The 282,028-nt window shown below is 54.1% G+C and overlaps 2 protein-coding genes and 3 long non-coding RNA genes across 15 annotated transcripts; 2 read left to right on the forward strand and 3 right to left on the reverse strand.

Moving 5' to 3' along the window:
• The first annotated feature begins 21,935 nt into the window (after nt 1–21,935).
• TSPAN18 (tetraspanin 18) lies at nt 21,936–208,846 on the forward strand. Of its 3 annotated transcripts, none has more exons than XM_077862982.1 (11): nt 21,936–21,955; nt 55,230–55,306; nt 148,718–148,855; nt 179,646–179,728; nt 188,076–188,148; nt 190,757–190,951; nt 198,234–198,308; nt 198,682–198,780; nt 199,330–199,512; nt 203,606–203,689; nt 205,729–208,846. In XM_077862982.1, exons 5-11 carry the CDS (start codon nt 188,086–188,088, stop codon nt 205,774–205,776), a joined length of 747 nt encoding a protein of 248 aa, XP_077719108.1. In that variant the 5' UTR covers nt 21,936–21,955; nt 55,230–55,306; nt 148,718–148,855; nt 179,646–179,728; nt 188,076–188,085; the 3' UTR covers nt 205,777–208,846. The 3 variants fall into 3 exon arrangements, with proteins under 3 accessions (XP_077719108.1, XP_077719107.1, XP_077719110.1); XM_077862981.1 differs by lacking the exon at nt 21,936–21,955 and adding an exon at nt 22,937–23,091; XM_077862984.1 differs by lacking the exons at nt 21,936–21,955; nt 148,718–148,855 and adding an exon at nt 22,937–23,091.
• On the reverse strand, nt 115,036–120,174 carry LOC144292534 (uncharacterized). Of its 3 annotated transcripts, none has more exons than XR_013359901.1 (5): nt 119,958–120,174; nt 117,223–118,065; nt 116,156–116,394; nt 115,906–116,002; nt 115,036–115,372 (listed from the first exon to the last, which is right to left on the reverse strand). It is a non-coding gene; the product is annotated as an uncharacterized LOC144292534 (long non-coding RNA). The 3 variants fall into 3 exon arrangements; XR_013359899.1 differs by having other exon boundaries at nt 115,037–115,372; nt 116,156–116,412; XR_013359900.1 differs by having other exon boundaries at nt 115,038–115,273; nt 116,156–116,412.
• LOC144293220 (uncharacterized) lies at nt 143,441–147,538 on the reverse strand. The gene is made up of 4 exons (XR_013360642.1): nt 147,281–147,538; nt 144,945–144,998; nt 144,715–144,803; nt 143,441–143,921 (listed from the first exon to the last, which is right to left on the reverse strand). It is a non-coding gene; the product is annotated as an uncharacterized LOC144293220 (long non-coding RNA).
• Nucleotide 208,847: 1 nt separating the features above from the next.
• TP53I11 (tumor protein p53 inducible protein 11) lies at nt 208,848–225,077 on the reverse strand. Of its 2 annotated transcripts, none has more exons than XM_077862986.1 (8): nt 224,910–225,077; nt 214,877–214,954; nt 214,002–214,161; nt 213,390–213,448; nt 213,105–213,153; nt 212,645–212,741; nt 211,668–211,769; nt 208,848–211,231 (listed from the first exon to the last, which is right to left on the reverse strand). In XM_077862986.1, exons 3-8 carry the CDS (start codon nt 214,128–214,130, stop codon nt 211,098–211,100), a joined length of 570 nt encoding a protein of 189 aa, XP_077719112.1. In that variant the 5' UTR covers nt 214,131–214,161; nt 214,877–214,954; nt 224,910–225,077; the 3' UTR covers nt 208,848–211,097. The 2 variants fall into 2 exon arrangements, with proteins under 2 accessions (XP_077719112.1, XP_077719111.1); XM_077862985.1 differs by having other exon boundaries at nt 214,881–214,954; nt 224,910–225,076.
• A 24,182-nt stretch (nt 225,078–249,259) lies between these two features.
• On the forward strand, nt 249,260–258,234 carry LOC144292537 (uncharacterized). 6 transcript variants are annotated; one of them, XR_013359907.1, is made up of 6 exons: nt 249,280–249,771; nt 250,153–250,824; nt 252,177–252,231; nt 253,212–253,373; nt 254,376–254,619; nt 256,311–258,234. It is a non-coding gene; the product is annotated as an uncharacterized LOC144292537 (long non-coding RNA). The 6 variants fall into 6 exon arrangements; XR_013359906.1 differs by having other exon boundaries at nt 249,281–249,771; nt 250,243–250,824; XR_013359904.1 differs by having other exon boundaries at nt 249,260–250,824; nt 253,215–253,373.
• The last annotated feature ends 23,794 nt before the right edge of the window (nt 258,235–282,028 follow it).

The following is a 282,028-nucleotide window of genomic DNA, read 5'->3' on the forward strand; positions in this document are numbered from 1 at the left end:
GCAGAGATTAGGCCACGGACAGGCCATGTGAGGACACAGGGAGAGGTGGCCATCAACCAGCCAGGGGCAGAGGCCTCAGAAGAAACCCTGCCCACACTTTGATCTTGGACATCCAGCTTCCGGAATTGGGAGAAAATAATTTCTGTTGTTTAAGTCACTCATTATGTGGCCCTTTCTATGGCAGCCCAAGCAGACAAAGACACCAGGCATGGAGGTAGGGCAGAGGTGCAATTCCATCCAATGGCATGCAAGAATGTTCTTCTGCCTCTTAAGAAGGAACAGCAGGAGGAAGATTCCCAGTCTCTTCCGGGACTTCTATTTACATGAGGAAATCTGGACTTTAGGCCACTTTTTGCTGGGCTCCTTGTTATCTATCCATACTGCTGCAGCACCCAGTGACAGAGGGAAGCCTGGGTTACAACCAAGGCTCAGGCAAGTGGAGACATATCCCAGGTCACACAAGTGAGTGCGTTACTCAGACTCAGGCCCCATCTGTCCACTCCAGAGTTCAAGCCCTCCGAGTTGCACATCGGGCTGCCTTGGCCCTGACATTTGGGTGGGACACGATCCTGTAATCTGAAACCATTTGGCCTCCCAGCTGCCAAAGGAGGCAAGGAGGACAGATCAGAGCCCAGACATGGGTGTCTGATGGAAGCTGTCACAGGCTCAGGGAGAGCCTGGACTTGATCAGGGGCAGGGACCTAAGCATGGATGGGTGAGGCTGTGGGCCTCAGTTTCCCACCACGTAGAGTATGAATGGCAATAGTGCCCACCTCTTTGGTTCCTCGTAGGATTAATTGAGAAAATACAAAATTTGAGGTGAGCAGCACAGGCTCTAACTATTACAATCATGACTGAGACAACAGTCTGTCCCCTCCGTGGCCTCCAGGCCCAGTTTGGGCCGGGCCTCCATCCTCCTGAACCAGCAGCTTAATTGCAAACTGGCTTTGGAAATAGCTCTTAGTCCTTCAACAACAGGAATTTACCTCCGGTAGCAAAGCAGCTCTGTGGTGTAGCATATTGATACCCAAGAGCTCCACGGGCAGGGTCCGGATTCAGGGGAAGGGTCCCTCTATGTTACCCCAACAGCCCGCCAGGCCCACCTGCTTTCTCCTCACCGCGCCAGCCTGGCTGAGCTGCACCAGGATGCTCGGCGGCTGTTACAAGAGGTGCAGCTGGAGCTGGTGACCGTCCTGACAGTACTATTTATCCAGCACCCACAGCGCACCTCGCCTCATTCACCCGTGCAACCCTCCTAGAGGGAAGTATCTTGGCCCAGAAGGAGGGAACTGAGGTTCAGAGGGGCCAGGTCATTTTTCCACGGTAAGCAGTGTAACCGTAAGCTGCACCCTGGAGACCTGTCTAGATTCAGAGCCTATGCTTTGTCCACTCTCCCATGCACACTGGAAAACAGTCGTTTCAGTTCTCTTCTAAGAATCCCGTTCACACCCCTTACACAGACAATACTTTGGGGGAAAAGTCAGTCTAGAGAAGGGGAAAGAGGGAGAGAGTCTCTCGGGGGCCTTCAGAACAAACCCAGAACAAACCCAGCCAGACTTCCTCACCCAGGAAGGCCCAGAGAGAGTGAAGCAAAAATGGTTGGACTCTGGATTTTGAAAGTCTCCAAAGGGTGGGGAGCACACATGTTGTGGGGTGGTAGGTCTGGGGGCGGGGTGAGGCTCTCTACCCACCCACGCTTCCAGCGGGAGCAAGGAAGAGAACAGTGAGGGAGATGCTGGGGCCCCAGCTGAAGGGTTTGGGGCAGGAAGTGGAAGATGCTCTGAATCCTAAGCAGCCAGTGACTTAAACCAGGGAATTAGGACTTTGCAAAATTGTGGGGAGAGCTGGAGCAGGCCAGTCAGGGCCTGCCGGGACGTTGGTGGGGAAGGCCAGAACCATGGCTGTGATGCCACACCTGTGAGGCCGGTGGCGGCCACCGCTCTTCTTCCCTCTACACCTCATCCGGGCACACCGACCTGCAGAGCCTCGTGCCTGGGAATCCCAGCCGCAGGGGAGTCTGGGAATCTTTTTTTTTTTTTTTAACTTTCCAATGCCCACCCACCCCTGCCCCAGGAAGAGGGAGATGAAGAGAGCCCATCTGAGAATTTGTCACCTCAGCTGACAGGAGGTTAAGCCTGTAGGGGTTTAGGCTTTTCACAGATCAAAATGTCTGGAGGGAGGGATGGCTGGTGTTGGGTTAATGTCATGACAATGTTGTGGCAGTCAGAGTTGCCAACCTCCCTCATCCTCTTGACTTCTCCCTCATGGTGGCGAGGTGGGGGCTGGGCATGATGTGGGGGGGCCAACCCAACAGTGTCTGCCCCAAGAGCTGAGAAGCCAGAAAAAGATCAGGAAAGTCTGTAATATCTTCTCTCTTGACCTGCTCCAACCCCATCTCCTTTTTTTTTTTTTTTTTTTTTTTTTTTAATTTATGATAGTCACAGAGAGAGAGAGAGAGAGAGAGAGAGAGAGAGGCAGAGACACAGGCAGAGGGAGAAGCAGGCTCCATGCACTGGGAGCCCAACGTGGGATTCGATCCCGGGTCTCCAGGATCACGCCCTGCGCCAAAGGCAGGCGCCAAACCGCTGCGCCACCCAGGGATCTCCCCCACCCCCTTTTTAATGCTTGAAAGCCCACCAATCCCTGTCCACTTGACCTCCCTAAAATCCTCCCAGTTTAGGCCCTGCTTGTCGGCCCTTCTGCGTGGCCTCGGTCTGAGCTGCAAAAGTCTGGGTACCTTGACAGCCTCCTGAATGGTCCCCAGGTCCCCGCCAATCCCCTTTCCCCCAGCAAAGTTCATCGGATCCCGGGATGTGTCAGGCATGACCTAGGCACTTGGGGTATTTCAGTGAGAGAAACGAGTCCTGTCCTCATGGAGCTTATATTCAGTAGGGGGAGGGAAGTAACAAACCATACGTCACAGTGTAGATGTGAGATGGTGACCATAGTATACGTATATATAAAATAGAGATGGAGATTGGGATTGGGGAGGTCTGAGGTGGGGCTACGATTTTTAAATTTGGGGGCTATTGTGGGTTGAATTGTGTCTCCCCCACAAATTTCATTTGCTAAAGTCTGTGTGTACCCTGCTACCGCAGAATGTGACCTCGTTGTAATTCATTCAGTCAAAATGAGGTCATCCTGGGGGAGGTTGGGCCCCTACTGCGCCCTTTTGGGAAGGGGCAATCTGGACACAGAGATGCACTTGGGGAGAACACCAGGACCAAGAGGAAGGCAGAGATCCACAGGCCAAGGAAGAGTGAGGACGGCCTGCAAACCCCCAGCAGATAGAGCGGACCACGGAACCGGATTCTCTCTGACAGCTGTCAGGAACAACTAACCCCAGAAACACGTAGATTTGGGACTTGTAGCCTCCAGAGCTGTGAGATAGCAGATTTGTTGTTTAAGCCTCCTAGTTGATGGCAGCCCGAGGAAACTAATACAGCAGCCAGGTAGGGCTCATTGAGAAGATGCCTTTTGAGAGAAGGTGTGTAGGAAGTGGAGGTCAAGGCGATGAGGCCATGTGGGGGCAGAGCACACCCGGCCACAGGAACCACCTATGCAAAGGTCCTGAGGCAGGCAGTTGCCTGAGTGTTTGAAGAAGACTAAGGGGGCCAGAGTGTAGTAAATGAGAGGGTGCAGACTTATAGGAGAGGCAACCAGAGCCGTGAGGGGTGAGAGGGTCGATCCCGCAGGGCCCTTGGGCCATTACACAGACTTCATTCAGCTTTTACCCCGCATCAGATGGAACCATCTCAGAGTTTGGAGCTGAAGAGCGACAAGATGTGGCTCTCATTTTAATGGATCACTGTGCCCTTGTATAAGAGGAGACTGAGGGGAAGGGGAGGCACGGGGAGGGGAAGCAGAAAGTTAGGGGCTGTGGCAGTGGGCCGGGCAAGGAGGGAGGGTGTCTTGGACGTGGCCGGTGCAGGTGGGAGGTGGGAAGAAGAGAATGGATTCCAGGCACGTTTTGAAAGTGCAGCTAACAGGATTTCCTGATGCATTAGATGCAGGGGTGAGAGAAAGAGATGAGTCAGGGATGACGTCAGGGTTTTTGGCCTGAGCAACCGGCAGGATGGAGTTGCCATCAGCTGAATAGAGAAGGCCTCGGCTCTTCCTGCTTCTTGCAGCTTTGCAGGGGGTGGGGGGGAAGGTGAGGAAGACCAACAGGTCCGTTCTGGACATGTGAACCTTACAACCTCAAACTCCCACTGGTCCTCCAAGCAGCTGCCAGAGTTTTGTTTCTCTAAAAAGCAAGCAAATAAACAAAACCCTTGGTTGGCCGAGGCACGAAATCCCAACTCTTCAGCATGGGTGGAAGGTCTTTAATGAAACCTGCCCCAACTGACCCTGAGCCTCCTGCAGCTCATCCATTCATCTTTTCATTCACTGCCTCAGCATTTGTTTACCATTTATTCTGCCCAACGCTGACTGAGGCATGGAGGCGACAGCCCTCACCGACCTCCTGTTACCTGTACTGTGACAGTCTCCCTGACCCCAGTGCCTTTGCACAAGCAGTGCCATTTGCACTCAAACCCCAGTCACTTTCTTCTATCCCTATTCACTTTCTGGGGCCAGCCATTACTCTATCTTCTGGGGGACCTTCTGGATGGCCTAGGCTCAGGCTGGTTGGTGTTTCCAGAGTCCTCTGTGCCTCTCATCCACAGGGGCTTCTCAAAGGTAGAGACCTGTCCTTATTCAGCTCTCTGTCTCCAAATGTTTGAATGAATGAATGAATGATTGAATGATTGCATGCATGAGTGTTAGCAAGGATTCCGCAGCTTTGATCTACACTTGGCTAATGGTGTTCTGGTGATGAGTCCAGCTGAGATGAGGGGGCTCGGGGTCTACTTCCTTTTGAAGGAAGTCCTTCAAATATCCTTTTGAAGGTTGTATGGCCTCCTAGAGAATTATGGTGGCCTCTCCAGGCTAGAATCCCTGGAAGGTGGGGAGAGAGGCCTGTTGAGGGCACAGGAGCTGGGGAAGTGTTTCTGGTCCCAGTTAGTCCAAGCCACCAGCGCCAGCCATCCCCTGTGGCCTCTGAAGAGAGCCGAGGTAACCATGGCAACCAGGCACTCCAGCAGGGAGTGGAGTGGAGCCAGGACCACGGAGAGGCCTTCGGGCCAGGCTGGGCTCCAGGGCTACTCTGTGTGTGTGTTAGGGTGGGGGACGGAGGGCGATGAGGGGGTGTCCCAGAGACCAGAGAGAACTGGCTGTGGGGAAGGGGGGTATGTAAGCACAGACTCAGGGTTCTGAGTTGACTGACTGTCCTTGTGCTTCACACCAGCATTCTCTGGTTCTCTGGGCCCCAGCCTCCTTCTCTGAGAATCAGGAAAGAAGGATGGAGTGAAAGGCATGGAGATAGAGACTGACACTGGTAACAGAGAGGGAGATGCACTGAACCGAAATAGCTGAGAAGAGGAGAGAGGGGGGGGGGGGGAGGGAGAGAAGAAGGGAGGGGAGGGAGGGGGAGAAAGGGAAGGAGGGGAGGGAGGGAGAGAAGAAGGGAGGGGAGGGAGGAGAGAAGAAGGGAGGGGAGGGAGGGGAGGAAAGGAAGAAGGGAGGGGAATGGGAAGAGCATGTTGGGAGGGAGGGAAGGGGAGAGGAAGGGAGGACAGAGGTTCGAGAAAGGAATGGAGGGGGGAAGTGGAGAGGGGAAGAGGGGAAAGAAGGTAGGAAGGGGGATGAGGTGAGAGGGAGGGACAGACAGGAGGGGGTAAGGGGGAAGAGAGGGAAAGAAAGGAGCAGGGAGGGAGAAGTGGGGGGTGGGAAGGTGAGAGAGGGAGGAGGTGGGAGGGAAAGAGGAAGGACGGTGGGGAAGTAAGAGAGAGGGAGGGGTAGGGACGACAGAGGGAGGGAAGAGAAGGGGGAGGGGAGGGGAGGGAGGGAGGGAGGGGAGGAGGAGGCAGTGGAGGCCAGTGGATGGAGAAAGCAGAGAGCAGGACAGGAAGAGAGGCAGTGTCTGGTCGGGGCAAGTACTCATACTCCAAGAAGACGGATACATGGACGGAGAGGCAGACGGGTGGACAGACAGACCAAGGGGAAGGACCAGAGAGACGGGATGACGGGGTGACTGGAAAGAGTGAGACAGATACTGGGAGAACCAGCCCCGGGAGGAGGGGTGCTGGGAGCCCAATGGGGCAGAGTCGGAGGGAACCAGGGGCTGACCTGCGGAGAAAAGAGTGAGAATGGGCCGGAACACGGGTCAAGACCTCGGGGAGAGCTGAGCGGAGAGCTGGGGGCGGGGCCGGGGCGGGAGGGGCGGGGCCGGGGAGGCAGATGGGCGGGGCCGGGGGGAGATGGGCGGGGCCGGGGCGGGGCGGGGCGGGGCCCCCAGCTCGGCCCCCTGCCGGCGAGCAGGACGGAGGACAGGACCCGGAGACCAGCGCCGTCTGCTCCGGGAAGGCTCACCCGGACCCTGCCCCGGGGCTCCCCAGGACGGCAGCCAGGCAGGGGTCGCGGGCCCCGCGGCGTGGGTCTGGGCTGGGGGGGGGGAACGCAGGAGCCGCAGGAGCCGCAGGAGCCGCAGGAGCCGCGCGGGCCGCAGCAGTTGGCTGCTGGAAGCGTTTCCCGGGGCGGCTGCGCGCCCAGGGTCTTCCCTACGTCCCTGCGCAGATGGTTAGCAACCTGCCTGAACGCGAGGAGCTGCATTTACACCCAGGGCGGGGGACAGCCCATCCGCCGGGAAAGGAAGCTGGCGGTGTTTTGCACTTCAAGGTGGTGTTGCCGTCTTGCCAGGTTGGGATTCCCAGGCAACCTGCACTCCGATTTAGCGGAAAAATAAGCGCTACTGTTTTGCCGCCAAAAGATGAATTTCTCCCAGAGGAGGGTGCCAGGAAAGAGATTTTTCTCTTTCAAAAGACTCGATACCCTCCCCCGACGAGACAAATGAGAGCTATAGAACCGAGGATCTCCTTTTTGCTTTGGCTGCTGGGAAGCTCAGATCTGAATTGCTGTGATTAATGCGTTTATAAATATAAATATAAATATAAATATAAAAAATATAAATATAATTAGCTTCTAATCCAGGGATTCTTAACTCCAAGTGACTGGATGCTAAACCCTTAAAACATCTGAACTCATACGTAAAAGTATTGTCTGAGAATGCTCAGGCTGCTATAGCAAAATGCCATCGACTGGGTGCCTTAAACAATACACATCTATTTTTCACTGTCTTGGAAGGTGGGAAGTCCAAGGTCATGGTCCCTGTGGATTTAGCTTCTGGTGAGGGCCCTCCCCCTACTTTGCAAATGACTGCTTTTTCACTGTATCCTCACAGGGTGGACAGAGGAAGCTCTGGTGTCTCTTTCCCTCCTGTAAGACCACTAACCCCATCACAGGGGTCCAACCCTCAAGACCTCACCTTCAAATCATCTCCCAAAGGCCCCACGTCCAAATACCAGAACGTTGGAGGTTAAGGGCTTCAACATAGGTTGAAGCGGGGAAGGGGTCACAATTATGTATACTCATATTTTTCTGGGGGGGGGGTCCTCAGATTTCTCACAGTCCTCAAAGATGCTCATTACCTTGAGAAAGGTTAAGAAAAGGGGACAGTCTGGATTAGGCTTACAGTCCCCTGTCTGTTGGGTCAAGCCCCATGGAGCAACCCCTTGTTATAGAGGCTGCCGGTGGTGCCCCAAATCCCTGTTCTTTTCCTTTATAGTAATGCAACTCTTGATGGCTACCGAGGTAGCTGAATTTCCCATCCTTCTCTGCATCTGGACGTGGCAGAACAAGTTCTGACTAAAAAGCCTGTGAGTGCAAGTCATGATGGTACTCCCAGGTCACACTTTGAGGCCTCGGGTGGAAAAGTCCTCATACTCTTGCCCCTTCCCACTGGCAGCTCAGGGATTCCTTTTCAAACTACTGTGACTTTGGTGGAAAAGTTTTATAAGAAGCTAATCTTGGAGCTATTATACCAGGGAGAAATGCATCCCTGTAGGATTCTACTGTAGTTTGGGGTCAGCTGAGTTTACCCCAGCAAATGTGCCATCCATGAGTTCCTGCAGCAGAGGCACACATTTCAAACCCAGGCCACCTACTTCCCAGGGTATCTAGAATGATGTGAAGGTGCCCCTGTCCCCGTCGTGACCAGCCACGTGGCCTTTGCCCGTGGCTGGATTTACAAACCTGCCAGCCCTCCAGTCCTCCCAGCTCGTCCTTTCCCAGCAATAGAGTGCCACCAGCCCACTGGGCCCTCGCTTATGTTCCCCATCCTGAAGTCCCTCGGAGTACCGGGCTTCCCTATCAAAGGTCAGTGTAATGGTTGAAGGCACAAACTTCGGGCTCAGTCTGGCCAAGTCCTGACTCTGCTCTGAGTGGACTTTGTGACCTCAGGGAGCTCATTGGACCCCTCTGAGCCTCTGTTTCCTCATCTTTAAGTAGAAGGTAATAAAGAGGGATGCCTGGGTGGCTCAGTGGTTGAGCATCTGCCTTTGGCTCAGGTCATGATCCTGGGGTCCTGGGATCGAGTCCAACATCGGGCTCCCCACAGGGAGCCTGCTTCTCCCTCTGCCTGTGTCTCTGCCTCTCTCTGTGTCTCTCACGAATAAGTAAATAAAGTAAATAAACAATAAGTAAATAAATAATAAGTAAAAAAATAAGTAATAAGTAATAAGTAAAAAAATAAATAATAAATAAATAAGTAAATAAAGACATCTTTAAAAAAAAGATGTCTTTATAGCTATCATTAAAAAAGGGGGGGAGGTGATAAAGATAAAGCCCCCACTACACAGGGTTGGTATGAAGATGACATCAGCAATGCATGAGCAGCTTGGGAGGTATAAGGCAACCCCCCTCCCCCAGGCATCATCATTGTCCTTGTCCCTCAGCTTCCAATCCAGCCACTCAGTTGACAGCTGCCCTCCATGGAGCTCCCTCTGTGACCTCCTCCCCCTAAGATCCCAGGAGCCTCCCTCCTCTCTCTCTCCCCAGGCCAGTCCACACTGCGTTAATTATCCAATGCTACAAAACAAATCACCCCCACAGTGAGACGCATCAAAGAGTCTCCCACGCAGTCCTGTGGGTCAGGAATTGGTGATGTGTGGCAAGGCTGCTTTGCTGTGGGGCATCTCGTGAAGCTGTGGTCAAGATGGCAGCTGGGGCTGTGGTCAGCTGAGAGTGTGACTGGGGCCGGAGGGCCCATTTCCAAGAGGCCGACTCCGACGGCTGTTGGCAAGGGGCCCCGTTCCTTGCCACAGGGACCTCTTCTGGTGGACGCTGGCTTTCCCAGAGTGTGACATGAAAGAGACAGAGTGACAGACAGAGACAGACAGAGCCAGGGACAGGAAGGCAGAAGCTGAAATGCCTTTCCCGACCTAGTCCCGGAAGGCTCATGTGGTCATTTCTGCCACATTCTATTTGTAATAAGGGTGTCACCAAGTCAGGCCCACACTTACAGGGAAGGGAATTAGATTCCACCTCGTGAAGGACATAAAACAGCCACATGCACAGTGTCCACGAACAGGCTCTGCTTGTACGGAGACCCTATCCTGCCCTATCCTGCCTGCCCGCAGCCACCCACCCTCATCCCAGACCTAGGGACAGGCCTTCTGTACTATTATAGTCAAGAGCACTGTCCCTGGACAACTAACCTCCTTTCGGTGCCGTGGCTTCCTCTTCTGTGAAGTGGGCTGTAATAGTAGGAGTGGCTGTCGAGAGCTGTCCCTGCATCGAATGAGCCGGCACCCGGAGCTGGGAGCAGAGTTCCTGGCTGGCAGCAGGGTCCGATAACTGTCACTTAGTCACCGTTGTTCTACTGGGTTGCCCTCTGGTGTGACTTCTAGCATGGTGCCCTGTATCCAGTAGGCATGCGATAAAACGCGTGTCGGCCGGTGACTGACTCTCAGGAGCCTCCCTGTGTCCCCGGGTGGCTCTAACAGACCTCTGTAGACACCAGATGAACTGGAGGAAATTCGAAGCCAAAGGGTAAGTGGAAGAAGATTGGAAGGGAATAAATCCCATTGCCAAGGCCCGCTCACAAAGGAGCCCTCCCACAGACAAGCAGGCTCACCTGTCCCATCTTTTCTGTCCTGTGATGAATTGGGGATTTGAGCCCAGGAGGGAAGAAGGGGCACCAGGAAGCAAGGGCCAAGGTGCCTCCCTCTGCCAGGGCCAGTGATCACCCTGAGAGGGGGAAGAGGCCTTTGCATTTGGTGGTGGTCTCTAGCAGACTACCCAGGTCCGAGTGGGTGTCTCTCTCTGTCATCCCCTTGCAGGAGGTGGGCAGAGGAGTGGGGGCTTCGGGGAACACAGTGCAGAGCTTCCATGCAATATTTCAAAGTTCCATTCCTAGGGAGCTGGGTAGAGGAATAGTGTTCATTCGTTCATTCATTCATTCATTCATTCATTCATTCATTCATTCATGCCATTAGCAGTTGACCATAGAAACTCTGCCGTGAGTCAGGATTGGAGCCAGGCACTTTTCCTATCTCCTAGGAATGAGCTTCGAAGCTCACATGTCCCAGAATGTGGGACCGTGCCTGTTCCATAGCAAACATTTTCAGATTATTTGTCAAATGAATGAATAAATTCACCAACCCATGTAAACCCCTAGCCTCCAGAACTCGTAAGCCTAAATTCTTTAGCTTAGCATTTCAGGAGCTGCTACCTATTTCTTTGGCTTGGCTTCCTACCTCCTTCCCCATGGCATCCCATGATTTCATCATATGAACTCCTCGCAGTTCCCAGAGGGTTCTCATGCTATTTCCTGCCCTCTTCCCTTTGACTCGGAACATCCTCCCGCTTCCTTCAGCTGGTGAACTCCTATAGGTCCTTTAAAACCTCCACGAGCATCACTTGTCGTGAAAAGACTTTCTCAGCCTCTCTGGTTGCATTTGATGTCAACGTCTCCCCTTCGCTTCCTCAGCATGCTTGCACTGTGTCCTTTTGTCTGTGCGAGGTGCTGGCACAGTGTCTGTCCCCTCTACGGGTCTGTGGACTCCCTGAGCCAGACCCCTAAGCTCCAAGCCCAGCTCCGCCACCTGCCGACACTGAGACTTTGGGAAAGCTACCTCCTCTGGATGTGGGGATGACAACAGGACCCAGCACTGAGTATAGTTGCTGGGATTAGATGAATTCACAAATGCAAAGCCCTGAGAACAGTGCCCAGCTTTGGGGGTGCTGAGCAAATGTGAGCTCCTGTGGACTTAGCGATTGTGTTGGTGATCGAGCTGCTAAATGATCCTGGTGCCTAGGACTGTGCTTTGCTCTGGGAAGCCCCCAGTCAGGGCCTGCCGCTTAGAAACAAAGACTCTAAGAACACTGCCTCTGGTCTCAGAGAGTCCCAGTCCAACGCATCCACCCATCAGGCATTCCCCATGTCGTGTCTCCTTTCCGCCAGGCTTTGCTCTAGGTACAGGGAGGGATACAGCAGGGAACAAAACAACGACCTCCACTCACAATGAGCTTGTCCTCCAACATAATGAATAAGTACATGATACAGAATGTTAGAAGACCAAAGGCCTATGAAAAGTAGGACAGGATTAGTGGTATTAGGAGTGCAATTTTAAATGGGGTGGCCAGGGTCATCCTTGCTGCCAAGGTGGCTTTTACAGGAAGCCTTGGGAGCAATGAGACCGTGTGAGTCATGTAGCTATGTGGGGCAAGATTCCAGGGAGTGGGAACGGTGAGTGCAAAGGCCCTGGGGTGGGAACATGTCTGGCATGCTGGTGTTGGAGGAATGGCCAAGAGCCAATATGGCTCTAGAACAATAAGCAAGGTGGGGGGTGGGAGGAGATGATATAAGGCTATGGGTGGGAGACAGATGAGGCTGGGCCTGGCAGGTCTTTGTTAGAACTTTAACTTTTATGTGGAAAACAAGAAGGACAAATGCAGGCCTGACCTTTGACCAATATTCCACCCTGGTTCTCAGAGGTCTGTGTAGGAGGGTGGGGTCTGTGGGGGCTCACCTAGTCAAGCTGACTCTCCTGTGATGACAGAGAGGAGGAGCCTGGATCACCAGCTCTGGCAAGCCGCAGGAAGGCTGCATGTGGAGAGGCAGCATCCACCTGAGCCCTTTGCCCTGTGCTCCCCGTATCCCCAGACCCCCAGCACCTGGTGTTCTTACCTTTCCACTTCTGGGCTCAGTAGCATAAGTAAGCTGGGCTTCCCTCCAGACCTGGGGTTGGCTGAGTCTTCTGTGGCGTCCGTGGCCAGTAGTGCCCTAGGAAACTTGCTCTGGAGGGTGACAGTACACTCCTGAGAATGACGCAGGATGACCCAAGTATAAGCAGGATCCTAAGTGGAGGGATGACAGGCAGAGAGGCAGGGAGGCCAGCGAAAGGAGAGGTATTTATTAGAACTACTGAGAGAGGGTGAGCTGGAAGGGACGCATGGCTCGTCTCATCCAACCCGGACAACCCAGGAAGGGCAAGGCCTTGTCCAGGCCACCAGCATGTCACCGGCAAAGCTGGCACTCAAATCTCAGCCTGCGGATGTTGAGTGTGGGCAGACCCCACCCCCACCCCAGACTGCCTGCAGGTGTTGGGTGTACTCAGGGCTTAACTGTTCCCTTGAGTTCTTGTTAGTTGGTTTGTTTTAGGGGCCAATGCCCCAGGCTATAGCAAGCAGAGTATGGATCATTCAGTGGATTTTTTTTTTTTAAATCTCCAATAAAGAGCTGTTGCTTTGCTGGGCTGTGGGCCCCTTAGCAGGGGTGAGTCACCCTCTATTCCCATAAGCAGGCCTCGGCGGTTTTCCCCTGCCTTGGGATGCATTCACAGGGCAGCTTCAAGCTGGGTAAATCCCAAGCTAGACAGCCTTCCCGTGATGTGGGAGCGCCGCATCTGTCGGATTCACCATCCTATGCCGAGGGCTTATCCGGTAGCAGCCAACACACAGACAAAACTCTAAAGTACTACTGACTGGCAGGATGGAACCTCCGCTGTGAAGGATCCCGCCCCAGAAAGTGCGACCTCTCTGGGAGCGGGGTGATCAGAAGAAGGAGATCTTGTTGGCTGAGGATATGCTAATTGATATTTTTTCCCTTTGGAGGATTTACTCTCCTAATTCTGTTTTGCTAAAGCTAATATTTATTGATTACTTGATTCATTCCTTCATTTACTAGTATTTATTGAGGCCCGACCAGGGGCCAGGTTCTGTGAATTAAACACTGGACAAAGCTGTCCCAAAGTGGCTGGTTTGTGCACACACGGTGGTGAGCTGCCGTGACCTGCTATGTTGCAATCATCTGAATGGGCTCAAGGTCTTGTAGCAAAGGTCAGCTTCTTAAAAAAAAAAAAAAAAATGGAGCCACTAAGCAAACATTCTGGGGGAGCTTTACGGAGTTAAGCTGTTTATGCTGGGGAAGCAGTTCTAAAAACTGCACATGGGGCCTTTTATCCACCTTATAATTGGCTCTGGCTTCTCTGTAACTGGGGATAAATCAGGCATAAGCCTGTCTCTAGGTTTATTAGAGGCTTACATATTTGGAATAAAAAGCAAGGAATCAGGCAGGCGGTGGCAGAGACGGCGGACACCTGGGAAGAAAGAAAAACTAGAAGGAGAGACCTGGACAGCTGGACAAACGGGCCTTGGCCCTAGGTCTGCTGTAAATCAGCGCACGAACTTGGCTGCCACTTCCCCGCTGCGATCTGAGGGCCTCCTCATCCGCAGACAGTCGGTGGGGTAAGATCACTTTTGATAAACTGCGCGGTACTCTCTCCTCTGGGGGGTCCTTCTTCCCTGTCTTCGTTCCCAAGCTCTCACACATCCCCTTTTGTCAGAAGGCTGGCCGGGGCCAGCAGGCATCGCTGTGTAAAACAAGTGATCCTTGTGCAGTGCTTGTTAACTCAAGAACAAGAGACAGTCCGTATTTTTTCGGCAGAAGGGTCTTGAGGGTCAGTTCACATATTGGCACATGAGCTAGCTGTTCCCATTAAATGAGTCTGTCAAGATGTGAACATTCATCTGTGTAAGTGAATCAGACTTACTCTGAAAAAAAAAAAAAAGAGAGAGAGAGAGAGATGCCATTAAGCCGTGTGGATATATGCCAGCCCTCTTGTATGCACACACACAGAAACACAAGCACCAACATGTCCTCTGACTCACACACACAAGTGTAGACATGTGCCTTGACACACACACATGCACACAAGCAAGGACATCTCCCCCCGACTCTCTCTCACACGCACAGACATACGTCATTCCATTTACACATATATACACACGTGCAGGCATGTACACACACAAGTTGTAGACACACACACATACATAAGGTACATAAGGCATGTACCTTATGCACACACATGGACACGTACACACACGAGCACACACTCAAGTGGAGGACTAGCCAACCAGCACGGTTCCTTCCGATGTCAAGGCCCCCTGAGCTCCGTGATGAGAAAGAACTTAGATCCTCGTGCAGGTAAGAGAGCGTGATTTTCTTCCTGCAAGTGTAAGTTCCCATTTAACGGAGCAGGTGGCAGGTGTAACGGGATACCCAGAGGCAGCGAGAGAAAGTGGTGAAGAGCTCAGGTCCTGGAGCTTGATTGCCCAAGTTTGACTCCCAGCTCTGCCACTTAGCTGTGCAACACGAGTCAAGTTCTTAGCCATTCTGTCCTCAGTGTTCCCTTCGGTGAAATGGGGATAATGACAGGACATATTCAGAAAGGACTTAGAAGCACATCCGGCACGCGGCAGGGGCTCTGTAGTATTAGGTAAACAAGGAGCCCATTTCTAAGGAGGAGGGAGATGCCTCTGGTGTCCTATGCTTGTGTGCATCCATTCAGGGGACAGTGGGGACACAGCGCAGTCCTCAGCGAGACCTCGACATAGGCAGGGTCTTTAGTTTTGAGCCTGGTCACCTTGATCTGTGTGTTTGGAACATGGAGTCAAAGACAGAGTGGAGGGGGTGGGGTGGCTGTGTGCTTCCTGGGGCCGCCGTAACAAAGTGCCACAAGCCAGGTGACTTCAAGAACAGAAAGTCACGGTCCGCATGCTGGAAGCTGGAAGTCTGATGTCAAAGTGTCAACGGGGCCACTTTCTCCGGACATTCTGGGTGGATCTTCCCGTAGCTTCTGCTGGTGGCCAGCGATCCTGGGCTTGCAGCCACAGCCAGTCAGTGTTGGTCTCCGTCAGGACGTCTTTGTGTCTTTATCCTATCTTTCTTCTGGTCCACCTCCTGGTGCAAACTCTTCCTACCTACCACCTTCTTTTTCTTTTTTATGGGGACACCAGTTGTATTGGATTAGGCTCACCCTCATGAACTCACATTACCTTGATCACCTGCAGAGATACTCTCTCCAAATGAGCTCCATCCACAGGTGGTGGGCATTAGGGCACCAATATCTTTTGGGGGAACACAACTCAACCCGTAGCAGAGGGGAGGAGGGGGCGGGAGGAGGGAGAGAAGGTTGGAGGCAGCAAGGGAGCAGTAGGCCCATCCCTGTGGCAGCCGGGCACAGATCTGTCCTCAAACCGAGCCAGGACGCAGCCGGGCATGGTCCTCAGCTCTGCTCTCTGCTACTGACTGGTGCCCCAGAACACGGAATGGGCAAAAATCAAAATCAATGACCAAGAGGGGGACTGGCCTTCCTGTCACCATGCCCAGCACACATCCCAGTGGCCTAAGAGCCCAGCATGACTTCTATGAGGTCACTTAGCTCCAGAACAGACAGGCAGCCCTTCCTGCTTGAAGGGAACCCATAGCCTAGTCTCAAAAGTCCTTTGTCTCAAAAGTCACAGCCATTACTGTGGATCTTTCTAGTTCTGCCCTTGCTCTGTGTGGTGAGTCACTCCACCTGTCTGAACCTCACTTCTTCTCTTTGCTCATCTGTAAAATGGGGATGATACTAATAACCTCAAGGTTATTTGGACGAACAGAGGGATAATGGACACGAAGTAGTGTGAGTCAGGATCCAGAATCATGGACTCTGGAATATGACTGCCTGGGTTCAAATACCAGCTCCCCACTCATCCAGTGAGCAATCAGGGACAGGTAACAATCTCTCCCAGCCTCAGTTTTCCCCTCTGTAAACAAGGACAATGATGGGTGCTTCCTCATAGGATTGTTGGGAGGAATTAATACAGGTATAGTGTTTAGCAAAGTGCTGGGGATTTAGAAAGAGCTCAGAAAAGTTCTTGGCTAGTGTCCTTTGCAGCTTTGCCTCCCCCTGAAGCACACTGTAGGCTCTCAAAGCTTCATGCATCGGTGATACTTGGTCTGCAGGGAAAATAGGTACAATAGTCTTCCATACTCACTGTGTGCCCTCTGCGAGCACTTTCCATGCGTTATCTCAATCCCAATCCTTCCCCATCCCATAGAGGCCTATACTATCTCCATTTTGGAGAGGCCAAAGCTGAGCCTCAGTGAGACTAAGTGACTCACCCAGGGTCTCGGTGGGCTGAGATTTCAGGTCTCGGTGGGCTGAGCCTGAACTTAGCCCACCCTTACTTCCAGGCCTGGATTTAGGTACCTAGACGAGGAGTCCACTGCTCATGGGCAGAAGAGCCTTGGCCATGGTCACCTGTTCTAGGGTTTTCTGGGGCAACTCCTGGATGTAATTTGATTTCCCATTCTTCCTCTTTGGGAGTTGTTTGCACGGGAGTGTGGACAGGGCGGACACAAGAGGCTCTGGGTTGGGAGGCAGAGATGTAGGCATTCATATCTCACAGAGGGGAGAGGGCGCATCCTTGAGCAACTGAAGCTTGGAGCTCAGAAAATGAGGCAAGATGTTGGGCCAGAAGAGCACTGATTTGGGAAGCAGGACTCAAACTCCCCTAAACTCTAAAGTCAACTTGCTGGCAGACCTCGCATAAGTGGCCCCTGCCCAACCCCAGCTTAACCTCAACATTTTCATCTGTAAAATGGGAAGGCTGGATGCCTGGGTGGCTCAGTGGTTGAGCGCCTGCCTTCAGCTCCTGGGGTCCTGGGATCGGGCTCCCCACAGGGAGCCTGCTTCTCCCTCTGCCTGTGTCTCTGCCTCTCTCTGTGCGTTTCTCACAAATAAATAAATAAAATCCTTAAAAAAATTAAAATGGGAGGACTGTGGCACAAGAGGAGTCTTAAATTAAAAAATTTGCTGGCTGTGTTGACTGTTTCCCCTATCAGTCATCCAAATGAGGACAGGCACCACACGCATACCTTCTCCTTTCTCTGGTTTGGGTGTCCAGGTGTGGAGGCAGTTCACAAACATGGTACCTTCACAAATATTTATTGCACGACTGAATTGTACCAGGGGGACCCTGAGTTCTAAACCTGTAATCTCAGCAGTTCTACATGGATGATAAAGGTGATTTAAAAAAAAAAAAACAACAACTTACATTTGTTATGTGCTTTCTGGTTACCAAAGCCCCTTGCAGATGTCACCTCCTTTGGTGTTTATAACTGCCCCGTCGGGGAGGTGCTATCACCCCTCTTGAGAAGAGAAAGAGGAGGGAGGTTCAGAGGAGTTGGGTGCTTGGCCAAGGCCAACAGCTAGAAAGTTCAACATCAGGCTGGCCCCAAATCTTCTGACCTTCCCCCTGCCCACTGCTCTCTCCTGCTCTCATGGAAGTGAAAAGAGAAAGGTTTGAACTTCCCTTTTTTATTTGCTGGGTGATCTTGGGTGGGTCTCTGATTTCCAGCTCTGTGAAACAAGGCTCCCTGGCCACCCCTACCTAATGGAGTTGTTAGAAGGCGTAAGAGAGCCTACGTTTGAAAAGCCCCTTCACAGTGCCTGGCATGGCACACGTTCCCTATGTTAAAGATTAGGAGTCTAAAGCACAGAGAGGGATCCCTGGGTGGCTCAGCGGTTTGGCCCCTGCCTTTGGCCCAGGGCGCGATCCTGAGTCCCGGGATCGCATCCTGTGTCAGGCTCCCGGCATGGAGCCTGCTTCTCCCTCTGCCTGTGTCTTTGCCTCTCTCTCTCTCTCCCTCTCTCTGTCTATCATGAATAAATAAGTAAAATCTTTAAAAAAAAAAAAAAGACAAACTTAAAAATAAATAAATAAAGCACAGAGAGGCAAAGTGCCTTGCCCAAAGCCACACAGCTGGTGGATAAAGGACCTGGGTTTATCAGCCCTCACTACCTGAGCTTCTACCCTAGAAAGCACTCCCTGATGGTAGTTATTAGTATTGTATTATTACTAGCAGTTAATTAAAAAAATGAAGGTGGTGATGAGGGTCCAGCAGTCTCCCTATCTGGTAGGATCTATTCCGGGGAGCTGCTTTCTGGAAAGCCTCTACAAAGCACCCAGGAAGCTCTACCTGAGGCCCTTCCCAGCATAGCCATCCAGTATCTCCTCTTTTCCTGCAGAGGCTGGGGGAGGGACAGAGCACCACCCCTTTCTTCTAGCTTCCAACCAGCCCATTTCTGGGGGTGAAGGAGGACCTTGGCAGGCAAGTCCTTGGACCCGGTGCTGAGGACACTCCGAGAGGCTGAGAATGGCCTGCAGACAGCTGGCTGGAGGGAAACGAAGAGGGAAAACGGGAGGGTCCTACCACTGGTCCAGGCCCTAGAGGATCAAGACCATATTCTTCAAACCCCCAAAGGACATTCCTAGGATTTTCAAATTTATTCTATGAAAATCATCACAAAGATAAACAGATTCAATCACACTCAGTTGTACGTTTAATGAACTGTTATTTTTTTGGGAAATGATTACAAATTACACATAAAAAGAAACAATGCAGAAAAAAAATTCCAGGGAGGCAATGATTAAATATTTAATATGCAGACTGCTCAGAAAAGCTAGGTTGTAAGGTCGAGATGCCTCCTGGGGAAAGGACCTGGCCCTTCTAGCATCCTCCATTCGTCCATTCACACTTGAGGCTGCCCTTCATTGAGCACTTATTCTGTGCCAGGGGCTGGGCTGAGAGCTTTCCAACGAGAGACTCACAGCCACCCAATGTCAGAGACGTGGTTACAATTCCATTTTAAAAATGCATCAGCGGAGGCTCAGAGAGTTTAAGTGGCTGGCCCAAGGTGGCACAGTTAGGAAGTGGCATCCAACATCCCTCAGAGGGCCGACTCTAAAGAGTCCTGGAGGCCCAAATGAGCAAGGCAGGGCCCCTGTCCTTGAGAAGCTCACAGTCTAATCAGCCCTCAGTTTCTAAAGGTCAGGAGCCAGAGGTCGTCCCTTCTAGAGATTTCAAATTCTTTGTAAGTGAATTTGACAGTATTGTACACAACAGATGAAAAGGGAATTGCTTATTGTGAAAGCTGGAAGGAAGGGAGACTCCCCATCCCTCCCACAATCCTTAGGCACCTAGGGACAGAGCTGCCAGCCCAACTCGAAACCCACTGATAGCACCCAAATGTGTCATTTTACAGATGGGAACATGGAGGCCTATAGAGGGAAGGGAATTGTCAAGATGGCCAGGACTGCACCCTGGACCCGTGGACTCCTGGTTTGGGGCTGTTTGCTCTGCAGTAGTGTCCCCAGGGTGTCAGTGTGCGGACAGTCACTCCAGGTGTCCCATGTCCAGTGACACGGGCTGCCCAGCACTGGCCACTGGCCATCGAGTTTGGGGCTTTCAGGCCACTTTATTGTTTTTTCCAGATGTTAGAGAAAAACAAAGTCTAAGAGCCCTTGGCGGGGGGCGGGGGGGAAGGTGAATATTTTCAAAAGGATCATTTCTACTAGAACCCCAAACACAGGGGAGTCCAACCCCAAACATGGGGTTGGTGGGGGGTGGAGTCGAAAGAGCCTCAGTTTGACACCCAGCTCTCCCACCATGAACTAGGATCTAGTCCGTGGATCTTTCTCAGTTTTCCCATCTGTAAAATGACATGGTTGGATTACAATGGATTCTCTAGAAGGTTCCTTCGGAAATGGGTAAATGGGGAATCTGGAACCTTCTGGGAGGGGCCACCTCTGGATTTGCAGCCCCCTAGACTCCAGTCAGTCCACAGTGGCCTTAATACCCCGTTCACTCCCTCCCGAGGAATGCTGACCCTCTTCCCTCCCTCCCTCCCTCCCTCCCTTCCTCCCTCCCTCCATGTTCTCTCCTTTCTAAGCCTCCCCCTCCCCACACCCCTTCCCAGTGAAACCCTCTCCTTCTCAATTTCCTGATAAGCCACCACCGGGTTCCTGTCTTGCTTTGATCGAATAGCACACAAGATCCCAGAGACCATTTGTCCAAAGCCCTTGCTGAGGCCAGAGAAGGGAACCACTGCCCCAGGGTCACCCTGTGAGAGGGAGGCCTGCTTCCTGCAACCAGGATCCTCCTGTCCAGGACCGAGCTTTGGGGTTCTCCACTTTGGCCAACAAGTACTTTCAGCCTCTACACTTAGAGGCATCAGAGGTCTTCAGGGGAGATTTAGGGGTTCATCCATGGGCCTTTAGCCTCCCTGCTGGCTTGTGGGGAACTGGAGGTGGGGGTGTTCCTTTCCTTTCTCTTTCAACCCTTCTGATCACAACTGGAAGTCTCGGTTTGTTGCTAATGTGTCTTTAACACCTTTCTGGCCCTTGTTAATCTCCCTTTACAAGAGGGTGGGGGGAAGGCCTTGGGCCAAGCACCTTCCTTTCGCTGGAATGTTTTTTTTTTATTGTGGTTAAATATACATTGTTAGAATTTAATAACACTGTTTTATTTTCATTGTATTTATTTTTATGGGATCTTCTATTTATAGTAATGGGATGCCGGTTTTCCATTTATGGTAATGATATAACATTTCTTTGTAAAAACAAGCACATTTAAGTAAAAAAATAAAATAAAATAGTAAGAAAACAAGAGTTGATTTAAAGAACGCTATTAAGCCAGCAGCCCGATCTGGTGCACAGATTCTCCATGAGGGAGGCAGGAGAATGGCTGGGGTCTGGGAAACTCTGACTTGGAGCCGGATCCATCCTCCCAGCTGGGCGGCCGGGCCGGGGCGTCCAACTGGCCTGCTCCGTCTTCACTTCCCCGTGTTCCCTTCCCCCACTGCCTCCTGCCTGCTTCTGCCAATCCCCCAGACCCTCGGAAACTCCATCCATCGCCCCTGCTGCCTCCGGCCTTCACCTCCCAGGCCCCAGCACCCTTAACTGTGGGTTGAGTCTCTCTGCTCTTTAAATTTATGTGGCGCCTCTCGTCCAAGGAGGCCCACACAGACAGCCTCTTCCAACAGCATTCCATAAATGCAGAGCCTGTGGGGTTTCTCAGCGCAAAGGGTCAGCCTCCCCCAACCCTGCTTTGGCAGCCGGAGGGGTGAACGCAGAGGCTGAATCCTTTTAGAGTTTTCCTGTGCTTGTTTTTCAGAAGTTGCGCTCTCAGAGATTTTCTTCCCTTGAGTCGAGCATTGCTCACTCTGGGTGCATTTGGAAAGGTGGACCAGGTTTACCACCACCCCCATCCCACCCCACCCCCAGTCACACCTCTGCTGTATTAACCTCTCCTCCCTGTGCCCTGGGACTCCCTGAACTGGTTGAAAGGACCAGACATCCTCCAAGTCCTTAGAGGGATGTATCCTTTTCCTGGAACATGGGTAAGGAAAGGCAGCGATTTCCTGCCCCTGGAAAAACGCTGCCCTGGGGCCCGATATTACCCACATGCATGCCCAAGACTGGAATAGGTTCCAAGCCTAACAGTCTCTCACTCCTTAGTGGGAAATCAGTAGGCCCCAAAGGGCCACCTGCAGGGCTCCCGTGTGCTTGAAGGTCCGGGGCCATCAGGCACTGGGTGGGAAGCCTCAGTGGGATTCCAGAAGGAGCTCCGCAGGGAAGAGGAGTGGGCGTCAGAGCCCCTCTCCTGCGGGCCCAGCAGGCACTCTCACTCGGGCCATCCCCCCGATCCGCCGGCTCGCCCCTTCCGTCCGGGGCAGGAGGGGTAGGGGGCGGCTCCAGAGAGCAGGTTCAGAGGTTAAGTGTCTCAGTGAAGTCCTGTGTCAGGGGCTGGGGAGGGGTGTGTGGCTGTGGCAGCGGAACAAAGATGAAAAGATAAGTCGTGAGATGGGAGACCGGCGCGGGGCCTCGTTTGCATCTGGTCTGGGGTCACCCCGCCCCCCTCCCGGGGCCGAGGCCTCCACGGTCCGCAGCCCTCGGCCTTCAGCAGGTAGCCCGGGCAGCAGGGGCGCGGGCGGGCGGCGCGGACCCCCTGCGGCCGGCGGTGGGGGCGGGGGCAGCGTGAAAGTTTCCCCGGAATAAATGCTCGGGATCTAGGGTGCCAGTGCCCCCGCGCTCGCGGCGATCTCCCGGATTCGGGCGAGCGAGGGCCCGCGGGCAGGGGCAGGGGCAGGGGCAGGGGCAGGGGCAGGGGCAGGGGGCAGGGGCAGGGGCAGGCGCATGGGGCAGGCGCGTGGGGCAGGCGCGTGGGGTAGGCGCAGGGGCAGGCGCAGGGGCACGCGCAGGGGCACGCGCAGGGGCAGGCGCAGGGGCAGGGGCACGCGCAGGGGCACGCGCAGGGGCAGGGGCAGGCGCAGGGGCAGGGGCACGCGCAGGGGCACGCGCAGGGGCAGGGGCAGGGGCAGGGACAGGGGCAGGGGCAGGGGCAGGCGCAGGGGCAGGGGCAGGGGCAGGGGCAGGCGCAGGGGCAGGGGCAGGGGCAGGGGCAGGGGCACGCGCAGGGCAGGGGCAGGCGCAGGGGCAGGCGCAGGGGCAGGGGCAGGGGCAGGGGCAGGGGCAGGGGCAGGCGCAGGCGCAGGGGCAGGGGCAGGCGCAGGCGGGCGCGGGGCGAAGGCGCGGGGCAGGCCCGAGGGCGGCGGCCCCGGGGCCCGGAGCAGGGCGCGCAGACTGCACGGCAGGCGGCGCCCGGGGCGGGCGGGAGGCAGGGGCGGCCGCCGGGGCAGACATGCCTTCCCGGCGGCGGCGGTGGCGGCGACTGGAGACGCGCGGGGAGGAGGTTTGGGGAGGGGAGGGAGCGCGGGGGAGGAGGGACGGAGCGGGCGCTGGGAGGTGGGGCCGGCGGGCGGGCGGGCGGGCGGCTGCAGCTGCCGCCGGCGTCGCGGGGGCTCCAGGCTGCGGGCGGACGCAGCGCCGAGCGATCCACAGCGGAGCCGCGCGAGGCCGCCCGAGCCCCGGCCCCGGCCCCGAGCCCGCCCAGCCGGTCCCCGACACGCCGCCGCCGCCGCCGCCGGGAAGGCAGCGGGCGCCGAGCAAGTTGCGAGCGCGCCTCTCCGCCCGGCAAAGTTTCCCCCGCGGCCGCCGGCGGGACTCGGCGCGGGGTCGGGCGGCTGCTGCGGCTGCTGGAAGGTAGGGGCCCGCGCCCCCCGCCCCCCGCCCCCGCGCCCCCCGCCCCGCGCCCCCGCGCCCCCCGCTCCCCGCCCCCGCGCCCTCCGCGCGCCCCGCCGCCGCGCCCCGGGACCTGGAGACCCCACGCGCGCTCCCTCCCGCGCGCTCCGGTCCGGGGTGCGGAGGGCATGGGGGAGGGATCCCAGGACGATCTCGGGGAACCAGGAACCAAGTTCTACTTCAGGAGCCCGGGGAGGGGGCGGAGGAGACGTGCTCGCCGCATCCCCGCCCCGATCCCTGCCCCGAATCCGCGGGCTGCAGGCTTCCCCCCGGACAGGTGCAGCCCCGGTCGGGCCGGGCGCTCGGGGTGGGTGAGTGGGGGGGCGTCGGGAGGACGGCGGCGGTGGCAGGTGTGCCTGACCAGGCTGGGGTCTCAGGGGGGCTGGGCCCGGGGGTGGGGGTGCGCGCCACGCCACTCCGTAGGAGGTCAGGTAGAGCCCAGGGATTAGGAGCGAGGATCCGGGCCGGGGGGATTGCTGGGCCGGGGCAGGGCACCGAGCGCGAGCCGCCTTTGGGGTCCCAGCCGCGGGGCGGGGCGGGGCGGGGCGGGGCGGGGGCGCCACGCTTTCCTCCCGGGCGCCCCGTATCGCGTCCGCCGGGTGCGCCGTTTGGGGGAGCGCAGCGGGGCCTCCGGGGGTGCGCGCTGGGTGCTCTGTGGCACGTCCAGATTTGGGGAGTGCGATGGGAGTCCTCGCGGAGGGTGGCTCGGCTCGGGTGGGCTGGCGCCGGCTCTGGCTCCCCGCTGGATGGAGGCGAGTTGGTCCCCGCCAGGGGGAGCCCTTCCCCGGCCCTTTCACCCACGGGAAGGCAGGTCCCGGCTCCTGCGAGACCAACGCACCGAAATCCAGGACCCAGAACCACAGACCCCCCAGCTCGCGCGGGGGGCCGCGTGGAGGAGCACCCCCGCCCCGCTGCACGGCGGGGGACAGGTCTGAGCGTGAGGCCGGGGCGCACCGTGTGCTGGAAGGCCTGGTAGTCAGGAGGTGGTTTTCCTCCGGGAGCAGGCAAGGTGTAGGGGTGAATTTAAAAAATTCACCCCCAGAGAAACAAAAAACGAGAAAAACTTTACACTAACAGCGAATTGGTGTAGAGAAAGCGGGTGAGAGGATGATCAACGTGTCGAGGTTTCTTTGGAGTCTGAAACTCAAATTATTGGATGCGCCCTTCTTGTAAAAGTTGTACCTTTGTTTCCTGGATGCGGCCAGATCCCTACCTGGTGTGGGCTGGATGAGGGTGTTGGGGTATAACCCCTTATCCATCCTCTCCCTGGGCACAAGTAAGCCGGCAGGCACAGGCCCCGGGTCAGGAGGGCCCCTTAAAGACTTGTGCAGTCCAGGCTGAAATGGTGATTTCAGGGTCCCTCCCCTCCTGGGCCTGGGTCTACAGGCCACTTTCATCTGGTCATTTCACAGCTGTTGGTGGAAACCCGCCAGGTGTCCCGTTTCCTGACCTCAGGGCCCCCGTGTGTGGGGACTGTGTGTATCTGTGTGGACTTGGGGAGCAGGACTGCTGCTGGCATCTATGAAGAGCATCACCTTTGTCCTGTGTGGGGCTGTTCCAGCATTGAGCGCGGCCTGCGGGGACGGTTGTCTTGTCTTTTTCTTTAATTCCCTCCCTCCTCCCTGAACCCCAAGAGAGGGCAAATGAGCAAATAGAAGACCTGGCAGTGGTCTCATAGTAGCCGCGGCAAGTTTTCGTCTCCCTCTTGGCTGGCAATTCCTCACTGGACACCCCCTCTCCCTCCCATGTCCCCAGAGTCCCCTGCAAAGGTGATGGAAGTGGGGTTAGTTAAGGTTCTGGTTAGTTAGTTAACTAACTCCAATGGAGTTAGTTAAGGTTCTGGCTTCCGATACAGCCCACCACATGTTTTTGCTGGATGTTCCCAAAATGCTGGAGGACAGAGATGCCATAAAGAAAGATCAGTATAATGGTTATTTTGCACAGAAGGGGTGGAGAGAGGAGACAGAGGAAAGGGTGGAGAGGCCCGATGGATGTCTCTGGATGTGTCTTCAAGACATTCCACGGGGGCCCGAAAACAAAAGGAGTTTTGGGTCCGTTTTGGGGCTCTTGTTTTTCTGCAGAGGAAAGGCTTGCCTGAGACAACCCTGTGCCTGGAACTTGGGTGTGAGCACGAGGCCCCTGAGCAGGTCCTGTGCTGTACCCCTTCTTTCTGTCCCCTAAGGCGAAGAGGGCATTGAGACCCCAGGGCCGCTGGTGTTTGTGTTTGGTTAGCATATCATGTGCGGACCTGGTGTACATGCCAAGGTCTCTGATTCGGCAAGATTTCAAGTTTTGGAAATTCAGTCTCCTTATATCTCTGTCTCTAAATCCGTTCCACCGCAGACCCTCAGAACATCTTTACCCAACCCAAGGCTGAAATGGCAGTCTATCAATCGGGACACTTTCTAGAAGCCAAAGTTCATCCTAACTCCAAGTTAGGATACTTTGGGTCTTCTAGGAAGTATTCCATCTTCCTTTAAAAAAATTCCATGTCAGCCTGGAAAGAGCTACGGAATTATTACTGAATGAGGTTTTAGTCATCTGAGGGTGGGCTGGAACACAGGGTGCTGGGCAGGGACAGGTGGGGAAGGGGTGTCAAGGCAAGGCATTGCAGCAGGGATTCGTGGGAGGGGGTGAGGAGGGGAGGACACAGCAAGGTTTGGGGTCTCGCTGGGGTCTGCTTTGAAATCTGACTTTTCTGGATCATCAATGCAGCTCTGGGCGAGTCAGTTTCCATCTTGGACCTGCTTCCCCGGTCTGTAAAATGCACGTGCAGGCCCAGAAGGTTCTGGATTGGCTTGCTGCATATAACCTCCTCTTAGGGCAGTAGGCAGCTCTTGCTCTGCCTCTCCTCCAGTGGAGGGCACCTCTCTTGACTGCACCTGCCCCCCTCCCCCACCAGCCCCACAACAAAACCAAGCTAGGTTCCCATCCTCCATCAGACTGTCGGCTTAGGCAGAGAAGGTAAGGTCGGTGACCAGCGCCCGCTGGGGGCTCCTCATCTGTCTGCACCCTCACACGCTGCCTTTCTCTGGATGCTTGTCCAGCCCCCACTCCCCTTCCCTGAAGGAAAGCAAATGTTGATGGCTGGGCTGCCCCTTTTAGGAACCCCTCTTTGCAGAGGGCTGCTCCTCTGGCCTATTTCATCAGTCGAGAGGAGGAAAATCAGGAACATTTGTTCGTGCTCAGCTGGTACACAGCAAAGGGAGGGGGGTCTTGGAAACCAGCACTTTGGTCCCCCCGGAGCAGATGATCAGTCGATCGGGTATTTCTGCAACCTGATGCCATTGAGCAAACCTGCCAGCTTGGGCTCCTCCTGCTGCACGGGCTGGCACCTTGGACCCGAGTCAGCACTTCGATCCTCTGTTGGCGGGGGTGGAGGTGAGGGGGGGAGGGTGGGGGAGGGGAAGGTGGGTAGGGGTGTGTGTGTGTGTGCTGATAGTGAAACTTTTTAAAAAGAGAGGGTGAGATGATGAGCACCAATGTTTGCAGCTGGCAAAGTAGGTCTTTCCTGTCAGCACTGGTTATCTTAAGGTCCAACCCTTGTCCGTTGTCTGCACCCAAGACTGCTGGTTTGATCAGTAAATTGAACAACTCGGAGATGAGCGAGAGCGTGTTCACAGGTCGTGCACGCTAGTGTCTGGACCAAGAGGCAACAGGTGGTGGGATATCCCCCAGCCTCGAGTAAGGAGACTTGCGTTCGAGCCCTGATCTTCTTGCAGATGGAGCTGGGTGACCTCAGTGAGTCACTGTCCCTCTCTGAGCCTGCTCTGCTATTTCTTTAGTGGCAGCATTGTGCGGTGGTTAGGCTGCCCCGGGTTGAATGTTGGCTTTCTCCTACTGATTAGCTGTGTGACCTTAGGCCTTTAGGAGACCTCTGGTGCCTCAGTTTCCTGATCTGTAAAACGGGACTAATCATACCTCATCGGATTATTGTGAAGTCAATGAGATACAACATGCAAAACACCTAGTCCAGTGTCCTGCATGTGGTAGATGCTCAGCTAATGTCCGCTGTCATCACCCTCATTATGTGAAAAGGGAGGGGTCAGTTTTGATTCTTTCCAGCTCCAACACACCGGGGCTTGGCGTGCCTTTGTGTGTGTGCGTGTGTGAGTGTGTGAGTGTGTGTGTGTGTGAGAGAGAGAGAGAGAGGGAGAGAGTCTGCTTTGAAAATAGAAGACAAGGGTGAATAAAACAAACTGTTTTTTTTTTTTCTTCCTTTCCCTCCCCCACTGAGGGACGCCCGAGTAAAGATCTTGTGAGGATTCTCATGATAGCCCCATCCCCGTGGCAGGAAGCCCAGTGTGACGTCACTGAAAACATCCCGGGTTCTGGCACTTGAGGGATGATATTTCCCCAGCCAGTGTTTGCCCATTCTCTCCCTTCCATCCTTTGTTTCCCGCCCTTAACCATAGTATGAAGACCATATGTGCAGATAATGAGTTTAAGCTGATAAACAACTCCCAGATTCACCCAAATAAAAAGCTGGCTTGCTAGAAGACACTTGCAACTTTAAAATAAATAATCTGGCTTCTCTGCTCTGGGGCATCAGGCCTGGCCGGCCCTGCTTCCCTCTTTGTCTTCTGCCCCTTGGTCTGCGGCGGCCACGTGGGCCGGGCCCGGTGGACGATCCGGGCTTTCTGGGCTGCCCCTCTGCCTCCCCTCTGCCTCCCCCCCTGATGGCTGCTGCTCTGAGCCATCCCAGGGATGGTCTTTGTGGTGGCTCACGTGGTGGGTGTGCGCTCACCGTGGGCCCAGAGCTAGACAACGCTTCAACCCGTTTCCACCCACGAGTCTGGTTCAGATCTTGTCCCCATTTTCCAGATACAAAAGCAAGGTTCTGGAGATGCCTGGGTGGCTCAACGGTTGTGTCTGCCTTCCGCTCAGGGTGTGATCTCGGGGTCCAGGATCGAGTCCCACATCGGGCTCCCGGTGCATGGAGCCTGCTTCTCCCTCTGCCTATGTCTCTCTCTCTCTCTCTCTCTCTCTCTCTGTGTCTCTTATGAATAAATAAAGAAAATCTTCAAAACAAAACAAACAAAAACCCAAAAGCAAGGTTCTGAAAAATCAAGTGAGACAGTGGGGGTCCTGGGATTTGAACTTGGGTTGACCTGATTGCCCGTCCAGTGCTCTAAACCACTGTGTGATAGTTGCTCCTTGTGAATTGTATCAGAACCCCTGTGAGCTGCAAAGCCCCAGGAATGATAGCTTTGACATGCCATCAAGCCCTCTCCTCCCTGCTTTGTTGCTCCTCTTCCAGGCTCAGTGCCTCTTATGAGATGCCCTCTTTGCTCCTGCATCAATTTCTCAGCCATCCTAGGGCCAGTGAGGGGAAGGTGTTTCAGTGTCCACGGCTGTTTCCAGGAGGGCAGTGACTGGACTGAGCAACAAAAGGTTGTTAGCTGGGCAGCCCGGGTGGCTCAGTGGTTTAGCGCCACCTTCGGCCGGGGCGTGATCCTGGAGACCTGGGATCGAGTCCTGCGTCAGGCTCCTTACATGGAGCCTGCTTCTCCCTCTGCCTGTGTCTCTGCCTCTCTGTCTCTCTCTGTGTGTCTCTCATGAATGAATAAATAAAAATCTTAAAAAACAAAAAACAAAAGGTTGTTAGCGGAAGAGGATGCATGTTGGAGTCCCAGATGTGAATTTGAACCCTGTTTCTGCCACTGACTGGCATTATGGCCTTGGTTTCCTTATCTGTGAAAAGCAGAAGACTAGCCACAGTGTAGCAATAACACTGTTTGGCTAAGTATCAGCTGCCACCACACAGGACTCCAGAGCCTCAGTGGCTTAATGCCGCAGGTGTGATCACTCGCTCCCATGACCTGGATCATGACGGATCTCTGCTCCACACGGTTACTCAGGGACCCAGGCTATGGGGACTCCACCGTCTTGGTAGCTGCACGTTGTACAATATGTGGCATCCACAGTTACTGCCAAGGGGCAGAGAGAGGTGGGAAAGGCACGCTGACACCCAGCTGCCTCCGCCAGAAGGTGACCCACATCACATCGGCCCCTGTGCATCGGTCAGAACTGTCGCATGGCCCCAGACCAGCTGCAGGGGAGGCTGAGAATGCCAGGAAGTGCATGAATATTTGCTGAGCACGAACTCTGCATTTACATTTCCCAAAGAGAGTACTTTGAGGATTAATTGAGATGATGCATTTAAAGCTTCTAACATAGGCCTCATATGCAGTCAGCACTTAAAGCCCGGAAGCTTCCATTCCCTAGTAACCCCTGGTGTGAGTTGCTCTTTATAGATCACACACTGTGTACATGGAAATTATCACAGGGCGGATCATAGAGTGCCCATAATACACTGAGGGGAGGTGGCACAGAAGATGGTCAGACCCGGGTTTGAATCCTGACCCTTCTACTTGTTCATTTTGCTGAGCCTTGGTTCTCTTGTCTGCAAAATGGGGGGGTCTGTGGAAAGCCGTAAGGTTAATCAAGCCCTGGTGCGTAGTCAGTGTCAACGTTTGTGTTATCTCTTGTCTGCCACTTGAGTAAGAAGGAAGAGATGCCTCTGCAAAGGATCAGCACCGGAGGAGAGGCTAGAAGCCGGCCCAGCACGCTGGCCTGTGAGTCCTACCTCTTGGATGTCAAGGCGCTGGCCTCCCGATCCTGGTGGCCTCAGCCTCTGCGCTTGTGATGGACTGATATGGCTTCCATTGGAAATAGGAGAAGAATTTGAAGCTCTGGTCTTGGATTTGGGCCCATCTTTTGGAGTCTAATTAACACATGGGTGGGTGTGGGGCCCAGGGTGCCACTGAGCGCCCCCTCCCGTGATGCTGCCTTTCTGGCTGGGGCCCATACAGCACTCTCCCTCCCAGTGCTGCTCCGTCTGGCAGTACGCCTCAACCTCCTGGGGGAGCAGCACCCCCCTGCCACCTGGTGCCTGACATTTAGGGCCCCCTCCAGCAGAGCAGGCCTGGGAATCATCTGCTGTGGGTTTCAGCCCGTAGGGGAATGAAGCACTTCACCAACCAGGACGTAAACACCTCCAGAATAATGGGGATTAACTGGCCCCCTCAAAGGAATAGCTAGTGGGCTGGAGCCCAGAGTGGAGGGGTCTTCTGTTAGGAAGACAGTGGTTCCTCAAGACAGGATTCTGAGGGGGCTCATTCCCCCCTCTGCCATCACCCCTCCTCCGGCCGCCCCGGCATAGTGGACACTTGCACCTGGGGGCTTTGGAGAGTGCCCTTCGGCCAAAGCTGCCACCAAGATGCTAGGGAGGCAAGCTGACTCCTGCTCCTCTGAGAAGTACTGGGAGACGTGTGGGCCACTTAGGCCTGGGAGTTGTGTGTCGCGGGGTCCCTCAAACACACCTCATTCACTCCTGCCCCTAGACCTAGCTTTGGCAGCCTCTGCCACCTGAAACACCTGGAGGAGGGCCTTGACCAGCTTGAGAGCCCTAAGACGTGGCTGCTTGCCTAGGGCTGTCGTGACAAGGTACTGCAGGTGGGAGCTTGAAGCAACAGACCTTTCTTCTCTCCCAGCTCTGGAGGATAAAAGCCCTGAATTAAGGCATTGGCAGGGCTCTAGGAGAGGGTCCTTCCTTGTTCCTCTTTAGCTTCTGGTGGTGTGGACAATCCTCGGTGTCCCTTGGTTCATGGACGTGTCACCCAGTGTCTGCTCCTGTCATCACACAGTGTTGCCCTGGGTCTGTCTTTGGTTTCTTTATGAGGACACCAGTCACACTGGATTAGGGCATAAGGACCTCACCCTAAATTGATTATATCTGGAAAGAGCCTGTTTTCGAATAGGGACACATTTGCAGGTACCAGGGCTTAGGACTTCCACGTTATCTTTTTGGGGGTACACCATCCAACCCATAATAGGTGGATACTAGGATTGTCCCATTTTACGAGCAGAAGGTCAAAGAATTGGCCCAGGTTCCTACAACTGTACCACTGGCAAGTAATTGGTAAATCGATCTTGGTACCTTTCATTCTTCTTAGCAATCAGGTGGGGATTTAGGGGCACCTCCTAGCCTGGTTAGGAGCAGAGAGGAGGTGTGTTTGCAGTAAAGCATACTTTGTCCGCAGCTAAGCACCTGCCAGATGCTGCTGTCGGGACAGGCGGGGAGTGGGGGCATCCAGTCTGGACTCAAGGCACATGGATGTATATGAATTGTAACTAGTTGCAGGTAGGATGTTTTCTAGAAATAATGACTTGAAATGACTGAATGAAAGGCGCCAGCTCTGTTCCTCCAGCCTACCTTGCTGGAGTCGTCTGTCTTTTCCATGCTGTCCTAGGTTAAGAATAGCTAGTCGAGACGAATCGTCCCTGCCTGCTATTTATCCTGGGCTCACCTTTAGTGCCAGAAATACCTGTGATGTGCACACGTTGGGTTCTCCTCCCCTGGGGGCGACGTCTGGCCATCTCTGCTTGAGGAGGGGGTCTGGAGGGGATGAACAGACAGCTCTCTGCTCTGGAGCCCATCCTCCAGGATCCCCGGAGGGTTTGGGGGCTCAGCTGATGCGGCTTGAGGGTTCAGATGCGCAGCCTGGTCCTCATGCAACGCACTCAGAAGAGGCAACGCTCAATCAAAGGTGGGGAGTCCAACTTCTGAACGTAAGGGCCCTGGGTTCAAATCCTAATTCAGCCACACACCACAGCCTTTGCTTGGCCTTTGACAAATTACTTAACATTTCCAGGCCACCTGTTTACCTCATAGAGTTTTATGAAGAGAAGATTCAAATGCATAAATCTATCTCTGATAATTGGATGTGACACTTCAAAAGGATTCAGTGAAAACTAGAATTGTTCTAGTTGTTCTATTAGCGGCAGCTCAGGCCCCCTCATGGAAACAAGCACATGCTGAAGCTTGGAGATGGGGAGAAGCTTCGGAAGGGGAGGCCGGGAGGTTGTGGTCCCCCCCAGGAGGTAGGCTGTGTGGTGGCCTGGTGGGGAGAGCCACGAGTGTTCCCCTGGCTTCCCCTGGCAAGCCGAGACACTGCCCGGCCGTGCTGACCCTGCCTCCCACCCCCAGACCAGTTTTCCAGGGGTTGTTTTTTTTTAAGGATTTTATTTATTTGCTCATGAGAGACACACTGAGAGAGGCAGAGACATAAGCAGAGGGAGAAACAGGCTCCCTGCAGGGAGACCCATGTGAGACTCCATCCCGGAATCCTGGGATCATGACCTGAGCCAAAGGCAGATGGCTCAACCGCTGAGCCTCCCAGGTGCCCCTGTTTTTTTTTTTTTTTTTTTTAAGTAAATTCTACTTCCAATATGGGGCTCGAACTTATGACCCCGAGATCAGGAGTCAAACGTCCTACCAACTGAGCTGGCCAGGTGCCCCTCCTCCAGGAGTTTTACGTAACAGGTGCACCTCAGTTGAGGCGGCCCGGATCTATGAAAATACCAGCTGGATCAGAGGGCCCTCATTCAATTTACAGGCAAATTAGCTCTCCGATTCCCATTGCTCCCTACTGCCTTAAAAATAAAACTCAATTTACGGAAGCTCGACTTCCACACTTTGTTAGGAAAAACATCTGTTGTGTAACGTGATCGTGTTAGCCACCTTGCTTGTGATCCTTCAGTGGATTCTCAATTGTGTTCGAAGGCTTTCCTGGAGCCCCTGCCCCCGCGCCCCCCACCCAAGCCTGCCTCTGTGCTCCGGCTCACATGCTACCTTGCTTCCTTCTGTCGCCCCCACTTGTAACAGGGCCACTCTGCGTGCACTGCCCCCTCCCTGCAATGCCTTTTCCTCCCTCTGTAGCTACCAGACTCCTCCTCATCCTTTGGAACCCAGCCCCTGCATCACCTCTTCCAGAAAGCCCTCCTTGACTTTCCTGGGCCAAATTCTCTTCCTATTGGCTTGGATCTGGCCATCGTTTTAGCCACCTCCCCAACTCCCTCTCCCCCCACTCCCCCATTGCTCAATGCTGCATCCCAGACCGCAGGCACGGGCCCTGGTAGCTGGCAGGTGCTCAGGAGGTGGCTCTCTTCATTTTCTCCTCTGCAGGCCAGTCTTTTGCAGGTTGTTTTGGGTAATGAGCACAGCTAACGTGTATTGATCGCTTGCCGTGTGCCAGGCGCTTACAGGTCTGATCCCCTCCGATAGAATAACGGTTTACAGTCCCGGCCCTACCACTTCCTAACTCCACAGCCTTGGGCAAAGTACTCAGCCTCTCTGTGCCTCATCTTCTCACCCCTACAATGGAACTATAAATAACACCTAATTTATTGAGTTGTGAGGATTAAGTAAATCGATTCACATCAAATTTCTCAGAAGCTCATGACCAAGGTGTCAGCAGGTGTGGGTAGTTCTGAGGTCCCTCGGCTTCCCGACGGCTGCCTTCTCGTGTCCTCACGTGGCCTTTCTTCTGCACATGTGCATCCCCAGTGCCTCCTGGGTGTCCAGATCTCCTCTTGTGGGGGCTCTAGTCAGATTGGATTAGGATCCCCCCCAGCAGTCTCATGATAACCTCACCACCATTTTATTTTATTTATTTATTTTTAAAGATTTTATTTATTTACTTCTGAGAATACACAGAGAGGAGAGAGAGAAGCAGAGACACAGGCAGAGGGAGAAGCAGGCACCATGCAAGGAGCCTGACGTGGGACTAGATCCCAGGTCTCCAGGATCAGGCCCTGGGCCGAAGGTGGCGCTAAACTGCTTGAGCCACCTGGGCTGCCCCCACACCACCATTTTAAAGATCCTTTCTCCAAATACAATCACATTCTGAGGTGCTGGGGGTCAGGGCTTCCAACACATGAATTTTGGGGGAACACAGTTTATCCCATAACACCTTCTAATGCAATATTATGATTGTCCCCATGGCCAAGGAAACTGGGGCATAGAGAGGTTAAGTCACTTGCTGAAGGTCACACAGCTGGTAAGCAGAGGTGGAGAAATGCAAACCCTGGCCGTCTGAGCCGCAAGCCCACTCTCAAGCATCAGATGGCCAGTTTCCTGGCTATGCTCCTCTGTGGGACACCGGGGTCTTGCCTGGTGGAGCCAGCCTGCGTCTCAACAGCCACAGTGGGGAGAAAACCAGCATCCAGGGGTCTCAAGGCCTCTCACTTGGCCCTTTGTGCCCTTCCAGCCCTTTTTTTTTTCATTTATCTTTATTGAAGATCGATTTGCCAACATATAGTATAACAGCCAGTGCTCATCCCATCAAGTGCCCACTCAGTGCCCATCACCCAGTCACCCCAACTCCCTGCCCACCTCCCCTTCCACAACCCTTTGTTCGTTTCCCAGAGTTAGGAGTCTCTCATCCTTTGTCTCCCTCTCTGATCCTTCCAGCCCTTAATCCCTTGTTCCGTGGCTGCTTCCAGACCTATGTGGGAATTGGGACCTGTCCTCCTGCACCCGGGGTTAAGAAGGAGGCCAAGGCCAGGAAGTGAGAGGGTCTCAGGAAGGGAGGGGCATGATCCTCTCCATAGTTCATTGATCTGGTTTCCAGGGGCTCGGAAGCTCTTTGAAGATAGTCATGTTTGACCTGTGAAAGGGGAAAAATCAGAGTCAACATAGAGAAAAACGGAACTGAAACAGGCATCTTCAGTGGAGACTCACTGTCAGCCTTCAGCCAGGCTTCTCACCCGGAGACAGCCAGGCCACCAGCTTCTTGCTGCTCTTAAACCCTTCGCTGGGTACATGAGCACCTCTGTGTACGCGTCACCCTGCACGCAGTGTCCCTGGTGGTGCTCCGACCCTGTGCTCTGCATGCTGCATGTTTTCACTTGTTCCCTGTTAGCGTATGCACTTCGGCCTTGTTTCAGCTGGGAGGCTCTACAGGCCGACCCTGGGCAAAGATTTGGGTACAGATCGTTTCTGTATGAGGTTGGTCCCCGAGGGGTGAGTGGGCAGGGAGGGGAGGAGAGTCAATAAGAGAAGTGCTGGGTGGTTGCCACTGCTGTAGGCAACTGGGGACACACACCCCCAAGTGGCTGTGAGGAGCACACTCGGAATCATCCGAGCCAGTGGTCACCAACTTCTGTCTCTTGTTGCTTGAGGGTTCCTCCCAGGACATCTGCTTCTGCATACTTCCAGCCTGACTTCAGGCCAAGAGACAGAAGGGGGTGCTTGAAGGAGGGGCAGCTGGAGTGAACGGAACTGTCCCCTGAAACTGTAGAGAATCTCCAGGCTGGACCATGGGGGTGTGGAAGAGGCGCCCTTCACACTTCCCTCCTCCCTTTGTGATGGGTGCCTCATACTCCACAGCACCGGCAGCCACGATGCTTTTCTTTGTTTTGTTTTTAAAGATTTTATTTATTTATTCATGAGAGATGCGGAAAGAGGCAGAGTCACAGGCAGAGGGAGAAGCAGGCTCCCTGCAGGGAGCCCAATGTGGGACTTGATCCCAGGACCCTGGGATCATGACCTCAGCTGAAGGCAGACGCTCAACCCCTGAGCCACCCAGACGTCCCAGCCATGATGCTTTTGCCTGATTCCCCACAGATGGACTGAGATGGTCCTCTCACCGCCCCCACCCCGATGCCCCACCAAGTGGACAATCTGTGGGAACACCTATTGTGGAGGGGTGAGCTGGGTGGATGAGCATCTTCTCTTTTCCATGTTGCTTGGCCCTCTCTGGCCTCTTCCCGCCTCCTGTCCATCCCCACTCAGCCCCCACAGATGTCACTGTGACCCCTCCATCCCACAGGGTGCAGGAGCCCAGGCTAGGTGGGGCCCTTCGGAGAGGACGGGTGGGAGGGAGGCCAGCAGGTCATGACACAGGGTGATTTCCACCTTCCCCCAGGGTTGGATGAGGCCATCCTGTGGCAGATCAAAGGGCTTTTTGTTGTTGTTTTATTTTCTTTTCCAGCGGCTTCTTGCTGGGGAAGCGGGCTGAGGAGCCAAGGCAAACAGAGCGACCTCTGAAGCCACTGCCTGCTTGCTCTGTGAGAGGCTGGAGGAGCTGGCGGGCCGGCTTCAGAGGGGCTAGAGCTGGGGCCACAGACGGGAACTGCCCAGGGCCTCCCTCACTCAGTGCCCAGAGACCAGATGGGGACACTGGGGGCCGATCTCGGAGCCTGATGCATCTCAGGAGCCCTCAGACTGTGGTATTGCCATGGAAGTGGGGTGCAGGGTGGGAAGCACAGGAGCACTGCACTGAAGCCCAGCCCCCTCCCCACCCTGGGTGAAACATCAATCCCACTGTCCCCCAACTGAAGAGACAGGGAGAGCCCTGGACTGGGAGTCCAGCGTCAGAGCCTGAGCTCTAGTCCTGCTTTGGCTCAAATTAGTTCTCCATCCCATCGTGGACTTCTGGCATCTCATCCACACATGGGGAAGTGGGTGCCACTTTTTTCTGGGTCTTTCTCTGACTCTGCAGTCTCCCTTCAGAGTCTCCAGCAGGGGAATATGACCAAAAAGCCTCGAATCCCCTGGAGAAGGGCACTCAGGAAGCCGAGGCGTGGTTGTTGATGGAAATGGGGTGTTGTTTAAATAAATTAAGAGCCCGAGAGGAAAATCCATCAGCATTATTTTCAATAGCTGGGATGATATGCATAACATTTCCTTCCTTTCATTTGATAATTTTTCCTTCTCAAAGTAGTTAGAAGAAAGTGTCTGATGCCTTGCTACACAATGAGCTCAAATAAAAATATTCTTTTTAAAAAGTGGTTGCTATGTAATTGAATTTAAATAATGGGCAATTTTTGTTTCTAAGTAGCCCAACCACTCACAAAGGTCTACTCAAACCTATTTGAGAGGTACCTGTGTGTGCAGAGAGAAAAAGAGCTCGCTGATAGAAGCTTTTTGGCAAAACAATAATAATGCTAATGACATATTTAAAGTTGTGTGCGTAAGTTCACCCACGTCTGCTGGGTCGAAACGTATGGGATTAAAATTCACCCCTCTTCTGGAGGGAAGAGTTCCAAAGGCAGCCGTGGCCTTGGCACGGGGGCTGTCTGCGAGTGGGAATTCTGGCTTCTGGGTCCCATACCTCTGAGTTCAAAGCCTGACTTGCAGCAGCTGCATGATCATTGGCCTTTTTTTTTTTTATCCTAGCGGAGCCTCTGTTTTGCCCTCTGGAAAAAAGGCCACAGCACAGGCCGGATCAGGTGTCTCACTTGATGCTGAGTGTGGGGCCACCTGCCACGCGGGCCCTCTTCCCTTCCCTTCTCTCTCCAGCAGAATTTTTCCAGGCACACAACGGACCCATATACGTGATGCCATTTGATGCCCAGCAATCCCACTGGGTGAGATGTTTTTAATCCCCATTTCATGGAAGGGAAGCCCGAGGTGCTGATTATGGAATTCCACAGAAGGCCCAGCAGGTGGAGGGGGATATGAGAAACTGGAGGGTCTGTCTGAATGTCCCGCAAGGTCTGGCCCTTCCTGTCCCAACCGGGGTGCTGCTGCGAGGTCTGCAGAATGCAGAAAGGCACTCCCAGTGTGGCTTGGAGTCGGCGTGCACCCCTTTCTATTCTTATGTGTGCACTAGGCTTTTGCTGAAGATTCGAGGCTGTGGGTACGTACGCAGCCACCCAGGCGGCCCTGTACCACCGAGACTTTTCTGGGTCTTCAAACCCCGAGCCATACCCACCACGAGGAACTCTCTGGCTGGAGCTGGGCCCTCCTGCCTCATCCCTTCTTCTCCCTAACCCCTCTCCAGGCTTGGGCCCCCTCTGCCCCCCTTTCTGGGAACACAGGGTTTCTGCTGTCTCGGTCACATCTGGAGGACCCCCTGCCCTTTGTGCGGGGACTCGGGTGTGGTACCCTCACCACGGGACATTGGGGGAGGACACGGCCTCCTTTCCTGCCATGCTCACCCTCTCAGAGGTCCTTGCTAGCCAGGCCCTGGACACTCCTGAGGCTGCCGGATTCCCAGGGACCAACCTTGCGCTTGGTCCACGGACCATCCTAGGAGACACTGTTCTGGAAGCCCTCCTGTGGGGCAGTGCAGACCATCTTCTGAGCCTACTTCTCTCTTCTTGTCCTTCCTGTCAATTAGTGCTGGCACTCCCCCTGAGCCAGAACACTCTGGGAGCCGGTGATGTGGGCATGCATGCACGAGTACGCATGTGTGTGCCTGTGTGGGTTCCGCAGGGTCTGCACCTGCGCCTTATGGCTTCACCAAGGGCTGAATGACTCTACCTTTGGGATGAGGCCAGTCTGGATTGGGGCAAGACCTGTCCCTGCCGGTTCAGTGGGTAACAGGAAGAGAGCCGTGTGGAGCAGTGGTTAGAGCTGGGGGCCCGGGGTGCATCCATCCCTGGGTAGACTCTGGATTCTCCCACCTTCTGGTTGGTGTGACCTCAGGCTGGTGAAGTCTGCTTTTTCCTTTTCCTTCCATGCAAAGTGGTGACCAATGGTGAGGTTGGCGGGAGGCTGAAGTCAGGGAGTGGACAGGAGGTGCTGAGCAGAGCGACAGAGAGGCCTCCCGGGCCTCATGCCCACTGCCAGCAGCCAGCCCCCAGAAATTTGGGGAGCGGTGAACTAGACCTCCAGGGAAAGCATGCACAGGAGTCATTTCTGGAGTCCTACCTTCCCTTCCCAGACACGGACTGGGGTGCAGGGTGCCCTTCTCTGCCACCGTCTCTCCTGCCCCCTCGAAGGCCCAAGGCTCCATAGGAGAGCAAGACCAGAGCCCAAGACAAAGCTGTTCCCGGGGGAGGATGTACTGCTGCAACACAATCTGAGGACACAGTTCCAGGCACGTTTTGCTGAAAACAGCCTCAAAAGGCAAATTTGCAGATGTTAAGGAACTTTTAGTATTTTTGAGCCCCCTCCCTCCACCTTTTTTTTTTTTTTTTTTTAGCTTGAGTGAACCGGGTGGAACTAGAAGGAGCCATGTGGCCTGGCTGAGGGGAGAAAATAAGATTGCTTGGTTTTCATCGGCAGCAGAAGGCACTGCGAGTTTTCACGCAAATGTTGATAAAGACGGAAAGCAGTAAGACAGCGGAGGCTCCTGAGCCCTGCAAACAGGGCCACGTAGAAGCCCCTCCCTGGGTTTGTGCACATTATCGCTTCAGAAAAGGGCAATTCTCGGCTGTGTCAGATGGCCAGCCTCGGCCGCGTGAGGGACAGTCTCTCTCCTGTAGCCCGGGGACCAGCAGGAGAACCACGCGCGGCCTGCTCTGGCCTTGGCCCTTGTCTGTGCGCTGAGCTCCCAGCCTGCAGCCAGCCTGGGCGCTGTCCCCACTGTTTACTGCTTAGTGGGGAAGACACGAAACAGATGTGATTGGTTTGAGCTGAAAGAGGTTACCGTCATGTTTCTGCCTTTTCTGGTGGTTCCTAATTGGTTGTGAAAGGCCCGTTGGAGTAGAGAGGAAGAACCTCCAGTGAGAAACAGGGACGTGGTTCAAATTCTAGCTTTGGTGCAGCCTCGCTGTGTGACCTTGGGCAAGGCACTAGGCCTCTTTGGGCTTGTTTGCCGTCTATAAAACCCAGGGCAGAAACCAAAGCCAACCGAGCAAAAAACACACCAGTGCAGAGACAAATTATTCTCACGGCTAGCTTAGTAGCGTTGGTGTGGGAATCAGAGTCAAATAAACCAAAGAATGAGGCCAGGCTTGGGTTTGGTCCTTTCTGTTTCTCCATAATCATCCTGAGTCTAAGAAGGCTGAGCCACTTAAAGTAGCCAGGGTTTCCTGGGCCGGTACTGGACAGCAGGGGCAACATGATGTGGTCTCTGGATGGCAGATAGTTTTCATCCAGAATGCCAGCTCTGGTTGATTGATGGGACCTGCTTGAGTCCAGCAGAAGCGTGGATCAGGGTGTCTGTGGGATGGGAGTAGGGTGGAGAGCTAGCACACAGAGGAGATTTGGGGAACCCTGGGGGGCTGGATAGAGCCTAGGAATTGGGGAACCTAGGTGCCCTATCACTGGCTTGACTGCCATGTGACCTAAGGCAATGGTTCTCAATTGAGCTAGATTTCAAAGTAATTATTCCTGGGTGTGTCATCCTCAGAAAGTCTGGTTGGTCCAGAGGAGGCTGGACTAGTGCAGTGCTGGGCATGTGTATTTTGAAGAGGCTGCTCAAGTGACTTGAATGTAATTTCATCCCGATAGAGGAGCACTCAATAAAGAACAACCACATTTCACTCATCAGTGTAGGGGGGTGTTAGAATTTCCCCCCAGAATTAACATTAATTGGTGAGATGCCAATATGCTCTCAAGAAAGATGGTCTGGCCAGTGGCTAAGATGGACAAAGCACGCATAGGCCAGAGGTGCAAATTGGTGGCCTCGAGGCCACATCTAAGCTGCAGAAGGGTTTTGTTTAAGGTGTACGATGTTTAAAACATGAAATTCACCCAACATTGGCATATTGGGAAATGTAACCAAAGGTGGGTATACACTGACCCTATGACCTGACAGTTCTACCCCTAGGTGTATATCCAATAGAAATGCCTTTGTATGCACACATTTCCCAAAGGGCATGTGTAAGAATGTTCATAGTGTCAGTGTCCGAGATGGGCAATACGCAGAAATAACGCAAATGTCTACAGAAAGTAGAATAGATACAGTCCCGCAGTGGAGTACTACGCAGCGGAGAATGAGCTCCTGGAATGAGCAACTTGGAAGAGACTCAGGATCCCGGTGTGGAGTGAGAAGCACCAGATGTGAAAGAGTCTACACCGTGCAATCCTATTTATTTGGGGTTTGAGGTCAGCCAAAGGAAGCTATGGTGTTAGAAGTCACAATAGGGATGAACTTTGGGCAGGAGTTGGGGAGTGTCTGGAAGCGGCATGGGGGGGCATGGGGGCCTCTGGGTGCTGGTCTGTTTGTCCTCTTATTCTTGTTTCATAGGTATGTTCAGTTTGTGAATATTCATCCCACTGTTCACTTCAGGTCTGTGTACTTTTCCATATAAATGTTATATTTCAGTTTTTAAATAAATTCTGTGAACTCAACAGATAACATAAAGCAGATCCTAACCCGTTGAAATCCTGAGAGATGGAGCATGTGATTCTAGATTTCACTTTCCTTGGTAAAGGGGACGCTCTGAGGGTCTGGGCCCCTATGTAGCAAGAGTGGAATGAGGTGAGCAGGGTTTTTGTTGGGATTTGCTTTTGGAACCCATAAGAAAGTGCTGCCCTCTGAGACTCCCATCCTCCGTCAGAAGGGAGCTTTGTGAGCGATGGTTGAGTTAGAAGGACCAACAGTGTCCTGGTCATGCTGGGGTACAATTCTAACTACAATTCTAACTGTGTCTAAATTTACCATCTTGGCGACTTTGATGTTATTTAGTGTCTCTGAACCTCAGTTTGCCCATCAGTAAAGTGGGAAGAGTCATGCCCACATCAAAGGATTATTTAGGGGTTAGGATAAGACCATGGTTGGAGAATGTACCACCTGCCTGGTGGCCATGGATGCCCACTTCCCCAGCCAACCTGGTGCTGTCCCCTCCTGCAGGGAGAGGAGGCTTGGTGGATTCGAGTGGAGACCACATGTTCCCTTTGCTAATGTTGGGGTGGGAAATGGGAAACCCGTTCTCTGGGGCCGTGGCAGTGCCCTCCCTGCTGGCCCACGCTTGTTTGGAAGGGCAGGTGCCTTTCTCTGGCTGGTCAGGGCCAGGTGCTCAGGTGAGGTGAGGACCTCCGCAAATATTGCCAGCCTGGCGCTGGGCACTCCGGGTCAGGTGGGCATGTGCCTTCCCCTGTGGGGCAGCTAGTGCCGGGGATGTGCTGTTGTCACTTGCTGCCCCTTCCTCCTTCATCATCCGCTGGCAGCGGCCAGGGTGGCCCTGCCTGGAGGAGCATGACTCTCAGGGACATAGTGTTTCCGTGAGAATCTCCTGGGTGGGATCTCTGCTGCCTCCCAGAGATCTCTGCCTCCAGAGATCCCCCCAACCCCCACGGGGCAGGGAGATGTGGGGACTGAGGGATTGTGGCAGCCCTATCTGGAAAGCAGGTGTTAGCATACCTGGTTCATCCCTGGGGCTCGAGAACCCTCACTGTGGTTGTGTGTATTATTGGTGCTGTTATTCTAGGTCATGAGAAAGCACCAAGTGGGCCATTTGGGATTGACTCCGGTGTAAAGGATGTGGTTTGAGACGCCCTCTTTGTCTCAGAACAGTCTGTTTTGATTTATTCAACTGTGGGAATTTGAAAATGACCCAAGTATTTTCCTTCTTGTTCTCTATTCCAGTGCGCCAATTCCATCTTACTCCGCTCCCCGCCTCCTCCCAGCCCTCTTGCTCACTCATCCACCTTCATGCTTGTTCACACTCATCTTTTCTCACCCAGTGAAAGTGCAGCTGGGACTTCAGATGGCCTGAATGCCTTCCCTCCACCTCAGAGACTCTCGCTTTCTCAACCATGTACACTCATTGTCACACCCAGACTGCTGGGCCTCCGTGTCCCTCTCTCACTCCCCCTCACCTCCTCACCTCTCACTCCCAGCCACCAGCAGAGCCATGAGGTTGAGAGACCTGGTTCTTGCTCTGCCTCTTTTACCGACAGGTTCCATGGCTGTGTGGCGTGGGCCAAATCACTCAACCTCTCTGGGCCTTCATGTCCTGCTTCCCGGCAGAGGCAAAGCTACCAGTTTATTACAACAGAGAGCATCATTTTCTTATACTTTATCTCAGATGCTCTGAGATAAGGTTCTTTCTGCATCATAAATTCCCTGACTGCATCACTGAGTGGATTCAGCCTTGTTCCATGGCCTGTGTGCTGACCTGAAATTACTCTGTAGCCTTTTCCTGGTACTGAAGAGACATCATTTTATTTTGAGCTAGGAATTAACACAAGGTCAGGAGAAAATAGAAAGTTCAAGAGGATGATTCACTCTTGACTTAAGGGAGACATAATGTCGTGGCATCTCACTTGGACCCGTTTCTTTTACTTCTTCCAGTTTGGCACTGCTAATGGGGGAGGGGTGATGGAATCAGGACAGAGACTCCACGTTTCCTGCGTGGAACTGACCAGAAGGATCCACTTCTTTCTGTGTCCCCCAAGCCCTCTGCCCCCAGTTCCATGGACAAAGAGAGCTAGAATTCACTGAGAATATACCACACTGCATGCACTGTCCTGCCCAATCCTTGCAACAGGCCTACAGGTCAAGTGCGAATGTCATTCCTGTTTTAGAGATAGTGAAACAGGGGTACCTGAGGCGGTGTCACAGGGTGTACAGTGGGCCTCCACAGTGGGTCTTCAAGTGCATAGTGGTCTGCGCTTGAGCTGAGTAAGCTTTGGTCACCAAACCATGCTGTCCCAAGCAGCCTAATGGTGTCAAGGTGGAGTGGAAGATGAGATTTCAGGACAGAGTCTGGGTTTTGATCCTGCTCTGCTACAAACTCATTGTTTGTGCCTTGGGCAAGTCCCTTATCCTCTCTGGGCCTCAGTCATCCCATTCTAAAATGAAAGTGAGGGATCAGTTGGTCCCCAAGTCCCTGCTCAGCATAATATTCCTGCCGTTAGGAGCTCGTGGGCTTGGGCAGGTTATCCAACCACTCCAATGCTGAGGTTCTCTCTCTGTGCAATGGGGAGAAGACCAACACCTATTACATGAGGTTGCTGTGAGAAGTGACAAATCAAGTGCCTGGGATAATGCCAGTGCCCCTGTTGGTGCTAGCCCTTATTGTGGTTTTAGGATCTGTCTTGGCAGACCCTTTGGCTAAGGATGGGGGCTTGTTACCTGGCGTGGAGAGTCTCCCGTTTCAGAGTTGGAGGCATTTCTCTCCCCAAGTGATGTGTCCATGGGTTGCATGATGCCTCTGGATAAAAAAAACATTTGACCACCAGAATGCCTTGGGGTTTCTTGACCAACGTACCGTCTTGGACATTACTAAAGTAAGAAGTTACCTGGGAGGCTTCAGTCTAGAGGCATTCAATTTACTTGTAGCCCAAAACTCAAAGAAAGTTCAACATGGAGCCTCCGAGAAATCACTGAAAACGGAGCTGCTGCCCTGTTGGAGCAGCCTTAGGGGGTCGCTTGGCCTCCCCACCTCCTCCCTCCACTTTGATGGCTTCTGAAGCCCTGGGAAACCCCATTTTCAGAATCACAGGCCATTAGGTGGTCAAGAATGAAACTGAGACCCCAAAAGGGGCAGTAAGGCATCCAGGAATCAGAAGCAGACACATCTGCTAAACCATTTTCATGAGCGGGATCATTTTCTGTCTTTATAAGAGAGCTCGCCTGTGTTTCTTCTGTCCATCCGTCTTAATTAATCACCTAGAGATGCGTCTTTCAATATTGACACTGACTAAGCAGCTGACATTTCTGAATTATTCGGTCCCCTCTCTTCCTCGTATAAGCCATAGGTAAAAGCTGGATGGATGTTTATTGCTAAATCAAGGAAAATGGGACTTTATATTTGGAAGCCTTTGAAACACAGTATTTACCTGAATAATCCTGCCTGAGTTGGCAGGTGTTTGGAAACCTAGGGAAACATGTTTGGCCCAAATAAAGAAATAAATAAGTACTGACCAGCACGATACAAAGCACCCAGATGCGGTGGTTTCTCGGGGCTCTCAAGAGTCCTATTTAAATGAAGTGTCTCTCCCCACTCCTTACACCCCCCCCTTTTGCAGCCCCCCACCCCAATTTGGTTTTCAGAGATCACATGGTATCCCTCCCTCAAAACCTAATTTCTGCACAGACTTAGCCAGCAGTGACCTGCCACATGGAGAGCTTTAGTGAGAATCAATAGGCGTGGGCTCCTGGTGTGGGCTTCATGCCTCCTGAATGTAAAACACCCCGACAGCGAAAGCGAGATCGATGCTGGCCAAATATCGGGGGGTACTGGAGCACAATGAGTCCCCCTGCCCATTTTCAAGGCGAGGTGACATGGCCCAGGGAGGCTGAGTGACTCACCCAAGGTCACGCGGTGACTTACAGGCAGGGTCTGTGGGCTCGAGGGCTCCTGGAGGTCCTTTCCAACACCCCGCACCCCCTCTTTGCTGAAGCCTGGCTGCCCTTGGCTTTACCATCTGGGTAATGGAGCCGTTGTGTAGTACCTGCATGGGCGAAGAGATAGGCGGAGGGAAATAAATGGTCATTAGTGACCGGCCGCTCTAGTACAAGTGATGCTAGAGGTGATGCTGTCAGAGCAGGTGGACAGGGGGTGGCTTCCAATTGCCCAGTGCCCATCATGCCCTCTCCCAAGGCGATGGGAGGCCCAAGCACGGAGAGGACGGGTTCCCAGCCTGCGAGTGCGGGGGAGACACATGTGAATTCAATTCAAGGCTGGCGAGGCCTGCGCCTGGCTTCCCAGCACGCCGTGAGCTCTGGGAGTGGGTGGGAACACCATCTCCTCCAGGCCCGACCCTGGCCGCCCAGCAGATGTGTTTATTTCTTCCTTTTGCACTTGGGAGGCAGAAGTGTGGCAGGGCCGCCTCTGGGGCTGAGCTGCCTGGGGTTTAGCTCCAGCTCTGACTGCCTACACCTGGGACCCGAAGCCCCAACTTCTTGGGTTTTAATCTCCTTATCTGTCGAATGGCGTAGTAATAGTCCCTTTCTCCTAGGGTGGTGGGGAGGCCTTAGTGAGAACATCCACATAAAGTGCTTAGAGCCCTGCCCCATAGACCGGATAGGCAAGCAATTTGCATTAGCTATTGATTGGGTAATCTTAGATAAGTGTGCATTTCTCCATTTTAAAAATGATGTTTATCACTTTTTTTTTCTGATTACAAAACTCCCTGGCATACATATGCCAACTACCAAAAGATACCCATGGGTAACATTTTGCTCTATTTCTTCCCATTTTCCCCCTATGCACTGTGTGTGTGTGTGTGTGTGTGTAATCAGGCATGTACTGCCAAAGTCTAATTTTCTAAAAATTAGAAATCCTGTAAGATCTCCTACAAATCTGCGATGAACATAGGCCAAAGATTGATTTGACTCACGAAAGAGGGAGGCAGCAAGATGGTGAAGCCGGTTCTCAGGAGAATTAGACAAACAGCAGTTATACAAGTACCAGAGCAATGATACTGGAATGAGGAGGCTGGATTGGATATAAAACTGGCTAATGCCCTCTAGGGCAATAAAATCCTAACCTTTGGGGTTATTTTTTCTACCAGACCAGAAAAATCTACTACGCATTCACAAGTAACTTCACAGGAGTCAAAGTTAACATTCCTCTAGAATCTTCTGCCCTGGATAATTAAAGAATGCTTAGGTGGGCCCTCTGAACAATCCTACTCCCGTCAGGATGTTGAGAGACGACAGGCCTCTCCTCCTTGCCTGGTTTCCAATTTTTGGGTCATGCGTGTTAACAATAGCTATATAGTCTCTCTGATTATATTCCAGAAATCTTTGTTCATCTTGTCTTCTACACCTACTATGACATCACTACTTTCAAAGGAAGGTTTTGAGGAAGGACAGGAATGCCCCCAAAGGGTGTGATCTGCTCTTAGGCCCTGCTTGTCAGAGGCCTTCTCCACCTTAGTCCCAGGACAGCTGCTCTCTCTTGGTCCCCTCCTTCATCCCATTTTCTTGGATTCATCCCCATTTCTCTCTCTCTCTGTCTCTCTCTCTTTCTCTCTCTTTCCATCTAGACTGAATTTCTTTTTTTTAAATAATTTTTTAAAAAGATTTTTATTCATTTATTCATGAGAGACACAGAAAGAGGCAGAGACACAGGCAGAAGGAGAAGCAGGCTCCCTGCAGGGAGCCCGACATGGGACTCGATCCCGGGTCTCCAGGATCACACCCGGGGCTGAAGACAGACACTCAATCACTGAGCCACCCAGGCGTCCTTAGACTGAATTTCTTATCAGGGATTTGCTGAGTTACCGTCTTCCAGATTCTTCTCTAAGCACCTACTGTGTGGCATATGGTGATCCTTTGGGGGAAGCTTGGTGAGTGAATGAACGTGGATGGTAGGAGGCTGGGCCTGTGTCAGCGATGAGAGATGGATGTGCCCCTTAGGAACAAGCAGGGCTCCTCCCCCGGGCTCAGCTGGGTCCTTCTGGAAGGACCCCACGCCTGAGCAGTGTCCAGCCTTTGCTCCACCCTAATCCCCGACTCTGCCCTCTGACTGTGTTTAGAAGGCCTTCACACTCAGTCTAGAAAACCATCTTGGCTCTTCCCTGGAGGACTCTCAGCACTGAGTTCCTAGCTCTCTTTCCTAATCAAGGTCTTTTTGTAAAGGGCTAAAAAGTTCTCGCCCCCCCCTTAAGTAGGGTAGAGAGAGGCGGGACTGCGATTAATCTCTGTGCTATGAATTTTAAACCGCTCTTGTTCATGTGTTGGGAAAACCCATCAAAATGCTAATGGCTCTGCCTTCTTACCTCCCGCAGACCCTTCTCTGCATTAGAATATATTTACATGGACTTGAGCTGGGGGGAGGATGGCAGGGATGTGGGGTGCCCCAGGGCTATAAAGTCTGAATTACAAGCCCCAGAGCCCCGTGTTCCAGGAGGAAAGCTGCCGTGGGTTGTGGGGTTGGCCCCTTTGCTCAGCTCCAGTTACCAGTTCTCAGCTTTTGGCTTCCTTGCTAGCTGCAGGGTGGCCAGTTTGGAAACATCTCTATTACTGTCGGGTGGCTTTTAAAAACTGCTGCTCTCGGAAGCAGAACCTCCTTGGACAGGCGCCCCTGGAAGTGGAGGATCACGCCATGGACCCCAGTTGACTTCCAGGCCTGGAACGCCTTGAGACACAACTCGTACCAAAGTCGACGTCAGCACCCAGAGTCTCTGCTAGTCCTGAACCGTGTGCTGGAAGCACTGGGCTGTTGTCAAAATCTTTGAAAGCCTGGGTATCTTTGTTCAAATAGCCAGTGGCTTGTGGCTTGAGATCCTCCTGGATGCATCCTGCGGAGTGCGGGTACTATGGTGACAGCCCTGTGCAGGCTGGACTCAGCAGAGGGGCTCCGGGGACTTTGGCCGCAGACAAGATAGTGGCCTCCATCCTCTGTTGGCCCAGTTCAGCTCTGGGACTGGAGACCAGTGGCTGGACCTCTGAACATCAGCTCTTTCTTTTGCTGGGGAGGAGGAGGAGGACACTGGCCACTTGGCGGAAGGGTTATAGAGTTCACATCTTTCATTTTTTTGTTCCTGCAGATGACCCAGGGGAGCCGGGGTGGTGGTGGTGGTGGGTGAGGGTGGCAGGCCAGGCTGCGCTGTCAGAGAAAGGTCCCTCAAACCATTGGGTTCCTCCAGGTCCCAGTGGCACCAAATGCCCAGGTCCGGGATGCTGGGCACTTGCCTGGCAGGTCTGCCGGGGACCCCTCATGAGAATGAGGGAGCCTTACTTGGCACACAGTGTTGAGAGAATCACTTAAGCTCCGTGTTTTCCTTTCTCCGAGAGCAGCGCACCGGTGTGTGGTTACATAAAGCTGCTGTGGCTCAGGCTCACTTCTCTCATCTGAGAAATGGGAAGCGTGTAGGAGGCAGAGCAAGGATTCAAAGGAAGAGAGCTCCAGGGGACGGATGGCGTTTGTCCTTGCCCCCTTCAGGTGATGAGAAAATGCTTCCAGACAGGACTAAGGGGGAGCAAGTGCAGGGCTCTGTCCCCTGGAGACAAGGGTCTCAGGCTCCCAGAGGCCACATGTTCATCATGCTCAGCTGGGCATCTGTCTCCTGCAGGTGCCACTGCGGAGGGGCACGAGAGATCCTGGCTTGCTCGTCTTTGGGAGCCCCCAGATATGTTGGGAACATGGGGGGCAGGGGAGATGATGATTACTTGTGACGGCTGCACAGAGAATAAGCAGCATCATGTGTTAATTTATGGGGTTGTACATGCCCTCCTCCCTGGCCCTTCCACCATCCCCAAGCTACCCAGAGCTGATGGGTTCAGACTGGCTCAGATTCCTTACCACTGGGGTGGGCCCTCCAGAGACCCTTGCTAGCAGTGCCAGCACCTTCTGCACTCAGCCCAATTCCATGTAGGGAGCGGGCCTCTACTCCCCAAGCAAAAATTAAGAAAAAAAAAAATCCCAGTCTTTCTGAGGATGTCAGGTCTCCCACCTCAGCCCCACTGTGACCCTGGGGGCCACTTAGCAGGCCCATTCTGGGGTTCATTATGGAAACAGAGGGTGTTGGGGCTGAATGACAGGGCAGGCAGTGCAGAGAGGCACTCTCCCTCCCACAGGGAGTCAAGGGCAGGTGGAAAGGAGGTAGAGACCTAGGCAGAGCTGGCCAGGGCTGGCAGCTTCATTAAGGGATGGGGGGGATGATGATTGTTGTTGAGTCATAAAACCCAGGCAGAACTCATCCTGAACGTGTCTTGGCTCCTCTTCCTCTCCCCCACCCTTACATCACCCCCCTGCGTTGCTAATTTAAAATACAGCAAAACAAAGCCCTGGCTTGGCTTTAGGGCCATAAAATACAGCATTTTTATCTGTCAACAAGCAATGCATCTGGCTGGCAGTGGCCCAGCCTGGCATCGTGTGGGAGGGGGCCAAGGCTGAGCTGGCCACCAGACACCCGCTGATGATGCAGCCCTTTCCTGGGGCACACGCCCTAGAGTCTTTATGGTCACGGGGCTCAGAAGGATGGCTGCTCCACCTAGGAGCCAGGTGGAGATGTAGGGTGGCTAACGTGGGGGGCAGATGGAGAGAGGCAGAGAGGGGCAGAGGGGATCAAGGAGGAGTGGAGGGAGGGAGAGAGAGAAAGGGAGAGAGACAGCAAGTGAGGGGAGCACAGCCGCACAGCAGAGAGGCCTTGCTGGCAGGAGCGAGCCAGAAAAAGACTCACCATTGGGTTGATCACCTTCCTCCCTCCCTCCCTTCATCCTTCCAGGAAGGCATCCCTTTCATGTCCTCTAGCATCCTACTGACTGACTCAGGGTTCTGGGACATCAACTCTAACCCAGTGATTTTCAACATCACGTGGGAACTTAATATATAAAATATTAGCAAGTCCAGCTGCTGCGAGCTAAGCGTTAGGGTGCATAAGATGTGTGAACTCCATCTGTTCTTGGTGCAGACTCCCCAAGGGGGAGAGGGAAGGATCTGAAGAGTATACCTGGGAACCACTGATCGTGGCCACTACCCCTTTCACAGAAAGTGGCACCAGATTCTGCTTTACGTTATTCCTGAGTCCTCAGTTCCTCAAGGGCTTGCTTGTGCCGGGCCCCATGGGAGTACTCACAGCCCATTAGCTCATCTGATCCTGAGCCCAGGCCAGTGAGGTGGGGCTATGATTGTCTACACTTTGCGGGTGAATAATCTGCGTTTTAGAGGGATGCTGAGGTCACACAGGTGGCAAGTGGCATAGCTGAGATTCAAACCCAGGCCTGTGGGACATGAAAGCCTTGTCTATGGACTGCCCTTCGGTGCTGAGGCCTCCCCACCCACCTGCTGCAGACAGACAGCAGGCTCTAGTGGCTGTTATGTTCTCACAGAAGCCCACTCACGGGTAACTGTCTTAATCATGCTGTGTTGTCCACGTAGTTTGGCCCTTTGGTCATTTTAGGGTCCCCTAAATGGCATTTTTCCAAGGGAGCATGGCACCCCCATCAGCAGCCATCCATCTGCTCCAAGCAAACGGTTGGCCTCCGGCAGATCTGCCACACGGCTGACAAACCACCTGCCCCACGGATTGGCATTGGACTCAGACACAGGAAAACTTTGCTCTCCTTGTAGCATCGGTCTTCACCTGGTCAAGGCCAAGGCAAGAGGTAGCTCTGAGCCCTCCTTCCTGAGGCCTGGTCTTGTGGGTCCACAGGTAGAGCAGGAGGTGAGATGGGGCAAAGCTGGGGGCTGTTAATATTCAATGGTGTGGTCTCTGTGTGGGTCCCTTAACTCTGGTGGGAGAGAGCAAGGTGCTGACCATAGCTGCAAGACCATAGCCTCCCATTAAATTATACAAGTGGTTGAGCCATTTAGTCCCTCTCTCCTCCCATTAACCTACTTCTGTCTTCCTGCTGTTCATTTCACCCATTCTTTTGTAGATTCATCTCAGAATTTACCTTTCACCTGTCCTTCTAGCCATCCCTGCATTCATCCATCCCTCCTATCATCCATCCTTCCATGCATGCACACATCCACCCATGCTTGTGTCCATCTATCCATCCATGCATTCACACATCCATTCATTTCTGCATACATGCATCTATGTGTGTATATATCCATCCATCCATCCATCCATCCATCCATCCATCCATCCATCCTTCCATCCATCCATCCATCCATCCATCCATCCATCCATCTATCTTTCCATCCCTGATATTATTCATACATCCCTGCAACCAACTATAACCTAGTTCCTGCCTTCTACCATTCAAGCCCTGTCCTGGTAGATGAGAGAAATCCTATGGAACAAAACACACACTGTTGCTGACTTGGGTACCTATACACACAAATTGTTATGGGAGCCCAGAGAAAGGGACTAATCGTGCCTTTGGAGGTCTGGGAAGGTTTCTCAGAGGAGATGTTGAAAGACGGTTTTGAAGGATGAGTAGGAATTTGCCAGGTGTTTTGGAGAGTTGGGGGTAGGTGTAGTTCAGGGTTAGGAAAGGAAGAAGGGACTTCCAGGCGGAGTGAGCAGCAGTAAGGTTGGGCCAAGCATGTCAGTGGGGGGTGTGGGCCCCCACGAGTTCAGTTTGACTTGGATCTGTGCACATTGTGAGGACCTGAAGGGCTTAGAAAGACAAGTGGGGCTCAGATGATCAAAGGCCTGTGTGCCCGCAGAGAGAAGCCAGGGGACCCACTGAGGCAAGAGAGAGACACATCTATGGGCTCAGTCTGACAGCAAATGAGAGGGCAGTTTGGAGGGAACAAGGCTGAAGGCTAGCGGACCAGCCGGGATCCTGTTTGCAGCAAGCTGACAGGCAACAGTAAGGCTCAGCCCGGGCAGGGACAGGCAGGGGCCACAGAGGAGGAGAGGCACGGGTGACTTGGGACACATGGGATGATGGAGAAACAATGGGGGGGGGGAACCGGAGCGAAGTCTGTGATCTGGGTGTGGGCTACGTAGGGTGCTGTGTTTGTGAGGCCTCAGGAGGCTCTGTCCTCATGGCCCTCGCTCCATAGTGTACATGTAATCCGTTTCAGTTTAAAAATAGAGCAGGAAACATCAACATAGAAGGTCAAGTCTCTCGTCTGGGTCTCATCCAGGGCACTGAGGTACCTCTCGGGATTTTTCTTGCAAATTGAGAGCTGGTTTCTCTCATCCAGAGCAGCTTTGCTTTGTTTGGAAGGAAGAAGAAGATGATGGTGATCTAAGTTTTGAGCTAGGCCTCAGACCACGGGGGAGCTTGGCTCCTAGCGCTCACACTCACTGCCCTTGACCAAACTCTTCCTTTATTTCGTGGATTTTAAGGCACCCTTTATCTTTTCTATTTTAAGGGCTCCGAAACCAGGATGCGTCATAACAAAACGTGCCATAATTCACTAAGCGAAATGGTCAAATAATGGTGCTGTTATAACCCGAGGAGTCTTAATTCAAGAAATAGGGGGGTGTGTGCCCTGGTGTCCTGTCTGTACATTTTTCATGTGATCCTCACAGCATCGTATGAGGTATCAGCTGCTATTAGTGGTTTCCCAGATGAGGAAGTGAGGCCCGAAGGAGGGAGGTCACATGCTCAGGGTGACAGAGCCAGTCAGAGGCAGACTCGGGATTTTAAGGCATCTTGGTTCAAGGCAGGAGGGAGCCTGGGTCCAGCGTGGTGGCTTTTCCTTCCCACACCCTGAGGGAACCGGGTCTCCCAGTCTACCATCTTTCCATGCGGCCTTTCCTCCTCTTGGCCCTAAACCCTGGGATTCTTTTCCCTCTCCCAGGAGGGCTCCAGCTCTGACATCTGTGGTGACCCCCACCCCCGGCCCCCACCCCCAGAGAGGAGAGGGATGGAATGAGATCTCAGGGGAAGTGGGGGCAGAAATTCTGAGCCCAGCTGGTTTCCCTCACATAATGCAGATTTGCTTAAATGGGAATTAGGATTAGTGCTGGATTTTACCTCTCCTGGCAGACTGGTAATAAACTAATCTCTTCTCAGGCTGCAGCAAAGCAGAATTCCATCGAAGACGGGAGACAGCTTCAGGCTCAGGAGTGCAAAGCCTGGAAAGTAATTTTATTATTGACAGGCCCTGCCTACACCGCCTGACACGCAGCCCGCAGCTCCTTCCCGACTCGGCGGCAGCCTTTAATTTCGTTAATGTGTGACATTCACCCGGGCTGCGTGGCTGATGGGCACGCTTGACATTAAAACGTGTTCCTCGTGGTCCCCAGAGCTCATAAAAGCTCATTATCAGTTCCGAGCCCGTAAGTGTAGTTCCTGGCTCAGGTGGGCCCGAGTTCCTCAGACGTGTCCCCGGGGACTGGAGCGGTGGCCGTCCATGGGAGCCAAGAAATAAATGCCTCCCCTTTGTCCAGGGGCCTTGGCCTTCCAGGCCACTGGGAGGTGACCAGCAAAGCAACTCGGCAAGCAGAAGAACCCCGGGTTCAGATTTACATCCGAGGAGAGGGGCTCCTTCAGTCCTGCTATTTGGGGGGAACTGATCTAATATTTGGGGGGAGCGGTTTATCAGAATCTATTCAAATGTGGAATGTGCAGAGCCTGGGCCCCGCCGTCCCACGTTCAGGCATCCGGGCTGGGGACTGGCGTGAACATTCCCACACGGCGATGTAAGCAAGAAGGGAGTCATTGCCGCCAGGCTGTAACGGCTGGAGATGGAAATATCTGAAATATCCAGCGTCTCGAAGCGGGGAGAAGTACATAAAGGGAGGCCACACCTTCCAAGGGGCAGAAGACTCGGGAAGATCTCTATGTTCTCAGGTCCGTGGGGAGCCACGATAGCGCTGCCAGCTGGGGACGTAGGCCAAGTGTGGTGAGATCCCACCCACTTGTGTAGAGAGTCACCCTGTCTGCGTGGGGTCGGGGGGGGACACAGGCACGTGCTCACACACATACGCACACACCTAAGCCGTTACACAGAATGAAGCCTAGAGGGTCGTATGACAAAGATTTTGCCATGGTTCTGTCGACCCCATGGATGGATAGGAAAGAACTTTCACTTTTCTAGTGACAATATGCGCGTATCTCCATGTCCTTATCCATGTGGCCATGCCTCTGTCTATGGCTGGATATGTCTATGTGTAGGTGTGTGTTCCCTGGATCCCTTGCGTTGTAGCCTTGCTCTGATCCAGGATGCAGGAGGGCCCCTGGGTTGACTCTGCCTGAGAGGATTTTGGAGGCAGAGATAGCCAAATGGGGTCAAGGCCTGTTCCTCGTCAGTTTGCAGGAAGCTCTCTGAGGCCCGGTGTGCGTTGAGCTGGGATCTGAAGACTTGGAACTCATTGCTCTGGAGCGTGCACCTCTCCCCCCTGTGGAGTCGGCGCTGGCGCCAGGTTTGACCTCCTGTGGACCTGACGTCTACTCCTGGCTCTGCCCCTCGTCCGCTTTACAGCCTCGGGCAGGTTATTTAACTCCTCTGGGTTCACGGCCTTCATGCCCAAAGCTGGGGTACGGTCTCCTGGGATTGTTGACATCATCGTCTGAGACGAGGTGAAACTGGACCAGGGCTTCGACCGTGCGAGCGGTCCTTGAGGGCGGGAGGCTGGGAGATTTGGGGGTCAGGGGACGTGGCTGTCCTGTCTCCACTGTCAGCTCTGATCTTTGCTTCCTCAGCCGCGCTTGGGAACAAGCCAGTGCCCCAGGCCTGGCCTCAGCCTCGGCTGGCGGGTATGTGGCCTGGTCTGGGCACATCTGATCCTTCTCCCGTGACCTGGGGGCCCTCTGTCCAGTGGGCAGAGAGGAAATGGGCTTCTGGCTCCTGCTCTCTGAGCCGGAGTTATTTTGTTCGCTACCAAAGCCTCAGCATCTTATTATTTATCTCCTGGTGACTACCAGATCTTGAAAGTACCCGTCTGCCCCCAAAGCCTGAATTCATTAAACAATGATTAATTCTCCTTCACATTTTCAAAATTACTCATAAAGCCTTTTTTTTTTTTTTCCTGCCTGAGGAAAATGGAGTTTCCACAACGAGTTGTTAATGTTCTAGCCGGAAGCAAACAAATGTGATGTGATATTGTGATTAGCGTGCGTGATGTCATCACATGCACATTGTACAGGCTCCTGGGCTGAATCTAGAAGCCTGAAAATATGTTCCAGTCGGTGGTCTCTGGGGCCGACACTCTGGAAGCCTCTGCGGGGCTGGGTGCTTGCTTCTGTCTTTCTGTGCTGTGGAGACGGAAGGAGTGAGCAGGAACCCAGGGGGTGGGTGCGTGCCTGAACTGAGGGGGCCCCCAGTAGCCACATGCCCCACTAGCTGTTGCCTTTTTTAAATTTACATTCCTCTTCTCCTTCTAGAGTTTTTCCTGAAGCCATCAGAAAGAGACCTCAAGAGAATCCTGCCCCTCCTGGAAGGAAGACACCAGTTGGAAGAGGTATGGCTGGGCAACATGGCAATATGGCGGCATCTTATTCAAATAAGAGTGTGATTGTCTCTCCTCTTCTCTTCCCACTCAACAAACCCTCCATTGCCAAGTGAAAGAGCTTTCAGCTGGTGCCAGGGTGCAAGGCAAGCAGAGGGCAGCTTCCCTCTTGTCCCCACCCCTAGACATTTGTTGGGGTGCATAGCTGAGGCATGAAGAGAAGTGGGGTCTCATCAAGGCTGGTGGCTGCCTGATAAGGAGGCTGCCCATCGTGGTTGCTCCTCAGGGTCGGCCCAGGAAGTGAGAGTAGAAGCAGGAGAGGCAGTGAGCTCTCCAAGGGAAGACAGAGCACTTCCTCCAGCCCCCCTCCCACAACCACCATGACCTTGGGATTGTGAGAAGAAAAGACCTTTCTAGAATGACTCTCCCATTCCCACCATCCATCTCAGGGCCCTCTTTTGGATAAAGTTCACATTCCAGGATGGAAATGAGGATGGAAAAGTCTTGGTTTGTTGGGTTCTGGGAGCTTCTTGGGCTGCCCACAACCCCAGGACAGGTGATGGGTTTCATGGCCTCATGGAAGGTTCCTGAATGAAGAGCCAGGATGTTTGTCCTCTGGCCCAGTCAGTACCATCATTGTGCCTCAAGAGGCCTTATAAGCCATTTCTCTCATGGGGAGTCATGTCCTTACTAGTAGAATGGGGAGCAGTGACTTGAATCTCCGTTCCAGGCCTCATGGCCTCAGTTTCTGAGGTTCTCAGACCAGGGCTGAGCCAGAGGAAGTGATGGGTATGGTGAGGTAGCAGGGAAGCAGAGTGGGTGGGGGCTTGGGGAAGGCTGTGGAGAGGAAGGGTATTTGGAAGCTTCGAGGAGATGTGACTGCCAGCCTTGGTCAAAGGAAGCCTCAGACCCTCGGTGGAAAGACCAGAGTCTGAGGTGCAGATGGCCTGAGTTCGAAGCCCGGCTGATGGAAGCGTCAGATCAACCAACACCGATTGAGGGCTTCTGCGCGCCAGGTGCGGTGCTTAGCATAAGCCCTGTATGGTCCATTCAGCCCCTTAACGGCCCTGTGGTCTTGGCACTAAAAGCATCTCCATCTTAGAGAGGAGAGAACTGCTCCTCAGAGACGTTAAGTGACTGCTCAAGGTCACACAATGGTGAAGATTTGAAGCCCGGGCCAACCACGCTACAATTCTTGTGTGTTTTCCTTTGAGTGACTCTGATTAACAAAGTCCTTTAAGCCAAATCACCTCTTGCAATGACATTTCTTGAAAGGACATAAAAATGATTTGTCTCCTTATCCTAGAGCTTTTGCTTTTAAACTTTGGGCTCATCGTGGCGTCCCTGAAGGTCCTGGTTTTCTGATCTCCAAAATGGGAGCACGCCCATGGGGATGTTCTGGGGAGAAGATGAGATGAGGGAGGTTCAGACCCACCTGCCCACCCCAAGGCTGCTGCTGAGAGAGTTGAGTGGGGTGTACACACTGTGGGGTGCTGCGCCCAGCCAGGTGAGGGCATTTGCAGCCCCAGCTGCCTCTGGTGCCGTGGCTGGTTGGCGCTCCGCTGCTTTCCTGGACACCGATGTGATCCTCCCCTGGCCTCTGGGCTCATCCTTTCACTTTTGGAGGGTGCTGCCGGCCGGCTCGGATGTTCCAGGCCGGAATCCAAGGCATGGCAGCTGGCTCCCAGGCACAGATAGCGCAAGGCCAGGCTGGGCCCCGGGTAGACCGTGGCCGAGGAGCGTGAGGCTCATGTTGGAGCAGCTCGCCACCCCCCTCCCGCCAGCTGCCTGGGCCAGAATCTCAACTGTAAGCCTCCTGGCAGCCCGCCCTGCTCCCCACAGGAAGCCACTGGCTTATCGCAGAGCCAGGATCCCGCACGCTTTTCTTAATCAGGAGAAGGCGCTGAAGCGAGTCAGAAAGAGCTTAACTTCCCCAGGACTTTTCTGCTAGGGATGTTCCTCCATCAAGGAGCCACAGGCCTCCATGTACAAGATGCAAGAATCTCTTTAAGTACAGAGAAAAGCAGCGAGGGTGCTTTTGTCCATGGTTTACCTTCAGGAAGGTTGCAAGGGAGCACAGGGGTTCAGCCTCGCACCCCCCCCTCCTTGTTAGCTAGGGAACAGATACACGTAGAGTCCCTGGGAGAGCGCAAAGATGACCGTATGCAGGAGGCAGACAGCATGTGCTGTCGTGGCAAATGTCTGCTGGGGTTTGGGGGCCAGTCTGGTGGAGACTGGCTCCCAGCTCTGCTCTTCACTAGCTATTTGACCCCGGGTGAGCGACTTTGGTGTCCAGAGTCTCGGTTTTCTCATCTATCAAATGGGCAGATAGCACGCGCCTCCCTGGTGGCCGTAAGGCTGAGGAACCTGCTGGCGAGGCCCTCCCGCTTGCTTTGAACAACGGAAGCCCCCTGGGATAACGTGGCCTCCCAAGGTGACCTCCTTGAGGAGGCTCGGGCTCTTGGGATGACGAGTCCGGTGTTTGTGACCAAACAGTGAGGTTACCCTGGAGACACATACCTCTTTCGGCGCGTGGTCTATAAAAGGGCCGAGAGCGGGGCCTGGGTTGTGTCCGCTCTCTGTTCTGACACTCCGGGGTGTGAGGCCCCCGGGTGTGAACTGTTTTTCCTGAGGTTTTATCCCGTGGTTTACACTTCTCTCTGATGACATTTACTGGACCCTTTCTGTAGATAAGCGCTGATCCCCCCCCACATCCCCCAAGAGGCATGTATTAATAAGCTCTTTATAGGTGAGGATAGCTGGGATGCAGAGAAGTTGTAAATGATTCCAGGTTTCGTGTCCAAAAAGCAGTCACATCCAGACCTAAACACAGGGCTTCGGTCCCAAGGACTGTGTTTGCTGCAGCACCCTGCAGCACCCTGCGGCACCCCACAGTGCCCTCAAAGGCATCTCGTGTGGCAGGCACCCTTCTAGACCTACAAGTTCTACAGCCATACTCCGCAGCACCACGGTGGCTTCCCAAGTTGCCAGTGACAGCACCTGTACAACCTCTGTGACTCCCCACAGCACCCACAGAGGTACCCACAGCATCCACCAGGCACCCTGCAGGACTCACAGCATCACCCTGTGACATGGTGGCACTCCTCCTGCGTTCTCCAAGCAGCATTGCATGGAATTCAGAGCTCAGGGAGAGAGGGGCATCTCCTGACGGTTTTAATCTCCACAGCCAGCCCTGTGCGGTAGGCCGAGCGAGCCCATGAAAGCAGTTTCCAGGAAGCATGGGGATCTTCCTCCTACTGAGATCTGACAGCAAGAAGCAGGTGGTGGGGAGATCCTGTACCCGGGTTCCAGTCTACCTACTTTTTCTTTTGTTGCCCATGCTTTCAGTGTCACACCTAAAAATCCATTGTCAAATCTGAGGTCATAAAGATTTACTCCTTTGTTTTTCTTCGAGGAGTTTTATGGTTTTAGCTCTCATATTTAGGTCAGTGATCCATTTTGAGTTGATTTTTGTATATGGTGTGAGGTAGGGACCCAACTTTGTTCTTTGGCCTACGATTATCCAGTTATCCCAGCACCATGTGTTGAAAGCGCTATTCTCTTCCCATTGGGTAGTCTCGACACTCTTATTGAAAATCAGTTTGCCATAATAGGTATAAGTTGTGTCTGGGATCTCAGTTCTATTCCCTTGGTCTGTGGGTCTATCCTTAAGCCTATACTGGGCCGTCTTGATTACTCTGGCTTTATGTGTAACTCTGCAGCTCCCTGGTGATTCTAATGTACATCCTACTGTCCCTGGATTTTAAGAGGAAAATGAAGCACAGTTAGGGAGGCCAGTTGGGAGGCTGCCAGAATGATCTAGGGCAGTGCAGAATGGAGAGGATATACAGCTCTGAAGCAAAGCAGTGGTTATCAGGGTAAAGATCATGATGGAATGGAGAGAAGGAGTGAGGGAGATGTTCTTCTGCTCCTTCCCAGTCCCGGGAAGACTGGAGATGCCAAAGGTGAGAGTGGAAGCCAATGGCCTAGCTGAGCGAGATTAACCTCCTACCCACCCCGGGAAGATTTGGAGGAATACCCTGGTCCTTGTCACAGCTCAGTTCCACTGTGTGACCTTGGGTGGGTTGCTTGACCTCTCTAAGCCTCTGTGAGGTGGGTCAGTATCCTTCACTGGTCAGCTCTGCCAACACCGGGAGGGGCCGAAAGGCAACTAACTGAGTTCTTGGCAGAAGATCGACCGCACAGGACCTGCCAAGTGGTCGTCAGTTCCTGCTCTCCTGTCTCTGTGGACGCGGGGCGTGGGGCTTCCATTGCAGCCTATGCTGCTTGGGGCTGCCCCGGGCTGCCTGCGACGGGTTCAAGTGTCATATTCCGCTGAGCTGAATTGTATTTTCTTGTACCCTCCGTGTGCTTGTCCCAGATCTGCTTTGCGGCCCGCAGGAAGCAGCATCACCCTTTTCCCTCCAGGCTGCTAACCCGCATCCCCATGTCACCTGCTCTCCCCTTTGCTGCTGGAAGGTCATTCTCTACCTCCCTTTGAGGATGCTGGTCTTGGAGCACTCCTGACTTCTCTGGACCCTCCTCAGGATGGGGGACGGGGGGACTCTGGCCTGAACTGGGCACGTTCATCATTCAGCCCTCAGAGCCAAAGCCAGAGCTCTGGCTGTGTTCTGACCCCAGTCAAGGTGGGGGGGACCAGCACCTCCCTCCATCCAGACCTTTGACTTCTGGTCGTGCAACCAACGTGACACTGGTCCAGTGATTCCCACATCCTGGTTGGGTTCAGGCTCCCATCTTTTCACCGGCCAGGTAGAAAAGAGATTCACTCTTGATATATAGATATATCTATAGATATATATAATTTTCTGTCTAGTATTTATAAATCAGGGGGCAGTTGAATGCAGGAGGGAGAGCATAGCTTTGGCACCAGATGGACTTCAGGGCTGTCGTTTGGCTACTCATTAGCTTGTGTGAATGAACTCCATTTGCTCTCCTGTTACACGAAGACAGTAGTTGCAGTTGCAGGCTTCGTGGTCAAGATTAAATGAGATGATGGATATCAGGTGTGTAGCCCACCACCCGGGAAGGAGGCGACATTCCAGAAAGGGTGGGTATCATTTCCTGTACCATCTGAACCCCACCATTCATTTCTCTGCAGCTCTGACAGATGGGGTGCAGGCTGTGAGTTTCAGGCCAGGATGGGGCTCCAGCCCCAGGGCCTCCTCTCCCTCCTGGCTCCCCCGTCACTCTCTGGCTGGGACTCATGTGTGAGGGGACAGGCTGACAGGTTCTCACCACCCCAGTTTCCTGCTCACTCAGCCCAAAGTCTGCCAGAACCTTCTGGCCTCAGGCCAGCCCTGTGTCCATATGTAACTCATGACAGCAACCTGGTCTTTTTCTGCCCTCTTGGATACTTTCCATCCCAAACCTTTTCCTTCCTTTCTTTTTCAAGTGTTTTAAATTTATACAAGGAGGTTCATCCTAGGGCCGGATGCAACCTTGTCCCTGGTAGGAGGCAAAGCCAGTAGAGCTTTTCCCTGGGAGATGTTCCATTTCCCTGACACGGCTGACCATGAGAGCAAGGCCAGACAGACCCATTTGTTCTGGGTAGTGACTACTCCTGGACATCATGGGGAGATACTAAGTCCTCATCTAGAGATGGAGCAAATCATTACTTTTCTGTTCACACAGAAAAACTGAGCAGAACATGACCTTAAGAGGCTTTATTATTATTACATTTTTAAAATAATGACATATATTCACATTGTGAATCACAGCTGAAGAACTTTCAAATAGCCAGGGGTGGCAGAGAGAGAGGGAGTAGGAACACCATTTTCAGAGGCGTGTCAGCAACAGAGAGGCACCTGTATGCTCCAGGTCACACAGCAATGGTATGCCAGAGATGGGACGGGTCTGTCATTGTCCCCACCCTGGTCTGGTGATCATTCTGCGGTGCCCAGCAGCTTCTTTTATTGGCCAAAAATGTGAAACAATATATTGTAATTAACAGCCTAAAAAGAAAGGAAAAAGCCCAAATCACCCTGCTGTTCCATTAGCTGGGGTGGTGTAATGACCTGTCCGGAGCTGCCGCCGTGAGAAGAAACAAATGACGTCATCCCTTGTGCTTTGGGGGGGGGTCCCTGCAGGGTCTCCCTCCCTGGGGTATGGGTGGGGTTATATTAGGATAGAAAGGCACTGTGGGATGGAGGGAGATGGTGCCTTGGACTCTGAAGCCTTTCTCTCTTTCTTTTTTTTAAAAGACTTTATTTTCTAGAGCACTTTTAGGTTCACAGTAAAATTGAGGGAAAATGCAGAGAGTTCTCACATTCTCCCTGTCTTCGCTCACCGACAGTCTCCGCACCGCTGACAACCACACCATCGTGCTGCCTGTGACAACCACACATCAGTGCAGCCGCATGGACACACTATTATCACCCAAAGCCTGTGGTTTGTATCCGGGTTCACTGCTGGTGGTGCGCCTTTCTTCTGTGGGTTTGGGCCAACGTATAATGACACGTCTCCACCACGATCGTGTCCAACAGAATAGTTCGACTGCCCTACAAATCCTCGGTGCTCTGCCAATTCATCCTTCCCTCCCCACTAAGCTACTGATCTTTTTTACTGTCTCCATAGTTTTGCCTTTTCCAGAGTGTCCTATAGTTGGAATCATACAGTTTGCAGCCTTTTCAAACTGGCTTTTTTCACTTAGAAATATGCATTTAAGGGGCGCCTGGGTGGCTCAGTCAGTTAAGTGTCCGACTCTTGATTTCAGCTCAGGTCATGATCTCAGGGTCCTGAGATATCTCCACCCCGCCCCCCACCCCATGCTCAGCAGGGAGTCTGAGCGCAATTCTCTCCCTCCAACCTTCCCTCATTCTGGGTTACTTACTTGTGTGCACATGCTCTTGTTCAAATAAATAAATAAATAAATAAATAAATAAATAAATAAATCTTTAAAAAATATCTTAAAATATGCCTTTAAGCTCTCCCCACGTCTTCTCATGACTTGATCACTCATTTTCACCCCATTTTTAAAAGTTTGGTAAAAAACACATAACATAAAATGTACTGTTTTAACCATTTTTAATTGTACTGTTCTGTGGTATTAAATACACTCATATTGTTGTGTGGCCATCCCCACCATCCATCCCCTTAACTCTTTTCATCTAGTAAAACTTAAACTCTATGCCCATTAAACACCAACTCCCTATTCCCCTTTTCTCCCAGCCTCTGGCAACCCCCCTTCTTCTTTCTGTCTCTATGATTTTGCCCCTGAATCACTTATATAAATGCAATCATACAGTATTTGTGTTTTGGGGTTATTTTGTGTGTGTGGTGAGTATGCGTGTGTGCACACCCATGTGTGTATCACTGGCTTATTTCACTTTGCATAATACCCTCCATGTTCGTCCATGCTGTAGCAGGTGTCAGAACTTTCTTTTTAATGCTGGATAATATTTTAGTAATATCTGGATGTACCACAGTTTATTTATCCACTTACCTATTGAAGGACATCTTGGTTGCATCCAAGTTCTGGCAGTGAAGAATAAAGCTGCTCCAAATATCTGTACTTAGGTTTTGATCTGTAGGTTTCTTTTCTTTGTCTGAATTTGGTATTAGGCTACTGCTGGCTTCATAGAATGAATTAGAATGCACATTCCCTCTGCTTGTATTTTCTGGAAGAGATTTTTGAGAATAGGTATACTTCCTTCCATCCTTATATGTTCGGTAGAAGTCACTAGTAAATCTGGCCTGTGTTCTGCTTTGAGAGGTTGTTCGTTATTGATTCAATTTATTTAATAGATACAGGCCTATTTTAGGTTGTCTGTTCTTGTATGAGTTTCAGCAGGTTGTGTCTTTCCAGGACTTGATCTATTTCATCTAAGTTATCAAATTTATGGACCTGGAATTAGTAATTGTATTCTTTTCTTATCCTTCTAATGTTCACGGGAACTATGGCGATGTCCCCTCTTTCATTTTTGATATTAGTAATTTGTGTCTTCTCTCTTTCTTAGTCAGCCTGGCTGGAGGCTCGTCAATTTTATCAGTCTTCTCAAAGAAGCAGGGATCCCTGGGTGGCGCAGCGGTTTGGCGCCTGCCTTTGGCCCAGGGTGCGATCCTGGAGACCTGGGATCGAATCCCACGTCGGGCTCCCAGTGCATGGAGCCTGCTTCTCCCTCTGCCTGTGTCTCTGCCTCTCTCTCTCTCTGTGTGTGACTATCATAAAAAAAAAAGGGGGGGGTGGAATCTTAAGTGAGGAGTATTGAGACAAACTAGAAACCATTAGAGGGAGAATGGCCCTACCCAGTACATGTAATAATGTTTAAAAAGAAAAAAAAAAAAAGAAGCAGCTCTTAGTTTGGTTGATTTTCTCTAGTGATTTCCTGTTCTATGGATCCTATGATTTGAGTGTAGATGTATCACCATCTGAGGGATCATGAGGGTAAATCCTTTCTGTTCTCTGATTCTTAGTTTTTGCATCTACAGAATGGGTGTGGTGACGACAATATCTGGCCCAGAGTTAGTTTGAAGGCAAACATCAAATGTGAACCCACAACCAATGATTCAACAAATACATGTTCAGCCACTGTCATGTACCAGGTACTTCTCTGCATGCTGAGAATATCGTAGTGAACGAAAGAGCAAAGTCTCTGCCCTCATGGTGCTTATCTTCTATTTGTAGAGAGAGAGAGAGAGAGAGAGACCAAACAAATAAATTAAAAGTCAGACAGTATGAGGTGCAGGAGGTGGTAGGGAGTGCCCAGGGGTTTGCTGTTTTGGATAAGGGGTACTTAGAAGGCCTTCCTGATTGATGTCATTTGAGCAGAGACCTGAATGCAATGAAGCCTTGAGTTTTGTCTGGGTGAAAAGCCTTCTGGTGAAAGGAACAGCAAAAGTCAGGGCCATAAGGCAGGGAAGTGGCTGACATGTTGGATTACCAGGGAGGAGGCCAGTGTGCTAGAGGGAGGGTGGCGTGGAAGCAGAGTGGCTGCCAACCAGGGTGAGGGTTTTGGATTTTGATTCTAAGTGTGATGGGAAGCCAATATGCATGGAAGAGATGGGATGAAATTTACATAATACCAAGATCACTCTGGGTGCTGGATGGAGTCCCCTATCAGGGACAGGGAGGCCAGAGTGGAGGCCAATATTAGAATCCAGGCACAAGACAAAGTGATCTGGAAAGACAAAATAGTTTCGGCGGTGCTGAGAAGCCCACACATTCATGATCTATTTTGAAAGTACCACTGACAGAGTCACTGATGGGTTGCATAGGGTGGGGGAGGAGTCAAGGCTGACCATTGAGTTTGTGCCTGTATATGGGAGCCTTGGTGGCTAGGCTTTGGTGGAGGGGGAAGGGAACATACTGAGTTCTGTTTGGAGGCCTTTTAAGTTGAGACATTTATTAGCCATCCAAATGGCAGTGGCAAGAATGAAGATGGAGGTACAAACCTGGAGTTCACGGGTGAGGTCACAGCTGGAAAGACAAATTTGGAAGCCATAGCTTATAGGGAGTATTTTAAACCCCAGGCTTTAATGAAATCATCTAGGGAGTGAGTATAAATGGAGAAGATGATGGGGGATCCAGGGTCTTTGGGGACCTGGAGAAAGTACCCACTGGTAGCTATCTGGAGCTGCCCAGTAGGCAGCCCATCCTGGACACCAAGGCAGATGGATCTTATTTTCACAGTGTCCTGGGAGCTGTTGAGTGGCATGGAATGAGGAAGAGACGGCAGCTCCAAGAGTCAGCCCTGGACATAATGCCTGCTCTGAAAGAAAGCACTGTAGAGCTGCTGGTGCCTGACTTAAAATATAGCAGATGCAGCAGGGTACTTGACACTCAAGGAAGATGATTTTTTTTGGTACCTGCCTGCTGTTTACAACAAAATTATTTTTGGTAGTAATGATGAAGTAAAATCAATTCTCCTAATGGCCAGAAAAGAAACACAGAGAGTGAAACTCTCCTTTTAGAGAACTTCATATATATAACCAGGCCCCTTGACAAAAAAAAAAATTACAGCACAAAGAAATGAAAAAGGAATGGGTTCACACTTCTTAATCACATTAATGGATATTTTGAAAAAAGGAAGAAATACTCAAGGAAAATTCTAAAAAAGTGAACTCCCAAACACAGCTTGGACAATGACCTGTGTAGACAAGGCAGTGCTGGAGATAATCCAATTTCTTTGTCTTCATCCTTGCAATCATTACACTATCATTGCTTAGTTCAAACCTACTGTTTACCTGGAATAGTATCTAGTGGCAAAGGGGCTGGAGATGGAAACTCCAGAGATTCTGAATGAAATGAACGTGCTTAGCAGAATTGGCTTGCATTGGGTCTGGCTGTATGAGTAATGTTCTTTGAAATAACTTCCGTGTAAACACAATGTCTATTAGACTTTAAGTAATGAAGGTGTGCTCATTTGAAGTTTACATACATATTATTAAAACTCAACTAAGATATTGATGAAAGATAGTGAAGGTGACACAAACAAATGGAAAGATATACCATGCTCATGGATTGGTAGAATTAATATTGTTAAAATATCCATACTATCCAAGGCCGTCTACAGATTTAATGCATTCTCTATCAAAATACCAGTAGTATTTTTCACAGAACTAGAACAAATAATCCTGAAATTTGTATGGAACCACAAAAGACCCTGAATGGGCCAAAGCAGTCTTAAGAAAAAACAAAGCTGGAGTTATTACAATCACAGATTTCAAGATATACTTAAAAGTGGTAATCAAAAAAGTATGCTACTGGCACAGAAATAGACAAATAGATAAATGGAAAAGAATAGAGTCCAAAAATAAACCCACACTCATATGGCCAATTAATCTATGACAAAGGAGGCAAGAACATACAATGGGGAAAGACAGTCTCTTCAACAATGCTGTTGGGAAAACTGGACAGCTATATGCAAAAGAATGAGACTGGACCACTTTGTTATGCCACACACAAAAATAGACTCAAAATGGATTAAAGACCTAAACATGAGACCTGAAATCATAAAACTCCTAGAAGAAAACATAGGCAGTAATCTCTCTGATATTGGCCTCAGCAACTTTTTTTATGGATGTGTCTCCTCAGGCAGAGGAAATAAAAACAAAAACAAACTATTGAGACTACACAAAAATGTAAAGCTTTTGCACAGCAAAGAAAACCATCAATAAAATGACAAGGCAACCTACTGAATGAAAAAAGATTTTACAAACCGTATATGTGATAAGGGGTTAATATCAAAAATACATAAGGAATCTATAAAAGCAAACGCCAGAAAAACAAATATTCTGATTTTTTTTAATTTTTTAAAAAATTTTTATTTATTTATGATAGTCACAGAGAGAGAGAGAGATTGGCAGAGACATAGGTAGAGGGAGAAGCAGGCTCCATGCACCAGGAGCCCGACGTGGGATTTAATCCCGGGTCTCCAGGATCGCGCCCTGGGCCAAAGGCAGGCGCCAAACCACTGCGCCACCCAGGGATCCCAAATATTCTGATTTTTAAATATGCGCAGAGGACCTAAATAGGCATTTCTCCAAAAGATGACATACAGAGGGCCAATGGACACATGAAAAGATACTCAACATCACTCATCATCAGGGAAATGCAAATCAAAGCCAGAGTGAGGTATCCCCTCACAACCAATCAAAACGGCTAGTATCAGAAAGAAAAGAAATAACTAGTGTTGTGAGGATGTGAAGAAAAAGGAAACCCTGGTGCACTGTTGGTGGGAAGGCAAACTGGTGTAGTCACTGTGGAAAACAGTGTGGTGGTTCCTCAGAAAATTATTAATAGAAATACCATGATACCATGTGATCCAGTAATTCCACTACTGGATATTTGCCCAAAGAATGCAAAAACACTAATTTGAGAAGATATTTGCACCCCTGTGTTCGATGGCCTAGATACGGAAGCAACCCAAGTGTCTACTGACATGAATGGATAAAGATGCGGTGTAGGTCTGTAATGCAATATTACTCAGCCATAAAGAAGAATGAGATCTCGCCTCCTGCAACAACACGGATGGACCTAGAGGGTATCATGCTAAGTGAGAGAAGTCAGAGAAAAGCAAACACCACATGATCTCTCTTACATGAGGAATCGAAAAACAAAACAAACGAATGAACAAGTAAACAAAAACAGAAACAGACTCATGAAGATGGAAAACAAACTAGAGCTTGCCGGGCGGGGGTTGGGGGGAGGTATGGGCAAAATAGGTGGAGGGGATTAAGAGGTACAGACTTCCAGTTACAAAATAAATAAGTTGCAGGGATGAAAAGTAATTTGTGAAATTTCTTAGGAAAGAAAGGAACTCAGCAGTGACTATGGCAATTGTTTAGAACCTCAAAGACCTTTTTCAAGGCAGAATGATTTATCACTGATGTTGTTTAGAATTGTCAGCATTTGGTCAGTTTTATGTTTGCTTTTAAATACCCCACAGACAGTTCATCCCCTATTATCTACACCTTGCACCAACTGCTTCCGCTGCCCCATCCTTGGACACCAATAGGGAGCTGTGCCCGAGAGGGTGTTGCTGGGGAGGGGGCCCAAGGGGACAGAATGTTCTCAGAAGATCCTGCGGACCAGATGCTGTGGCAGGTCCTGCTGTATGACCAGGGAGTATTGGGGTGGGTGCAGGGGGAATAGGGGCAGACAGGCCTTCTCGGTGTCCAATACAGGCTGAGGCAGGAGGCGGGGCAGTACCTGAGCCGGTAGGTGTTTGGCTCATCCGGGTTCTGAGAACCGGCTGTGTACAGTGTCTAGCATTCCAGACAGCTCCATCCTTTATGGTGACAGTTTGCCCTGGTGGCTGTGAGGCTGCATCCCTCCTGGGGACACCTCCAGCCCTGCTCCTTGGGATCCCCGCCCTCCTTCCCTCCCTCCTTCTCCGTCTGTTTCTCTTCCACGGAGCAATCTGTGGAGGCAGCGGTTCTAATGAAAAATCTCATAAATACCAAGAGATAAAAATCCAGGGCTTTTGGTTTTTATTTCTGCTGAGACTCCCTGGAGAGCCTTTTAGGTAGGAAATGTCCCTTTGGAGCTGAGATTTTTCTCCCAGACTTCAAAGACAGGGCTTCTTAGGAATACAACATCTGTTTAAACTGAACTTGAACGGAGAAGCAAGTGTGTCCCCTGAGAGAGGGCCAGGGGAGAGCAGAGGGTGCGGAGTCTGTCCCCGGGTGCTGCACTGTGTCTCCGCGCTGGGTAAATGCAGAGGGCTGGGGACTGGGGTGGGGGGCTCACACCAGATGCTGGGCTTTGTGCTGTCTGCTGTCCAAATGCCACCCAGGCCTGTGGCTGCAGGGACCTCCCCACCCAGGAGAGGCAGCCCAGAGCCCTGGGGCAGGCGAGGGGCTCCCCTAGCCTGGGAAGTCCTGTGGCCCTCAGAAGCCCTCCCACCCTCCTTCCCTCCCCTCTTCACCGCCCCCTTTCTCTCACCCTCCGTCATTCACTAAACATCCTGGCAGGTACAGAGATGAAAAATCCACCCCCCCCCCAACTGGTTCAATGAACTTGAAATCTGATAGAACCACCTGATAACTCCCAAAGATGAGAAAAGTCGAGCACTTGGTGTGCGTGCACACACTGTTATGTTAAGACAATAAAACAACGTTACAGGGCTTGGGAAGTGGGGGAAGAGAAATCATTCAGTCCCCCTCTCTTGGGACAAGAGGCCCATTTGTTTCCTGCTTTTGTTCCCGCTCGGGCACATGGTCAGCAGAGGTGCTTTCAGAAATCGGGGTCTGTTGGGCTTCCTGCTTTTTCACACCCCCCCCCAACCGGTTCACCATCGCCCCACTGCATAACAGCTCTGGGGACCCCTCCCTGGGCAACCCTGGGTCGGGGCCCCTCACTGGCTGTGGACAGGCACCTGGCTTCTACTGGAAGGGGTCACTAGGCCTAGCAAATAAAGCGGCAGGCCAGGCGCCTGGGTGGCTCACTGGTTGAACATCTGCTTTTGGCTCAGGGTGTGACCCCAGGGTCCTGGGATCGAGTCCTGCATCAGGCTCCCCTCAGGGGATCGAGTCTTGCATCCAGGCTCCCCGCAGGGAGCCTGCTTCTATTCCCTCTGCCCGTGTCTCTGCCTGTATCTCTGCATCTCTCATGAATAAATAAATAAAATCTTAAAAAAAAAAAAAAGGCAGCAGACTGCCTAGTTAATTTGAACTTTGCATAGATAACAAAGGATTTTTTGGTTTAAGTATGTCCTAAAAATATTAGTCCCATGTCGTATTTGGCACATGAGCGAAGAAAAAAATTACTTGTTGCTTATGTGAAATTCAAACTTAACTGAACATCCCATGCTTTATCCGCTAACTCTGTACCCGGAGTGTCTTTGTGTGTATGCAGTCAGTGCTGCTTTATTTAACAGAGAGAAAACTATCTGGCTGATAGGGGTTCATCCTCATTTCCTGGAAAAGAAATGTGCATCTCCCCCTTCTCTGGATCAGGCCTCCCGGACAACCCTGGCCTCCATGGCTCTGTGGCTTAGCACGCTAGAAGCACAAGGAACCCAGCAGGATAGTTGATGCTAGGAACATCCCTTCTCCAGCCTCCTTCTGGAAGCTTCCAATGACTGCAGCTGATCCGTTTGGTCTCTGTCGGGGGGGCAGGAGAGGAGGGTGGGAGGTGTGAATTAGCACTCCCTCTGGGGCCCGTGGAGCTGCTTCTGATGGAGCCCACCAGCGTCTTCAGCAGTGATGAATATAAGCGCATCCTTCTTGCCCCGTCTGAGGAGGCAGGCACAGGTTTGAGGGCATCGATCCAGGGCTGCAGACCCACAGAGGCTTCTGACATCTTTCTTTCCATCAATGAACTGGTTTTTTTATTCAAGGTGGCTTAAGGGTGATAAAAAATATGGGTCTAAATGGCAGACAGTAAGATAGAAAGTGATCGGCTGCAGAGTGGGAAGACCGTTGCCTTGCGGTTAAATGGATTTTCTGTTTAACTGAGGGTTAAGTAGAAAACTCGTTCGGATTCAACCTCTGTTGTTACAAATCTTTCTAAAATGTATTAGCCTGCTCCCTGGTTTTCCTAAGTGCACCATAATGACCATAATTGAATCTCCTTGCTGGCAGAGCATCCTGTGGGGCGTCGGGATGCACCGTCGTAAATGTCAGCCCTCCGCGAGCCGCCGGTACTTGGGCTTCAGAGCAGGGGCCCTTCACCCTCCCTGCGGTCTCCTTCTCCCTTCCCGGCCACCGGGGCTGCGTGGGGCCCAGGACGTCCCTGGTTCACGGGTGTGGCACTTGAGGTCCGCCCGGTGAAGGACCGGGTCCCAGCCACTCCAGCCAGTGGAGGAGCGGGGCCTGGAGCCAGCAGAAGTGGCTGCGACGAGCTGGCCCAGATTGGATTCCCAGTCTGCAGGAAGACCGTTAAGCTTCATGAGCCTCAGTTTCTTTATCTGTGAACTGGGCATACTAACCTTTCCTGACAGAGCTGCCGTTGAGATTAAGTGAGGTAATGACGTGGGTGGGCTGTACCCCTGCACCCTCTTTTACATGTATATATATATTTTTAATGGCACTCACAGGGGCACCTGGGTGGCTCAGTCGGTTGGGTGACAGATTCTTAATTGCCACTTGGGTCGTGGGATCAAGCCTCATGTCGGGCCCCGTGCTCAGCAAGGAGTCTGCTGTCCTCTGCTCCTTCCCCGCTTGCCCATGCTCTCCCTCTCCCAAATAAATAAATAAATAAATAAATAAATAAATAAATAAATAAAATCTTTAGTAAAAAAAATGCCACACACAGGCCCCTCCTCCCAAAATACCAAACGTACCCTGATCCTGAGACCTCGCACCCAGCCTCTTTCTACTTTGCTGACCTCTCTCCTCTGAGGACTAGTTGTTTTGTGTATAGACCCCAGGGCCGATATGTGTGGTGTGACTCCTGACTCCACTCCCGTTCCCCGTGAGACTGTATTTCTGAGACTCAGTATTCCCATCTATAAAGTGGGGGTGGTCATAAGAATGGGGGTAATAGTAACAATAATAGTAACCTGCCTCCTAAGGCTGCCGTGAAGATCAAAAGAGCTCATCCGCTGGCAAGTGCTACGCAGAGGCTGGCCATTGTCATTCTGGGAGTGGGCTGAGTGAGTCCAGGTTAACCAAGTGTTCCTGGATTTGGTGCATATCCTGAGCATGGCAGCGGGATTGGGCTTCGGGCCTCAGCTTCCTGTTGGTGCCACACAAGTTTGCATTGTTAGCTGAGGAAGGAGAGCTGCCCCCCGCCCCACCCCATATAGTGAGCCTACTTCCTGCCATGGTCTGGCTGTGTACCCTTCCCTGCGTGCTTGGGACAAGACGCTGAGAGGGATCTGTGGGTAATTTATGAGGGGTGCTGGCTGCCGAATGGGTGACGTCTACCCTGATAGGGACCAGGGGATACTGGCTCTCGAATAGCCTATATGTCTGGGACCTTCTGTGTCCCCCTCCATATGTCATACATTTCTAGCATTTCAAGGAGGCATTTATCTTCTCCTTAGCAAGAGAACCACTTGGAACACAGAGACCTGTCTGTGTGTGACCTCTGGACCCTCCACAGGCATTCAGGTGTTCGGGTGGGGGGAGAGGGGGATACTTGGTCAAACCCAAGCCTGGCAAATGAGGCCACCTGTCCTGGCCTCCGCGCTGCTGGTTCAGCAGCTCCCCAGGTCTTGTAGGCAAACCTACTTCAGCTCTGGAGTGACCAGCGCCACTCCTGTTGAGCCTTCTGCTTGCTCTCCCTGTCACCCACTTTTGGACACCCTCTGGAACTGTTTCAGGGCGGGGGTGGGGTGCAACTAAATAAATAGTCACCCAGCTATTCTAGGACGGGAACAACAGCCTGTGTGCAAAGCCCCTGGGTAGCCTGGTTTATTTATGCATTTATCTTTAATGGGAAGGCTAAGAGAACTTGCGTGGTTTGTGAATATTTACAGGCACATTACCTACCAGGGAGGAAATGAATTCGTTCTCTCTCCTCTCCCACTGTTAACAGATCTCGCTGTGGTTCCTGCCGCCTGCCTCCCACAACCCCTCCTCTTTCTTTCTTGCACCTCCTTCTAATCTTTCCACCAGCTCCAGAAGAGGTGGCTGGTAAAGGTATCAGTGTAACTCACCATATGCATTTATTGAGCACCTACTACATTCCAGCCCCAGATCAGTGCTGGAGGTGAGCCCTATGTCCCTCCGCGGAGGGGGCGTGTGGTGCTCTGCTGGAGGAACCAGTGGCTTGGAGACCTGCATGGGCTGGGGAGTGGTGCATGATGGGCTGGCTGTAGGACTCTGGGGAAGGCTGCGTAGAAGGGCCACCACCAGTCCTGAGCCTTGAAGGATTTTTTTCTCCCCTTGCAGAAAGAGGAGTCCAGGCAGAGGGAGGGGTACAAAGCCCAGGAGGTATGAACCAGGGGACTTCCTGGGGGCAGGGAGTCTTCTGGTGGGTTAGAGCAGAGTGCTGTGGAAGGAAGAGGAGGAGGAGGAGGAGCTAGAAATGTGAGTTGGGCCATATCATTGCTCGGTGAGGTAGGGAGGGGGCGAGGAGGGTATCAAAGACAGAAGACATGGTCCAGGGTTGCCCAGTTTCGGTAGCTAGCCGGGCTCACAAGCCTCCTGTTGTAAGGGACCAAGATGGCAAATAATGACCTCCTCCAGAGAGAGAGGACTTTCTCCCTCACTTCCCCTTCACTTGAGGCCGGGAGGAGCAAACACAAGGCAGATGCAGCCTCCCCAGCGTCCCTTTGTCATGGCAGACGTCACCTTCATTGGATCACAGAACCAAGCAGGGTGCTCACTACCTGTAACTACCTGTAAACCAGCCCTCAGAGGGGAAGTGGGGGCCTGGCAGTGGATGGCCCGGCCTCCTGGTTGCCTCGGGGCTGGATTTGTGATGAAGAAGTCACGTCTTCTGTCTGGGCCTCGGTTTTCTCCCCTGTGAAATGGGGAGAGGGATGGCCCACTTGATCTCTGAGGAGGTTTTCAGTGCCAGCCACCCAGCATTTGCAGTCCACTCTCGCATTACATCTCCTATGAATCCACCAGGAACGTATTCCTGGGAATATACTGGTGGGCCAGAGACCTTCCCCTCGATCCTGGTCTGAGCTGACAGTCCTGCATCTGTGGTCCTCAGAATCTTGACTGTGGAGGTCAGTTTGACCAAGGGCAGGGCTGGCTTTGCCTGTCCCAAAGAGATGGCAGTGGCTCCCTGTCCAGTGCCCAGAGGGCATGGGGGACCCTTAGGACATCGGTCTTGGTCCCTGGTCACACACACCAGACATCCTTGTGGGGGTCAGCCAGGAGCTGTCAGGTCCAGTCTGTGCAGGGAGAGGCTCAGCCCAAACTCCAGGTCCTGCTGAGCCAAGGGAGGACCTGGTCTGGTCCTTAGGGGCCTTGTGATGGCCACTGAGTGACTATGTCTGCCCTGGAAGGATTGGCCCCTGGGCTCTTCTCAGCAGAGAGAAGCCTCCTTTGTGCTCACTTTGCTTCTAGCCTGGCGTCGTGTTCCTCCTCAGCCGCCCCCCCCCCCCCCGCCCCACCTCAGTTTCTCTGTTGGCTCTGTCCTCAGTTTACCCCAGCTCATGTGAAGGAGGCCAGTCCTTTAACCTGCCCAAGATTCTGAAATGGGGTCAGAGACAGTATAGAAATTTCAGAACTGTCTAGAGCCTCCCCAGGCCTGGCTGTCCTCACATGCTAAGAAAAGCACTGTGTCCTTTCTGTTTTCAGCGAGGGCTCCTCTTTGACCTGCTATGCGCAGGAGGGAGAAGGCAGGCCAGCCGGGTCAGATCTTGAGGAGGCATAATGGGGGGCAGTGACCTTCCTAGACTGGGAGCCTTCGGGATCAGGGCTGTGGCTAAAATTAGTCCCCCTGGGGAGAGAATGGAGCACACCACTGTGGCCTTGCTAAGACCCAGATCACCTTTGACTGCTTCTTACGGCCCACGATGCCTCCTTGCTCACCTTCTCATGCACCTGCTTACCCACAGACCTCCTTGCCCTCCTGCTCATACCCACGGACTCCTGCACACGCCCATCCGTGCAACACTTTTACACCCCTACACATACCTCTCCTATACATCCACCCCCATTCCCACTTAACACTCACATGTCCTCCCTGCCTCTCCCCACTACACACACACACACACACACACACACACACACACAGGTGCTGCAACCAGACTTTTGGATGGTCTTGCTTGTTGCTCAGCTCCAGGCCTACAGAACTCTGGATTAGCTGAGGCCCCTTTACTCAGGTGCTGAGCTCAGCAAGGGCTCCAGGGAGAGCGGGGAGGTTGAGTCAGGGAATAATCTTGGGCCTTGTGCAAATGCCGTCTGAAGCTGGGTGTTTTCCTGACTCTTTCTGTTCCATTCATCCATCCATCCACCCATTCATTCATTCATTCATTCATTCCAGTACATATTGATAGCAGCAAACCGGGCATGATTCAAGGTTTGTTATGGAGAAAAATGACATGACATGAATTCCTTTTGGAACCAGAAGCTCTGGAATCCAGTTTCTGCCAAGTGGCAAGCTGTGTGGCCTTGGTCAGGTCATGTCATCCTGAGCTTCAACTTTCCTACTTGTAAAATGGGGATCACAATGCTTCACTCTCAGGCAGGGCCCTTGGTCCTAGGGATAGCAGCCACAAGCACTGACTTAGAGACTTCCGTGTCCATCATTAAAACGCTTCTTCAAGCAGGGGCAGGATGGGGAGAAATAAGTCCCTGCAACCTGCCAGCTTCCTGGGGCTGGAATGACAAGTGGGGATCTTGGTGAAGAGTTTTGAGCACTGGCCGGTCTTGGATCCCGTCTGTGGAATGCCTACTTTTCAGGTATGGTTGCACAGGTTCTTTCTGCTGCCCGTTGAAGAGACAGCAGTTGAGATAGGACTGGCTTATCACACACATTAAGGAAATATGCTGCTCTGGGAGTTTGTGCAAAGGGCAGCAAGAGCAGCCAGGGACACCTGGGTGGCTCAGTGGTTGAGCGTCTGCCTTTGGCTCAGGTGATCCCGGGGTCCTGGGATCAAGTCCCACATCAGGCTCCCTCCTGCAGGAAGCCTGCTTCTCCCTCTGCCTATGTCTCTTCCTCTCTCTCTGTGTCTCTCATGAATGGATGAATAAAATCTTTAAAAAAGGAAAATAAAAAGAGCAGCCAGAAACGGGTGGATTTGTGGTCGTGGGGTTGTGCTGGAGGAATCCGCTGTGCTATCTGTAGGAAAGAGGCAGTGAAGCCTAGTGAGGGCTTGGAAACCTTGTTGGCATCTGCATGTTGGGACTTGCTGGAGGCCGGTCCACTTAGAGACCCTGCCCTGCCTCAACTGGCTCCCTTTTGGGGAGGGAGGGCCTCTTGGATGCAGTTCCAGATGTTGCAGCTGCCCAGCGCCTTGGTGAACCAAGAGGTGGCCAAGTGGCTGTTTTTGTTTTTGTTTTTGTTTTTTTTAAATACTATAATACTTTTTTTGGTCACTGGAAACTATGAGGCTATCCTCTAGAGAAGTGAGGCACACACATGCACATACATGTACTTGTGCGTACACGCACGGCTCTTGGCTCCTTGAATGGGTGGGACACTATCTTATCCGCCTTTGTTGTTCAGAGGCTGTAATAGCACACAGTAGGGCTTGACAGATCTTTGTTGGATGATGAGCAAATGGAACCTTCCAGCAGCCTGTGTGTACCTCTCTCTCTCTCTTCTCCCACGTCTCTGGCATGTTTGGTAACAACGCCAGACTGCAGAGCTTTTTAAAAATGGGAGAATAGAAGAGATGTCATTTAAGGGTACCAACTTGCAACTGGTAGACAAATAAATCCTGGCGCTCTAAGGCATAGAATCGTGGATATAGACCACATGAGTGTATTATTATCAACAAACTGGCAAAGAGTCTAGACCTTAATTATTCCCACCCCAAAAAAGGAAGTGATAATTATGTGACCCAATAAAAGTGCTGATGCTATAAAAGTAGTCATATTACCATATGTAAATGTATCACATCGACATGTTGCACACCTTACATTTACACAATGTCATATGTCAAATGTATTTCAATATAAATGAATAAATAGAAACATGCCCTTAAAAATAAAATAAAATAGCCAAGGTACTTTCTTTTTGTTATTATTTTAATCCCACTTAGTTAACATCCAATGCTATACTTGTTGCAGGTGTGCAATATAGCGATTCAGCACTTCTGTACATCACCTGGGATGTACATGTACTTTCCCTATGCATACACCCAGCAACTTCTCTTTATTTTTTTTTAAAGATTTTATTTATCCATTCATGAGAGACACAGAGAGAGAGAGGCAGAGACATCGGCAGAGGGAGAAGCAGGCTCCATGCAGGGAGTCCGATGAAGGACTCGATCCCAGGACCCCGGGATCATGACCTGAACCAAAGGTAGATGCCCGACTGCTGATACACCCAGGTGGCCCAACTTTTTTTTACTTTTCTTCCCGCAGAGAACTACAGACTTTATTAGGGCACAATCGGCATACAGATCTTAAATGTCCACTCCGTGTTGACCATGTAGACACCCACGTAATCCACATTCACTGCAAGATTGAGTTCCCACAGGCTCCTTCCAGGCAACCATGGATGTGCTTTCTCTTGCAATAGATTAGCTCTGCCTGTTCAAGAAGTTCCTGCAAATGGACTACTTCTGCAGTGTGCGCTCTTGTGCCTGACTTCCTTCACTGAGCTCACCGTTTCTGAGCTTCATCCGCATGAGTAGCTCGTGACTTTGTATTGCTGCATGGTGTTCGAGCTTAGATGTGTAGATGTATGTACATATAATGATTTGTTTATCCATTCATCCTTTGATGGCATTTGGACGTTCCCAATTTTGGGCTGCTACATAATCAAGTTACTGTGAACATTTGAACATTTGAGTATAATCCTTTATGTGGCTTTTTTTCCCCCCTCTCGGATGAATACTTCAGAGTGGAATGATTACATCACTGGATAGGTATGTGTTTAACTTAGAAGGAACAACCAGGCTATCTCCTAAAACAGCCATCCTGGGTTATACCTCTACCAGCCAGGTGTGAGAGTCAGGAGTCCTCCGAAGCCCGGTCAATAGGTAGTGTCGTCATAGTCGGCATTTTTTTTCTTTTTGATTTTACCCCTTCTGTAGTTGTGTGGTGTTATCTTAGGGTGATTTTAATTTGCACTTGCTTACTTGGTGAAATTGAGCACCTTCCCATGGGCTGATTGTCATTTGAGGATCTTATCTTGGAAGTATCCGTTCCAGTCTTTGCCTCCGGTTTTATTGGGTTGTTTATTTTTATTATCGAGTAAAGGGAATCCTTTAATTTTTAGAAGAAAACATCAGAGAAGATCTTTGTAGCCTTGTCTAGGAAAAGATTGCTTAGACGGGACATTAACAGTAGTAATGCTAAAAGGTCAATTTGTGACACTGGACTTCACCAAGTTGTAAAATTCTGCTCCATCAAAGACACTGTTACAAAGACGAATAAGGTGGGGCATCAGGGTGGCTCAGGTGGTTATCCATCTGCCTTTGGCTCAGGTCATGATCCCAGGGTCCTGAGGTCAAGCCTCTGTCAAGCTCCCTGCTCCACAAGAGGGTCTGCTTCTTCCTCTGCCTTTCCCCCATCTGCTCATGCTCTCTCTTACTTGCTCCCTCTCTCAAGTAAATAAATAAAATCTTAAAAACAAAAGAAAGAAAATGAATAGGAAAGCCACAGACGAAGAAAATAATCAGAGCACATGTGTATCTGGGACATAGCACAACCATTTTTGGGAACTTGCTCACCCCGGGCACTTCCCCCATCCCAAGAGGACCCACAGATGCCGCTCCTGTCTCAGCCAGGGTGCTCTCTGCGGCTCGCACCTCTGGTGGTGGCTCCCCCCTGGTTCACAGCCAGCCCTCCCAGGAGGGATCCCAGTATCTTCAACGTGGCCTCAGGGCTCCACCTCTTCTCACAGGCCATTGCTGGGTGTGGCAGCTCCAAACTCTTGCCATTGGAGCTGCTTACACACAAGCTGTTGCTCGAGAACACCCTTCTCCTGGCCATCCGTGCAGCTACCTCATCTTCCCCTCCAAGGGGCATCTTCACTGTGCCTTCACTAGGGAAAATTCCTTGGACCCCAGAGCCATAGCCTGGCTCTCCCATGGCGGCCTGGGTGGGGAAGCAGGGGTCAGGGCACAGTCTGTGCTGGCAGCTCGACAGGGAGAGATGGGGGTGTAGTTCGGAACCTCATCCTTTGACTCAGGGGCACAAAGCAAACGATTTAAGGATGAATGGGTGCTAGGCCTGACCAGCTGGAGTGGACACGAGTCATCACACTGGTTCAGACGTTGCCCCTGTTAGCTGCCGGGGCCCGGGGTGGGGGTTAGGGAGGCCGCGGGAAGACTGGTGCCCAGAGCAACAGCTAATTGCTGACCAGTGCCAGCGGGGGCCAAGAGTCCATCCTGTGTGAACTGATAGGCTCTTGGTCCTGGCTGGTGGTCTTGCTTTTACCCCATTTTCTCTGGAGCCTTTTTATCCCTGTCTTTATAGCAATCATGTGGACCCATTACCTTTCTAACAAGACCACAGATTCTGACGATGTGTTCAGGCTTCAACGCCCTCAGCTCTGCCCCTCAAACATGTTGAACGGTTTGCCATAAGTTGTCTTGGGGCCCCTGGGCTGTCACTTCTCTTATCTATCTCCATGTAAGGGGGTAACTGCTGTAATATGCTTTGTCCACCATCTATCCCTGTGACGGCAGCCACTGCCTCTGCCGTGTCCACCGTTGTGTCCCCAGCTCTCAGGACTGTGTCCAGCACACAGCAGTTGTTCAAGGAATACTTGGCTAAGTGGTGAGGCTTCACCAACCACCGCCTGACAAAACAGTCAACCCATGTATAGCCTCCCGTTTTGCCAGTCGGGAAACCAAAGCTCTGGAAAGTCCAATGGCTTATTCAGGGTCCCGCAGCTGGAAAGAAGTGGAATCCTGACTGAAGGGCAGGTCTTCTGGTTTCTAGCGTTTTCTGCCCTTGGATCGTTGCACTCCTTACATCTAAGTTTAAACCCAATAATGCGTGTGGTGCAATGCCATCAAACTGTGGAGCGCCATATAAATAAAAGGTGCCATTAAAAATATCTATGGTGATTTTCATCATCCCCAACCATGGTAATGAGCCAAAGCGCTATTCTAAATATGGGCAAAGTTAGTGTTCAAATCCAGATGTTTCAGAAGGGCTCGATCTATTTCACGTCACAAACGTTTCTGTGAAACGCTGATGAGGTGCAAAAGGATGTGTAGACAGTAATTGCAGGGAATTTGTGATAACAGTACATCGTGTAGATGAGCACCCGCCACTGAGACCCAGAGACCCCCAAAGACCAGTGCTGTGCCTGAGCCCACCTCTTCCCACTCCAGACTTTGCGTTTATCTTCCTCTTGCCCTTTTCTTTTTTCCCTTTTATGGCTTTTCCATATCCGTTCCTTTAATATGTTCTCTTCATTTGTATATTCGTTCAGCAAATGCTTGGAGAGCCCCGCCGTCACGGGGAGCACTGCAGCGCTTCCCACCCCTGTAGCCCCACGGTTATTTTATAAGGGAAGAGAGATAGGTGATGTTATATTTTCCCCCAACATAAAAATTCTCCTGGTGGTATGTGCACCCCCTTCACCCCCCAGCCTCCTGCCGAAGCCAGCTTTTCCCCTCAAATGCCTCATTTGCGATTTGGCCCACACTGCAGCCCACTGTGGGTTTTTTTTCCACAAAATATTTGTGGCTTTGGCAAGGTGGCTTGTACCATTAATAGTGTTCCCTTTGTCTGGAGGCCCTCCACCCCGCCACTGCCCTGTCTCTGTTTCACACTGTACACATCGATCGGGCCATTGCCTCGGTCCCCAGGGCCTGTCCCCTTGCTAGCTGCTGAGCAGCGGTGCCAGTGTAGCGGTAGCCCCGGGACAGTCATGGTCCGAGCACAGGGCTGGGAGGCGCCCACGGCCGGTGGAGGACTCGCAGCAGAAGGTTATGAACATTTGCCATTTAATATCTGCATGACCTTGGGCAAGTCACTTAAGTCCTCTTATTCTCATCCTCGTGGAGAGTGAGGAAAGGCAAGGTGAGGGGGGCGGCCGGCTTAGGGGTTCAGAGCCACACCGAATGGCTTTCTTAGCTTCCCCATGCCTCATCTGTAAGATGGAAATACATTTCTAATCTCCTAGGGTCACTATGAGGTTGAAAAGATACAAAGCACCTAGCGTCTGGCCAAGTCCAGAGCAAACACGGCCTGGAGATTGGCAGGTGTGAATATTGTTTGTGTCCAGGCATGATCCGGGGATGGGGCTGAGCTGCCGGCCAAGAGTTCGGGACGCTTCGGAGGTGATCGCACTTTGTTTGTGGAGGCTGTTTCCTGGGGCCCTGGGAAGCCCTCAGTGTCACTGCTCACCCCACTTGCTGTTCCCAGGCTGTGTGTCTGTCCTACAGGCCCTGATCACAGCACAGGGCAGGCGGTCGCCCTGTGCACCAGCGGGGAGCCTGGCCCACGCGGGGGGCTGTTCCACTAACTCTCGGCCGGCAGAGCAGATACCACATCCCCATTTTACAGATGGAGAAAAGACAGAGAATCCACAGGATGGAAATGGGAGTTGGCTGGGCCTACTTTTTTCACACCTCTTCTTCCACGAGTCATGCAGGGACATAATCTGTAAACAGTTGGTAAGTCAAGCAAGGCTCTCGGAGAGCCGGGCAGCCAGGGGGCTGCTGGAGTCCCAGGGCCCTTGCTGCCCAGACGGACGTGACCGCTGGCGGAGCGTTTACTACAGCCCCGGGAGCTCTGGAGGTGTGCCGTTCCATGGAATGTTCTCTGAGGACACACATGTCCTGTGTGTGCACAGTCCGATGTGAGAGACACTTGCCACCTTGAACACAACAGCGTGACCAGTGTGGCGGAGGGGGACTGGCATTGTCGTGTCATCAGTGTTTAATGGTTTAAATGTGAACAGCCACACGCGGCTGGCAGCCACCAGTTTGGGTGGGGGGCACCCCGGGGGGTGGCTGCGTCTCGCCTGTGCCTGAAGAAGCTGGGCAGGATTAAGGAGGTCAGGTGGCAGGGCTGATGTTACACGCATGGCCTCGCCACTGCTCTGAGGCAAGAGGGGGCCACGTCAAAGGGAGAACCGTGCGTCTGGCCGGCCTCAGCCTTTCTGCAGACTCACAAGGCTGTGCGGGGCCACTGTACAGGAGCCACGGAATCGGGTGGTGGAGGGCCTTTCGCTGAGAGCCACGCGGGGCATCCAGACACGGGGGGTGGGGGGACAGCAAAGGAAGAAAGCCGTGCAGATTTTGCCCTTGCGGCGACGTTCCGATCACATGGGCACGTCCGTCGCTGGATTTCATTCACCCCGGGGAGAAGAGAGTGTTGCATGAATTCATCAATGAATTCTTTTCACAGCTTATGAATGTTTACGCGAGGCAGAGCTGAGATCACCAGAGAAGCTGAGGTTCTCACTTCCCAACAGAAATAAGTCACGGGCGGGGGAATAAAACAACCACCCAGAGTCAAATCCTACAGGGCTCTTCCCACCGTTAGCCAACGCCGGGGTGCCGTTGTCCAAACTGGGGCCTTCTGGAAGGGAAGCAGCTCCGTTCGCTCTCACGTCTGCTAAGGCAAAAGCTTGCCATGATCCATCTGTTCCTTTGGGAACTTGCTGTGTGGTCTGTGACAAGTTACTTAACCTCTCTGGGCCTCAGTCGCCTCGTCTCGCAAAGGCTGGCGATGATACGTGAGACGGACGTGGGGCTGGCCTCTCCAGCAGGGAAGCTCTGTCGAGCCTGCAGAGCGGCGGGCAGAGAAAGATGTGCCCTCCAGGAGGCTGCAAGATTGGTTATGCCCAGCCAGGAGCAAGGCAGGGCTGAATCGTGTGCCATAAACCCAGAATTGTGGTATTTGTGGAATGAAAAGGAAAAAAAAGATCCCACATCAGTAGGAAATGAGTCTTTATTTTCATAGTCTGTCAGCAGGATACCGTGAACACTGGAAAAGGAAAACAGTGAGAGGCCGGGTTCAAAACGTAGCCCTGCCCACCTCCTCCCAAGCCTTGTCCCTGGGGGCCTGTGCAGGGTGCGTGGAGCCCATAGACGCCTTCTAGAGCCCTCGCCTCTTGCCAGTGCTCCCTTTGTGAGTGCTTTGGGGGCCTGAGAGATGCTGGGGAGCAGAGTCTCTCGGGGTCCCCCGGGCTGTCAGTCTTCACAGACTCAGAGCTTTTAGTCAGCCACCCTGGGGGCCACTGCAGGGCTGGGCTCGGAGGGGCCCGAGAAGGTGAATGCCTGCGGTGGGTACGCGTGTGCGTGTGTGTGCACACGCTTGCTCCGAGCTCGGGGAGAACCGGAAAGGAGATGGGTGGCAGGCGTCCAAGCGAGGTGAGGTCGCGCGGGGTGAGGTTCCCCAAGAGAGGTCATCGTGAGGTTGAGAATCCCGTGTTCTCTCTCTGAGCCTCAGTTTGCTGGTCTGTAAAGTGGGACTGCTGAGAGCCAGTTCACAGGGGCAGAGGCCCTTCTCCAGGCTCTCAGAAAATGAAGTCCACTCGGATCCCCGTTGCAGTCGCAGGCCTTGTTTGAAGGGGTGGCCTCTGAGGGACCCCAGCCCAGGTCTAGGCTGTGAGCAATGGGACTCATCACATTTGGCCTCCACTTCTCCCACTTTTTTGAGGAGGCATGCCTGAAACACTGCATAATGACTTCCATTCACACTTTTGCACTAATTGGCTCGTATGTTTAATCAATAATGGACATGTTGGACTCCTGGAGACGTTGGAGAGCTTCCACCTGGACCCCAGTGTGGGGAGGCTGGAGGCCTTGGCGGCAATCAAGGAGCTGGCGGGAGAGTCTCTTTCTGTTTGGGATCTTTACCACCCATGCTGCCACCAGCCCCACCACCTTCTCGTGGGCACCGAGAGGTGCTCAGAGGCAGCCCAGTCACCTCTTCTTCTTTTTTTTTTTTCTTAAAGATTTTATTTATTTATTCATGAGAGACAGAGAGAGAGAGAGAGAGAGAGAGGCAGAAACACAGGCAAAGGGAGAAGCAGGCCCCATGCAGGGAGCCCGACGCGAGACTCGATTCCGGATCTCCAGGATCAGGCCCTGGGCTGAAGGCAGCGCTAAACCCCTGAACCACCCAGGCTGCCCAGTCCCTCTTCTATGGGACACCTCCTCCCCTTGGTTCCTAATGCATCTCAGCCACAGGGGAGCCAGTCCCCAAGGTATCTACTCCAGAAAGAGGGGATGGGCTCCAGAAGCAGCAAGCAGGCTGCTGCATTGCTGGCAAAGGTTTAAGGTTTAAGGTCAAGGTCGTGGAGCTCCGGGTGGTGCCCTAGGTTCTCGGCTGTGCAGCCTTGGACAAGTCATTTCTGCTGGAGAGCTTCTGTTTGTAATTGTACTTATGTCAAAGGACTCTATCTCAGCAGCCCATGAGGGGCTAGCATTTTTCAAGAATATTGCATTCATTCAAAAACATTTATGGAACATTCACAATGTGCAGTAGACACTGTTCTGGGTACTGGGGTTTCAGTGGTAGACAGGTCCCTCCCTGCGGACCTCACCCTCTAATGGGAGCAACACACAACTAAGCACAGAGTCAGTGTGAATTAATTTATGTTTTATAAATATTATATATTGAATCGTATGCATATCATTAAGTGTCTGTTTCTTCCTGGCTCATATAGTAACTATATATAAATAAGTATATATTTAAGGCAGTGGGAAAATCAATGAGCGATGCTGGGGGAGAGGTCAAGGAAATCTCTGTGAGGGGAGCTTTTAAGCGGAGATGGGAGGAAGGGAGGGCACCAGCCCAGAGCTCCTTTTGGGGAAAGAGCTGTAGGCAGAGGGGACTGTGGGCAGAGAGGGGACTGCAGGGGACTCAGTGGGAGATAAAGGAAGGGGGTGGGGAGGCAGTCAGGGGACCAGGTAGGGCCCTGAGGGTGGGTCCTGCTGACTGCTTGGCACAAAGTGGGTACTACCTCGGTTTCATCTGCCCTTTTGGTGTCTGTTAGCACCTCGTGACAGCCCCTGAGTGGGTCATGGGGGTTCAGAGATGGAAGCATGGGGCCTGCATGAGGGCTCACAGCCAGCTCGGGACCCCAGGCACATTCTCTCCAGAGTGTGCCCTCGGTGGAGCCATGTGGGAGTGATGTAGACACAGCAAAGTCCCTGGGCCCCACTGAACCCCTTCTGGTAGCTGATACCTCTGCTAGTTCTTGAAGGACAAGTGGACTTCAGCTTGGGGGAAGCAGTCTGGGAAGGAGGCGTCCAGTGGAGTGCGGACCGATAGCATGTGCCAAGGCCCAGAGGTTGTAGAGGGCGTGGCTGTGCGGCAAGAGGGTCTTTCAGTGTGGCCGGCAGGCCAGGATTTGTGGGGGGTGTGGAAGTGAGGGGAGCCCAGCACGGCCTACTCTGTGACCTGAGGTCAGCTGTCACGGAGCAGACAAGGAGGATTCTATGCACCTGATGCCTTAAGGCTCTGCTCTCAGGGTTGCTGCTAAAGGAGGGGAGGATGCCAAGCCAGGGGGTCCCAGAAAAAATCCCACAGACGGTGGCTGCAGCTCGACTTCACAGGGATGCTCAAAGCTTGTCTCCAGTCAAGGCAGGGGAACCTGGCTTTCCTGTTCCCACATCTGCCAGCCACTGGCTTGGGGCCATCTCTGGCTCAGAAGACTTCAGGTCTCTGCTGGGAAGGTGGAGCAGCTCTAGGGGCCCAGGAGCCACCTGCTGAAGAGAAGTCACAGGTGCAGGCATTCAAGCCCCCCACCCCAGGTGGGATGCACCCCGTGTCTCCGGTGAGAAAAGATGGGGAAATGGGTAAAGTTAATCCGTGACCCACCACCCCCTTGAGTTTGCCAGGGACCAAGGGGTTTCGTGGGATGCGAGACTTTGAGTTCTAAAACCAGGACGCCGGGTCACCTGGAGCACAGTAGTGTCCACTGCAGTGACCTTACCTCCCGGAGCCTCAGTCTTTCCTTCTGTACAATGGAGGTCATCATAATGCCAACTCTGTGGGGATGCTGGGGAGAGTCATCACAAAGAACCCACGTGGAGCCCAGTGCCCAGCCCAGAAGCCACTTGAAGAATGTGTGTTCTCTAGCCTCCTCCCCCCACCCCCCGCCCCTGTCACTTGCCAGGCACCAGCTGATCGCAACCCTGGAAGGATGAGAGCTGACATTTCCAAAGCCAGGGGTCCTCCTAGACCTTCGTTCCCCCCCACCCCCCCAAGCTTCTGACAACCTGCTGGAGGACTGAGGCCCCAGAGAGGAGGAGGCTGTGTCTTTAAGTGTTCCGAACAGCACTGAAATGTTATGACAGTGCATCTCACGAGGGTTGCCGTTTCCAGGGCAACCCCACACTAAGATAAGCAAGCCGCCTGTATTTTTCCTGCGAGGCTGAGGAATGGGGTGGGGGGAGGAATTAGGCGATCTGTCGGGTTGGGGGGGACTTGAAAGCGGGAGCCACGTCCATTAATCCTTGAGCTCTGATTGCGAATGAACGTGAGCCGTTAGAGGAGGGAGAAGAGGGCCCCTTCCCCTGGCACCCAGCGTGGGGGCTTGAGCAGGGGCCCCCTCTGGATGCACAGCGGGAGGGTGAAAGAGGGAGAACCACAGTCAAATTCCGTTTGAGAAATTACAGAATTACAGCCCTCTCCCGCTTTACCCCTGCTGAGTGTTTCCTCGAGTTAAAGCCCAAAGAGCCAGGGGCTTCTCGTGTGTGTGTGTGTGTGTGTGTGTGTGTGTGTGTGTGTGTGTAGCTCCAGGCGGAGGTTAGCATTAAGGACTCAAGCTCTGAACTCAGATAGACACGGGGTTCAAACTCTGGATCTGCCAGTGGCTGGAGTTATAGGGAGCCACCAAACCTGCTGGGGCCTCAGTTTCTTCCTCTGTTGACTGGGATAACGCGAACAAGCCAGGAGTCCGCCCTCCTGGGGACATCGTAGCTGAGACTGCACAGTGCATCAGGTGCTGTACTAGGCACTTATACACGTCGGAGGTAACTTTGAAACCCTTCACATGGCCCCGAGAGGGAGGTGTCGCCCCCCTAATCATAGCTAAGGCCGCACAGTCTGGTCTGTAAAACAGCAGAGCGCTAACAAGTCTTCCCCTACAAATCGGCCCACAGCGGGGGCTTGGGTGGAATGAATGAATGAATGAGTGAATGAATGAATGGGCTTTCCAGGCTGCCACAACAGGGAGGGAAACGATGGCAGCCCTACCCCAGCCTCTCTCCTCCTCTCCCCTCCCCGCTGGCCCAGCCCCCCAGCCTCTCCCCCTTTGGCCCCCCAGCCCCCACCCCCACCCCCAGCAGGGTCCTGTGGGGCTCACATGTCCCGACGCTGGTTTGTGAACTCACCGACCATGTGCCTTCAGAGACATCAACCTGGGGGGGGATGGGCGGTTTCCCGTCTGGAAAATGGACAAAGCGAGCCTTGCTTTGTCTGCCTCCCCACGAGGCCGCGAGGACCCAGATGAGGGGCAGGGGCAGCCCCGTGGGCTCAGCCGCGGACTCCCCGGGGGCTCTGGGTCCAGCTCCTCCCGGGGACACACATGCTTACCCCCAAGGGGAGCTTCTGCAGTGCTGGAATCGCAGGTCCCGGGGACACCCGAAGTGAGCCGAGGATGCTATGTGGGGGCAAGGGGGTATGCTTGGCACCCTCCGAGCTGGTAACGTAGCAGTTACCCAGCAGCCGGGGCCCTGATAAATGCCAGCATCTCGGGAAGGACCCTGTGCTTGCAGGCTCAGGCCTGGGGTGCCGGGGTGTGCGTGTTGACGAATACTGAGGTGTTGCTTCAATCCACCAGCTAAGGCGGGATCTCAGGGGGCAGACGGGCAGGGGGGGCTGCACCAGCCTGGGGGCAGCAGGGCTGCGGTTCCCTTGTCGCTGTGTGACTGAGGACATCCCCGTCATCCCGTCCTTTTCTAGTCACAGTTTTCTCTCGTGCACACCACGGGGGGGGGGGGGGGGGGGCAAGAGCAGGGACCGCCATCCCCCCTCCCCTGACATTCAGGGTTCCACTGTGGGCGCGAGAGCAGGCCACGCCCCAGGGGGGGTGGCAGGACATCCAGGGACGAACAGCCCGCACGCTGGGTTCTTGTTTTCTGTCTCCGTGCTGTGCACATAGAGGAATTCATCCGTGACGGGCGGTGGAGGAGCCCCCAGCGGTGGGGGTGGGGCGGGGACAGAGGTCCCCCAACATCCATTTCCCTCGAGTCCGTGAAAAGGTGGAAAAGCTGACAAGTCTCGGATTCCATGCCTCCTTCACTGCACAAAACACACACCTCTGGTCATTTGCCAGCGAACTCTAAAGCATGAGCATAAATAATTAAAATGAAATTAGAGTTGTCAAAATAAATTAGCAAAGCCCACGAGCCTCTGTTCCCTGTTCCTCCTCGTGATCCTGGGAGTTCTCCGTTGTTGTCTGGTAGGAGCCGATGATGGACAATGAGACATGTAGCGTGGTGCAGAAGGGGCAAAGGAGGGGTGCTGGGGGGGTTGGAGGGCACCTCAAGGACTTACAGGTGCACAGACAGTCATGGGCCATTCCTGCGGTCCGGGGCGGGCAGAGCCGGTGCCAGGCTGCACCCACAGGTCTCGGAGCAGGGGCTCTGGTCAGTCCCAGCCCTGGGAGCAAGTCTGCAGTGGGCTCAGGGCATGCAGGGGGCAGGGGGGCCATGTGTCAGCACCAAGAAAATAAAGCATCCCAGGGCTACACGACCTGCAGCCCCGAACTACCTGGGAACTAATTGGATTCCAAGAAGTAAAACTGATTCTTCGGGGTCGGGGGGGTGGTGGTGAGAGAAAGAGTCCACTTTTCTCCCTGAGCCTGGAGCATGAAATGGGGTCTCAGGCCCCCGAGGTCTTAGACAAGCAGACGTGGCAGGAGGAGGGAGGTGGCATCTACTCAGAGTGAACCTTCTGGAAGTCTGGTCTATGTTTGATCTTCACACCGTGTGCCACAGGTGGCCCCCACCAGTGCTCATGTGGATTCGTGGGGTGGCCTCCTACTTGGTGTCCTGCTGCTGCACTGCCCTGCTGTTTGGCAGAATGAATGAATGAGCGGAGGCAGGACTATCATCATGCCCGCTCGACAGAGGAGGGAGTTGAGGTTTGGAAAAATCCTCTGGCTCACGTTTCCTGTGTGTGCATTAGGACACTGGGTTTGAACTCCGGCAGAATGGCTTCAGGGTAGGTGTGGTAAAAGTCCTGTCGTGCCAACTTCAGGCGCAGGGGACTGGGAGCGACATCTGCTGGATGCTGTCAAGCATCGGGCCGGTACTAGGGACCTCGGTGATGCCACAGCTCAGTGACTGTCCCCACCACCCTCCACTGAGCATTCTCCTCACTCATCCTTCCAGCAAGTATTTCGGGATCCCCATTATTCTACGTACTAAGACTAGAACAATACGTAAGACGAAGCCCCTGTCCTCATGGAGCTTCTTACTGTCCGGTGTGAGGAGGAGAATGTAAATGAGGAAACAAGGTACTCAAAGGGAGGTAGAGCTGTGCAGGAGACCGGCCAGGAAATGTGGTAGCGACTGGTTGGGATGGGAGGTGCTGCTTTGGGTGGGGTGGTCAGGGAGAGCCTTGCTGAGGAGGTGGACGTTAAGCAGATTCCTGACATCTGGGGGAGGTTTTAGGAAAAGAGTATTGCAAGCAGAGGAACCAGCGAGTGCAAAGGCCCTGGGGTGAGGTCTGAAAGGGAACCAGCGTTGCTGGAGGATAATGAGCAGCAGAGTGATTTGCACACAAGCTGGCAAGCAAGGGTGGCTTTAGAAGATGGAGCAAGGAATTTGGTTTTGGTTTAGTAAGAGGAAGCTGTTAGATAGTATTAAGCTGGGGAGTAGCATGTCTGATTATATTTAGCTCCGTGGAGAAAAGACTCTGGTGGGGCAAGAGTGGAAGCTGGGAGGTCGTTGAGGAGGCCGCCATAGTACCAGGCAAGAGAGGATGGAGACTGGGACCAGTGCAGTAGTAGTTGGAAACGGTGAGCAGGACTTGGATTCGGGACGTGTCTTAGGGTAGACCTGACAGGAAGGACTTGCAAAGGGATGTGAGGGGTGATGGACAAGAGAGAGAGTGACTAGGAGATTTTGGATCTGAGCTTCTGATAGAAACGAAAGTGCAGGAGAGGGTACACACACCCGCAGAGCCTCCCTGGCGGGACTAAGGATTCCGAAGGAGTGTTTCTGTGCCAGACTCATCACTTCATCACCCTGTGCCTCGTCCGGGGCCCGACAGAGTGAAGGTCTCAGGAACGGTTTGTGGAGTGTAGTGTGCACGAAGGAGGGGAAAGGGCTCAGGAAGGCAGGGGAGTGTAGATAAGTAAGGGAGTAATACTGCCGAGCCTAGAGTGGAATAACATCGGCTGTTCCCTAAGCGGCCTTTTCCCTAAGCGGCCGACGCAGAACAAGAACAAGAACCCTCGGCTCTCAACAGTTGTGCAGCAGAGTGGTTTAGGGACCAGTGAGAATTTTGCCTCCTTTTTTGGAGATTCAAGATGTACATTGGGCCAAATAAAGGCTCTGAAAAGGCCTGCACAAAAGACCCAAATTAACTTGGGTTAAGCCAGCATTTCCCAGACTTCACCGGCAGAGCTAATTTTACTGGCTTATTGACATCTGAACATGATTCAGGAAAGGCGGCTCAGGCCAGCCCCCCTCACATGCCCTCCTCAGTTGCTGACTGTCACTGAAGAGGGTCAGAGGGGCAGCTTGCCCTCCTACTGAGCTCTTAGGAAATCCCTCTGGGGTTGAGGATCCAGGTTGAGGATCGGTCCAAATATGGTGCCACCATTAGCATTATAATAATGACTATTCCCGACTCACTCCTGAGCTGGGTCAGCCTTGGTTGTAAGCAGTTTCCATGCTTCCTCCTGTTTTATTTTATTTTTATTTTTTTTAAGATTTTATTTATTTACTCATGACAGACACACACACACACACACACAGAGAGGGAGGCAGAGACACAGGCAGAGGGAGAAGCAGGCTCCATGCAGGGAGCCCGACGGGGACTCGATCCCGGGTCTCTAGGATCACACCCCTGGCTGAAGGCGGCGCTAAATCGCTGGGCCACCGGGGCTGCCCTTCCTCCTGTTTTAAAGCTCAAAACAGCCCTTTGACATGGGTGCTATCATCACCCTCCTTTTATTATTATTATTATTATTTTTTTACAGATGGGGAAAGCAAGACTTGGAAAGATTAAGTGGGCTTGCCCCAGGGTAGCAGAAAGGGAAAGTAACAGAAGGAGGATACGGTCTCAGGAAGGTTCTAGAACATCCCCTGCCCCCAGCCTGACCAGTAGGGCATCCGTCTGGGGCTGGGTACCCTCCCCCCATCCACCCCAAACCCTGGCCAAGCCACAAGGTGGCGGGGGTGGGGGTGGGGGGCTTCCATTTGGTGTCTGGACTCCCTTGGGCAGCCCGCCCTCTGCCCTGCCCCCCACCGTCCTGGAGCTGATGTAGAGCATCTCAGAAGCCCCATGGAATTGGAGAATTTTAAACAGGAAACTGGTATAATTTTGGTCAGGAGCTCAGGCAAGAGGGAGAAGCTCTGCCCGGCCCTGCCACATCCAAGAGAAATAAAGAGGGAGGGTTTAGGGTTTCAAGTTTGTGCGTTCAGGGGCTGTGAAGACAAATAAGGACTTTTATTCAGCCCTGTCCAGGCTTGGCTGCCTTCTGCTTTTCCAGCCTCTCCCGTCCCTCCTTAATTGAATTGAATTGAGTAGAGGGCCCTTGCGGTGAAGCCCACCTCCCACCCAGGCCTTTGTGGCTGGACACCCCCCCTGCCCAGATCCCCCCAGGCTTTCTCATAGCCAGGGCCTGCCCCTCCTCACCCTCCCCCCCACCCCTTGGTTTTTATTCTTGCAGGAGCTCCCCAGGGCCTGGACCACTGTGGGAGCCGCGGTGAGGGTGGATACAATGAAAGTCTTGTAAGGCTGTAGACCCCTCCCGCCTCCTCCCCGGGGGCCGTGTGGCGCATTCCTCAGCTCTGCCCCAGACCTCTCTGAACCCTGGTCCCCTTGGAAAGCCAGACTAAACTTGTCTGGTTGGGGAGAGGGATTTTCTCAGCCCCAAGAGGCCGTCCCCAACCCCCAGCCCCTGCACGTCGCACACCCCTGGTCCAAACAGCACAACCACAACACAGCGCCAGCTTCAGCTTTGGCAGTTTTATTAGATCAGCCAGTTCATTCTTGCCTTAGGGATCCCCGGCCCCAAATTTATTTCATTTCCATCCAGCTCCTCTGCAGGGGGAGGGGTGGGGTGGGTGCTTAGAACGATGATGATGATGACCAAGTCCAAGCCATGGCTCCTGGGTGGGCTGGAAGACTGTTCTGGAGAACCGCACAGGTGACCCTTGCCAAGCCTGTCGCAAGGAGGGGCGTTCATTGAGTGTGTCTTATGTGCCCGTGATGATCTATGTGGTCACCACAACCTGGAGACGTAGCGCCTACTCCTTCCTGCAGAAGAGGAAACCGAGAAGGATGAGCCTTGCCCCAGCTCACAGTCAGCAAGTGGCAGGGCGGGGATTCGAACCCAGGCACGCTGCCTTCAGAGCTGCTCTGAGCCGCCACTGCCTGGGTCAGAATGCTTAGCAGGTGTTTGTGAGACAGGCCCTCTTCACCACCGGGACGGCCTCCCCTGCCCCCTACCCCACCTCGGGGCACCTGCTTTAAGAGTCAGGACTCACTTTTGGGTCCCGATCTTCAGGATGACCCGCACAGGTATCACGTGGTCGGCCCATTTTGCTGAAGGAAAGACTGAGGTTCAAAGAGGTAAAAAGAATTGTCAGAGCTCCTGAATCTGGCAGATCTGGGATTGGAGCCACTTTTTGGCTCCGCTGCATTTCATGGGACCAGGCCCCTGGCTAGACGAGCCCCTCTATTTGGGAGAACCAGCCACCCATCCAGGCTTTTCCTGACTAAGCTAGATCCCCTTCCAACGGGCTCGCATCTGTGCCGCACTGGGAAGCTTTGCTCAAAGTGCATCCGCATCCCGTCTCCCCACGGAGCCTCTTCCTGGGCTTCCGGCAGGATCCTAGGGGACACCTGCACCTGTTTGCAGGTTGTGGTCTGGCGGCCTGGGCCGGCTATCCCCAGGCTCCTCGTGGCCCCTCCCTGAGAGGGGCGATTCCCAGGGTTGGGGCGGACGGGCAGGGCCTTCTCAGGCCTTCGGTCAGATCATAAATCAAGGGTAAGTACAGAGCTTCCCCCCCACAGAGGCCCCGTGTCTGCCCAGAAGGCGGTCTTCTGGGGAAAGCACGCTTCCTGAGGGTCACCGTGGCTTTCTGCCCGGCGGGCACCCCCTCCTGGGCTGTGGGGACCCGACCGCAGCCCAAGGTCACGCCGCCGGTCAAGGGCGGCGCCAGGACCAAACCGCAGATCTTCTAACCCCCAGTCTGACGCTTTTTCAACTACATGTGCTGATTTATTTAAAATAGCATCAAAAGAAGAATGGCAGATTGTTGAGGCCGAGTGAGTGGTACCGGGAGGTTTGTTGTAGCGTTCTCTCTGTGTGTTTGACAACTTCCAAATTATCAGTTAAAACGATAAACTGAATATCACCTCCTCGGGAAGCCCTTTGCTGAATGAAAATATTAGATTGCCATTCTTCTTGCCAGCTTCCCACCCCCACCCCCGCCTTTTTTTTCTGCTTCCTCCGCAGAACTTAGGATAACTCACAGGCCCTTTATTATTTGCCTGTTTACGTCTGTCTCAGACAAGTACGAGCTCCTGCCTTGGCTTTGTGGGCTGGTGTGTGCGCGTGTGTGTGCGCGTGTGTGCATCTGCTAGCACAGAGCCCGGCATACAGAAGGCATCCGATAAACACCTGTGGAGTAGCATAATATACGTGTGGCATCTGGAGAAGCCACGGGGGCTTCGGGAGTGGGTATAGCACAACACGGAAAGGGTCTCCACGAGGCAGGCGGTGGGTGTCAGTTGAGTGCAGAGGGCAGAGGGCAACTGATTCGGAGCCCCACTCATTTCTCCGTGACCTTGGGGGAGTCTCTGACCTGCTCAGAGCACCCAGTTCTCCACCTGTATAGCGGCCTTCACAATGGCTCTAGCGTTAGAATGAGGCAGCGACACAGAGGAGCCTGGCACGCACCAGGTGCTTCCTCCATGCAGGTGGTTTGCACCTCCGCAGGCCCGAGCGGCCCCTCCCAGACTCTGGTTTGGAAGGAAGGAAGTTTCGTAGGTGAAAGGGCCAGCTCTGGGTCGGAGGGCTGAGGTCTGTAGAATGATCTGGGCGCCCTGTAGACCCATGCTCTCTAAGCAAGGCCGAGGCCATGGCAAGCTACAGAAAGCCCTGGTCCCCTAGAAGGTCTCTGGCGGTCGCAGTACTTGGCTGCCTGCACCCAGGGCCCCTCTTGGGTGATGTTTCTTTTCTTTTTTTTTTTTTTTTAATTTATTTATGATAGTCACAGACAGAGAGAGAGAGAGAGGCAGAGACACAGGCAGAGGGAGAAGCAGGCTCCATGCACCGGGAGCCCAATGTGGGATTCGATCCCAGGTCTCCAGGATCACGCCCTGGGCCAAAGGCAGGTGCTAAACCGCTGCGCCACCCAGGGATCCCCCTTGGGTGATGTTTCGTTTGTGCGGTCATCTTCATGCCCACCCAAGCATGAGCACCTGTCTTCATTTCTATTTTATACACGAGGCACAGAAAGCTGGAGTAGCTTGCCCAGCTTGCACAGCTCGGAAGAGGTAAACTGGGATTTGAACCCAGACCCAGGAGGCAGCTTTACTCAGCAACCCTGATGATGATTCATTCTTGGCACCCAGTTAATGTGTTGAACAAAGACAGATTCTTCTGATCCCCTTCTTTACTACTCAAACTCCCCTTTAGGTCTTGGAGCTGTCTCATTAGGAAGTGAGAAAGGTCCCCCATGAGTAGAGAAGACAACAGAGGGAGTGTTTGGGGCACTGGCATTGGGTGGGCCCCCGGGGGTCAGGGACCCTCCAGGAGAGGGAATGACAAACACCAAGCTCTGAGGTGTGCTCAAGCACCCAGACAGCAAAGCTGGATGTGGCTGGGCAGGGAGGGGGAGAACATTTGGGAGCCAGAGAACACTAGGGGGTGGGGGTGAGGGCTGCCGGCCTTTGAAGAGTCCTGATTGTATTCTAAGTACAATGAGAAAACGTTCCCAGGGTTTAAGCAGAGGAGTTCCAGGTTCTAATTTGCATTTTAAATAAGTCTCTCTGGCTGCTGCATGGAGAATGGATTATAGGGGTGAAAGGGGGAGCCCCAAGACAGAAGTCAGGACTGCTCCCCAGGAAGGCCCTGCTTGGGGGTGGGCATTACTCTCTATCTCTCTCTCTCTCTCTCTCTCATACACACACACACACACACACATACACACACACACACACACACACACACACACGTCTTGTTTCTATCACGTGGACTCAGGAACCTGGGGGAGAGGTGGCTGGTGGGGAGACCCCAGGGCATTTCTCTGGGAGATAGGAAACCTCATGGGGATCCCTGGGTGGCTTAGCAGTTGAGCACCTGTCTTCGGTCCAGGGCGTGATCCGGGAGAACCCGGGATCGAGTCCCGCATTGGGCTCCCTGCATGGAGCCTGCTTCTCCCTCTGCCTGTGTCTCTGCCTCTCTCTGTGTGTCTCTCATGAATAAATAAATAAAATCTTAAAAAAAAAAAAAGGAAACCTCAGTCTGTCCACACTGGTCCCCATAATAGCGGGAAAGAAGAGGAAATGATGAAGGAGGGCTTTGTATATTGAGGGCTCTCCTAGGGAATCCCTCCCAAGTCTGCTCAAACCCGTTGATAGTACTAGTGTTGTTGTTGTTCACATTATTTTCTATGTTTGTATTTAGCATGACTATAAAACATTATTAGAAAGAGCGGTGTTATTTTAACATTGAGCTACTACTGTCAATGGGCACACCGGCCCCTTGATGGTAGGGGACGGTGTGGGGACAGGTTTGAGGAGAGAAACAGCAGAGGCGATTTTACTTACCACCCGGTAATTGAGTGCGTGCTGTTTCCTGGCCCTGCTAGGCACTTCTGCCCCCTAGGGATTCAGCCTCCGAAGGAAATAAAGGGAGTGAATGCAGACTGTAGCACAAAGTAGGGTGTGAATGGCATCAGAAGCAAAATCCACAAGGGTAGGCTTTTAGGGGAGAAAAGTGGGGGGTGGGGTGGAGAAAGCCTTTACGGAGGTGGAGTCAGGGTGGGGGTGGTTGGGGGGGGGTAGGAGGGAGGAATTCCAGCCCCTGGGGGCAGTATCTGCCAGCGCCTGGCCTGGCCGTGGGAAAGCATGGGGTGTATATTTTCAGTGGAGAAAGAACGATCCCCTTTGGTGGTAACCCTGGGAACATGGAGAGGAGTAGCAAAATATTAATTGGGAAGATGGACTGGAGCCCAGGTGATGGAAATCCTTGAATGCTGAACTTGGATTTAATCATTCAGCCTTGGGGAGCTTTTGAAGGCCTCGATTCAGGCCAGTTGATCTAGGGCTCTTGCTCTGATACGGTGCAGGGGATGGACTGCAGAGGCGAGAGACCTACACGACTTGTCTACTGCACAGGTCCAAGCAATAGAAGATGCAGGCCTCCAAGGGGGCAGGGGCGCTGGGGTGGAGACAAGGGGCAGATGCAGGAGGCAGTGGGAAGATTCTACAGGACTCTGTGTTGGGTGGGTCAGGGGCAGAAATGGTGACGTGTCTGCGTCTTTGAGCTGAGGTACCTATGAGACTTGGGGGGCTACCAAGAAAAATGAGGGGGATTCAGAGATTGGGGAAACAGCCAGTTGGGAGGGCCCAGGGAGATGATGAACTCAGCTGTGGAGAAAGAAGTTAGGATTCTTACTTAACCACCACCCTTCCTCCATCAGAACCCCTTTCCAAGAGTATCCTCTCGATGCTTCCATGGAAGTTTGACCTGCATTTATTAAGTTCTGAACCTAAGAATAGAATGTTGCCAACTCAGAGCCGGTCTGTTTGGTCTTTATCAGATTACAGTGTTATTCATCCCCACTCTCCTCCTTGCCTCTTTCTGCTTCTAGATGTCAAATTCACTTAGGGCCACAAGACAGGGGCCGAGTCGGTTCCTTTTTTTTTTTTTTTTTTTTTCTCCTGTGGACCCAGGACACATCATAGTCCCTGGCAATAGAAGAGCTCAGCAAGTATCTGTAGAGGAAGGGAGGGAAAGCGGGAAGGAGGGAGGGAGGAGGGGTTGCCTTACTCCCCAGCCTAGCCCCTGGCAGCCCCTGAACTAGTATCTGGGGCCCAGTGTGCGGTGGATGTGTGAGCCCTTGCGATCTGAAGTTTCGGGGCTCCCCTCTGGTAGCTGCTCTGCTTGCAGTGGTGTGTTTATCTTTAAGCTGTGGATCGCAATTTATCTTTCGGAGTCCAAAGGCATTTACAAACCCCAGCCTAAAACAATAAAGCGGACCGCATATCTGAGGAAGGGGGTGGAAGGTGGGGGCAGGAGGGAAGAGGAAGAAGAGAAAGCAAGAGAAGTTCTTCCCTCCCCTCCCCTGACGATTTCTGGGATGGAGGTTAGAGCTAGCAGGGTGTTTAAGTGGGGTGGGCAACAAGCCCAGCCTCCGGCCTATGGAAAACTCATAGAGCTTCTCCTGGCTGGCTGTTAGGCGCGGACTGTGCCGCCCTGGGAGTGTGCATCAGCAGTGCCTGTCTGGCGTCTTGGGAGGGAGAGCAGGTCCCCTCGACCACAGCCTGGCGGTGTCCACCCCAAAGAAACCACGCCGACTATTGCTTTTCCTAAAGGCTGGCTCTGATGGATGCCTGGGTAGGGCTCCTTGGCAGGATAGAAAGCCAGCTCGAAGTGGGAGCGCGGATGTGTGCCTCTGTCTGGAAAGCCAGCGGGGACAGACGGAGAGACTTGGCTAATGACAGGTGGGCTCTCGGGCCACTTTTCACAGCTCTTTGTGATGCAGAAGTTAAAAGAGAGAGAGAGAGATTGGGAGAAAGAGACAGAAGTTGCTGCCACGGAGGCAAATATGTCTCAGGGATTTCCCCAGTGTTAAATTAGGAAAGTTTAAGGGAGAGATCGTGATGTCTACCTGGTGTTCTGGCTGCTGTTTCTGGAAAGCAGCTGTTCCCCTCAAGATAAGATCAAGCTCCTGGCTCGGAGGCTTGGGTTCTAGTCCCAGTCCTGAGATGAACTCACTTTGGGACCTCAGCTCGGTCGCTCGGCCCCTCTGGACCTCCGTACTTGCCTTCTGTATGAGTTTCCTAGACTGCTGTAACAGATCACCCACAAACCGAGTGACTTAGAACAACAGAAATGCAATCTCCCACATGTCTGGAGCCCAGAAGTCTGAAATGAAGGTCCGGCAGGGCCACAGCCGCTCTAGGGCTCTAGGGAAGAATGCTTCCTGCCTCCTCCTGCTTGCATGGCAGTCTCTGGCCATTCCAGGTGTCCCCACCCCTCTGCCCCACTGTCTTCACATGGCCCTCTCCCTCCTGTGACTATCTCCCTGTGTGTTCTTTTTTTTTTTTTTTAATTTATTTATGATAGTCACCCAGAGAGAGAGAGAGAGAGAGAGGCAGAGACACAGGCAGAGGGAGAAGCAGGCTCCATGCAGCAAGCCTGACGTGGGATTCGACCCCGGGTCTCCAGGATCGTGCCCTGGGCCAAAGGCAGGCGCCAAACCGCTGCGCCACCAGGGATCCCTCCCTGTGTGTTCTCTCCAATCTTGGATGTAGGGTCCTCCCTTAGCGAACATGACCTCATCCTAATGACTACCTCTGCAAGGACCCTTTTTCCAAATGAGGCCACAGCCTGAGGTTCTGACGAAGATCATGAATTTTGAGGGGACAGTATTCAACCCAAGACACCTTCCCCCTCCACCTTTAAAGGGTCTTCGTAGGGGTGCCTGGGTGCTTAGCGGTTGAGCGTCTGCCCTCGGCTCAGGGTGTGATTTGGAGGTCCTGGGATCGAGTCCCATATCGGGCTCCCCTCATGGAGCCTGCTTCTCCCTCTGCCTCTCTCTCTCTCTCTCTCCCTCTCTCTCTCATGAATAAATGAATAAAATCTTTAAAAAAATACTAAAAGATTGTTGTATTCTGTGGAGTTCAACTTATGTCGTTCATAAGCAATTATTAAGTGCCTGCTGGATGTAGAGTGCTTATCTTAAGACAAATAAGGCCACTGTTTTCGGATTGGCCTGCCTCATTCATAACAAGCTTACATCAGTTGAACTTGCACTAGGCCTGTTGGGGAGTGGAGGACGGGTGGGTCTCTAAAGAACCCAGAGCTTTTTCTCAGATACGTAGCTGCTTAACTGTACCTGTGGTGTTTGTGTTAGACAACTTCAAATTTGCTTGGGTGTCGACAGGAACTTGCCCAAAGCTTTCCTTTTTATGCCACCTGCCCCCCTCTAAAAATCTGTCTAACTTGTCTTGGGGCTAGAAGAACACTGTCTGATTCCACAAGCTTTCAATCCAACAATTTTTTGGAACACGGGCCGCATAATCTAAGAAGTCTTTGGCAGATCTAAATCAAACATAACTTTGGGAGGCCGGTTCCTTCCACGCTTCCAGAGCAGCGAGAGGAAGTGCATCAGCAATTGGCAGCATGTGACGAGCCAGATGATTTTAGGTGGAACTTCCATGAACTAGAATGCTTTGTATTTCAACGATTTTAGAGCCATGGAAGGAGTATTTGATCACATATATTTCACACATCCATCTATGGTTTCCTAGTTAGTATTACTCTTGACAAGGTTAAGTCGAGAAAATGAATTGGTTTTAAGTCACTTGAAAGAACAAGATTCAGTAAAGAATAGTATAAGTGGGCTATAGATAGGTGAAATGAGTGATGGTAGTACGCAGGGGGATATTGCAAATATCGTGAGGGGGTTATGGGAGTGACTCATGTTTGGGGAATACCGGTTGAGTGGGTTAGAGTGTTTGGCATTCACACCTGTGTTTGATCCCGGCTACACCGCCTACTGGCCCAGTGGCCACGGGCAAGTCACTCAGTGCCTTGGAGGATCAGTTTCCCCATCTGTAAGTTGAGGGTGGTGGGACCTCTGGGTCACAGAGAGGAACATTCCTGTGGTGTGTAGAGCGAGGGCCACCCAGAGAGAGCCAACGTGGGCTGGATGGAGCTATCAAATCTGAGGTGCCGCCCGTGGGATCCAGATTGGAAGACACAGACTCCAGTTGTCTGGGAGAGGGGGCCAGGCAGGGCTGGCTGGGCTCCAGGACTGTGAGCTGGAAGGGGCCCCCTAGATGCTTGACCCTGGCGTACGGTCCCTGGAAGCAGCCTCCTGTAGGTTTGAAGCTGGAATGGGGCCAAGTGGAGAACTGTTTTGTATGTTTCGTTTTAGTGATTCAGAAAGCTTTTTTTAAATTTTTTTTTTCTTTTAAGATTCCACTGTGTGTCGTGTGCTTTGCTTGAATTTTTATTGCTCCTGTAAAAAAAAAAAAAAAAAAAAAATCCCATGAGAAAATTCTGCGACCTTATTTCCGTTTTACGGATGAGAGTACTGAGGCTCAGAGAGGTATTGACCATGGTCATATAGTTAGAAGAGGCGGAGGGAGGACTGGAAACCTCCGCTGTCCTGCTTCAGCCCCCCTGCTCCTCCTGCCCCAGGGGTGGGCATTCCTGGGCCTGGATCCAGAGAACAGCTGTGATGATGGGCCGACCTGGTACAGGAAAGGAGACCGGAAATTGACTGGAAAATCCTACACCTTTTTATACATCAGGATCCCCTAGGTAAAAGCATCCCACAGGCTCATGCTCTTCTATTTCACCTGTCTTTCTAGAAAGGGGACACAGGGGATCATTGCCTGATCCACGGCTTTCCCATTTCTCTGCAGCATCAAAGCAGGTGAAATTGTCCAAATACATCCTCTGGAGACAACGGGGGCCAGGGGGATGCAATCTCATGGGATTAAAAAGCAATTTAAACATGAAATTACTCTCTAGGGCCTGGCGGCTACGCAGGGAGGAGGAATATAACATTTCTTAGAAATTGATATTCTCACTTCCCATCGGATGTGGGTTTGTGGACAGTCTTCTGGGTTCCGTCTTCCTCGCCATGGCTTGTGATAACTGTGATTGCCCTTATTCATACAAGACTTGCATTTCATCAGGGACTTTCACTTGAAAACATGCCTGAGTTGGTTTGGCACTTGGCGCTATTGCGGCGCACTGGGTGTCCTTCTTGAACTTCCCAGGCCAACACCCTCCACAGGCAGAGACCTTGGTAATAATAAGAGCTAGCACTAATTTTGTAGCAATTGCCAGGTAGCAGGCCTTGTTCTCAGCGCTTCACAGGTTAATTTATCCTCAGTTATTTAATCCTCAGCACAATGCTTTAATCCAGGTATCATTGGCCTCATTTTACGAACCATGCCCAGAGAGGTGGGGTGACTTGCTCAAGATCACACAGCTCAGCGTGACTGATACAAGTAGGATTTGAACCAGACTTACCTTCTGAACACTAGGCCACACTGAGTTCCCTGTGAGCTCCTCTGACACACGCCCAGCATACCCTGAGCAGACATCTATCACCGAGCTTAGCATACTGAGAACACTTATTTATTTTCTCATTTATCTCCATTGCGACTTCTTCGAAACTGGGGCAAAAGCCTATTCAGTTCTGTATTCCCAGAACCCAGTAAGGCAATTGGCACACGAAGAGTGTCTGATAATGTTGTTTTTGTAACAAAAGGATTTGAATTTGAAGTTTGCTTTCAAGGAAATTCGCATCAGTGGATGCCAAAAAATAAGAAAGAAACCATTTGAGAAGCAAAGAGCCACAGGTGAGATGTGGGACAGAATGACCCAGCTCATTTGCTCAGGACTGAACATTGTGCGGCTGAGGCGGCGGCGTGGATCTGGGGCGGGTTGGTGCTTGGTGTTTATCTCAATATATGCCAGGCTCAGCGTCCACCAGCTCTCCTGGACCACAGTGACAAGAGTGCTTTGGGGGGAGGCAGTATGGTTGGTGAGAGCAGCCTGGGCTTGAAATCTGACTCTACTTGTGATGTGTTGGATGTACAGGACTTTCAGTCTACGAGACAAGTTATGAAAATTCAGTGACTTGTATTTAATGCTGATTTGCGGGCACCTGGGTGGCTCAGTGGTTGAGCATCGGCCTCTGGCCCAGGGTGTGATCCTGGGGTCCTGGGATCGAGTCCCGTATCGGGCTCCCTGCATGGAGCCTGCTTCTCCCTCTGCCTGAGTCTCTGCCTCCCTCTCTGTATCTCTCATGAATAAATAAATAAATAAATAAATAAATAAATAAATAAATAAATCTTTAAATAAAATCATGCTGATTTGCTATAAAGTATTCTATATTTACATGATTTCAGAGACTTATGTACTAAAGGACATGTCCTTTTTGGTGTCCAACATTTAGTTCCAACCCCAGAGGGTGGGGCAGATTTGTGTTATTTGTTTGTTCTGTAGGCCTAGGGTGTCCGGAATCCTGTTTAAGATTTTAGGATGCCTACAATATAGACTTTTTTGAAATAAAATTAGTTCCTATACAAAAAAAACCCAAACCAAACCAAACAAAATGAGGCCTCATTCTAGAAAGGGGGACTGAGGCTGAGAGCACACAAAAGTGATTGCCTTAAGTCCCAGGATTAGAAGAGAGAGCAGATCCAAGTTCTGGAACTGGTGCTTCGCCCTGTGTTACACCTCTGCCTTTTATCATTGGGAAAGCCTGGGCTTTCCTTAAAAAAATTTTTGAAGTCCAGGGGCGCCTGGGTGGCTCAGTGGTTGAGCGTCTGCCTTTGGCTCAGGTCCTGATGCCGGGGTCCTGGGATCAAAACCCCCAGCAGGCTCCCGTGCAGGGAGCCTGCTTCTCCCTCTGCCTATGTCTTTGCCTTTCTCTTTGTGTCTCTCATGAATAAATTAATAAAATTTAAGAAAAATTTAAAAGAGACCAAAAAAAAAAAAAAAAAATCTCCCAGGACGCCTGGGAGTGGCTCAGCAGTTGAGCATTTGTTTGCCTTTGGCTCAGGGCCTGATCCTGAGATCCAGGATCAAGTCCCACATCAGGCTCCTTGAGAGGAGCCTGCTTCTCCCTCTGCTTGTGTCTGCCTCTCCCTGTGTGTCTCTCATGAATGAATAAGATCTTTAAAAAAAATGTTTTTAAGTCCTCCCCCCCACCAAAATTGCTAAGTAATTTATTGAAGTGAAATTCACATAATATAAAATGAACCATTTTGAAGTGAAGGATTCGGTGACATTTGGTTCATTCCCAGTGTTGTACAACCACCTATCGAGTTCTAGAAATGTCCATCATTCCAAAGTCAGATTCCTTACCCAGGAAAGCGGTTTCCCTCCATTCTCCTCTCCCCTAGGTCAATCCTGCCTTCTCTCTCTAAGCATTGGCCTCTTGGGGACTTTTCCTATAAATGGGACCATGCAGTATGGAACCTTTTGTGTGTGGCTTCTTTCACAGAGCATAATATTTTAAAGGTTCATCCTCATTGTAACATGTATCTGTGCTCTGTTCCTTTTTAAAGGCTGAATAATAGTCCACTGTATGAATCTACTACAACTTATTCACCCAATGATCTGTCGTTGGACATCCAGGTTGTTTCCAGATGTCTTTTGGGTATTTGTGACTAGTGCCGCTCTGAGCACGTGTGTACATACACTTGTTTGAGGACCTATTTTCAAATCCTTGGGGTATATACCACTTTCCCTAAGTTTTAAAGGCTGAGGCAGATGCATGCTGCACTGTCGTTTCTGAATATTACTAAACCACCAGGCATCAATAATTTAAAATTTAGTTAATATCTGGGGACCCCCAGCTGGCTCAGTCGGTAGCACTGATTTCAGGGTCGTGAGTTCAAGCCCCATGTTCGGCAGGGAGCCTACTTAAAAAAATAAAAAATAAAATAAATTAAAAGTGGGGAATATTTTGGATAATATCTATCTCATCCCTAAAAAATAACAAACTTCCTGCTCTACAAACGTGGTTTAAATACCTCCGCTTCCCTGGTCAATGGAGTTTTATCCACGTACACAAGCGTGCATACGTGCGCCTGTGCCTTCTCACACTCTAGCTGCTGCTTTTTCACGGGTTGCTATCCCACTGGGAGATTGTGTCTCTGTTGATGTTTATTGACATAATGATGTTTTGGTTTTCTAACAGCCTCCATTAGGCGCTCAACACCATTCAAAGGATGTGAGGAGAGAGAGAGAGTCACATTCTACCGTTAGCCTTGGAAATAGAATTAGAAATACAAGCATTATTAGGTTTCTAGTGATACACTCCTTGATGGCCTGTACCATATTTTATGCTTTTTAAAAAAACATTCCCTGGGGCACCTGGGTGGCTCAGTCAGTTAAGCATCTGCCTTTGGCTCAGGTCATGATCTCGGGTTCCTGGGATCAAACCCCTGCATCAGGCTCCTTGCTCAGTGGGGATCCTGCTTCTCCCTCTCCTCCCCAGCTCAACTCATGCTCTCTGTTGCTATCTCTGTCTCTCTTTTAAGTAAACAAATAAAATCTTTAAAAAAAAATAAAAAATAAGATAAAAAAAATTTCCTTTAGTTCCAAGTATGAAGTTGGGAATCTGCAAAGGTTTGCTCAGTGAGGGAGTCACAGCACTATTTTGATATGCCGACAAGCTCTTTAGCAAAACTGGCTGTAGCCGGTGAAATGAAGAAGCCCCAGAAGGAGGATAGAAGGGTCAGCTCACTTCCTGGGATGACAGCTGTCACAGTGAACCCCGTGAACAGGCAGGGCCATCTACACCATGCGTCGCCATCGGCCTATTTCTACAGGCTGCACCTGGACATTAATCACGCAGCTCTCTGTGAGGAGTCAAAACAAGCATCCCAGGTCTCCGCCAGGAGGGCCTCCAGGCTGGGACTTCTGTCGCCCGTGGCCTGGCAGGCCTAACTAGCCTGTTTTTTGCAGATCTGCAGGCTTACGTTCAGATCTGGCCACTTCCTGGCTGGATGACCTTAAACAAATGACTTAACCTCCCTGGGCCTCGGTTCCTTCAGGTTATGGTAATTGTGGAATGAACTCCAGCTTGTAATGTGCTTAGCCAGGTGCCTGGCTCATAGCAGGGGCTCAGTTCTGTGATTATTGTTGCTATGCTCTTTCCTTCCTTGCTAGACATTTTCTCTTCCTTTTTTTTTTTTAAAAAGATTTTGTTTATTTATTTGTTTGAGAAAGAGAGAGAGTGCATGAGTGGGGGCTGGGGAAGGAACAGAGGGAGAGGGACAAACAGATGTGGTGCTGAGCACGAAGCCTGATGCAAGGCTCAGTCTCGTGACCCCAAGATCATGACCTGAGCTGAAATCAAGAGCCAGACGCTCAACTGACTGAGCCATCCAGGCACCCCCAGGCATTTTCTGTTTCTGCTGTACAATAGAAGCAGCGCTAAGCTAAAGGACTCCTCTGCTCTCATGGAAGACAGTCCAGGGGGGATGGCAAACATGCAAATAAACACTTGCAGAGGGCATATCATGTGCTGCTGGAACACAGGGTGGGAACCGATGGGGGATGTGGACTCGTCTTCACAGAGAGTGACCCTCTCATCTGGTTCCTGGAGGATGGAGAACAGATCCCTGTTGGATAAGGTGGGGCTGGCATTCCCAATGGGGGCCCCATGTGGGAGGTGTTTCCGACAAGGGTAACAGCTCGAGGGCTCTAGGTGTCTGAAGGTTGGGGTGTGTATGTGTCTGTATTTAAGGTGGAATCTGATACCGACATAAAGCCCAAGATGAGTTCCAAGTTAGGGCCGGAAGTCAGGGTCTGTCTTTGGTTGGGGAGTAGCAGTTACTTTGACTTCTATACCCCTTCAGAACCAGCCAATCCCCACTTGAAGGGGGAAGTCAGAGAAGGAAGCCCCATGGGAAACAGGGAGCTCTGCAGATGACAGGATGACTTCTCCAGCTGCCTACCCGCCCAACTCATCCCTTGATGAGTCCGGCATCGTTCTCATTAAGGCACACACCAGGTTCATGAACTAGTCTCATTGGGCTGGAGGAGGGGCTGGTGGGTTCTTAGCCAAAGGGGTATCCGAGGGATGGTGGGGGTGGTGCAGGCAGCCCCCAGCCCAGGGAAGCTGCTGCTCCCGGCCCCGTGGGGCCTCTGGGCTTCCCAGGAACGCCAGGACCTGTCAGCACACACACAGCGCACAAATGACTTATTTTGCTCTGTGACAGAGATAAATACTCTGTGTGTGTGAGTTAATTAGTGAAATGACAGAGCACGGCTGTGTCTCTGTGGAGCCCCCCAGCACTAGAGCCTGCCCTCTCGGAAGCCCCACATACCCCTCACCTCGTACCCACCCTGGTCTACCGTGCTTGGTCTCTTACTCTCGAAGTGGCCCAAAGTTTGTCCTGGATTTTCTGCATCCCTTCCAGCCTGCCCCTGGCCTCAGCGGCCTGGTGCTTCGTTCCTCTGCAAGATAGGGGCTCAGTCAAGCTGCTTCCAGATAGATGACCCTGAGCAGAGAAAGGCCAGCTGAATGCCCTGTGGGCAGGGACCCATGGCCATGACGTGGGGACAGACACAAAGGAAAGAGGCTTCGCTTGGAGTGAATGCGGGTGCCGTTCCCATCTTGTCCGCTCGGGACTCCTTGGTACGATCACGGGCACTCACATAAGCTCTCTGAGCCTCAGTTTCCACAGGGCAAAGCGGGGATCATAACATGGTTGTGCTTGAGGGGTTGCCCCAGTGCTCCACACCCAGGCGTCAGGAGCACAGGGTGAATAAGTTGGAGACAGTTTATGCTTCTCACATCCCGGATGGGCTGCCAAAGCATTCTTGAAATTTCTCTTCAGCAAGCACTGCTGGGAGGAAGTCCTCCTCTAAGAACTGAGTTTGGGGGACGCCAGTGGTTGAGCTTCTGCCTTCAGCTCAAGGTGTGATCCTGGGGTTCAGGATCTGGTCCTGCATTGGGCTCCCTGCAGAGAGCCTGCTTCTCCCTCTGCCTGTGTCTCTGCCTCTCTGTGTCTCTCATGAATGAATAAATAAAATCTTAAAAAAAAAAAAAAAAAACTGGCTTTGGGCCTCTCCTCACTGTGTGATGTGGAATAGGGCACTGGTCTCTCTGAGTGAGGCTGAAATTGGAGGTTGTACAACGGCTCTGGGCCCTGGCCTTATGACATACACGCCAAATACACATCAAGTGCTATTATCTTGCCTTTTTTTTTTTTTTTTTCAAAATGTGCAAAAAGCTGGCATCAACGGGCCCAGGAAGGAGTGTGTGGGCCAGAGCACGGTGGCCAGCAGCAGAGCACCAGGGGGCCCCTCGCAGGGCAGAGCCATCCTGGCTCCTCGGGGTCCAGCAGCCCAGCTCTGCATACGCAGCATGCAGGCACACCCGGACCTGGAGAAGAATCTGAGCAAAGCAGAGGCTGACATGTGAAAACAAGGATCAGGGGAGCAGAGATCCTGGGAACGGGGCCTCAGAGACAGATCCTTCAGAGATCATCAAACTTTATAAAGCAGCAAAACCACTTTTTCAAAGGAAGCCCAAAATAGGAAACAGACAAAAGCAAAAAAAAAAAAAAAAAAAAAAAAAAAAGGAGTCCTCAGGCGGTTTATTTCTTCATTGTGGGGTGGAAAATGCCTCATTGTTTGTGGCCTGTCAGCAGAGCACCAGGGTGGAGGGTCCCAGACTTCATTTCCTTTACCAATAAAAATTTGTTTTAAAAGTCGGGACTGACATCTGGGTCTGGCTGATGGCCTCTTCCTGTTGGAGAGTAAGGATGTTTAAAAAAAAAAAAAAAAAGGCAACTACCATCTCCCATCCCATTATTTCATAGAAGAAAGAGTTGGTCCTTTGTTGGGCAGGACAGGACAGGACAGGACAGGAGGGACAGGGCTTTACTAGGAGGCTCTGTCTTGAGTTTGCTCATTTGCTGAGTAGGGACCTACAGTAGCAAAGCGGCAGGTGGGAGCCCCTTCCAGAAGGTTTCCGGTCATGGGGTTTGAAAAGTGTTGGCTTGTTGCAGTGGCTCCTTTTACTGGTGTGGAATCCGAGGCCCTGAAAAAGACACAGCTCTTTCTTGGACTGACAGTTGGTATGTGTCTACTCCATGCAGTTCACCAAGCCTGGGTTAGCACAGCAGCTTCAGAGAGGAATTGCATTTAGGAGGACCCGATCCTGCAGGGAATCATGGGCAGTGTCATTCGTTCATTCATTCATTCGCCAATAGCTTATTGACCCTCTACAGAGTGCCAGCCAAGTAGGAATGTGAGCTATGAACAGGGCCTGCAGGGTACCGCCTAATGGTGTTTGAAGTCTGATGGGCAGAGATAGAAGAGGAAAATTAAAGGAAGCAAATAAACAAGAGGATGTCAGGGAGTGAAAGCACTACAGAGGTCGTGAAACAATATTAGGGGGCGGTCGGGTATGTCTTTGATGAGGTGACAGTCCTGAGAGCCGGGACTGAAACCCATCTGACCGTTGTGTGAAGACCTGCATCATGAGAAGAAGCTGGACTTGCAAAGTGCTGGCAGAGGAACATTCTAGACAGAGGAAATCAGGTTTGGGGGGAGGGGGTATGGGAGTGATGAGTGGGAGCAGTCACATCCAGGTTCCAGGGTGGTCGCCGGTGATGGTGAGTAGGGAGAGAGGTGAGAGCAGATGCGGACCTTCAGGGCTGGAAGTGCCCAGGAGACCCCAGGCTGGGGCCAGTGTGGAAGTGGAGGCCCACCCGGACTCCGGACTATCATGTGGCGGTGGGGGGCTTCCTGCCTCCCAGCTAAGATGCACCTTCTACCCTGACCTGCCAACTGGGCCCAGACCAGGGTGAACCAGGGCCTGGGAGCATCTCTCCTGTCACCTCAATGTCCTTCTCAACCCATCTAAGGTCTGAAACCACGGCCCCAAAATAAACCCATCCCCATTCCTAGAAGGTGACTCAGAGTGAAGAGGCCAGAGGCTTACTTCCCCAGCAACACTGCTGGTCCACCCCTCCCCAGGGGCTGCTGGGCTCAGAGATCACCCTCAGAACTAGGGTTGTGGGGTCCAGAGGCCTGCCACCTAAGGCATCACCTCTGCTCTTTTTGGGGTGTGTGTGTGTGTGTGTGTGTGTGTATGTGTGAGAGAGAGAGAGAAGGGAGAGTCTGAGTTGTTGAGGATTGATGGGAGTCACTCAACAAATATTTATTGAGCCTCTACTCGATGCTGGAAATTCTTCTAGGCCCAAGGATGCTGGGGTGAGGACACTAAATACATACCTTAGATGAATGTGGCTCCTGGTAGGTGCACTGCAGAGAATAAACATTGATGACAGGGCATCATGGTTGCTGCTGCTTCTGACCGAGTAGTCAGGGAGCACACCTCTTTGAGGAGGAGCCATTGGGAGTGGAGCATGAGAGCCACCAGCTATGGGACACGAGGAGGAGCGTGCCTGGCAGAGGGGCCAGCAGAGGCACCCAGGTGGGAACAGGATTGGGTGTCCTGGGAACATAAAGGAGCCTGGATGCTGCAGCAGAGAAAACTGGGCTGGACGAGAGCAGGGATGGTAAATAGGATTTCCTATCAGTGCCGACTCTGAGCCATCGTAGCACCTGCCAAGGAACCGGGCCGAGAGCATCGTAAGGTCCCTTCTGGGTTGATCAGCAAAGAGGGCTACAATCAATTAGTGATGTCTGCCACGGACGAGACTGAGAAGGGCTGCACGCATGCCATACATTTGCCATTTCTGCATCACTCTTGACTGAACGTGGCAGGAGACCACACTGGGTATGTTTGTGCTTGTCCCTGTCTTCAGCATCTGTGTATTTTCTCCTCTGGGTCATCAGAATTGAGTGCCATGTGTGCCCCTGGCACAGCCCAACACCAGAGAATAGTAGTGGCCGTTGTGCAGTCCTGCATTGAAGTGTAAGCCAGGCCCTGGTGCTCATAAGCCATGAGTCCTCACAGCAGCCCTGGGGATGGATCTTAAGTCCTTCCTCTGGGTTTTGAGGCCCAAAGAGCCAGGAATGACACCCATCTGACCGCACACCCCCGATTCTTTCTGCTGTAACAGTTGCCTTCTCAGAGAAGTTGAGGGCCCTGCGCACATTTGGAGACTCTGCCCTGACAGTCACTTGGGGAATGAGTCGATGAGAAATTGATGCTGACTGCCTGCTTCTCCTGTCCCTTCCTGCTCTCCCTGAACCTGCCGTCTCCAGTGAATTCTGTCTCCAAATCAAAGTGAGTGTAGATTTACTGGAAGGATCTGGCTCCCAGGCTGCCTGCTGTCTGGGTGCAGGGGGTGGGCCAGCCCAGCCAGGGCCTGGCAGCCTGCCCTTTCTACTGCTGTCTGCTTCTCCTTCTTCCTCATTTCTCCTCTGCTCTGACCCTGCCCAGGAAGCATGGGGAGGTGATACATCAGAGTGCCCTGGCTCAGGTGCAGATGACATTTAGGGCAGGGATGCTGCGGCCAACTGGGCTCTGGTGCCAGAACTGTGGTTTACAGCCTCCGGCACAGACTGATGGGGCTACTTTATTTATTTTTTAAAAAGATTTTATTTATTTATTTGAGAGAGAGAGTGTGCAGGCATGAGCACGAGCAGGGGAAGAGGCAAAGGGAGAGAGAAAGGGAGAAACAGACTTTCCTCTGAACATAGACCCCGATGCTGGGGCTCGATCCCAGGCCCCTGGGATCATGACCTGAGCTGAAAGCAACCACCTAACCAGCTGAGCCACCCAGGTGAGATGAGGTTACTCTAATGAAGATTCCTTCTCGGGAAAGTGTGAGGCCGGAGGAGCAGGTGCGGGGCCTGCCTGCTTGGCAACCCCTCGGGGGATACCGGTTGTGCATCACTGCCTCTGAATGCTGGAGAGGCAGCTAAGAGCGTGCCCAAGGCTCTGGGCAAGCCCCCGCTCTGCTGTCTACCAGCATTGTGAGCTTGAACAAGTCACTTAACCTCTCTCTCTCATAGTAAAATGGGAGTTGGATGACATCACCAGAATAATGCCACAAGAGACTCCAAAGCTCAGTGGCTTAAAGCAGTGTTTATTCTCATGTTCGAGGGCTGTGGATCGACTGCACCCTGGCTGGGCTGGCCTGGCCTGGACTCCAGGCTCCAGGCTCTGACTGCAGATGGGGTTTGAGTCTGCTCCATGTGTCTCTCATCCTCCTTAAAGCAACAGCCTTTGGGACCTCTGGTCTCCTCTCTATGTGGTTCTTCTGGGGCCCAGGCTAAAGGGGCAGGGGCCACAGAGACATGTTCTCACAAGAGTTGACCAGAGCATGAGGGGGCCCTCCCCACCATGCAGGGACAGTCATGCCTCTATTCCAACATCTCCTTGGTCAAAGCAGGTCACATGGTGAGACCCAAAGTCAAGGGCAGGCAGTCAGTGCCCGCCAGAGGATTGATCTGGGCAAAGGTGTGGATGACTATTTCTATTACAGGCGAGGGAAGGCTAGGGAACTCTAAGTCAAGCTACCCCTGAGGTGCAGAGGGATCCACATTCCAACCACAGCCCAGCAGTCTGTGCCAGGTGCAGTGCAAAGGGCTTCAGGTATAGCACCTGTGGGGTGGCCCTTCCCTGTCCCCCATTGACTTCACAGACAGGAAATGAGGCATGGGAACTCAAGCCTGCCCAGGCCACTGACCTTGGGCCCAAACCCTTAGCCACTACGGTCCAGGCACTTCCCCAGTGTGGCTTCACTTACATCCAGCCTGATGACGGTGCTCAGGGGTACCTGCGATTACTCCTGCCTTGTAGTTGGAAAGTCTGAGGCCAGAGACGAGTGTCCCACAGCTGAGGTCACCCATTCGAGAAGCTGGAGAGTCTGTCTGCAGACCTCTGATTCTTGGAGTGCTAATATCTGCTCCCTTCAGCCTTGAACATTTATTAGGCTAGGAGAGGAGAGAGCACTAGTCTGCAAGTCAGGATATCCAAATTTTGCCTCTGGCTAGGTGTGTGATGCGGGCAATCTCCCTTGTTTAACTTGGCTGCTACAGAACTGGTGGTGAATGGCAGGAAAGCCCACTTCCCTCCGAGAGCCCTGCCTGTGCCGCCCTGCCCGTGCAGAGGACTCTATTTCTATACATCCTCCAGGACACAGGCCTCCTGGGCCCTGACCCTGACCTTCCTCCACCTCCCTACCCGCCACCCCCACTCCCTGGCTCTGAGGCCAGGGGGAGCCTGGGGCCTGAGGGTCAGAGGATTTCCTGGCTCAGCCCCACCAGCTGGCCAGAGAGCATTCAGCAACCACTGCTCCCCCTCATCCCCTCTGGCCTGGGTTCTCTATTTCCAGCTGATTAGGGCAGGCGAGGAGGTGGCACTGATTTTGTTGAAGGGTGGTTGGCCCAATGGCCCACATTTGTCTCAGACCTGGCTCCCTGCTTCTCTCCTCTGAGAAGAAAGAGAAGAGGACCCTGTTCCTGAGGGCAAAAGAGATAAATCATTGATCTGGGCCCCAGTTTCCCCAATTGTATGATATTAAGTCCTGCTGGACCAAGTTGAGGGGATTGAGAGAGCTTCACTGGGGGCAGAGCAGGAGACCCCCTCGCCCTTGTCCCTCCATCCTCCACCTAACCCCCCATGGCTGAGAAACAGGGCAACCAATGTCTTTCTCTTGTCTTTACAGGGGAAGGGAGAAGGAAATTAATTCTTATTTATTGCCTTCTTCTATGTGCCAGATGCTATATAGCAATAGTTATTATACTAATATAATATATATATATATATAATACGATGTGTCCTAGATTGGCCTGTATCACTCACTGCAAGAGCCCTGGCTAGGGCCCCTCGAGGCCTAGGCCTGAATCCTGACCGTGCTGCTCAAAGCATACCTCCTGACATCCCTGAGCCTCAGTTTCCTCATTTGCCAAGTGGCCCAGTTGATCTCTTATACCACTCATGACCCTGATCGTCCACAGCTGGGCCTGACAGTCAAGCAAACGCTGCAGGTCTTTGCCTGTCGCAACAGAAAGGATCATCTTCTCAGACCCAAGTGTTATGGTTTGTTTAGACCATTCACTGGTATCCAAGGCACCGAGGCTTCTGGTTTCTAGATGTGAATCTGGTTCTGAGGATGGAGTCAACTCATCCTGAACCCCTATCCTTCAATGTCAACCTTAAGCCAGACTCTTCTCTTGAGTGGTTTGGGCTGATCTTTCCAGAAGCATGAGCTGGACAAGATAACACTCCCGGCTCCTGTTCTGTGCTTCTGTGTAGGAATTTGCACCCCTCCAGGCATCTCAGTGCTCATTAGAGAGCTGGGAGGAGGTGGTGATTATAAGGAGTGAGGTTAGGGTATCTGGACTTCTGGGACTGGAGGTGGGGCTGCGGAGACTGCTGCATTTCATGTCAACCTCAGGGACCCAGGGAACGTGTGTGTGTGTGTGTGTGTGTGTGTGTGTGTTTAGAGTTCTTTAAAACTGCTAATTGTCAGGGTAAAAATATTTTCACACATTTGCTCTCCGGGAGAATGTTATTACTGAGCATACTGGCAGCCTCATTGAAGTCAAATGGCCACAGTCAACATGGAAATCCTAATTAATAGATGTTCATGCTGCTCTCGGGCATGGCAGCGGAAGTAATTATCATGATTTAATTGACTTTTCTCCCCTCTGTTATGCACTCTGCTTTTTCCATTTTCTTGAGCTGGGAAGGTTTTTTTTTTTTTTTTTTTTAGACCTTCTATCTCTCCCCACCCTTTTTTTTATACATACTGTCTCTCACACCAGTGCTCTGTTTGTCAAATCCTATTACAGTAAATATTGTGACAGCACAAATCTCTATATTACGGAAAAGTCCAGAGCCTGAGCCAATGGCTTACTTATTATGAATGTATTGGTTTTATAAAGGTGCATTCAGACCCAGCAAAGGTATCTGGCAAGGAGAAGGGAAATCGATTTGCTCAGAGGTTCTGGTTTCAGCAAGTTCCTTGGGACTACGGGGGACAGAGGGCCACCTGCGCTTGCTGTCAATATACACTCGAGGTTCCAGGAAATCCAAGGGGCAAAGATGGGGCACCTGTGAGCTCCTGGAGCAGAAAACTGTCTGAGGAATTCTATCTCTGGTCAGGATCCCTCCAGGTGGCTCATTGCTCTCTCTGCTTTGGCCAGCACTGTCTGCTAATTTATCTTGACCATAACCATCTGATAAGTGGACTCCCAAGTCCTCATGGATCTCGGGTCAGCACCACACAGACACCTGGCCATGCCCCCTGAACCTCCTCCCTGTGCAAGCCTGAATGGTGCAAGCACACCAGGCTGTGCCGTTCCCTCCAAAGGTCAGGGGATGGACTGCCCTGGGTCCTGGTGCAATCAGCTGTGGCAAAGGGGCAAGGTCATATGTCCGAGGCCTGCTCCTCAGAAGCTATGGACAGAACCTTTCGCAAACAAAGGAGACTGTGGGAGGGGCCGATGTAACCCTGGAGAGCTAAACTCCTTGGTTTGTCTTCTGGTTTGGCCTCTTACTTGCTGTGCATCTTTGGACAAATTATTTAAATTTTCTGTGTCTTGGTATCTTCATCTATAAGATGACAGCGCTTACACCGTAGGGTTGTTATGGAAGACCGATGACTTCAACCTTGTAACACGCTTAGTAAAATGTTAACCCAGTAGTAGGGTCAAGTGAATGCGTGAGGCAGCTCCCAGTGTCTGGTAAGCAAGTAAGAATGTCCTAGAGTTACAGACATTGAGGACTGCATGAGCCCAAGCCATTATCTAGGTGAGCCCTCAAATTGTACACCAGGGGGATCCCTGGGTGGCTCAGCGATTCGGCACCTGCCTTGGGCCCAGGGTGTGATCCTGGAGTCCCAGGATTGAGTCCCACATCAGGCTCCCTGCATGAAGCCTGCTTCTCCCTCTGCCTATGTCTCTGCCTCTCTCTCTGTGTCTCTCATAAATAAATAAATAAATAAATAAATAAATAAATAAATAAATAAATAAACAAATAGTACATCAGGGAAACTGAAGCACAGAGAGGGGATGTAACTTTGTCAGGTCAAATAATTTGGACTAATGTGATGTTGGACTATTTGGCATGGAGCTAAAATTGAGACCAAGATATTTCCTTAGGTCTCCTTGGGGATTATTAAGAGCACTTGACTTTTAAGTAGAACATTACAGATAACACAGCAAGGTGGGAGAGGAGATGAGCCTGGATTGTGTTATTTCTTTTTTTTGTCCCCATATGGGCATTCCGAGTTAGACTCATATAAAGGTTTTGAAGTACCTTAGCTTCGTTGATCATCTTTTTCAGATGATTCCTGTGTGTCAGGTCAGTGGGCAAGATGTCACTAATCAGCTATGTTATTTTACACACTTAGCTTCTCTGAGCCTTGGTTTCCTTGTCTGAGAAACAGAATAGACTACCCTACGTGGACTGAATGCTTCTCAAGGGGGGGGAGGGCTAGTTTCTTCTTTTAGCCTCTCTTCCTCTTCTGGAACATTGTCTAGCACACAGTAGGTGTCTGCAGAAATGTCTAGAAATGAGCTGAATAATGATCCCTTGAGGTAGTCATGAGGGTCAGAATAAATCAGGTGCATAGACAGGCTGTGTGGATGGCTGTGCTCCTGAAAGTTGAGGCCATTCGATACAGGAACCAAGGTTCTGAGAAGTCCAGAGACTCCAATCTGCAACCGCAATAGAGAAATGGGGTTGAGAAGTGAGTGGAAGATTTGGAAATGGTGACAAGAGGGGCAGCCAACGTTTTTGAGAGAAGTCTGATTGTGAAAGGCAGGGAAGGGAGAGAGTCACTGCTGCACGTTGAGGGGGGAGGTCAAGTGCTGGGGCTATCAGGGACTGAATGAACTTCTATCTGAGTTCTGGGGGTTGCTAGGGCCTTCGCAGGCATTCTCCATAACAAGTGTGAATGAGAAAGTTGGTAATACCTGAAGAGCCTGAGACTAGCATATTGGTGAGGACATTGCTGGGTGCCACAAGAGATAAACCATGAATCTCAGCAGCTTAACATAATGCAAGTTTATTTGCCATGCAGCAACTCCTCAGGGAAGTGGAGGGTGGCTTTCCACACAGTATTTGGGGCCCCTACTCCTTTCCATCTTCAACATGTGGCTTCCAAGATCACCATGGAAGGAGGAAGAAAATCTTGAGACAGCTCCTCTGCTTCCTCATCACACCACTGCCACTCCTATTGGTGAGAATGAGTCATATGGACACATAGGTGCAAAGAAGGCTGGGAAATGTAGTTCCTGGCTGGCTGTTCCCTTCCCAGTCCCAACTTTTCACTCTGGAAGGGAAACAGGAGTACTTGAGGGCCAGCCGCCCTCTCTGCCCTGGAGTTATAACCCCTCTCTAAGAACTTGCCAGCAGCCTGGGGAGAAAGAGTCTGAGAAAATGTCAGACTCTAGATGAAGAACTGACCCTGCTCCCAAGAGCAAAAGAGAGAGAAATCATTGGTTAGGGCCTCAGTTTCTCCCACAGTATCATATTAAGTCCTCCCAGACCAGCTTGTGGGGATTGTAAGGAGCTAAGGGTTGGCATGAGCAGGGGGGACTGAGTTTGAGCACTTGCTCTTTCACTCCCTGGCTGTGTGACATCAGGCAGGTGCCTAAGATTTCTGAACCTTTGTAAAATCCCCCCCCCCCCCCCGCCGCCGAGTTACTGGGAGGATCGGCAAATGCTCGTGGTGTAGCACTGGCTCCCAGTAAACGTGAGCTGCGTTAGTATCATTACATCATCAGAAACGGAAGGTCACCACTAAGGTTTAAGGACAGGATGGATAGAATGGATATTGCCGTGAGATGTTTCTGTCTTCTGCACCTTGTATCCCTCTCTGTGCCCCTTAGAGGAGCTCATTAGGGCCAGGTAGCAAGAGAAAGGAGTTGGCCACCCTGGGATGTATGGGGCCTGCTTCTTCCTGGCTGTAAGAACGAACACATTCTGGAGTTCTGCTCCGTGGCCAGCTGCTGGAAATCAGCTGTAACACAAGGCTTGGTACTGACCCCACCACCGCCACCACCACCGCCACCACCATGTCCTGCTTTCCCAGGTCTTCCCTCCAGAGTCAAACCTGCCTCATTGTCATAGTTGGGAGTTGGGAGTTAAGGCCTCCGGGTTTCTTCAAGTTCAGCTGAGTTCTAAGAAATCTCTAGGCTCCTGGGGTACCTGGGTGGCTCAGTCTGATAAGCGTCTGCTTTCAGCTTAAGTCATGGTCCTGCGATCGAGCCCCAACAAGCTTCCTGCTTGGTGGGAGCCTGCTTCTCCCTCTCCCCACTGCTCGGACTCTCGCTCACTCTGCACGCCCCCGAACTTAAATAAAGAAATAGTCTTAAAAAAAAAAAAAAAAAGAATGAAAGAAAAGAAATCTCTAGGTTCTGGGCACTTGTGCATTTGGGTGCTTCCCCCTCTGCTAGGGAAGGTTGGATCAGTGCCCCTCATTCCCCGCCCCCTCTAACTGTCATTATTTAAGCCTTCAAAATTGTTGGTCCTGGTGACTTATCTGGTGTGGCTTATCTGGTGGCCTCTCTGGGGGCCTCCGACCACCAGCCAGCAGGCTAAGGGGGCAGGGACAGGAGCTGTGGTGGCCTCTGTGTCTCTGAGGAAACCAAGCTGAGAGGGGAGGGTCTCTGGGAAAGATCTGAAAAGAATATTCCCCCAGGAGGGGAGTGGGTCATTCTGCTCCACCTTGCGTCTTGGGGCAGTCCGGGCTCTGTGACCTCCAAAACAAAGCTGGCCCCTGCCTGGGGCTGTGGGAAGCCAGGCTGGACAATGGGAGGAAGGAGAAAGCACAGAGATAAAGCACGGGGCCCAAGGGTCTGTGCCTGTGATTTGGAGGCTTGCTCCTCGGCACCCACTGAGACGAGGTTTCGGTGTAAACATGGGCCGGGCTTCCTGTAGGGCCTGTTTTAACTGTGCTGTGATTGTTGAGATAATTGTTTCCTCTGGGGAGAAGCCTGAGGAAGGACAGACTGCACATCTGATGCTTTCACGGGGACACTGCTACCATCCATCCATCCATCCATCCATCCATCCATCCATCCTCCATCATCCGTCCATCGATGCCACAGACGCATAGGCACCAGCTCATGCCAAGGACTTTGCTTGGTGCTGGGAATGTAAAACTCAACTTCTGCTCACCCCTGTCCTCAACGAAGTCTTTTCTGGTCCTAGAGACTGACACCAAACAGATTCTCGTAGTCCAGTGGGGCCAGGAAAACAGCAGAGTGTGCCCCGGCTGGAGGGGTGGTGCTGAGGAGGAGGGAGAGGTTGACTGCTTTTGGGGGCGTGGGTGCTGCTCAGGGCCCCACGCCACGAGACCAGAGGTGGTCTGACCTGAGCATCCTCGGTGTCTTCTCAGCATCCAAGTGGACAAAGGGGTCCCTTTAATTCTCTGACTCCAGGCAAAGGACTGTTAGAAGGCAGGCAGGTGGGTGCTGATGTTTTTCCAGCACCTTCCACAGCCAGGCACCGGGGGAGCTTTATGTGGGGGTGTGCCCGACTCCAGCACCCCCTTCACCTCTCACGGGGTCCCGTCGCCTTTTGTCACCCTTGCTGCGCTCGTGGCGTCTACTGCGGAGTCCTCGGGCTGAACCCCTCCTGGCGCGAGGCTGGTCTTGCGGGACTGGATGTGGCCCAAGCAAGTGAGGCCTGCAGCTCTCTGTGACCAGGAAACAGGAGCCAGGTCTGGCTGTCTCGTTAAAGGGTTCTGGAATGTCTCTGGAGTGGCGCTTGAGCCCGATAGAAACGGGTCAGGGCGGCCGTCTGGGTTTCCCTATCACCCGGGGCCTGGATTCGTTTACAAGGCCTCTTTGTGGACCCCCAGACGTCCCGGGTTTATACAACAGAGACCCTGCCGGCTTGTTTTCCCGGTAGTGTGCTTAGCGCTGGGTGCTTGCTTGGCTTGGCCTGTAGCACACGCAAGGCAAGGTGGCCTTGGAAACCGGGTGTTTTTAACCAGGGCTTTCCTAGAGCAGGGAAAACCTAAAATAAAGAAATAATAACAATAAATTAAAAAAGCTTGCCTCCACTGGTACATGAACCTCAGGCTTTTTTGGATCATCCGCAGGGCTGTTGGCTGTATCTCCAGGACGAGCACCTAAGCTTGCCGTGTGCCTGACGCTGTGCTCAGACTTTTATATGCCTCATCTTCTCTCGCTCCTTTTAGGGATGAGGAAACTGATGCACAGAGTGGTTAAGTAACTTACCCAAGGTCACACAGCTAGCAGGTGGTAGGGCCAAGGATTTATTTTAAAAATAAATGCCATGGGTCTGCCTCTTAGTGTCTGTGTGGCCTGTGTGTCTGGCTGGACACGCACAGGAGCTCGTATTCTGAGCAGAGCAAGAGTCAGCCGGAACAGGTGGCGCTGTCCAGGGGGCCCGGGGAAGGGCAGGGTTTTACTCTCCGTGTAATGTCATGTCTCCTGGACGCCTTTCCCCCTGCCTGGCCTTCAGGCTCCTGTGCCCAGCTGGCCCTAGCCTTACCTGGTTGGGAGGATCTTTCTTCCGCACCTGAAGATGTTGGACTCTAGGGTGCTCCCTGCCTGCCCTGGAGCCTTTAGTTGGTGAGGGCGCTGCCTGGGTGACCGGCCCCTGAGGGGCGCGGGACACTGCACCCACCTAATCTTTCCTGTCAGCCTGATGGCTTCCCAGGCTCGCTGCCGTCATTTGACCTCAGGCCCCATCCGGGTACCTCCAGGCTCTGGGGCTGCCCTTCCAGGTCCCTGATGGAACCGAACCCATGACAGGGATCCCAGCGTGGAAAACCCATAGACTGACCAAGACCAGCAGGCCTTGGGCGTCATCGATGAGTGCTCCGCAGGCTCAGGAGGGGCCTCACCCTTGGAGAGCTCCTGTCTTGTATGATTTCTGATGCTGAGCTCATGTTGGGGGCCAGGTGGGATGCATCTGAGACCTGGCTCCCTGACACTGAAGCTGTGTGACCCTGAGATCCCTTACTGCCCCCCGAGCCTCAGTCGCCTCATCTATGAAATGGACGGATGGGTGGGAGAGTCGAATCAAGCGATGACTGTGTCGCCGCCTTCGGTGTGCCCCACTCTGGGCCTCCGGAGGTCGGGGATGGGCTCTTGGGGGAGAAGTATGGAGAGAGGGAGCAGAGGCAGAAACCAAGCCCAGGGTTCTGGGGATGTGGGATAAAACAGTCGGCGCGAAAGAAGCAAGGAACGAAGACACAGCGTGCGTTCACCCTCCCTGCCGTCTGCCCGGCCCTGCCTCTATCACCTGGCCCATATGCCAACATCTAGAAAGAACGGGTTCCAGATAGCTTGGCTGAGCGTCCATCCCCAGCCCGGACCCCACTTGGCTTGTCTCCACTGCCTTCCCACCTGCCCCAATCTCTGTCCTCCCTTCTTGGCCATAGTTTCCCCTTGTCCCTCGGTCCCTCCTGAGCCCAGGACTCGCATGTCTGCACTGGACCAGAGGAAGGGGGACAGTTTTGTCACCTATCATTTTTGTCACAGTCTCAGCCTGAACTCAGGCTCAAATTATCCACTTGTGAAAACCTGGTCTACCCGACCATAGGTGATTTAGAATATTCCCCAAAGCAGCTGGGGGTGGAGCAGCTTGGGGTGTTCGAGACCCATTTCCATGTTCTGCAGCACAGCAGAAGCTACCTTCCCAGCTAGGAAACTCGTGTGTGTGCTCCAGACCAGGTGTGCCCGGGGCTTTGGGAACAGGTGCACGGGGGAAAGGGCATTCTGGAATCCTGCAAAAGAAGGTGGCGAAGAGGTGGGAGCCCATGACCAGCCTGCTGCGGGCTGGCTGGAGGGCCTCTGATTCCTCTGGGACGCAGTTTCCTATCTGTGGAGGGATGGGGAGAACCTTTGCAGGGCTGAGGTCGCCATGGGAAAACCTACAGTGCCATCGCTCTGAGTAGGGGCCCCAGACAGGCTGGCTGGATTGAGCTCGCTTCCATAGGAGGAAGAAGATTCCCGACCTTCCAGCTAGACTGCTTGCCGAAATTCCAGGCCCACATCCCTAGTATCTGGATTTTCCACAAGCTCTGTACTGGCTTCTCGGCTTTCTTCCACCAGTCCTGTTCCCCCCTCTGCAGCCCACCTGCGATGAATAGAGCCTCAGTCCACCTACTGTCAGGGCCATTGCCAAGGAAACTTCTTTGACTCGCTCCCGCCTTTATGCCCTCAGACAGCCCATCACTATCAGGTCCTGTGAATTTTACCCCCTAAGTAACTCTTGGGTCCACCCTCCTCCTCTCCATCATCACCCTCGTGGAAGCCTCCACCATCTCCCCCGTGGACTCCTGCTCTCCCCCTGCCACTCAGCCCATCCTGCTAACCCGGTCTCTCTACCTTCAGCCCAGATTTAAAAAAAAAAAAAAAAATATATATATATATATATATATATATATATGGATCCCTGGGTGGCTCAGCGGTTTGGCGCCTGCCAGGGGGTGAACCTGGAGACCCGGGATCAAGTCCCACATCGGGCTCCCTGCTTGGAGCCTGCTTCTCCTTCTGCCTGTCTCTCTCTCTCTCTCTCTCTCTCATGAATAAATAAATAAAATCTTTAAAATATATATAAAAATAAATATATATATGTATACATTTATGTCTTAATTTATAGACTTCATTTACTTACAGCAGTTTTAGGTTTACAAAAAATTTAATCAGAAAATAGGGAGTTCCCAAAATATGCAACCACGGCAGTTTGTCCTATTATTTACATCTTGCATTATTGTGGAACAGTTGTTGTGACTGATGACCCGCCACTGAGGCTTTAATTAACGTCCATAATTTACATTAGAGCTCGCTCTTGGTGTTGCACATTGTATGGGTTTTGACAAATGTGTACTGACACGTGCCCATCATTACCGTATGGGTCGTTTTGCTGCCCGAAGATGCCCCTGTGTCCCACCTATTCATCACTCCCTCCCTTATTCCCTGTCCTCACTGCCTTCCCCAACCCCTGACAACCACTGATCTTTTCACTGACTCTATTGTTTTTCCTCTTCCAGAATGTTGCATGGTTGGAATCACACAGTATGTGGCCTTTTTAGATTGGCTTTTTTGACTAAGTGATACGCATTTAAGGTTCCCACATGTCTCTTTCCAGCATGATAGCTCATTTCTTTTATTGCTGAATAATATTCTATTGTATGGAAGTTCTGCAGTTTCTTTATACTATTTAAGGACATCTTGGTTGCTTCCAGTTTTTTGGTGGTGATGATCATGGACAAAGCCCCTATAAACATTTGTGTGCCATTTTTTGTGTGGACAGCAATTTTTAACTCATTTGGGTAAACACTAAAGAAGATGGTGTCTCTCTCTTTTTTTTAAGAGTATTTATTCAAGGGATCCCTGGGTGGCGCAGCGGTTTGGCGCCTGCCTTTGGCCCAGGGCGCGATCCTGGAGACCCGGGATCGAATCCCACGTCGGGCTCCCGGTGCATGGAGCCTGCTTCTCCCTCTGCCTGTGTCTCTGCCTCTCTCTCTCTCTCTCTCTCTCTCTCTCTCTGTGACTATCATAAATAAATAAAAATTAAAAAAAAGAGTATTTATTCAAGAGAGCGAGACAGGCGAGGGCGGAGAGGAGCAGAGGGAGAGGGATAAGCAGACTCCACGCTGAGTGTGGAGCCCGATGTGGAGCTCAATCTCAGGACCCTAAGGTCATGACCTGAGCAGAAACCCAGAGTCAGATGCTTAATCGACTGGGTGCCTCGGGCACCCCAGGAAGACGATTTCTGGTTCTTATGGTAAGAGTATGTTTAGTTTGATAAGAAACAACCAAGTCATCTTCCAAAGTGGCTGCACCGGCTTGCATTCCCATCAACAATGAATGGCAGTCTATGTTGCTCTGCATCCTCACCAGCATTTGGTATTATCAGCTTTTTTGGATTTTAGCCATTTTAATAAGTTTGTAGCAGTAGCTTATTGTTATTTTACAGCCCAGACATTTTGGGAAAAGGCAGTGTGAAGCAACCATGCCTCTCAGCATTTTGTGCTCCCACTGCACGGAGAATAAAATCGCTACTCTGATGCACCATCTCACCCACTCCCTACCAGCCTCATGTCAGTTCCTAGAACAGCAAGGGCCCCTTCTTGCATCAGGGCTGTGCACTGGCTGTTCCTTCTGTTTAGAGCACTTGCCCAGCCCTCTGCACTCACCCTCTTATCCTTCAGTGTTCGGCTCAGATCCACCTCCTTGGGGACACCTTCCTCTTCTCTCTTATTCCACTCAATTTATTGCCTTCATGGCACATATTTCAAACTGGAATTACAGATTGATTTGCTGGATTACTTCTTTAATAAGAGTTTGTGAATGCCGCCGCATTCCCATGTCTCCTAGGGCACTTGGCATCAAGGAGTCACTACTTTTTTTTTTTTTTTTTTTTTTTTTTTTTTTTTACCTATTGGAGAGCAAATGGCTGGACCAATGTAGCTAGCCGGGACAAGGAAAGAGAACTATTTACCAAGTATCAGTTCAATAGCATTCATAGTCTGTAGTCATGTGCATGTTCATTATCTTCTTCGATTTTAGCACAGAAGATCATCTGGTTTACAGATAAGGAAACTGAGGCAGAAGGCGCTTAGCCTAGGAATCACTCAGGTTCCCACAGGGGCCAGGCAGCTAGCATAAAGAAGTGAGCGGGTGAGAGACAGACCGAAAAACCAACCAGGAGCCAAGGCTCAGTGATAATGGGCATTTAGACCGTGGCTTTCTGGCTTGGGTGACACCAGGGAGCCGCAAGGACCATGACAAACTTCAACTTGTCCTCCATCTAATGACAAAAGCTACTTTGCTGGTCCAGTATTTTCAGATCTTCCGGACTTAAAAACAAAGAAGTTGGAAACTCAGATTTTTTTAAGGTTTTATTTATTTATTCATAAGAGACACACACACACAGAGAGGAGAGACATAGGCAGAGGGAGAAGCAGGCTCCCTGCAGGGAGCCTGATATGGGACTCGATCCCAGGACCCCGGGATCACGCCCTGGGCCGAAGGGAGATGCTCAACCACTGAGCCACCCAGGCGTCCTGAAACTCAAGAGATGCTTCCCATTTGTTAAATGTTGCCAACTAATTCACAATGAAGGAAGAGTTTTTGTCAAAAGCCCCCATGCTGCTGTCGTGTTAGGCCTGTGGAGCTGTGGTCCACTAGACAGTGGTTTGAGTTCTGGCATTGGGCGGGAGCAGAAAAGCTGAAGAGGTCATCTGGGAACCCTGATCTGTCCCGCCCCATCAGACCTGTTGAAAGGCTGTCTCCTACATTGGTAACTGATGGAAAGATGTGTGCTCGGAGCTCTGGACGCAGACGAAAGATGTGGCCCAAAGGAGAGACGTCAGGGCTTCATGGTACGCTAGAGCTGTTGAGTGTCGTTACGGTTCTCTGTCCGTGGCTTTCAGCGTCCCTCACCTGAGCCCTCACAGGCCTGGGGACCCCAGAACTTTGAAGCAGGCAGGCCCCACAGAGCGAGACCTGGATGTCAGTTTGCTTATTTACACAGTGCACTGACCGCTCCCCTGTCCTGTTGGCAAAGTGCAGGTAGTCAGAGTGTCTGGGTCATTCATTCACTCACTCACTCATTCCTTCACAAATGTGTGTGGGTGTCTACGATGCACTGGGCCATATTTTCTGTGCTGGGCGAACAGTGAGCCAAATCTCTGTTCTCAGGGAGCTGGCCTTCAGGGAGTGACTGGAGGGCCCACGACAATCTGGTCTGGGAAGGCCTTTTGGAGGAGGTGACATCTGAGCAGAGACCTGTAGGAAATGAAGGAGGGAGCTGAGTGAAGATCTGGGATAAGAGATGCCAGGCAGAGGGAGAGCCAGAGCCCGTGCCAAGGGCCCAGACCACCTGAGGTGGAGCAGCTCAGGGTGTTCGAGGAACAGTGAAGAGGCCATTGATGGAAGGGCTTGAGGGAGAAGGAGGGAGGAAGGAGACCGCTCCCCTTACTGAGTTTGGTGGATGCCAGCCACCTCCCCAGGCACTTGTCTTGTGTCATATGTCATCTTGCTTGATTCCCCACTTTATACAACACACGCATCATTATACTCACTTCTCCAGAGGAGGGCAATGAGGCACAGGGAGGTCCAGATCCGTGCCCCAGGTTAGCACCCACCATCCTCAGTGGCCAGCACGTGGGATTTGAACCCCGGCGCCTCGGAGCCTCTTCCTTTTCATCCACACCTTCAAGGCATCCTGCCAACGTCTGTGTACCCAGCGCCCAGCACAACTCCTAGCACGTCTGTGTTGTGAAGGAACAAATGGATGCATGATTCCTTCATTCCCTTTCTGTCTTTTTTCCGTCCTTCCCTTCCGGTCCTTCTGTCCCCGACTCCTCAGCCCAGCTTCTATTTCCAGTTCTCTACCCGAGGACTTCCGATTCTGCATCTCCAATGTGACCCTTCTCCAGCACCAAAAGAACCTCCCTACCTCGGGGCTGCTCTGTCCGCGTGGATGGCCCGATACACTTGAACCTGCCTGTTGTAGTCCCCCCAGACCACACTATTCCAGAAAGATCTATTTCTCTCTGTGGCATCCTCGTTCTCTCAGGGACCCCTTCCTCTGACCCTGCAGCCAGACACTGTTGGCCTGCTTTGGCCAGGCCCCCCGGAGCTGTGCCCCTCTCGCCAGCCCCACTGTCTCAGGTCCCGGATGCACCTGCTGTTCCCCGGCCCTGCAGCAGTCTGCAGAGTGGCCGCTCTCCTCCTTCAGCTGACAGCCTCCCCACCGCCTCCCTGGCTTCAGAGACACTCACTTATCCAAGGAACCTCAGTGGCTTCCCACTGCCAGTCTTCACTGATGTTTCAAGGCCTTCTGCAGAGCCTGGGCCTGAATATCCTGGACATCCTTGGGACTTTACTTTCCAACAATGCCTCCTTTGACATCTTTCCAGTAAGGCAATGCACCACTCTGCACTCCCCCTCTGTGCCTCTGTGTCCATGGTCTGCTCCACCAGGAACGACCCTCCTCCCCTCTCTGCCTGCCTACAGCTTCCACGTTTGGAAGGCACCTCCTCCAGGAAGCCTACCTCTACTGCTCCGACAGAAACATTCCTGCCCAGCTTTGAACTCTATTGCATGTTGTGTGATCCTCAGTGTCCACCTCCGGTCCTAGCTGTCCATGACTCAGGGGACAGGGCAGGCTCCTGGCTGAACACGAAGACCCGGGTTCAAATCTTCATTTTCCTTCCTATTGGCTCTGTGACCTTGGGCAAGTAGCTTTACCTCTCTGAGCCCCATTCCTTCCCCTGTAGAGTGAAATAATAGGACCACCTTGCTGGGTTCATTTCATGATTTGAGACAAAGGCAGGCTCCTAGCTCCATGCTGGTGGGCAGCCAACAAAGGCTGGCAGATAAGTACTCTTTCTCTGTCTCCAGCAGCCTTGATGCCGAGGGAGTTACCTTACTTCTCCAGGAAGCCCTCCCTGACTTCTTGGCCTTCATCCCCTCCCTTCCTTCACCACCAGCAGCCCTTCCTTAATGATCAATTTTGACTCCTCCGAGCAGTTGTTGAATGATGTTCTCTTCTATGCTAGACTCGGCTCCTGAGGATGAATAATGTCATCGTCCCTCAAGGAGCTCCCCTGCGGTGGCTAAATTCACTGCCAATCCTTGTCAGCCCAGCAGGGAATTGCCACCGAGAGCAGGGAGGCCACACTTGGAGCAGAGAAGATGCCGCTGCCGCCTGCAGCAACCCCCACCCCCCACCCCGCCTGCGTGCAAACAGTAGGCCTGATACATGCCTCACCCGGGCTTTTGGTTTCTGCTTCCTAGAAGTCACCCTGCAGGTCTCTGGGGATCTGGGGACATGCAGGGGAATAAAGACACGCCTCTCTCTGTTCCTGATCATCTGCAATTACGTGCTCACGCCCATATGGGTGGGGAGGTGGCTTTACCCATAACCCCCCGCCCTCCCGATGGGGCCTCCTGGGCAGGTAGATAATGTGCAGAAAAGGAATTGGTGACAGTGGCTGGGAGGTCATTAATTCCTGCTGTACCCTCTGCCCAGCCACTTCCGCCCACGGCTCAGCCTTTGTTTCCAGGGCTTAAACCTTAAAACCATGAGATGCCAGGAGCGAAGATGAGGCTTTTTATTTTAGTTTTTTTAAGATTTTATTAATTTATTCATGAGAGACACAGAGAGAGGCAGAGACACAGGCAGAGGGAGAAGCAGGCTCCCAGAGGGGGGCCCAATGTGGGACTCGATCCCAGGACCCTGGGATCACACCCTGAGCAGAAGGCAGATGCTCAACGGCTGATCCACCCAGGTGGCTTTTTATGATTCTTTTCCTCCTTTTCAGAAGGACCCATGGGGAGGTGGTGCAGGGGGATCGGGCCATGGAACTGCAAGCTGTTGGCTCCTTTCCAGCCTGTCCCCCACTGCTCTGTCCCAAGGACCCGGTTCCAACAGCCCCTGGAGCCTCCCTCCTCCCCTGGGAACCACAGATCCCTGCCTGAGCTCCAACGGGGAGAGACACCCGAGTTCCTTCTCAGGAGAGGAGGGGAAGAGGCAGCCGCAAGGTGAGGCGCACCGGTTGGGTTTCAGATCACACGGTGCATGCCTGAGTTGGCAAATGATGAATCTTTCTTTTCTTTTTTTTTAAACTTCAATGAGCTCCAAGGCCCCACAGGGTGTTTTCATCTGTCGTCCTTCCCTAAATGCATCTCCCCAACACCCCCTCCTTCATTGTCTCATGTCTCCGAGGAGCTGGGGGTGTCTTAGAGAGAGAAGGCCGGGCCCGCGGGCTTGGTGTGGTTTCAAATCCTGCTCAGCTACTTACGTACCCTGTAACCTGGGCATATCGCTAAACTTCTCTGGCCTCAGTTTCTTCATCCAAGAAATGGGAATAATCATAGCACACAGCTCACAGGGTTGCTGTTAAAGAGGATAACATGTGTATCCTGGTCCAGATGACCCAGAGGAAGACTCAAGGCAAGGCTTTGTGGATGGAGGATTTATTAGGAGTGAGTTCCAGAAGAAACCAGAAAGAGAGTTGGGGGAGCAGGACAGGGAAAGAGAGGAAGCCAAGGAAGGGAGCAGTGCCAGGCACAGTCTGCCAGAGGCTACACCGGTCTGACCTCAAGGGTTGCACCTCCAAGGGTTTGCCTTAACTTGAGACAAGGGAGCTGAGCTTTCATCCTCCTACACCCTCAGACACTGGCTAAGGGCCATCTGCATGTGGTGGGGAGAGAGATGTGAGCTTCCAGGCACTTCTGGCTCCCAGGGCACAGGACAGAAGGCTCCAGTCGCCCAAAGGCAGTCCGTGAGGGTGGTAGGTCCAGGCCCTCTGCGGAAGAAGGGGGCCCTGTGAGGAGCCCTGACAGTGCTGCTGTGGTGTGCGAAGCTCCCAGCTAGCCCCAGTGAGTGTGCAGCACGTGGGGCCTAGTCTCAGGATCTGTTCATGAAGATCCTTCAGGAAGAGTCACAGAGAGGTTAGGACACTGACCTGCAGGTGCACAGGGCGTACAGCGTCAGGGCTGGAGTAGGTACATTCTTCATCAGATGTCATAGTTCTTGGGAGTTCGAAGCTGGCATCTTGTTCTTCATTCCTGAGATTCTTTCTCGAGCTTTCCCTGGACATCTGGACTGCTCCTGGGGCCCTGATTCTGCTGGGAAAGTAATCTAGAGCCCAGCTCATCTCTTCTCACGGGTGCATCGTACTTCATGGGTGGGTGGAGGCACCAAAACATGTCCCCTCCATTCCCGACAAGCATTTGAGTGGAGTGGTAGACAGACTAATGCCCCCACCCCCACCCAACCCAAAGATGTCCCCGTTCTCCTCCCTGGGCCCTGTGAATATTTTTTCCTACCTGGCTAAATGGACTTTGTGGATGGGATCATGTTAAAGATCTTGAGTGGGGAGAGTCTCCTGGATCATCCAGGCAGGGCCAATCTAATCACACGGGTCCTTGTGTGGAGGAAGAGGGAGGTTTGGTGACAGAAGGAGAGGGTCCGAGGGATCCAGTCTGAGAAAGAGTAGATGCACCGTTCGAGAAAGGGCCCAGGAGGCACCCAGGTGGACTCTGGAAGAGGCAGAGAAGATGAATCTCCCTAGAGCCCCTCAGACCTATAAGGTAATAAGTGTGTGTTGTTTGAAGCCACTGAACTTGTGCTAATTCCTGGCGGCAGCCCCAGGTGGTGTGCGGTGTCAGCGTCTCGAGGCTCCAGCACCCAGCGTCTGGCCCAAACCCCGATCCGGGCATTGCCACCAGGGTTTGTGGTCGCGGCCAGCGTCTTTAATCAGTAGACTCTTGGTGTGGAGAAGGGCCTCGAGAGCAAAACCTGAGGTTTCCCAGAAAAGAACGAATTCTCCCTCCGGACCCGGCACTGACTCCTGCCTGTTCCCAGCCCAGCGCCTGCCCTGGGCTTCCAGACTTGCCTGCCCGGACAGTAGCGTCAGCCGCTTCCTTCAAAGAGATGTCCCGACGTGTATACACGTGTATCCCCGCTGGCCTGTCTCTCTGGAGGACCCAGGACCACAGGCGGCTGCCGGCGCCTTGGCTGTTACGATCAGCGCCGCCCTGGACGCACCCCCACGACCCTGCTCATTCTGCCTCCCGGGGAGCTGCCCCGCCGCGCAGAGCGCTGGGGCCTCGGACCCCGGGGTCCCGGCTGCCCGTCCTGACCCCTCTCCAAGCAGCCTGCCTGCCCTGCCTCCTGCAAGGGGAATCCACGTCCCCCCTGCTGTCTGGGACCAGGCCGAACACGGACCCTGTGTCGGCCTAGTTGCCTCTCGCGGAGTTCCTCTCGAAGCTCTTCTGCTCCGGGGTCTCTGGCCCACCCCTTGCCCTCCCATGCGGCTCCCCTGTGTGTCCTTACGTCTGTCTCCCCCTGCACATCCTCTCCTGGATCCGAATCCCTCTACCGTTCTTCCCTCTCCTCTAGCCTGCTCCTGCCTCTCCCTGCCTCCCTCTCTCCCCAGCCCCAGGGTCCCTCTGCTCTGAGGGTCCCTTTCTGCCACCCCCTCCCGCACCCAGCAGCTGCCTTCTCTCGGTCCACTGATGTGGTCTACTTGCCAAGACCAGCAGCCCTGCAGAACTGAGCACGCAGAGGAGGGGGTGACAAGGTGTTGGGGGCCACTTAGAGGCCTGGGGAGAGACCTTTCCTAGCAGGGAGGCAGCCAGAGGGCAGGCCAGGCCGGTGACTGTCAGCCGAGGGAGGCCAAGCCGGGTGTGGTGTGCTTATTCCTCGAGGCTCTCTGGTCTAGATGGTTCTTCTGGGCCGGGAGCTGAATCTGGTCCTCCCAAGCAGCCTCCCTTTTCCTGGATGCCGCACTCGGGTGGGTGGCCGTCCTCGTGCCCAGGACCTCCCCAGAGGGCACGGCTGCCTCAAAAGTGAGTGCGATCCCAGGCCAGCAGGGGTTTGCTCTACAGGCAACAAGGGGGCTGCCTTGCCACGTGCTCCAGGGGAGGAAAGCCTCACTTCCGCAGCTGGGGAACCTGAGCAAGGTTACACAGTCCACCTGGGGCTCAGTCTTCTCATCTGTAAAGTGGGGCTGATAATGATGCAGCGCTGGGCACTTGAGGAGACTGCCTGGGGAGGACGTCCTGCCTTGTCTGGCCTGCGCTGAGGGCTCCGTGCGTGGGGCTGGGTGGGGGCGGGCAGCTTGAGTGTCCTTGCTCGGTTCACCTGGGGAGGCGCCTCTCTTTCCAGGGGGGACTTTGATAGAATGGTAGCTAGATGTCCTCAGACATCAAAAGAGGAGCCACATGTGCACAGTGCTCTGGGAGGAATAAAGCCCTTTTTTCTAGGTGATCTCCCTTAATGCTCATAATAGCCCCCAGGGGGAGGGAATTATTCTCATTTTGCAGAGGAGACAACTGGAGTTCAAAGGAGCTAAATGATGGGTGCGCCCGAGGGTACCGGGCTCTGAAGGGATGGAGCCGGATTCCAGTCGGGGCAGCGGGCTCCTCCACAAGGCTCTGCTTCCCTCCTGGGTATGGCCACATACAGAAGGGGCAGGGGCAGGGGCGGGGGCAGGGGCAGGGACGGGGGCGGGGGCAGGCCTCAGGCTCCTTGTCCACGTGGGTGCCTCTGCGAGCCGCTGACAGCACGCAGAGCCTCCCACGTTAATTATCCTGCTTGATCATGACACAGCTTGTAGTTCAGGCAGGAGATCTGAGCCCCACTTTACGGGCGAGAAAAGCACAGCCCGGAGAGACCAAGTCACATGCCAGCGCGTGGCACAGAGCCGGCTGTCTCCCAGCCCCGGCCTCCTGGGGTATGTGACGGTGGCCACATCTCTTCACTGCTCTGAGCCTCCGTTTCCCTCCTACTTCTGTCTCCGAGGGCTGTGAGTGAGAATTCAGTGGCACAAGATTGCAGGGAGCCTGGAATCCCCCGCGGTACCTGATGGGCCCTCGGCACCCAGGTGTACCCTTCCCTTCAGAAAACTGACGTGAGCCCCTGAGAGTAGCCGGAGCTCTGGAGCTGCCTGGGAGGATTAAAAAATGCATAAAAATTTATTGAGCATCTACTGCGTATGGGCCAGGGTTTAACAATGACAGACGCAGTGGCTGCCTGCATAGAACTTATAAGGCAGCCACGGATTCATCAAATGACTACATGCTGTGGAAGTAGAAAGGTGGGAAAAGAAACAACAAGGGGCTGCTTTATCTGGTCAGGGAAAGCACCCAAGAAGGAACCCCTGAGCAGGTCCTGTAAAGCAGGCAAAGGCTGGGCGTGCAGAGCTGGGGAGAGTAGGGTTCCCGGTTGAGAGGGCTATATGGGCAAAGGCCCTGGGGCAGGAGTGGGTTCCAGGGTCCAAGGATGGAAAGAGGAGGACTTGTTCGTGGGTTTGGATTTTGTCCTAACTCTAATATGAAGCCATACGTAAGGTTTTAAGCAGGGAGAGACATGATGTGATTTTGATGTTAAGAAATAAGCAATTTGTGGGGCGCCTGGGTGGCTCTGTCGGTTAAGCATCTGCCTCCGGCTCAGGTCATGATCTGAGTCCTAGGATGGAGCCCCAGGTTGGGCTTCCTGTTCGTCAGGGGAATCTGCTTCTCTCTCCCTCTGCCCCTCCCCACAGCTTATTCTCTCTCTCTCTCTCTCTCTCTCTCAAATAAATATATAAAATCTTGAAAAAAAAAAGTGAGCAATTTGTAAGTTCACAAACAGGTATAATTGGAAGGATCTCTAACTATGATCCAGCCCTCCCCTTTATTGTGAAGTGGGGAATGGGGGCGCCACAGGTGGCAAGCAGGTGGCCAGGAAGCAGCACACCAGGGCCAAAGCAGCCTTGAACCCAGGATCTTAGACTTCAGGTGCAATGCTCCTTCCTTTGAGGGGCTGATGGAAGCCCCAGGCTTGGCACCACCTCTGTCTCCTTCAAGGATGAGCCCTGTCCGGCTCTGGCCTGACAGCCTGAGGGACCGAGCCAGCATCCGTGCCCTCCCAGGCCAAACCCAGAGCTGTCCGTTTCCTATGATGGCTTCTGCTCCGTGGCCATTGTCTTAGATCCCTTCATGCCGCAGAAACACATGAGGGCCAAGCTTGATTTTTTTTTAAACCGCACCCTCACCATCATAACTACAATTCTGCCTAATTTGCAAAGATACATCTGCTAGCAATTCTGGGAATGCATTTAGCATTTTTGCTCTGTGATGCACAGAGCATTTTCCGTGCATGACCACAGTTCTCTACTTGGAGGGGAGTCCAGGAGGCAAGTCCCTTTTTTTTTTTTTTTTTTTTTTGCAGATGGGGTGATGAGACCAGGAGTGGCTGACCGAGTCATACAAAGTCAGAGAGGGAGAGGGAGCAAGAGAAGGGGCCCCTCCAGGCAAGCCAGATGACCGTGATGGGAAGAGAAAGAACAGAATGAGCACATGCTTTCCGAGTTCCAACCTGAGAATCGTTCTCCAGGCTCTGAGAATCATGAGATGATTGGGCTGGTGGGGCTTTGAGAGAGTTCAATCCAGTTTGACATCTATTCTAGTAATTTTTCTTAAAAAAATCCTATTTTGATGTTAAGTGTAGCTATACTGTATAATATATAGACAGTAAAGTGCATACAGCCTAGTGGTCTCCTTAATACACTGAGTGACCACCATCTAGATTATTCATCCATTCTTCTGTGGATGGGCGTTGAGTTGTGTCCCACTCTGGATGCTTGTAAATAAGGCTGGGACACACATTCAAGTCCATGTCTTCTTGTGGGCATTTGCAGGCATTGCTTTGGGTATGTGACACAGTGGACATGCAGAGTGGTCACAGGGCGGGCACACAGTGAGCTTTTTTTAAGATTTTATTTATTGGGGATCCCTGGGTGGCTCAGTGGTTTGGCGCCTGCCTTTGGCCCAGGATGTGATCCTGAAGTCCTGGGATCAAGTCCCACGTTGGGGTCCCGGCATGGAGCCTGCTTCTCCCTCTGCCTGTGTCTCTGCCTCTCTCTCTCTCTCTCTCTATGTCTATCATGAATAAATAAATAAATAAATCTTTAAAAAAAGATTTTATTTATTCACAGGAGACACACAGAGAGAGAGAGAGAGAGGCAGAGACACAGGCAGAGGGAGAAGCAGGCTCCCTATGGGGAGCCACATGTGGAACTCGATCCCAGGACCCCGGGATCACACCCTGGGCTGAAGATAGACTCTCAACCACTGAGCCACCCAGGTGTCCCCACAGCGAGCTTTTATACATGCTGCCAGATAGAATGGTTGTGCCATCCGACAGTCCTGCCAGCAGTGTGGGAAAGTTCTAATTGTTCCACCTCCCCCCCCCAACACACTTGGTATCATCCATCTGTTTGGTTTTAGTCAACTGGTGGCTCTGTAGTGACAATTTAGTGTGGTTTTTATTTGCATGTCCCTGGTGAGTAATTATGCGGGTACCTTTTCATGTGCTCGTTGACTACTCGGGTATCTTCAGTCCTGTCCGGAGGTGACCTCTCCCCTGCCCAATTTTAAACCGGGTTGTTTTATTGTTTTCTTATGGATTTGTCCAAGTTATTTATATATTCTGGATACAAGTCTTTTGTCATGCATTTGTATTGCAAATACTTCTCCCAGTCTATGGTTTGCTTTTTCACTCTCTTTTTTTTTAAATTTTTTTAAAAAAGATTTTATTTATTTATTCATGAGGGACACAGAGAGAGAGGCAGAGACACAGGCCGAGGGAGAAGCAGGCTCCATGCAGGGAGCCTGATGTGGGACTCAATCCCGGACTCCAGGATCACGCCCTAAGCCAAAGGCAGATGCTCAACCACTGAGCCACCCAGGCTCCTCTCTCTCTCTCTCTTTTTATTATTTTTTTAAGATTTATTTTATTTATAAGAGAGAGAGAGAGAGCAGGGGGAGGGACAGAGGGAAAGAGGAAGCAGACTACCCGCCGAGATCATGATATGAGCCAAAACCAAGAGTCAGATGCTTCGGCAACTGAGCCACCCAGGCGCCCCTTTTGCAGTCCCTGAATGGTGCCCAAGGATAGTTTAAGAGGGAAGAGAATGAGTGTTTATGGAGACCTTCCTCATGGCCAGCCTGGTGCTCCACACGTCTGACTACCTCACCCACCCTGAAGCTCCTCACCACTTAGTGAGATGCACATCCTCACCCTCCACCTCTCCATACCCCCACGCCTGTCAGTAAGAGGCTTAAGGAGCTGGCCCAAGATCTCAGGGTTGGCAAATGGCTGGGCTGGATTCCTCCGATCCCAAAGCCCTCTCTCTCTTTCCGCTCTGGGTGTCAGCGAGAAAGGAGGTTTCCTTCTTCCCTCCATCTCCAGCCAAGCCGAGAGGCAAGATCTGGGAGGTCCACGTCTTCTTGCTTTCCCCTATGTGGGGACATCCTAACTTGGCCACCTTGTTTTGTTTGAAGTGAACTTCGTAGCATCTTCGACTCGAAGATTCCGTTGCCCATTCGGAGGAGCTTCTGAAGCATACCACAAAGCAACACTATCTGGTATTTGGAATTATTCCTAATGCTATTACCTTACATGCATATAATTCTCTTAGTTGATAAACCGCTTCCATGATGGTTGTCTTACTACATATTTCTTAGTTGAAGCCAGCGAGGTAATAAGCAGGGCGACAGTTATGAGATCATGTTCAGTTGAATTTTGCTGAAGACTGACTCAGAACTGGGCAGGCGGATGCTGTTGAATGAGTCGTGTGCTTGGGCATTCAAAGTCTAGTGAGTAAGGCGCATGTCTCAGGCCAGCGTTCAGGGCAGGGTGCCGGAAGAGAGAGGTTCGTGGTCAGGTGAGTGTTTACTACATGCTGGGCACCATGCTCAGTGAATATTGCAGAGAACTAACCAGACACAGTCCCTGCCCCTGGAGAGCTTGCAGAGATGAAGAAAATGCAGTAGGAGCATGGCACAATCGTGGCCACCTTGCCCTGGGAGAGCTGGAGGCTTCGCGTTGGAGGCAACATGTGAACTGGGTCTTGAGGGATGAGTAGGAGTTCGGCACGCAGGATATGGCATATCAGACCAAGAGAACTTTGTGGACAGAAGCCTGGATCTGTGACTTTCCCAAGGTCACCTGGCCAGGAAAGGGTGAGCCCCTGCCTGAACCCCGGTCTTTTGCTTCTCAACCCTGTGTTCTTCCTGCCCACCATGCTGTCTCCCTTGACCCCCGCCGTGGCACACAGTTCACACAGACGTGAGTAAGCACAGCCGGTGGCATTTCTACCCTGCAGGCTGAGCTGTCACCAATGCCAAACCCAGGGGCAGTTTGCCAAGGCAGCAGTGGCCGTCTTGAGTGGGTCTCATCTGAAACACCACCTCGGGTGCCTGGGTGGCTCAGTCGGTTGGGCATCTGCCTTTGGCTCAGGTCATGATCCTGGGGTCCTGGGATTGAGCCCTGTGTCGGGCTCCTTGCTCAGCAGGGAGCCTGCTTCTCCCTCTCCCTGCCGTTCCACCTGCTTGTGCTCTGTCAAATAACTAGATAAAATCATAGATGAATGAATGAATGAGTGAATAAGTGAAACACGGGCTTGCTAAGAGGAATAAAGCATCAGCTTGGGGATTCTGTGACTCTCCCAGAACTCCTTCTGACCTTCCTGGGCCTCAGTCATTGGATCAATAAAATGGGAATAAGGGCAGCCCCTGGTGGCTCAGCGGTTTAGCGCCGCCTTCAGCCCAGGGTGTGATCCTGGAGACCTGGGATCGAGTCCCATGTCGGGCTCCCTGCATGGAGCCTGCTTCCCACTGCCTCTCTCTCTCTCTGTCTCTCATGAATAAATAAATAAAATCTTTTAAAAAAAATAAAATAAAATGGGAATAATAACACTCATAATCATTGCTGCGTTGGAGCCAGCACCGCCCTGAGCGTTTTGCACACGATGGCCCTGCGAGGTGTAGGTCCTCCTACTATCTCTATTTGACTGATGAGGAAACTGAGGTTCAGAGGGATTACCTGACCTGTCCAGCATTTCCTGTCGGGCAAAGCCAGGAAGTGTCAGAATCCAAATCCTTCCCCGCTCCACGACTCCAGCATTCCAGCTCAAAGCTGACGGGTCCCCAGTCCACACCTCGGCCCCCACGCCCCGCAGACATCTCAGGTGTCTGATGAGGAGTCTGTCTAATGAATGTCAGTGTCCCTGCCAGCTGGGATTTGCACTAGGTCTGTGATTTGATGGGGTAGGGGGAGCGGGTGGCAAGGGACCCGTCTTCCGAGAGGCTGGAACTTCTGATTTTTCTGGAGCCACAGAACCTGGTGGTAGAAATGCCTCGTGGAGCAAAACACCACAGCGCAGTCCAGGCTTGCAGGTCCAGGGAGCCTCAGACACTTCACGGAAGCAGCCGGCTCTGGGTGTGTGTGTGCTGCGGCCCGCCTGGCCTAGGGGAAATGGAGTCACACAGATCCTAAACTGTGAACCAACACAGGCTGCCTGCCCGGTGGGAAAGCAGGTGGGAAAGTGCCTACTCTTCCGGGGCATTTGTCTGCTCTCCCCTTCCATCCCACTGTCACTCGGGGACGTCCCCTATGGGAGCAGGGTCTGTGCCAGCGAAGCAGAGATGAATCAGCAGGTCCCAGCCCCTCAGGAGTGAAGCCAGCCCATTAACAACCCCCATTTATTGAGTGCTTACTGCATGCCAAGCACAGAGCTCAGAACTCGGCAGGCATTAATATTGTTTAACCCTGGCGAGGACCCTGTGAGTGTGGTTATTCTCTGAGGCCGGTGGGGCAGTGGGGGCAGTGCGAAGGAGAGGCCTGGGCAGTGCCAGGTCCAGCAGGAGGCTGACGGGGGAGCTGGCCATGGACGGGCACGGGGCTGTGGGGCTTTGAGGTGGAAAGGACCCTGAGGAGGTTGGGAAGGAGGTTGGGAAGGGCTGCGGGTGCAGGAATGGCTTTTGATCCAGGCCGTTGATAAAAATGGGTAGGATATTGCCAGCCAAACTGGGGAGGGAGGGCCTGCCTGGCGGAGGCCACAGCAGAAGCAAAGGCCCGGGGGCAGGAAAGCTCAAGGCAGGCCACGGACGATGACGGCCAAGGGCACAGGCCCCACAGCCACAGCGACCCAAGTGTGAGGCTGGAATCCTGCTTCCCAGCTCGTGACCTTTGGGGAGTGACGTCTCCTCTTCCCCCACTCTTCCTTTCTCAGTTTTTCCTTGAGGCAAACCTCACATCACATGGGGTTACCTGAAGCGAATACTTCAGTCGTACTTAGTCTGTTCTCAGTGTTGTGCAACCACACTTTCTGTCTCGTTCCAGAACATTTTTATCACTCCAAAAGGCAACACTGTCCACATCAAGGCCCCTCCTCCCAGCCCTTGGCCGCCATTCATTTGCTTTCCATCCATACTGGTTTCCCTATTCTAGACACATCATACAGATGGAATCATACAGGGTTTGCCCTTTTGTGTCTGGCTTCTTTCACTCAGCGTCCTGTTCTGAAGGGCCATCGCATGTTATAATAATATGTACCCATACTTGACTTCATTCCTTTTTCCTGGCCTAATACTATCCCACCATATGGATGTATCACACTGACCTGTTTATCCATTCATCTGTTGATGGACAGTTGGGCTTTTCCCACCTTCTGGCTGTTGTGAACATGCGTGACAGGTCTGGTCAGCCCCCGCCCTCGTCCTTTTGGGGTATATACCTAGGAGTGGGATCACGGGGTCATGTGGTAATGCCCCATTGAACTTGTTGAGGATATATCGCCTCTTGGAAACTCAGTTTCTACATCTGTGAAATGGGCATGATAGTGACACTACCTCACACAGGGTGGATGGGAAAGGATTTGAGCGTTGAATGACGCACGATGCCCAGGGTCCTGAGGGCTCAAGATGCATGAGGGAGAGGCCGTGTTAAGGAAGGCCGATGGCTGTGAGAGGGGAGGCTGAGGGGGCAGGGGTCACCTCCACCTGGCAAAGTGCAGCTCTTCCCCTGAGCTTTGGGCTCTTTGAGGTGTTTGGCCCTTTCCCCACCAAGAATGGGACAGAGTGAGCGGGTGGTTGGTGCCCAGGGGACCGGTTGCCCTTCCTGGCTCCCCTGGACCCCCACCCCTCTCGGGAAGCCCCCAGTGACTGCCTATGCGGTGTGCCCCATTTGCTGCGTATCCCTCTCTCCCCTCCTCCTTTCCCAGCCCTCTGTGGGGCTGCTCAGGCTTGGCAAACAGCAGGGGCTCAGGAACCAAATTAACAGGTAAACATTCTCATTCCCTGCCTGTTACCTGCCTGGCTGAGCTGCAAAGTCTGAGACATAACAGAACTTGGGGGTGGTGGGCGCGGGATGAGCCAGCGTCAAGGAAAACTATTTGAGAGGGAGGGAGAGTCCCCAGTCTGCAGTCCCCTGAGCCCCATGGCCCAGGAGTCACACGAGGTAGCAGAGGGGGACGGGCGAGCTCTGCCCAGGGGTGGCCCTAACACTGGGCTTTCCCACCCCACGTAGTATTCAGATGCTCTTTGTTGGTGGGAGGCAAGTGCTGGGGCCCAGTGGTCAGGCAGGACTGAGTTCCAATCCAAGTGCAGCCATGCACGAGCTGCGAGTGACCTTGGACAAATTCTAGTCGGTCTGAGCCCGTTTCCTCATCTATAGTAACAAACCCTCTTGGCTGGGCTGTGGCTGATATTCAATGAGATCAGGAAGGAAAGTGGGTGCACACAGTGTGTCGTAGACTCTTAATGTTGATGGCAGTGGGGGTCAGGGAGCAACGGTCATGGTCAAAGGGACCATGTCATGGTGGCCCAGTGTCACTCCCGCTGGGCATTGAGTGTCATGAAGGCAGGAGCCATGTCTGTCTCCTTTAGGAGACAGCTCCTCCTGTCTAGGGGTGGCTCCCTAGAAGCAGAACCTGAGTGGCCATGGTTGAGAAAGTGAATCACCGAGGGAGGCTTCTTGAGAGAGACCCGCACACGGCGAGGGAGCAGGGCCAGGCTGAAGAAGAAGCTCAGCAGGTGTGGGGTTCAAGTGCAATCTAGCTTCAACCGGATTCCAAGAGGGACCCTGGAGAGTGAATGGCATCACGGAGTTTGTACCCAGCACTGGGACTCCAGGCCAGGCCTGGCATGGGGATGGGGATGTAGCCTCCCAGGCATCTCTAGGTGAAGTGGCTGCAAACAGCCAGGAGCCAGTGGTGCCCCCAAAGCAGGTGGGGTGGAGCCTTTTGCAGCCAGCAAGGCAGCACCACATGTCGAGAGAGGGGAGCACCATCCAGGAAAGGGGTTGGGGTACAGCAGCGAGATGCCCCGTAATCCCTTCCTTCAGAATTGGGCAGAAAACACACATGAGATGCCACGTGGACAGCAGCTGCATTGGGCTGGCGCACAGTAGGCCTCAGCACCCCATTAGGTGGGAGGAGCCGGCTTCCTGCCCTCACTGCCTGGCCTGCTTAGAGACCTTTCCAGGGTGGGGTCTCTCCTGCCTGGCCTGGCCCAAATGAGCATCTGCCCTCGTACAGGCCCATGGTCGAGTATCTGATCCCTGATAACCCCCCTCCCCCGGGAGGAGAGAGGAGGCCAGTGTTCCCAGCTCGGTTCCTCCAGGAATGAGAAACACAGCCAAAGCTTTCAGCGTTGGGGTCGGCCACGGCCTGGATTTCCCCAGAGGTGTTTGTCTCCGGATGAATGATTTATTCCTGCTGTTGTTTCACAAGTGATATAGGAATACATTCTGCTGGTAAGAAACAACACATTTCAGGGGCCGTTAGAATCTCTAATAACGCCAGGCTGCTTTCCCCATGGCTCCGAGGAATGACCACTGTCCAGAGAACTAATGTCAACTCCCAAGCCATGTCTGTGTGTGGCTGCGGGGTGTCTGGAAAAATCTCTCATCAGGGTTGGGGCTGCCAAGGGCCTGGGAGAGCCTCACACCACCCCAGTGGGGACCAGGATGAAGGTCAGCCGCTTCCCAGGGTCCCTGGTGACCAGAGGATGGCACAGAGGGCCAAGGAAGCCTCCTGGTTGGGGTTTTCCCAGGATGTGCTTGGAGCTATAACTGAAATACTAATAATAGCTGCCACTTATCGAGGCATGTTCGGCCCCAGATGTCACACGGGGCAATATCCTTGTGTCTTCTCATTTCCCTCTGGGAATGAGAAGGGCCATTGTCCCCACTTTACAGACCACGAAACCGAGGCCCAGACAGGCTCATGTAAGGCGTTGAGGTCTCATAGTGTGTGATCTTCAAATTCAGCCGCAGCCACTGATGGGAGAGGCAAAGTGCCAGAGTGCACGAGCGTGTGCCCGGGTGTGAGTGAAGAGCCGGGTCGTGGCAGGGGCAGAGGGCATGGGACGCCCATGGGGAGTGGAAGGAAGCTCCTCTTCCCCGTTGCCTTCATCACATGCAGCCTGAGTGCCTGGCAGCCGAGGAGTGGCCGTGCCCAGGTCACCTCCTGCATCCTGGCCCTGCGCGTCCCTCCCTGCACCTACCTGGAGTGGGCCCGCTTCCTGTTTTCTGTCTGGGCTCATCCTGCCTCCGCTGCCACTCGGAGGTCGGTGGCCAGAGCAGCTGACCTGTGGCCTTGCCTTGTGGCTGAGCAGGGAGCTTTATGCAAGTCCCAGGCAAGAGAAGTGGATGATCCCAAGCTCCCTAGAAACCTTTGCATCAGCTTCCTGGGAGGGGGTTTCAGAACCCCAAGACCAAGGCTTGAACTGCAGACAATGGAGGAAAACCCAGGACTTGGATGGTCCCCATGGCCCCCTCCAGGAGTTTTGGTTGGCCCCCCCGTTGGCCCAGGCTTCTATCCCAGGCCTCCCAGCACACCTCCTTTCTCTTCTCCTCCTGCTGGTGGAACTGAGCCTACCGCCCCAGGAGCTGCCTCCCCCCCACACACCACCCCCAGTCTGTCCATCTAGCCTCCAGGCGTGCCAGGCAGTTGAGGCTTTGGGGAGACAGCAGGGAGTGGTTTAGGACTTTCTCTGCCCTCTGCCAGCTGTTTGTGAGCCGTGCTGGGCCTCACTGCAGAGACAGCGCCAGAGTCCCCCTGCCCTCCCCGGTGCCTGACACAGTGACTTGCACAGGAGGCACTCAGGGAGTGTCGGCCGAGGGAATGAGCAAATGAATGAATGACAAACGAATCTCACTCATCACCGTGCATTGGAATGTTCCTGCAGGGTCTTCTCCACTGCTGATCTGGTTCTCTTCACCATGTTCTGCTTTAGGCCTGGAGTTTCTATATTCCCAGGGCTTGTTATTTTTATTGATAATAGTAACAAAATAGCTAACATTAGTCTGGCTCTTTCCATGTGCCAGGAACTGACAAAAGTGTGCATGACATCCTCACAGCAACTCTATTCGTAGGAGCTACGATAGTCCCATGTGATGACAAAGAACTGAGGTCTCAGAGAAGTCAAGGCATTAGCTCGAAGTCACACGGCTTCGTCTGTGTAGGGACAGGACTGTGTCACCAGTGGTCTGACTCCAGAGCCCAACATCCTACATTTATTGAGTGATTGAACGGCCCACACTACTTAATATTTTGGTAACTGAAAGTCAATGCATGCTCAGAAGTAGCATGTACACACCGTGCCCGCATGCACACATGCTCACTCCTCCCTTGGTTCCTTCTCCAGCACCACCATCCGTGCTGGGGGCTATCACAATGTCCCTTACGCTCATCTCCCAAATGGACCATATAGTAGCCCTGCATCTGAGCGTCCTTATGCAGTCTCTTTGCTTGGCGGGACGTTTATGGTGCCCTAAAAGATCGACCATTCTTAAATGTAGCTGGGTTTAGGGAGGACGTTTATCAGGGCAAGTAGGAGGAAACCAGGATGGTGTGGACGTGAACAGTGAAGGAGAAACCCCAAGTCTGGGGAGACACGCAGGCTTATAAAATGCTCTGGGACATTCCAGCTTGGTGGACATGGATGCCTCTAAAATCTAGCTAGACATTTATTCATTCTTCATCAAAAGCTTAATTGCTGGGGCTATGCTAGTGCCCTAAGAAATGAAGGGGAGCTTGGGGCATGAGTGATCTTTTGGGGCCAAAAACCCCAGAGGGGGAGGTGGACCACTGCGGGGGAGAGTGGCCTGGTCCAAACTCGACTCCTGAAACTCTGTCTCCCTTCCCAGTGGAGGGTGGGGTGGGGTGAGGGCAGCAGGGGCACCGTGTAAAGGCTATGGCTGTGGGCCAGAAGAGGGCACACAGGGGTGGATGGGGGAGGTGAGACCCCTGGAGGTGGCACGTAGTGGGAAGGGGGCAAGGAGAGGAGATGTTTCTAAGTACATGGGACTGAGCTGTTGGGGTAGGGGAGAGACGGGGTGTGGGGGTGGAATCCACACACTTGAACCTTTGGGAGACTGGTGATTGGGAGGATTTGTGGAGGAGCCATTTCTGGGCAAATGAGAACAATAGTAGGTATTAGCGAAGCCTTCCTCTGTGCAGGGCGCTGTGCTAAGTGCTGTCTGCCTCGTATCACATTCAATGAGCAAAAGAAACCCAGAGGCAATTACTGTTATTGTCTCCATGTTACACGTGGGGAAACAGAGGCACCGTTCATGTGACTGGGATCACACGGCCCGTCATGGTCGGGCTAGGATTCCGGCCCAGGCAGCTACCTGCAGAGCCTCCCCAGGTCACCCCTGCCCCAGCTGCAGGCCTTCAGGAGGCTGTCTTCAGTTCTGGGAAGGACATGCATTATTTTCTTTCTTTTTTTTTTTTTATTGGCCTTCAATTTGCCAACATATAGCATATCACCCAGTGCAAGCCAGGGGGAGGGGGGCTGAGAGGAGAGGACAAGGACGATTTAGGAGTCCCATGAACCCGGGTGCAAAGGGCTGCATCCCCGCAGCCCGCCTCTGCTCCCCCCGTTCTCTGTGGTGGGGACATTGCCCTGGAGATTAATGGGGGAGACGGGTGGCGGAGGAGGGAGGGAGGGAAGGAAGCGAAATTGCTGCCCATTATACCTGTCCTTTGGCAAGGCCGGGTAATTAGCAAACCCTCAGCAATAAAATATTTCGTTTCGGTGTAATTGCAAAGTAATTATGTGGTATGGGTTGTGTATTAATCGTGTTGATTAATAACACTCAGGTAGTAATTAAACATCTGCTTCATAATTGCGTGCGAGCTGAAGCTTAGCACACACATGCACACACGTACACACATGCACACATGCACACGTGCCTGTGGCACAGGCAAAGCTCCTTAGTTCCTGTTGTGCTCATTCACGTGGGGGGGGGGGCAGGGGAGAGGGGGAAGGAGGGAGGAGGCAGCGAGCCAGGCTGGGTTAAGAGCCCCCTTGCTCCCCCACTGTACAGTGAAGACTTTGTGTCCCCACCTCCCCTTGGTGACATGGGGAGGAGCTACCGTGGGCCTGGGGAGCTGTGTCACTCCACGGTCCCCCTCAGGACGGAACCCAAGGCTACCGGTGTGTGTCCTCCTCCCAGCCGAAGCCGGGTTGACACAGGGGCTCCAGGGTTCTGTAGGTGACTGTAGTGTCCTATTGACTTGGCTCTCCTCATTGGGCTGGCTTTCAGGGTCCTTTCTTGGACAGGCTACTTTTCCCCAGCAGCTGGGAGAAAGTTCTTATGGTAGGAGCCACCTGGGCTGAGGCCACCCTAACACCCAGCACACCCAGAAGGCCTGGATCCAAGGAGCTGATCCCAGAGGTTGCAGGGACCAGAGCAGGATGCCACCCTTGGGTACCAGGAGCTCTGATTCTAGCTTGGCTCTTACCCCACTTGCAGTGTGATCTTGGGCAAGTCACTTTCCCTCTCTGTGCCTTGGGTTCCAGGTCAGTAAAACAAAGAAAACTGAGCTCAGAGGTCTCCAAGGGCCTTTCCAGTTCTTCTGTATTCAGATTCTAATTTGGTTTGTACTAATTAGGAATCGGAGACGATTTAAATTCAATACATGTGATCCTCAGTGAGTAAACAATTGGAGATGATTCCTTCCTTTATGACTTCTCAAAGACTCACTCGTGAGCGATGAGAACCCAAGAGAAAATCAATAGCTTTTATTTTTCAGAGAGAGAAATTGCAGATTCCTTGGGCTGCTGGGCATTGCAATTCATTCTTGTATTTTAAAATTTTATGTTTATGTTTATGGACTGCCATTAGGTAACATGGATTCGTCCTGAAGGTTGATTTTTTTCATTAACTTAACTCATTTTACTTATTAGTTCACATTTATAGCTTGGGTTTAATAAGCACACAGCGCAAAAGTCATAAAACAGCCCTCCGCTTTAGGAATATTTTAAAATCAAGACTCATCTCTGCATCAGCCCAGGTTTATTTGTTCATAACTTGCTTCTGCCGTGATTTGAGGCACAGGCACTGCCGGCTCCAGCCGGTCCTTTGACTTTGAGCCTGGGTGTCCTCACCGGAGAAAGGCACCACTAATTAATAAAAGCAATAAATGCTTGCATTTTAGAAAGCAAGTATCCAGCCATCGCTTACTGTGCTCAAAGTACTTCCCACGGTATCTGGTTGAGTCCTGCATCCCGATGACGTGGCTTTAAGTTTTTCACCTTATAGAGAAGGAAACAGGCTCAGAGAGGTCTTGCCCAGGGCCACACAGGTGGTGACAGAGGCAGACTCCGGGTGCAAAGCCGACATGTCTAGATGCATCTTCCCTCCCACACCTGTCTCCCTTCCCCCTAGCCTGCGAGTTTCGGGAGCTCTTCACCCTCTTCACCCTCCGCCCTACCTCCACGCTCCCTTTACCCTCCCACCACTCCTACCGAGCTCTGCCCCTCGTTCTCCCATCCTCTCACCATCTGTTCCCACCTGCCTGGGCTCCTTCCTGTTTTTCATCTACCTGAAGGATACCTCTGCTCTATGACCTTCAGTGGCTCCCCATTGTGTATGGGTCAAGTTCATCAGGCTTGGCCTGGCATTCAAAGACCTTACCCGTGCAACCCCTGCCTTCAAGCTTTCCTGCCTCATTTCCCCACTCTGCCCCAACAGGCAGCCTTGGCTCATGGTCCTGAATACCCGGCCCACTCTTGGGCGTCCCCCTGCCTTTGCTCACCCTGGGCCCTTTGCCCACAGCACCCTCCTCTCCTTTCCATCTATTTAAATCTGCCCCCTCTTCCAGGAAGCCTGCCCTGGGGCCCACATTGGGAGGGACTTCTCCTTCTTCTGAGCTCATAGCTATGTGATGAGCCCTCCTTAGTCAACTTGAACTTCATAGTTCAAGACGAGGGCATTGCTTTCGCCTCCCCATAACTGTGAACCTCTTTGAAGGTGTAGTCTGTGCATCACTTGCCTCCGGTTCCCCTAGAATCCCAGGTACACAGCAGGTATTCAGTAAATGCTCACCAAATACGTGAATGCTTGTGTTGCTTATGATCACCAGGAAGCAGAACTCCTGTGTCTTCTCTGTGGCTTCCAGGCCAGGCAGCGAAAACCTAGGGAAAGACCCCGCCCGGGTTCTATCACCTATCGGCAGCTCTGCCTCCCTCCCTTCCTGCAGGCTTCCCTCATCTCCCCAGATGTGTCACATCCCTTCTAGGTCAACCATGTCCCTCTTCTCTTCCATCACGACGTACCTGCCCTGGGCCCCGTGTACTCAGCTGCCTGCTGCGTCGATGGCCTTCTGGTTTCTGGCAAATGAAATTCAGATACTTTGTTAGTGGCAAATCTTGTTAAAGGAAGTGAGACCACAGGGGCTGTAGCCCACTCTGTATCTGAGCTCAAGATCCTCAGTGTTACACATGGGGAAACTGAGGCCTGGGAGAGGGGAACAGGGGACTTACCTAAAGGCATTGGCTGGGATCTCAGTCAAGGCTCCCTGGGGACTCTCTACCACTTCCTGGGTTAGTTGGCTACTCCGGTTAGAATCACAACCATATCGGTGGGCCCAGCACTTTACAGTTTGTATGCACTTGAACTTAGGAAGGTCGTGGGCTTTCATGGAGGCTCAGAGAGGCAGGCCACATGTCCCGATCACAGGGCCCGTGGCCAGTGGTAGGGTCAGGGCTGGAATGCAGGTCTGGCTTGGCCTCAGCTGGTACGATTGCTTGCCGGTTTCCCTATCTGCTGGCAACAGCCCATGTGTGTGTGTGTGTGTGTGTGTGTGTGTCTGTGTCTGTGTGTGCGTGTGCGCACGCATGCACACACGCACGCTGGGCTCCATCTGCACACCCTGTTCCCTAGCTGGGGCAGGCATTCAGAGGGACCATGGGAGATACCCAGGCAAAGAAGATGCAGACTTAGGACAGGATGTGCCACTCTCCCCGGCAGCAGGGGGCTCGGCCCCTGGTCATGTGGAAACCAGGGAAGGTGATACAAGCCAGCCTAGCTGGCGCACAGCCTGGAGAGCTTGACTTCCTGGGCTACTGCAGGATGGCCTGGGCCTCTGACTGCCCAGCCCCAGCCCCAGTGGCCCTGATGGCCTCTCGGCCACGTCCTGCCCATCTGGCATCTCCAGGCCTGGGCTCAGATCTGGAGCTTCCTTTGACAGTGACACACACACATTGACAACGTCCACACGTTCACACACTGAACTTCCTCTCCAGGCCACAACAGTGCTCACCCTCGAGTGCCACCATGAGCTCATCTGTGTGTATTTACAATATGCATGATCCTACATTTCTCTAGTTCACATTCTATTTTAAGCCATTCGGAAGGAGGGTGGCGTCCCATGGCAATCAAGAGCTTCTGCTCTTAAATATATATTTCTTTTAAAGATTTTATTCATCCATTCATGAAAGACACACACACACACACACAGAGAGAGAGAGAGAGAGAGGCAGAGACACAGGCAGAGGGAGACGCAGGCTCCATGTAGGGAGCCCGACGTGGGACTCGATCCTGGGTCTCCAGGATCATGCCCCGGGCAGAAGGCAGGCACTAAACCACTGAGCCACCTGGGCTGCCCAAGAGCTTCTGCTCTTAAGTCAACAATGGGTTCAAATCCAATCTGTGCTATGTAACGGTCGTGCATTTGCCAAGGTACTTAATTGCTCTGAGCCTCAGTTTCTCTTTAATAAAATAGGAATGATACTATAGGATTAAATGAGGAAATGCACATAAAGCACTGACCCCAGGACCTTTGCATCTTATCTCCCACTCCACCCTGACAGGCAGCCCTGGCTCAAGGTTCCCCACTTGGGTATCTCCATGCCCTTGTTCACCCTGCCCTGCTGCCCATAGCACCCTGCTCTCATCTCTGCACAAACATACACACATCTGTCCCCTCATCCAGGAAGCCTCAGTGTGCCTGCTGGGGTCATCAATGCCCCCATCGTCAGGAAGTTAGAGGAAGAGCAGCCTTGCATTGGTATCTCCACCTGTGAGTTAACTAGAGCCCGGGTTTTAGAGCTGACCACAAGAGATTGTAGGGGCCACCAGTGGGCCCAACACCCCCTTTCACAGATGGAAAAACTAAGGCCCAACAAACAAGAGGATGTGCCTGAGTGCTCAGAGGAAGTTAGTGTGACGTTGGGACTGGAACCCAGGACTCCGTCTGTAAATCTTGGGGTGGGAGCCGAGGGGTCTACTGTGACTGCCCTCTTCCTGGGAGTGAAGACTCCCCCCTGCCAAGGGTCTGTTAACTGAGTGGGTGGTCTGCTTCTTTTAGCACATTTGAAGGAGCGTGGGCTGGGGTGGAATGAAAGGTGGAGGCTAGGGGTCCCCCAGGTGAGTCTCCTCATCGAGCAGGTGTGGGGAAGAGGCTCAGAGAGGCTAACACAGCCATCATCCCGATGGGGGCTGAAGCAGGGACCGCAGGCCCCATGTGGAGGCCCCGGGTGGAGCCCCCCCCTTGCACCCCCCCCCCGCCCCCACCCCCCCCAGCCCCAGGAAGGGACGGCCTCACAGCATGCTGTTGAAGCAATCTCTGTTGCCCTCTCCTTCCTGCCACCATTTTCTTTCTTTATCTTACCTTTCTTGAAAAAGCTGAGAATGCCACCCCTCCCGGGGAATTCAGGGAATTCGCTCTCCCACGCCTGGCCCTCCCCAGTTCTCCTGAGAGCTGCTGCCATGGTGTGGGGTCCTTAGCACTCACCAGCTCCCCAAGTGCTGATGACACCTGCATTTTGCTGGCTGTTGAAATGTGGTCTGGGCTATGGGGGTCCGGTGGGCAGGTGGGGAGTTTGCAGTCCCAGTCCCCCAGGAGAGGAGGTATGCTGGGCTGGGAACCCGTGCTGGTCCATGAGAGGCAGAGAAGGGGGAGCAAGGTGGGGGCAGAGGGGATGAATGACCAGTGAAATTGAGAGATTTTTGTCTCAAGACTTGCCAAGGACACAGAGCAACTCCCAGTCCAGTGCTCCACCTCCCACTGCAGGCGCTCCCAGTATCCTCCTCTGCATCACATCCCTAACATTTAGTGAGCGAATGCTCTGCTGTGGGCTTCAGAGACGTAGGAAGGTCATTTTCATGCCTGCAATCCTCGAAGAGATGCTGTTATTATTATTCCCATTTTATAGACGAGGAGACTGATGCTCTGAGAGGACCCCTGACTTACCCACTGTCTACTTCTAGAAAAAGATTGCCCAAGCATGTGGGCCATGATCTACCTGCTTCCAAAGACCATGCTTCTGATCACTGCAGGCACTGCCTCTCACACCTTGTCTGGGTTTGAACACAGCTGGGAAATACTCTGCTCTAACCCACCTGACAGCATGCAGGAGACCCCTGCCGTGGGCCCGGGCTGCCCCAGGGGCTGCGAGTCCCACAAATACAATGAAGGGTGCATCGTTGGAGAGAACCCCCAGCCATGAGTCAGGAGAGACCCAGGGCTTAGGCCTCACTCTACCACCAGCTTGCTATGTCACTTTGGCCCGGTCACTGCCCCTCTCTGGACGTCAGTCTCCTCATCGGTAAACTGATGAAGCCATTGGTCTGGCTGGATGGAGCGTCCCAAGAATGCATTTTCACAGAAGGAAGGATCTTTCCTCCAATTCACTCCAACTCTCCTGGAGCTTCCACCCACTCACTCCAACATATACATTTGTGTTTTACATCAAAGCAAACCGTGAAACATTTGTCGAGCTTCCCCGCTCTGCAAAGGGCACTGTGCTAGACACGGTGGGTGTGATGCTTATGTATTTTTATTCAGGGCGTACACACGCGCGCGCACACACACACACACACACAGGCAGAAATGCATATTTTTGGGTCTCAGACTTGTTTCCAGGCAAGTTCAGCTGGGACCTGTTTCTTGACGCATGACCCCAGGTTCCTGCCGTCTTTGCCCTGTGACATGGCCCCCTCGGGGCCCCGAGAGCATCTGCGACAGAAAGAAGCCACCTGGGGCAGCATGAGCTGATGAGATCTCTCCCGACCAGGCAGTTATGGCTCATCTGCTTATCTCTGACAGGTGGGCATCTCCTGGACAGCCCGAGCTTGCAGCGGCCGGGACTTCTGACACTGTCATCAGAGCGACTTGACACCTTTGATTTTGGCGTCTAGAAACAGGCCCGATCCTTTTCCAGACCTCCCAACGCTGGCCACCTGGGTAAGGAAGTTCAGGCTCATTTGGCACGTGGTTATACGCTGTGTCTGTTGTCACTGCCACCAGCAGGGCACCCTGTCATTCTTTATCACAGCGTCTTCTTTTACACCCTTCATTAGCAGGAGAGCCCAGTGGTTCAGGCTCTCAAGTCCAGGAGACCTGGGTTCAAATCCTGAAACCACTAGTTACTAGCTGTGTGACCTTGGGCCGGTTCCTCAACCTTTCTGCGACTCAGCTTCCTCATCAACAGGGAAGCAATAGCACCCACCTTCTGGGTTTGTGGTGAAGATCAAATAAGGCAATGCCTGAAAAGGGCTTAGGACAGGATGGACACGTAGTAAGCTCGGAATTCAAGAAACATTAACCGTTGCTAATAGTATTGCGTATGGGACAATCCGTAATTCGTTCACTCTCGCGCTAACAGTCTGTCTCCTGCACTAGAAGGTGGAGTCCACGAGGGTGGGGGTTCATCTGCCTGGTTCTTAATTGAACTCTCAGATCCCAGTACAGGAGATCGGCCTCGATCTGTTGAATGAATCAAATGTGTGAAGATGCTGTGCCTATTTCACGCAGAACCCCCAGGACAGTCCTTGAAGGCTCTTGCATTAGTCCGAATGTGGGTTTGGTTGTGTGTGACCCCAAAACCCCAAATAATAGTTCCTTCAATGAGAGACAGGTGGATTTTTCTCTAAGTAAGATTCTGAGCTAGGAGGATTTTTCCACACAGGAATGTTAGGGTCCCGGCTTTCGCTGTCTTGCGGCTGCACCATCACTGGTCTTCATGATCCATGATGGCCCAGGACAGCCTCTCCATCATACTCAGCAAGAAGGAAGAAACCAGAAGAGGCGAGGGCGCTGCTTCCTTTAAGAGGGGGCTCCCATCACTTCCATCCCACTGGCCAGAATGCAGTCGTGCAGCACGCCTCGCTGCAAGGGAGGCTGGGAATTACAGTCATCGTTCTGGGTGGCTGTCTGCCCAACTGCAACTCTATTTCGAAGGAAGAAGGGGAAAATGGATGCTGGGGGACCCTCCACCTTGCCAGAGAAGATGATCCACCCGCTTAGTCGCCCTCGATCCCTGCTTCCTCCCTCTGGCAACCAGTGACTTTTTCACTGTCCCCATAATTTTGCCTTTTCCAGAATGTCATATAATTGGAATCATACAGTAGGTAATCTTTTCAGACCGGCTTCTTTCACTTAGCGGTGTGCATTTAAATTTTTTCCATGTCTTTTCCTGGCTTGATGGTTCATTTCTTTTTATTGCTGAGTAACATTCCATCGGCTGTACCACTGCTTATTTATCCATTCACTAGTTGAAGGATATCTTGGTTACTTCTGATTGATTTTAGCCGATCACGATGAAAGCTACTATACATTCATGTGCCAGTCTTTGTGTAGACAGAAGTTTGAGCCAGTTGGGTCAACACCTAGGAGCATGACTGCTGGATCATATGGCAAAGAATATATTTGGCTTCTTAAGAAATCGCCAAATTGGGGCACCTGGGTGGTTCAGTGGTTAAGCGTCTGCCTTCGGCTCAGGTTGTGATCCTGGGGTCCTGGGATCGAGTCCCACATCAAGCTCCCCAGAGGGAGCCTGCTTCTCCCTCTGCCTATATCTCTGCCTCTCTCTGTGTCTCTCATGAATAAATAAATAAAATCGTAAAAAAGAAAAAGAAAACGAAACCGGCAAACCGTCTTCCCAAGTGGCTACACGGCTTTCCATTCCCACCACCAGCGAATGAGAGTTCTTGTTGCTCCATGTTCTCATCAGCAGTCAGCGCTGTCAGTTTTGTGGATTTTAGTCCTTCTGTTGGGTATGTAGCAGCAGGATCCCCATGTTAGACTCAAGGATGATAACACTGGAAGGGACAGCTAGGCGAAGGTGTTTCAGCAGGTAAGAGATCCAGGAGTGTTCCCGGGCCTGTTTTTTTGTTTTTTTGTTTTTTTTTAATATTTTATGTATTTATTCATGAGATAAGCAGAGAGAGGGAGAAGCAGTTTCCCTGCGGGGAGACCGATGCAGGACTTGATCCCAGGGTTCTGGGATCACACCCTGAGCTGAAGGCAGATGCTCAATCACTGAGCCACCCCGGTGTATCTCCTGGGCCTGTTTGACATGCAAGCCCCGAACTGTCCTGCCACCCCTCGCAGCCTCTGCCCGTGGCAATCTCCCTGAGATGGACCAGAGCCCTGGGGTTGACTCTTCCTGCCCCAAAGTGAGGAGTGGCTGCTTTCCAGAGTCCTTATTGTTTAGTGTCTGTCTCCCTACCAGAGCCCAAGGTCAAGGAGGGAGAACAATGAGGGCTGGGGACCAAGCGAGTGGACCCGAGCCAACTTTAGATCCGCCGAAACACATCCCTCGGCGGGGCCAGACGGCCAGGAAGGCTGGACGCAGGCAAGTCCAGCCAGGCTGCTGGCCTGTGGCCAGTCCTTGAGTCTGACACCCACTCGTGCCCCACCCCAGGCTCAGCTGGGGAGGCTGGAGCTGCTGTCCAGCTCATCGAGAATCAGCCTGGGCCAGAAATGATGGCTGGCTGCCGGGGAGTCAAAGGGCAAAGGCCAGACGAGGTCAGATGCCACATCAGGTGGGAGCCAATTCTCAGCTCCACCCCAATTAAGCCAAGACAAGCAATTTATTCGCTTTTTATTGGTTTCCAATATATTGACAATTTGGGGCCTGTTTATTGGTGTGTTCAAAGCGGAGCTGAGTCCAAGGCTCAAATGACGCCTGTGTCTGTGCCCCTGCTTCCCTCCTTGCGGGTTTCCATTCTGGGGGATGCACGCCTCACAGCGTGGTGGGGCAGTGACCAAGGGCTCCAGACCCACATCTGCTCGTTTCCAAGCCTGTGGAAGGAGAGCTTCTTTTTCTCAGGAGCCCCAACCAAAGTTCCAGAGTTGCAGCTTATTGGCTACTTTCCAGCCACGTGACCATCTCTGACCCATTTCTGAAACCAGGAGGAGAGAATGTGCTGATTGGCCTGGCGGGGTGGGGGTTGAGGGCTGGGTGGCCGTGGGACAGTACCTGCTGTGGGTGGAGGGGAGAATTGGCCTGAGGCTGGAAGTGGGTGGGAACCCCAAAGGGAAAACCCAGATGCTATCTTCAGAAAGAGGAAGGAATGCCAGGCAGATGGAACAACAGGTGACCCTGTTGGTGCCGTGGCAGGGGTGGGGGACACGGGGCAAATGGGAATGCCATATGTCCCAAAATAGTCCTCCCTGTAGTTATAGCACCAGGGTGGCCTTTCTGCAACAGGTATAGCTCTGGTTTTGTGGATCTGCTATCTGAAACCTGATTTATGTACACACACTCGCATGCATGCACATACACGTATTGCACACACAAGGTGATGCTTCACTTTCCAAAAGGATCGCCTCTGAAATTCTGTCCATATGGAGTCCCTGTGCTCCCTAGGAGCCCCCCCACTATTTCAGGCACCCCCATAGCTGGCTGCCTTGGGTTCCCCTCCACTCACTGGGAGGATCTTTTCCTTCCTCCCCTGACTCCCTTGTGGCTGGGGAAAGTTTCCTGAGCCGCTTTAGGGGGTATTTGCCCTAAACGGACTCCCAGAAGACCCGGACCCATGAAGGCCTCCTTCCCAGAAGAGCAACTGCCGCCTTCCCCTCAGCTGCTGCCGCTCCACTCCGAGGCATCTCAGAGGGAAGGGGGAGGAGAAGGAGGCAGTCTCTGACCCAGCAGGAACCCCATCTCTGGGGAGCCCCGGGGGCCTCTGTGGGGTTCCAGGGTCTGTGAGAGCAGGCCAGCCTCTCGACTGTAGCCGCCATCCACCGTGGCAGCTCTGTTATGCATTTAGGGTGTGGTGTATGATTTCACTTGAAAAAAGATTGTTCTGCAGGAAAAAGATAGAAAACCACAGCCTATGATGCTGCCTCCTAGGCCACTGTGGCCAGCTTCTTTTTATGTTCTGTCCTTTGCTTGATTTTGGTCAACCACAAAACTCCTTGCCCTTTGCCAGTCTCTCGCTCTCGCTCTTCCACTCTCTCTCTCTGTTTGTGTGTCTCTTGCCTGTGGATTCTGCAGCTCTGACTCACCACGTAGGCCAGCTCAGCGTTCAGCACCAGCCTGCCTTATATGGTGCTCAGCGTGGCTGGATCACCGAGTGGTAATTCATTTCTTCAGCCAGTGGCTGGTGTGTTCTTACCATGTGCCAGGCGATGTTTCGTGTGCTGGGGACCGAGAGTGAGCAGGGCGCGAAGGTCCCTGCCCTCTCCTCTGGAAGATGTCCTGAGGACCGGACCTCTGGGTGTCTTGCCCCCACCCCTTGTCCAGTGTCTCATTCAGCACTGAGCCACAGGAGAACTTGGTGAATGTCTGTGGGCTGACTAGTTTCCACACTATTTTTTTTTTAAAAGATTTATTTATTTATGATAGACATAGAGACAGAGAGAGGCAGAGACACAGGAGGAGGGAGAAGCAGGCCCATGCCTGGAGCCTGACGTGGGACTCGATCCCGGGACTCCAGGATCACGCCCTGGGCCAAAGGCAGACGCTAAACCGCTGAGCCACCCAGGGATCCCAGTTTCCACACTATTTTTCAAAGCCCCCACTTACGACCGATGCTGCGGAGATACTAGAACAGCTTGGTCCTCAGCCTCTCGGACTCAGAGTGTGTGATGTAACTTGCGACAGGTCCTGGAGAGGGAGGGGAGGCCATGGTTAGAGACCCGGTCTGGGGCTGCACCTGAGTAAACAGAAAGAATTGGCCAGCCTTCAGCCCCGCTGTACCCCACTTACTTGAAACACCTCAGAGATCAGCCACCATCCCCCAGGGGGCTCCCGGCCTGTCATAAGGAGGGAGACATGAAAGCAAATCCCTAACATACAAGGTAGAGAGTAAGAGGGTTCGGAGCAGAATTAGAACGGGAGGCTTGAGGGTTCCAGGGTCAGATCAAGAGGTCACTTCTGGGTGGTGACGGTGATGGAAAGTCAGGCAATGTGGCCTATTCCAGCTGGGCTTTGAAAACTGGGGCAGGACAGGGGACTGGCTCAGATGCTGGGAAGGGCATCCCGGGAAGAAGAGATAGTGAGAGCCGAAGCCTGGCAGGTGGGACCCTGGGGTTTGGAAGACTGTGCCAGGCAGGAAATGAGATGGATGCGGACAGCTTCTTCCCTGCGCGGGCCTGTGGCCATCCTCAGTCTGCCCTCAACCACAGCCTGGGTTTGGAGTCGAATGACTCTTCCATTTTCCTCCTTTTCCCTCCAACCTCAGGAAAGAGAGTTGGTGGGGGGGGGCTTGAGAGAGGGGTTGCTGAACAGGGACCGAGAGTAATGAACCCCCCCCCCCACCATCTCCGAGGTTCTTCTTGAACGGAGAAAAGGTGTTCGCCGGCACCTTCGCAAGTCATGCAGAGCCCGGGCTGGAAGTTGGAAGCCTTGGGCTCTTGTCCCAGGCCTCCTACTCATGTCCTCAGCCCCCCTGTCTCGTACTTGGTTGGTTTGAAAATAGGGGGTAGGCCCCTTCCAGCCTCAGCCCTCTTCTCCCAAGTCAGATGTGGGTGCAGATCCCAGCTCTGACCCTCCGAGCCTGGGGGTTCTCATCTATAAATTGGGGATAATGATACTACACATCTCACAGGCCTGATGTGGGGATTTCATGGGATAATTAAGAAAAGAGCTTATCAGTGAGCCCACCAGAGGGTCAGTCCTTAGCGATAGCACTTGTGCTATTGGTGTTCTTATTTATATTTTCAGTTTTTAGGATTCTGTGGGAGGATTCCCCAATTGAGTCCTCAATGTTTAGGTGCCTAGAGGGCAGCTTAAGTCCACGTCCCCCAAAATACAGTGACCAAGTCATACCCCTCCCATCTCCAAATAGGGGTAGAGCTGCCTTCTTCAAAATCACATTTCTTCACTCAGTCATCAAATATTGACTGAACACCTGCTGTGCACCCAGGGCCTCTGAGAGTTGAACAGGACACCCAAGCTCCCTGCTCTCGGAGGCTCAGGCTGCACTTTGGGGCAGCATCTGTCTTCCCGCTGGCCTCATTAACATCATTGGCCACAGGACCTCTGGCCAAGCATGAGTGTGTGCTCAGGTGTGCAGGCTGGAGCCTGGGAGGAATCCCACCCCCGTCCCCCAGGCTCCTAGAGCTTTCATAAGCCCCCTTTCCATCTCGGTGCTAAGGCCCGGGTGAAAGTCCCGAGAACCCACCACAGTTAACTGGCCTGGCACCGCACCCTGGCCAGAGAGATGGTTTGGATTGCCAAGGCCTGCTTCAGCGTTAGGCTAAGTACCTTGGAGGAGAAGAAGAGCTTGCCACGGGGCGTGGATTGCAGGGTTGCATTCCATTCACACTCCCCCTCAAAACAAGTTGGGATCCCAAATTGCAAAGGGTTTTGGAAATTTCCGGATTGGAAAGGCACCTAGGGGCCCAGTCTGCCCTGTGCTCACCTTGTCCTCTCTCCTGGTGGCTGCGGGCCTCTTGCCCTCACTGGCTGCCAGCATCCAGCATGGAGCCGGACACGCGTGGGGCCTTCAGCAGGAGGCTGGCGAATGGATGGACAGATGGACAGACTACAGTGGACTCCCCGTCGGACATGCTTTCCTAGCCTCAGTCCAAGTTTCCAGGTGGCCGGAGACGCCAGGCTCTGGCTTTGTTTGCCTGTAACAATTTGATTTTGGCTCCGGGGCAGCATCCTGGGGTTCAAGTGGTGGAGCAGACCCCGAACAAATGGGTTTTGAGCTTGACGTTTTCACGTAGCAGTTGCAGGAGGCGGTGTGGTGCGTGGCCCTGACCTAAGGTGGGAGCTTGCCTGCTGCCAGATGCACCTGCCTTCAGAGCCCACTCCGGGCTGGGTGACCTTGGGCATGTTACTTAGTCTCTCTCAAATTCAGTTTTCTCATCTGGAAAATGATAGCACCAGTAACATCCAACACACAGCGCCGTGATGAGCTTAGATGAAATAATGAGTGTAAAAACACGGAGCAGAGCTCTGGGCACGTGGTGAGTATACCAGAAGGATGATGGTGGTGTATTTAATGACTCCTTACGCTATTTGTGCTATTTGTTGCATAAACTTCTCTCTTCCAAATAGATTTTTGCAGATTGCTTTGCATTTTTAAGACAAAAATTATTTTTTAAAAGTGATTGTTCCGGAAGTAATATGGGGTCCTTAAATATTCAAATGACCCAGAAGAATTTAAATTAGAAAGCAAATGTCCCCCTCCTCTGCCAGCTGGCTCCTTCTCTTTCCTAGCAACATTCTCTTAGAGTGTGCAACCGCCACATCTGGAACTTTTTTCCCCTTTTTTTTTCTCCCCAAGAGCTGGAGACAGGTGTGTAGTCAGGTGTGGGATGGTGGCCAGGTGGCTGTTGTGTTGAATTGCCATCCAGGCTAGAAGTCCAGGCCTCAGTGGTTCCACTGGAGCAGGGGGAAGGGAAGGGATGGGAGGAGGGGGACCAGCCCGGGTCCTCAGGGCAGCCTGGCATCCCCGTTGTAGTTTGCTCTGAGTCTTAATGGTCTTCGGTGCCCTGGGTCCTGGAGTCCTGGCAGGTGGCCTAGGACGTGTCACATTCAGGCCAGATTTGGGGGGACAGGTTCACAGAGAGCATATCCGGCCGCACGTCTAGGCTCCCTCCTCTGCCAGGGAGCTCCAGGCTCAGTCCCTCCCGAGCTCCCACATTCCTGCAGGACATTCACTCTCTCCTGTGACCTCCTGGGAGTCTGCACTTCCACGCCTGTGCCCTCTGGTGCCACATGGCTTCCCTCACCAGGCAAAGCCCTGGGCCTTGCATAGGCCAGTACATCATCGGTGCTACATGGACTTGCAGCAGGTTTGAATTTTACCAACACTGAGGTGCAAGATGTGCCACCTGCCTTTACTTCTTCAGCTCAGACCTCTGCCACCAAGCCCCTCTGCCCATTTGCAGGACGTCCCATCCCAGGTGTATTGGGGAGAGAAGATTCTCACCCCCGAGGATGCTGCAGGAGTCTTGGTGGCTCTCTGTGGCCCAGAACATTAGTGGGAGGCTGTTGGGGTCCAGTGAGGGCGAGCAGGCAGTGAGCTTTTCCATGCCACCTGGGCCCAATGTGATGTTTGGGTGGAACTCTGTGAGTTTGGGTGCATAGACTCCCAGCCTCTCCCAGGCATCTCAAGGCGGCTCTGTGGAAGTCCCATCACCCCTTGGGAAGGTTGTTCCAGGATCAGGGCACTTGATCCTGGATCCCCCCCAAATCCACTCTTTGTTGATCTCCAGAAGCACTCAACAACCCTCTCCCTGGGCCCCCTGCCTCTGCCTGTACCCCACCCATGCTCATACACACCCCTCCACCTCCAGGGGCTCCAACCTATGCCCTCTGAGAAGTTTCCAGGGCCTGGAGGGTGGGCTATCTTCCTAGGCCCAGCAACCTCTGTGTCTGGCCTTAGAAGCCAGCAGCCCCCACGACATGGGAGCCAAAGACTTGGCACCATCTTGGGAGCAGGGAGAGAGAGCTCCTGCAGCACAGTGAGCAAATCAGGAAAGTCAACCCAGGGCAACAGGCAGGTGGCAGGCGGCCTAACACCCTGATGCAGCGGGGCGCAGAAGGGTGACAGTGCTCAGGCCGGGGAAGGGGGGTGGCCAGGGAAGGCGTGGATTATGAATGACTTACTTAGAGGTAGACAAAGAAATCTGTGTGTGACGTGGTGGAGGGGAGCGGATTCCTGGCAGAGGGATCAGCACATGCAAAGTCCCTGGGGCATGATAGAGCAGAAGCGTTCAGGACCTACAAGAGGTAGTGCCCGGGTAGAGCGGAGGAGGGTGTGCGGGAGAGGAGGGCTAGTCAATGGGCTTCTTGTGCTCTGAGCTGGGTTCCCCACCCCCCGGGTGCTGGAGAAACAGGAAAAGGTTTATGCAGGAGGGGAGGAGGGAAGATCTGCACCCTGGGAAAATGGGTGGTTGAGATAAAGGGTCTCTGGACCACAGCAGGTGTCAGGCTGTCTTCTGGAGGGTAGGGCTGAGCCTGTGGTGGATGGGGAGCAGGAGGCAGGGTGGGGCTGGGATACCCTGGGTCTTGGAGGAGCCCTGCCCTGTTGCCAGAACATTCCCCACGCCTGCTGAGTGCTGAAGCCCAGGTGGCCCTCGCTCTCTATCTCTTAGTACCTCCAGAACGCCCTGTAACTGCCTGGCACTGTAATTAGTTTGGGGGTTCATGCCTTCCACCCCCGGAGTCTCCATGTATGTCTCTGAGGGAGAGGAGACTACATAGAGCACGGTCTGCACGTCTAGCTTCCAGACCTGGAGGGGTGGCACCGAGAAACGCAAGAGGAGCCCAGACCCCCTCTGAGGGTAGAGCCGGGTGGAGGCTGGGAGCGGCCGAGAGGGGCCCAGGTCCCCGGAGCCCCCAGCCCCTCCTCCTTCTCTCCCTCCTCCCCCTCCTCCTTCTCCTCTTCCTCAGAGGCCTAGCCTCCTTCAGAGGCCCCAGCCTCCCTCACTGCCTTCCTAGGGCCAGGCAGGCACATGAAAGGGAGCAGAGGGCCTCTCCCAGGCCTGGGGCTCTTGTTCGGGAAGGGGCCTCTGATGAGCTCATCCTGTGGTGAGTCCGGGGCTGAGGGGAGGGAACTTGCTAACTGCAGCCAGGATCCTGAGTCCCTGGGGAGGCTGGAACTGGAGAGAGGGAAGGGCCCTGTGCGCCCCAGGGTGGGGCAGGTAGGCAACAGGCCTCCCGCCGGAGGGCCAGTCGGGGGCCCCATGTGACTGGCTTGGCTGCGCTTGGGGCTGGCAACCCCTGCCTCCCCTGCACCCACTTCTGGGGTAGCTCGGGCGCGGGGGCGTGCACTGGGAGCCCCGCAAGGCCTGCTCTGGCCTCCTGTGGGTATCCAAGCATCACGTTAGGTGAGCGCTCAGAGGACTTGCAGTTCCAGTGGAGGCGGTGCCAGCCAGGCCCCCTCCTTCAGGATGGCTCGGGCCTTTCTGCTTTATTCTGAGTCCAGGTTTAACCCTCGAACGAAATGAACCGCCAGGCTTTGTGGCCTCACCAACTAACTGGCCTGGGAGGGGTTTCGAGGTCATCTGTTGTGACCCCTTGAGAAGTGTTCATTGAACTTCCGCTTACATACTGCTGGCAACGGAGAGCTCACTACCAGTCAGGACAGCAGCGTTCAGATGGCCTTGAAAGTTGTTTTCCTTGCTTTGCCCGGGAGCAACCATGAGCGAGTCGGATCTCTCCTCAGTGCTCTGACCCTGAGCACAGACAGGTCTTCTCTGCTCATCTGCAGGCCCTCGGGTGTCACATCCCCAGGACAAACGTCAACCCTGACCTGGCAGGTAGCTGTGCTCGGCACATGATTGGTCCCATCCTCGCCTCCCTCAAGTGGGCCTACCAGAGCCTTAGAGGTGAGGCCAGGCTGAGCCTTGCACTTTCATCCTGACTCAGGGACCCCCAAACTATAAGGCGCCCAGAGCCAGCGTCTGGCCCCGATCTCCCGAAGCTCCTGGGAGGCGTGTCTCTAGCAGGCCTCCTTCCTCACGCTGCCTCCTTCTGTCTGCAGGACCTGCCTGCTCACATCACTGGGGCTTCACCCAGTGTGCTGGGGAAATTCAAGTAGATGTCAGACGCCCCTAGAGCAGGGTGTGCTTGGGGTCAGGGTGAGTCTGCTGTAATTCCTCTTATGGGGCAAAAAATAACCAGAAAGCGCCGACGTGAACCTGCAGGTGGAGAAGGAGCCGAGAAACTGGGGGTGACCTCAGGCGTCGGCCTGCCACTGCCATGCTTCCGCCAGGGTGTGGGCATCACCCCCAAGCATGCGTCGGCCCCTCTCGACTTCATTGCTGGCATTGCTGTCTGGGGGCTTTTTAATAGCTTTACAGCCATATAATTTACATACTACGAAATGTGCTCCTTTTCAAGGTACGATTCAATGGTTTGTCATCAACTTGAGAAGTAGTGTAACCATTGCTACAATATAACCTGGGGATATTTCCGTCACCCCTGAAAGAAACTTGGTACCCCCCTGCCATCGGTTCCAATCCCTGCCCCCAGCCCCAGACAATCACCAGTCTCCTCTCTGCCTCTGTAGATTTTGCCGTTTCTGGACATTTCGTGTTGACAGAAGCACGTACCATGGGGGACCGGGGTGGGGGGTGTGCTTTTTACATTATGGGAGAGGTGCAAGGAGACGGCGCCCACCTTCCCACGGCCGGCCAGGCCCACGTTCTCAGTGTGTTTTCTTCGAGTTGGGAGGTCTCATAGAAACATTGAGCGTGATCTTCATTTTAGTCCAAGAAGGAAATCTTCTGTACCCAGCCCTGCTCTAGGGGCGTCTGACATCTACTTGGATTCCCCCAGCGTCAGCCAGCTCACTCCCCCCCGGGGCTGAAGGAACGTGCACGTCCTGATCATGTGGTAAGCGCCAGGCTTACCTGACGTCATTTGATCTTAGGTTCCAACCTCCGAGAGGGAATCGTTTTATAGCTGACAAAATTGTAGTTCAGAGGGGTTGAGGCATGTACCCAAAGTCACACAGGTAGGAAGTGGGGGAAGCCAGGATTTCAACCCCTGGTCTCTCTGATTTCAAATCCATCTTTTAACAGCTCTACCACATTTCCAGTCCTCCCAGGAGATGGGGGATACTGCTCTTTGTATCAAGGCAAACTCTCTAGTCCTATAACTTGTACCCATTGTGTCTGGTTTTGCCAGCAAGGCCCGCACAGACCACTAACCTGGACGTCGGTCCTTCAGACTTCTCTCTGACCCTGCTAGCACTTTCCAGCAGATAGCCGAGGGGGGGGACGATGTGAGACTGAGGTTGGGCAGGGGCCAGTGTGACCCAGGCTGGCTCCCGGGACCATTCGAGAGTCCCTAACCCTCAACAGCAGAGTCTGCTGCTGCTCCCCATCCAGTGGCCCTCTCTTAGAGAAACTGAGGGGGACACGGGGAGGGTCAGGGCCTCTGGTCTGAACGACTTCTGCTCACACTTCAGAGGAAGAGGCAGGAGGGAAACAGACATGGCATAAACTATAAGACAAGGATGGGGTCTGGTTGCCCATGACCCATATTATTTTTCTAGCCAAGTGGGACTCAACATGAAGCAGGAGGCCACGATTCATTTCCCCGAACCCCACTGTAGCTAGATCTGCCCTGGGGCCAGGGTAGCAGGCCCGTGCAGAAGGGGAATGTGCCCCAGCCTGCCTTCTCCCCCATGAACGCCCCCAAACCAGCATGGGCTTGGAAAGCTGGACGGCTCAGCCCGGAGCCAGCCTCTCTGATACCACTGCCAAATACCAGACCACTTCTCCGGCTTTGCCAGAGATCTGGTGATCCCCAGAAGAGCTGCAAGCCTACAATTAGGAAAGCAGCAAAGGGCTTAACTTTCTCTGGGCTGTGGGCTTTTCGGTGGGAAAGATAAGCTTGGTCTGGATTAAGCTGGAGGGTAAAATAATACTTACTCTCCAATAATACTCTGGCTAGGAGCAATCCGGGCCCTGCGATTTCCATGGGTGGGAACTGCCGGAGGGTCTGCACCCTCCTACCAGGTCCCCAGGAAGCCTCGCCTGCCCGTGGATCTCACCAGGGCCAGTTCACCGCAGTGCTTGCCCTCATTATGGAAGAAAATGAGAAAAGCTATCATGTTCAATGTGTTATTATCAGTAGAGTGATTAGCCTGTGCAATTATCTCATCCAACTCATCTAACTTGGGAGTCGGGCTTATAAGCCTCACATAGGTCCAGGCTAAAGTCCTAGGTCAATCACTTCAAGCTCTTGACCTTGAGAAAGTGGGGACATTTTACCTGCAAAATGGGAGTGATGATGGGTGTGCCTGAATGTGATGGGGTCGTGAAGGGAGCCATGGCGTCTATAAAACACCTGCCCGGTGCCCAGCCCCCAGTAGGGCTTAATACATGGTAGGCCGCCTTATGAAATATTAGTAAGGCTGGTAATAAGGCTCGGGTATGTGGAACCACAGCTATTCAGGGGCAAAGCGGAGATTCAGACCCAGGGCCACGTGGCTGTGTAAGCCCAGGCCTCCCTCCAGGGAGGGGCCAGGGAGGGAGCAGGCTGGGCAAGGAGGCCGGGCTGGCCCTCCAGGGGTGGCAAAGGCAGACTTGAGCTCCAGAGAGGGAGGAAGGGCCCCAAGTGCTTCCTGTCCCCACTCCCCTTTGTAGAACAACAACCAGGCCATTCTCCTTCTTCATCCCATGCCTCACTGATTTGAGCCCCTGGAGGCAGAGAGAGCATCCTGGCTCGGTCCTGAGGAGAACAAAGATGGAGGTCAAGGCTGCCCCCTGACAGGGCAGGCGCCGGCTCCAGGGAGGTCAAGAGGCGTATTGCCAAACTCCCCCCAACCCCTGGACGCTGCAGACAAAAGCGCTTCTGGATTCTAGTGTAGCCTTCACCACCCGTGACCTAGCTGTGGGGCCGGGCCAGGCCCCCGCCCCTCTCTGGGCCTCGTTTTCTCATCTTCCAAAGTGAGGAACTAAACAGAAGGAAGCACTGCCTGGGCTGGAGAAATCCGGGAGGGCTTCACAGCTGAGGAGATGTCAGGCTGGGCATCGAAGGGCGGAAAGAAGTTTTCTAGGCGGACCCCACACCTGGAGGCGGGTGGAGGGGGGGAGGTATTCCAGGCCCAGGTGAGAGGCCCGGCTGCTTCCGAGCCTGGGGTGTGAAGGGCCCTTTCACAGTGATTTGTGAATGAATGGTCATGAATAATCCATGTCCCTTATGAGAAAAAAAGAATAGAAGTCACCTGAGTATCTAGAATAAAAGAAACAGCAGCAGGAATCCGTTACTATTTCATACCATTTCAGCCGTTTTTTAATACGATTAAGAAAATACCCTTTAAGCTCCTGACTATGGAGAATCTCAGATCCTGGGCAGACAGGAAGGAACAAAGGACTGTCTTCTGGAGGCAGAGCCAGGCCCCAGGCGCTAGACAGACAGACAGCGCTTCCCTGGGGGGTGACGCTGGCAGATCTGCTCCCGGGGGGGGGGGGGGGGGGGGGGGGGGGGGGGGGCCAGGGCGGAGGGGGGCAGACAGGGGACCGCGCTGGGGGTGCCTGCTTCCCCCCAAGGTCCTGACAAGGCCTGCGGCAGGGGGCCGGGTAGAGGGGGGGCCGGGGGAGGGTCTCCGTATGCCTGAGGCCCTGTGGGAAGTCCCTGCCCCGTTGCTTCTGGAAGTGCCCCCCCATCAGCTGGCACAAGGGGCCATCCCACCACCAAGCAGCAGAGGGGTCCCCGGAATGGCTTCGCTGTGGTTTCCCAAGCCGTCTGGCTGCAGGGTCCTGCGGGCTGGGGAGGGGGCCTGAGGACGTAGGGAGTCACTGCTGTGATCTTGCCAGCTCTTCTCCACCGCCTTTAATGTCTGGTTCATCATCTTAATGGATGGGGGGCGGGGGGGGGGGGTTGCTAAGAGGGTGGGCGGCGGGGACCTTGGGCCTGAGCCAGCAGCAGCGGGTCAACCTGGCATGGAGTGGCCCGTCTTCTCCTTGGCTTCCAGACCCGAAGCTCACCTGGGGGTCTCTTCCTGGGATACGTCCATGTGCTCCTTGGGCTCCCGCCTCAGTTTCCCCAGCCCACTCCCAATCCCCTGCACTGAGCTTTCCACTACGAGGGCGCCCCCACTTCTGTTACGCTGCCTCCTGGGCAGTCTGGACATCAGCGAGCCCTGGGGGGATCCCAGTGCCTGGAGGGAGGAGGAGGCCAGGGATGGGGGGTCGGGCATCGTTGGCACCGTCATCACCGAGCCTGTGAAAACAGGATGGGGGTGTTCCATTTCCTTGGCGGCCCCTGTGAAGTCTGTTCACAGTAATTACGAAGTTATAGGGAATTCCCAGGTCTCCTAATTAGTGTTAATAGGGGCTGGGCGAGCCATTCATGGGAAAAGAGATGTCTTTGTTTGCGTTCTCAAAATTAGACCCTCCGCCTCCTGCCTGCAGGTGTGACATAGCTGTGTTCTCTGCACCCCCCTTCACAGCCCTATGGCCCTGCACACCATTGCACACCCCCGCTGGCCGTCATATGCACTGTGTGCACACGTGCACTCATCCATGCACACGCGTACACGCTCAAACACGTGCATGCACACGTGTACCCATATAAACCCACACACAGCAGCACAACCAACTTCAAGTCTCTGGATGCTGGATCAAGACGTCACTTTGGTCATTTTGCAAAACCACACGGCCTTTCGGCCACACTCCCAGCCCTCCTTGGCGATATACCATATGAGAAGCTTCCTTCCCCTGCGCTGCACCCCGACCCCAGAGACCCTGGTGCGCCAGCCTCCCCAAATTAGACTATATTAACAAAGCATGACGTGTTCCAATTAGCGTGGCGGGTGAACCTGGCTGGCTGAGCCGGGTAATAACGCTCCCCTCTTCCCGCTAACAGGCCGAGGCCCATTTCCCCAGGAGGAATGAGCCAAGCCGGGCTCCCCTCTGTCTCTGTTGGAATAATGAGATCCGGCGTCTCGACCCAGGCCTGTGGAAGGCTCCCTGCCATCTGGGTCTGTGGCCACCCTGGAGGGGGTTTCCTTTGGACCAAGCAGGAGGGAGGGAATGAAGCTAGCGTCTATTGTGTGCTATTGGCTGTAGAGCCTGTGCTGGGGTCTTCTACCTCGGATAAAGCTTTTTTAATTGGGTTGTGGGAACCCACGGGGCCTGGGCACTCCTCCCCAAGCCAGGGGGCACCCAGACTCTCAGGGTGAGCCCTGTATGTCCTAATAGAACATGAGTGCTCCTCGAAGATTTGGAAAACAATACCTTATTTTTATATTAAAACAGCTGTGGATATATTTTTTTTTAATTTTTATTTATTTATTTATGACAGTCACAGAGAGAGAGGCAGAGACACAGGCAGAGGGAGAAGCAGGCTCCATGCACTGGGAGCCCAACGTGGGATTCGATCCTGGGTCTCCAGGATCGCGCCCTGGGCCAAAGGCAGGCGCCAAACCGCTGCGCCACCCAGGGATCCCATGTGGATATATTTTGAAATAAAATGCCATATATGTATGTGTGATCTGATATATATATATAAATCATGAAGCTGTGAGGTCAACAGATTCACAAGCCATTTTCCTCCCTCATGTCCTTCCTCGGCTGGGTCCCCAGATTTCTAGGTGTGTGGAGGTAACAAGATTTCTTCTGCAGCCACTGCAGGAACTGGGCAGTAAGAGCTTGTAAGGTTCCAAGCCATGGCGTGATGCTGTGTCATTGGACAAGCCCCTACACCATTCTGCTCCTCTTATCTCCAAATGGCACTATGGCAGTGGTAATAACACGTCCCCAGGGCCAGGGTCACAGTATGCAATCTGGGCTTTTGCAGGGGGCAGGGAGGGGATGGTCTGTCCTACACTTAGAATGGCCCCACACTTGGCTTAATGCTCTGCTGTTGCCATCTTGACATTTTTTTTAAAGATTTTACTTATTTATTCATAAGAGACACACAGAGAGAGGCAGAGACAAAGGCAGAGGGAGAAGCAGGCTCCCTTCAAGGAGCCTGATGTGGGACTTGATCCCAAGACCCTGGGATCACAACCTGAACGGAAGGCAGACGCTCAACTGCTGAGCCACCCAGGCGTCCCGCCGTCCTGAAATTCTTAACTTTTGAATAAGAGATCCCTCATTTTTACTGGGTCCCACAAATTATACCTGGTCCTGCATCTTTTGCCAGATTTTTCACAAGAGTTAAATCAAACATTTGTGAAATGAGGCCCTCACACAAGATTCATTCCTTCTGCCCTTCCTTCTTCCCTTCCTTCCCCAAACACCCCCTGAGCTCTCAGCCTGTGGCAGGCACTGTAGCGGATGCTGGGATTCAGCAACGAACCAGGCAGAGGCACTGCCCTCCTGCATTCAAAGGAAGGGGAAAGAAAATAAATAACAGGGACAACAAAAGGACAGACAGTGGCCAGGGAGAGAGACTATTTTAGGCTGGCGGGGAGAGGGGGTGGGGATGGTCAGGGACAGTCTACCTAAAGAATTTGATCAGAGACCTGGATGAAGTGAAGGAGTATGCCATGTGGAACAGCTGAGGAAAAGAGGGTCCCAGGCAGAAGGACTGGCAGGTGTAAAGGTCCTGAGGAAGGAATGTGCTTGCCATGTGGAAGAGACCACTAAGGCTGCAGTGAGGTGAGGGAGAAGGAGGATGGTTGGAGATGAGCCCGGGGATGGATGGAGGGGGCTTATAAAGTGCTGTGAGGATGTTGACAAGAGTAAGTAAATGACAAGGGGGTAGAAGATTCCTTCAGCCAGAGCTATTGACTCTGGGTCATGGGACATGGGGCAGCCTCAGGGCCGGGCTCTCCACTGTTGGTGGAGAAGCTGTGCACCTTCTGGAGCCCCCACATCGCTGGCCCATCATGCAATCTCGGGCCTCTGGGGCTCATGTTGGACAAGCCTTGCCATCAAAGGCCAACCCAGCAGCACCCCTGACAGCGCCCGTGCCAGAAGAGCCCCCAGGGTGGCCCCTGTGGCGCAGCTTCGCGAGCCTTCCCCCTTCTTCCAAAGGAAGCCCAAGATGGACAGTGCGGATGCCAGTGCTGATGCCCATGGGCCGGGCTGGGGGCTGCCCTGGTCTGTCCCGGGCTCATGGACAGAGCAGCTCCCCTGCCACTGCCGGGGAGGGCCAGCCTCCTCTGGGTGCAGCCGGGCAGCTGTCACCTTGTGACAAGGACAGGGCGGCCTGGGAGAAGAAAGGATTTCCTTGAGCGTCACCGCTGAAGTTGCACAAAGGATTCCTTAAATCCACGCTGTGGAGAGAACCCCGACCTTAGAATGGGGTGAGGTCTTTGAAAAGTAGCAGAGAGAAGGGTGAAAAGACCTGGCTTTCCAGCTCACACAACCAAGGTGTTGATGCCTCAGAAGGTTGTCGAAGGCTTCATGGAGGTACCTTGAAGATGCGTGGAGCCCAGCCGTGCGAGGGGGCCGTCCTGGGGGGCCCCTGCCGCACGCCGGGCCTGGCTCCGAGTGCACCGCATTGTATCACCCTGACTGACCCGGGAGGCCCTGCCTGCCCCAGGAAACACAGCAAGGAGGTGGTTTATTCTCACCCCTACCGCCCCTCGGCCCTCAGGTAATGGGATCCAGGTTCTCTTTGGGGTTTATCTCCTACTGGAATATCTACCTTGGAAAGCCCACTAGGACGCGGAGACCCATTTCCCATGGACTCTCTGCTCCAACAACATTTGCTATTCAGAATTACACCAAGGAAGGAGCATCTCACGGGGTCATGGCCTCAAGCAAAGCTCAGAATTGTCTTCCAGACACTCTTGAAAGCTACACGGGTCCTCCTGGTCATGAGCCAGCTCTGGACGTGTGGTCAGAGCCTGGTGGCCTTGAAGTCACCTCATCAGGGCTCAGACGGTGAGGTGACTTGTTCAAGGTTACACTGGAGCCTAGGACAGCCTCCCTCTAAAGCCTGCTCCATACGTACCGCCCTCGCCATCCCCATGTGGTCCCTGCCCCATGAACTTGCTGAGTCCTCCTTCCTTAATTACTGGGCTGCCAGGGGGAAATGAAACACCTGCCAGGTTCTTCCTTTTCCCAGCAAGGAGACGCCCCAGGACCCCCTTCTCCCAGCAGGGTCCCGGCACACTCGAGGTTGCCTTGGGCAAGCCAGCTTTGTAGAAGGGCTCACACATGCAGAGCCTGTAAATTAACTATGGCCACTGCCTGCTGGGGGTCACAGTCCCAGGGCAGGGTTAGGGGATTTATGTCCAGGCCTCCAGCGAGGTGTGCTTGTAGAGGAGTGTTGCAGCTGACATAAGCAGGTAGCCTTCCACCTCCCCAGGAAATGATCAGAGTGTGTGTGTGTGTGTGTGTGTGTGTGTGTGCATGTGCATGTGTGCACGCACATGATCACTTTTAGGGGAAAGGGAGTAGGGGCAGAGACAACACTCTTAAGATGGAGAGGCAGAGGCGGGCCATAAAGTCGGAAACTGATCCCAGATCGCTGGACCAAGGACATACCTTTTATCCTTACATCCTCAGGAATTGCAAAAAAGATGGCAATTTGCCCTTGGTTTGAGCCCAGCATGAAGCACTCAAGTCACCCTCGTTCACTGCCTTGCAGGGAGCACACGGGTGGCTGGCACGCCTACAGTGTGTGCTCCGCAGGGCAGCTCAAGAGTGCACCAGACAGCAGATGGCCCTCACTGCCGAACTCAGGTACACTCCATGCACTTGTGATCCAGGGTCCGTAAGGGGTGAGACCCACCTTCTGTGCTCCCCAAGACCTCATTTCATCGAGCCTTCTTAAACCCTGATTCCTTTATTCCACTGGCATTTGTTAGCTCTGGAGGCTGTGGGCGGCGTGTGTTTACATGTTTAAATCATGGGTTCCTCTCGTCAGGTATTCAGACCACCGATTCCATTCCTAAGAGGACAATACCTGAATCCTTTCCACCTGGAAATGGAGCCCACGACACCTAGATGTCCGCTTAGCATTGGCGCTGGGAGCCATGAACTTGGCTCAGGGCCTAGGGATGGCCGAGCAAAAGGTGTGGCTTCCTGATGAATGATGATACGGCTCCAGCTTCTTGAGAGCGTTCGCATGTGTCAGGCAGGGTGGTCTCATTGACGTTCACGTGACCATGAGACTACATGATCCACAGGGGCTCCGAGAAGCCAAAGCCACACAGGTAGTGAGCAGGAGAGATGATGAGTCCCCTGGTCACTCTGATGCCATGGGCCACTCCACAGGCTGCCTCCCCCGGGCAGCCCACAGAGGACAAGCCCCCAAGATTATGCTGTTGCCCAAAAGTATGCTGTGGGCTGGTGGCAAAGCAAAGACTAGATCCCGAGGCCCCCACTTTTCCTTCTTTGCTAGTGGGTTTCCGAATTCTGGAGAATTCCTCAGTTTGCCCCCACCAGCTCTGAGACATCTTAGACACCCTCCAAGCCCAGATGCTGGAACTAACTGCCTGGGTTCAAATGGTGGCCTCTGATAGCCGTGCAACTCGGGGCAAGTAGCTCTGTGCCTCAGTTTCCCCATCTGTAAAACGGGCATAAGAATCGAGCCCACTTCCTAGATTGTTGGAAAAATTACATGCATTAATAGATAATGAAGTGTTCAGGATTGTGCTTAGTGCATAGGAAGCACTCTGCAAATGCTAACTCATCATTGCCATCATCAACGCCTTCCTCCCTTCCCTGAGGATGCAGAGGCCGTGACCGCCTCAGACTCAGGCACACTGTCCACCAGTCTCTCTGCCCCTTCTCATTGCTGTGCAGCCTTAGCAGAACAGGGAGGAGGCCTTCCCGGGCACAAGAGGTTAATCAGACGGCTCATCCTTGGCTTATAATATGCTCCGCCTGGTCATCTGTCCTTCGTTAGCACCATGGAAGACCTGCAGCAGGGGAGGCCCCTCAACGCTGGCCAGACATGATGTCTCCATGTGCCAGACTCAGCGGTAGCAGGGGCCAAGGCCAAGGGCTCAGCCTTCCTGGCCCTCGGACAGCCCTGGTGCAGCAGAGCCCTGCTCCAAAGAGCTCTTGACAAAGGATGCAATCCAGGGGTCCTCTTCCTGGATTCAGACGGGGCAGTAGGGCCAGGCCCTGGCATAGAGGGTGACCAGCTGCAGCTCCTCCAGCCCCTTCTGCTGGAAAGCTTCCCCCAGCGCTGTTCAGATCATCACATGCACCCCCTTCACCAGCTGCCAGGGGCTCCTGCAGTTAAGTTAGCCTCCCCACTAGGGTTCATGGATTGCTGAGGGCGCTGTCCCCCGGCCACAGGGGCCCATAACCTGCGGAGGCGCTTTCATCCTTGTAGTGGTGCGCACGGTGGAGCTGCCAAGGCCCAGAGAGGTGCCAGGAATTGGCAGGGGCTGCACAGCCGGGACGCAGGGCTGGAACCCAGTTCTCTGAATGCCCGGTTCTGTTCTCTCCCATTCTCTGCCCCCTGCACAACAGGTGAACCACATTCACTTCTAATCTGCTGCTTTAACCCGAGGTCAGTCCCTAAAATATTCCTTAGGCTCAGGGCTCTGCAAACCACTAGCAGCGAAACAAATCCTGCCTGGTCTTTTTTTGTAAGTGAACATGGTCCCAGCCATGACCATTCCTTGAGATGCAAGCTGTGGCTACTTTCTCGAACAAAGCGGAGTTGAATTGTTATGACAGAAATAACATGTCTGCAAAGCCTGAAATAGTTACTGTGTGGCCCATTAAGGAAAAAGTTGCCACCTCGGCTCCAGATCACTACCCGTGTCCTGACTCCTTCAGGGCCCTGTCCCTTCTCTTGTCCCTTCTCACCCTGCCCAGCACCAGCTCACAGGAAGAGCGAGGTGGGGATTTCTTTCCCCATTGGACAGATGGAGAAACCTGGACCTGAACAAGTTTTCTTCTTCAGTATTATTACTTTGTCAGAAGGAAGTAGCAATCCTCTCTGGCATTCCGGAAGACCAAATACTTGCTCAACCCCGAGGCTTCTGGGTGGGATTGCCAGCATCTTTTCCTGGCCTGGAGATAATGATGTTTGGTGGAGCTGGTGACCGGGCTTCTGTGGAGGATGCAGCGCCCTCGTTCCCCTTTGTCTGAGCACCCCCCGGCCCCCTCACCCCCGTGCCTGTCTCCCCCCAAGTCCAGTCCTTTCCCTTGCCCACCCCCGACCTGCATCCTGCTTTAGGACCTGCCTCCTAGGAACAGCTGGGATGATTTTTTTTACGGGGAGGAAAGAAAATAGGGCTCTCTGACTCCTGCCTATCCTTCTGCAGGCCTCACCACAGATTTTCCTTTGATTCATTTCCTCACAGGTTTTTTTTTTCTTTTTCTCACCCAGACAGGAGCTCTGAGCAGTCTCTTCTGTTTTTCAGGTTGTTTGCCCTCCAAAACTTGAGCTGCAAATACCTGTAGTCATTCCCCTTATGGGAAGGGGTTGTGGCCTCCCTAATTCGGGCCAGGTGACTAGACTCAATTGCAGTTGCCCTGGCAAGACCCAGCGCTTCTAATATTTATTGCCAAGCAAATGGAACTGGGGCAGTGACCCCCCAAGAACATGAGGCCAGGAGGGGGAGGGAGCAGGCTTGATTTCTGCTCCAGCGACAGGTCCTGGACTTGGGGGGCAGTGGCGCGGGGGAGTTCAGGGATTCCTGCCCTGGTGGGTGAGAAGGAGGGGGAAGCCTCACCCATCTGCCCCAGTACCGGAAACCTGCTAACTCCGGGTAGGGGAAGCTTCGAGATAACCCAGCTCTAAGGGGCCTCCCCTCCATGCTGCACCAGGCATCACGTGGGCAGGATGCAAGTGAGCCAGGGCCAGTGAAGTCCCCTCACTGAACACAGGCTGAGGGACCAGGAAGCTCAATAAAGAGAGGAGCAAAGTGAAGCTGGCAGGACATTCACAGCAACCCGGCCCATTGACACACTGGTGAAATCAGCCGCCAAGTAGTAGACATCCAACAGGTGGGACGGAAGCCCACCTTGAGCAGTAGCTGTGTCATCTCAAGCCCTGTAACTCCTCTGGGCCCTTCTCCACATAAATTAAAATCATCGCTTCCCTGTTTGCCTTGCTGGATGGTCGTGAGGATGAAAAAGGAGCGTTAAAAATAGCAGGGCTTTGGGAGCTGTAAAGCAGGGTATCATGGAGAGTCGTGCTGTGATTAATGTAAAGCAGGTTGGAATTTGCTTCGATGCCAGGAGGAGCTTCCCTAGTTGAAGAGACATCAGAATGAAGCCATGGGGTTTATCCTCCTTACTGAAGATCTTTAAGAACAAGGTCACATCCGTTTGCCTGTTTCAAATGTTCTCGATGTTGGCGGAGGCGTGGACCGGGTGACTTTGGATGTCTTTTTCATGACATTGTTGTTAGTTCAGTCAGGGGGAAAGTGATGGGTGGCCGTACGTGTACACCTGTGCCTTCACGTGTGTGCCTGTGTGAGTGGTGATGTCTGTCTGTGTGTCTATGCGTGTGTGTGTCTGTGTGTATATTTGTACATTTGTCTGTCTGTAAACGAGCATATGTCTGAGAGGCCATATCCGTGTGGGTTTGTGTGCATGTGTCTTATGTGTAGCGTGAGTCAATGAACTGACTCATCTTTACTGCGAAGTTGCCAGAAGAATTTCCTCTTGCCATCCTATCCAGCTTTGGAGGATATGGACAAAGCACCAGGGGATAAGAGGATTTTAAGTTTGATTTTAATTAATTAATTGGTTGTTTTTGTAAAATGGGGGTAACAGCACCTACCTCCCCGTGTCATTGTAAGGGTTAAGTGAATTAGAGCATGCGGAGCCCTGAGCCCAGTGCCCGGCCCGTAGAATGGACTTCATACACACTAGCTAGCTGGAAGCAGTGTTTCTGGCCCTGACTCTTGATAGATGTAGCAGAGAAAGCATCGGCCTCGGAGCCCACTGCCTTGGGTTCGAGTCTGCCACTTAGCAGCTGTGTGGCCTTGGGCAAGTCACTGCATGTCTCCGATCCCACTTTTCTCAGCTGTGAATTGGGAATAAGAACAGGCCTGCCCCATAGGATTAGAGTGAGTTTCGAAGGAGAGAAGGCAAGAACCGTCATGCAGCGTGCATCCACTGTACAGCAGGACCTTTTTAAAAAAGTTTTTCTTGTCCACCTGCAAACGAGAAAATCCCCCCTCCCGGGACCTCCCTCCATTACATCTAACAGTGGAATTCCGGGTCTCACTTACTTCTTGGGTCCCAGCCACAATCTGCTTTATCCTGTTGGACACTAAGGTCAACAACAGAGCCAGGAGCCCCCAGTGCTCTTCTCTGCATGGGAGGTAGGGGGGCTTCTGTGGCAGGAGTTGCCAGGGCTCCCCCCCTTCCTTCACCCCAGGCTCAGACCTGTGCCCTTTCCCACCCAGTTCCCAGGCCCCCTTAACACCCAAGAAGCCATTAAATATTTAAATCCTGTCTGTGCAGGGGCGAGCCAGGTTGCCCCAGCAACAGCCTTGCATATTTTGGGATGGATTACCAAGGCTTTCAAAGGGTCTCTTGCAGCTCAGGGCCCTGAGGGGAGATGAAATGTGGGAAGGGAGGGAGAGCTGGGGGGCTCCTGCTCCCCACTGAGTTGGTCGTGGGAAACAGTGGAAGGACTCCAGGGTTAGAGAGAGGGCCTGCGATACAGAGTTCTCTGGACTTGAACCCAGGACTCCATGCCTTCTGGTTCCTTCTCTTCGTCACTTGCTCTGCCTTGTGTGGAAAGGCCAAGAGCCCATCATCAGCCGAGAGGCGCCCTAGCACAGAACAGTGTGCCTCCTGGGGTCTGAAGCCAAGTTCTGTCCCATACGGGCTCGGCCACCGTGGGAAGCTCACTCACCTCTGAGCCTCGGTGTACTCCCCGGGGAACAACTGGCCCATTGTAGATGATGCCGGGAACAGTGCTCTGTCCTTGTCATGTGGGAAGCAGGCACAGTTACTATACCGGTAACATTCCATCCAGTACCCTGAGTGTCCCCTGAAGGGACTCAGAGGAAGCAGAAGACACAATTCTGGCCGCCGAGGGCTTAGGTCTCATGGGAAAGGTCCAACAACAATGGTGTTTCAGACAACACATCCGGCATTCCCCATCCCTGCCCCTGCCAGCGGTGGAGCCAATGTCCTGTGGTTCCTGCCACCACCAGATTCACCTTTCCTGTGGGCTTTCCCCGGGCGGAGTTTTGAGCCACCCCCAGCGTGTGCCAAGGCTGCCCCAGTGTGTGGCCGGGAGCACCCAGGCTGGGAGTCTGGATGATATCCTCCAGCCCTGGCTGTGCTGTGCCCCCTTGGACAGGTCCCTCCCACCCCACATGCCAGTGTCCTTGGCTGTCCGATGGGGGTGACATCCTTTCTGGAGCGGCCTCCCTCCAGCTGGCACAGATGCCCTAGAAAACCGTAAGGATGGGCTGTTCCCCCAACACTTCATCCTGCGGGTGTCCCTCAGGAAGTGAGCCTGACGGGAGGACACCAGGCCTGCAGGCTCCTCCGTGTCTCTGAGTGTGTGGACTCTGCTCCTTGAAAGTGACTCAGGGCTGGGGTGGGCGGCCGAGAAGCCGGAGCCCCCGCCCCTGACCAGGGGCCTCTCGGGTCTCAGAGCACCTCCTTCCCTAATCCGAGCCCATCTCAGATCTCTGGGGGAAGCAGAAAGGTGCTGCTGCCCACCCCGCCCCAGGCTCTCTCCAAAAGCAAAGGGGTTTCCCGAGATATAAAATCTCTTGTCAGCTCCCCTGCTGGAAGGCTGGCTTTCCTTCTCATCCCCTGAGGACAGGGCAGGCTCGGCTTTGGGGGGCCGGCGGGTGTCCCCACTCTGCCCTGCCCTCCTCCCTCCCAGCCCTTGGACTCTCCTGTGCCCCATACACCAAGGGACCACGCCTCTCTGCTCACACCCAAGTTCAAATTGGTTGTAGTGCCTTCAGCACCTTGACCCTGGCTCGTGAAAGTCTCTGCAAGAGCGCCCAGAGCCTTTGTCCCCAGAGGCCACCTGAGGGCAAAGGCAAGAGGATGGACCCAGTGTCCTGTGTCTGGGATGAGCACCGTCTGTGGCTTCGGTCCAGCCCAGGGACATGGAGGGAATGGGAAGCATCCGTTGTGGCAAGGGTCACTCTGGGCATCAGCAGACCCAAAGTCCCCAGGGCCATGCCTCTGGAAGACAGCCAGGGCAGAAGGACAAGGAATCCTGCTTTGCCCTCACTGTTCCTCCAACCTCCTTCAAGGCCACCCTTCTCTGAGTCTCAGTTTCTCCACTGGTGGAGCAGGAGTGCCCACCTCCCCGGTGGTCGGGAGGGTTCGCCGAGCTAGTGCGTGCCCAGTCCTTTCAGGAGCCAAAATAAACTCAGATGTCAGTCTTAGGAGCAGGGGAAGGGCAGTGGGCTTCATATGGGGAGCTCCTGCCGCCAGCCGAGCTGTGTGACTTGGGGCAAGACCCTGCCCCTCTCTGGTCCTCAGCATCCACTGTGCAAAGAGGCCGTTGGAGCTCGTCCTCACGAAGGAAGTCCTTCTTTGAAGAGTCTCTGATGGAAACAGCCCCCTGAGGGTTCAGGGACAGAGGAAAGGGTTGTGGTGGGGGACCAAGCGCCCAGGCCTGGTTCAACTCACACCACAGAGATGAGGCCTTTCCAAACGCCGCAGACCAGATGCTCCGTCCCCTCTATGTTCACCATTCAGTGAGTCTGGGGGGCAGGGGAGGCTGTCCTTTAGGATCCCACCGCATCCCCGGCGCCCTGGCTGGTGAACCTTCACGGCACCGCCCCCGGGAGCCTAATTAGATTGCAGCCCCCCCTCAGCTGTGTCCGTGTCCCCGTGTCGCGCTGTCACCAGGCATGCCAGGATTGCAGGCCAATTGCTTGTTTACTAGACTGTCTGTCTTGGGAGGAGGCCCAGCAGGCACAGCCAGTGAATAGATAAATCCTCCCCCTGCCCCCCAGCTTTGAACCTGATGGCAAGAATCATTTTTATCCTGACCAGCCGCCTGTTGGAGGAAAACAAGCACCGGTCCCAGAGTCTGGCTAACCTGGTGTCGCTTCTGGCTCCGGGACCTCCTTTCCAGCCCCGCGGAGCCTTGGTTCCCTGCTCCGTGCCAGGGAACGATGGAGGGATCATGTACTTTGCCGAGCTTTTTGTGGGATGGAGGGAGATCGCTGTAGGTGAACACCCGGACACCGAGCCTCGGCATTGCCCTGTGCTCCCCTCACACCCCGGGCCCCCGCCAGCCGCCCGCCCCCCTTGCCTCTCGGTGTGCCCAGGGCACCTGGTTGGCAGGGCTGTGGGGTTATTGATTGGCACTGGATCTGAGTGCGTCCTTGAGGGAGGAAAGCCGCTGCTGTCTTTGTCTTGGACCAGGCCCAGGGCTGGCACGTGCGGGAAGGAGGGAACTGGACATGCAGCCACCAAAGTGCTTTCAGCTCCATCCCATTTCCCCTCCTCCTCCTCCTCCTTCTCCTCCCCTGGTGGTTGCACTGGCCTTGAGAACCGCCACCCCCCTGCCCCCCATCTTGCAGGTGAGGAAACTGAGGCTCAGGAGGGGAGACTGGTGCAGGCCTCACAGCTTGTCAGGGCAGAGCCCTGCCGCCTGGAAACCAGGTTGCTGAAGGTGTGTTGGCAGCTCCCTGCGGCCCGAGCCTCTGCCCTGGTCCGCAGCGCCCTCACCTGGCTGGGGTGCTTGCAGGACATTTCTGGGCTCTACACCAACCCAGACCTGTATTTGCTTCCCCCTGGGGGGGAGGGGGTTGGCGGGGGCTTCTCCATCGCTCATGTCCACCTGCTTTCTCTCTCTCTCTCTCTCTCTTCCCAGAAAGTATGCCCTGAGGCTGAGGGCAGTGAAAATAAAAGGAGTGATTTATGAACTGAGCTGTTCTTCTTAATCAGAGAACCCCTCCTGGGCCCGCGCTGTGCAGATGGGCTGGAGCCGCCATCTGGGGCGGTGGGAGGGGCAAGGTTAATAAAGCTGTCTGGCCCAGGCGGGGGGCTTGCACCGGAGAACCCCCGAGGTGCTGCGTGACCTCACCCGTCTCTGCCCCTCTCTGGGCCTCAGGGCTCCCATCTGTCAGGGGATGGTGGGGATTGGGTCATCCCCCAGAGGCCTCCAGCTGGCACAGGGGAGGATGCTAGCTGGCTCCCTGAGAGTCTGCCTGGTTCCTGATTCAGGCTAGAGCAGCCCTGGGTTGGAAATTTTGGTGTCCAAGACATAAGCCTCCCTCTTTCTGGTGTCCTCTCCATGGACTGTGTCTTGTCGGGAGCTCTGATTTGGAGTCCAGCCAGCTTGGGCCTGAATCGTGGCTGTGTCTGATTAGCCATATGGATAAACTCAGGCCAGTTCATTCCATTCTCTTAAATCTCAGCTTCCTCGTATGTAAAATGGTACAATAATGGTACTGACCTCGTGGGCCGGGAGTACGTAGGAGAACGCTGGAGAGATGCTTAGCAGAGCCTGCTGCATGGTTAGCACTCAATACTATGAGTTATCGTTAGAATCAATTATCACAAAATTGTAGCGGTTAATTTGAATTTGGGGCCCCTTAGGGGAAAGATGTTTATAGCCGTCCTGACCAAACTGTCTGTCCGTGGTTCTTTCCCGTGCTCACCTCCACTGATGACTGGTGGATGTGGTTTGGGCATCCCCTTTCTCCTGGTATATGAGAATAATAGCTCCCCGTGGGAAGAGTGCTTTGCAGGTTTCCAAGAGTTTTTGTATCATATGAGTTAAGTTCAAGTACTTCGTATCATTAATTCTTTTTTTTTTTAAGCTCTATTTATTTGGGAGAAAGAGTGCAAGCTGGGGGAGGAGCAGAGGGAGAGGGAGAGAGAGAATCTCAAGCAGACTCCACACTGAGTGCAGAGCCCGACTCCGGGCTCGATCCCAGGACCCTGAGATTACAATCAATCTGAGCTAGAACTGAGAGTTGAATGCTTAGCTGACTGAGCCACCCAGGCACCCCCATATCATGAATTCTTACAGCCACCTTTGGCTTTGAAATTGAGGATCACAGTTTTCAGAGGAGAACCTGGCATCTCAGGGAGGGTTAGTGACTTTCTGAAGGTCTCAGGGAACTAACTGGCCAAGGCAAGTGCCGTCTCTGCGGTGATGGGGAACACGTGGCAGGCATCCCCTCTGTGGTCCTTTGCCAGCTTCCCCTGAATGCAGATCTTTGCTGGGTCAGGAAGCAGTCAGGAGCCCGGCCATGGGTTGGGAGAGCAGAAAGGACAAAGAGGGATGGGAGGCTGTTCCGGGCATTTGGAACCCCAGAAGGGGGTAAGCCTATTTCAGCCCTGGAGCATGCATACAATGGGGCCGGGATCTCCAGTGAAGAGGGGGTGGGGAGATGCCAGAAGAAGTTCAGTGCCTTCTCTTTGTCACTGGATGGGCCTTGTGTTGGTCACCTGGGCCTGTCATTCCAGCCTCAATGACCAGAGGAAAAGGAGTCACATCACACTCAGGATAACTGCCAGCCTGAGATCCTGGGCAGGAATGGTGATGTTGGAGACCAGGGCTGGGATGGGGCAGGGGAGAAACGCGGATAGGGGAAAACTGACTCCTCCTCGCTTCCCTGAGCCGTGGGGCTAGGCAGGGGGTACAGCCCCTGAACTAGAATTGAGGCTCCCCTCCCTAGGGGCACAGAGACCCTAGCTCCAGAAAGGAGCCTGAATAGGCTGCATCTCACCTTGTGAGCCATCCCGGGACAAAGGTCCAGCCCAAAGCTTCTAGGACCTTGCCTGGACCCAGGGGGCTTCTCTCTGCACCACCCCTTGCACCACCCCCCACCCCCACCCCCACCCCCCGCCGTGTCCACCCTACTGGTAGTTTCCTGCCTGGTAGGGGCCAGAGTGCATGGAACCCCTGCTCAGCCTTAGGGCCAATGTTAGCAGATTCATCACTGTTCAGGCCAGATGGGCCTGGCTTTTCTGACATCTTTGCCTGGAATCTGGGATCTCGGGAGAATGCTCAGCTTTGCCATTTACCAAGGTAATTCTCAGTTGCCTTCGGTAAAATGGGCCAATAGCCCTCCCAGCAGGGCTGCTGTGAGGACTCAGTGTGATCACACAGCTAGTTCTGATTCCTAGGTTTGCATTCCAGCTCCAAGGCATCCCAGCTGTGGGATGCTGGACAAATCATTTCCCTCCAGGGCTCGGCTTCCTCCTGGTAAACGGCGGTGCTCATGGGATCCCTGCTTCCAGGTGTCATGAGCATTCAGGAAGCTCATGCATGTGAGCGTGTAGCCCAAAGCTCTGCAGCGGATACAGAGGCAGGTGGTTGACGAGCCTGCTACATGTGTGTGTTTAGTCCGAATAGGGAGCTCCCAGGGACTCAGCAGGTCTCAGGACGGAGGCCCCTTCTCCTGCCTTTCCATCTGCCAGCCTCACCTCCACTGTGCCACCCCTTCCTCATGAAACCTCCCTAAGCCCGCAGTGGCGTTATACCAGTGGATGGCCCTCCTTCCTGCTGGTCCCCAGCCCTATGGTCTTCCTTTTCTTTGTCTCCTCCAACCTCCTCCACTGACACAGAAGGCGAGCTTCCTGGCATCTCCGTCCCGAATGCCGCCCGACCAGGAGGGTGAGCTTCTTTACAGCCCCGTTTCCTGACACGGCCCCCAGCACACAGCAGGTGCTCAATATGTGTCTCCTGAGCAGATGCATGGGTGGATGGGGAGAGGAGTCTTTCATCCACCACCCCCTCCTCCACTGACATGAATGGGAAGGAATCTGAACTGGCATCTGAGAACCACCCCCCCAACATCTCCCTCCCTGGAACCCCATGAGAATGCCCACTGCAGCCCAAGCTCCCCCGCCCCACGCTTCCAGATCCTTCTTGATCCCGACCTGGCCGAGTGATTCCCCACAAGTGTGGCCAAATACGAGCCTCCTTCGGGGCCCATTCTGACTACTGAAAGCAAACTCTCGTTTTCCACTGCTGAGATCTGGTCCTCTGTAGGAGCCTTCTGGCAAGCCCTTCTGTGAGGCCAAGCAACCCTTTCCAGCATCCAGTTTCTCCCTTGGGAGTCAGGATTTCTGGGGAGGGGGTTTGATGGACAGGGCCATGCTGGCACTCTCTCTGCTCAGGCATCACTGCAGATGGCCAGGTGACATCCAGGTGGCTTCCAGGTGTGTGGGCCACCATGCCCACTGCCTCCTCTCAGCTCATCAACCATATAGATGAAGCCCGGGCCAGAAACGGAAAGTCTCTTAAAGATGTGGTTCCCCGCGTAGCTCTTGTGAGGACTCAGGAGCTGCCATCTGGGCAGAGGGCAGGCACCCCGCGCAGGCCTCCCCAGCTGGAGTGGGCCTCGATGCTGAGAGCTTTTCATTAGCACTAATGGACCCAGATGAGCAGGGCACTTGCCCTGTGTGCGTCCTTAGGGCAGGTTTACATAAACAGCTTCTTGAACGTGGCTGCTTTTTATTGACTTCCTATAGTAATTGAATATTTTTCTCCTTCTAGGACAAGCTGGGCCAATAGAAGAATATACAAGACCCCCTCTGACCAGGAGACTCTGTCCTGCTGACGCCTGAAGAGCTGCCCAGGTGACAAGTCAGCAAAGGGCATGCCCTCCCTCCGCGCGCCTCCGCCCTGTCCCCTGACACTGCCCTACCTCCGCCTCCGTTCGTTTTCAGCCCATCTGTCTGCCATCTCACGTCCTGCTGTCTATCTTTCTGTCTTTCCCAGTCTTTCTGACTAGTCTTTTTTTCTCTGATTCATTCACAGATCTACACGGTTCTCTGTTTCTGATTCTCTTTTTCCAACATTCATTCATTCAGATGTATGAATTGAGGACCCGCTGTGTGCCGGGCACTGCTCTGGATGCTAGGAATGAGGCAGAGAACGAAACAGGTCCCTGCCTTTAGGAAGCCTGCATTCTAACAAGGGAAGACGTGTGCTACCAAAATAAATAAGCACAATACCGAGCCTATCGTGTATTCCCAGGCCCCTGACCTGGGATCCCGACCAGGGCTCTAGCCTCACGTCCATCCCTAACTGGCTTGCTGACTTGGCCACGCCCCCTTCCCATTTCTCATTTCCAGAGTGAGGGCAATGGGCCAGTCAGCTTGCCCTACCGGTTCGGGACCCAGAACTCCTATTACGGAAACGCTGGTGACATAAATTATATAAGCATTGGCTTCTACACCAAGGGTGACACAAACAGTAGTGTCAGAGAAAAGTTTTCCTTACATCCCCACAAAGCTCTGAACCACCTGGTTTTGTTGTACAAGAACCAGTCGGTTGCATCTGGGGGTCACGTTGTCCGGTGAAACACCCGTCTGTAAGGCCAGAACCATCACTTGGTCAGGTGAGGGGGCACCGTGACCGGCACCATGACAGGAGCCTCGAGACCATGAGATCCAGGGCAGCAGCCCCCCCAGCCCCACACTCACCTTGAGGCAGACCCCTTCGTGGAAGGGCAGCTGGAACTGCAACACCCAGCCTGCTCCCCTGCACGCTTTCGCCGTGCACGTGAGGAATTGAACTCACAGGAAGTCAGGTCTGCCTGAAATGCTGACTCCCACATTTCATCACCCTGGCCCTAAGATTTAAAAGATTCTTTTTTAGGATTTTTATTTATTCATGAGAGACACACAGAGAGAGGCAGAGACACAGGCAGAGGGAGAAGCAGGCTCCCTTCAGGAACCCCATGCAGGACTCGATCCCAGGACCCCAGAATCATGACCTAACCAAAGGCAGATGGCTCGGGCAGCCCCAGTGATGCAGCGGTTTAGCACCACCTGCAGCCTGGCGTGTGATCCTGGAGACCCGGGATCGAGTCTCACATCAGACTTCCTGCACGGAGCCTGCTTCTCCCTCTGACTGTGTTTCTGCCCCTCTCTCTCTGTCTCTATGAATAAATAAAATCTTAAAAAAAGAAAAAAAAAGGCAGATGGCTCAACCACCAAGCCACCCAGGTGCCCTGATTTAAAGGATTTTATCCATCAAACGGTGCTGCCTTTACCAAGTCATATCCTAAATGTACCTTAGAGTTTCTCCTGCATTTTTGTTCTGTAAAGTCATACTATACCTGGTGGTTAGAGTCCTCCCCTCTCCTGATTCAGGGAACCTGGCCAGTGTATTGGTGTCTGGGGAAGTAGGTGAGAGTGGCTGCCCTGTGGCGGGACAGAGCAGGAAGGGAAGAAGGAACGGAGCCGCCGTGTGCCAGCTGTGGTGTGAGGAGCTTGGCACCTCTTCCCGTTCAACCTTGAGTCTGCACAATTTCCTCTGGACGCCAGCATTCCTGGCCCCATTTTGCAGACAAGAAAGCAAAGGCCCAGAGAAGCTGTGTGTTTGTCCGAGATCATGAGGCTGGAAAGTGGAAGGGCCAGGCCCAGTCGGACCCTGCGGCCCAGCCACACTGATACTCTCCCCTTGGGGTCCCTGTCAACTCTGGGGATTGGGGAAACCTTAGGGGGGCCTTTCACCCCTGGCCCCAGAGAGGGTATGTCATGTTCCTTCAGCAGAGAGATTCCCAGTCTCCTCCATAAGTGCCTCTGAACATCATTTCTGAGAAACAGTTCAGCCTTTGGACCTCATGGTCAGCTCAAGATTCTTCTCAGCCCACCTTCCAGAGACTATGTCCCACCCTCCTTTGAGGTAAATTAGGGAACTGGGCTGATTCGCTCCACCTCCAGGAGGCTCTGTGGGTGAGTGGAGCTCTCGACCAGATCCAGGCAGGGGATTGGAGGTTGGTCTGTCCCTCTTGTCTGGCCAATTGGCTAAGGAGGTGTGTCCCACACTCAGAAACCCCTGGTGGCAGGTGGAACAGTCAGGCGTTGTTGGTCTTTTGGCTTCAGCCTGGCTGGCAGTGGATGAGGGCTCAGAAGGCTGATTTCCCCGAATAGCGGGAAATGAGGTGGCACAGCAGATATGAAGACGGGCCTGAATTTTGGAGGAGGATGGATGAACGGGGCAGGGCAATTAGCGCTTATCCAAAATGATGATAAAGAGTTGTGGCTCCGGAAGAAAACAGACATATCCTGACTCAGGCACTTCTGTGCTATGTGACCTTTTTTTTAAAATGATTTTTAATTTATTTATTCATGAGAGACACACAGAGAGAGAGGCAGAAGCATACGCAGAGGGAGAAGCAGGCTCCATGCAGGGAGCCCGATGTGGAACTCGATCCCAGGTCTCCAGGATCACGCCCTGGGCTGAAGGCGACACTAAACCGCTGAGCCACTGCTATACTGTCCCAGGATAGGGGATCACACCCAGGACCCTGGGATCACGCCCTGAGCCTAAAGCAGACGCTCAACCACTGAGCCATCCAGGCGTCCCTATGCTGTGTGACCTTGCATGAGAGGTCAGGCACCTCTCTGAGCCTAAGTTCCCTTGCCCGATAAATGGAGATGACATTACCCCTGTCCTGGAACTTGATGAGGATTGAGATTGTGCATGTTCCTTGGCCCATGGCAAGAGTTTAAGATATGCCAGCTGTTACTAGCTATTGCTACACTGTTAGCTCCCGGGTGCCAAGTCCTGCACTCCGTATTTTCCATGCGTTATGAGGAAAGCATTATTTGTATACTAATTTTAAAGACCAGGAAACTCAGATGCATGCAGTTTAGAAACACCCCAGGTCCCCAGCTGAGCCTGGCAGGGCTGGGATTTGATCCTCCATCAGGCACCAGCACCTTCTCTCCACTCACCCACTCTGCCCTGGAGCTGGAACTGGGCTTCTGTATCCCCATCTGCCCTCTGGCTCCCACCATCTATTTTTCTACCTGCCTCACCTTTGAGGTTGTCAGAGGCTCTTCCCAGGAGACACGCTCCTTTTATTGCATTTGTCTGGGAGCCCAGCACTCCACAAGCTACCCATTAGATGTAATCTGTAACGAACGCGGTATGTAATAAATACAGGTAGCCCGTTTATGAGCTGCCATATTTATTATGCCCCTTAATTGCTACAAAGCCAGAGCCAGCTGAAGCCAGATCCTGCTCTGGAAAGCAACTTTGCCTGGGTGGGCCCAGGAGGGGGCCGCTAAAGCCTGGCCTCCCGCAGAACCCCAGCATCTTAGCGGGGCAGCCCCTTCTGCCCTTGACGGAAGGAACTGACAAGTCATCAACTTCCTGCTCCATCATCTTGCAGAGGAAGGGGCTGAGGCCAGAGAGAGGAAATGACTTGCAGAGCAGGAGACGGGGCTCTGGACTCGCAGTCCAGTGCTCCTGCTGCCCTTCTGTCTACCTGAAAGCTGCCCCCGGAACCAGGTGGAGCACAGGATCTGCAGTGGGCCAAGGGGCATGTTTACAAGCCCAGGGATGTTGGGCAGGTCGCTTCACGTCCTTGAGCCGCAGCGTCCTCATCTGTAAAATGGACAGTGCTTCACACTTCACGGGGTCATCGAAAGAGTCAGGACAGTTACTTTGTGGAGCAGGTGTGTGGCTGGCAAGGAGTCGGTGCTGAATAAATATTCTTTCCTGTCCTCTTCCCCGTTTCTAAAGAACACGGCGTCTCAGCAGATGTGTGGAGTTGAATAGGCCTGGTGTCAAAGGGAGAGGGGGTCAGAATGCAGCACCTAGGGTTTATAATTTTTTAAAGGATTTTATTTATTTATTTATTCATGAGAGACACAGAGAGAGGCAGAGGCAGGGACGTAGGCAGAAGGTAGAAGCAGGCTCCCTGCAGGGAGCCCAATGTGGGACCCGATCCTGGGTCTCCAGGATCACACTCTAGGCTGAAGGCGGCGCTAAACTGCTGAGCCACCCGGGCTGCCCCAGCACCTAGGGTTTAAGTCATTGTCCTGGGGTCCTGAGCTCAGAGGGAGCAGCAGCCCAGGGAAGCCTGTACAGCTGCTGAGTTGGTGGTAAGAGCCGTCCACCCCACTCCAGGCCAGCGCAGTCATTTACTTCTCACAACAGGCCATGAAGTGGGCCCTCAGTGGGCCCTCGGTTCCCATTCTTGCAGAGGAGGAAACTGAGGCTCCCAGAGTTTAGGTCACTTGGCAAAGACACAACAGTAGAAAGAGCCTGGGTGTGTTTGACTCCAGAGCCTGTGCACAGAACCACTATGTTTGGATGCAGGTGAGATGCTGCTTCTAGAAGGCTGGGGTGAAGGAGGGGCATGGCTGGTTAGGTGGGCCTGGAGATGGCATCCTGGGGAATTGCCGTGGAAGCAGGGAGCCTGGGCATAGGGATGACGGAGGAGACAAAGATGACCCACAGTCAAGGATGAGGGTCAAGATGTTCAACAACATGTGCGCAATGGCACGGGCCAATCAGAAGACAGGCTGGCTAAACAGCAGGCTGACCAGACCTGGGAGTCCCCACCAAATCTCAGCCCTCCCACCACCCACTGGAGGGGACGGGTCCTGGGACAAAGGAAGGGACAGGTCCTCTTGATCCTGGCTATCCAGGGCAGCTCTGGGCTCTCTGGCCTCGAGAAGATCTGGAGAGAAAGACAGGCAAATGGAGCATCAGGAGTCACATGAGGACTGTCCTCACTCTGGAGAGGGCACAGCAGAGAGAGGAAAGGAGAAAGTTAGGAGCCCCCCTGCTTGTGTGAATCCTCCTGCCTCTTCTCTCTGTTGGGGGTAAGGAGGCCTCAAAGCCCTTAGCCTGGCACCAGGCTTCCTGCCCATGCTGTTTAATTCACATTTGCTATGTTGTGGGCTTTTATGCAGTCCAGACCATATACCAGGACCTGCTGTGTCCCAGGAGGGGGACACAGCTGCCATCCCATGCCATAGGGAGCTCAACGGAACACTGGCAGATGCCGTAATGGTATACAGTATAGTAGGGCAGCGGTGGAGGTCAGCAGAGGCCACGGGAGCTCTTGGGAAGGCAGGATGGGGGGTATCGGGGAAGGAGGTGATGCCTAGGGGGATGAATAGGAAATGAATGGAAAGGCAGGAGAGGGCAAGGCAGTTTGAACAGAAGGGAGTGGAGGCACTAAATGAGCTTCGGGGACTCTCCTTTAATGTCGGCGATGGGGCAAAGGCACAGAAGGTGGCCGTGGGAGTCTTGGGGAACCTTGCAGACCACAGTTAGGGGGTGGCTGGTCTCCTGTAGAGGCCAGGCGTTTAGCAGGGGCATCATGTGGCTAGATGTGCTCTATGAAAAGGCCCCTCTGGAGGTGCTGGCTGGAGGTAGGGAGACCAGGCCAAGGCTGAGGCCACAGCTGGGTGAGAGAGGAGGAGGCCGGGAGCAGGAGTGAGGCCGGAGGTGCTTGAAAGATCCCTGGAAGGGAGTGGATGCTGTCACCAGACTCTAGCTTTGGAGGCCAATGACATTTCATAAACTCAAGCCACAGCTCAGTGAAGGGAGGAGCCCCCCCCCCCTCACACACACACACACACACACACACACACACACACTCCATCCTTTGTTCCTCCAAATTAGACTGCCTGGTTCAAGTCTCGGCTTCACCACTCAGCAGCTGCAACCTCAGGCAAGTCACCTAACCTCCCTCTGCCTCAGTTTCCTTCTCTGGAAAACTGGGATAATGATTGTACTTACCTCACAGGTTGTTGTGAGTTCATACATGTCAAGCCTAAGGATGGAGCCCTGCACCTGCTAAATGCTCAATCGTGTTATTATTCACAAGGGTGGAGACCAGCCAGGTGACCCCAGGAGCCCTGTGTTCCCCTTCTCCTCTGGCCCAATCTAAGGAAAGCCCTTGGGCTGGGCGCCTCTGGAAGGACAAAGGCTTTGGGACTGGAGCCCTTGGTTCAGGTTCATTCGTTGGTTTTCTCTTGGAGTGGCCTTGGGTTCATCACTGGGTGACCCGATGCATTGGTTTCTGACACTCAATAAAAAAAGAAAGCAAATGTGGCTCTGATGATGCTCTGTGCCCTGTCCGTGTGTCCCCTGCTCAGCTCTGTCTTTTTTTCGGGCTCAATAAACCTAGTAGAGCATCCAGCAGGGGCCGGGCCATGGAAGGAGGGAACCCTGGGGCCCCATGGCCCACGCCTACCTGACCCAGCACCCTCCTCATGGACTCCCAGGTGCCTGAGTGGTGCCGGGCCCGCTGCCCGACTAAGGTCAGACCCTTGGCACAATAGCAAAAACCACAAGAAGAGTTGACGAGAGGCACCACACTTTCCTGCACGCCCTTCCCCAGTAGGGGGTTCTGCTGTGCTTTCCTCAACATAGATTCAAATGCACTTTTAAAACCCTCTGGCCTAAACCAAAATGCTGCGTGGGGCTGGTCCTGTCATCACCAGTGGAATGATCTGAGTGGGTGGGAGGCGAGCGTTGCCCTGGCCCCTTTGCTCCTTAGACTATGAGGGTGTTGGCTTTCCTTGCTGGGGGGGGGGGGGAGGCATCAGGTGGTGGTTTGGGGTGGGAAGGGGGCAGATTTGCTCAGTGCCCACCACATACCAGGTGCCGTGTGTGGGCTTTGGTGTTAGATCTAAGCATTAGGGGCCTTGGGCAGATCCCTTAATCTCTCCGATAATCACATACACCTTGCCAGACTACTGTGAAAATTTGCGGTAACCAGCGCCCATACCTCACTGGTTGTTACAAGAATTAAATAAGATAATAGGTGTGAAGCACTGGGCCCAGGATTAGCACACAGCAGGTGCTCCCCAAACAGGGACTGCTATTATTAAGATGAATCATAATAATCCTGGCAGCAACCACTTAAGACAGGATTTGTCAACCTTCCTTTGGTGGGTAAGGCAAACTGAGCCCGGCTCTCTCCGGAGGGAGGATGGGAAACCGTGGGAAGTAAGGAAGCACCATCACCCCCCCAACATTCGACGGCTTCCAGCAATACTCCCAGGACCCTTTGCACCGCGTCCTGTCGTAGAAGCGCAGACCACCTGCTGGGGTCACCTGAAGAGCGACTCAGGCCAGGCCGAGCTGCAGCCCTGCCCGTTAGCAGCTGGAGGAGGTTGGCCGTGTGTTAGTTCACTGTGAGCCTGGTCTCCTCACCTGTCACATGGACCTCTGATCCCCGCCCCAGGTCTCTCTCCCCGGGGTTGTCATGAACAAAGTATGGCAGTATTGAATACTGAATGTGAGCATGACTCTGGGCCTTGGGGTCTGACTCATGATAGCAGTTGCCGTCTGCCTCCCCTGGGGATGCAGAAGGGCTGCCTCTTATTGGTTTCAAGCCCCAGCACCTGGCACACAGTCGGTGCACAATAAATGCTGGCTGAACGGAGTTGTATCCAGTGACTCACTACCTGGGACATACTGTTAGGTAGGGACAGGGAAGGCTCCTTAGGTAGGTGGGATGCCGCAGGTCCCATGACGGGGGTAGTCAGGGTGTGAGGAGGGCTTGGCCTCAGGAGCAGGGCTCGGGTGCCCAGGTAGGTGCCCATACCCCCTTCTGCCTCTGACAGCCCTCCTCGCTGGCACCATGGAACCACCCTGGGACGTGCTGCAGGTTGGAGGGCATATGGGGCGGCAGGAAGTTTGTGAGGCCCAGGATTCTGCTCCTGCTCCGTGACCTTGGCCAGTTCCCGAAGGCTCTGAGCCTGAGTGGCTCATCGGCCAGATGGAAGGCTCACCTCTGCAACTAAGCACTGTCTCCAGGCAGCCCTGTTGAGCCCTTGCCACCTGCTAGATGTGGTGCTAAGCGTGAGACTAAGCATGTTCCTGCATTATTTCTGTGAATCCTCATGATACTGCCGGGAGGAAGCTTCTGGTTTTGATCTCCTTTCTCAGGTGGGAAAGAGCAAGATTCAGAGAGGTGGAGCGATTTGCCCAAGACCGCACAGCAAATGAATGTAGAACTGGGCTTGGACCCAGGCAGGCTGGCTTCCTCGAGTTCTCCTAATGCTGGCCCCACAGAGTAAAGAGCCGCCTCTGAGCGAGGAAATCGTTACCAGTGTCCCTCTTCCAGGAACCCCCATAGGGGAGGGCAGGTGGGGGGCCAAGGGTCCTTTCTGGGCAGGGTCCCCCAGCGGGGAAACTGAGAGTCTTGCTGTTTTGTAGGTAGAACACCATGGAAGGCGACTGTCTGAGCTGCATGAAGTATCTGATGTTTGTCTTCAATTTCTTCATATTTGTAAGTATGGCTGGGACGTGCCCAGGGTGTCCCTGGGCCTGCTGGGTGGGCATAACAGGCTGTACCTTAGAAATGGTCACACCAAAAAAAAAGAAAGAAAGAAAGAAAAAAGAAATAGTCACACCAGGCTGAGTCCTGGGGATAGGTTGGGGTCAGTGCTAAAAGCAAACCTACCCACCCAGACAGAATTTCCCAGACGAGAGGTCCCCCCGCCCCCCGTGGGGCCCGGCCCAGTCCGAAGAGCCTACAGTCGGTCTCAAGAGAGATGTTTTGCACAGATCCTGAGCTGCCAGGCCCTCTGACAAAGGGTAGGGGCCTTAGTACTGGATCTGACCCCTGGTGGAGGCTGAGGACAAGGAGGGAATGGAGAAGAGGGCAGCAGAGAGAGCCTCGTGGGTAAAAGAAGATACGAACTCCCCCTCCCTTCCCCTGGTGGCCCCGAGGAAGAAAGGGCAGGGTGGATGGGAAGGTGATTAGCAAGTTTCGGGAGATATCTGTTCAGTTTTCCTTGGGGACACAGCAGGACTGGAATCCCATCCGTTATAGGAGAACAGTTTGGCCTCATCAGATTTCGAGTGGAGGTAAAATGTCTGGAATCCCTGTGTGTTGGGGCACAGAGAGCCCCACTGGACCCTGACCCCCCCAGAGCTGTTGCAGGCATCCGAGCTGCTGCGACCACCTGACGTAATTGAAACCTCTCTGGGGCCGGGAGCACCCAGAGTTCAAAGCTGGTCTGCATCTAACCAGCTGTGTGATCAGAAACACATTTCACCTCTCTGAACCTCGGTATCTTCATCCCTTAATTACCTACCTCAACAGGGTTTTTTGGGAAGTTAAGCAAGATTTGTTTAGGAAGCGCCTGGAAGGTGCCAGCACTTGCTGGCTTAGCTCCATCCGAATCCAGCCTATGGAGTCTGTGGTGAGTCTATGCACAGAGGCCTGAGCGCTCAGGGGGCCAGCCCAGCGCCCTGCAGCACAGCCCACCTGCTGGCAGCACCCCCGAGCTCTGCTCGGGCCCCTGGCTTCTCCCAGGGGCAGAGCCACACTCCTGGCCTCTTGAGCCCCCGCAGGCTCTCCCGACCCCACCTCAACCTTTGACTTTAGTGCAGCCAGGACCTGGGTGAGTAAAAGTCCACCGATGCCCTCCAGGGTAGGGTCCCTGTGAAAGAGAGGTCCCTTTCTGGTCACGACTGTCTTTCTTCAATCTCTCCTTCTATTTTGTATATATTCAACCAATTGTCCCGGGGTCCCTCCCTTGCCCATAATCCTAAAGAACAGGGAGCCCCCCAGACTTGAATCCTAGACCCAACTTCCAAGCTGGGTGGCCCCGGGCAAGCCCCAGTGTCGCCCCCTGAAATCGGGCTGCGTCCCCTTGGGCAGCTCAGTCTGTGCCTGGGACACAGCCCTCGGCTCACAGCGGTTGAGCCCCAAACCTTAAGAGCAATGAGGAGCGAGGAGCCTTTGACCAGATCTCTTGTAAGGGACGGAGGAGAAAAGCAGCGTGCAATGCAGGGTGCAGTGTGGACTGTCACTGGGAGCCCCAGTGGGCCTTTCCTTTCCCTGCCCCTCACCACCGCCCCGTTCTGGGTCCTTCGGGGCCTCCCCGCTGCACCCCTGCCCTGACCCCTGTACCTAAGGATCTCGTCTCCTGCTCCAAGCCCCAAGCCATGCTGATTTGCCCACCAGCTTGCACACCCCTCTCAGGCACACCAGAGCTCACCCGTTTGCTCTTATCTGCAGGCTGGCATTGCTGGCCCCGCGCCTCTGGGGGGCCTCCAGTCCTGCCACCACACGGGGATTGCAGGCACTTTTACCCCCTTCAAAATCTGCTGAGGCCAAACTGCTCTCCTACGGCAGATGGGCTTCCAGGCCTGGCCTGTCCCCTGGGAAGACTGAACGGATATTTACTGATCACCTTCCCATCTACTGTCCTTTCCTCCTCAGGGCCACCTGGGGGAGGGGGGGTTGGTAGCTTCTTTTCCCCCCGGGGAAGCTAAGGCTCAGGGAGGTTAAGCCAGGATGAGTAAGGCACGCAGAGATGCGCGGTGGACAGGAGCACAAACAAGACGGCTTGCCAGGAGCCCGTCTGACAGTGGTGAGCCCACCCTGATGAGAGCTCCTGTCGGGGACAAAGCGGATGGCGTGTGTCCGGGTGTGTCTGAGGCCCACCACAGGCCTCAGAGCATGTTCTGTAGACTCGGGGCGTGTCAGAGAAGCCTGGGATTCAGCCCCGGCTCTGCCATGAGCTTGCTGTGTGGCCTTCAGCAGGTCACTGGCCCTCTCTGAGGCTCAGTGTAGAATCAAGAGGGGGCGCCTGGTGCCCTCATTACCCTGCAGCTCTGACATTTAAGGAGAATCTAAAAGAGGCAGATGGGGCGCAGATGGGAGATGGGGTTTATGGGACGCCCTTAAGGTCCAGGTGACCAGGAAAATGCAAACCAGAGAAAAGGATTGCTGGGACGCCGGTGTGTGCAGCAAGTGGGGTTTCTGTCTGGTTCTCTGGGGCTCTGCCCCGGGGCCCCGCTCAGGGGGACGGTGTGCGTGCGCAGTGGCTAACCCCCGTGTCTACCTGTCTCTCCCCCTCCCTCCCTCCCGGCGCTGGGAGCAGCTGGGTGGGGCCTGCCTGCTGGGCATCGGCGTCTGGGTCATGGTGGACCCCACCGGCTTCCGGGAGATCGTGGCCGCCAACCCCCTGCTTATCACGGGCGCCTACATCCTCCTGGCCATGGGGGGCCTGCTCTTTCTGCTCGGCTTCCTGGGCTGCTGCGGGGCCGTCCGTGAGAACAAGTGTCTGCTGCTGTTTGTGAGTAGCCCCACTCCCACCCCACCCATGGGTTCCTGGGGCAAAGCGTGATGCGGGGGGGTGCTGTGTCTACACTGCAGGGGACTCAGAGGTCACACCCAGCTGGGCTGGCCTCCAGGAGCGGGAAGGCCACCAGCCTGTTCCGCTTGCACCTGCGGCCCCAGCTTCCAGAGCCTGCTGCTCCCTGCACTGGGCCCGTGCCTGCCGTCAGGTGGAGAGCGGCCTGGGCCTCCGGGTCTGAACAGCCGAGGCACGGTCAGCTGAGCACACGGCCCAGGATGCTTTTCTCCTTGCCTTCTCCCAAGAACTCAAATGTATAACTCCTTGGTGCAAAAGGAGGGAGGGTACCTGTTCCATAATCCAGTCACAGCTTGCATTTCCAGTTTTAGAATAGAGCTGATATGATCTCTGAAATCTCTTTATTCATTAGATAAATAGTGCGTGAGCTGCTACTGCAGGCCACGTCGTTCACTAAGAGCTGAAGATGCATCGAGGGCAGAGCGGCCGTCCCCTCCGTGGTGGACAGGCACGTGGGAGGCCGTGAGGCCCATGGGGACACACGGGCAGCAGGCAGGCCTGCTCTGTCCCCTAACTAATGGTGTGACTTGGGTCTGGCTTCTTAGCCTCTCTGAGCTTTAGTGTCTCTGCTTGTTTAACAAGGGGCAGCTGAGCCATAGGTTGGCGCTAAGTGAGGCAAGCAGTGGATGCTCTGTTTCTCTGACCTTCCGTATTCTTGTGGGCTGGCCTTGGTGGATGGGCCTTCCGCCCCAGTGAGGTCCCGTGGGCGCCCAGGGCTGGAGAGCTTCTAGTTTGAGCCCAGTGAAAACAGCCCCACTTAGAGAAATGTGTGTGGATGGGTCAACGTGCAGATGGTCCTCGTGGGTGAGTGGGTGCAGAGGCCGGGTGCCAGGCGGCCCGGGAGGGGTGGGCCGGGCATCAGGAGGACTCTCTGGCAAGGTGTCTGCTCCTGTGGCTTTGGGAGGTAGAGGCCTGGCACGAGCTCTCCTCCCCAGATTAGAACAGACGGGGCGGCCCCCATTCCTGTCACAGTGAGATTCTCCACATCCCAGGCAGGAAGTGAAATCAGCTGTGAAACGTGTGACTCCGGGAGCCCAGGGTCCCTTTGGCTTTGGGCTTTGGGCAGCCTGAACACTGCAAACTTTGCATTTGGAGAGAAAACAAAGAAACCCGCGGGCGCCCCCTGGCGGGAAGCCCTCTGCAGGGCCAGCCGGTGCTCAGGAGCCCGGGGGTACTTTATTTGATTTTATTTTTTTAGATTTATTTATTTATTTATTTATTTATTTATTTATTTATTTATTTATTTAAAAGAGAGAGAGAGCATGAGCAGGGAGGGGAGCAGAGGGAGTAGGAGATGCAGGCCCCTGCTGAGCAGGGAGCCTGATGCAGGACTCGATCCCGGGACCCTGGGATCCCATCCTGAGCTGAAGGCAGACACCTAACTGAGCCACTCAGGCGCCCCCCAGGGGGTCTTTAAAAGGAGCCAGGATATGGGTCCCAGGTCATGCCGACCCCTCCTCTCCTCCCCGCCTCCACCTCTCAGCATCACCCCTCCCCCCCTACCGGCCTCATCCCTGAAGCCAAGACCAGAGGCCAGCCTGGGGGCCTCGAAAGCCCTCCCCACAAGAGCCTGCCACTGGGTGGGCGCGACAGTCCAGGTGGAGAAGACCAAGATCCAGGGACCAGCTGAGGTGCCCCCCCCCCCCGCCCCCCGCCCACTCCCAAGGGAAAACTAGGTCTTGGCTGTGGCTGGGCCGGGGCCCTTAGAGCCTTAAGGAGCCCCTTCCAGCTCCCTCTCTTCGACACCTTCTCCTTCCTCCCTTTCTCTGCTAGTCTGGAGATCTAGGAGACCTACCTGTGTCCATCCCTTTCTTTTCTTGCTCTTTCTCTGACTCTGATCTTTTGCTTTCTATTCCTGCTACCTTTCCTTAACCCTCTCCTAAGCAATCCTAGTCTCCACCCCTCTCTCCCTACTCCCCCTGTGTCCTCTCCCCATGCTCTCCCTTCCCCTTCTTTGGCTCCATCCCTCCCCTCCTTCCCCTTCCTCCCCTACCCTCTCATCACCTTCCCCTCCTTTTCTCCATCCCCTCCCCTCACCCTTCCCCTCTCTCTCTTCCCCCTCTTCCTACCCTCTGACCTTCCCCCTCCCATTCCTTCCCTCTCCCCCCACCTTTGAAGCCCAGCACCTATTAGCCTGACGTCTCCATGTAAGTCAAAGGCAGGGAATCCTTGGACCCAGGTCCCCTGTCTCTCAGACCAGGGCTAGTTGAGGGGCTCCTAATCTAAAACGGACTCACATGTCTGAAATTCACCCAAAATCATGTGCAAAATATTACATTAGGGCCTTGTGTGTATGTGTGCCTATACACATGTGTTGTTTGTGTGTGTTGTGTGAACACGTGTGTTTCTGGGGAGAGGTGCCACCGCTTCTGGAAGGTTTTCAAAAAGATTCATGACCCAAAAAATAAGAAGAACCACTTCTCTCTCCTAACCTGGACTGGCCATGTGGTGGTTCCTGCTGAAGAGAGGCACCCAGTCTCACCCCTGGTTGCCGCTGGGGGTCCCTCGAGAAGCCTGACACCCCTGCCCCTCAACCTTCGGGGAGGAAGGGAAGACTTGTCAGGAATAGGACCCAGAGGGAGTGACTTTGGCCACTTCAGCAGGGAAGGAGGGCTGGGGGGGGGGGGAACAGAGCATCCCTTCCCCCCTGCTCTGAGGCTGAAACCCCAGGGTGCCATCACCCTCCACCGACCAATGAGCCTAATGACTACATCACCTAATGATCAATTTTTCTAAAGATACTGTTTCCAGACACTCCTGGTGATCAATTTTACAGCATTTCACATACAATAGGACAATTTCAGCCTATAATGGATATTTTGTGTCGTCCCTTTTTTGCAGTTGCTTGCCTCTGAGTCATTCACAGAATGTTTTTAATCTATTTATTTAAAGATTCAAAGTTTTTTTTTTCTGTTTTATGACAAAGGCATGCTAAATTGGAAAGGAGAACAGCAAAGCAAGATGAGTGTATTTAGAAGAGATAAATGAGCTGAATGGCACATAAAGTATGTAAATTTGGTAAACATTTATTAGAAATGAGAACTGAAAGTAGATGTGCCCATAGGCAGATGGGCTAGGAAAATCTGGAAACGCAAGTAGGCAAGATAGCAGTTTCTGACCCTTTGTTAATTTTTCCATCCTAAGCAAAGTGGTGAACATTTGATGTTCAGGAATTACTGGCAAATGTGTCCTTAGGCAAATGAGATGGGGTGAGATTAACTCAAAAACCCTGAGAAAGGCCCCACCCCGTGGGGGGAAGCCCGGGGGAGGCGTCAGGACAAGCCTCTGTGACGGGGTCCAGGGGGAGCCCCTCTGAATAACCGGGAGGAAGCAAGAGGAAGTAATCTCACGCTGGGGAAGGCCAGTGGGCAGAAGTGGCATCGCTACTGATGCTGGCACCACAGCCCTGCACTTGGCTGCGGGTGACCCGCTCACACACGTCACCCCTGCTGCAGGAGGGGGCCCTGGCAAGGACATGTGCAGGCCTCCTCCCTCTGTGAGCTACTAGCTTCATTCACGAATTTCATCTCATGAATCACGAACCTCGGCTCGGCGTACGCTGCACGAGGATGGCGATCTCATCTGCCTTGCCGGTACCTGGCATAGCTCCTGGCACACAGCAGGTGCTCAATGAACAGCCCTGGAATGAAAGGACAGAGAGGAGGTGGTCTTAGGAGTGTGGTAAGAGCATGGGCTTTGGAGCCAGGAAAGTCTAGGTTGTGATCCCTGCTCAGCTGCGTCCAGGCTGTGTGACCTGAGCAGTTACCTCACCTCTCTGAACCTAGACTCCTCCTATGTAAGATGAAGCGGATGACGCGGCCTTCCCGCCCATAGTGTTGTGATCATGGCTCAAGGAGAAAATGTGCATCTCGCCTAACTCTGTTCCTAGCACATGCAGTCACTTGATAAATGTGGAACTAGAAGAACCTTGTTGGTCTTCTAGAATCTGTAGGGTCTTCATAGGGACAAGAGACCCTGCAGGTGATCGGAAAGCCTCCAGACCTGGAGGCTCTTATGGGTTCCAGAGTAACATGGTGTTTAGAGGCTGAGTTCTAGAATCAGAGTTCCCACGCTTAGCCAGGTGTGCCACCGACCGGATGGGCCCACTTGGTCAAAGTACTATCCTCTCCGGGTCTCAGTTTCCCCCGTGGTAAGCTGGAGGTGTTGAGGGTAACCGCGGCTGCTTCCCCAGGCCGCTGAGAGCGCCCCGAGAAAGGAGCCATGTAAGATCCGGGGCGCCCCGGTGGTAAGCTCTCGGTAGGTGTTAGCCAACGTCAGCATTTCAGGGCTTGTCCACACCAGCACCTGCCGTCGGGAGAGCTGTGCCTGCCTCTTGGTTCCGAGCCGCCGTCTGAGCAGCCCTACCTGTGCCAGCCTCACGCAAAGCACGCTAGCTGCACCCCCTAACCGAAGTGTGCTAAGCCATCCGGGGGGCCACACGCTCCGGGGGCCAGGAGCGCACGGCGTGCACGCGGCTTGAGCTCTGTGTCATCCAGAGTTTATAACCGTCTAAGCTGTGATCGATAGCCGGAGCCCGCCCAGTCGCCTGGCGGAGGGTGGAAACCATCTCCAGGGCCACTCCTCGAGCCTGAGAACTGCCAGCAACTCGGCCAAGAGGGCAGAGGGCAGGGAGGGCTCCCAGGGTGGCCATGTGAAACGGGGCCGGATGCCCATCCATCAGCGGCCAAATGGAAGCGCCAGGAGCCCTGCCGGGGCCTCCATCACTGTCACCAGGGATGCGAGGCTGCAGAGCCTCTTGGGGGGTGGGGGTGGGGGTGATGGGGTGCAGAATGGACTGTGGGAGTTGCGGCCTGGAGGGGGGCGGGGTGCAGCCTGCCTGGGCCACAGGAGGCCCTCTGTGTCTCTCCCCTCTGGTTGGGGAGCTCTGTCCCCAGACCCAGGCAAGCAGGGGGAAGCAGACCCCAGGGCTCCCAAGAGTCCCCCGGGCCAGTCCCGAACCGCCTTTCCAGCAGAGAGAAGAGGTAGCGTGGCGCTCAGCGAGACAGCTGCATTAAGAGGCGAGGTTTTGCTCTGGAGTGTTGGAGCTGCGCAGCTTTGGAGTAGTGGTTCCCTTCTCTGGCTTGTTTCCTCCACTGTGGACATGGGGGCTAAACGGAAAGAGGCCGTGGGGTGGGCACCGGCTTCTTTTTTTTTTTTTTTTTAAGATTTTATTTATTTATTCATGAGAGACAAAGGCAAAGACATAGGCAGAGGGAGAAGCAGGCTCCCTGCAGGGAGTCCGACGTGGGACTCGATCCTGGGTCTCCAGAAACACGCCCTGAGCCAAAGGCTGACACTCAACTGCTGAGCCACCCAGGTGTTCCCTGGGCACCGGCTTCTAGTGCCAAATAAGCCCCTCTGAGCCAGAGGCAGCATGGCCCAGCGAGCCCGTGGCCGAAGACAACCACGAGGGACCAGGTGCAAAGGGGTCCACGCCTTGTGAGGGCCCCACCTGTTCCTTGGGTTTGGGCATTTTCCTTGGGTTTGGGCATTTAAAAAAAGAATGAAGCCATTGGCAAGTCTGGAGGTGTTTCATGCCCACACCCTCGAGGGAGCATCTCAAGGCTCTCCATCCGCAGCCCCAGGAGTCTGGAGAAACCCTGTTTCAGTCGCTGTTAGAGCTGAAAAGGCAAGGAGAGAACCTGACTGTGGTCCTCCCAGATGAGGATAAAGGGACAGAAACCACAAGGGATGCGATCCAGGGGAGGGACACCTAGGGGCCTTGCAAGCAGCTGGGAGCGTGTCTGTGGGGAAATACTGAGTGAATCCCGTGGCCAGGCCCTCGAGGCTCCCGTGTGAGCTGCCTTCCGTGGTCCTTGTAAAAGCCACAACCACAAGCTTTGCTCAGCCCCTGTGACGACACACGGAACTATCACATCCATTGTTTCATGACTCCCCACGATGATCCCTCGTTTTACTGACAAGGAAACTGAGGATCAACGGGTTGTTGTTTTTTTTTTTTTCCTCGTGATTGTCCCCCGGCCACACAAAGGGAGGCAAGGGGGCTGAGGTGTCCTGATGCTAAGCCCCGGACCCTCTGCCTCCCTCCAGCCCACGCACATCTAGTGCAGGTGTGAGGGCAGCGGCCGAGGTGCTGGAAGGCTGTGGAGGAACCAGCCTCCGTGGGCCCCGGGGATCTGGCCCTCTGCTGGTGGTCTCCAGTGGGGCTGACAACTCCGGGACTGTCGCAGACTGAGAAGGCCAAGGGCACCAGCAGTGCAAAGTGATGAAGGCAAAGTCATTTCCTGTTTCTCCTGCCAGCAGCCCTCGCCAAACAGGGCCCACAGTGACCAGGGGCTGCGACGCAGCACGTAACGAGGTTGTTACGGTGAGCGGGTCACTCGTGGGTTCGTTCGTTCATCCGATGGCCGTGGCCCGACACCTTTGCTGGTGGGCACTGTGAATGCAGCGCGCTGTTAGAGCCTCTGTGCCGATGTTAGAGATGGGGGGGCTGCCCAGCAGGTCTGTGGGGCACCACCATGTGGGGGAGCCAGCCTCGCCTGGTGAGAGGCCGCACTGAGCCTCGTCTGGAAAATGAGGAGCTGGTGGGCGTGGAAGGGAGGAGGCTTCCTGGCAGAGGGAGTGTAGCACGTAAGGGCCCCAAGACAGGAGGCGCCCTGGATGATTTGGGGAACATAAATGCAGCGAGTAGAGCAAGGTCTTGTTAGATTTCGGACTCTGGCCCCTGGGTTTCTAGATGTTGATGGACCCATCGCCTTGCCTCCCATCTTGCTTCTTGGCCGTGGCTGAAGGTCAACACAGACTGCACCGCTCATGGGAGGGAGAGGCGGCGCTGGGGCCCGCGGGGTAGGGGAGGCCAGCCAGCGGCCCCCAGGGAGCTCTGGATCTCCGAGGTGAGCACTGTCCACACAGAGAGGGCCCAAACAGACCAACATCGATCGCCTCCCAGGGCTGCCGGGTGGCGTTGTTCAGGCCGAGCACTGCACAAGGGGCATCGTGGCAGGGGTGCCATTTGCACGGAAGGCATATTTGCTTGTTTGCTTTTCCATGTTTGTATGGAAATGTTTGCGGAGCCTGCAGATGGGTTGTTGGTATGCTCACGAACAACGGTGAGGTCCCTTGGTCGCCTGAAATCGGTACGTCCGGTCAACTGCGTAACAGATGGAAGGGCACGTCCGCGAGCGGTCACTGGCCCCCTTCCCGCCACCCCTGGGGTTCACGAGCCTGCCTCTTCTCTTTGCAGTTTTTTCTGTTCATCCTCATCATCTTCTTGGCGGAGCTTTCGGCGGCCATCCTGGCCTTCATCTTCAGGGAAAATGTACGTGCGGGCCCCCCTGCATGGCCACCCCCCGCTCAGAGAGGGTCCCCCAGAGTCCACAGCCTCTCAGCCAGCGATCCCAGCCCGAACCGTGACCTACCCCCACCCTCTTCCTGTGAGGGTTTTTCTGGAGGCAGAACTGGACGGTCCCTAAGGGTCTCTGCTCTTCCAAAGCACCCGATACAATCCCACACCGGATTCTGGAATCTTCCATTCCACACCGTGCCCAGCAATAACCATTGGACAGGCAGAGGATAGTCAGCTGCCCCCCAAGCCCCAGAATAGGTGCTGTGCAGGACAGAGCAGAGCTCTCTGGGTTGAGGCCCGGGCCGGGGTGGGGGGACCTGAGCCTGCCCTCTGCCTCTTCCCGCAGCTCACTCGCGAGTCCTTCACCAAGGAGCTCACCAAGCACTACCAGGGCAACAATGACACAGACGTCTTCTCCGCCACCTGGAACTCCGTCATGATCACAGTGAGTGACGCGCCTGGGGATGCTGTGAGCCTTCACAGACGTGATGCCAGGTGGAGCAAATGTGGGGCCTCCAGAGCCCCCTGGGCTCCTGTGCCAGACATCAGTCATCACTCGGGCCTGCCCCCCGGAGCCCAGCCGGGGCCTGGGAATCGGCCTCCACACGGCGTTCTGGGCCGTCATTAGGGGCCCATTGAACAGGGTCCAGACTCCGGCCGAAACCTATTTGCCATCCCTAACCCCAGTCCGCAAGCAGTTGTGATTGTCAGCGATGCTAATCACAGCAACCGTGTCTTGGGTGCTGCTGCCTGGTGAGGTAGGAATTGTTACCTCCAGCCTCCTTTTGCACAGGAGGACACTGAAGGCTCAGAGACGTTGGGTGACTTTCCCAGGGTCGCATGGGAGGAACAGACAGCCAACCCCTAGCTGAGGCTTGACCCTGCTCCACCCCCGGCCTTGCAGGGCCTTGGGAGCAGCTGTCCACCTCTGCATCACCACCCCTCCCCCGGGTCCAGCTCCCGCCCACCAGATCTCCCTTTGCTCCCCTTCTAGTTTGGCTGCTGTGGCGTCAACGGGCCCGAAGACTTCAGGTTTGCATCTGTGTTCCGACTGCTGACTACAGGCAGCGACGAGGTGCCAGAGGCCTGCTGCCGGAGAGAGCCCCAGACTCGGGATGGGGTCCTGCTGAGCCGGGAGGAGTGCCTCCTGGGAAGGGACCTGTTCGTGAACAAGCAGGTACCAGGCCCTGCTCCCCGGGGCAGGGGGACTCGGATGGCCAGGGCTGGGCAGGTGGCAGTGCTGGCACAGGGCGTCTGAAGCACCCTAGAAACCCCCCTGGGTGGGTGGGTCATGACATGCGACTCCTGAACAGGGGCAGATGAAGCCCTTGAGATCCAGCTGAGACAGAGGAAGAAAGTAGAGGGTGGCGGGTGGGCGGGCGATGGTACAGGCCAGAGGAATGGGCATCTTGTCTGGGGTTCAAGGGTGAGTCGGAGCTGTCCAGTGTTCCCGGCAGAGCACTCTCTGAGCTTCTGGGGTGCAGGTCGGGAGCCAAAGCCTGAATCACATGGTGGGGGCCCCTCCTTCACTCTTATTTGAGGGAAGCTCACCTGTGCCCTATCAGAGCCCCTGCTGACCCCAAGGGAGCAAGGTTCCCCTCAACCACCAAAGGTCAGGGGAGCTGTCAGACCCTTCAGTTCTCTTGGAGCCCAAGGACTTTATCTCGGTCCTGGGAAGAAGCGCTTTCCCCTTTCTGCACATTCCGTCTTGGGGGGAATGGGACGCAGGGCCCCTGTGTTGCCCTCCACCTGCCGGGAGACAGATAGTGCCCTTGTACTTGATTCCTCCTTCCTCCTGAGCAGCTCCCCACCCAGAACCCCCGCCCCAGGTCCCTGGCCCCTTGGGTGTGTGTGTGAGAGACCAGGCTGGGCACAGGGTGGAGGAGAACAGGGATGAACTATGAACCGAGTGCATGTCCCCACACCCCTCACTTGATTCGGCTTTTAATGAGCATCTCCTGGGACAGTCCAAGATGCAGGGGACACGGCAAGAGACAGGAGACAAGGGGCTCAGGATGTAGTTCAAGAGAGCACATGATAAGGAGCTAATAACTTCACATGGCAATGATCTCCATCAAGAAAATACAAGCAGGTGCCGAGCGAGAACAGAGGGGATGGGGGCCAGAGGGAGCCCAGGGAGGGGGCAGCATGCTGAGGCCTGACCCTGGCCATCCGGTGGGATCTTTCCGGCCTGAGCTTGGAACTCCACACTCCATCCCCTGCACATGCCCGTGTGGTGTCAAAGGACTCACGAGCCGCTGTGGGCTCGGGGCAGAGGGCCACCAAGGGGTTGGGCCTCAGCCTCCAGGATAGGCTGCAGGAAGTGGAGGCCGGGGCAGGGAGTGGGCTCAGGCTTTGATGTCAGGCAGGCCTGGACTGTGACACCCTCTCTGGACCTCAGATTCCTCACACAGTAGCGGAGACCATGGGCTATCCTCCTTGGAAAGATGGGGTTTATACGCCACCCCATCACCACCAGGGAAAAGCTGCACTTCCTACTTCCCTTGCAGCTAAGCCAGGTGACCGCGCAGGAGCCAGGGAGGGGCCAGCAGAAGCACTGTGCCCGCCCCTCCCTGCCCCCTGGCTGGAATGAAGCGATGGTGACAGCCATCTAGGACCCGGGACCATCCCCCTTAGGATGTCAGAGCATGGACAGCCAGGGTGGCTCAGTGGTTTAGCACCACCTTCAGCCTAGGGTGTGATCCTGGAGACCCGGGATCGAGTCCCACGTCGGGCTCCCTGCATGGAGCCTGCTTCTCCCTCTGCCTGTGTCTCTGCCTCTCTCTCTCTCTCTGTGTCTCTCATAAATAAATAAATAAAAATCTTTTTTAAAAAATAAAAGGATGTCAGACCATTACGAGGGGAGCCTGGGTCTCTGATGGCTCCATGAAAGAGACGGACCACCACAGCTTGGGATTTCGTACGAAAGATGAGCAAACTTCTAGCTTGTTCCAAGGCACCGCTGTTTGGGTGGCCTGGTGCCCAGAGCCAACACCAATGTCCTGAGGCCACCTGTGGATTGTTGAGGGAGGCGCTTTGCGGGCCGTGTTCCTGTAGGGCTTCATCCTCATAAACTTCCTGTGTCTGCACCCATCCTTGGTGATGGCACCTCCTTCTGTCTCCTGGGCATGACTTTGGAATCAGAGCTCCTTGTTGGGGGGCGGGGTATCCCCGTCCAGCTGCCTGAGTTCTTTATAGTGACTCTCCCTCTGTTCCTCGTGAGGATCCCCCAAGTTTGACCTCTGGGATCTTTTTCTGAGTCACTCATCCCTCCTGAGCCTTCTTCCTTTTCAGAGCCCCCTTGGAGGGACTGTCGCTATTTGGTTTTTCTCCAAAGCCCATTTTGCTAAAGCCCTGCATTTCTGACTGTGCCTTGCATCCCAGTCATGGTTTTCTTAAAAAAAAAATATATGTATTTTTTAAAATTTATTTATTCATGAGACAGAGAGAGAGAGAGAGGCAGAGACACAGGCAGAAAGAGAAGCAGGCTCCCTGTGGGGAGCCTGATGCGGGACTCGATCCCAGGACCCCGGGATCATGCCCTGAACCGAAGGCAGACGCTCAGCCGCTGAGCCACCCAGGTGTCCCCAGTCACAGTCTCCCACCAGTGAGCAAAACGCCTGGATGCCAGGACCCGAAATCCCAACTAAAGGGGCTTATGCACACGCCCTCTGTGTTTCACACACAGCGAGCATTCTGGAAGGTGGCGCCTCTCCCGCTGCATCGGTAGCATTGTCCCGTCAGTCAAAGCCTGGTCTCTGAGATCTCTGTGGCCTTTCCTTGGTGGCGAAACAGCTGCTGTTGGCTCCAGACACCCCCCCCTCCATGTTTAAGACAGAGGGAAGGGAAAGCGTGGCACCCCCGTCCTTCCCAGAAAGCCCCCGAACCGTCTGCATAGATCTGGGTGGCCAGGACCCGGTTACGTGGCGCCCAAAGGCCAAGGCAGACGGCACTCAGTTGTGGATGTCAAGTGAGCCCACCGCTGTTTGCCACTGCACTCCGTGGGCAGAAATGAGGAAATCCCGAAAGGAGGTGACCGTGATGAGCGCTCAGCCTCTCCCGTTGGCAGGAGTCAAAGCCACGGGGGCATTTCGCCAGCTCTTCCTCAGCCCGCCCTGGGTCGAGACAGTCACCCAGGCCTCCTGCTGGAAACAGAGGAGCGGGGCTCGGAGTACATGATGATCTGGCTGGACTCCAGGCCAGAGTGCGGACCCCCAATAGGAAGCCATCCATAGTCCCCATCTGCCTGGCTGATCTTAAGCCCTGTCTCCTCACAGCCTCACATTCCTCTGCTTCATCCCCAGTGCTCCCCACCTGCTCCCCGGCATGTTGTGAGTGTGGGTGCTGCTGTGACTGTCGATGTAAAGTGCCGCACCCTCGTCCTCCTGGAGTAGGGAAAAAAACATTCCGGCCAGCGAGTGAGAGCATGTGCAAAGGCCCTGGGGTGGGAGGGAGCATGGCATGCTCCAGGAACCCAGAGAGGAAGGCCGATAGGGCTGGAAGCACAGTGACCAGGGCAAGAGTGGCTCAAGGTGAGGGCACCCCAAGGCCCCTCCCGCTCTCTCTCCAGGTGTGTATGTAGCCATCTCTATCTCAGGGTATGTATCCCCACCACTGCTTGGGAAAGCAGTAATAACACAGGACTTCATCCATTGAGAGGGATCTTGAGGGCTGGGCTGATCTTGGAAGGCTGCCTGGAGGAGGTAAAGTGTGTACTGGGCTTTGAAAATTGGGCTGTTTCCTTAGGGCAGAGGCTAAAAAACCCAAATCCTTCAGCCACGGAGGTAATAAGGAGGGGAGAGGGTGAGTGTAGCTCAACAGGGAAAGACGGGGTCTGTGGACCTCCAGGGAGCCCTGGCCCCATCTGACAGGCACGGCCACACAGCAGTGATGGCTCCACTCGCTGGATCTCCTGATTTGGGGGGAGCAGCAGGGAGTCTAGATATTTATGGGAGATTTTCCAATACTCCAATCACTGTGGCTACTACACCAAAAGGGTTTCTGGGGATGTGGCCATTCCCAGCCCACCTTAGGAGCTGGAGGGCTGGGGGGGCTTTGGTGTAACGCTGCCAAATTGCTGTTCCTGAGCCTCCTGCCTCCCTCCTCCTCCACACCAACGGGTGCCAACGGGGTTTGGCAGGGTAAGCCTGCTGCTGCCTGAGCTTTGGGGCCTCGTGCCAGTCCCCCGGTTTCGTACCTCGGTCCAGAGGCTGGCCCCTGACCCCAGACTGTCTCTGGCTACGGCCTCACCTCTGGTCCTTCCCTCCCAGGGCTGTTACACAGTGATCCTCAACACGTTCGAAACCTACGTCTACCTGGCTGGAGCCCTCGCCATAGGGGTACTGGCCATCGAGGTGAGTAAAGGCCCCCACGTCTGCGGCTCCCCGGAAGCAAGGCACACACGGGGTCTCGGAGAGATCCCCCATGGCCTGCATCCCCCCTAGCCTAGCTCTGTCTCCGCATCTTAAATCCAGGACCAAGTGGGTCGGTCCCCCACTGCGGGGACTGCGGGATGGTAAGCCCGGCTGGGTCCGTCTGTTGTTGCCCGAGTCACTGTTGGACTCCCCAGCAGGGAGTGGACAGGCTCTGGGAGGGAGCCACCCCCAATCTTCCTCCCACTGTCCCCCACCCCTGTTCCTCTCTGGGGAATCTTCCCCCAAGGTCCAGAGTGACTCTTGTCGGAGGATCAACACCGCTGCCTTGATGGGAGCTGCAGCTTGTGCTTCTAGGTCAGGCCCTTTCTCTGTGGGAGGTTCCGGGCCTGGGGGGTCCTGTCGACCTCACCAGGGCGGTCTCCATAAACCCCCTCTTCCCTGGACCCCGGAGCCCCTCAAAGGGAAGGCAGCTGCAGGCTCTCGCCGCCGCCACCAGGTGGCGCTTCAGCCGCGGGGCGCCGCTGCCCTTCCTTCTCCCGCCCTCCTCCCGGGTTCAAACCCGCTCCTCCCGTTTGGACTGACCGCGTAGCCCACGCCTGAGCAGCTCCAGGAAGGGACCCTTCCCGGCCTCGGCCAGGCAGCCGAGCCTCGGCCTCCCCCTCCTCCTTGGGGGGCCTCCCGGGTGCCTGGCACCGCAACCGTGGCTTTGCTCAGCTTCTCAGGGCGTCCTACAGCTCCCGGGGGAGCAGGTCTTTGTGGACACTACGGGGGAGAGGGAGGGGTCGTTTATTCACTCATCCAGCAAGCATAGATTGAGCGCCTACTGTATGCCAGCACCGTTCCCGGTGAAGAAGGTCTCTGGCGGAGACCTCGGACCCGATGCTCGAGAAACACACGCCCCAGGGCAGGGATGTGGAATCACAGGCTGTGTCCCCCCCACGCCCCACGCAGGAAGAACACGGGCTTTTCCAGTCTAACTCCCAGCTCTGCCTCTGGGCACACGGGGCCTCGGAGCCATAGGTGACCTCTCGGTGAAATGGTGCTACTACCCCGCTCCCCGGCTTTGGGGCTCCTGGGTGTTGAGAGGATGGCAGGGGATGGGGCTCCAAGCCTGGCGGGTGGTCCTGGGGCTTATCGGACAATGTCTGTGTTCTCCGTGTGCTGCCCTCACCCCCAGCCCCCCAGCTGGCAGCGGCCCCAATAGGAAGCAGAACCCTGGTCCCGGAAAGGGACCTCTGCTTCTCTCCATCCCAGCCTCGCCTACCCGCACCCCACTTCCCTGACCTGTGTCATGGGCCACTTGCAAGAAGACCCCTGCTCGTGGGGGTCTCAGCCCTTCTGGTCGGAGGGCCAACCCTGCATCCGGGTCTCTGCCTGCCCCACCACCCCAGGGCCCCGGTTAGGCGCTCAGGGATTGTGCTCTCAACTCTGCGAAGGGCTACATCTCCCCTGCCTGTTAATGACGATGCTGGTAACTTCTTCCTACAGCGACTGTCCCGCATCATTGCCTTATACTGCCATCCTACTCCCCCCACCCCACCCCCGTGAGCTAGATGGGGGAGCACGCAGGACTTTCGAGCTCCGGCTGCGGGGTCACGGTGCCCAGACGCAAACCCCAGCCCCCCAGCTCCCCCACTTGCAACCGTGTCACCTGAGGGCGGTTGCATCACCTCTCTGTGTCCTGCCTCCTGCCCTGTCACAGGTTTCCACGAACACATGTAAAGCTGTGCAGGGCACACAGCGAGCCCCCGGTCCGTGCGCAGGCCCAGAGAGGGGACACGTGTGGCCCAATGTGGCTGCTGGCAAAGAGGGGAGCTGGATTTGAACCCATGTCCCAAGGCCCCTTCTTTCCATGACTACCCTTGCCCCCGGGGACTGTCAGGAAGCCCTCCTCCTGCAGCGTGCTGCGTGCCAGAGCCGCCTCCCTGCCCCACGGCCCACGACGTCGGTGGGGGTGACACCGCCCCACGCGGGGCTGGGAGCCCAGCCTGACAGGCCAACATCTGCTTTCCCCGCAGCTCTTCGCCATGATCTTCGCCATGTGTCTCTTCCGGGGCATTCAGTAGAGGCAGGGCCTGCAGCCTGACGCCTCACCCGCCGCCCCTGCCCAGCACCCAGCGCCCCCCCCCCCGCCCCCGTGCCCCTGCCCTCAGCCCCAGGGGAGGACGTGAGCTCTCGACGAGTGGCCAGGAGGCGGGGCGGAGGCAAATAGCTATTTTTTTAACAAAACGAAATGAAGAAGAAAATACAGACTGATGTACCCCACCTGGACTCCCGGTGGGTGCCGCGGGCGCCCTGCAGAGGCCCCGGCGCCCGCACCCAGGGAGCAACAGAGACCCAAGGATCCCCAGGGCCAGGCTCCCTCCTCGATCCCGCCAGCCCCGGCAGCCCCGGGCCTGGGCCCTCTCCTCAGCTCCGGGGGCCAAGAAAGTGCGGATTTAGCCAAGAAGGAGACAAAAGCAGCTCTCAGAGGTCCACGGAGCCCGGGGGCCCCCAGGACACTCTGTCACCACGTCCTTAGGAACTTGGAACCTGTGCTAACCCCTGGTCCTCTGAGGATAGAGTTGCCCCTGCCTCGGGCGGGGCCCAAGGGTGGGCTGCTCGGACACTAGACCTAAGAATGGCCCAGCTGGCGGGGTCCTTGCTTCCCTCCTCTGTTGGATCAAATAATCTGGAAAGCCCAGAGAGGGGCAGTTTCTCATTCACAGTCACACAGCACATGCATGACAATTCTGAGCAAGAACCCGGTCGTCCCTCGGCTGCCTGTCACCCCTCGCAGGGCCCTGTAGGTCCCAGCACATCTGCTGCTCACACCGCTCCCTGGCCTCGGCATCCTGGTTTCCCAAGGAGGGAGAGAGAGCAAGCTGGTCAAGAACTCCCCAGCTCCACAGCTAAGAAAATTCTGGACTGGCCCCCCCTGCTTCCCTCCCACTTCCCCATACACACACACACTTTCTAAGCTCCCCAGGGATACACACACACACACACACACACACACACACGCACATACACTACAGTCCCTTTTCCACACACCACCCACCTCTTCCCACAAGCTTGACCCCTTTCTTGTTTTCCATCAACTCTGTGGCTCCCGGGGCTGGAACAAACTCCCAAGACCATCTGGTTCTCCTCTCCCCACCCAGAACTGAGGCTTGGATGTCTTCCACAAGATCTCTGCCAAGACTTTGCCACCCTCTTCTTGCATACCTCCAAGGATGGGGAGCTTACTACCTCCCGAGACAGACTTCAGTCTTTGGACTGCTTTGACTTTTTAGCATCAGCTCAGTGCACATGACAGTCTTCTGTTTCCGTGGCATCCCACTTGCTCTCTCTCCTTCCCAAAGGGTTGAGACCACACGTTGCCTCCCCCGAGCCCCATTTTCTCCAGGCTCAAGAGCTCCAAGACATCTCATTTCTGCTGCGACATGGTTTCTAGTCCCTTCGCTGTCCATTGCACGCTTCTGAGTGTTTCTTCCCAGCTCAGGCAGGGAGAGGTTGTCCCCTAGACTCACGACCCACAATTAGTCCCTCACACACAGGCCTTACATTCTACATCAGTGTTGCAAGATGCCTCGACTCCAGTGAATGAGGAATGATTGCCGGGGGGGGGGGGGCTGTTCACAGAATCTGGGGTTTGGCCTGGGGCCTGGGGCCGGATGGACGGCGAAATCCCCATTGGTGGTGTCTGCCAGACAATTCAGGCTCGATTAGTGATGTCTGCCAGAGGCACGGCAGTGGGAGGAGCAGCATGAGCCCATTCTGAATCCTAGGCCCTGTGTCAGCTTCCAGCCTCCCTCCAGCCTGCCGGCCACTGGGAGACCCCGAGCTGTGGCCTGTGGCCCTGTGCTTCCCTGCTCGGCCACCCGCCCCTGTAGAGATGCAGCCTTGAGCTCTGTGCCTGCTGTAAAGATTGGATTTGACCCATGCCATCCTTCTGCTGCCCCCCACCCCACCCCAGTCCCAGATCCCCTTCTGGCCACCAAGCTGGGGCTTTCCATATTGTCCCTGGAACAGCCTGTCTGCCCTGGCAACTCCATACAAGCCGCCACGAGCTCCTTGGCGACGGGGCATCCCCAGGACCTAGTGTGCCCTGCAGCTGGTCTCCCAGCCCAGCCTGAGCAGGACCTCCGGCTTGCTCCTCCAGACCCACCCGCCCGCCCACATGCTTAGCTCCAGCTTTCCGGCAGAGGCATGTGGCTGGTCTGAGGTTGACAAAAATAAACAAAAACAGCTGGCCTAGCGGGACTCAGGGTCTGACTGGGCAGCTGTGTGGCTCCCGTCCAGGGGCATCCCAGGCTTCGGGGGCCCATCGGGTCCCCTACCAGCCAGGAGAACCTGGAGCCTTCAAGGTAAGAAGGGCCTAATATCTGGCATCCTGCGTGTCCCCACCCCCCACCCCCCTGCTGGGCCCTGTAAGAATCAGTGGGAGGGAGGGCAGGTCCCAGAGGAACATCTGGCTGAGGCAGGCTCAAGGGTGGGTGTGAGCCTCATCCCCAAGGGCTTTCCAGAAAGGTGCCACGGAGCCCCGAATCCACCTCTAGCACTGACCCAGGCTGGTAGCTGCCTGCAGCAATTCTGACGCATGAAAAATAAAGCCCAGGCCCAGTGGGGCTCAACCCTCTCCCAGGCACTGAGATCTAACTGGGCTGGTTCAGATACAGCCCCTGCGAGGGGCTGGGGGCAGTCGCTCGGCTGCTGGGCCAGGGGGCTGCGGGAGTAGGGACACCTCTTTGCGGGGACTTCTCCCAGCCTGCTCACGGGGCAGGGGCCAGGGCTGACCCTACACTGCTGGTCACACACCCACACCCTGGGCCGAAAGCCAGCTTCCTGCTCCAGAGCTACTGCCTTGTGGTTAGAAGCAGCCACCTGAGCGGTCCGGAGGCTCCCTCGTCTCTCTGGCCTTTCCATGCCCGAGGGGACCCCAAACCAGCCAAGGCCCTGGCAGCCCCACCCCATCTCCCCGAAGCCCCTCCTTCCCTTCCCCCATGGATCCTATGTCAAAAGTCTATTTTGAAAACTGTAAATGTTCCTTGCGGTAGATAGCAGAGCTAATTTATCATGTTTATTTCCCGTGACCCCCCCTTTTTATATTCTATATCAAGAGGAGTTTTTGTAATATAAAACAGGACACCCACACTGATGGTTTTGCACTGGTTTTTGTGACTGTTTCTTACAAAAAGAAGGAACAAAGAATAAATAGTGACTGTGAAGAAAGGTGGTCTTGCTTGGGGTGAGGGTGGAGGGGGTGCAGGGATGAGGCGAGAAGTGGGCAGAGGGTGCTGGGCTCTGGGGATGAGGATAGAAGGTGATGGGCGGGGGAGAGGGTGGGAGGAGTCTTCCCAAACCTTCAGGATGGAGAGCTGGGCCTTCTTCGGGAGACATGTGGGTGCCCCTCCCTGTTGTCACTGCCTCCTTCACAGCAATGGCTCGTGGCCTTCATTCCCCACCAGCCCGGCCAGGTCCCCAGACTACGTCTGCTTGCCAGGCCCCCTCCCTCTGGGCCCACCTCCGATGGCTGAGCAAGCAGCACGGAACGTCACGACAGCGCCATGCCAGCAGGCCCTCGCTACCACCAAGGGGCAAGGCCGGGCGGCCCTCCCACCTGCCCAGCCCACCCCAGTCCACTCCCGCCAGGGGTGAGACTGCTTGGCTCCAGCAAGTGCCTCACCCAGAGCCCGACTGCTAAGCCCACACTTCCTACTTCCCTGCCAGCCACCCAGGGGCATCAGCCCACCATGCCCACCGGTGACTAGGACAAACCACCCATCACCCATCAGAGGATGAGCCAGGCCTTAAAGGCCTGGATCAGATGGACAGGACGCCAGCCACCAACCCCAACTCCCAAAGGCAGTGGTGGGTGCCCCACCTGGCCAGGGCTTGTCAGCAAGCAGCTGGATTCTGGGGGGAGGCACAGACGGAAGAGGCAGGGGTCGGGGGTCAGGACAGAGCCCAGCCTTTCCTTGGTGAGCAGGTTCCCTTCTGCTCAGCCGGTCACCAGCGGCACAGCCGTGGGCACCCAACCCATTGGGCCTCTCCCCTCAGCTGTGCAACAGCAGCGAGACCACTGCTCTGCCGGGCACCAAGCATGTGGCTGTGGGGACAGCCGGCCCCATGTGGGCAAGGTTCCCTCAGGACCATCTGTCTCGCCCCGCTGACCACACTACTCCTAGGCGAGAATCGAGGGTGCGGCCTGGCTGCCTTTCTCCAGGCCTGTCCCCAGGAGGGCCACCACTCCAGGTGTGCCTACTTGTGTCCTGGAGGGAAGGGGCCTGGGGAGGGACAGCTATGGGGGCGCACAGGCAGGGGGTCTGCAGCTCTGAGGGAGCCGCTTCTTCGCCTCCTCCAGGGCACTCGCGGTGGGGGACACGAGAAGTAGCCTGCCGAAATATCTCTATTTATTTCTCCTGCTGAGTTTGAAGGGCACCCAGTCCTACCCCACCAGGTCTTGGGGGCTGCACCCCAGGGAGAGGGTGAGGGTAGGCGAGGGAGCAGAGCCAAGCAGACAGCAGACCCTGAAGGACAAGGGACAAGGAAGTGCCACTGTTTCTCCTTCCTCATCTCAAACCCCACAGGGGCCTCCATAGGGTGCTTTCTGCGCTCACTGCCAGGGCCAGCCTGTGGTGAGGCTGCTGGCGGCCTCTGGACCCAGGCCAGCGGGGGGACCCGAGGAGCCCCAGGGGCCGGAGCAGCCTCAAGCAAGGCCCTGGGAAACAGCCCGTGGTGGCCGGGCTTGGGGGCCGGGCCCGGGCTCTGGCTACAGGTGGCCCACCTCACAGACAGGCTGCAAAGGGAGTTGCCAGCTCAAAGACAACCTCCCCCCCGTCAGCCCCGCGGCTAGGCCGTGGGAAAGGCAAGGATGTGCGCTTAGGGGCAGGGGGCAGCTCCGGCAGCTGGGGAGGGCCCACACTGAGGAGTCTGGGGTCGAGTTCTCAGGTTTTCCAGGTGTACACGGAAGCCACGTTCAGCTGTGTGGGCACTAGATCGGGTGGGGGTGCAGGGAGGGCAGGGGGGCGGTGCAACCTCTCCCAAACGAAAGAAGGGCCTCCTGGCAGAAGCAGCAGGAGCCTCGCCTTAGCCTAAGACCCTATGACTCAAGCTCTTCCGTAGGCATCTATCCAGGGGATCCAGAGGCCAAGAGACCCGAGAAAAGGAGGCGGTACTGTGTGAGGTGAAGAACAGAGGTCCCAAGGCCCTGTCCCTCCCCAAACCCGAAAGTCCAGGAGATCACAGCATTTGGGGGTGCCCAGGAGGAAAGGAAGGCGGTCAGCCGCACCTGCCTGGGGCAGGCCTGGCGCAGGGCAGGGTCCTTCCTGCCTTCCAGGGGCCAGAGGGAATCCGGGGCCCCGGGACCTCCCTGCCCCACAGGGGCCCCTGGCCCAGCGAGTGGCTAGACTTTCTTGGGTTTCCGGCCGACTTGGTAATAGTAGTAAACGCTGATGGCGACAAAAAGGAGGCGGCTGGCCAGGAGCAGCAGGATCCCCAAGGACACGAGGCCCGTCTCGGCTAGCGTGGCAGTGACCACTGTGGGAGAAAGACGGACAGAGGAAGGGGACAGAGGTCAGAGGAGGGGCGGGCCTCACCCCCAACCCTGGAAGACATGCTGAGCTGGGGGCTCCCGCTGGACGCGTCTGTTCTGCTGTCCCCCACGTGGCAGGTACCGGGGTAAGGGCGAGCGTGTGGGCAAGACTGGGTGCGCACTGGGTACACCAGCGAGCGATGGGTTACAGGAGGCTGCAGGTGCACGTGCGTGGCCGAGGCTGTGGAGATGCATGCGTGTGCATTCAAGAAGATACGGGCAGGTATTAGGAGTGTGAGCACGGGTGTGCAGACCTACAGGCATGCGAGGCCACTTGAGTCCCTCCCCCGCAGACAGACTTTCATCACTTCCTGGAAACCAAGCTGCCCGCGCCTCCATCTCCATCAGCCTCCCTGTCTCACTGCCCACCTCAAGACTCACCCAAGAACTGGACCCCAAAGTAACAGGCTTCAGTGAGCAGAGTCCATCGGATGATAACCTTCTCGGCCGTGTAGAGAGCGTTCCACATAATCAGGGAGATGCCTGGGGTGGGGGGCCAAAGAGCAGACTGGGGGCAGGCAGCTTGGGCCTGGAGAAAGATCCCAGACCTCCACATCCCCCCGTCCACTCACACCCCCCAATGAAAACCGTCCATCATCTGTCCTAACCCCATAGCCCCAGCTGTCCTACTGTCCGGGTGGAGTGCTTGAAGCCACACCAATCTCCACCAGTGCCTGTCACCAGTACTGGGGCAAACCCTTGAAGGATCTGTACACGTGCCATCGGCACAAGGTTGGGGAGACGGTACAAAGGCACAGAGGCCTTCTGAAATGGGGGGCTGGGCATCATGAGACGTGGCTGGAGTCCGGAGCCCACAGTGGGAAATGGGGGAGGTAGGTCTGGGAAGGTAGGCTGGATCCACCCCATAAAACCACCCAGAAAGCCAGGTGGAGGGGCTGGGCCTTTATTCTGCAGGAAAATGGGAGCCATGGAGTGTTTGGGAGAAGAGGAGGGACACTACCCGTGCTAGTCTTTAAGAGCTGTTAAGTCAGCTTCCCACCAGGCGCGGGGTGTGACTCAAATTAGAGAGGAAACGGGATGGCTCAAGAGAGGCCCAGGGGTGGGAGGGGTTTTGCAGACACTGTTGATTTTGCCTCCTCCTCTAGGCTGAGGCCCTGGAGGGCAGGGCCCGAGCCCCATTCATCTCTGTACCCCAGTGACCCAGTGGGGTGTGGATGGCAGAGACGTAGCCCAGTCCACTGGGTGCATTCCAGCAGCGGCCACAAGATGGCAGCACACCCCCTGGGAGAAGGACTCATCCCCAAGGGGGGTGTGGAAGGGCTTCCCCATGCTCCTCTTGGACCCCGTTGGCCCCCAGCTGCCCATCACGACCCCCAGTCTGCCCTGGCAATACTCACTGAGGAGAGCACCTCCGTAGAGGCGGATGGGGGTCTTGCTGGTCACCTGGGCTCCATCAAAGACTGCATCGTAGAGCTGGTCAGGGAAGGCGAGGGCCTGCGGGCATCGGGTGGGAAGTTCAGGGTAAAGTTGGAGGGGGTCACTGTTGAAACCTTCCACGGACGTCTTCCTTCCCCCAGAAGCAGGGCCGAAGCCCCTGGGGCAGTCCAGCATCAGAATCTTGATTACCTGTCGCCCTCCCCCATCCCCGGACTCCCCTGTGCCAGGACCGAAGGCTCTAGGTTCCCAGGGGCAAGGAGTCTAGGATGCTCCAGAGCATGCAGGGTATGGGTGGGAATGAGTATCAGGAGCTGGGACTGGACAGGTAGGGCATCAGCACGATGACCACACGGATAGAGGCAGCAGGGACCCCAGGACAGGGAGCCAGACCCAGGGCCCAGAGGTGGGGTGGGGGCTCACCATGATGGCAATGCCGGAGAAGAGCACAGCAGAAGCAAACTGCCAGACCCTGGGGATGCGTGGAGAGAAAGGTCATGGCCAGGGCCCCCCGCTGCCACCTCCAGGCCCCAGGGGACCCTCCCCTCTCCAGCCATGGTGTCCAGGGATGGCTGGTAAAAGGCGGAGGGCATGAGATAGGAGGGAATCACAGGCACGAGGACACCAGGGCAGAGCGGACGAGGCGGGGCCTCATGCAGCACCCCTGCCATAACCCCGCACCCACCCAAACTCCCACTCCATGCTCACCTCAGCCCCAAGGGCTCCCGAACAGCAAACTTGATTTCGTTGCCCAAGACCTGGCTGATCTGTGGACCAAGAGGAGTGAGGGGCAGGCCCAGGCCATTCACTCCCCTCCCGAGCCCCCTGGCATGCCCAGGGATCCACCTGGGGCCTTCTGCTTAGCCAAAGGGTCACCGAGGCCACCCCCCCTCTGCCCCTTCATGACACCAGAGCTGACGGGAAACTGAAAATATGCTGAGGAAAGATAAAAGCTCTGGACACGGGCTTAAAGCCTGGCTCTGCCACTTACTGGTAGGGCCTTGTGCAAGTCCTTGACCTCGCTGAGCCTCAGTTTCCTTATCGATGCAATGGGTTAATAACTATCTCCCAGAACTAGCAGGATTAATAATACTTATAAAGCAATTGGTGCAGTAACGAGCACATAATAAGCATGAAATTCATTCTAACGATCTGTCTTCATTTTTGTTATTATTCCCTTGACATCTCCATTAAGTTCCTAGAAAACCGCGAGCTGAGTCCTGGAGCGCTTGAAGCTCTGCAGGCCGCAGCTACTCTTCTCCCACACGCAGGCCGGCCCGCCTCCCCGGGGGGTGGCCAGCTTGAGGCCCCTCGGCCCACCTTGGAGCGGTGCACCTCCCCGTCGTCATCCTCCCCGCCCACGCCAAGGATCTTGCGGGTCTTCAGGCGGCTCACGAGGTCCGTCTGGCTGTGCTTCTTCATGAGAGGTGGGGGCTGCTTGGCTGCCATCTCGTCCTGGAGCCTGGCGTCTGCGGACGGGCTGAGGGGAGACACCAGCCTCAGCCACAGCTCCCCAGCTTCCACACCTCAGGGCCTGCCAAAACCTGCACCCGGGGCCTGAGGTCTGGAGAGATCTGGGGGCCCAGCCTTCGCACTCAGCTCCTTAACCGCCCGGCCATTTGGCGAAAGGGGCAAGTCTCTCCCCTTCCTGGCCTCAGCTTCCTCATCTCTAAAATGGGTGGAGGAGGGTGTCCCTAAAGCCCTTCCAGCTCTGTGAGCCCATCTGGCCTACACGAACACGGCAGACCCCAGGAACCAGGCTGGACAGAGCCTTCCGGACGGCCCCAGAGGGGTCTGTGGGCCGAGGTGGAGACCACATCCAAAGGCTCCTGGAGGCGGGGGCAAACGAGCGCAGGCCAGTCTTGCCAGAAGAAGGAAGACGTGCTCAAGTCCTGGGGTCCAGCAACCCCCACCGATCCTCTGCCCAGATAATCCCTCCATCCAGCAAGCCCTCCCTCCCTGTCTCGCAGACAACATTCTTCAAACCTGCCAGGACCGAACGAAGGGGAAGGGGGGTGGCCCCAGGACCCAGTGAAGCCAGGAAAGTGGGCAGAAGCTCTGTGCCCCTTCCTGCCAGGGGCACCCACGACCGGCCTCTTCCCCACCCCGTGTCTGCTCACAAGCCTCCACACCCCCCCAATCCTCAGCCACACCCCCCCACCCCCCAGCTCCACCTTGGGCCAGGTCTTGAGCACCTACTGTGTGCCAGGCTCTGGTGTGGGAGACACAGAGATGAGCTGACTGCTGGTCCTCGCCTTCGATCACCACAACAGCTGTACAAAGGAGACAGAAGTATAGACTCCAGTGAGGCAAAGGTTTCCAGAAGCTGGCCGGGGCGGGGCGGGGATGGGGCACTGGGCTCCTCTATCACACCCCCACCCTAGCATGCAGTGGGAACTATTTACACCCACCCTACAGATGAGGAAACCAAGCTCAACAAAGTTCAACAGAGACGGGGTTGAGTAACTCCATACCTCCCACCCCACCACACCACATGCCTTATTCCAGCACCCCATTCTCCAGAAGCCCACGGCCACCCGCCAGCAAGTCGGGAAAACTACCCTCATGTGCAGACGAGCTTCAGAAGTCGCCTGCCCCTCTGCTGGGCTTGCTGGACCTCCCCGCCCAGGCCTGAGCCGGGTCCCAGTCTGGCTTGCTGCCTTAGGGGCGCGTGGCCCCAGCCAAGCCTCACCCTCCAAGCCCTGATCAGGGCGGCCAGAGACAGAGACGTCACCTCTGGTTTTCTAGCCTCCCTGTGTCTTAAAATAACATAAAGCACCCCGACAAATAATCAGGACCGAGACTCAGACTTCGGGGAACCTGGATAATGTGGCTTTAGACTTGGGCAGAGCAGGGAAGTAGGCACACAAGTCAGTCTCAGTGGTCTCCAGGGGGCGATGTCCAGGCCCCTGGCCTTGGCTCATCATCTATGAAACAGGGGTAGCTCTGCTGACCCCTCCCCACACCCAGCCCCCAGGGGAGGGGTACAGAGGTGGCCCGTGGTGGCCATGAAGACAGCTCCAATGCCTGAGGCCCGTCTGACGCGCAGGCAGCCAGCTCCACCGGAGAAGGCAGGGCTTAAGGACCCTGCCCCCCAGGGCCCAGCCGCTGTCCCCACACCTCAGCACTTGCCACCAGCTCTCATGACTCGAGAGAGAGGCGACAATCAGCCTGGCGTCCCTCCCACTGCCAGACAGACCGGCCTGAGACGGCCCACGACAGCTGGCCAGCCACCGCCGGTCGCCGCCCGGGCTGGCCCCCCTCGTCCGGCCTCAGCAAAGGAAACATCGGGTAGCCCGGCCCTCACCCCTCTTCCTCTTCCGGCCTCCCCTTCTGGCCTTTCATTTTTTTAATTTACATACAGCAGAACTGACATTTTTGTTGTTGTTTGCAGTTCCACGAACTCTTAGCACACGTGTAGATGCAGAGAAACACCACCTGCAGATGGGGACAGCTGCCCCGGCCGTACCCGCCCCTCCCCTCCCCACTGATCTGTTGGCCGTTGCTCTGGCTTGGGGTTTTTTCAAACGTGCTCTATGCACAGAATCATATAGACTAGACCCCCCGGAGACCGCTTCTTCCATGCAGCCTAACGATAAATGCCTCTGAGATTCAGCCAAGCCGCTGGGCACTTCCCCTGCCCGTTCCTCTTCATGGCAGAGTCATGTTCTGTGGGATAGACGTACCCGGTTGCTGATGCAGCCACTCACTGCGGGACCTGGGCTGTTTGCAGAGTTTGACAATTAGCCATAGATCTCAGTCCCCTGTCAGAAGGCTGGCACTCAGGCCAAGCCCTCCAGGCCCCGGGCTGTGTCAGTGACCCCCCGCTCGGAGCGTGGGCATTGGTGGGGAGGGTCGTCGGGCAGAGGAAGACAGCTGATGCACTTAGCGGGGATAGGCTTTATCCACGGGGACCACCACCAGGTACCTGGGCTGGTGGGACCTGCTGCGGCCTCCCCCAGAGCCCAGACCCCAGCAAGGAGCTCACCACCCCCAAAGGGCCCTAGGGCCTCCCAGGGAGAGTGCAATCTCCAGGGAGTAGGAGCCCCTGCACCCTGCCTCTGCACCGCTAACTCCTCCTAGGACCCCTGCACCCTGCCTCTGCACTGCTACCTTCCCCAGGTAGTAGGACCCTCTGCACCCTGCCCCTGCAACCCTAACTCCTCCGGGGAGTAGGAGCCCCTGCACCCTGCCGCTGCACTGCTAACTTCTCCAAGCACTAAGTTCTGTCCCTGCTTCACCCACAGCATGTGCCCCACCCCCCGGGGAGTGTAGGTAGGCCACCTGCAGTTCTCCTATGCACCTGCTGGCCCCTCCACATGTCCTACCCCTGGGGCAAACCACATACACGCACCCCCCTCCCCCATCCCCAGGATCTGCCCTTGAACTTTCTTCCCCTTCCCACTCCACAGGTGTTTTTCAGTCCTGCCTCATTTTAACCTAAGTGAGGACACAGGACACCTCCCTTGGCTCCATTCCCTGCACCTCGGCTGAGCCAGATGTGCATTCGAATCCTAGTTCTCCCCTCTCACCAGCTGCAGGGCTTTGGGCGGCTCGCTGCCGCTCTCACAGCCTCAGTTTCTGCCCCTGTGAAATGGGGTTAATAAGAACACTCACTCTGTGCAAGTGCTGGAGGCTAAGGAGAGGGAACACGGGCGGGGCCTGGGGCCAAGTGCCCGGCCTGCCCACACTCCCACTTCCCTTTCTTCATTCAGCCATTCAGCTGTGCACAATGGAAAAAGCCTGCCTGATAGGGCTGTTGCTTCCTTTCCAGAGCCAGCTGCCTTCTGAAGGGGCCCCAGGGCTCCCCCCACCCCCATGCCAGGCTGCCCGAGGCTAAGGGAAGGGGCAGGCGGAGGTGAACCTGCCCAGCCAAGGAGCAGGGATAATGCAGCCTGCGGCCCCCTAGAGCCTGAGCTCATGACCTCTACATTCTGCCCCTGGCTGGCCTCTCTGACCTCGATTCCCAATAAAGCCAGTAAGTCATTATCCTTTTTTTTTTTCTCATGTGTATGTATTTAATAATAAAGTTTCTGTCCTTCTTAATGGTTGTTTTCACTTAGAAACCACTGCCCACCCAGGAAGGTCCTCCTCTCCCTCTGCTCCCCCTACCTCGATGCTCCTAGTTCTTCAGGGCCTTCCCAGGACACAGCCTCTCCCTCCCTCCCCTGGACTTCCGTGGGTCTCAGCATGCACAGCCACTGGCCACTTCCAGCCCATGCTTGCAGTCACATCACGGGCACTCGGGCTCCCGGTGACCCAGTGACCTGAAAGCAGTGCTGTTATCTTGTCCAAGAAGCTCCCCGCTGGACCTCTGCACGAGCTGGGCAGTTGGTCAGCGCAGGCGAATGAGTGAGAGTTGGGCTACGGTGAGCAGGCCTCCCAGCCCTAGCAGGACACCCAGGATCACACTCAGTGCCAGGGCCCCAGGGGAGGCTCTGCTCCAAACACACACTGGACAAGGCAGCAAGTTGAGGCCCAGAGAGGGCAGGCTCGGCCCCGGGCCACATATGAGCTGGTGGCAGAGGAGTCCAGGGAAGGGGCTTTGCAGTCAGGCGGCGCTTGGTTCAAAGGTGACATCTCCTACCAGCCAGTGGCCTCAGACAAGCGGGTCCAGGATGCTGAAGACATAGGAGAGTGGGTACAAATGCTCTTGGTGAAGGGTCTGGCATGTGGGGTGGCCCAGGAAATGGGGGAGGGGGTCAGGACTGGAGGAGCACGTGCAGTGAGACATCACCATGGCCTCCTCAGATACTTGCAGCCACCACTAGAAGGCAAGCACCCCTGGGTAGGGGATTCCCTAGGTCTTGCTCACTGGGCCTGGGACAAACTTCCTGGCATGTGAGGAGCTCACCAAATACCTGTCACCAAGTAGTGAGTTGGGGAAGGTGTGGAGAGCCCCCCGCCCCATACCCGACGGCTGGCCAAGGTCTGACTCCCTGCAGCATGCACCCCCCACGCCCCCACCCGCCCCTCCTTCAAGTGCAGGAACATCTGCGGCCAGCAAGAACATCCCCAAAGAGCTCCGAGTGGCAGCAGCACAGAGGGGGGCACAACTAGACACAGGCCAGGGACAGAGAGGCTCATCGTGGCTGCATAGCCTTAATAACTAGGCAAACTTGAGCTCAAACCTCAACTCTTTCTCTTACTTGTCTGCGACCTCAAGAAAGTTTCCTAACCACTCTGAGCTTCCATTTCTTCCTTTGTGAAACCACAGAACTATTTTTTACCCCACAGGGCTATGATGAAGGCACTGGGCGAAGGTGGCCGAGGGGCCTGGCACCTGCTGTGTGCTCCATACAGGACAGCAATTAGCGACACTGCTCCTGGGGCAGCTGCCAAGGCCCTGCCCTGGCGGCAGATCAGAGGGGGCTGGTCCTAAAGGACCTCTCCCAACCCCCCTGTAGCCTTCCCAGGAAGCCCGGTTTCCATAGAAACAGTCGGACTGCATGGAGACTGTGCCCATGAGGGCTGGCTTAGAAACCTGACCAGCAGTGGGGAGTGGGAGGGGGAACGAAGGGGGCCTGGGGCCCAGCACGCCCACCAGCTGCCGAGCCTCCCGGTGATTCAGGGGGGAGTCACTGTCGCTGAGCGTCACAGCCACTTCCTTTTCAAACAAGACCTTCTGCTGGAGGGACGGTGCACCTGTCCCTCCCCGTCTGGTAGGAACTGCCCCCAAGAGCACCCACCCCAGGGTTGGAGGCAGGGAACAGGGACTTCCAGACCAGGAATCCTCTGCAGCCCCCACGACAACCCTATGAGAATGGCTGTGTTGTCCCCTCCATTCTCCCGATAAAGAAACGAAGGCCCGAGTGACTTATTCAAGCTTCGCAGGGTAAGCGGCTGAGCTGAAATTGGAACCGAGCTGACCGCGCTTTAAATGGATATCCTGAGAAGGGCGGGCGTGTGCGTGCAGGGGCAGGGAGCTGGGTGGTGAGCCTGATCTCTGAGAACGAAGCCCTACACCATCTTTCTCCTCACATCGCCCCTTGAAAGTCCCTGGCCGGCTGCCAGCATCTGAACTCCCTCCTTCCTGGGGTCTAGCCTCCCTTGGGTGAAGGCCCGGTGATTCCAGCAGGACCAGGGAAGGGCTGCGGGAGGCCCATTGTTCTCTTATCACATTGGTGCAAAATAGCTGGAAACGGGGTGTGGGACAGGGCAGCGCCAGGAGAGGGGGCAGCGAGAGAAGGAGCCTCCTGCTGGTCACAGAGAAAGGGAGGCAAGGAGGCCAGGGAGGCTGGAGGGTCCAGAGCCCCGATCATCCACCCCGTGGGTCCCTCCCTGGGGCAGCCCATCAGCTCCGTGGCCGAGGGGCTCCCTAAAGGCTCCCAGCCCAGAGCCCCCAGCCTGAGCCCTCGGGCCGGGTGAATCTCCCATCTCCAGGGCTGTACTGGAGAGGCGTGGGGTGGGGGGAGAAGGGACCCATGTTGGTTTCTAGCCCTCGGCCTTTGGGCAGATCAACCTTTCAGACCCTCCTCCGTTCCTGCACCGTAAATGGGGGTCACGATGCCTGACTTGCCAGGTTGGTGGCGGAATAACAGCGAAACTAGGAAGTCACAGGACACAAAGGGGGCCTGACCGATGCGTTACCGACATCATCACTACTGACGTCATCACAGTGGCTTTGGTCATGTGGGTCACGGCAGGCGAAGGCACAAAGCCAGGGCGAGGCTGCATGCAGCAGAGCTTCCTTGCGGTGTGTCCCTCGAGAGCACGGTTATTCTAAAGGCCGAGCCTGTCTGAGTCAGCCCCGTGTCTCAAGTAGACGGGGAGCCAGTCGAGGGCGGGCGGCATCATCCATCTCTGTGCCCCGAGCCACCAACGGTGGATGCAAGGGGGGCAGGATGACGGGAGAGCTGGCGGGGGGAGGAGGGGGGGAGCACGATGCGAACCCTGCTGGGGTGACAGATCTTAGACCCTGAGACGAAACTCCTCCGTCGTCGTCAAGAAAGGGCCTCCACGTCCCATTTCCAGGAACCTCCAGGAACGTGGGAGCTGGCAGCGGAGCCCTGAGTCACGCACGGGGACACAGGACAGCCGAGGACACCACAGATTCTGCTTCCCTGGCGAAAGCAGAGGCCGACTCTTGGGGACTCGGTCTTCGCATCTGCAAACACCAGGAGTGTGGTCTCTGGGGCCCTCCCGGCTGTGATCTTCAGGATGTGGCTTCTAAATCCACACTCCAGCGGCACAGCTCGGGCGGCCTGGCTGCCCCTGGGGACGCATGATTTATCTGCGAGTTCTCTTTCTTTTTCAAAGATGCCTGATTTCCAGAATGGCAGAGGGAAGCCCAAACTTTCATCACAAAACAAACATCTCCAGAGCCTCAGGGACCAGAAATAAACACTCCCTGCAGTTCTGGAAAGGGTGAGGGAGCAGAACAGAGCAGACGACGAGGAGGGGACATCCCTGGGCCACCCCCCACCCGGCCCACCCCCGGGCCTGAGGCTGCTGTGTGCAAGGGGGATTCAGTCCCCTGAGGGCCATCCGTCGCCCCTCAGCTGTCACCTGAAGGAGGGTCTTCCCTGTCCCCACTATCACAGAGGGCAGAGCACATGGGGAATTTCTGTCCTTTTCCAGCCGGGAATGGGCCTGCCTCCCCACCAGCCTGGTGACGGCATCAGAGCCCTCAAAGGCAGCTGGTGCTTCCAAGCCCATGAGGCCATGACCATGGGGACAGCCTGGCTTCTGGTCGCCACGGGGCCAGAGCTCTGGTGAGGGGGCAGCAGACACACGCCATTCCCCCCACCTCTCTCCAAACCCCTGAAAGGGGAGGACAAGAGGGGGGCCGGGGCGGGGGCTTCCTTGCAGGGATGCTCTGGCATTTGGAGCCAACTTTTCCAGAAGCAAGGGGTGCTCTGTCTTCTGGGTGGGCTGGGGGAGGCAGGCAGAGGGGTCCCTGTACTTCTCCCAGGATGCTGTGGGCCAGAACTACAGTCCAGGACTGACCATCTCCCCCAGGGTCTGGGGTCAAAGGAGTAAGTCAGGACTCAAAAGGCCTGTGCTTAAATCCCATTTCTACCATTTATTAGCTGCATGGCCTTGGGCCAGTGATACTGCCTCTCTGGGCCTCAGTTTCCTCTCCTGTGAACTAGGTTTAATAAGGACACCTAACACCCACTGATGAGAAGATGCCTAAAAACATCTAGAAAGGTACCTGTTTTATAGTGAACGTTCAGTAATAACGCTGCTGTTATTCTCAGACTAGGAGACTCAGCTTCTTTGCCTCAGTTTCTCCCTTGACCATACCAGCTTCAGCCCCTTTCAAGGGGCCACATGTGGATAGGGAATGGAGCGTTTACAAGGGGTGGCCATAAGAAGGAAACAGAAAGGAAATACGGGTCATTCTGGGGCAGGAGGAAGATGCTGCCCTGAGGCGCTCACGATGGACTGGCAGGGAGAATCCGGGGAGGGGGCTGACAGCAGGTGGCAGGGATATGAAACCCCTGAGGTACGAAGCCTGGGTGGCTCCCCTCCCTGTCAGGCCAGGCCTGACCCTGGCAACGATACAAACCAGCATTGCCAATGAGTAGCTGAGATGCAGGGTGAAGTGAAAGCAGCATGGGTCAGGCGTCAGAACGTCAGGCACCCCGCCCTGCCGCTGCCACTGCTGCATGGAACTGACATGCCGTTTCTGAGCATCACTTCCCTCATCTGTGAAAAGGACACGCTTCGTCCCTTTTCAGCCAGCCTTGCCTCCTATCTCTGCCCTACCTCCTCACTCCACCCAAGCCACACTAGCTCCTTACTGTTGATCTCAAGTATGGTGGACACATTCCTGCCTCAGGACCTTTGCACAGCCTGTTCTCTGTAGGATCTTCATTTCCCCAAGCTATCCCCACAGTTTACTCTTTCTTTTTTTTTTTTTTTTTAAGATTTTATTTATTTATTTATGAGAGAGAGAGAGAGAGAGGCAGAGACATAAGCAGAGGGAGAAGGAGGCTCCATGCTGGGAACTCAACATGGGATTGATCCTGGGTCTCCAGGATCATGTCCTGGGCTGAAGGCGGCATTAAACCGCTGAGCCACCGGGGCTGCCCAAAGTTTACTCTTTCAAACCCTTGGCTCCAAAGTCACCTCCTCAGGAAGGCCAACCCCACCCCTGACTTCAACACGCCTGATACTCCACTCCCTCACCCCAACCTCACCTCCCAATACACTATATAAATTATTTGTCCCTCCATCATTTAAGTTCAGCTCCATGACACTTTGTTTTGTTTGCAGCTGTCTCCCAGTGCCCGGAACTGTGTCTGGCACTCGGCTCACTAAACCACCTTTGGTATAGGGCCCACAAACAATTTGTTCAATCAGCGAAAGAACAGTCTAGAACTATGTATATCCAGGGTCACTGCTCATTTCATTGTTTTCCTACCCTCCCACGGCTAGGGGCAGGCCCTTTGGGGGGGGGGCGGCTATCCTAAGATTTGAGGGGGGAGGAGGCAGCTGAGCACAGAGCTGGAGAAGCTACAGCTGGAGCCTGGGGGCAGGGATCTAGCAGGTGCTGACAGCCATCCGTGGGTGAAGGGCTTTGGGCCTCAGCCCTCCACTCCAAATTTGGAAGGACTGATTAGACCTACAGCATGTGGGCAGCAAAAAGAAGCCAGGACAGCTTGCTCCCGGGATAAAGGGGCCAGAGGGGACCTCAGGAATAAGACGGCCCATTTTATAGACGGAAGAGCTGAGACCTGGAGAGTGAGTACACAGTGCCCTATTTCCTAACCCCACAAGAGAAAGCTTTCCTCCTGGGCTGAGTGTGGGGCTCGGCTGGAGGCTTCTGCTAAGGAAAGGACGGTGTCCCTTCCCGGGTGTCCTTCCCCTCCCACCCCACCAGCTCTGTGCGCCCCGGGTCTTTGGGCTGCAGGAAGAGCGGGTCTGCCCAGGGGGGTGGCCCCCCTCACACGGGCCACCGGAGGCGCAGGTCCAGGGGGCGGCCGGTCGGGCTGGGCATCAGCGCGGCGCCGCGATCTCCCGATCTCCCCGCAGGACCGTCCCACCAGGAAAAGTTTGTCTGAAGGAAATCACCCAGGAAGCGCGGGGCGGGAGGGGGGGGGGTGGCCTTGCCGTCGGGGCCGGGCTCCCCGGCCCCCGCCCCGCTCCTGCCCCCGCCCACCTGGCGACAGAGAAGAACCGGCTCCCGGGCCGCGAGGGGGCGGCGGGAGCCCGGGACCGGGCGGGGGCGGGGGCGGGGGCGGGGCGGGGCGGGGGCGGGGCGGGGCGGGGCGGGGCGAGGGGACGCTGGGCGGGCGCCGAGCCAGCGGGGCGCGCGGGGATGCGCGCGGGGTTCTCGCCGTTCCTCGACAGACCCCAGCCCCGGGAGGGGTGCGAGGGCTCTGCCCAGGGCAGGGAGCCCCAGCCCACCCAGCCCCAGCCCGCGCGGCCCTTTCCAGCCGAGCGCGCGACTTCGGGGGAGCCCGGGGCGGGGGGATCCGTCTCCACCTGCGCTTCCCCGACCTCCCACCCAACAACTGGGGCTCAGCCGCGGCGGCGGCGGCGGCGGCGGCGGCTTCGGCCTCCCTCCCTCCCTCCCCGGCGCGGAGACCCTTCGTCTTCCTCCTCCACCGCGCCCTTTATCTCCTAGCTCCAGGCACGCACCCACTTTCTGAGACCCGGGCTGGGGAGCCGGGGCCCCGCGGCGGGGAGCTCCGGGCTGCTGGGCGCCCCCTGCCCCCCCCCCCGAACCAGCGGGTCCGGCCAGCGGGAACTCCGCCACGGCGGCCCGCGGCCCTGCGGGGGCGAGGACACAAGGAGGGGCGCTCGCAAGTTTGTGCCGCGCACTCCTCGGACCGGGGAACAATGGCGATGGGGGGAGGGGACCCGGCTCCGAGCGCGGGGACCGCAGTCAGACCCCGGGGAGGCAGAAACTGCTGTTGCCTCTTGCTCTCTTGCCCCCAAGCGGGGGGGGGGGCGGGGGGGGAGCAAGGGCGAAATAAACAGTCCCACGGCGAGGAGCCAGCGCAGGGAGGCAGCCGGGGGAGAGGGGGAAACCGAGGCACGGGGAAGGGCGGCGAGTGGAGAGCGGCGAGGGGCTGCGGGGCTGCGCCGGGGGTGGGGGGCGGCGGGGGCGCGGGGAGGGGCCCCCGGAATCCCGGCCTTATCCCGGCCGGGGGGCCCCGGGGCGTCCCAGGTCCGCGGCGGTCCCGCCGGGCCGGGCTGCGCTGCGCTGCGCAGGCACCGGCCGGCGGCGGGAGGGAGCGCGCGGGGCTCGGGGGCGGCGGGGACCGAACTTACGTTCCTAGCGCATGCTGGCGCGGGCGCTGCGCGGAGCTGGCGGAGCTGGCGGGCCGGGGACGCCGGGCCCTCGGGACCTCACATCGCGCCGCCCGCGCGGGGCAGGGCAGGGCAGGGCAGGGCCGGGCCGGGCCGGCGGGGCTGCGCGCGGCGTCCTGCGCGGCCGGGGTTTGCCCGAGTCTGGCGGCCCGCGCTGGTCCCTCCTCCCGGTCCCGCGCGCAAGCCAATGGCGCGCCGTCCCCTCCCACGCGCCGGCTGCCTCGCCCCCGAGGGTGGCCGCCGGGCGGGGGGCGGGGGGCGGGGGTTGGGGCCGCCGGGCGCCGGGGCTCCCCGGCCGAGGCTTTCCCGGGGACTGCCTGTGGGGGGCGCGCTCACGCCCGGGAGAAGGCGCCGGAGAATCCCGGCCCAGGGCCCCGCCGCCCGGGGAGACTTTCCTTGGCAAGTTCCGAAGACGGCGCCCCTTCCGTGAGACTCAACACCCCCATGGGTTGGCACTCCACACTGTCTTAAATATCCTCGGGGTATCCCCTGGGGCCTAGGCCAGTGTCTAAAATGGAAGGGACTGCTTTGGCTGGTAGATACCCAAGTGTGTAGGGAACACAGTGACAACAATGGTCACCATCTGCTGAGCGCCCGCTCCGTGCCAGGCACCGTGTGCTCAAGGAGCTGCGAGCATTAACTCCTTTGGTTCTCACACCAACCCACGAAAGCGGCATGATTAATCCCCCTTTACAGATGATGGTCGGTGACCTTTGATTTGGGCTTTCAGCCTAGACCCACCCTTCTCTCCCCGCCCCCATACGACACCCACCCCCTCCACAAACGCACACCCCCTTCTTCATCCTCCGCCCTGAAATCTGGTCTCTCCGGGATGTTGCTGTGAACTGTGCTGTCAACGGGACTAAGATCTTATCTGGGGCTCTTGGACAGGTGGTAGGGGGCACAGCTGTCAGACCTTCTATCTCTGCACATCCTGGGGGAGTGAGGGGGGGAGGGTGTGGTTTGGGGGGTCCTGGAGGCTCTCTGGGAACCTGTCTGCCTAAAAGAACCAGGCTCCTACAAACAACGCCCCCACCAGCCCTGGGCTCACTCAAACCCCCTGGGACCAGTAATGCGCTTCCCACCCCAACCCCGCCACCCTGCACCCTCCTTCTGAGAAAAAAATGCCTGGCTCTCTTCATCTTTATCTGATGGGAGTGTGGGAGGTGGGGACAGAAAGGCAAGGTTGATGACACGCTCCATTTCACAACATAAGTAAATAGAGCAGCCGGCGGTGAGGTGAGTAGTTGCCCCGGGTCTCCAGCTAGGTGGGCATTCTGACTCCGGGTCCGAGCTCGCTCTGCACCAGTCCCTGAAGGGTTAATCAAGCAGGCTGTGAGCCTAGACCGCCGGGGTTCACATCCTGGCTCAGCCATTCGGGGACTGTGGCCTTGCACAAATTACGTCATTAATCTCTACAGGGCTTGTTGCCTCTGCCTACAAAATGGGGGTGACCCGTAGTAGGGACTGCCCCTGTTTGTTGTGGAGCAGCAGCAGCAGCAGCAGCAGCGAGCACATATTGAGCACTGACTGTTTGCCAAGGAGACTTTCGCTGCCCTCCCCAGAGCTGGGACTGGGCGGGAGAGGCTGTGCCCTTTACGCGGAAGTGAAGGAACAGTACCTGGCTCACAGAGGGCCCTCTCGGTGACTCTGAACCGTCCTGATTAGCAAGGAAACGACTCGGTGGCCCACAAGGCCACCATCCCCACTTCCAGCCAAAGCACTCTTGTCCCTGACGGCCAATAACAAATGGGTAAGTGAATGAATGAATGGCTACAACCACAGATCAGGAGTGCTCCTAAGTGTGTTGGGTGAAGCACAGACCCAGGATCCACCGGACTCGAGGCTCCAGAATAGTCTTTCCAACAACCCAGTCTCAGCTCGCTGCCTCAGCAGAGCTGGCTCAAGCTGGGAGGCTGGATTCATTTGTTGCCTCTTCTGTCTTCCCAGCATGCAGGGCTCCGGGTTGCTGCAGGGAGGCCCTGGCCTCGCTAGTGTGCAATGTCACCTCTGATCACCCTCCTTGACATGGAGACATTACCAGTGCTGCCCCTGGAGTGACCACTGTATACACCCAAGAGCCTGACCTTACATAGGAGGGACTCTGTAACAATCACCCCAAGATCTCCAACATGGAAAGTGCTGCCCTAGTAGTGGTGAGCACCCTGTCGCTAGCAGCATGCAAGGAGAAGCCAGGGAAGAGCCAATGAGGGGGGCTAGAGGAGGGACCGATCCACACCTTGGGTGGCATAGGATGTGGATAACCTTTGAGTCCTGCATGTCTTGTGTGTTCTCTCTGTCTCCCAAGTCCATCAGTGGGGAGCCCGGGAGCACAGGCTGTCCCCCCATCCTCATGAAGGAGGTAGTCTCGGCTGGGCCCTTCCTGTGTGCCAGGCAAGGTGCTGGGTGCTGGAACCCCAGTGGCGAACAGGACCCAGTCCCTGTCCTTGGGGAGCTCACAGGCGCAGGGAGAGAGATGAACACACAGCAGCTGTGGAGACAGCTCACGACAACAGGCAAAGGGCTGGGATGGGGGGAGCAGGGGGAGGAGGAGAGGGAAGAGCTATCCACTCCCCCAACCCCGCCCACCCCAGCATCCACACTCCCTAAGTGCCCTTAGAAGCTCTTGCTCTCTTCCTTCCTATAGTTTTCTAAAGTGATGGGCATCTAGTTCAGGAACATTCCTTAGACTGCCATTCTGCTCTTAACTTCTCTGTACCTCATCCTTTCACTGGACATAAAAAAGTTCACCTTGCTGAGCTGTCCTGAGACAGAAACTGGCATCCGTCGAGTGCTAAGCAAGAACACGGCCCAGCTGGGCAAGAACAGGTGCTCGCACCTGCTGACCAGGAGCTGTCACCATTATTTGCAGCTCAAGAGAAGGAGCATCAGCAGAGAGGACGAGATAAGGGGGCTGGGGTCCCGGCTCCACTCCTAACTAGCTGTGTGACCCTCTGCTGCACCCGAGAAATGGAAATATAAAAACACCTGCCTCCAGGAGCTCATCAGTGTCACGGGAGAGATTAGATGAGAAAGATTTGCAAGCTGGAAATGCTCATTCTGATTACTATCATGCTTCCTGGGATTCTCTTTGTGAAATTGTCCCTCAGAGCCCCAGGAGGGAGGAGGGGGGTGGGTGTGGAGGTGGAGACTGGGAGGGGGGTCACTCCCCTCCAGATCCCTCTCAGCGGGGGCGGCAGCACGTTCACAGTGCCTGTGTGTGCACACGCCCACACTTGCGCTGATGGGTGGCATATGGGTGGATGTGTGGCTGGAGGGTGGCGTGGGCACCGGAAATGCCAGTGTCTGCGGCCAAAAATCACTTGTGGATTGCAAATCCCTGAGGAGGAATGCAAGTGCAGCTGGATTTCAAAGATGTGGCAGTAGGACTAGTGCTGCTCCCTGGGGAGCTGGAGGGGGAGGAGAAAAGCTGGGGGAATGCCCATCTTTGGGCCTGGGGCCTGGGCTCAGCAGTGACCCCCCCACACACCCCGCTCCCTGGGGATGGGGAGCAGGGCATAGAGAGGAAAAGGATGTTGTCAGAGGCCCCTGCGGTTGAACTCAGGGGTTTTAGAGCTGATAGACCTGGGTTCCGATCCTAGTTATGGATCATGGGCCAGTGCTTTCATTTCTCTGAGCCTCAGCTTCCTGGTCTGTAAAATAGGGAGATGGGTAGAGCTGACTTCCTAGGGGTCCCTGGGAATTGAACAATGAAGACACACGATAAGCCCTTAGCAAGAACAGGGACCCTTGTTGATATTAGTAGCAGCCAGAAGGAGAGAGGGAGAGGGACCCTGGAGGTGCGGTGCTTCCTAAACCAGAAAAGGTAGCTCTGGGGTGAGAAAGTTGTCAAGCCACGACTAGTTGAAGCTGCCAGAAGGAGGACCGCTTTGGACGAGGTTGATAGGGCCGCTGTTCTGGAGAGGGAGGCAGAAGAGTTAGGCTCTCCTAACTCCTACAGGTTCCCCTTCCTGGTTCCCCTCACTTCCTCTAGAGCTTCCTCCCCGGTTAGAGAGCTGGCCTGGTAGGACCCCTGGGGGTTTCCTGGCCACTGCGGGTGGTCACGGGGTGAGCACACTTTGGGGACGAAGAGGAACAGCTACAGGATCAGGCCCAATGAGGCGGGACTCCCCTACACTGCCCGGCCCCCACCTCCAGCCCCTGGAGACTACCCAGGCCTCCTTCCCTCCACCCTGCTCCCTGGAGGCCGCCCTCCCTCTGATGATGAATCATCCTCGCTGCCACAAGCCAGGCTGCTGGCTGTCTCAGCTCCTCACCTGTGGGAGCGACAGCCCATCAGGGTAGGGGTGGAAGCCATGGGGTCAGCCCTTCCCACAGTACGGGTGGGACAGCTGGGGGGGCCAGAGGACCCCAGCCCGCCCTTTCCTGCTGCCAGGGAGGATGAGCTCTGGAGGGCAGGTACCAGCAGGACTTGGGACTCAGGCCGTCCCGGATGTAGGCACAAGGCCCTGGTCCTCTGCTGACTAGCTCTGGGGTCTTGGATGACTTTCTTGGCCTCTCTGAGCCTCAGTTTCTTCATCTGCCCAGTGGAAAGAGGAGAATCATGATGACTGTCAGGGTACTTGGAGGATTATGTTAGTCCTGAGCCTGGGGCCTGGCTCACAGTAGCGCTCAATAAATGTTCATTGACTCGATGAAGAATGAATGCGTGGCAATGGCAGTGAGTGGGGGTGCAGGGGGTACACATGACTGTCTGCAGGAAAGCCATCCTCCACCTCCCTCCAGCCCAGAGAGTGAGGGGGATGTCTGGGGGCCTTGAATCTGAAGCCCAGGATACCCCCAAAGCTCAGGATAGAGTGTGGACTATCCCTTGTGGGTACAGCTGACCCTTCTGCAAGCCAAGCAAGAGCCTCAGGGCGGGTCAGACTCTCCAAGGGTGAATCCTGATGGAGAAAAGAATTGCTGAGGGTAGAGGCAGCAGAAGGTAGACCTCAGGGCTGCATCACAGTGAGAGCTGACAGCAGCCACTCTGGGCTGTGAGGTCAGAGCCTTGGACCCTGGGTGGCCAGCTAGGGCTGTGGCCAGCGCCTCACCTGCCCCCAGCCCAAGGGGCTGCTGGGCCACCTGGGTACCATACCCCATCATCTCAACAGTGTGCCAGGCACCGGTCTGGGCACATTCTAGATACTTAATCGCAATAAATCTCAGGTCGTTGGTACCTTTCTTAGCTCCATTTTATAGATGAGGAAACTGAGGCTCACTGAGTTACAAAATTTGCTCAAGGCCACACTCTGGAAAGCACTGAAGTCAAGACGGGAACCCCAAGTAGTCTGACCCAGTGCCCCAGATGGCTCTGGCTGTGCTGCTGACTCCCTCAAGGATGGCCCACCCTCCTGCAAGGCAGTGCCCTCCCCCCCCCCCCCACAATGTAGTCATTCAACTTTGGGACAAGGGGGCAGCCCCGGCTGCCAGCAGATTCGAATTCCTAAACAGCACTCTGGAGAGGTGGTTCTCAAAGCTGGGTTGTAGGGAGCAGGTTAGAGTTAGCAAATTCTCATTCCAGCCGGGAAGTCAGGAGGGAGGGAGGGAAGGAGGGAGTCTCGGGGCACACTCTGTACTCCCAGGGGCCCTCCAGCTGATGCTCCTCGGAGCTCAGGTCTGAGAACCCTGGCTTTAGAATTTGCAAGGCGCGCGCTGAAGATTGTCTCATTGAAACCTCCGCTTCGGCCTTCTTGGGCCCATTTTACAGGTAGGCTCACCAGTCTCCCTCTGCCAGATTCCCCAGCTTTGAAGCGGAAGGGAAGGGCCTGGAACCCACAGCCAGGGCTCTGGAATCATCGTGTTTGCTGGTCGTGAGGCCGGAGGGCCGATCAAGGGGGGGAGGGTGGCTGCGGGGGAGGGGGGCCGGGGCGGGCCGTGTTGACTCTTCCTTCCGAGGTGCCCCAGCCCAAATCTACATAAAAAAAGCCCAGCCTGCCCTTTTGAGTGATCGGTTTATTAATACTGACGGGGCCGCTGCCGCCCAGGCGGATCGCAGCAACAAAGGCAGCCGCGCTCCCGGGGACTTCGGGACATCCTTACGTAACTACTGCTCCGAGGAGCAGCAGCGCCAGGCCCCCGGGCCACAGGCTCAGGGCCGGCTAGAGCCTTCTGGGTGGAGGGAGCACCTGCCAAGGAGTCCTCACCCCCGGCTCCTCCTCCCACCCCCCCCCAAGCCGGTTAACCCCTGCATGGCCGGGGCAGCCCTCCACTCCCAGCCGAGGGGCTCTCAGAGGCGGATCCCCTGGCCTGGAGGGACCTGGAGGGCCCAGAGGCTGAGCAGGGCTCCCCTTCCCTTCTCCGCTCCCAACTCCCACTGCCCCTCCTCACCCCACCCTGACTCCGGAGCTGGGGAAAGAGAGAAGACCAATGCACAGGGCAGCTTGTGAGTGCAAGACGAATGGCTTGCATATCCAGCTCACCTCTGTGAGGTGACCCATTTTACAGGTGGAGATTTGAGGCCCAGAAAGGGTTGGCTCCGGGCACCAAGAATTCCCATCTCCAAATGTGCCCAAAGGCCATGTTTTTTCCCTGGTGCCCCACAGCAGGTCTTTATAACCACCTTGGATCAGTTGGTGTCTCCGTGTTCCCAGTGGGGTCAGGGCGCCAGGATGCTGTCGATGGGGTGGAAAGTACTGTGTGCATCTCTGCATCGGTGGCCCGGGGAAGGGGTTTGGCACAGGCAGTGCTGCAGCTGGTGTCCACCGAGCAGATGGTGCCAAGGACACGCCATGGCTGTTTGGATTAGTGGGGATCAGCACACCAGGCCTGGCCCCCACGTTCCCTGAGGACCCACCCCGGCCATACCCCCAAACACTGGCATGCTTCAGCCCTACTGTACTTTGCCCAGGCAGGGCCCTCGGCCAGGAATGCCCTCCTCCCATCCACCATGCAGTGCGTCACGTCTGGGAAATCTGTCCCAGGACCCCAACCGCCCCCTCACCCCAGCGTCAGGAATCCTTCAAGGCCGTCTCTTCCAGCCTGACAGTGCTGACACACGGAGTTATGGGAGTTATTGTTATCTGTCTGCCTGCATTAGGCCACATGTTTTGGGACGGTGGCTCTGTGTCTGCTCATCTTAAGTGGCCTGGCCCACAGTGAGTCTCTCCCAGCACTGGGTAAAGTTGAGGTGAAGCGTACAGCCCTCAGGTACATTTTAATGCTCAGTGACAGTCTTCAGACCCAGACCACGGAACTCCACAAACCTGACTCTCTCAACTCCTAGCTGTGTGGCTTTGGGTAACTTTGGTAGCCTCGCTGGGCCTCTGTTTGCCCGGTTCATAAACAAGGATAACAGCAACCCCAGGCTCACGAGGTTAGTGTTTCTTGAACACTTACTATACGCAGGAGACCTTTGTGGACTCTGCTCCTCCTGGCTCCACCTTAGAGATCAGCGTCTCTCCCAAATGACTAGCTGATAAGGGACGAGCCCAGATTCAAACGTTCGTCCTGTCTCCTAGGTTTCTAACCTCCCATTCACGGACTTATTTTGACAATCAGATAAGAAATCATTAAGGAGGGGCAGCCCTGGTGGCTCAGTGGTTTAGCGCCGCCTTTAGCCCAGAGCCTGATCCTGGGGACCCGGAATCGAGTCCCACGTCAAGCTCCCTGCATGGAGCCTGCTTCTCCCTCTGCCTGTGTCTCTGCTTCTCTCTCTCTGTATCTCTCGTGAATAAATAAATAAGATCTTTAAAAAAAAAAAAAAAAAGGAAAAGAAATCATTAAGGACCGGGACGCCTGGGTGGCTCAGTGGTTGAGCGTCTGCTTTCTGTCCAGGTTGTGATCCAGGGTCTCGGGGGTTTCGGGATCAAGTCCACATCAGGCTCCCCACAGGGAGCCTGCTTCTCCCTCTGCCTGTGTCTCTCTTTGTGTGTGTCTCTCATGAAAAAATAAATAAAATCTTTAAAAAAAAAGAAAGAAAGAAAGAACTAAGGACCAGCATACAGTAGGTGCTCAATACTATCTCTACAGGTCACTCCAAAGGTCCCAGGGCAGCTCTGATTTGTCCTTCAGTGCCCCCCTACCATCCCTGCAGGCCCCAGGGCATTCTGGGAACCCCTCCGTGGGGGTAGGGCCAGAGGAGGGGGTTGCAGGAAGTCTTGGCAGGAGATAATGTTCCAGCTTCTGAGTATAAATAAATTATTGTTTTACGTCCTTATATAAGAAAAGGGCACTGCGTGCATTTGCCAACCTAAGCATGTTGAACGGCAGCTTCCCTGTGTTTTGCCAATTGCTAACATGTGTTTGCAGCCCAAGGCAGTAAACAGAAGCCCACTGCGCCTGGCTGCTCCCCCCACCCACCCTGCCCTGCTGTGGGGAAGGACCTCCCACCCCATCCAGGCCTGTAGCGCCCAGGTGTCAGTGGGGATACTGAGGCAGGGAGTTTTTGTGGCCTCCTCCAGGCCATGGGAACTCAGCAGGGTTCTTCACCTCTCGGAGCCTCAGTCTGCACAGCTGACAATAGGCCTATTACCGGTGGCCTGTCTGCCTCACAAAGTGAGAAAAAGTGCTGTGGAAATGCTCGGGTACTCAGGAATAACACTGTGCCTGTTGTTATTGTTGTGGATGCTGAGGGCAGGAAGCGTTCCGCTCCATGATGCTGCTCTGGGCCTCTTGGCCTCAGTGCTGTCACCTGCCCGAGCACGCCGTCCGGCCCACTGAACCCAAGCCGCTGCCGCCTTTCCTCCCGGCTGTGCCTCCTCCAAGTCCACTCTTTCCAAGAGAGCTTTGAAAAAATGGATCAGAGATTAGGAAATATGGCTTTCCCCCTTGCTTAGGGTAAAATCCAGAGCTGTCACTATAGACGGTGTGGCCCTGCGGGCACGGCTCCCCCCCACCTGCCACCGGCACCCCAGCCACACTGAGTCCACCTTCCTAGCCCTTGCATCCCCCGAGCACTTCCAGCCTGGGCCCTTGCACACGCTGTGCCCTCTGCCTGGAGCACTCTTGCCCTCAGGCCTTCACCAGGCCGCCTGTCCCTCTCTCACCCCTGGTGTCAGCTGAAAGGCCACCTGGGCAGAGAGGCTTCCCACGTACCACCGACTCAACTGCTTGGCCCCTCAGAGCATGTGTCGTATCTAAGATTGCCTTTAAATTTTAAAATTTACCTGTTTCTTTCATCTGCCTCCTCTAGAATATACCTTCTTTGAGGGTAGAGACTTTAACTGGCTCACTCACCACTGCATTCCCAGCACTTTACTCTATACATATTACCTATGCTGGGGCAGGGGAAGAATATTACTGCTAATTAATGACAGTGTAGAGCAGAGCCACAGGGCATTACTCCTGTTTCAGAGGGAGCGTTGCAGTACACAGCCTGTGCAACAGTACATGGCAACCCAAGGGTAAAGGCCATCCTAGATCTGCCAAGCCGTTCTTTAAGATTTGTAATAAACCTCAGATTATTCCAGCTAAAAAAACAAAGATGAAGAAATGCACACGGGCAAGCTACACATAGATGCATCAAATGAGCGATAAGGGGAACTCCTTTTTTTAAAAAAATATTTTATTTATTTATTTATTCATGAGAGAGAGAGAGGCAGGGACACAGGCAGAGGGAGAAGCAGGCCCCATGCAGGGAGCCCGATGCGGAACTTGGTCCCGGGACCCCAGGATCACACCCTGGGCTGAAGGCAGGCATTAAACCGCTGAGCCACCCAGGGATCCCCGGAACTCCAATTTTGCATCAGAGAAATTTGCAATCTGGTGGAGAAGACAGACTCTGAGTGATGCTCCTCCAAGTTGCCCTCTTGCACATCACTCTGTTCCATATCTGGACTTGTGCTGTGTGCTGTTCCTTCTGCTGGGACTTTCTTCCCTCATCATGCCCCGGTCTTCATGTGCTGGCTCTTGTTCATGCTTCTCCTTTCTCAGTTCATTTCTCAATGACCCCCCACCCCCAGCTGCCTCCCTCCATGCTCTACGCAAGGTTGGGCCACACAGACACCCCTCCTGCTCCCCCTCACCTCCTACCAGCTGACCCCAGCGGCACCCTCAAGGGATTGGAGTGGACTTGGCAGCTAGGTTCCAAGTGCCCAGGGTTGGCCCAGGGAGCTCCTTCCAGGCAAGACTGTGTGTCATTGCTGCCCTGTCTCTGTGCCTCGCCCAGTGGTGGGTGTCTGAGAAGGGGGTGGGGGGATCAAGTGGAGGCTGAGAGCAGAGGTGGGCGCGGCTGCCCTGCCTCTGGATCAGGACCCCTACCCCCGTGCCTCTAAATTCTTTGTTTGTCTGTTTGTTTAAAATTTTATTTATTTATTCATGAGACACACAGAGAGAGACACACACACAGGCAGAGGGAGAAGCAGGCTCCCTGCAGGGAGCCCCATGCAGGACTCGATCCCAGGACCCTGGCATCACCACCTGAGCCAAGGGCAGACCCTCAACCACTGAGCCCCCAGGTGCCCCAGCCGTGCCTCTAACTTCTGAACTATGTCCCCACTCTGCTCCCCACCCCTCACCAGGGGTCCCGAGCAGCCTGGAAGATGGTGAGAGATCCCACAGCAACCCTGGCCTCTCGTCTGTCCAGCCCTCCTGCCTGCCCTCCTCTCCTTTTCTATGTTTTCCTTCTGTTTTGCTTCGGGCTCAGCCTCCTCCCTGCCGCTGGTGAACACAAACCCAAGATAAGAGGGGAAAAAAAGGCCTGCGTGGCAGCGCCAACAGTGAAAAATAACCCCTTTAAGGAGTAACCGCTGCTGTGATGATTGTGAGAGATCTGGCTGAGGCTCTGGGACTCCCGGGCTTGCTGGATGGCCAGGACCTCGGTGTCTCCATCTGTAAAATGGGGGGAGGACTGTCGGCCCAAGGGAACCGATGAAGGGTCACCTTAATCTCATGACTCTCCCTGGAGCTGCAGAATCACAGGTTGAGGGGGCACACACAGCACGGCCAGTGGGAGGAACACAGTGCCCGAGGTGGGGGCGGAGGGGCGGCCAGTAGGTTCACAACCAAGGGGGCTCAGCAAAGGCTTCCTAGAGAAGTTGGCATTTAACTGAGTCAGGAAGGACGAACGGGAGCTATGGGAAGTGATGGAGTCATCGATGGAGTCATCGATGGAGAGTCAGAAACGTCATCTGGTCCCAGCCTCTTATTTTACAGATAGGGAAACTGAGGCCCCAAGAGGGCTGTGGGATTTGTTCAAAGCCACCCACACAGTAGTGGCACAGCCTGAATTAGAATGTGAGTAGCTTGGGGACGCGTGGGTGGCTCAGTTGGTCAAGTGTCTGCCTTGGGCTCAGGCCGTGATCCTGGGTCCTGGGATCGAGCCCCACATCGGGCTCCCTGTTCAGCCCGGAGCCTACTTCTCCCTCTCCCTCTGCCCCCCACCATGCTCTCTCTCTAGCTCTGCTCTCTGTCTCTGTCAAATAAAAAAAAAAAAATGTGAGTAGCTTGACTCCTGTTCCAGTGCTCTTTCTGAGGATGCCCATCTCAGTGACAAAGAGGACAGGGTGTTGAATGCTCCCTGTGAGCGAGCCGGGCTCTGTGCTGAGCCGGGCTCTGTGCTGAATGCCCGTGCATGTGCGGGTGGTTTCTTTTCATCTTTGAATAATCCTGCAAAGTGGGATTAGGATATAGGCCCTGTTTTACCTTAGTGAGTCCTCCAGTGCCTTGCAAGGCACCAACATAGCAGGCTTTTTTAGCCACTGCTGTCCTTTCCGGCTTCTACATTCCAGCACCTTCCAACACCAGCATCCCCAGAGGAAAGAGTGGCTTCTGGGCTGCATCCCTGGGTGGCTTGCCCTTGTCTCATCTCTAAAGACGGCTAGGCAGGGATCCCTTCCCCAGATGGGTGAGGAGGGAGCCTGGGCTTTCCCTCAAAGCCCCCCCAGGAAGGGAAGCCAGATGGTCAAGGAGACAAGAGGCACACATTTCAAGTATCCATCCACAGTGTGCCACTCCGGGGCTCCTCCTGGACATGCAGGCTCCCCTGATGGGTGCATTCCAGCTTTGAGGTACGTTCCAGACTACACTCCAATCTGGAGGGACTGAGGGAGCCAGAAAGGGACCAGGTCCAAGGAAGAGAAGTGGCTCTCGGTGGCCCAGACCCCACACTGGATGGGGCACAGGGACACTGAGCTATCTCAGGGCATGAGGATATTGCTCTGGGCACCATAGGAGCACAGCCACCAGTAAAATGAATTTAAAGAATTCAATAGATTTTTTTAAGTGCACCAAAGTGCTATATTCATAATGGGACTTCCTTACAGTTATGTTAGAGTTTAGCGCTAATCTTATTTAGGATTGCACTGGGGATAAGGGGTGACACCATCATCTTTCCAGGACTGGGGGCCTCTAAGTGTTATAACTAGGAGGAGGAGGAGGAGGAGAAGGAGTGGTGGAGATGATCTCAAGGCCACTCCTGTTCCCCCCTGGGGAGATGGCAGGGGACTATTGTCCAGAAGCCATTAACTGAGCCATAAGTATTCAGGCCCAGGCCTGGCTCCATGTGAAATCAAATGCCTTTGGGGCCTCAGTGTCTTCACGGGTGCAATGGGGATAATTACTCCTGTCCTGCCTGCATCTCAGACCTTTCACTGCCTTTCAGGCTAGAAGCACAGGTCACAGGATCGCAGCCCCTGTGAGACCTGGGAGTTTCCTGGAAAGTTGAAAATGCAGATTCACAGGCCCTTCCCCAGAACTTCTGGGTTGGAATCTGACCACCCCCATCCCCAACCCCTCAAGATATCCCTCTGTCCTTGCAGTTGTATGGGGGTTTTTTTGTTTTTGTTTTTGTTTTTTAGATGTTATTTGCTTATTCATGAGAGAGACAGAGGCCAAGGGAGAAGCAGGCTCCTTATGGGTCGACCCTGGGACCCCGGGATCACTACCTGAGCCAAAGACAGACACTCAGCCGCTGAGCCACCCAGGTGTCCCTGCCCTTGAAGTTTAAAGACCACTGCTGTGGGGCAGTGGGCACTCACTAAAAGCCAGAGATTGGGGTTCTAGCCAGGCCTGTCTTCCGAGTTAGCTGTGTGACCTCAGGCAGGTGGCTGGTGCCTCCGGTGGACCCAGGGGAATGGCTTGGTGGCATCTGAGGGTGCAGCCCTCATGATGCCTCTCCAAATGGTTTGGAGGGGGGTGTTGGCTGCACAGCATGAGGTGGGGAGGGTGCCAGGCATGACAACCAAGGCCCAGTGAGGTAGGAGGCCCAGGGCCTGAAACTGGGTGCTGACCAGTTCTATGAGAACCAGCTGGTCCTCAGGGCTCCCCGGTTTGTGTGGAGGGGTGGCAACTGGGCCATCTGCTCAGACTTGGGTGGGGGCAGGGGGGAGGCATAGGCAGGGATCTCTGAATGGTCTCTCTGTTGGGACCTAGCCTGGAACAGATGGCCTGGGGGCCGCTGGCAAGTGAGGGGGCAGAGAGGCCAGACCTGTCCCCTTCCCCCCTACCAAGTCCCAGAGGCCTCTCTTCCTGGAAGAGGAGGACCCCAGAAGCCCCCTCCACAGGAGCAGCAGACAGGAAGAAAGGAGTTTAAGGGGGATTAGTGGGCCCAACAGCAAGCAGTGGGAAGGCCCCGAGAGTGGAGTGAGGCCTGCAGCCTCAGCTGCTGCTGGGATGGTTCTGCCCAGTGGAGAGGGAAGGGGCTGGAAGAGCCATGGCAGGCCAGGAGAGCTCCGAGTCCGCCCAGTCTAAACCTCACCCTCCAGGTTTGCCCATGAGGAACTGAGGTCTGGGAAGAGGCAGAGACCTCACTGCACAGAAGCCAGCAAACCAGTGGCAGAGCTGGGAGGTTTCCGGGTTCCTGGTTTAGGGCTCTCCCCACCGCAGCCCCTGCCTCCCCTGCAGTCAGGCCCCAGGCTGCCTTCCTGGTCCTAGCCGGGGCCAACCACCTGTGACCGCTCCTGCCTCTCCTCCTGCAAATCCTTCCAGACCCCAGCCAAGCTCCCACCAAGCTTCCTTTCCTTCTGGAAAACCTTGCAGCCCATCCTCAGAAGCTAAATGTCCTGAATGGGAGGCCCACCCACTGTTGGCCTTGACTCATCAAGGCCGACCCCTCCACTGTAAAGAAACCACTGAGACCCAAAGAGGGAAGAACGTTTAGAAACAGTCCCCACCACCTCCTACCCCCTCACCATTCTCCTGGGCTTGTTTTCCTGAAAAATATATTGAAAAGAGCTTCACTGCACAGAGGCTGTCAAGGAATCTAGTAAAACAAGGGTCCCTTTGGGCCTCTTTGTTGAAAGGAGATATTTTCTCCTGCTTTCTCTCCAATCTTTCCCACAGGGTCAGATTTCATTTGCTTTCAGAGGCGGGCACTGAGCAGGAGCAGGCCACACCTGCCGACACCTGGACACCTGCCCCGGGCAAGCCCCATGGTTGTCCACTCACCCATGTGCCTGCTACCCACAGGGTGGACAAGCTCTGCAAGTTGCCTCACAACTGCTGCTGGGCCTCAACCAGGGGGGGAGCTGAGAGGGGGGATGCAAGGGAAGGAGGGAGGGAGGGGGGAAGAGCGCCCCTTGGTGCAGAAGAGGCCCAGATGTGGTCCCCACTCCACCGTTCACTACCTGTGTGAGCTCTGAGCTGCATCTGTGCCTCCTGACAGGGCTGTGGGGACATCCCAAGAGGGTCCAAGGGGGATCATATGAGAACAGACTCTGGAACCTCACAGAGGCCCAGCCCTGTGACAGCACTCCTGCCCTCAACTACGACACAGCCCCTGGGGCAGCTCAGTCCATTTGACCAAGAGAACCCCAATTTGTCTCTTCACCCACATTCCTGGCAGTGCTCTCTGCCCTGACCGTCCTGTGTGTCTTTAGGTACAACCCTACCCCTCTCTGACTCCAGGTTCTCAGCTCTCGAGGAGTGTGGACACCTCCCTCTCATGGCCTCTTGCACCCCCGGAAAACCACTCTGCCACTCTGGGCTTTCTTGAGTGCCTTTGACAGGTACCTCCGGCCTCCCTGGTGTGAGCCAGGTGGCAGAGCCAGGGGAGGTGGGAGGCTGCTTCCCCATATCCAGGAGCTTCTAGCTGTCGTCAAGAGAGGAGTCCAGTCCAAGCAAGCATTTGTAGATCTTTTCACATCTGATTCATTCATTTCATTATTCACTCATTTATTGAGCACCTATAAATGTACCAGGCTCTGGGGATGCAGATGTGAAAGAAGCAGACATGGGTCCTCTCTGGTGGTCCCCAAGCTTATCATCAAGTGGAGGAGACAGCAGAGCCCACAAACAGATTTACATAGTGACAAAATGTGGTTGGTGCAGGGCCCCTGGGCAGCTCAGTTAAGCATCTGCTTTTTTTTTTTTTTAAAGATTGTATTTATTTATTCATGAGAGATACACAGAGAGGGGCAGAGACAGATAGAGGGAGAAGCAGGAAAAAAAAAAAAAGAGGGAGAAGCAGGCTCCTCACAGGGAGCCCGATGTGGGACTTGATCCCGAGACCAGGATCACACCCTGAGTCAAAGGCAGACGGTCAACCGCTGAGCCACCCAGGTGTCCCAAGCATCTGCTTTTGTCTCAGGTCATAATCTCAGGGTCCTGGGATTGAGCCCCACGTCATCAGGCTTCCTGCTCAGCAGAGTCTGCTTCCTCCTCTCTCTCTGCCCCCTCCCCTCCCCTCCCCTCCACTTGTGCTCTTTCTCGCTCTTGCTCTCTCTCTCAAATAAAAAATTAAATAATCTTTTAAAAATGTGATCGATGCTGGAAGGGGCGCTGAGGCAGGGGTAATACGGAGAAGGGATGTTGCTTAGAAGAGGGGCTGACTCTGGCCTCTCTCAGGGGTGACTTGAGAACTGAGCCCTGACGGATAAGAAGAAGCAGGCCCCATGTCATACGGGGTAGAGGCCCATTGCCAGGACCCAAGAGCTCAGGAGGCCCCCCTGGCTAATGTGGGGAGGGAGGGCAGGGGACAGGTGAGATGCGAGAAGCAGCCAGACCTGGTAAGAAGCTTTGTGCCCCAAGACCCATGGGTAACAGGGGAGAGGCAGTGACTTAGTTTTCCACATTTCCATAAGCTCACGATGCCTATTGTTTGCAATAACTGAAAGATCAGTTAGGAAGAGAAGGGGACAGGGGAGCCTGGGTGGCTCGGTCAGTTAAGTGTCTGCTTTCAGCTCAGGTCATGCTCTTGGGCTCCTGGGATCATGATCCTGGGCTCCCTGCTCAGTGGGAATCTGCTTCTCCCTCTCCCGCTGCCCCTCTCCACCTCACTCATGCTCATTCACTCCCTCTCCCTCTCTCTCTCTTTCAAATAAAATCTTTAAAAAGAAGAAGAAGGGGGGGGGGGGCAGTGAGGAGCTTGACACAGAAGCCTCCAGAGTGCTATGTCAAGAGGTGTGCAGTGTAGCAACGGGAGGGGAACGGAGTATTCAAAGTTATTTCTATTTCCTTTTTATCAAAAAGAAAAGGAAAAAGAATGAAATCTTACCCATATTTATAGATCGATGCCCATGCCCATATTTGGTCTTTATGTCAAATGTTACTCCAGGGACCAGTGGGAATCGGACCACACAGCGAGGCTTGCCACCAGGCCTTTGTCCTCGCTTTTAGCATTTTAAAGAATTTTTCTCTTCATGTGAGTCGAGTTCAGCAGCTTTATAGATCATGATACCCTTCACCTGATTTTTCACCGGATAGACAAGGGACTTAAAAAGAGCAGGACATGAAGGGGAAAAAAGAAACGGAAAAAAAAAAAATTGAACAGAACGTAAGCACAGAGCAAGGCGTGGTATGGGCGCTTTGCTCCCGGTGGCATCTGCTCCGACAGCAGCAGGCAAAGCAAAGACAAGGATGGTCCGATGGGGTCTAACGAGAAAGTGGTCCCCGAGTCTCACGGAGGCGTGAGGAGACAATCTGAAGAATTTATATCGACCGTTAGGACTAATGAGCCTAACCCTGAGTATAACTTTTTGCTTTGAGATTGTAACTAATGATAGCACAAAACCATTCACCACTATTAAAGCATTTTGAAACGCCATTTCACTCTAATTTCATTTGCTTTTTCGTTTTTGTTGGTGTGGGTGTTGGAGAACATTCATAATATGTTGCACAATAAATGCATGATCGGATTGAGGAATGAGCATGAAGGAATGACGGTATTGAGTAAAGTGTGTACTGAATAAGTGTATTTACATGTTTTGCTGATGTGAGGGCCCGGGCACACGTGGTGAAGACCCCTGCTGGGGCATTGCTGGCTTCCTGCGGAAGGCGACTGTCCAGGTGGTGCCTGCTGGGGTGCGGGGGGTCTCCTGGGAACCCTCAGGTTCCCATCACCATCCGAGCCATCTGTCTAGCTCACTCCAGGACAGAGACTGGGAGAAACACTCTCCCCAACTCAGGCTCTTGTCTGGGGAGGCTTTTTTTTTTTTTTTTTTTTTAACTCCCCAAATGAAACAGAAGTTCATTCCCTTAAAGGGTAAACAGCAGATCCTGGCAAGGCTTTCCGATTATTTATTCACTGGCCGGTAATAGAAGAGAACACATATCCCAGCTGGAAGAGAGGGTTTTCTGGTGCTGGCACACGGGGCTGAGCGCTGGAGGCCGGGAGCTTGCCTCCTGCGACGCTGCCTGCCAGCTGCTTCTACACCAAGACCCACCTTTCTGGCCTGTCCTTACTGGGCGCATCACTTCTGAGTATTTCTCTTTACCACATCCTGGAAAGGTGCTGATGATGCTAGACAGCCGTGTGTACTGAGGGTCTGCGTGTGCCTGGCCCTGGGCCCTGTACTTCCTATGTGTGATCGAGACTCTCTGGCATCAGGCCGGCAGCCCCTCCGGGGCAAGTGCCTCACCACCCTTCCCATTGTTTTGGGGTTGAAGATCCTCTGTGGGCATAGTACTGCTGCCACCTACCCTGCCTGTCCCCATACACGCAGGGTCTAGCTGGCCCTGCGGGGGGGAAGGTGTGTCTGGCTGCCCTCTGCTGGGCCAGGCAAGTCTCCCAGTCCCAAGGGGCTCAGAGTCCTCTGGCTGGAGGGTCAGAGCACCAGGCTCCTTCCCAACCAGTTCCTCTCAACTCTCCTTTTCCCAAAAAGGTTGTCACAAGCTCCAGAGGTCCTTGAGTGCCCTGAGCTGCCCTAAATTGGGCCATCCGGCTGCCTGGCTCCCTTTTCCCCATAGATCCCTGTCTGTTTCTCCTGTCGCCACCATCCAGCCAGAAAGCTCCCCAGAGCATGTTTCCACTCTTGTTCCCAGGCAGCAGTTTCCATGTTGTTGGCACCGGTACACATTTATTAATAAAATGATCAAAGTAACTAAATGCTTTGGCAGCTCCCGAAGTTTGCCAGAGGTTCTCTGAATGCCCAGTGGCACCAGGGGGTGGAGACAAACCCCCCGAGAGGAAGTCTGGGGGGAGCCAATGAGGCATGTGTCCCTGGCTGTTGGTGAGACCTTCCAGAATCCACAAAGCTCTGTGTTGGCTCGGGTGGCTTTTGGGAAAGGAAGCCGTAATGGGTGGGGATGGCCTGAAATGGTTGCTTGGAGGATCTTGCTCAAGAGAGTCCCCCTAAGCCCTCCTCCTCAGAGAGAGGGTCAGATGAGGACACCCTGCCCCAAGTCCTAGGGGGCAGGAGGGAGTGGGAAGTGTTCTTTGTGTAAACAATGCCGGTTTAGGGTCCTACCTCTACATTCAAATCCTGCCTCTGCCCCTCACTGGCTGGGGGAGCTTTGCCCAGTCACCTGACCCGGGTCCCCACTTCTGAATCACCCAGGAGGCTGCACCCAGTACGCACACATTGTGGGGCTCATCCTGGACTCATTGAGAGCCATCCTCTGCAAACTCAGGCCCAAGAACCTGATTTATCACAGTTTCCACGTGCATTTGCACTTGGTCAGGCCAGCACTCAGGAACCACTAATTTACCCTCTCGGTTTGCATTTCCAACCACCCTCCTCTGCCTGCAACCAGGTGTGAGATCCAGACAAGGACCACCGTTCCTACTTTCAGGGTCACTGTAAAGATTACATCGACGAACATACATAATTAACAGCAAAACCCACTAGCATTCGCTAAGACTGCTACCACATTCGCTCATTTAATCCTCATCACGATCCTAGGAGGTGGGCCCATTATTAAACCCTTGCAGCAGATGAGGAGAATGAAGCTCAGAGACGTGAAGTAATTTGCCCAAAGCTGCACAGAGGGCAGTGGCTGGGATGGACATAAACTGCTGAGGAGAGTGCCTGGAACATCATTAGTGGTTGATTGGTGGTTTGTTTCAAAAGGAAAAAAGGTGGTTGGAGGGGGGGGCGGTGTTTGCATGTCTGATGCTCAGTCTTTGGGAAGGGAATGTGGTTCCTGTCCTGTAACCCAGAACATTCTGCTTTACCCCTGGTGAACCCAGCCCAAAGGATCTCCTTGCAGCCATGCGCCAACCGCCCAGATGTGTGGCTGGCCCCTGCATCTCCAGCCCCCCAAGGAGAATCGTGGAAGCAGAATCCAGTACGATCCCTCTGGCACGGAGGACACCCACTCAGCACACGACTGTTTTACCCCAAAGTCCACGGAGGCTCTCTCACCGGGGGAGAGGGAAAGTGCTTTATGCTTCTTCAGCTCACGCCTGTGCGTTCAAGTTCACAAGTGGTGCTTTTCTTAGACCGGCAACATCGTTTATGCTACGAGCATAGATTTGACATGAGGGAGGAAGGAAAGAACGTGTGTGCAGCCAGGCACCGGGGTAGGACTCGGGCGTGTGGTCTCCCAACCGCCCCGTTCAGGTATCCTGCTTGTCATCACCCTCATTTCGCGGTTGAGAAAACCGAAACCCAAAGGTTAAGCCACTTTGGTGACATCGATGACAATAAGCAACGGTTCATAGTTATTGAGGGCTTGCTCGCCGTGATGGTCATATGCATCCATTGACTCCTTCAGTCCTCCGAAGGACTCTTGGGGACACTGCCACCGTCCTCACAGAGAAGATGAATGACTTCTCCAAGGTCCCCGAGGAGGTGACAAAGCCAGGATTCCAACACAGTTCTGCGTGGATCCAAACACTTCCCTCTGCCTCTAAATGCCAGTGTTTTAAGTGTTTCATGATTTCTTTCAGACGCGGGAAACCTGTCCCCAGGTTCTATCCAAACCCCCTCCTCCTAGGAATCTTGGATTTGCAACAAGGAGGACTGAGTTTGAGCCTCCACGTGCTGGGTGACATTGGACAATTGCTCCACCTCTCTGCCCTTTGGTCTCTTCATGGGGACACGAGGAAGAGTGATTCTTGTCAACATGATTGACTTTGTGGGGACCCACCCAGAGAGAAACACACGCAAAGACATGGGAGGACTTGGTCTCACTCAGCCGCAGCTTAAACCCCCTTCCTCCCACTCTGGGTCACCTTTACCTGCTATTTCAGGTCAATTCAGTCCAGCCAGTGCTAGGAGTAGCCACGTGTGCTTAAGAGCGCTGGTTCTGGGGGTGCAGGAGGAAGGAGGGCCCACTGGCATCTGACACCTGTCCACCTGCCCAAACATCGGCCCTTGATTTTGCTCCACAGCCAGCCTGGGCCCCCACCCAGCTGTCTCCTCACAGTCCTCCCTTCAGCCCCTCGTCCTCTGAGACCCAAGTCCAGCCTTGCAGGAAACCCACACTCCCTCTCTTGTGATCCCCTCCAGCCATGCCACAGCCTTCCATCTGCAGTCCTAGCCCTGAGATTCTTGTTGGGGGGTGGGAAAGTGGGGAGGGCTCTCGAACTAACCAGAAACCACCCAGCTCTGTGTCCCCGCCGCCTCCAGCATGAAGCTGAGCGTATCAGCTCCGAGTGCTTCAATATACCAACTTTGGCACTCCAGGGCGAACTGGCAGGTGGCTTCACCTTTCCGTGCCTCAGTTTCTTATTCTGTAAAGTGAGGACAATAATGGTATCTGCTTCATAGCATCGTTGTAAAAATCAGATGAAGAAAGGGTGATGATGCCCAGTGCCTGGAATATAGGAAAACCTTAATAAATAGTAGCCAATAATGATAATGATCAGGATGGGAATATTAATTCTATCACTGGGATAGAGATTTAGCTGATGATTTACAGATTGCTTGAGCCTGAGGGTCAGTGGAATGTTAAGAAAGTTCTTTGCAGGTGTCTGGCAAGGGTGAGGGTAGGGAGGTGAGAAGTCGGGTGGTGGATGTAGAGGTGGCTCCCCGACCATGGCTGCTTCGGGGGGAGTCTGCACAGCTGGTGAGCCTAAGACTCCTCCATCTATGGTGACTCCTCTGTCGCCACCCCCAAGGGCTTCACCACACCCCAGCTATGGGAGATGACACTCAGGTCGGACACATGACCCAATCTGGGCCAGTCAGTTCTCTCTCCCAAACATTTGGCTCTGGGAAGGGGAGCAGAGGGCAGGACACAGCCATTTGGTCTTCCGCGTGGCTGGGCCAGAGCCAGAAGAATGGACACAGTTGCTCCAGGCAGCCATGGCCTCTGAAGAATGGAAGGCCCTGCTTGGCAAAGAGAGAGAGGAACGAAGCCAGCTGGCAGAGAGCGAGCCAGTCCCAGTGGCTCCCAGCCTCAGCTCTACTCTCCCCAGACCTGGCCCTTCCTGCCAGCCCAGGGTGAGCAATTGGGAAGACACCCCCGGGACCTCATAAATAAGTCCCCGCTTTTCACTGAATCCAACTTGAGTGGATATCTCCATTGCAAAACTCTGGATCCCAACCATACAGGCCACCTCCCTCCAGGCCAGAGAACACCTGATGGGGACCCCTATCTTGTAGGGCTCATTCGTCAGAAAGGCTTTGAGAGAGCAAAAGTTGAGACAGGAGTGTTGGGTCTCCCCAGATCCTGGGGGCAGAACTGGGGCTCTGGAACCTGGAGAGCTGCGAAGGTCAGGGGCTGCCCCCTAACCGTCCAAGGAGAGGGCGGTGGCTAGAGTTCATGCTGGCTTTGATCCGTGTTGGCTTGAGTCATTTCCGAAAATGTGAGGCCTCACAATAGATGCTTACTGATAACCTAACCATGGTTGACGTTTATTCTGGTTTTTGGATGTGCCAATGGCCTTGGCACCAGTCTGGGAAGCTTTCCTGGATCTGCCCATTAGGCCAAACAGGTCTCCAGCTCAGGCTGTCCCGCTCTACGTCGGTCGTATATGAGGGCAGGGCACATGCTGCAAGAGTCAGGTAAGGCCGGGTTCAAATCGCAGCCCTGCCACCTATTTCCCTTTGTAAAATGGCAGTGCAACAGCTCCCCAGTGGGATGTTTTAAGGAACTTATGATACTTGGTACCGGAAGAGCTCAGCATAAAGCCTAGCATTTGATGAAATCTCAAAAAGCGCCCATTACTGGTGGGTGAGTGGTTTGCACATGTGTCTCCCCCCCTGGCCTGGGCATTGAAGAGAGATGAGAGCTGTTTTACGGCTGCAGCCTCCTTTCAGCAGGCCCCGCATCAGTACCCACACAGTCTCTGAGAGTGTGTTTTGAATCCATGAACTTCCCTAAGTGTCCCGACAACTGGTGACATTGTCAGGGCAGCATCCTGTCTGGGCCCCGAGTGCGATTAGAACCAGGGCTGGCTGAGCCCAAGCCAAGGGCAGGCCCATTTGGCCAGCTTGTCTCTCTGCTCAAGATTCAATTAATCCCGTGCCCATCTGAAGTGAGGCGAGCTGTGGACCTGACGTCTGCTCCAGCAGGTACAAAACCCATCAGTGGCAGGAGGTTCTCAGTCAGGCCCTGAACTGGGGACAAGATAGGGAGGGCCATAGTGGCCTTTTCCTGGAGGCAGCCCAGACTTGGCCGCTTGCCCCAGCTGGCCAACGAGAGCTTTGCTGGGGTGTGGGAGTCCCACGCTCAAAGTTTCTGAGAGGTCTGGGCCTCCAGGGTCCTCAGAATCATCCCACCCCAGGTATCAGGGTTTCCCACTTTCCCCAGCAGGGCCCTGAGCTTGCCTAGGCCTACTGGGGTTATGCATTTGGCCCCTTTGCAGCCCTGCCTCCCCTCTAGCTCCATCCTGAGCCTGATTCTCAGCACAGGGTCCCCTTTGGCTGCAGGAGGAGGGATTCTCTTTAGACAGTGCTACGCTGGATTTGGGTCATTGTGGCGTGCCTTGAGCTGGCACTGGATTCCCCTGAACATGATCCTTTCTTTCTTTAAGGCTGCCAAAGCAGTTAACAGAAGCCACCCAACCCCAAACTCTTATAATTACCACTGCCCCCATGTTGCTCAGGTGCTAGAACTTTCCCAGAACCCGGTCCTTCCCCTTCCACCCATTCTTCGTCCCAGCTTGCTATAGGAGAGACAGCCTGAACTCATATGCCCAAGGTTGTCACCATCTCCCAGCCCACTACAACAGGGTCCTCACTGCATCTCACCATGGATTCCAGTTCCAGAACGCCACCCTGCTGCGCTGCTCTCAGCACTGTTGTAGTAGTGCCGACTGTCTTGGCCTAGGGTCCCCCTCTCAGCAGAACCTGATGCAAGGACGTATGTGCAGGGAGTTTATTTTGGAGGTGGTCCCTGGGAGCAGAAACAGGGCACCGCCACACGTGAGAAAAGGAAAGCCGAAAAGCCAACATCACAGGGCATCTCCAGGTCACTGCTGTGGGTGACTGGGGCTCAGTGCCGTCAGGACGCTCCCAACAGTGTATAAAACGATCCTTGGTCTTGTCAATCAGATGACAGATTGACAGGAGCACCCATCCTTCAGCTCCCGTGCCCCACTGGTGGAAGTTAACCCAGTGGAAGCTAACTGCCCCCAGCATGTCCTCATGCTGAGCGAGTTCCCGCCAGTAGTCTATGTTGGGCACTGCACAAGCGCCAGGGCAAAAAAAGAAAAAGCTTTTGTGCTCACATGAGGTGAGATGCTGGCAGTGCAAAGTGAGTTGAAACCCGTGTGCAACTGTTTGCCACAGCATGGCTGGAAATAGAGGTGCCGCTGAGTGCTGGGGAGGCTGTGAATACGCTCTCGAGCCAGACTGTCTGGGTTCAAATCCTTTTGCTATGCTTCATTTTCCTCCACTTATAAACGGAAAGGTTCTAAAAGGAAAAGACTTTATTGGGTTGTCATGAGGCAAAGAGAAAATCCACAGCACCTGGCACATAATAATCACTCAATGAAGAGTGACTTCTATTATCCCCATTTTATGGTTGAGGAAATTGAGACATAATTTTGAAGGGATGACAGAGAGGGGGGAGAAAGTGGGGGAGGGTGACTTCATTTAGATGCCACGTAAACCTTCAGAGAAACCTCGGTTTGCATCTCACAGAAAAACCTGGTATCTCGGAGGAGCGACCCCCTCCCACTTTGTGTCTCTACGCCCACTTCCCCCATCACAGGAGAGGCCTCAGGAGGGGAAGCAGGAGCTCATCTGCCCCTAAACACGCATTCACGCTTCCTCTGCTCCGGCTTCAGGGTCTGTAGGTTCCTTGTGATGTCACGGCTGGTTGCCATGGAGACCAGGTTGCTGTGAATGGCAGTCTGGGTCCATGAGGAGCATAATGAGCAGCATCCCCACCCGGGCGCAGGGAGAGAAGATAATGAGGCACCCCGGGAGGCCTCATAAATACCTCTCCCCGCGACCCAAACACGCAGATGCACACAATGGAGCCAGCGGGCCCCACTAGCGTTCCTTGGCCCACCCCGCTTGTGACAATTTATGTTTGGGAGGAACCAACCCCGGCAGCCAGGAGCAGGGTGACACATAGTGAACATCGGTCACTGCCCCTCCCACTCCTTCTGGAAGAAAGGTGTTGCTCAGCAGGCGGCGGTGGCACCAGGAGCATCCCCATGGCAACACTGAGGTCAGACCTCACTGCTGTGACCTCACTCTGGGGCCACTGGACTGGGGCTGGGCCGTCATTGCCACCCCGGGAAATGGAGGAGCTGTGATGGAGCTCTCCAGAAAAAACTGAATCTGCCCTCTTGGGGTCACGGATTGCAGCCCTCCTCCAGTTTCAAGTGAGGACAGAGGCCACTGGGCCTGGTTCTTCAAAGGGACGGTTGGGCCCACAGGAAGTGGTTTTCCTGCCTCTGAAGACAAGGGACAGCCTCCCCGGAAAGGCCCCGTCTCCCTCTAGTCTTGGGTCCCAGGGCAGGTGGCTCTGAGACCCGTGCGTGGGGAAAGTCCCCTGGGGGGGATGGGAAGAGGCAGGGGTGCAGTCTCTGCTCTTCTCTGGATTCCAGGGAGGGATGCCCCCACCCACCTCCAATCTACCCCCCACCCACCCCCCACCTGGCCCTGGCCCTTCCCAGCACGGAGCATAGGACTGAGCCACCCCTGCTGCTGACTCGCTCGCCAGCCTGCCCCTGCCCAAAGCGAGTCCCCTCCTCCTTCCTCAGCCCTGCACCCCACTGGAGCCCCGGCTTCTTTGGGGCACTCATTCGGGAGGGACTCTCACCTTCCTCCTGCTGGACCTTTGTCGGAAACAGTTACTCCTGACCTGGACCTTGTCCCTGGAGCTGAGGCCCTTCATCCTGCTGATGGCTGATCTGGTGCGGAGAGGAACCATGAACCTGTCCTGGATGTAAAGCCCACTGTCCCCCCTTCCTTGAACTCGGGCCTTGTCACGTGTCTTCCCTGAGACTCTTGTTTTCTCGGGGTTGTTGTGAAGATCAGAAGGCCCTGAAAAAAAAAAAAAAAAAAGAAGGCCCTGGAAGTGTTCACAGCCTTCTTCCCGACTCCCCCTGGGCCTGGACCCCAGAGGCCCTATTCTTGCACACTTGCTGTGTCACCTGCCGCCCCTCAGGGCCCGTGGTTTTTCCACACCCTCTCCTGCTGGCTCAGTGGGTGTGTCCAACTAAGGTCACTCCTGAGATGTCTCCACCTGTGCCTTCCAGAGAGGAGGACCACCAAGAGCCCACGGCTTGATCTGTGTTAGGATCTGTGATGTGCACCTCACACCCATCATTGTGTGGAATTCGGGGAGATCTCTCAGGTCCCACTGCAGGGACAAACAACACAGCGGCTGTCAGAAGGAAGATGACCTGCTTTGAAGTCACACGGTGACTACAGTTAGTGCTTATGAAGCATTTCCTTTTCGTTGTGTTTTATACTAAAATGCTTGCTTTATACGTGTTATCTTGGTGTAGAGGAGGAAGTTAAAAGTGTGAATTCTGGGGCCCGCCTGCCTGGGTCTGACTCCTGCCTCTGCCTCTTAAAACCTGTGTGTCAGATAATGTTATATACCAATTACATTTCAATTTTTTTTAAAAAAGCTGTGACCTTGGGCAAGTTCTGTAACCTTTCTGTACCTCCGAGTCCTCATCTGTAAAATAAGAGAATAATGGTGCCTCCCTCATGGGATTTTTATCAGGATTAAATCAGGAATAAAAATGCCTACAACAGGGACACCTGGGTGGCTCGGTGGTTAAGCATCTGTCTTCAGCTCAGGTCGTGAACCCGGGGTCCTGGGATCGAGTCCCGTGTCAGGTTCCCCGCATGGAGCCTGCTTTTCCCTCTGCCTGTCTCTGCCTCTCTCTCTCTCTGTGTCTCTCATGAATAAACAAAATCTTTTTTTAAAAAATGCTTACAATGGTGCCTGGCACAGAGTAAGTGCTACATAAATAGTGTTCCCGGGATGGGAAAACAAGAAAAGGAAAAGGAGGTGAGGGGTAAAGAAAGCTTGACGTCATCTTTTTGGGTTAGAGTACTATCATCAGTCGTATCTTAGGCACAGAGAGGTGAGTTAATGCACCTGAAGTCACACAGGATTAAAGCCTGAGAGTCCTGCCCCTGAAGCTGTGTCGGGGGTCCCGCTGGTCCACCCTGCCAGAGAGGACAATTGAGATCCTGTTGGGTGCTAGAAAAAGTAAGGTCCGTGGGGACTCAGGGCCAGGAGCATGGGCTGCCCCAGGTCCCAGGAGGTGATCCAGGACCTTGGCTGGGGCTAGTCCTGTGCTGGGGCAAGAGGACTCGGGGGCTGGCAGAGGGGGACAGGGAGGGAACCTGGCAGTCTCAGCAGAACCCCAGCATGCAAGACTCCTGCCCCGGCTAAATCCAGGAGGTGGAACCGTGGCCTGACGGGGACACTGGCAGAGCTGGGCCCTGGGCTATGCCCCAAAGCCCCCTGCTTCTTGCCCACATTGGGCCTGAGCACCTGAAAATCCTTAAATTTACCGTAGTCATTGGGGCAAAGCCCTCTGAAAGTTAGGAGGATCCCAAGGGACAAATCACTTCCCTTCTTTGAGCATCGTCCTTTCTTCACCTGTCAAAGGGGGACAATATTAGTAGGTATTAGCACCCAGGCTTTTGCTGTGCTCTGGGAGGGTCCAGTGATACCACATATAAAACACGCATTGGCTTTTCACCCAGCGCAGAGGATGTTCCGTAACTGAAGCTGTTCTTTCTTACTCTGTGACCTTAGACACAGAACTTGGCCTATCCGGGCCCTGTGTTCACAAAGCCGTTACGCGGAATGAGTAAGTTAACCATGGGAAGCCCCCAGCACAGTGCCTGAACAGGGTGGGAAGAAGGGAGGTACCAGGAGATCCCTTCCCGGGCTGGATGCCTGGGGACCCAACTGGCTCTGAGTCAGCAGAGTGTCTGGAAGGATCCCTGTGTGCTCCCAGGGGCACTTGATGTGTCCGTGTGGCTACCCTAAGTGGAGAATCAGAGATCCAAAAATGTCTTTGCTGTTTTTGGAGTCTCTTGGAATGGGAAGTCTGGCTTTAAGAAATAACTATGGGGGGGATCCCTGGGTGGCTCAGCGGTTTGGCACCTGCCTTCGGCCCAGGGCGTGATCCTGGAGACCCGCGATTGAGTCTCATATTGGGCTCCCTGCAGGGAGCCTGCTTCTCCCTCTGCCTGTGTCTCTGCCTCTCTCTGTGTGTGTGTCTCATGAATAAATAAATAAATCTTTAAAGAAAAAAAAAAAAAGAAATAACTATAAGCCTTACAGCCAGCATAAATATATCGGGGTGTTTACCTTGTTCTTCCTGCAAAATAATTTTCAATCTCTGCTCAGTTGGGGAAAACATTGGGTCAGGGGGCTCAGATCAAGCCAGAAGGGATTGTGTTGACCACAGTGACCTCCCGAGGCCACAGTGACCTCCCGAGGTGGCAGCAAGACAGAGCAGCCAAGACCCCAAGGGAGAGAGGAGGCCCCTTCGGACGTAGTGGGACCCCAGCACACGCCTCTCTGTTCTCTCCTCTCAGTCACACGCACACATGCTCTCATACACACCGCACATGCACACGCTCCCCTTCACACACTCGGGCCTGAAGGCTGTTGCATCACCCCATTCCTGGCGCCCCTTCCATTCCCAGAGCATCACCCAGGCTGCAAAGCTCTGAGAACTTTCCCTCTAAAATGCCTGACATCAAAGGAGAGTAAAGACTCCCCGGGATGGTCTGAAAGTGCACCAAGCTCCACGCACATTATCTCATTTAATCTCATTAGCAGGAAATGCCTTTGAAGCCTTGAGTTTGAGCATCAACGTCCATGATCGGCTTAGCCCTTGATAAAGTTGAGCTTCTTTTCATTTGACACAAGACTGGGAAATCTGTCCTTCTGGGGATGATGGACGAAACCTTCAGAGATCGCATCTAGCTGGGTCTCTAGGTTGATGGTGGTGGCGGGCGGGGTGGGGGGGACCAGCAGAGACATTCAAGTAACAGAAGGTGATACCAGGAGGGAGAGGAGTGGAGGGGTGTTGGGGGGTGAGGCAGGATCTAGGAGAGAGGACACGGAAGCCAGTGAGCCTGGGGGCTGCTTCCAGGGGGAGGACAGGAAAGATAGGGGAGGAGCTGGCAAAAGAGACAAGGTCCTGGTGGTGGTGGTGGGGCGGGGGGGGGGGTGGGGGAGGTATCCCATAAGGGAAGAGGACGTGCTGTGGGATGTGTGACTTGGATGCCTTCAGTGAAACTCCACTGCGTGTCTGTGCACTGGGGTGCCAGGTCCCCTGTGGCACAGCACCTGGGGCCCCCATGGGCCCCCACTGGAATCCCTTCAGTCTCTCCTCCCACACACACACATCGTGACAGTCTCAGGCGTGGGGATGTGTGGCTTCAACCCTGAGCCCAGGTGCAGCCCGGAGCCAGAGCTTGCCAACACTGTCAACATTGCTTAAACTCCACCCCAGCTTGGCTGGGCTCCATGCAGGTGGGTTTGGAGGTTTTCACTCTGTTTGTTTTCTAGGTTGGTTTTATTTAACAAAGGAGGTGGTTAAGCTACAGACCCAAATCCTCACCTTCTCAGTTTCGGTTTTGAAAATGGAAAATGGACCCAATTAGGTTGGCCCCAGGGGGCCTGGCTGAGTTTCTGGGTGCATAAGAAGCAGTGAGGGGCTTCTGGCTGGGCGCCTGGATTACCTGATGGGAAGGGGGGCAATTACACCCCCCGACTCAGAGGCGAGAGAGCCAAAGGAGCCCCCCTACTCTTGGCAGCCGATCCCACTCCAGGCTGCTCTGTCTGTCCTGGGCATTTGTGCATCAGGACAGGAGCAAAGGAGCCCTGCAGTCCAGGCCTGTTTGGTCCAGAAAAAGAAAGGTAAAAGCCCCCACAGCTGCTGTTCTCGTTCTAGGAGGCAGCAGACAGTCCTGGAAGCTGCTTCTTTCCATTTAGGCAGGAACGCGAGGACGCCAACACACCGAGTCGTGGGAGCAGGAGAGGCAACTGCAGGACCTCTTGGGGGAACTTTTTGCCACCTGGAATGGATTGCCATGTCAGAATGTTCTCCGGGAGAAGAAGGGTCCCCGGGGTTGGCAAGCTTCCCGGGATGGCAGGCCCCGTGCTCGCAGGACTGTGGGAAGGTGAATGCCTCGGAGGAGGGTAGTATCACCCACGCAGCCTCGGCCCCAGCTCTACCGTGAGTCACCACCGATTAGCTGATGTGGGCGGGGAGCAAGGTGGGTGAAGGATGGGCCCTCAGGTGGGGAGAGAAGAGGATGCAAGGGGTGTGTTCGGGGTGAGAGATGGAGGCATGAAAAGCCCCCCCCAAGGTTGGCTGGGGTGCAGGTGGGGGACATACAGGACCCCGGCTCTTCACAAGGTCAACTCCATCCCACCCACCGGAGCACAGCAGCCAGCTCGCTGGGCCTCAGCCTTGGAGGCTGAAGCCACGGGGCTGTGGAGGTGTGTGGAGGTGACCTTCCTCACTCCAGGGGTCAGGGGACCCCCGTAACGAAACAGCCATTGTTTACTGAGCCCTTAGGATGCTCTAGGTGCCGGCCAAGCCCTTTGCACACGAGCGACCGAGTGCGCTTACTGTGTGCGGGGCTCTGTTCCGACACTTCAACTCTGTTCCCTCACGCTGTTCATACTAGCCAGAGGTGGAGAGGGGCCCCAGAGTGGTTAAGTCACCTACGTCACCTGGGTTGGGACACCGGAGTCCACACTCGGGAACCCCCACTGCCGCTCTAGGGATAGCGCTCCGCTACGGCTGCACTGCGGTATGATTATTCCCATTTTACACACGAAGAAACTGAGGCTCGGAGAGATTCACGGAGCAGGGCCGAGCGCCCTCGGGGCCAAGCTCTGTTCTAGTCAAGCTCCCACCCTGGCCGCAGGGTTATTATCCTGGTTTCACAGGAAACAGGGGAGGGAGGGATAAGTCATTTGTCAGGATTTGACTCAAGAATCGATAGGAGGCCTGAGTGGTTTCCATAATGGATGGCCTCGGGGAGCCATGGCTTTGACATCCACATTTCGGGGTGCAGCAGGTTCCCAGACCTCCCCGCACTCGCTATCCCACTATGGGGAGGTAGCTGGGGCCAGAAGTGTGAGATGGGCAGGGGGCCAGGAGCATTGCTCCCAACAGCTTCCTGCCCCCAGGAAACGCAGACGATTATCCCCGAGGGCCAGAGGAAGAGCCCGGGGGACTGTCTGGGAGGTGGTACAGAGAGTCCAGGAATTAAAAGCACCGTCCCGTGTCTGGATCCAGATTCCAGCTTAACCCCTTACAGCTGTGAGCCGGTCAGAGTCACAGTTTCTTCGAAAAACAATTAGCTTACTCCACGCCTTGGGGCTAAATTGTGGGGACCAGATAGAGAAGGTTCCTTGGGCTGCCCCCCACCCCAGAAGCAGATCTGAGATTAGGGTTCGGGTGCAATTAAGGACATGTTGGCAGGGGAACCAGAGGAGTGTGGGGGAGGGCAGGGCAGGGCAGGAGCAATGCCTGCGGGCTCTCCCGTGGCTTACTGCTGACAGTTGGTCAGCCTCAAGGCCAGGCCGTCAGTGCCTACCTGAAGGTCACTCTGGCTTCTGGCTCCGTGTACCTGAGGTCAAAGCAGCTCCAGGCCTGCGGGCTGGTGGCCAAAGCAGAGAGGCTGGGGGTGGGGCAGGGCACTCCCAACTGGGGAGAAGATCCAGGGATGGGGATCACTTGTGTGACTCACTGAACAGGAGCAGGGATTGCTTGTGCCACGCAGCCCGGGCCCCTGAGCCTGGGGCGGGCGGTGTAGCCACCCAGCCTCGGCAGGGTATTGGATTCCTCTTGCTGCTCTAACAACTTACCACTCGCTCAGTGGCTCAAAACCACACAAGGGTATTCTCTTACAGTTCCGGAGGTCAGAAGATGGAAATCAAAGTGTCATTGGGCTGAGTTCCTTCTGGTGACCTTGGAGAATCCATTTCTGGTGACCTCTGGAGGATCCATTTCCCTGCTTCTTCCAGCTTCTCAAAGCCAGCTTCTCGAGCTCCTTAGCTGGTGGCCTCTTCCTCACATCACTTCCAGCCTCTTGCTCCCCTTGACACCTCCCTCCAACTACTGACTGACCTTCCTGTCTCCCCTTATAAAGACCCTGTGATGATATGGGGCCCCTGGGTTAGATAATCTAACCCAGAATAATCTCCCATCTCAACAGCCTTACCTATAAAGTCCCTCTTTACGTAGAAGGTAACATATTTGCGGGTTCTGGGGATGAGGATGTGGACATCTTTGGGGGAGGCGGTTATTATTCAGTCTATTGGAGCAGGGAAAGACTGGGACATGTGCCCCCACCCCCCCAGACGGATACAAAAGCTTTCTTTTCCTTGGTTTGTTCTCCAGGGGGACAACCCTGAGTTCCTCTCTGTGGGATCCACCTGTGTCCACAGCCTTGCCTGACTGCTGCCCCACCTATTCTGTCCTTTCTTTACTCCTCTCCAGGTTCCCTCGAAGAAGTCACACACACAAGAATCCTTGTCTCAGGCTCTGCTTCTAGAGAACCTGATCTTAGGCACTGGATCCCATTATCCCCATTTTATAGACGAAGAAGCTGTGGTGCAGAGGGGATGATGTATCACATGCTCGAGGTCACATGGTGACAGAACAGGGCTGGATTCCAGTCTCTACGTTCCAGTCCTGGGCTCCCCACTCCTCACAGCTCGCTGGAGGGGTTTATTTAAAGGCCACTGGTGGTGATGGTGGGGGACGGGGTTCTGGGGAAGATCAGACAGTCTGTGCAGCTCTCCTCGCCTCCTCCTGTCGCTTACCTTTTGGGGGGGCTGTCCTGGTGGCTGCTTAGCCGGCCTCCTGCTGGCCAGCGCCTTTGTCTTCCTACCTCCTCTCCGGTCCTTTGTTGCAGAGAGGGCTTTGAAGAGCCAGCTGGCCTTTGGCTTTGAATTTCCCAGGCAGCTTTTTTGCCCCAAATCCTGACAGTGTGGTTTCAGGGGAAGAGACTCTGGAATCGCTGTGCTGGGATGGCATGGGAGGGTTCTGCTTTTCGGAGTGGGGGTGGGGGAAACAGAGGCAGGCAGCCCCAGGCCCCTGGACCCTCCTCTTTGGAAGACCAGGCCTCAAATGCAGTGACAGTCCTAGCTAACACAATGAACTCAGTACTGCTCTGCTGCCCCATCCCTGGCGCCATCCCTCCCCTGCTCTGCTGCTTGCCTCTGGCCTCTGCTCAGGCTTCAGCCAGTGGGGTGCACTGGCTGGAGGAGAGAGGTCAGTTTTTGTTTCTCCCCATGCAGGCCTAGGGGTGTTGGTATCTCTCCCCTGATGCCAATCCCTGGCCACTCCTACATCCACTTCCACCTGGATAAGGGCCCCCAAGACATCCAAACCCTACTCCTGGACCCCTGTGAATCTGTCATCTGAAACGGCAAAGGGGACTTTGCAGAGGTGACTAAATGAGGGATCTTGGGATGGGGAGATTGTTCTGCCTTCTCTGCGTGGGCCCAATCACGCAATTGTTAGGGTCCCCATGAAAGGGAATCGGGAGGGGCAAAGTGGTATATAATGATGGAAACAGGCTGGCATGGCTTAGCTGGGAGCCAAGGAAAGCCCTCAGCCTCTAGAAGCTGGAAGAGTCAAGAAATGGATCCCCGCCCCGTGGGGCCTCCGGAGGGAACCAGCATCCTGGACTTCTCACCCCCAGGACCAGAGAGTTAAGCTGTGTTGTTTTAAGTCACAGACATTTGTGGGACTTTGTTCCCGCAGCGATAGCCACGGATACAGCACACCTCTGTAAATACACTTTCCATTAAATTCTCTTCGGTTAAACCTGGCGTGTGCCTTGTGTGTTCCTGTGGGATCCTGACGAACCCAAGCTGTATGTGTCAGAAACTATGATCGATTATTTTACTTACCTCTCATGACCCATTTCCCCAGTTTGGCAGAAAGTAGGGCTCCGGTCGCATAGCAGATGGGAAGAGGAAGTGGGACCCCAGCCCGGGCTCCAGAGCCTGCATGGAAACCCAGTGGGGTGCTGCCTCTAGCCACTGCCAAGAGGAAGGGGTCCCCTGGTGGAGGGGAGTCATCCCTGCAGGCCTGCAGGGGAGCTGTTGGCAGGCTGAGTCCAGGTTGGGGACGGAGAGGGGGAAGTCGGCCTGTGCAGGGGCGTGAGTGCTTCTGCCCCAGCTTCTGAGCCACGTGAAAATGACCCAAGGACCTGGACTCAAATCTCAGTGACTTACTGGATCCCTCTCAACCCTCAGTTTCCTCTTCTATAAAATGGGAATTAAAATGCCCACCTTGGGGCGCCTGGGAGGCTCAGTTGGTGAAGCATCTGCCTTCGGCTCAGGTCATGGTCCCAGAGTCCTGGGATGGAGCCCTGTGTCGGGCTCCCTCTTAACAGGGAATCTACTCCTCCCTCTGCTCCCCCTACTCCTGTTTATGCTCACTCTTTCTCTCTCTCTCTCTCAAATAAATAAATAGAATCTTAAAAAAAAAAAAAAACCCACCTGCCAGGCTGGAATTGTGAAAATTAGTAAGACAATGTATACAAGGGAAATGTTGAACATAGTGGTAATTGCTCCCAACATGGTGAGTGTCCATAAGGACAAATAATTGAGCACCTACTGTGTACAAGGCACAGGTCTAGGTCTGGAGGATAAAGCAGAGCACAAAACAAACCCTGTCCCTTCACAGAGGTGAGGTTCATTTTGGGGGAGTGAGACAGATAATAAGTAAATTCTTGGAAGGTGAGATGATGATAGATGCCGTGACAGGCGCTAGATTGGGATAGAGTGTTGGACGAGGGTGCTGAGATTTCACAGAGGGGATGGCCATGCTGAGAAGGTGACCTTGGTCTCTTGAGCGTCACCTTCTTGCTTCATCTCCCCGTGAGTTGATGATGTCCTTGGATTTGCTTCAATAAAAGTGGTGCCAAATTGTGGCTGCCTCTCGAACCCCAGGCGAGATACATACAGAGGCTGAGTGTGAGCGTGCATCTGTGCACGGGAGCCTCGTGCGCGTGCACACGGGAGCACCTGCTCATCCCTCCGGGGAGCAGGACGTGGAGAAGGAGGAGAGAAAGATGTTCTCCTTGTCCTTCTGCCCTGGCTCAGCCTCCTGTCCGGTGACCTCAGGCCCCTCTCTCCTCCTGCTGGCTTCCTACATGCCCCCCGCCCCACCCCGGCTCATTCCTCCTTGTCCTCAGCTCTCATTCTGTTCGGTCACCACTTTCCACCCTCATCCCTGGGCCTTCCCTTCACCATCCAGACTTTAGGGACTCCAAGCCTGTGCTCCCACCGAGCCATCCACCTAGCACAGCTGCCTCCCCTCGACAAACACCTGCCACCCAATGGTGCCCCTCTCACATTCCCCTGGGTGGCCCTTTTCTGGTGAAGTATGGGTGATCCTTTTTCTCTGCATCCACATAGCCCTTCGATTCCAGTCTCTGTCACAGCCCCTACTGGGTGAGGGTACAGCTGGCTGTGTGTGTGTGTGTGTGTGTGTGTGTGTGTCCTCTCCCTCTTCCTGCCACACACACACACACACACACACACACACACACACCTCCAGCACACGAAGCGACAGCATGTCATTTGTCCTCACATGCAGAACAGGCTCCTGACAACCTGGCCACTTAACCTTTCTGAGACTCAGTTTCCCCATCAGAAACCTTGTCCAAGTGACTCAGCCATCGAGGGCTTCCTGGGTGCCAGGCACTGTGACAACCGCTGCATTACCCTGTCTCAGCTCCACCACCTAAGCCAGGTGCTGGCAACCTCCCTGCTTTTACAGAAGAGGAAACTGAGGCACCGAGAGGCTAAGTAACATGCTCAAGACTAACATTTGAACCGGGGGAGTCTGACTGCAGAATGATGCTTAACGTATTTAAATTTGAAGAGTCAACTCAGGCATGATTCAAAAGATCCAGAAACTTAAGTAAGGAGAAATCCATCTTCCTCTGGGCCCAGATCTCTCCCAGACGTATCCACCACAGATATTTGCTGCTTCTTTTTTTTCTTTTTTTAAAGATCTTTTTATTTTTTATTTATTTGAGATGGAGAGAGAGAGAAGGCATAAGCAGGGGGCAGGGCAGACAGAGAGGGGGAAGCCGACTCCTTGCTGCAGATATTTGAATATCTTTCCAGAGATAATCTGTGCATAAACTTACATGTGTTTAAGATGTTTGCTTTACCCGGTTGGGAGGATAGCACACAGTGCAGCCTGGTTTTGTCTTGAAGTTAGCTCTGTGTCCACACTGCCTCTTCACCGCTGCTCGCTACTGTCCCACGGAGTACGGAGCAGAGGTTACATCACTGTTGAGCTCATGGTTCAAAGCGTGCACACAGCACCGAGTAGGCAGTGCTGTCTTGTAGCCTTGGCCTTAGCCTTGGCCTCCCCAAATGCATGGCAGAAAGGACCCAGAAGGTCACCATGACCCCAACAGAACCCGAGACAGTGCTGTCTCTCCTGCCCTCCTCCCCAGCCCTGCAAACACAAGCCAGTCAGAGCAGAGCTGGCTGTTCCAGGACGTGTTTGTTGGAACAGCAGAGGAGAACATATGTCTACAAGTCTCTCCTCCAAGACTGAGACTCCTGGGACACCAGCCGAGGCCTCAAATAGCTCCAAAGCAAAAGCTGGTATAGAGGAAGGCACTCAGAGGCCACTGGGTCATGGCTGTTGGGTCAGCTGCCTGGGACAGGTCGGGGGACCCAAGGGGCAATCAACTTTCCTTAGGCTGAGGGCTCCATGAGCTCTCCTTCTCTCTCACCCCCCTCCCTCTGGGTCCTAATTTCTAGTCTCTGGGCCTCTGAGGCACAGACCTCGCTCTATGCAGTCTTTGCTCATGTCTTCAGGAAGGAGTCATTTTACAGCACCCCCAACCCCATCAGCAGCTGTTGGCCATATCATAGAATCACCATGTTAAGAACCCCTAAAAGGTACTCTCAGCCAGCCCTTGCTTGGAATGTGAGTCTCTCTGCTGTCCAGTTCACCCGTCTTCTAGCTTTTCTTTCCTTGAATGCCTCCAGTGATAAGACTCTCACTACCTCTCAAAGGCATTTTGGGGATTTCTCCTCCTCTGAGTAACAGAACTGAAGGCATCTTAAGAATCTTGAAGCCCACCCATCCATTTTTCTTGACCATACGTTTTCCTGCCTTGTATTTCATCCAGTACACACTCAACTCCTTTTTCCTGGCTGGCTTCTATTATTTATTTATTTATTTATTTACTTATTTACTTATTTGACACATAAGCAGGGAGAGCAGCAGGCAGAGGGAGAGAGAGAAGCTCCCCTACGGAGCAGGGAGCCCAATATGGGGCTGGGATCATGACCTCAGCCAAAGGCAGATGCTTAACCGGCTGAGCCACTCAGGTGCCCCTCCTGGCTGGCTTCTTGATCACTGAGGTGTAGGGTCCTCTTCTTGAAGCAATTTCAGGGAAACCACAAGAAAAGTAAGGACCGATCCCTACTTTCTACCCCAGCTGCCCCCTGCAACGCACCCCCCACCACCAACAACAACCAGGCTGGGAAGTAGGTGGCACATGTGCTGCCATCCCAGCTCCCACGCCTTTGACCTTGGCTACCATTGTCAACCACTTGCTACACTGAGATTCAGGCTTAGAATCCTTCTCAACCCAGTGCTCTAACCAGCTACTCCAACCAACAGGAATTGGGATATAAGATGACACCCGTTTGCCTCCTGGCTCTTTTCAATGAGGCTGCCCTGCAGAGGAGAGTTTTTCCAAACCCATCCACCTGCAAGCAACATTCCAGTCCAACCAAACCCAAGGCCTCTCTTAGCCCTCAAGGCTCTTCAGCAATTGACTGTCGCTCTGTCCAATCACCCTGCTGCACGAGCCTTTCCCTGCCTCTGGTCTCCTTCGTTGCACCCCATTTCCCAAATTCCAGACACCACCTCAATCTCCAAGATTTTCCTTTTCCTCTTCTGCAGCCTGGAATTCCCTACCTGGTCTTTTCCGTGTATCTAAATCTTCTCCATTCTTGGGGGGGCACCCCAAACACTTAGTGCCCCAGGAACCCTTTCCCAGCTGCTCCTGACACTAGTGAAACTACCCTCGCAGACAGGGGCTCTTGGTCCCAGCTGAACATTGGATTCCCATGGAAAGGCTTAAAAGTTGCTGAAGCCAGATGCCCCTTCAGAGATCTGATCATTTAATTAACTCGAGGTGTGCCCTGGGCACCCAGACGATCCTAACATGCAGCTGAGGTTGAACCATTGCTAGATGAACCATAGACTTGTCCACACACCCCCTCAGTTCATGCTGTGGCCAGATCTTCTTATAAGTGCTTTCATGGATTTATTTATTCATTGTCCACACTTACTAAAAGCTCAAGTGCTGAGTCAGAGCATTTACCAGGGGCTGGGTACCATGCTGAGAGCTTTACTCACTTCATCTCAAGAAATCTTCATGACACTCCTGTGAAGTGGGTATTCTTGTTATAATTCTGACTTTCAGAAAATCAGGGCTTCAAGTATGAAGGGCTTATCATGTTTGCACAGCCGGCCAGTGATCCCCCCAGGATCGCCATCCCAGCCTGACCCCAGAGCCTGCACGGGTAGCCCCTTCTCTACACAGCCACCCCTAGCTGGTCCAGCTTACCCCCTTCTCCTCCCCTATCTCCCTCCTGCTCATGATTCGGGTCTCAGCTCTGGAAGGCCCTCCCTGACCTTTTCTAAAGCCCAGGAGACATCCCCCATCACACATCTCTGCCTCAGGGCACTTGGCGCTGTTCACATTTCCATTTATCTGTGTCATTATTATTATTTTTTTTAATCTGTGTCATTATTTGATGAGTCTCCTCGTTCTGCTCCCCTCTCCACACCGTGAACTCCATAGGGGCCAGGTTGTTGCTGCTCCTGCTGCATTTCTTGGGCTTACTTAGCATAGTGCCTGGTACATAGTGGACGGATGGGTAGAAGGTTGAATGGATGAATGAATGAGTAAATGGATGAATGAAAGAAGCCAGGTACAAAATACAAATTCCAGCTTCCCAGTCAACCAGTGACAACTGTAGAGACAAGGAGACCTGCTTTCTACTTCTCTGAGCAGCTGGGATCCCAAGCAAAGGTCAGCGGCCACAGAGGCAACTTCTACTTCCTGGCTGTGTGACCTTGGGCGAATGCTCTACTTCTCTGAGCTTCGCCTGCAGAGTGGAGACGGCAGTTCACACCAATAGGAGGGTAGTGAAGATGAAATGAGATCATGAGCAGGAAAGCCTGTAAATCACAAGGATGGGCTCAGCAGTGAGGTAGCAGGCTCTTTTTGCCCCACCTGCCTTCCTTTTTTTTCTTTTTTTTTTTTAAGATTTTATTTATTTATTCATAAGAGAGAGGCAGAGACAAAGGCAGAGGGAGAAGCACGCTCCCTGTGGGGAGCACAATGTGGGACTCGATCCCAGGACCCCAGGACCATGACCTGAGCCTAAGGCAGACGCTCAACCACTGAGCAACCCAGGTGTCCCACCCACCCTGCCTTCCCTGAGCCACTGGCCTTGGCAGTGAGGCCAGGCTGCCTCTGCAAATCCTGGAGAGTGGAACTCTGGGAAGGGACTCAGGAGTAGACTCTCTTTTCTCCCCAGATGGACCTTTGCAAAGGCCATTAAGGCTGGCTGGGAAGACAGTCGATAGAGCAGTAGAAATATGGGATTTGAGATTCATTGCTCCGCCTGGGCAGTACACAGAGGTGACAGTCAAGGGCAGAGGGCCTTGCCAAAGCTCTAAAGCTGCAGCTCCACCCAGTCATTTACTCCCTGGCTCTAGCCTCCCTTAATGAGCTCTGACTGAGATCCCTGGATTTGAGTGGGGGAAAGAATTACATCTTTATTCTTTGAAATTCAGCATTTCCTTCCAGCATGTGTAGGCAACAAACCACAGTGATTAGTGGCACCTGGGACTTCTTTGTCAAGAGAAATCCCAGGCATTTTCAGATTAGGCATCTTTTTTTTTTTTTTTTTTAAGATTTTTATTTATTTATTCATGAGACACACACAGAGAGAGGCCGAGACACAGGCAGAGGGAGAAGCAGGCTCGATGCAGGGAGCTTGAGTCGGCACTGGATCCCAGGACCCCAGCATCATGACCTGAGCCAAGGCAGATGCTCAACCACTGAGCCACCCAGGTGCCCTCAGATTAGGCTTCTTGAAGTAGCATTTGTGCTCACTGCTTTGAAATCAAGCTAGTTATCACACCTGCCACTAGATCTTGCTATTTAATGAGTTGATAACAAAGCCTATATATTGCTGTACCATGATTTGGGGGCTTCTTTGTAATTCTTGTAATTTATGAATGAAAAAAAAAATGTCTGAGGAAGCATCTATGGCTTCACCAAGTGGACAGTGGGGTCCATAGCATCAAACTCTTGTGACAGTCTGGCTCGCCTCCTGCCCAAGCCAGTGAGTCACATCTGCCTGTTAGTGGCCCTCAACCAATTTCCAGGGCCAGGGCTGTGGCCCTGTGCAGATTACAAGGTGGCAAGGCAGCCCTGAGTTGGTTTGAAGGGCTTCCCTGAGCCTGCAGGGATCGATGGGTGAAGGGTGGTGCCCCTAGGGTAGGAGCTCTGGACCTTCCTTCTCCCGGGTCAGGACCTCCTAACCTCCCCATTATCTAGGGCCAGGTAGCTTTGTTTGCAGAGCCTCCCAGGAGCTCTCTTGAGATTTGGTTTCCTTGTCTGTTAAATGGGGATATTAAGCCCCAGCACATAGAGTGACACATGCCCCAGTGACGTCAGCACGGAAAGAGCTTGGAACAATGAAGTGTCGTCCATCTGGCTGGTGATGCAGCTGCTTCTCATCTTGCTCTGGTACCCAGGTGATCCCAACACAACGTCCCTACAGCAAGACCCCGGGAGAGGTCATCCCTGGCAACCCAGGGCCTCTCGATTCCTATGTGGCCAGCCCTTCACAAATGCCTTGAGGCCGGTGCAGCTTGGTGCTCAGGTCAAACGTGTAATCTTGCTGGAGCCTGGTAGTCAGTGTAGACAAGGGTCCTTGTCAGCCAGGAAGACAGCTGGCCAGGGAGGACACACCTGGCCTGGCGCCACCTTCAGATCCACCTCCTGTTGCTTCCTGCTGACAGCTTCTGGCCGACACCCAAGCCCTCGCTGGACAACTGGCCTGGGCAGTGACACACAGCTAACTGGTGTTAACTCAGTCTTCAGACTTCCGAGGAAAGGACTATCATCGACCCCATTCCACAGCTGGAAAAACAGAGGTGCAAGGAAGTGAGGTAGCCTTTGACAGAGGCGGCCCTGGCTCCAGGGCTGGTTACTTCAACAGTGCTCTCAGTGAGGGGTTTGCACACTGGAGCACACATCAGAGTCACTCCACCCCCCGGGGGCTTCTGGAAGCTTCCGATTCCATGGAGCTGAGAGCCATAGCACTGGTGCTTGGCTGTCAGAGTGCAGGGGGTCGATTCCTGTGCAAGATTCCCAGGTGCCTCGTGAGCACACTGCAGTGGACAAAGCTCTGCTCTAAACCTCCCCAGGGGGACGCCTGGGTGGCTCAGCGGTTGAGCATCTGCCTTCGGCTCAGGTTGTGATCCTGGGGTCCAGGGATCGAGTCCCACATAGGGCTCCCTGTGGGGAGCCTGCTTCTCCCTTTGCCTGTGTCTCTGCCTCTCTCTGTGCGTCTGTCATGAATAAAGGGATAAAATATTTAAAAGAAAGAAAGAAAACAGGGCAATGAGAAGCAGGCCGTCTTAGGAAGAGTGATTGGGGGAGGCTTCCCAGAGCCAGGGACACTGGAGTTGAGACCTAAAGAAGAGGGGGAGGACACAGCCCTCCTATCCTCCGGGGATGGGAGACCAGCGCTTGCAGTAGGGCCCTCCCGCGTTGGGGGGTGGGGAGCTGGGGGCCCAGCCAGGCCACCTCCTGCAGGCTAGCAAGATGTGCGTGCCCAGGGACGGCAGAGGGAGTCGCTGGGGGCCGCGGGTGTCGGGGGCCCTGGCTCAGGGCCCGGAGACACAGACACGGCTGAGAGCCCGGGCCCAGCCTCCGGAGCCACAGAACCATAAAACCAAGCCAGGGGCCAAGTCAAAGAGGGGCAGAGAAAAAGGGCTATGGAAGGTAAACGCTCCCTGGCCATTACCCAGTGGTGCTGGGCACTGTGCCGGGAGCTTCCTCGGGCACGCACACATGCACGGGTGCACGCTTACCCCCCATCAGCCAGGGCAGGGAGCTGGAGCCGGGCTGCCCCTGCACTGCCTCCTTCTTGGCTGCCGATTAGGCCTGGAGCCTGTCCCCTTGCTCCCCTATGCCTCGGTTCTCTCTGCACGGACTAGGGACACGAAGCACACCAGCCTCCGCGAAGCACTTCCCACGGTGCTCGGCACTGAGCGCGCACCGTGTGACTGTCAGCTGCTGTCATTGTCTTATCCTCGAAGCCTGTGGTTCTCTGTGGCTGGACTAGCAGCCCCATCTTGCAGCTACTCAGAGAGGTTCAGGAACTTGCCCAGTCAGGATACCTGTCTTTCTGACGCAGAGTTCAGAGGAAGCAGAGCCACCCCCAGCAGGGCTGGGCTGAGGAGGCTTGGTGGAGGAGGCATCTGAGCTGGGCAGGTGGCATGGGGAGGATTTGGTCACAAAAGCATTAGGATGGGGGCAGGAGGCTCCGGTGAGAGGAGGACAAGGTCTCTGGAAGAGGGGACAGAGTGGACAAACACTCAGAGGGGGTGGGTTTGGGCAGAAAGGAGAGCAGGGAACAGTGCCATGTGGCCTTCACCATGAAGGCTGCTAAAGGGCTACGGGTGAGATGTGGTTGGATCAGATGGAGGAGGGCCAAAGGGCAGGAACTTCAGCAGTGGTTCTGTAAGTGCAGTCATAGAAGGTTCTATCCCAGCCACTATATTCTGAGCCACCATGGTGTCACTGGGTGTGTGCAGACAAACGTGACCTCACTTTCAATGGCCATACTTATTCCCACTTTAGAAGGCCTGGCATTGGCCTCGGTTCTCAGCTAGGCCTCGAGCCACAGGTCCCGGGACCAGGTCATGACCTACAGCCTGACCTCAGTTTCCTGGGCAGAGATTTCCAGGAAGAGCCGTGGAGGTCAGCAGCGGGGCAAACCCTGAGGACGGGCAGTGCCAGCCAAGTGGCAACAGCTGTGGGAATCAAGGTCTTCAGCCTGGCTGCCGAGCTCCCCGGAAGCCCTGCCAAACACAATGTTCTGTGCCCTGGTGAGCTGTCAAAGGAAGCAGAGAGCTCTCTCCTCGGCCCTCAGCCAGCCAGAATGGTCACTGCCAGGGAACTGATACTCCCCTGAGGACAGCCACCTGCGGGGCCTAGGAAGACCCACATTCACAGGCCGGAGAAGGGCTGGAGGTGGCTCCCAGCCTCAAGGGGCAAAAGAGGGGTTTGCATCTCAGCGTGGCCGCCTATTTGCTGTGTGACCTTGTGCAAGTCACTTTCCCATCCTGGGCCTTGATTCCTCATCTGTGCAATGGAAGGGATGATACTCTCTGTAAGTTCTCTGGCCTGCGTTTCATTTACTTGTAATTTGAATCTGTGTACTTATTTGCTTCCTGGGTTCACGCCGGACTGTGCATGGCACAGACACAGGAAACACATGTCTTGTGTCACCCGGTACACAGGAGATGTTCGACACTTGGTTCTCGATCAACTGAGCGATGACTGTGAAGATCAAACGAGATGGTGTGCACGAAGGTGCTTCCATGATGCGAAGTGCAAGCGATGCACACGACGACAGTTTGGGCTCTTACCTCGCCGTGGCCCGGCCCCAGTCTCAGCAACAGGAGAGAATGCTCCAGGTGGTCACAAGGACAAGAAAACACAGATAGGAATGATAAACACTGGAAAGGAAGGCAAAAACAATAACAATTTGCTGATAATGTGATTTTCTACCTTGAAAAATCCAAGCAGCTCTGCTGGAGTGGGACCCGAGCCTCCCTGGCAAGGTTTGGTAACAGAACCTGATACAAGAATTGGGTGAAAGTGAATTAATTGCTTGCACATCCCGTCGCGAGGCTTCATTTCGAAGTGTTGTTCGAAGAAGGATCTCACGCATAATAGCAACAAGAGGCTGAAACACTTCTTCTTTGGCATTTGCTCAATAAGAAGTGCTGCCAGGGCCTTCGAGAGAAATCTATGAACACTTTTCCTGTAGTTGCGGGAAGAAATAGAGATACATTCACGTTTCTAGAAAGGAAGTCGGAACGTAAAGAAGTCAACTCTCGCTGATACACTTAACAAACACAGTGCCATTCCCCGGACCATGGCAGGGGAGGACGCGAGGTCCATTTAGGAGGAGAATTGCTTGAGAATAGCTGGGAAAATTTTGGACGGGCATAATGATGGAATAGGGATGAGATTCACCTCGTTTGATACCGAAACGTGCCAAGAAGTGACAATGATGAAAACAGAGTGGGTTTTGCTTGGGAGAACCTGGTCCCGTGTCACCTCCCCGCCCCACCCCCCACCTCGCCGTGAGACCTTGGCTTATCTACTTATCTTCACTAAGTTCATTTCAGCAAAACAGGGCTAATGACGGCCCCAGAGTGGACGAGGGAATTCAATGAGCTGAAGCGTAAATGGTACTTAGCATGGTGCCTGGAGTGGAGTGAGCTCTCCACAGATGGCATAATTTTATTCACTAAAAACAATAATAAATAAGCAAATCGTTAATTGGCTCATGGGCCAAGGAAAATCCGGTTGCATTTTCTGGTTACTGATTATGGGGAGCCTGGCCCAATTTCCCAGTTTGCGCCTGTGCTGGGCAAGGTCCGAGCCGATGGGAGATGGAACCATCTGGTATCGAACTTGGATTCATTTCCCTCTGCCTTCAGCTCACCTTCCAGGTGGTTCCCTGGTTATGTCGTTGGTTGCTTTTCCTGACTGCAGTTCACTAGGCTTTCTTCCCTGTGACCTTGGTGGGTCAGACTTGCTGCAGCAGGGACCAGGCCGCCAAGGCCACAGGCCCTTCATCCTGTGGGAGCAGGGCCTCCATCCTTGGTGGTTCAGCTCCTGGGATGCTCCCCATGTCCTGTGGGGCCGGGTTCAGAGCAGAGTGGGGAGCCCCTGCATGCTCCTCCCCACCCACCCTAGACTTCAGCGCTCACCGGGCTCCAGGGCTCCCGACTGAGAGACAATAATGTTTTCCTAAACACACTCTGTGTGTGATCAGGGAGCCTTGGGACAGTTTGCACAGAATGAGGCAGAGAGGAGCATGGTGAAGTCACAGTCAGCATCACCCAGGTCCCCAAAAGGCTGTCGTCACAACTTCCCCGCTGGTAGGAGACAGGGCTCCGCCTGGAGCATGGGTTGTCTTGGGCAGAAAGGGGATCATTCCAAATGGGAGGAAGAACACTAGACGGAGTGTCATGAGACCTGTGTTTGAGTCACTCAGCCTCTTATAGGACGAGGTAACTGCAGCATGGGTGGGCCACTCCCCCAGGCTGTCCCCTCCTGAAGGGCAAGACCAGCGTCCTGCTTGCCCATGGTCCCTGGGGCCTGCTGAAGGGTCTGGGGCACCAGAAGCCCTGGCAGTGCCCTTGCATTGGGAAGAAGGAGTGTGTGGGGCCACTCAGACCCACGCAGAGTGCCTCCCGTGTGACCACTGACCTTTCAGAGGGGCACTGAATGGAGCTCCCAGGGTCTCACCTTCTCTAGCTGGACACTCATCCATGGACCCTTGGACACTGAAAGCAGAATCATGGACATCAGTGGAGACAGGACTCAGAGACCAGCCGGGGTTAGGGCTCAATCACCTGGGGCTGATGCCTGTCCGCGGCCTATCAAGGAGGTGGTGAGCTGTATCATGCAGTTGGCAGCCGAGTTGGTTTGTTCCCTTCCAGGTAATCTATTCCAACTCTCATATTTCTCCATCTCTGTATATGGCATCACACCCCCCACTCACGCCCCCCAATTCCCCAGGCTACAAACCTGGGATGTTCCTTCCCTTTCCTCACCACCCACATCCAATCCATCAGCCAACTTGTCAGCTCCGCCACCAGGGATTCCACAGTTACCCACATCTCTCCATGTCAGCACTGAGATGGTAGCCCAAGCCATCCGAGGGTGGGATGGAGCACAGAGCTCCGCGGGGTGGGGAGCACTGCCGATTAGCAAGCTCGTAGTCTCAGGAGAGAAGCTACACTTCCCCATCGTCCGTCTCATCAGTAAGAAGGATAACATTTTTGTCTTATTTCTCAATCGGTTCAGAACTCAGGGACCAGAGGAGACATTTATCATTTATCAGCCCCCCTCAAAATCATCAATGCTAACACCTTGACAAGATGCACTGGTCAAAGAGTATTCCTGTTTCTAACTTCCCGGATTCCTCATTTAAGCTCATTTACAACATAAAGGTTATGGGCAGCCCTGGTGGCTCAGCGGTTTAGTGCTGCCTTTGGCCCAGGGCCTGATCCTAGAGACCTGGGATTGAGTCCCATGTCGGGCTCCCTGCATGGAGCCTGCTTCTCCCTCTGCCTGTGTCTCTGCCTCTCTCCCGCTGTATCTCATGAATAAATAAATAAAATATTTTAAAAAAACATAAAGGTTATTATTACTATTATTATTATTATCCTTGCTTTACTCACAAAAAAATTAGACTCCAAATTGTGAAGTGACTTGCCCAGGATCACGCAGAGTCAAGCCTAGAATCCAGATTTCACCGAATTTCACTATCAGAGCTTCTTCCTGTTGGCTCAAGCTTTGAATTCCTACTAAAATGCAGTTCTTTTACTTCAAAGCTACAGTAATCAACAGTGTGGTACTGGTGGAGGGAGAGACACAGAGACACATGGAAGAGCCATTTATGGGAGGGGGAGAGGGGTGTGGCTGGGGGGGCGCAAGGGAGTTTCTTTGTCTGTACATGTGGTATCATGTCATAGAACTATGCACACCTCTTGTCCAAACGAGCGTGTAAAAACTGGTGAAATCCAAATAAGATCTGTTGTTGATTAAGAGGATGACACCAGTGTTGATTTCCTAATTTTGATAACCTACTATGGCTCTGTAAGAGGTTACCATTGGGGACTGGATGAAGGGTATGTGGGGACTCTGTACGAATTTTGCAACCCCTTATGAGTCTACCTTTAGTTCAAACTAAAAAATTAAGAAAAAAAAAAGGCAGCTCCTACAGGGAGATAAGGATCAACCTTAGGCTTGGGTTGGCACATGAATTTCAGCTCCTGTGCCTTTTGCTATCGATTGGCACAGGTTCTCTGGATCACAATCCACAGCATGAAGGATTCTGACCATAGTGCGCCCAGTGAGAATGAATGTGTTACTCGATTAGTGATGTCTGCTGTGGCCTCCAGTATGGCATAGGGGAGCAAGGATCAGGTTCTCACTGGCTGGGTGCTCAGTTCCTCACAGCTAGGTGTGAACCAGAGCACCCAGAACAGGAAGACACTGACCTAGGGAGAGAGGGAGGGAGGGATGAAGGGAGAAGAGCCAAAGAGGGAGGCCAGGTGCCCTGTCTGATTCCATTTCCATCAACTTTCACAACAGGCACCACTTCTGGTAATGTTGGCATGATTAGAAGGCATCATAGGGGTGGGGATAAATGGTCCATATATTGATTGCAGTATTTATTACGCCAGTGTGCAGTACGCAGGCTTGTTAAAAGTTACTGACCTGCACTTCAAGATCTGTATGTTTTATTACATCTAAATTATATTCCCCTAATGAAGAAGGAGGAGAAGGAGGAGGAGGAGGAGAAGAAGTATAAGAAGAAGAAGGAGGAGGAGGAGGGAAGAAGAAAGAAGGAGGAGAAGGAGATGGAGATGGAGATGGAGATGGAGATGGAGAAGGAGGAGGAGAAGCAGCAGCAGCAGCAAAGCTCTGAAAGGAAAACCATTTGCATGAACACAACATAACCCGGAACTTTCAACACTCTCGTTGGAAGAATGCCCTTTGGGAATGAAGGCGGTAGGGCCAGATGCTCGGCACGCCTGAATTTCACCCGCCCCCTGGTGATGGGGCTCTCTGGCATAAAGTCCAAACCCTGCCACTTATTAGCCCTTGGACAAGTTGTTAAATCTTTCTGCCTCCGTTTTCTCAGTCGTAAAATGGGGATGACACCAGTGCCTGCCTCGCTGTGTACTTGGGAGAACGAAAGGAGTTAATCCACGGAAAAGCTTAGAATAGTATTGCCTGGTGCATTGTAGGCCCTCAATACACCTTTTTTTTTTTTTAAGATTTTATTTATTCATTTAGAGAGAGATAGAGAGAGATAGAGTGTGTGTGTGTGAGAGAGAGAGAGAGAGCACGGGAGGAACAAAGGCAGAGGGAGAAGGAGAGAGAGAATCTCAAGCAGACTCCCCACTGAGCACAGAGGCCATCGTGGGGCTCAATCCCAGGACCCTGAGATCATGATCTGAGCTGAAATTGAGAGTCGGACACCCAACAGACTGAGCTACCCAGGCTCCCCTGTGCTCAATAAATCTTAGCTGCTATGGTGGTTGTGGTTCTTTTTCTTCGCCCTGATTTCCATGGCCAACAGCTGCTGGCCATCCCCTTTAGCCTCTGGTACCAGGATGGACACAGACACTTCTGCCAGTAGATCTGAAACTCAGGATATTAAAAACAAAACAAAGCAAACACTACAGGAAGAGGACAGGCACGTAAACACTATGTGACTCCCCCGAGGTACTCTGACACACCAAGAGCAAGCCCTGCCTGGAGCCCCATCTGTCCTTTGGGACCCCTGCACACCCACTCCTACCTTCTGCCTCCCAGCCCTGGTATGATTTCTGTATGGACGATGCCTTCTCAGCACTTGGTGCCTCCTCGGCATTTCACCAGCATGGACAACACGGGAGGGCTCCCAAGCCCTTTGCCCTCTGTCCACATCCCTTCCTTCCAGGTTCAGGTCTGAGGAGCTGTGAGTTTGCCCCGATCGCTGTCCCCAGGAGTAGCCTCATCCGTAAGGTACAGTCCTGCCTCTTCCTTACTGCGGGGTCTGGTCCCCCACACAGAGCACAGCCAAGGGGATGAGGCACCTTTTTCTGAGAATGAGTCTGTGACAGCGCTGGGGAGATCTGGCCCGACCAGGAGGGGAAACAAATAAAACGGTGATGGTGATTCGGTGGGGTTCGGGGTGGGGCAGCTGCACTTTCCCACACGAGGACTTTCACAGGCTGCCATCTCTCCTTCAATACATCTGTCTGTCCATTCATTCATCCATTAACCCAAAAAGTTTGTTTTTTTTTTAAGATTTTATTTATTTACTCATGAGAGACACAGAAACATAGGCAGAGGGAGAAGCAGGCTCCCTGTGGGGACCTTGAAACAGGACTCGATCCCAGGACTCCAGGATCACGCCCTGAGCCAAAGGCAGGCTCAACCACTGAGCCACCCAGACATCCCCACCCAACAATTTATTGTACCCACCATGTGCCAGGCATCAGGCTGACCCCTGGCGGTGCACGGCTAGATATGTAATTTGACCTCAAGGTACTTCCATTCTATTTTCAGACACAAGAGAATAGGACAGTATGATACAAGGTAGGCCAGAGGTGCTGGATACACATAGAAGGGACATCTAAACCCCATAAGGGGACCTCAGGGCAGGCTTCCTGGAGGAGGCAACATTTCACTGAACACCTGAAGGATGAGGTGAAGCCAGCCAGATATGGTGGAGGTGACTGGTTGTCTCTCAAAAGGTACACATCCCCCTTCGATGGCATAGAGCTGTCATCTGAAAGGGGCCACATCTTCCAGCCGGCCCTCTTCTCACTGGAGGGGGGGGGAGGGCAGGCAATGAGATGCCACTGGTGAAAAGTCAGCAGAGGTCGGATGTGCCATTGCCCGCCTAAGGCTTTTAAGAAGCCGAAGTGTCTTCTCCAGCATCTCCTCCCCCACCTGGACGCAGATGCCGACGGGACGGCAGAGCCACAGACAGGAGGCTGGATCCCCACGTCTGCGGGGAGGAGAGCCGCCGCACGGCAGGAGCCCTGTGCTCTGTGCTGCCCCGAGAACAATAAATAAACTTCTGTTACCTGAAGCCGTGGGTGTCCAGAGTTCATCTGTTCTAGCTGCGGGTGCTCATTAAAGGGAAATAAAGAATCCACCCCATGAAGAGAGAGGAAGGGAGAAGAGCATCTCCGAGGGAGCCTCCAGCACAGAGGCTCTCAGGAGGCGAGGGGAGTGTGGGGGGGAGGTGGGGTAGGGGTGAGGGCAGCGAGGGTAGACTGAGGCCTGGTCAGCTTTGCCAAGCGGTTGTGACTGGCTCCTAAGGAAATAAGGCCTAGCCAGCCGGACAGCTCCGGGCGTCCCCCTCTGTGCCCTCAGGCTCAGAGAAGTTGGGTAGCTTGCTGGAGTTCGGTCATCTGATCAGTGAACACAGAGCTGGACTCGAGCCCGGGTCTTACTGCCTCCCTGCCCTAAGCATTCAGCCCTATGCTTCCAGAACTATGTTCCAGCAGAGACACTCCATCACTCGTCTCCCAGGAACTCTGTGGGAGTTGCCGGTGTGGTCTCTTTCTCCAGTTTTCTGGGACCGACTCCAGCTGAGAGTCCTGTCTCCTGGCACCAGGTCCTGGCCACCACACAGAACCGTCACCTCCCCTTGCCTAGGGCTCGGCATCCCCACACCAACCAAATGAGTGTCCTGCCTGGTCTGGCCAGGCCCAATGTCTGGGGGAGTCCAAAGGAACCCATTACCCATGAGTGACATGGGCCATGTCGACCAGCTCCCATCCTTGGTCTGATCCACAAACAGGACACAGTATGGGGACTCTTCTGTGCACTCCGTGGGCTGAGTGAGTGACTTGGCAGGGTTTCAGATAACACCTAGTTCCCCAATCTGTACATCCTCAGGAGAACTAGAAGCATCCTATGCTCCCTGGGTCATCCTCAGCTGGTGGGGCCTTGTAAGCTCACTAGGCAGTGCTAGTTGATGTAGGCAAGGTCTGCTTGCCTATTTGTCTGTGTCATCATCCATCCAACCATCTCTCCAGCCATCCAGCCATCTACCCATCAAACCACACATCCATCCACCCATTATTCTCTCCATCCATCTCTCCATCCATCCATCCATCCATCCATCCATCCATCCATCCATCTCTCCATCCATCCATTCAGTCAACAGGTACCAAAGGCTCAGGATGCTCTGGGCTTCTTGCCTTGCAGCCTGTGTAACTCCTTCTAAAGTTCGTGGTCTTCATAGTGCCACGAAACACAAAGAACCTGGATTCTGCATAGATTTGGTCTCAAGCTCTTCTTCTGATACCTTCCAGTGATGAGCTTAATTTCAGTCTCCTCAACTATAAAATGCAATCGGCATTTTCTACCTACAAATCCTGCGGGGATATGATGAAGTGGTGTGTACAACTGCTGATGGAGTACTTAGAACAGAGTAGGGTCTCAATACCTGCTTGATGTCTGAAAGTTCTCTGAGTGCTCCGTGTTTGTGGAAGAGCAGGGAGCCCTGGGCCTGCTCAGGGTCATCAGAGAAGGAAGTCTCTCTGGTGTCCTTACAGAAAGCCTAGCCCTGGTCCTTTCTCAGTTATGACCTAATTTTGGTCTGGCCAGAGTTGATGTCTTCCTTTTTCCCCTCATTGTCTTGGAGCCCTCAAGTGAACTTGGTCAGGACGGTTTCCATGTGATACATTCACCCAGCTGGGCACATTGTGCGCATCCCCTACCTCTCCTGCTCTTGTCCACTATCCCACCTGTAGCTGCTGTGGCACCTTCCCCCAGGTATCCCCGTAGCTCACTCCCAGGCTTCCTAGAGGTCATCCCATCAATTGTCACCTCCTGAGAGAGGCCATTCCTGACCCTCTTTCTTTCCCCTTGCTCTTACTCTTATTTTTCATCACGCTCCTGGAAATTATATGATGTGCTTATCATTCCTTTTATAGTCTCATCCAGGCAGGATCTAAGCTCCGTTATTTTGTTCATTGTTGCTTCCCCAGCCCTGTCCCATGGTTGGTACTTACAAAGATTTGTAAGAGTGAACTGGTGGGAAATTGGGAAATCTTAAATTCCCCATACCCTGAAATTCACCATATTCACGGAAATCACCCACCCTACACCACAAGTGTCTGTGGTGTCTGGGTCGAGGTGGGATGATATGAGGCAAGGTCCTGGATAGAGCATTAGAACATCCCCCAAAGGGGCAGGTATAAAGTTACATCTCACCTGACTGTGTGTGAGGGGCTGCATAGGGATCACACCTGCCTCCCTTCCGGCAAAGAGCAAACAGGGGAGTGACTGCACACAGGAAGCTTGAGAAGCCGGGCTTGGAATTCACACAGACCTGGGTTCAAATCCTGATTCTAGCACTTTCTAGAAATCGGCTAGTCACTCTCCGAACCTCAATTCCTTTTGCATAATGGGGCTGACCATTCCTGCCTCATAAAGTTGTTGATAACAAAGCTACCCTTTATTGGTGTTTGAGCACACCAGACATAAACGTTGCATTTGGGTGCTGGAGGGGTGGGAATTGTATGTCCTCAAGCAAGTTACACAACTTTTGGATGTTTCGGTTTTCTCCTTTGTAGATTTGTGAAGCTCTTGTGAGTTAATGCATTTAACCAGCTGAGTCTGTGTCCAGCACTAATAATGCTTGGTGACTCTATTTTAATGCTTACTCTTTAAAAACCAAGGTACATTTTTTTTCCCCAAGGTACATTTTATGGGCAGTGAAACAAATGTAGAGATCATCTAAGTGTATGTTTTTCATTTCTCGTGGGTACCTAGTAAAACAATTGCTGGTTCATAAAGTAAGTATATGTATAACTTTAATTACTAGAACAAATCATTATAAGAACTAATTACAATCCCCTGATAGTTCTTGACTTCTTTTTGGCTCAGGGCAGGGTCTGCCTCCTTAGCTGTTCCACGTGCACTTGAAATAAAATGCATTTTCTGCAGTTACTAAGAGAACAGTGCTAATTTCCCGACAGTAATTACGGTTTTCCCTGTTTCTCCCTCTGGCTCTGTCAGGTTCTGCTGCACGGATTTCAAAGCTCTGTCTCTAGGTAATACTCATTTAGGGTTATTCTGTCTTTTTGATAATTGGCCATTTCATCATGAAGAAATGTCCTGCTAATATTTCCTACATGCCATAGACATGTCTTATGTTGTACTTTGTCAGATCTTAGCACGGCCACGTCAGCTTTCTCCTGCTTCATGCTTGTGTGGAGTATCATTTCTCAGCTTCTTACACTTTGTCTTTATATTTCACATAGGCTTCTTGTGGACAGAATGTAGTGGGTCTTGCTTTTTTTTAATGCATCCTGACAACCTCTGCTTCTAATGGGCCCATTTATCTAACGTAATTACAATGTTCAGTAAGTTGAATTTAAATCGCTCATTTTACAATTTGTCTTCTCTCTGTAAATTTGTTGTCATGGGGGTTCCACTTTATCTCTCCTATTGGCCTTCAAGCTACATATTTTGTTTTATTTATTTTTAGGGGCATCTCCAGGGATTGAAATATGCATCGTTAATTATCATGGGCTACCTTGAGTTAGTATTATACGCTTTCATTTTTAAAAAAGATTTTATTTATTTATTCATGAGAAACACGGAGAGAGAGAGAGAGGCAGAGACACAGGCAGAGGGAGAAGCAGGCTCCGTGCAGGGAGCCCGATGTGGGACTCGATCCCGGGTCTCCAGGATCACACCCTGGGCTGAAGCCCACACACCGGCTAAGCCGCTGAGCCACCCAGGCTGCCCATATGCTTTCAGATGTAATATAAGGTTTTAAGATATTATACTTCCATTTTACCTCCTTTCAATCTGTTGTGTTCTTATCCAACATTTTTTCCCTTATATCATTACCCTACAACACATTGTTATTATTTTTGCTTGTCATAGTCCATTTTAACAGCTTATTGAGGTTCACTCACACAACATAAAGTCTAGCCAGGTTGTTTCCAATTCAACGGCTTTCAGGAAATCTACAGAGTTGTTTAACCATTGCCGTGGTTCCCATCACTCCAGAAGGATCCCACGTACCTATTTCAGTTGCTCACCACTGGTCTCTCTCCCAGCTTAGGCAACCACTGATGTCCTTTGTGTGTCTATAGCTTTGTCTTTTCTGGACATTTCATGTAAATGGAGTCATACATTTTGTGATATTCTGTATTTGACTTCTTTCACTTAGCATCATGTTTTTGAGGTTCATCCATGTTGTAACTTGTGTCAAAAGGTAGTAGCTCATTGTATGGGCATAGCACGATTTCTGTTTATCCATTCATCCATTGATGGGCACCTGGATTATTTCCACTTTGGGGATATTTTGAACAACGCTGCTATGAACATGTCCATAAAACTCTTTGTGTGGACAATTGTTTCACTTCTCTTGGGTACGATCTTAGGAGTAGAATTGCTGGTTGTCATAACTGGGTTGGGGCGGGTTAATAGCATCAAGTGGACAGAGGCCAGGGTGGCTGCTAAATGCCCTGCAATTCCTTGGAGAGCTCCCCATGACCGAGAATCATCCTGCCCAGATGGCAATAATGTCTGTCATAGCACAGGGGGGAGGGTAGTGAGAGCTCATGTCCTCTGTATTTGCAGATTCCAATCTTGGAGCTTTGATTTCTGTCTGTTCTTTACAATTCTCATTAAATGGAGAGAGGAGGCATTGTCACCCCTATTGGCCAAATGGGGGACTTACAGACTCAGGAAAGCACCATGAGATCCCACACTTGTTGCTCCTGTGGTGCCCCTGCACCTGGGGACATGTGCATGAGGCTCAAGGAAGCCTGTTCCCATTTGGGGTTGGAGCTTCCTCGCCAGCCTGCTTAGCTCTAAGAAGCCTCTTCTCTTCCACGGAGACCCAATCTAGGTGAGTCCTAGGAACACAGTGAAGGAAGAAATGGACACATCCTGCTAGGCTCCTGGGGGTGGAAACAAGGAGCAGAGGGGTGTCCTGGGAGGGGAAAGGACAGTCAATATTGAAGCATTGAAGAAGCAGTTAGACACTCCCAGATCCTCCCCCAGTTTCCACACTACGGGGTGACTGTCTCTCTCCATTCAACAGAGGATTCCATGTTTATTCTGTAGTGACTATGAGGCAGGACTGCCTGCCCTGGAGAGCTCCAAGGACAGGGAAGGCTGGGGCATCATCCTGAAAATAGGGGGTTAAGTGAATGTATCCTCAAGAATATTAACAGCCAGACCTCTATTCTCCAGACAGGAGAATGGAAGAGTCTTCTCTGGGGAGTTAACAGATCAAGTGGAAAGATCTCTGGGTACTGACATCCAGTATCCACACCCACCCCCACTACCCTAGATGCTCAATACTCCCAGCCACTATTGTGTCTGGCTCTTTATCAAGAGCAGACAATGAAGGATCACGAGACATTGCTAAAGGCCTCTAATGTGAACTCAGAGACCTAAACAGACACACAGACCCAAGGAGCCAGAACGGGAAATATAGCACGCAAGGAGAAAAATCGTAACAAAATAATCATAATAAAAACAAAACCCTCTATAACCAAAGAGAGAGAACAGAGGATAATGCATCCACGAAGATAGAACATGGAGCCATAAAAAAGGAACACAGAGAACAAGAAGAGGTCTTGGGGGAAAAATATGATGATAGAAATATAAAACTCAGTGAAAGATTTGAGAAAGAACAATGAGGAGATTGCTTAAGAATATAGAGCAAAATAAGTCACTGAAAACAAGAGACGAAGGATAAGATTAGAGAACTGGTACAGGTGCTCTAATACTCAGATCATAGACATTCTAAAAAGAGAAAGAAAATTGTGGGAGGGGGAGATATTAATAAAATAGTTGAGGGAAATTTCCCAAATGTTGAGAGACATGAATCTCAAGACCAAAAGGACCCATAAATGCTTAGTATGGTGCCTGAAGCCAGATTTCCACCAGGAAGGGTCAGAGGGAGATTTCAGGACAGGGCAGCAGAGAGAAGAGCTGATGAACTTCCAGGGAGGTTGAAATACAGTCAGAATGACCTTACTTCTCAGCACAGCTCTGGAGGCCAGAAGACAAAGGAGCAAGGCTCCACAATTCTGAAAGAAAAGTATCTCTAGCTTAGAGGTCTATGTCCGGCAAAAGAAAGGAAAGAAAGAAAGAAAGAAAGAAAGAAAGAAAGAAAGAAAGAAAGAAAGAAAGAAAGAAAGAAAGAAAGAAAGAAAGACATCCTTCGACATGGGAGGTCTCAAAAAATTTACCTCCCACCTCCTTCTCTGGAAACTGCCAGAGGCTGTGCCTGCTGCAACCAGAAGTGAACCAGGAACAGGAAGATGTGGAATCCAGGAAGCAGGAAATCTGGCTCAGGAGAGAAAAGAAGGGATCCCCAGGCCGGTGGGAGGGGGCAAGCCCAGCATGCCCACCACAGAGGGCCCAGAGTCTAATTTGGAAATGCCAGAAAGTTCTAGAGAGACTTCTTTCAAAGATCATGGAATTGATAGAAAGTTGGGTGCGAATCACACTATGTGGAAAGCTTTGGACAACCGAGAGTGTTGGAAGTTTAAAAAAAAATTAGTGAGGCGCCTGGGTGACTCAATTGCTTAAGCATCCGACTCTTGATTTTGGCTCAGGTCAGAATCTCAGGGTCGTGAGATGGAGCCCCATGTGGGGCTCCACGCTGGGCACAGAGCCTGCCTAAAATTCTCTCTCTCCCTGCCCCTCTCCCTCTAAAAAATTAAAAAATAAAAAATATATATAGGCATTCTATATATATATCACAAGTTATCAGTGCCCAGAAAACTAAGCAAATGAAGAAATCACAACAGTTGTAGCATGGAGTACCAATCTCACCAAAATGATGGCCCAGCTATTAGAAGAGGATGGGAGCAGTGGGGAGGTGGGGCCGGGGCAGGGGAAGGCGGAGGTTTAGAACCACGTCCCATAGGGACACCTGGGTGGCTCAGTGGTTGAGCATCTGCCTTCGGCTCAGGTCATGATCCCGGGGTGCCGGGATCGAGTCCTGCATCAGGCTCCCTGCATGGAGCCTGCTTCTCCCTCTGCCCGGGTCTCCACCTCTCTCTCTCTATCATTTATTTATCTACTTATTTATTCATGAGAGACACACAGACAGAGGCAGAGACACAGGCAGAGGGAGAAGCAGGCTCCATGCAGGGAGCTGGATGTGGGACTCAATCCCAGGACCCTGGGATCATGCTCTGAGCCGAAGGCAGATGCTCAACCGCTGAGCCACCCAGTTGTCCCAATAAATAAAATCTTAAAAAAAAAAAAAAAAAAAAAAGGACTGTGTCCAGTAGAGCAGGGAAGCGAGGATCACGTGCAGCCCCCCAGGGCCGTGGTGCAGCCTCGGGGGCTGCGTGCACAATGGTCAGCAGAAGGGGCCGAGGGTGGCAGCGAAGGGGAGAGGAGTTGGCAACACAGTTTGTCTTGGCTTACTTCCCCAACCCGCGGACCGTCTCAACCAGGAGCTGGGTAAACCGACAAAAATGGGAAATTGAAAGCAGTACAGTTGGAATACGTGCAAAAACGGGTGACATCCGAGTGAAGTCTGCCTCCGAGTGGGTCATATCTGCCAACAGCAGTTCCCCGATTTTGCTAACGTCCTCTGGTTACTTTGAGTAGCATCAGCAGCGGAAGCTGGGCCAAGGGTGTCTGAGAACGCGGCGCTATTTTTGTGAGTCTTAAATGATTTCCAATGAAAAGGCGCTGTAAACAACACTGTGTCCCCGAAGC

This window comes from Canis aureus, chromosome 21, assembly GCF_053574225.1.
Source record: "Canis aureus isolate CA01 chromosome 21, VMU_Caureus_v.1.0, whole genome shotgun sequence".
Taxonomy (NCBI): Eukaryota; Metazoa; Chordata; class Mammalia; order Carnivora; family Canidae; genus Canis; species Canis aureus.

Bases quoted from the DNA above. Each gene is read 5' to 3' on its own strand.
- TP53I11 (XM_077862986.1), bottom strand. From the start codon at position 214,130: ATGGCAGCCAAGCAGCCCCCACCTCTCATGAAGAAGCACAGCCAGACG. The intron at 213,449-214,001 runs GTGGGCCGAGGG...CTTGGTCCACAG, and splicing joins GGGAGGTGCACCGCTCCAAG to ATCAGCCAGGTCTTGGGCAA. The intron at 213,154-213,389 runs GTGAGCATGGAG...ACGCATCCCCAG, and splicing joins CGGGAGCCCTTGGGGCTGAG to GGTCTGGCAGTTTGCTTCTG.
- TSPAN18 (XM_077862982.1), top strand. From the start codon at position 188,086: ATGGAAGGCGACTGTCTGAGCTGCATGAAGTATCTGATGTTTGTCTTC. The intron at 190,952-198,233 runs GTGAGTAGCCCC...TTCTCTTTGCAG, and splicing joins ACAAGTGTCTGCTGCTGTTT to TTTTTTCTGTTCATCCTCAT. The intron at 199,513-203,605 runs GTACCAGGCCCT...CTTCCCTCCCAG, and splicing joins ACCTGTTCGTGAACAAGCAG to GGCTGTTACACAGTGATCCT.